General features: G+C 37.6%; 3 protein-coding genes, 1 long non-coding RNA gene and 2 pseudogenes across 19 annotated transcripts; 3 read left to right on the top strand and 3 right to left on the bottom strand.

Moving 5' to 3' along the window:
* Positions 1 to 44,183: 44,183 nt before the first annotated feature.
* Positions 44,184 to 73,462, bottom strand: LOC144381576 (cytochrome c oxidase subunit 7C, mitochondrial pseudogene; annotated as a pseudogene). Its single transcript, XR_013446966.1, has 3 exons — positions 73,358 to 73,462; positions 60,394 to 60,496; positions 44,184 to 45,111 (listed from the first exon to the last, which is right to left on the bottom strand). The product of XR_013446966.1 is annotated as a cytochrome c oxidase subunit 7C, mitochondrial pseudogene (transcript).
* RCBTB2 (RCC1 and BTB domain containing protein 2) lies at positions 62,158 to 116,421 on the top strand. Of its 15 annotated transcripts, none has more exons than XM_036099263.2 (16): positions 62,158 to 62,176; positions 85,039 to 85,137; positions 88,212 to 88,337; positions 88,655 to 88,720; positions 94,220 to 94,375; positions 94,577 to 94,727; positions 96,920 to 97,086; positions 97,634 to 97,792; positions 97,929 to 98,036; positions 99,057 to 99,199; positions 102,274 to 102,339; positions 105,156 to 105,346; positions 105,881 to 106,007; positions 107,732 to 107,871; positions 112,886 to 113,016; positions 115,126 to 116,421. In XM_036099263.2, the coding sequence occupies exons 4-16, from the start codon at positions 88,679 to 88,681 to the stop codon at positions 115,264 to 115,266; spliced, it is 1,722 nt and encodes a 573-aa protein (XP_035955156.1). In that variant the 5' UTR covers positions 62,158 to 62,176; positions 85,039 to 85,137; positions 88,212 to 88,337; positions 88,655 to 88,678; the 3' UTR covers positions 115,267 to 116,421. The 15 variants fall into 15 exon arrangements, with proteins under 15 accessions (XP_035955156.1, XP_077926500.1, XP_035955145.1 ...); XM_078070374.1 differs by lacking the exon at positions 62,158 to 62,176 and adding an exon at positions 72,646 to 72,840 and having other exon boundaries at positions 102,277 to 102,339; XM_036099252.2 differs by lacking the exon at positions 62,158 to 62,176 and adding an exon at positions 72,648 to 72,840.
* LOC118540245 (uncharacterized) lies at positions 113,672 to 115,542 on the bottom strand. The gene is made up of 2 exons (XR_004919535.2): positions 115,377 to 115,542; positions 113,672 to 115,273 (listed from the first exon to the last, which is right to left on the bottom strand). It is a non-coding gene; the product is annotated as an uncharacterized LOC118540245 (long non-coding RNA).
* A 5,490-nt stretch (positions 116,422 to 121,911) lies between the features above and the next one.
* Positions 121,912 to 274,119, bottom strand: RB1 (RB transcriptional corepressor 1). The gene is given in 29 exon segments (XM_078070371.1): positions 121,912 to 123,816; positions 125,922 to 125,971; positions 126,490 to 126,632; positions 128,905 to 128,935; positions 136,132 to 136,295; positions 136,388 to 136,501; positions 136,963 to 137,067; positions 142,027 to 142,172; positions 144,386 to 144,531; positions 148,060 to 148,178; positions 203,615 to 203,811; positions 204,927 to 205,003; positions 205,087 to 205,118; positions 205,207 to 205,263; positions 206,497 to 206,613; positions 213,224 to 213,311; positions 216,955 to 217,032; positions 217,965 to 218,074; positions 220,305 to 220,382; positions 222,522 to 222,664; positions 225,025 to 225,135; positions 228,745 to 228,812; positions 229,807 to 229,845; positions 240,540 to 240,659; positions 244,183 to 244,298; positions 270,877 to 271,003; positions 273,754 to 273,827; positions 273,830 to 273,859; positions 273,861 to 274,119. Coding segments are annotated over 29 exon segments (2,817 nt in total). The 5' UTR covers positions 273,924 to 274,119; the 3' UTR covers positions 121,912 to 123,742.
* LOC118540181 (PRELI domain-containing protein 1, mitochondrial pseudogene) lies at positions 133,127 to 134,183 on the top strand (annotated as a pseudogene).
* Positions 178,175 to 180,168, top strand: LPAR6 (lysophosphatidic acid receptor 6). The gene has a single exon (XM_036099226.2). It carries the CDS (start codon positions 178,878 to 178,880, stop codon positions 179,910 to 179,912), a length of 1,035 nt encoding a protein of 344 aa, XP_035955119.1. The 5' UTR covers positions 178,175 to 178,877; the 3' UTR covers positions 179,913 to 180,168.
* Positions 274,120 to 286,570: the final 12,451 nt, after the last annotated feature.

Genomic DNA, 286,570 nt, shown 5'->3' with positions numbered 1-286,570 from the left:
GACTTGGACATATCTTTTGGGGGATGACACAAGTCAACCTGCTATAGTCACCAAGAAGTGGCAGAGCCAGAACTCAAGCTTGGTTCTGATCATAGCATTCCAATTCCATAATGCTTTCCCTAGTGATCCCAAAGAAACTAGGGTAAGCCACTGTGAACTTATAAGTGGCTTGGGAATAAGTGTCTCTTCTGTCATTTTTTTTTCCTAAGAGAAAAGTTTAACTTTCCCACAATCTATCTGAAATCGAAAGGAATGTAATCTGAGTCCTTATGAAAATTCCTTGGAAAATATGTGTAAGGTTATTCCAATGCTAAGCATGTTTTGCACCATCTGTCTTCCTACTAACGTTGAAGCTGTTCTATTTTTTTTTTAATGTCCCCAATGTTCATCACCCAGCCACCCCATCCCTCCCACCCCCCACCACTCCAGCAACCCTGTTTGTTTCCTGAGATTAAGAATTCCTCCTATCAGTGAGGTCATATGATACTTGTCTTTCTCTGATTGACTTATTTCGCTTAGCATAATACCCTCTAGTTCCATCCACAGCCTTGCAAATGGCAAGATTTCGTTGGGTTTTTTTGATGGCTGCGTAATATTCCTGTGTGTGTGTGTGTGTGTGTGTGTGTGTGTGTGTGTGTGTGTACCACATCTTCATTATCCATTCATCTGTTGATGGACATCTTGGCTCTTTCCATAGTTTGGCTATTGTGGATATTGCTGCTTTAAACATTGGGGTGTATGTACCCCTTCGGATCACTACATTTGTATTTTTGGGGTAAATACCCAGTAGTGCAATTGCTGGATCGTATGGTAGCTCTATTTTCAACTTTTTGAGGAAACTCCATACTGTTTTCCAGAGTGGTTGCACCAGCTTGCATTCCCACCAACAGTGTAGGAGGGTTCCCCGTTCTCCTCATCCTCACCAACATCTGTCATTTCCTGACTTGGTAATTTTAGCCATTTTGACTGGTGTGAGGTGGTATCTCATTGAGGTTCTGATTTGGATTTCCCTGATGCCGAGCGATGTTGAGCACTTTTTCACGTGTCTGTTGGCCATTTGGATGTCTTCTTTGGAAAAATGTTTGTTCATGTCTTCTGCCCATTTCTTGACTGGATTCTTTGTTCTTTGGATGTTGAGTTTGATAAGTTCTTTATAGATTTTGGATACTAACCCTTTATCTGATATGTCATTTGCAAATATCTTCCCCCATTCTGTCGGATGTCTTCTGGTTTTGTTGACTATTTCCTTTGCTGTGCAAAAGCTTTTTATCTTGATGAAGTCCCAATAGTTCATTTTTGCCCTTGCTTCCCTTGCCTTTGGCGATGTTTCTAGAAAGAAGTTGCTGTGGCTGAGTCGAAGAGGTTGCTGCCTGTGTTCTCCTCTAGGATTTTGATGGATTCCTATCTCACATTTAGGTCTTTCATCCATTTTGAGTCTATTTTTGTGTGTGGTATAAAGAAATGGTCCAGTTTCATTCTTCTGTATGTGGCTGTCCAGTTTTCCCAACACCATTTGTTGAAGAGACTGTCTTTTTTCCATTGGACATTCTTTCCTGCTTTGTCGAAGATTAGTTGATCATAGAGTTGAGGGTCCACTTCTGGGCTCTCTATTCTGTTCCATTGATCTATGTGTCTGTATTTGTGCCAGTACCATACTGTCTTGATGATTACAGCTTTGTAATAGAGCTTGAAGTCCGGAATTGTGATGCCACCAGCTTTGCTTTTCTTTTTCAACATTCCTCTGGCTATGTGGGGTCTTTTCTGGTTCCATACAAATTTTAGGATTATTTGTTCCATTTCTTTGAAAAAAGTGGATGGTATTTTGATAGGAATTGCATTGAATGTGTAGATTGTTCTAGGTAGCATTGGCATCTTCACAATATTTGTTCTTCCAATCCATGAGCATGGCACATTTTTCCATTTCTTTGTGTCCTCCTCAATTTCTTTCATGAGTATTCTATAGTTTTCTGAGTACAGATTCTTTGCCTCTTTGGTTAGATTTATTCCTAGATATCTTATGGGTTTGGGTACAATTGTAAATGGGATCAACTCCTTAATTTCTCTTTCTTCTGTCTTGTTGTTGGTGTATAGAAATGCAACTGATTTCTGTGCATCGATTAAAAAAAAAAAAGATTTTATTTATTTGAGAGAGAGAGAGAGCAAGTGCAAGCAGGGGGAGCAGCAGGCAGAGGGAGGGGAAGAAGCAGCTTCCCTGCTGAGTAGGGAGCCCGATGTGGGACTCAACCCCAGGATCCTGGGATCATGACCTGAGCTGAAGGCAGCTGCTTAACCAACTGAGCCACCCAGGCACCCCTCTGTGCATTGATTTTATATCCTGCCATTTTACTGAATTCCTGTATGAGTTCTAGCAGTTTTGGGGTGGAGTCTTTTGAGTTTTCCACATAAAGTGTCATATCATCTGCAAAGAGTGAGAGTTTGACTTCTTCTTTGCCAATTTGGATGCCTTTGATTTCTTTTTGTTGTCTGATTGCTGTTGCTAGGACTTCTAGTACTATGTTGAATAGCAGTGGTGATAGTGGACATCCCTGCCGTGTTCCTGACCTTAGGGGAAAAGCTCTTAGTTTTTCCCCATTGAGAATGATATTCGCTGTGGGTTTTTCATAGATGGCTTTTATGATATTGAGGTATGTACCCTCTATCCCTACACTCTGAAGAGTTTTAATCAAGAAAGGATGCTGTACTTTGTCAAATGCTTTTTCTGCATCTATTGAGAGGATCATATCGTTCTTGTTCTTTCTTTTATTAATGTATTGTATCACATTGGTTGATTTGCAGATGTGGAACCAACCCTGAAGCCCAGGGATAAATCCCACTTGGTCGTGGTGAATAATCTTTTAATGTACTGTTGGATCCTATTGGCTAGTATTTTGGTGAGAATTTTTGCATACATGTTCATCAGGGATATTGGTCTGTAATTCCCCTTTTTGATGGGGTCTTTGTCTGGTTTTGGGATCAAGGTAAGGCTGGCCTCATAAAATGAGTTTGGCAGTTTTCCTTCCATTTCTATTTTTTGAAAGAGTTTCAGAAGAGTAAGTATTAATTCTTCTTTAAATGTTTGGTAGAATTCCCCTGGGAAGCCGTGGGCCCTGGGCTCTTGTTTGTTGGGAGATTTTTGATTACTGCTTCAATTTCCTTAGTGGTTATAGGTCTGTTCAGGTTTTCTATTTCTTCCTGGTTCAGTTTCAGTAGTTTATACATCTCTAGGAATGCATCCATTTCTTCCAGATTATCTAATTTGCTGGCATATAGTTGCTCATAATACGTTCTTATAATTGTATTTCTTTGGTGTTGGTTGTGATCTCTCTTTCATTCATGATTTTATTTATTTGGGTCGTTTCTCTTTTCTTTTTGATAAGTCTGGTCAGGCGGTTATCAATCTTATTAATTCTTATTAGTTCTATCAAAGAACCAGCTCCTCTCTTCTCTCTTCTGCCTCATTTATCGTAGCAGTTAGAGCCTCCGTTTTTTATTGCACCTCATTAATAGCCTTTTTGATTTTGACTTGGTTAGATTTAGTTCTTTTATTTCTCCAGAAAGGGATTCTCTAGTATCTTCCATGCTGTTTTCAAGCCCAGCTAGTATCTTTATAATCGTCATTCTGAACTCTAGTTCTGACACCTTACTAATGTCCATATTGATTAGGTCCCTGGCAGTCGGTACTGCCTCTCATTCTTTTTTTTTTGAGGTGAGTTTTTCTGTCTTGTCATTTTGTCCAGAGGAGAATAGATGAATGAGAGAACAAAATGCTAACAGGGTAACAACGACCCCAGAAAAATATACACTAAACAAATCAGAAGAGACCCAAAACCAGGGGAAAAAGAAAGGGAAAGGAAAAAAAAAAAAAGAAGACGATCAAATATGATCAGGCTGGTGAATAGATCAGTGCCACACACTAGATTTCGGGCATATTTTGGTCTGTTAGAAGAAACTGCCTCCCAAAATTTTAAAGAAAGAAAAACTTATATATGTACAAAAATAAGGTAAATACGATGCAGGGATGGAATATGACTGTAAAGATGAAAATTATAAAAGATTTTATAAAATGAATTGATAAGAAGTTGGTTGAAAAAAGAAAGAAGAGAAGGGGCGCCTGGGTGGCTCAGTCGTTAAGCATCTGCCTTTGGTTCAGGTTATGATCCTAGGGTCCTGGGATCGAGCCCCGCATTGGGCTCCCTGCTAGGTGGGAAGTCTGCTTCTCCCTCTCCCACTTCCCCTGCTTGTGTTCCCTCTCTCGCTGTGTCTCCCTCTGTCAAATAAATAAATAAAAATCTTAAAAAAAAAAAAGGAAAGAAGAGAAATTAAAACAAAACAAAACAAAAACACAAAAAAGGGGAGAGAATGTGATCAGGCGGGGACTAGAACAAAGCCATACACTAGAGATTTAGGGTGTATTTTGGTCTGTTAGAAGAAACTGTATCCCAAAATTTTAAAGAGAGAACAACTTATATATATACAAAAAATAAGGTTAACTAAAATGAAGGAATAAAATATGACTCTAAAAATGAAAAATAAAAAAGATTTTTAAAAAAGGGGTTAATAAGATGTTGGTTGAAAAAGGGAAAAAGAAAAATTCAAAAAAAAAAGAAAGAAAAAGAAAAAATAAAGAAAATTTTAAAAATTAACTTTTAAAGATTAAAGAATCAGTGGGGAAAAAGCCATGAATTCTATGTGCTGTATTCCCCTAGCGCTGGCATTCTGCTGTTCTCATTGATCGGTAAACTTGGCCTTGGATGGTTCTTGCTGATCTTCTGGGGGAGGGGCCTGTCGCCGAGGTTCCCAAATGTCTTTGCCGGAGGCGGAATTGCCCCGCCCTTGCACGGTCAGGGCTAAGGAATCTGTTCGGGTTTGCTCTCGGGAGCTTTTTTTTTTAAGATTTTATTTATTTATTTGACAGAGAGATAGAGAGAGAGCACAAGTAGGCAGAGTGGCAGGCAGAGGGAGAGGGAGAAGCAGACTCCCCACTGAGCAGGGAGCCATACGTGGGGCTCGATCCCAAGACCCCAGGATCATGACCTGAGCTGAAGGCAGCCACTTAACCGACTGAGCCACCCAGGCGCCCCTGCTCTAAGGAGCTTTTGTTCCCTGCAAGCTTTCCGCACAGCTTTGGAGGCCGAGAGTGAAAATGGCAGCCTCCCAATCTCCATCCCGGAGGAGCCGAGAGCTCGGGGCCCCGCTCCTCAGTGTGCCCCCAGAGAAAAGGAGTCAGTCACTCCCGTCTCCCCGGTCTCCGGCCGCACTCCATGCTCACCTGGCCTGTGACCGAGCGTTTCTATCTCTGGCACCCGACTCAGTGTGGAGTCTCCAAACCCAGCAGATCCCTGCGGTGCGCTCCTGTGCTGCTCCTCCCAGGGGAGGAAGGGGAGTCTCCTCGGATCTGCCGCTTGTTGGGTCCCTGCTGGAGGAGCAGTGGCCCGACTGTGCCGCGGATCACGGTTTATGGCAACCCCGAGCTAAGAGCCCGCGCCTCCGCTCCGACTCTGCAGCCAGCTTCCCCGCTCCGACACCTGGGAGCTCTGCCACACTCAGGCACCCCCAGTCTTTCTGTGACCCCGAGGGTCCTGAGACCACACTGTCCCGCGAGGGTTCCACCCGCCACTTAGCCACGTCCCTCAGCGGAGCCGACTTCTAAAAGTTCCGATTTTGTGCTCCGCAGCTCTATCACTTGCCAGAAGCGGCCGACAGAGGCCCCTCCCCCGCCGTCTAACCTCCCGAATATCGCCTCGGATTCATTTCTCCACACATCCTACCTTCCAGAAAGTGGTCGCTTTTCTGTTCAGAGAGTTGTTGCTATTCTTTTCTTCGATCTCCTGTTGAGTTCATAGGTGTTCAGGATGGTTTGATCCCTATCTAGCCGAATTCCTGGGATCAGATGAAATTTAGGTCTCCTACTCCTCCGCCATCTTGCTCCTCCTCTGTTGAAGCTGTTCTGAGACAAGAGTCCCAGTGCACACTACAACAGAGCTTCTAGCAACAGCACCTAGGCAAACATTACATTTGTAAAGATGCTCCTACATGAAGAGGGGTGATTTAGACCTGTCTGTAATGTCTGAATTTTTCTTTTAACAATAAGAATGCATCTGGGTTCTGTGTAGTAAAGGATAATTTCAGCAAGTCTGGGTTGTCCAAACATGTACATTTCCCAGAAAGGTTTGGCCCTTATTCAATTCCTAGGAGATAATCTCTAGGTCATTGGAATATCCTGCCTGATAAAAGTATCTTTGTTTACCTAAGTTTGTTAGGCTATACCATATAATTTATGCTAACAATGTGATTTATTGGGGCGCCTGGGTGGCTCAGTTGTTAAGCATCTGCCTTCGGCTCAGGTCAGGATTCCAGGGTCCTGGGATCGAGCCCCACATCGGGCTCCCTGCCCAGTGGGAAGCCTGCTTCTCCCTCTCCCACTCCCCCGCTTGTGTTCCCTCTCTCACTGTCTCTCTCTCTGTCAAATAAATAAATAAAATCTTTTTTAAAAAATGTGATTTATTGAAGGCCTTGGGCCATATGGTATTACCTTAATCTCTGGAGGGCCTGGAGTTAGGTCAACCACATGGGCAGTCAGCCATGCATGTGTAATAGAACCCCAATAAAAACTCTGGACTCCAAGGCTCAGTGAGCTTCCCTTGTTGGCACTACTTTGTGTGCATTGCCACACATTGCTGCCCGAAGAAGTTAGCATGACCCCACTGGGAGAGGACAACCAGAAGCTTGTGCCAGATCTCTCCTAGACTCTACTCCATACACCTTTTCCTGTTGTTGATTTTAATCTGTATCCTTTCATTGCAATAAACCATAACCATTATTTTAACAGTTTTGCTGATTCTAATCCTATTGAATCATTGAACCCAAGGGGAAACACCAAACACAGGAACTATTGCCTAATAAAACTCCATAATTTTTTAAACAGTGCATGGTTCCTTCAGTATTCAGTTCTGGCAAAGTCCTCCTGAATTATAAACTCTGTCACAATGAGGACTGTGCCTTTCTATATTCATCTTTACCCCCACATCCCCATAATACTCATATGGAGCTTTGCATGTAATAGGTATTCAGTGGAACAAATGGAAATGACATTGAAATCTGAGACCAGGCTGAAGAATCTCCAATAATCGGAGCTGATTTACAGGCCCTTGCTGGGCTCTGCTGTAATTTTTCTGAATGGGATTCAACTCACACAATGAAGATCGCCGAAGGTTAAGTGATGTGAGCCTCCATTTGATGGTTTTAAATGATAAACTCTCCTAAGAGGGTTTTTCTCTTTGAAGCCTCTGTTCCCTGCCTCTGTGGCTTGGCAGACAGTGCCTGAACCATGGGGCAAGTCTGGCATGTTTGAACTGATCCCAAGTTGTTAGGGAACACACATTCCCTCTTCCCTTCCCTATCAACAAGAGATCTGTTTGCAATGGACAGTATTTGAGTTTCAGCTCCTGCAATTTTTGACACATTTAACATCACTATGCCATTATTATAAATGGGCAGCCTCCCTGAATCAAGAGGTTTAGTGGGAAGGCAATCTTGGAACCAAGCAACTTCTTCAACTGCAGCCTTGAAAAAGATGCCATGACAAGAAAAGCAGCAATGTCCTCAACAGGTTTATTTTACAACTAAAATTTTAGTGGACTCCCAGGTTGACCAAAATCTTAGTCTAAGCCGAAATAAAACTGGTTGAATTATGGCAAATATTAAGGTCTATTAAATTGTCTAGAGCCACCATCTTTTCAGGAGTCTCTGTTTTGTTTGCTTTGAGATAGAATAAAATCTTTTCAACACATTATGTCAAACAGCAAGTTCATGAACACACTGGCCAGTGTGCACTAAAACAGACAGTAGAAGGATGTAACATAGGATGGAGGCCATACTCCGCTGCTATCCAGGAATAGTTGAATACTCTGCACTGCTTGCTTTTGTTCAATGCATCTGTTTGTTCATCTCTTTGTTTTTTCCCATATCAATATCTGCACCATCAAAGTTTTTTTGGGTAAAAATGTAAAACAAAATAAAATGGGTAGACCAACTGATTTTTTGACAAAGATGCCAAGACGATTAAATGGGGAAAGAAAAGTCTTTCCAACCAATGGTGCTGGGGCAACTGGATGCCCATATACAGAAGAATGGAGTTAGACCCTTATTTCACACCATCACTAATAAAAACTAACTCAAAGGATTAAAGGTCTAAATGTAGGACTTAAAACTATGAAAGTCTTAGAGGAAAACATAGGATTAATCTTTGTGATCTTGGATTAGGCAATGGTTTGTTAAGTATGACACCAAAGTACACGTGACAAAATAAAAATAGATTAAAAAATAATGTATCACCAAAATTAAGACTTTTGTGCATCAAGGGACACCAAGTAAAAGTAAAAAGACAGGGGCACCTGGGTGGATCAGTCTTTAAGCATCTGCCTTCGGCTCAGGTCATGATCCCAGGGTCCTGGGATCGAGCCCCACATCGGGCTCCCTGCCCAGCGGGAAGCCTGCTTCTCCCTCTCCCACTCCCCCTGCTTGTGCTCCCTCTCTCGCTATGTCTCTCTCTGTCAAATAATAAATAAATAAAATCTTTAAAAAAAAAATTAAAAAGACAGCCTACAGAATGGGAGAAAATATTTACAAATCATATATCTGATAAAGAACTTGTACGTATAATACAAAAAGAACCCTTACAACTCAATAATAAAAAAATATAAGCCAATTTTAAAATAGAAGAACCTGTATAGGCATTTCTCCAAAGAAGATATCAAATGGCCAATAAACACATGAAACATTTATCAACATCATTACCCAGCAGGGAAATACAAATCAAAGCTACAATAAGACAGCACTTCACATCCACCAGGATGGCTATATTCAACAACAAGTCAGATAATAAGTACTTGTAAATATGTGGAGAAATTGGAACCCTTGTACACTGCTGATGGGGATGTAAAGTGGTGCGACTGCTTTGGAAAATAGTCTGGCAACTCCTCAGATGTTTAAACATAGAGTTATTGGGCACCTGGGTGGCTTAGTCGGTTAAGCATTTGCCTTTGGTTCAGGTCATGATCCGGGAGTCCTGGGATCAAGTCCCACATCGGGCTCCCTGCTCAGCAGGGAGCTTCTCCCCCCATCCCCACTCATGCTCTCTCTCTCTCTCAAATAAACAAATAAAATTAAAAAAAAAAAAAACATGGAGTTACCAATATGATCTAACAATTCCATTTCTAGGTATATATCCAAGATATATGAAAACATACATCGTATGTCAGTTTGGGCTGCTATGACAAAAATATCATAGGTTGGGTGGCTTAAACAGCAGACATATTTGTTTCTTATGGTTCTGGAGGCTGGAAGTCTGAGATCAGGGTGCCAGCATAGTTTTGGGTTCTGGTGCAAGCCCTCTTCCTTGTTTACAATTGGCACCTTTTTGTTATGTTTTCACATGGTGGAGAAAAAGAGACAGAGAGAGAGAGCATGCACTGGAGTTTCTTGGTTTCTTCATCTTCTTATAAGGGTACTAATCCCATTCATGAAGGCTCCACCCTCATGACCTAATCACCTCCCAAATTCCTCACCTCCTAATACCATCACATTGGGAGTTAGAGCCTCAATATATGAATTTAGGGGAACACAAACATTCAATCCATAACAATATACATCCACATAAAAATTTGGACACAAATATTGATAGCAGCATCAAAAATTTAAAAAAAAATACCCAAATTCATCAATTGATAAATAAATAAAATGTGATACAGTCATACAATGGAATATTATTTGGCAGTAAAAAAAATGAAGTACTAATATATACTATTCAACATGGATGGATTTCAAAAACATTATGCTAAGTGAAATAAGCCAGTCACAAAGGATCACGTTCTGTAGGATACCATTTATATGAAATGTCCAGAATAGGAAAATCTATAGGGATAGAAAATAGATTAATGATTGCCTAGGGCTGGGGACAATAAGGAGATTGTGGAAGGGTAATGGCTAAGGGATGTATCGTTTCTTTGTTAGGGTAAAAAAAATTGCTAAAATTGATTATGGTGATGGATGTACATTTTGGGGAATACACTAAAAGTCATTAAATGGTGCCCTTTAAATGGATGAATTGTATGGTATGTGATTATATCACAAAAGTATTTTTAAGGCTGTTTCTTAAAAAAGTATAAAGATTGAGCAAATTTTTCTGAAGGACAATGACATGCAAAATAAATCACACCTAGATCTGTCCCTTCCTTGTATGTCGCAGCACTTACTGAGCATGTCACTGGTGCCAGACAATTCTTGTTCTAACTCCAGCAAGATTACACAACCAGTAAAATGGGAGGCTATATCCCCCTGAGAAAAGACCCTGCTACACGGCTAAAAATCTGCGTTATTAACCGTTCCAGCCTTCCCCTCAGGGGACCTTTGGCCATTGACCAGGGTGACTGCACTGGAGAAAAGGAAATAATCAGACTTTGGGGGCTCACTGGACACTAATTCCGAACTGACACTAATTCTAGTGGGCCCCAAACCTCACTGAGGTCCACCAGTCAGAGTGGAGGCTTATGGAGGTCAGGGGAGCAATGACATTTTAGTTCAGATTTATCTCACAGTGGGGCCGATGGGGTTCCAAACCCATCCTATAGTCACTTCCCATTTCCAGAAGGCATCACTGGGATAGGCATACACAGTAACTGGCAAACTCCCCGTATGGGTGGGGTTCTGGACTGAAGTCCAGGTCTATCTGACTCCAGAGGCCTGCGTCCCCCCCACCAGCCAATGCCATGACGGCGAATGATCAAATTACTAACAACAAACAGGCAGCCCTCGAATTTATTCCTAGTCTCTGCATAATGAAATTATGGCTGGTGATCTGGTTTCCCGGCACAGAGCTGATTAGAAGCAGCAAATTTGAAGGGAATACAAATTAGACAGAGACATTCTGATGTCAGCCCTGACGAACGAACACTGACGACCCTGAGTGAGACAGAGCATCCAGGAAGGACGCAGCACCGCTTGGGGATGGGGCAGAGATGCTGCGCACCTCTCAGGCCCTGCTGGGCATCAGAATCCCCCGGAGGGCTTGTTAAAGCAGACTTGCTGGACTCCACTTTGAGCTGCAGACCCAGTGGGTCCAGAGTGGGGCCTGAGGATGTGCATTTCCAACAAGTTCTGGGGGATGCGGATGCTGCTGGTCCAGGGGGACACACTCTGAGAGCCTCTGGCCTCTATTCTAGCCCAGGGCACTGCCAGGGGTTCCCAGTGATCGAAGAAAAGATGCTGGGGTCCTGCATTATAAGGCAGAGGTGTACGGAGGCTTTCGAGTAATTTCAGTCAAAGCTGGTTAGAATAAAAACTTTTTTGGCATTTAAAGAGGTAAGGTTGGAAATTGGGGGAAATTAAATCATAAGGAACCCTGCTCACAGATCAGCTGAGGAGGTGAAAGGCCTTCCTAATCTTCCTTATCTACCTTATCTAGCCCCCCCCCCCCCGCCCATGAGGTCTATTCCCTAGTCTCCAAACCTTGCTTTATTCCATTTCATAACACTTACCACAACTGCATATCATATCGTATTATATTTATTTGTTTTTACGTTCATTGTCTTTCTCCCCACAAAAAGTAAGCTCCTTGTTGTCTTTTGTTCATCATGAATGTCCAGAATCTAGAACAGGCCTGGTACTTAACTAGGGTCTTAATAAGTGATTAGTGAAAGAGCAAATGCAAAAAAAATATTGTTTTGCTATAATGCTGGTTAAAGGGAGGGTGTGTGTATGTCTGTGTGTGTGTGTGTGTGTGTGGTGTGTAGGGCATGTGTCGGGGGCGTGTATGTGTGTGTAGTGTGCATGTGGTGTGTGTGTGTGTGTGTGTGTGTGTGTATTTGGAGAGAGAGATCAGAGCACAGGAGGGCCCATTTTTGGGCGGTTCCGATTCAAAGAAAAGGATGCCCCTCCCTGCACCTCCTTGAAGAAAACAGAACTTGAGGCACGCAGTGAGTTGGGTAAAACTGCTGTCTGTGAGAAGCTGTGTTTCCTCCTGGTGCAGACGCTAAGAGAGCAGTTCCAGCCTCAGGATTTCTGGGCAGAGATCACCGGGAGCGTGGCACTCAGTGGCACTGTTGCTCAGCCTCAGGCTTGCCTGCCCCTGCCCAGGCCTCCGGCTGAGCTCGCACTGAGCCTGGGCGGGAGGGAAAGCCCAGCTCGGTTTATCTCATCATCGGAGTCCAGTGAGTGTTGCTCCCTGGTGAACTGCCTGCACCATGATAACCCCCCCCACCCCGCCCCCGTGCTGCTGAGAAACAAAACCGAAAACAAACACACACACACACACACAGAAAAGGCAATACCATGCATCCTTCCTCCAAACTACATACTGTTTTTCCTCACACTCTCCAAAAGGTCCCACCACACACCTTTCTGACACAGAAGTGTTACACCGGAAAGCCAGGAGATGGACTGGTCCAGCTTCCTGATTGCAGATGAAGACCCAGAAGTAGAGATCACTCACACAAGTTACTAGCAGATCCAGGACTAGAATTCAACCCTGTCCATCAGGAGAGCTTTCCACTACACACCCCGGCATCACCCTGTGAAGAGATGCTGCCGCGCTCACCTGGGCACAGTGTCTGCTGTATAATAGGTCTCCAGAAACACCTGAGCAATGAATATATAAGTAACTCACTTTTATCTGTCCCTACACGTGCTCTACAAGAGGTAGTATGGTAATGCATGACATATGAATATCTCTGTTGAGGTTAGAGAAAGGGACGTGACAGGGAAATGATAAAAGAAGATTTAAGTCTGGTGTGTCTACAGAAAATTAACTTTATGGGGTCAGCGCTTTCCAGGGTCTAGTCATTAACTGTTTGAGTCAGGAAACCCGACTTGGTGCACTCATACATAGTTGAGTGTTGAGGACTACCTCAAGCTAACCAAAATCACAAGACCAGAATACAATTAATTTTTAGTGTGCCCAAGGGACTGGGTATTTGAATTAGCAAATCAGCCATTCTTGCCCTATGGACAAATCTAACTGGGAAGCCATATCTATTCACTGTGAGTCCCTAGATGGCCAGTCTTAGCCCTCATTACCGTCACTCCAACCCCTAGCAGAGTGAATGGTCACTCAAGACGTTATTTCTTTATAGAAGATAAGCTCCAAGAAGGCAGGCATATTTGTCTTTTTTGTTCACTGCTGTATCCCAAGCACTCAATAAATATTTGTTGGATGATTGAAGAGTTCTTTAATCAACATAAAATCAGGACCAAAAAAATGTGTTTATTGTCCTGTTGGTGTTGATAAGCATATGTAGACAGATACAGCCATCTATGCTAAGAAAATGCAGCTCCCAAGCAGACGTCATGGGCATGTGCCTGCTGGTGTCTTCACTGGATGGTGTTGAAGACACTGATATCATTTTGCTCCCTGACTTCCCTTTTACTCTGCAGATCTGCCCTTGGGTTGGCAAACTCTTTCTTCAGACAAGGTACAAGCCAGTTGCAACTTTCTTGGTTACACCCACCTTCTTCTAATCACTCCTCCTGATGACTATACCTTGACACCCTGGTCACCTTGCTTGGAAAGTGGGTGAACTCAAGTCTCCCTAGCTGCTCACTTGTATTTCTTGGGGGCAAGTCCTGTTCAGCACATGTTGATTCATCTTTGTTTCCTCCACAAAGGGTGACTGAGTTTCCAAGTTCAAGGCTCCTAAGAGTCTAACCATAGTCTGTAACAAGCATTCAGGAGGACTCAGCATGGGCAGGCAGCCAGGAAGTAGAAAACCCTGTGTTCTGCCTTCGAGCATGGGATCCTCCTGAGCAACTAGCTGTCGGTACCATTCATTGTCAATTCTAATTAATGTGTTCGTAATGCCGTATAGCTTGCCAACACTCTTACACATGATCTCTTTTGATTTGATGCTCTCAATAACCACCTGTCATAGCAGGTGTATAGCAGATATGATAATCATTTCACAGAGACAGACATGGTGGCACTGAGGTTTGATGCCTTGACTGAGTTGACACAGCTAATAAAGCACAGAGCTGAGGTTTGAGCTTACTTCAAAGGAGTCCAGTCCAGACATCCTCCATTATATCCCCTGCCTCTGTATACTGAAGGTGTCATTAAGAGATAGATTGAGGGGAGGGTAGTGATTGAACCCAGTGGTGTGTCCGGGTCCTGTGGGATAAGCAGATCAGGAATGAAATAGGAACAAAACCACCAGAAAACCCCAGTACTGAACACCCACTCTGTCCTATCCCAACCAACGCCACTCCCCCAAATCCACCACCAAAATGGCAATCGAGGAATTAAAAGGTATAAATCCACACGGGTAAAGAGAACACAAGGGGAAACAATGATGGACAAAAAATGTCAACATCGTTTTAGAAGATGATAAAAGATTTTTGAGATTCAGAGACTTTTCTGTGTATAGAACACTTGGAAGATAAAGGTAATATGACCCAGGAAGGAAGCACAATAAGACAGGGAGGGGAAAAGGATAAGAAAATTAGAGGATTGCTATCAAGTGGAACAATATATGATTAATAGGAGGCCTACAAAGGGACAATTGAAGAAAGAGAAGGAAGAAAATGTTAAAGACAAGTACGAGAACATAACAGAGCTGAAGGAAAGAAGTCTCTAAGTTGAAAGGAGCCCACCGAATGGCCAACACAATGAGTGAAAAAGACCCATGAGGGGTCATGAGGTTTCAGAATTCCTGGGATAGAGAGAATGTCCTAAAAGCTTCCAGAAAGGAAACACAATCAAATATAAAGGACTAAACATCAGAATGACTTTGAACTTCTCAACTTCTCAACTTCTCAATCTGTCAAGAAAATATGCAGAATTAAGACATTTTTAGATGCACAATGACTTGAAAAAATTTATGTCCCTGGTATGCTTCCAAAAGAAGCAACCATCAAAAGAGTAAATATGAGAAGTAGGGGAAAGAGTGTGAACAGAAAAAAGGGGCAATCAGTGGATCTGGAACCCCGTGATCCTACCCAGGAGAGCCGTAGGAAGGAATGCCAGGAGACCAGCGGTGTGGACAGTAAGCCCGCTCCATGTTCTAGCAGGGCTCCAGAGGGGTGAGAGCAACAGATAACTTATGTGATGCTTTTGATCATGGTTTACACATTCCTTGGACTCTTTAGGAAGAATTAAAGAGTGGTACAAGATGATAACTAAACCAATATTTAAAGTGAGGCAAATATTAACTTCTAGACAATCTAAATATGATATAAGAAAGGGGATATAATTGTTGGCTCAGTGGTGGACATTTCCATAGTGCTAATAATGAAATTTCTAAATGTAGATTGAATAAAAAATTATGGTATCACGTTATTGGTAGCTGCGGGGGAGAGGAGAAAATAAGGTGGGGGATGTACGGCAGCTAAATCTTCATCTCTGGGAACAGGACAATAGCTACTGTCTGAAACTGATGAGTCAGGAAATAGCAGTATGTTTATATTCCTTAGAAATACAGAGTTAAATACCAGAAAAATAGAAGGGGTTTAGGAGGGTTGAAGGTGATTGTCTTTAAGGAGTAGGAATAAGAAGGTTGAGAGACACAAACATGAAGGAAGACACCGTTGATATTTGTTTTAATCCTTAAGACCATTAGGCTGTGTGTGTGTGTGCATGTACATTCCACTGGTAAAAGTTAAAAATGCCAAGAAAAGGCTAGGCAATGTGGTACATTATGAAGAGATTTCCTTTAAAAATCCTGGCATCGGGACGCCTGGGTGGCTCAGTCGGTTAAGTGTCTGCCTTGGGCTCGGGTCATGATCCCAGGGTCCTGGGATCGAGCCCCGGTTCGGGCTCCTTGCTCAGCAGGGAGCCTGCTTCACCCTCTCCCTCTGCCACTCACCCTGCTTGTGCTCTCTCTCTCTTCCTCTCTCTCTCTCTCAAATAAATAAATCTTTAAAAATAAATCAATAAATAATAAATAAATAAATACAAATCCTGGCATCAGCAAGCACCTATATAGGATCTAAGATGCAAGTTTTAGCTATTTGAAAAGTGTCCTCATGTGGCCTCCTTCATCCTGAACACTGAATTCAGTGCGGTTCATCATCCCCTCAGGCCTCCCTTCAGACTTGTACCTGGTAAGTCACCTGGGCAAACAGAGGCTGTTTACTCTGCTTATGAGGGCACTGAAGGTTTTCTCCAGAAAAAGGTGCCTGTGCTTTTCTGTAGCTAATAAAGGGTGTCTCCTAAATCCCCACGGACAAGGGATTTTGGTGGCTCGGCCCTTCTGGCCTTTGCCAAAAGGCAGCTCTGGCTGCCGACTGACAACCTGAAGTAAGTTCCAGAACCTCCAGGTTTGCATCATGATTGAGGGCTCAAGGCTCTTTTGCCTTCCAAGTCCCTTCCTCCATAAAAAAAAAAAGAAAAAAGTATTAAACATTTTATCTGACGACTGCACCAGTATAAAGATCAATATAATAATGCAGGCTGGATTCATTATTATGTATTCATTAATGCGTGGGGTTTTTTTCTTCTGCTTTTAAGAGAAATTGAAATATTATCACGGGCCCCTAAAAGTCTCAGGGGCTTTTGGCACTGTGCCTATTGCACTAAACCCGGCAGACGGGCCCTTGAGAACCTGAGGCAGCAAGAAGGGCAAGTCTACCAAAGCGTTCTGCCACCCTCTGCAGTTCTGAGAGAAAAGTGTCAAAAGCAAAGAAATGATAAAACCCAGATGGGACAAAGTAATAGCCACATACTAGCTGGTCTTTGTTAGGCAGTTAGTATGTGCACTGTGCTAGGGAATTTGCAGACACATCCAGGGAGGCGAGCCTCAGGTCCACTAACTTCCAGTGGCCCCCGGGGGTTAGGTTTCGTGCCCAAGTTCACTCAGCCATCAATAGCAGGGACCTGTGACCACCAAGCCTGGCTCTTTCCGCCTGCCCATCCACCGCTTTGGGAGGGGGCCGGTCTGCCCCTGCTCGGGCCACCCTCTGAGTCCTCCCTTCTCCAACTCACTCTGCTTTGCCTGGAAAATAAGCATCCATGACCAGCGAGCGAGAAGTCAGAGTCCGAACCACTGCAGAAATCCATAAATACATGTTCCTTTGTATCTACAAAGATCAGAATTTTGGTGACATGTTTGCCTTATTGGGGCCCTGCGATCCTATTCCATTAGTCTTGTGAGCCGGCCTGGGTGGCCAAGGCTGAGCCTGCACCTCGGATGGATGGTTACCCTCTGAGAGACGAAACTCCAATGAAGTCATAGCCGGCCAATAATTCCAACTCACCTCATTTTCGTCAGCCGTTACCCATTTCTATGCCTACAAGGGACTCAGGAGTGGGGGGAGGTGACAATTTGTATTTATATAAGAATCCCAGCCTTAAGTTAATTAATCAAAACATTAAGCTACCCCGACAAATCCTTCCGTGAAAGCCAAAAAGCTAAGCCCCGCTGCACTTTGTTTGAGATAAATTATTTGGGCTCCAGTAAAATCTTGCAAGAGGCCTCTTAAACCTCCCGACCTATCACCTGAGGAAATTCTTCTCTGTGGGAAGGCCCACCCATTTATTCCCACACGGTGATTTTCCTTTCCACCCTTCCTACCCTCCTATCCACTGCCACACCCACGCCCTCCCCCAGCCAAAAAACACTCCCGGATTAAAAAAGAAAAAGGTCCTCACTAAAGGAGAGACTTTTCCTGAAGTAAATGAGGGACCATGCAAGGATGGGTTGAATACCCAAGCTGGAGAGACACCCTTTGGGCTTTATAACACACTGGGAAACTGTGAACAAATCACCCAGTGAAGGAAAGGCAGGCCTATGGCAGAAATTGAGGAAGAGACAGAAAGCACCAAGAAATTCATGTCCACGATAAATACTGGGACTGGGCCCCAAACTGTTCATGAGTGGTGACCTCAGGGAAATAGTTACCTTGGGGAAATAGAAAAGAAGTCAGAGATGCAGACACCTCTACTTTGTATTCTTCTGGAGACTTGCAATATTTGTTAAACAAAGAGCATGTATTTGTTTACCACATACACACACACACACACACACACGAAGGATTACAGAAAATACGTTACTATTTTCAGCTGCTGCATAAAGGAAATTAAATTATAGCCATGGGAAACCTCCAGGAGGAGAAAAAGAATGATGAGAGCAGAGAAGCCAGATTCAAAAGATTTGAATCCCGGACTCAGCTTTCTGTGCCTCAGAGTCTTCATGTGAAAAATAGAGGAAATTATAATGCTTATCTGCCATGGTAACCTCAGGAAGATTAAATGAGATGAGTAAAAAAAAATGCAGGGTTTTTTTTTTCCCACTTAGCCCCTCATCCCTAAACTTTATGCAATGATGGAAGTTGGGTTTTTTGTTGTTGTTGTTGTTGTTTTGTTTTGTTTTTAATTTTTTTAGCAGTGATGGCAGTTTTTTTTATTTTTTTAAGATTTTATTTATTTATTGGTCAGAGAGAGAGAGCGCGCGCGTGCACAAGCAGGGGAAGCGGCAGGCAGAGGGAGAAGCAGGCTCCCTGCTGAGCAATGAGCCCAAGGTGGGACTGGATTTCAGGACCCCAGGGTCACAACCTGAGCCGAAGGCAGACGCTTAGCTGACTGAGCCACCCAGAAATTTAAATGCTATGTCTCCAAACACAATTTGCCAAGGAACCTGCCTTCAGGCTGTGTCCTGGGCAGTGTGAGGCCACCAGTCCCCTGAGGGGCTGCCCAGCACACGTGAGAACCCTCAGGAAGAAGTGTTGAGTGCTGACAATAGTTAAAACAGAAATATCCAAAAGTGAGCCATGAAGACATGGGCTGTTGCTGATCCTCAGACCGCCTCCCCCATTACTATGCTAAGTTAAAAACAAAAACAAAAAAAGAAAAAGGAAAGAAAAGAAAGCAAAGTGTCTTTTCCAAATGTTTAAAATGAAATGTGAGGGTCATCTTTACTTCCTACACGCACTCCTCAGCAACAGAAACCCAGAGTAGGTACAGGGTGGTTGTTCCATGATTGGATTCAGAACTTGTGGGAGTAGGAAAACCATACAGCTAGAGGATTTGAGAACCGCTGTCCTTCACATTGCAGAGATGAAATAAAGGATTTTTCCCTTTTTTACTGAAGAAAGTGAGACAAGTGGTGTCAGAGGTGGAAACGAAGTGGTAAAGACTAAAAGGAAATAGTTATCACATCAGAGACTAGAAAACGCTCAGGACACTCATTAATAAAAAGCATATCTATTATGTGTTATTCATAATTTTTTTCAGGGGGGAGAGTGCATGTTCTTTTTAGGTAACTAAAGTAGTTCCTGGTTGTGCCACATTATTTCCTGATACGAAGCATAAACAGCAGAAATAATGGATGTGAAAATTAGGACATTTGAATCCCTCTATAGAGTTGCCAACAAGATATCCCATTATATTCAATCTTAGATAGATAAAGAATAGTTTTTAGTATAAATATGTCCCATGTGCTGTATATTAAAAGCTTCTTTGTTTTTTATCTGAACTTTAAATTTAACCGGATGTCCTATATCTTTATTTGCTAAATCTGACAACCCTTCTATTGCAGAAAGAATAAAAACCCTCATCAAGCTTGGCATGAGAATGGCATTTAGAACATAAGAGAAAGGGCAGTGAGAGGTCATCCAGTGAGCACCACAAAGGGTTTTTATAGAGGACGTTGGAAAAACATGTGGTAACGCACCAGCTTCTCACTCCTATGAAAGGCTGGCTTTGTTTCTAGCAGGATGGAGGCTGCCCTCACTAACCCCAATTTACAGCCAGACTAGAAAACTCTCCCGGAGTAGACCTGGTTTCCATGGGAACACCCTGGCTGCCAACTACTCAGGTGCCATGTGCAGAGCTTGTAGTAGGTGCTCAGTGAGGAAGGGCAGCTTGAGTAAGAGACTTGGTAGATGAATTCTCTAAACTTTAGCATCTAAATAATGGGTGACTCTTCAGGGCGCCTGGGTGGCTCAGTTGGTTAAGCGTCTGCCTTCCCCTCAGGTCATGATCCCGGAGTCCCAGGATGGAGCTCCAGGTTGGTCTCCCTGCTCAGCCGGGAGTCTGCTTCTCCCTCTCCCTCTGCCCCTTCCCCCCCTTGCTTGCGCACTCTCACTCTCTCTCTCTCAAATAAATAAATAAAATCTTAAAAAAAAAAAAAAAAGAATGGTGACTCTCCAATAAGACTAATCAGCGGTCCAAAGGGTTCCTAACTGCACTCATTGGCCACTGTTCAATTTTTTAAGTATAAAAATGGACAAATCTTTAGGCAAAGTCACTCAGCTGGTTACCAGCAGATCTAACAAGAAGCTCCCAGGCAGGAAACTGTCTGGCTGTGCCATAAGCCTTGGCACACATTTCCACTAAAGAATGTGCTCTCCCACCAGCTAAGACTCATTCTTACAGGGTAAAATAAAACCACATTTTTCCAGAGGCATAATTTGTTATGCATGGTATGTAAGGCAATTTTCTGAAATCTTTGGTTTGTCTGAATTGATTCGTTTTGGAGAACTACTATCCTGCAGAACCATTCCAGCCACTCCATTTATACGCAGATTTATGAATATCTAAATGAGCTTGGTCCCTACCAATTTAGGCATGATTTAGGTAGAACTTTTTCATCCCTTGTTCTATTTTTCATTTATCCTGTCTCCATTAAATGATGGTATGACCATCATTTCAATCTCAGCCATACATTTAATTGGGGGTTCCAATATGCTTAGGGAGTTACCATGAAGTTTGATGTCTGTTGATCTTATTATGTTTCCATGTCTTTGATAAGATTTGGGAACATTCCCAGAGATCGTTGATACTTGGCACATATTAAAGACTATCTCAATCAACAAATGAATCTGGGTCATCAGCAGAATATCTCCTACAAGAGAGAGGGGAAAATGCATGAGCCCAGACCGAGCTTCCTGTTTTTTCTTTATGTCATCACTGAATACAGGTCTACTGACCTAGAAGCAGTGCTTTAGAAATACCACCCAAAGTGTGTCATCATGCATGACAAAAATCCCCAATCACATTCATAATTTTCTTACCCTCACAGATGCTTTTTGCTGGAACTCCAGAAGCTACTAAGTTTCAAAACTCATCCTGTCATTCTTTAGATGTGTGATGAGAAGTGCATCCTTTGATCAGAGAACACGAATCTGTATTTACTTGGAAGGTATATTTTATAAACTCACACAACCTGGGATGGACCTGGGACCTGAAATGCTTTCTGAGTACCTGCTCCATACCAGATCTTGAACTAGACAACTGGGAAATATAAAGATGAATTTGCCTCTCTCTCCTCAAAGAGCCATGAGACATGAAGTTAAATAATTATAGCACTAGGCATGATATAATACATGTCCTAAGACGGTACAGAATGTTATCAGATTAAGAGAAAGGAGAGAGGCTTGTACAAGGGAATAATCAGGAAACAGTACTTTAGTCTTGAAAGAGACTTTGACAGACCAAGATGAAGGTCAAAGCAAGTCAGACAGAGGGAAGAGCACACAGTGTGTGGGGAAGAACGTTCTATTCCCATCAGTAGGATGCAGGGTACGGCAGGTGCTGAGCCTGGAAAAGCGGACTGGAGTCAGGCAGTGCAAGACCTAGAACGTCTTAGTCTGGTATTCAAGGGACTCCAAGGCAGACAGGAGAGCATCTTCACATCCTCCACCCCAAGCCCGTTAGGATTTCCTTCAAGAAGGAAAGATGACGGCTCCCCTTGCTTTGCTCTCCTGCAACTCCTCCTCTTAGATCTGAAGTTTCTTATGGTGCTGTTGTCTGGTGCACGTTCTCACATCAGGACGGTGTATGTAGTCAAATGCAGGATGGTAAAAGGTGCATGTCTTTCTTTTGTTGGGCGGGAGAAGGGGACTGTGGAAGGCGGGTGTAGACTAGAGGTGAGCGGGCAGCCCATGGGTAGAGCCACCACAGGCACTTTCTTGGGCAATTGGTTTTAGGAACACAGAAGTCGAAGATGTAGAAAATGATTTCCCTAGGTATGTATCCTAAGGGGTAAAGTCCTGCAGTGTACAGATACTGACTTCATTCACCTGAGAGCCTCACTCTGGCCAACGTTAGGATCAGGTGGTTCTGCTTATCCCTCTACTCTTGCTCTACTCCTTTAACGGACAACCGCTTTCCTTCAGGGTTACCTAGAATGCAGGACTGTGATGTGCCTCTGTCAATTTTTTTTAAAGATTAGGCCTCCTGGGGGCACCTGGGTGGCTCAGTTGGTTAAGTGTCAACTTCGGCTGGGGTCATGATCCCAGGGTCCTGGGATGGAGCCCCACGTCAGGCTGTCTGCTCAACAGGGAGTCTGCTTCTCCCTCTCCCCCTGCTGCTCCCCCTTTGTGTTCTCTCACGCTGTCAAATAAATAAGTAAAAGAATTAAAAAAAAAAAAAAAAGATGAGACCTCCTGGAAAGTAATTCTTCCTTCTCTGTCTCTCTTGAAATCTTGAAGATAAGTTTTGGTCCCCAGGAGCTACTTAGCAAAAGGTAAAAGCCACTTTCCAGCAGCAGTCTGCTCATTTTGACAAGTCAAGAGGTTTCCCATCTTGGGGATCGCTGGCCAAAGGGCCCAGTATGGACGTAGACAAAGAAGCCCGAGGCAGGTGGCCCGTACCTGCTCCAGCTACTCACCTGCCTCTGGGTCAGAGCGCAAGAGTGCAATCGTGACCTCCAAAACAGTTACATTGAACGGAGAACGATCCAACTGTTTTTTTCCCTGCCAAAAAGTAATTCTAATTTGATTGACTGGTTTGTCAATGAGGGCTGTATTTACCATGAGGGGCTACAGAGGGCATTTTTCACAAATTCGATGAGCTCAGTCTGCAACGATGTAAATAAAATGTGGAACGTTCATCCTTCACAGAAATTCATATATCTATGTTTTTTAAAAACGTGCAAGAGGGCACATGATCGTTCGCAATTATTTTAGTGGGGTTTTGAGCGAAGTCTGAAGGCCCCTGGACCTTCGGGCTCTCTCCAAACTCACCCATGTCGAGAAGTTTGCACACACGGCTGAATTGCGATTCCAGGTTTGCTCTGCAGAGGGCAGCATTGGGAAAATGTTGTGAGGCTGTAAAAAGACTTTTGTGGGTTGGTTTTTTTTCCTCACAGTTGTTTCTAGGCCCTTTTCTCTTTTGCCTTCAGGCAATTTTAATTAGAGTAAGAATAAGCTTCAGCGTGTGTCCTTGAGGGGTGTAGCTGTTTGACCGGAACGGACACCGGAAAGGCCTCTGTGTCGGGTACTTATTTCCAGGGCTAACACCGTATTATTTGTGCTTTTTGTGTTTTTCTAATTTCTTTATTTGCGGAGTCTAACAGTTCCCAACACCAAGTGGGTGTTCAAAAAGTGTTTGATGGGAGAACAGTTACACTAGCCCCAGCTCCAGGGAAGCTTTTGGTTGCACACGCAGGACAATGCAGGTCCAGCCGACTCAGTGGGGGGGCTCCCCTGGCACGCGCTTGCGCAGACCGCGTGAGTCCAACAGTCCTCAGGGAGGCCGGGCGCCATCTAACTTAAAAGGACTTTGCCTCGGACAACGCAAAATAGCCCGAATGTGACTTCACCTGTTTACAGTTCTCTCTGTGAACTCCAGGAAATTATTTTCTGATGCGCTCCTCTAATAAAATCATGTCATTTCCTTATTGTCAGTTAATTATTGCCAGGCTTTGAATACATGGCCGAAAATTTAAATTTAAATGTAAACCACCCGTAAAGCATGTAGGCAAATAATCCATGATTCGTCTTGAACGTTGCTGTGTCAGCAGTTGAAAGATGAGACAGGGAAGGGAGATCGGGCTCAAAGAACAAGATGACGTCATGAGTTCTGATTCTGAGGCTCTCGGTTCCTCTTTCCAGCAACGCACCCACACCCGCGCTCCTTGTGGCGGCCCCCCTTCCGCCCCAGCTAAAAGGCTACAGGCTTCTCTTTCTGGAGGTAAAAAGTGCCTTTAGGCAAGTTTTAACATGTGGGTGTTTGTTGCCTCCACTGGGGCATTGGAATATTTATTTAACTGGAATTGAAATAAAAGGTTATGCTCCTGCAGAAGGAATTCCAGCTGAGGGACAGAAGAGGGAGGCAGCCTTTCCACATGGTGGGCTTCGCAGCTGTTGCTGAACCACCTGGGCAGGTGTGAAAGGACCATGGCCTCCACTCAGCCCTTCTTCCAGCTGCCCTTCACCACCCCTGTGCCCTCCAAACAGAGTGTCAGTTCCAAGGGACCTGATACTTTCAAGGGACTGAAAGTTACAAATGAAATATACAATACAAGCCATAGACTGCTTTCCACCACCAACCAGTCCTCTTGTTTTTTCTAAAATTGGGAGCATCTCGGGGCGCCTGGGTGGCTCAGATGGTTAAGCATCTGCCTTCTGCTCGGGTCATGATCCCAGGGTCCTGGGATCAGTCCCGCATTGGGCTCCCTGCTGGGTGGGGAGCCTGCTTCTCCTTCTCCTTCTACTGCTCCTCCTGCTTGTGCCCTCTCTCTCTCTCTGTCAAATAAATAAATAAAATCTTAAAAAATAAATAAGTGAAATAAAATAAAATTGGGAGCATCGCTCAAAGTACTTGTGTGCGTGTATGTATGTATATATATGTACATGTGTATATATGTAAGTGTGTGTTTACTGCATACAGTGTATATGTATAAATATGTGTATAAGCACATATATTTAAGCATACAATTAACTGCAAAAATAGAAGGCTTAGTATATCAGGAACTGTAAAACGTGCCAGAAAGAATCTATCATCACCACCACCAAAGGCAAAGAGTTATTGATTAAACGCCATTAAACGCCCATAGCTCTCGCTGAGTTTACCATGTGTAGTAAACACCAGCCTGAGCCCTTCCCATAGAGGGAAAGGCAGACTGAGAAATGAACAGCGAAGGTCAGGCAGCTGACTAAATTAATAAAGACACACTCACTCTGGTTTTGAATCTACAGGACACAAGTGTCCACCCTGCCTAGTATCATGGACTTAGCTGTGCCCTTTCTCTTCACATTATCAGAGTAGACTAGTTGTGATGCTGACCCACTCCCAAGCGGACTTATTTAGGCACTGGCTTATTCCAGACTAAACCACTGGCTTCCTATTTCCAGATGGTAACACCCGGACCCTGGTACCAAGATGCAATGGACTGAATATTTATGTGCCCCCCCTCCATTCATATGTTAGAATTCTAACCCTTGATGCGATGGTATTAGGAGGTGGGCCCTTTGGGAGATGTCACTTTTCCTATATGGTCTCGAGGGTGAAGCCCTCATGAATGAGATTCACGCCCTTATAAAAAAGACCCCAGAAAACTCATTGCCCCTTCCACCATGTGAGGACACAGTGGGAAGAGGGACATCTATTCACTAGGAAGCACGTTCTCACCAGACATTGTACGTGCAGCACCTTGATCTTGGACTTGCCAGCCTCCAGAACTGTGAGAAATAAATCTCTACTGTTTAAGGCACTCAGCCTATAGCCACCTGAACGGTGAAATTGGACGTTTACTGAAAAGTTGTTTCCAGTTTTTTGTTAACTGGAAAACTCAACCCTAGCCCACCTTAAAATGGAGGCATTGTCTGAGTGTTGCATAAGTCAGGAGGGTGAGGGGGGAAGGGGCAGGAAGGGCTTCCATCCCTTCTCCATGAGTTTCTTACTAGCCTTGCTTTGCCCCCTGTAAGCAGAGGGTTAGCCCCAGAAATGCCACAGAGGTCTCAAGGGGAAACTCTGAAGGTGAAAACCCACATCCTATGCCTCAGCTGCAGCCAGGGACTGCCCAGAATCACCTCTGCCCTTAAGAAGATGCACCGCCTTCCCAGGAGCTTCCAGGGTCTCCCTCCGTGGGTCAGACTCAAGGAGGCGACCCTTGTGTGTGATACTGGTTTTGAAGCTGTGGGGATGAGAAATTAATTGAAGAAGAAAAATGTCACCCCCATACACCCTCTCCCTGGAGGAATGAAAATCTAGGAAGGGGCTCTAAAGCATACAAGTATCAAAGAGATGATAAGACACAGAACTTTAGCTTAACATTTTGATTCTTGCTTTTTTTTTTTTTTTTTCAGATACCTATGGTTTTTTTCAGACCAGACTCTCAACGGGAGTCTGAAATTCACACAAATTCTTAAAATAAAACCAATTCAATTCTACCACATTTAGAAAAAACTAATGTATGTCTTACAATATTCTCAGGACACAGAGAAGGGTCTTTCTTACCCCCCCAAATAATAAAGTGAATTCACCAAAGGCCAGGAATATATCTCTCTCTTCCTCTCTTTCCTTCCCTCCCTCCCTGTCTCTCTCTCACTATATATATGTGTGAATGTATATATATGTGGAATATATATATGTATTTGAGCAAATATATATATGTATTTGAGTAAAAAAAAAAAAATATATATATATATAGTGTGTGTGTGTGTAATATATATAAAAAACCTGGAGAAAAAGGATGCTAATGAGTAGTATCCTCAGTTACTCCTACAGGGTATTTTGCTTCATTATCTCCCCTAAACCTCACAGAAAATCACACGAGGAAGCCAAAGCTTAGAGAGGTTAAGGGTTTGCAAAAGTAATAAGAGCATATGGGATCAAACCTAGATCCGCTGAGCCAGAAGCTCATGTTTTTAACTGACTCTGCTATACCAGTTCCCTGGACTTGCTCATTAAATGTTTGCTGAGAAAAAAAAAATCCCATGAAGAACTTCAAAAAGAAGAAAAAGACACTGCATCCTGTTGTCATCAGCCTCTATAAATAAATATCACTGATAAATACACTGTCTGTGGTTATAGTTAATGTATTATTTCCATCTGTGTCTTAAAGGGAGGGGAAGGGAAAGGGGCAGGAAAGGGGAGAGGAAGGACAGGAGCGAAATGGGTTTGAGCTCTTGGACGTGCATGCACCTCTCTTTCCCCCTAGGCAAATGGACAACACGCTTTCCGGGAGAAAAGTCAAGCCATTCCCCATGATACATCTCTTCCCCTTGGAACAGTTACTTCTTTCAGAGTGAGATGCGTTATCTCTGCAGGCAGGGTTAAGCACCTGGTCTCACGAAAGATGTAATCTACCTCATTGTGAAAACCCTTGGCAGGGCAGATATGTATGAAGCAGTTCACTGCCCTGCAAACTTGAAGAATTCAAATGCTGGCCAGAATACTGCTGAGGAACTTCCTCTTTCCTGATGGCGTGGCTGAGTGCCCTCACTCCGAGGATTCTGGCAGGCTGACTTCCTGGCCAGATGTTTCTCATCCACACCTGTAGACCTTAGGAAACCAAGGGTGACCTCAGTAGGTGCGGCCTTGATTTCCTTCCCATCACTGCTCTTGAGATGTGGAAACTGAATGAACATCCACACCAGGACCACCCACTCAGCAAGCAAGTCAGGGAGGGAAACTTCCTCACTTTATGGTCAACAAGTCAGGTGCTGGGCTACCTCCTGACACGTCTGGTCAGAGGACAAGGCCATCCATCCAGTGGATCAGGCTGTGTTCTTGCAGCGTGGTGTGGTTGGGCTTCTACCTCACAGCTCAGCCAGAAGTATGGTTCTGATTCTTAAGTGATAACCTCAGAGCCTATGTCAGAGCAAGGAAGCCACAACTTGGGGTCATTGGACATTGGATTAAGCCAGACCATTGAAGAGCATTACATTATCTTGGCCTCTCTTCAAAGTGCTATTTCTGAGCCACCTTTTCATATACTGCCACTTCTTGCGTCAAGGGATGTTTTATCAGCTACAGGAACGTTTCTGGGATAGCCACTGTACAGATGCTATTAAGGATGTGGCCCAATGCAGCTGATAGAGCACCGAGCCCCTTCCTCATGCCTCAGAGCGGAAATGTTTCTCAGTTTAAAGGACCAGAAAAATGTATATTTCTCCTGAGTGTTAACATGCGTTTCTCTTCTGGGCATTGTGAATCTTGTGGCTCGTAGAATTCCCCTCTGCTTTGGATGCTGGGAAACTCAAAGCCAAGTATTTTGTCCATTTCCAACAACTTGTATAGTACCTTATAGCATGCGTTTTCTGTACATACTTTGTGCTTGTGTTCATCTTATTTCCCTACCCTTGCTTTCCTTTTGCCCTAATTGCTTCATCTCTAGGTTGTTGTTTATCCCTGTATTAGAGTAGGCTAACTGCAGTAAAAAATGACTCTAAATCTCAATACAATAAAAGAGGTTGACTTCTCACTTACCTGAAGTCTAATGTGGATATGAGTTGGGGATTCCCCTCCAAGTGGGGAACACAGGAAGTTGAGTTCTTTAGCTCTGCCATCTTCCACACGTAGCCCTACTGTGGCTACCAGAAGTAGAAAGATGGGAAGCACATCAGGCACTGAACTCTTTCAGCCTGGAAATGACACACACCATTTCCTCTCACAGTCCATTGGCCAGGACTAGTCACACAGACACAAAGTGCTGGGAAATATTGTTCCCAATTGGGCAGCCACTTCCCCAAAACAACTCTACATGGGAGGGAAGACAAATCCTTGGTGGTCAGCTACCATCTCTGCCGCACTCTCTGAAATTCCCTCTTGAGACAAGAAAATTAAACGAAGTCAATAGACTTTAGAGAAAAAGGAGGTATCTCTTTTCCCTGCCAAAGAATAGTACTATTAAGCAAGAAATAACCCAAACTGTGAAGATCTATGATTGGACTCTGTGCTGGGTATTATAGGTGGTGCAGAGCAAGAGTTTCAGTTCTGGCCTTCAAGTTGATTATAGGGTTTCACTCATACCTTCCACACTTCTGTTTCCATGGTGGGAGATGCAGCAGCCCCCAAAACCACTCTGTGGTGGACATATCATTCTACCAGATCTCCTCCCTGCCCTCGCCGAACTCTGTAAAGAGGGTCGGATGCAGCAAGGAGCTAGCTCTGTCTGTGCAATAAAAGAAAGCCCTTCAGTAGCCACCTTTGAGGTGGCCAGTGGAAAGTAAGGACACAGGGACTCTTCATTTCTAGTCTTCACTCTGAGATGGCCTTGGTTAAGGGTTTAGTTTCCTCCTGTCTGGATTCCTGGTTTGCAAAGTGGAGGTAATGATATTTGCTGACCTTGCCTTCAGGATTAATTAGTGGTGGTGTTGCACTTTGAGCCTACAGATGAAAAGCTTTTATGTGCGCATAGTGCCATCATCGTCATCACAGTTGTAATCATCACCATCATTACCTTGGGTCCTAAAGATAAAGTGGTGGAATTCCCACACAAAGTTTCCAAGAGACTTGACTTTTCTAACTTTTTCAACCTCCTCCTCTATGCTTTTTTTAAAGGATTAATCCACTTCCCCCTTCTTTGTGACCTTGTTGTCAAGGACTGAAAAAGTGGGAGCTAGCCGTAATTTCTCAGAGACCCATTTTTCACACACCCTAACTTGACAGTGCCTTTCGCCCCAAAATCAAGCCTAGACATTTCAGCTAGACCCCCAATCCAGAATATAAGAAATGTATCAGAAACAGAAGAAAGAGAAAACTTTTAGAGAAACCCATTTAAAAATCTCAGAACTCCTGGGGCGCCTGGGTGGCTCAGTTGGTTAAGCGACTGCCTTCGGCTCAGGTCATGATCCTGGAGTCCCGGGATCGAGTCCCACATCGGGCTCCCCGCTCAGCGGGGAGTCTGCTTCTCCCTCTGACCCTCCCCCTCTCATGCTCTCTGTCTCCCATTCTCTCTCTCAGATAAATAAATAAAACCTTTAAAAAAAAAAAATCTCAGAACTCCTTAAAAATTATTTTTTCTCCCAGAACATCTCACTAAATAAATTGATCTTTTCTGCTTGCCAGATGACATTATAAAAAGGAGAGTTATTTTCTTTCAATTCAATACTCTGGGCTTCTTAGTCTCTGAACTCAATGGCAGGTCAGATTCTGATGTGAGAACTAGAGTCTTTTCCTGGGGGAGACTGGAGGGCTTTGAGTGACATTCTGCTTTCGAAAGTGGGAGCTGAGACCAGAGGTGGTGTGGATTTCAAAGTGGTAGGAGCAGAGCCCAGCGAGTAGGTTCAGGTGACCAGAGAAGAACCTGAAGTCTTCCTGGTATGTAGATTTAGTGTTCCAGATCCAAGCCCAAGGATGGTAAAATCAAATGGTGACCTTCCTACGCAGTTCTAGCCCCCAAGAGGAGTTTAATTGGAGTCTTGATACTTGTGGGAAACCATTAAAATGGACTCCTTTGCTAAGCCAGTGGAAACCTCTTCACTTACTGGTGCAGGTGCCACTTCATTTTACATTGTGCTGAAATGTGAAAGCTGGTCAGGATCGGAAGAGCTGGAATGACTCAGCGACTCCTATGATCCCAGCCCCAGCTTATCCTCAAGTGGACAAGGACAAGTTGCACAAGGGGATTGAAGTTTTGATTTTGCGTTTGTGGTGACTCACATGCTTAGTCAGGCAATAATATTAATACCAAACATGTTTGTAGTTCTTCCTGTGTGCTAGGTATTGTTCTAGTCCCTTTGTATGAAATAAGTCATTCAGTCCTCAAACGACCAATTTCTATTTGGAGGAATAAGAAGCAATTTCTATTATAAGCTCTACTTTACAGATAAGGAAACTTAGGTAGGAAAGGTTTAAATGTTTTATCCAAGGTATCATGGCCAGTGAGAGAGGGAGCCAGAATTTGAACCCATCGTTGTCAAGAAACAAGTTCCAGGAGGACAGAGATTTTTGACTCTTTAGTCCACTGATATGTCCCAAGAGCCTAGAACTCTTCTTGGCATAAAATAGAGTTCTATAAAATATAAAACAATATTAGGTGTTCCAGAAAGAAAAGGCAGACTAAATGGAAAGGACGAGTTTATCAAGGAAATAACACAAAAATATTTTCCAGAACTGAAGTACCTCTAGATACAGAAAAAGGAGAGAGAAAAGGCCCAACAAGTCATGTCACCGTGGAACTGCAGAATACCAGCAATAAGGAAAAGATCCTGGAAGTTTACAGAGAGAACTAAGAAAGGATGGTATTGGATCTCCCAATAACATCAACAGCTATAAGATAAGAGGAAAATGTCTTCAGAATTTTGAGGGAAATTTTTTCCGACCTAGAATTCTGTGTCTAGCTAAACTATCAATCAAATATGAAGGAAGAATAAAGTCATTTTCTGGCAGGCCAAGGTTTTAAATTTTCCCTCCACCAACTCTTTCTCAGGAAGTTTCTGAAGGACATGCTCTGCCTAAGTAAGAGATTAAACCACAAAATAGGGAGACACGGGGAACCAGGGGCTCCAACAGGGTGCGGGCAGAGGGGAGTGCAGGGTGGTAGTGAAGGGAAGTGTGGAATCACAGCTTGGCAGCAGATCCAGTGAGCAACCAGTCCAAATTGGAGCAGGAGGACAGAGAGGTCTTCGCTCAAAAAAAAAAAAAAAAGTACATATTCATAATAATGTAAACACCAAATATTGATTTAACCCCCATTTAAGAAATGTCCATATTGGAAGGTGGAGAGTAGAGAGGGAGATGGAATAGAATTAAAGTGTTTCTTTCTACAGTAAAAAGTCAACAGATGATGCTTACAATTAAAAACTTAATGAACTGCAATATAAAATATTTAAATAAAGTATGGAGATAAATACCTAGAAAAAAAAGAATCAGCAGCTTCCCATGGGGAGAAGGCCTCAGAAAGCTGCTGTTTCTCATTATAAACATCATGTGCTATTTGCCTTTTGAAGCGAGAACATGTATAATATTATAAAAATACGAATTCAGGGTGCCTGGGTGGCTCAGTCAATTAAGTGTCTGCCTTCGGCTCAGGTCGTGATCTCAGGGTCCTGGGATTGAGCCCCACGTCAGGCTCCCTGCTCAGTGGGGAAACTGCTTCTCCTTTTCTCTCTGTCCCTCTCCCACAGGTTCTCTCTCTCTCTCTCTCAAATAAATAAAATCTTAAAAAAAAAAATTCAGGGTCATCAGGAAAGAAAGGGAAGGAGGAGGAGGAGGGGTTGCAATGGCGACTCTGGAAGGACGCAAGCAGGGGATGAAGAGGCCGTGGGCAGGTGGCCCAGCTCAAATCCCTCTCTTTTCCAGCGAGAAGCAGAGCCCAGGCTGTGTCTGGGGCGGCTGAGTAGGGTCATTATGGTGTACCAGCAACATTATTTTTGGTCTCCGTTTCTGTGCTCTCTGCATCTCTGATTCTGAATCCTTGCAGGTTTGGAAATTTTTAAATCATACCTTAGTACTAGGAGAAGATCCAGGTTTTATGGGACCTAAAACTTATATGATTTGGGGGATCTTCTCTAAGAAAAACAATACAAAAGAATGCATCCAAAATTAGGTATGAAAGAGAATATTTATTTAGAAGGAGAAAACACATCACAATAAATTACGACATTTTCAAAGCTGTTAAATACCAAAAATCTAAAAATCCATAAAAGCTACAAAACATTTTACTAATTAACTACCTGACGCATCTCTGGTTTTTTTTCCTATACTGTTTTGGATGTGTAATCTTCAGTTACTTCTCCATACGAAAAAATTTTGTCATATTTTCTTCTTTTTTTTTTTTAAGATGTATTTATTTATTTTAGAGAGATAGAGGGAGCATTCATGTGAGCAGGGGCAAGGAGTGGCAGAGGGAGAGGGAGAAAATTTCAAGCAGATTCCCCACTGAGCAAGGAGACCAATGCCGGGCTCAACCCCACAATCCTGAGATCATGACCTGAGCCAAAATCAAGAGTCAAATGCTTAAACGACTGAGTCAAGCAGGTGCCCCTTGTCATATTTCCTATGGAGAGGACACAAAAATAATTCAGTCTTCCTTCTAGTAGAGTTAATTAAAATCTATTTTTTATAATTGGTTGTTTATAAAATTTCTCTCTGGTTTCCTGTTCATAATTGGTAAAATCATGTACATTTTTAAGATTCTTGTTCTAAATTTTGAAACCTCTCTCTCTTTTTTTTTGTTGTTTGTTTCTGAACTACTGCAGACACCTTGGTTTTGTCGTACTGCTTCAGACCTGTCAACTGCAAACTCTGCAAACTCAGGAATTTTGATAAACGTTGTTGCATATAATTCCCATCAAAAAATATAGAAAAAAATCTATAATGTATTATAATTGTCTATGCTGCATTTCCAAGTATATGCCCAACAGGAAAGAACTCGCATTTTGACTGGCTTCTTTGAGAACTGAATCTTCCATTTAGTGATGATTGGCAGAATGTTCCACAGACTGCCCTCTGGCTCCAAACATTTAGAGCCTTGCTGCTCTTCCACTCACCTCATACTTCTAGTGCCAGATGCTGTAGGACACAGACACAGCAGGTCATGAAATGACCTTTGTCCCCTTCATCTGCCTGTCACAACTCCCAGCGAGTGGGCAATAGGAGTCTTCCTAGCAATAACTTAACTGTATATCCCACTAAACCCAAACTAGATGTATCTCAAACTCAACCCCCCCACTGCCCCAGAATGCCCATGGGATCCCACAACATCACTGACAGATAGGGTAGCTTGTTGAAAGGGAAATCAGAGTAGAAGAAATAGGATCTTCACTGATTGTGGTTAATACAGGTCTTGCAAATTTTATAAAAAGCTATATGACCATGAGAACCTGTGTCTAGGGCCTTAGAAGGGCCAGTGCAAGGGAGGCACCCTGCAGCTTCAGCTTCACTCCCTCTAACTGGTGCTCAGGCAGGAAACTGTGCTCCAGTCATTCTGCCCAGACATGCCACGTGATGACCCCTGCCCAGAGCGGGGAGGGGAGGAAGCAGGCTCAGGGAGGGGGATAGGGAGGACTGGCACCTGTCTCCCCAGAGCTGACCTTAGCTATGTGACTTAAGGGATGTGAGCAAAGGGCAAGGGAAGTAGCATTTCCCAGGAAGTGCTTTCTCTGGCAGCTGACAAGGGAGGTGTGTGTGTGTGTGTGTGTGGGTGTGTGTGTGTGTGTGTGTGTGTGTGTGTGTGGAGGTGGGGGGGAGGGGACACCACACTGGGTGTTGAAGGGAAGCAGGAAAGAAAGGAGACCAGTCCAACTCTTCTGGGTTCTAACACTTACTAGTAGGCACCAGAGAAGGTCTCTTCTTCACTAAAATCCTCATTTCACCTCACCAGGATGGATAATCGATGAATTGATTTCTTACCATTTTTTCTAAAAGCAGTCATCTCTCCTTTATTTGCATGTATTTATGCATTCTGTGGATTATAACTACAAGGGCTAGCCACAAATTGTACTTTGGATCTGCTCTTCCATTATCAGTTATATATACAAAAGAAGTAAAGATTGATATAACTGGTAGACCAAGCAAAATATAATGAGAAAGATGATTTAAGGTGAAAAGATCACAATACATTCCATAGCTAGCAAAAATTATTCTTGAAAGTCTGTTTACTTCTGGCTCTTGGGGAAACAAACATTTTTAGGGGCCTGTCTTGTGCCTCTCATATTATCTCCTTTAAGGAGGAGGTATTATTATTCATATTTCACAGATAAGGACACAAATGATAGTGGAAAAGTAATCCAAGGAGAAGAATAGGGGCCTGTCCAAGACAACACACTAACAAGGGTTCCCAAGGCTTTTTTTTTTTACCACCCCACACTGATAACTGAAAATCACCCATAGCATCCAGTTCCCTGGATGGAAAGAGTCCTCTTCACTAAAGGGCTTGGTGTCCAGACCTGTCACACTTAGGGCATCTGGACCCTAATGAAGGCGAAGAACTTAGCACAATATCTTCCTTGTACTTTATAGGGCTCATCAGTGTTTGCTGGGTGATCCAGACAACAAATTGACATATTTTATTATTTTCCAGATTTGTCATTACGTTTAGAGGCAAACCGTAGAGTTGAGGAATTATGCAGAAAAACTTATCTTAAAAATACTTTAAAACTTCATTTTCAAACTGTACATTTGGAAGCACTGAAGGTTAATAGTGCTAAGTTGAATGAGTAAAAAGAAAAAAACCTCTCATTTTTGAGCTATTGCAAACATATAGAAGCGTATTTTTCACACTATACCCCAGGAAACAGTCAGCCAAACATTTGCTTCCTCTGAGTTCATGTATCTGAAATGAAAGCTGATATTTCTAGCTTGCGTGCCTGGTTTCAAAATGAAACCGGAACATTCCTAGCCTTCAGGCAGCTCTTGTAGCCACAGACAGCTGGAAATTCTCCAATCACAGTAAAAGTAGGTTAGGGAGACTCTCCCAGCAGCTCCCACACAAATATGGGGGTGCACATGTATATATATATATATATTTTTTTTTTTTTTCATGAAGTACAAAATGAGGACTCAGACAACCACAACTGCAGTGACCAAGTGAACTGCCTTCTTGGTTCTGAATTTGCATCAGGACCTGCTTCTGGGTAGGCAGTCAGGGATGGGGATAGAAGAAGGGGTTAGTGGCATGAGCCCTTTGATTCTGTCAAAACTTTAGAGATGTTTCTTGAAGAATAAGCAGACTACCTCTTTGTTCCCCTAAAAAAAAAAAGTACATAAAATATATGGCAAGGAATAGACACTGTTGTTTTTCTCCCACAATCCTAGATATTTTAGTCTCTGTCAAAAGAATGTCCTTGACCTGCGCTGTTCCATAAAAGAACAGAGGCAATCATAATGCCAGACCTACGCCTGCAAGTTTCTAATGACTTTTCAAATGACAACAATAGCCATCACATTTGGGTAACATTTTTCTCAAGGGGAACCCATAGCGTTCGACCTTTCCCTCTGAGACCCATCTCATTAGATGCCCAAGGCTCTCTGGTGGCTCTGGATTGCTCAGATTCCCCTTGCCTTGGGCACCTAATGAGATGAGGGGACACTAGGGAGGCAGAGAGGGAGCTTTAAAAGAGGGAGACAGGAGCAGATGCCTGCTATCTACATCCCTGGTACTCCAAGCCCAGCACCTGGGAGCTGGTTAGAAATGCAGGATCCTGGATCCCAGCCCAGACCCTCTGAGTCAGAGCCTGTATATAAGCAAGATTCCTGGTGACTTGCGGGCACATTTACATGTGTGAGGCATTGGTCTACACCATTCTTGTGGGGGTACAGTTGACCTTGGTCCCCAACTTGCATGTGACCTGGGGCAGATGAGGACACCTCTCTGGGCCTCAGTTTTCTCCTTTGTGAGACATAAAGCCATCTTTAGCTCGCACCGTGATAGAGAGAGCTGGCTCCAGAGTCAGGTCATCAACTCACCTCTGGGTCAAATGAGTCAACCTCTCTAAGCCTCATTTGCAAAATAGCAATATAAGTACCCATCCAATATAGCCTCTGTGAAGGTGGAGTGAGAACATCTGTATGAGTGCCCTCCTGCTGCTATGACAAATGACCCTAAGTTTAGTGGCTTAAACAACACACATCTTACTGTTCTGGAGGTCAGAAGTCTGAAAGAGGTTTCACGGGGTGAAAATCAAGGCCAGGAGGCTCTAGAGAAGAATGTTTGCTTGCTTTTCCAGCTTCTAGAAGCAGCCCACATTCCTTGTCTCATGGCCCCCTTCCATCTTCAAAACAGCAACAGCGTGTGGAGCCCTCATATCATATCACTCCAACCTTTGCTTCTGTCCTCATGTCTTCTTTGGCGCTGACTCCCGCCTCCTGCTTATAAAGAACCCTTGTGATTACACTGGTCCCACCAGATAATCCAGCATAATCCCTCCATCTCGAAGCCAGCTGCTTGTAACCTCAACTCCATCTGCAACCTTAATTCCTCCATTGCCATCCAACATAATGTGGTCACAGGCTCCAGGGTTTGGAACACGGACGTCTTTTGGGGCGGGGGGGGGGCTTATTCTGCCCACTACATGGCATTAGGCATTATTACAGTGCCTGGCAAGTAGTCGGCACCCAAAAAATATTTGCTGTTTTTATGGTGGTCTGTGATTCTGAAGACACCTGCCTTCCTCTGTAGGAGCAGAGTAGGGGGCTGGCTGTATTTTCGTGATGAAATGCTCAAGACATTTTCTATAGCAGTGTTCCTGAGTTTTGGCTTGGCTTACCCCTACAACCCGTGGCTGGACACACACCCCTGATTAGGAAGCTCCCTCACCCCTGACAAGACCACATCTAAAGCTTAAGAAATCTTTGTGTATAAGCGATGCATGTCTTATGGCCTCATGATGCGGTTACAGAGTCCCCTGAACACATCTATCTGAATTCTCTCCTGCAGACCACCTACCTTCTGTTGCATTCATTCAGAATTTTTTATTTTATTTTATTTTTTTAGAGAGGGGCAGGGAAAGGGAGAGAGAGAATCTTAAGCAGGCTCCACACTCCGCGTGTAGCTGGATGCTGTGCTTGATCCCATAACTCTGATAACATGACCTGAGCCAAAATCAAGAGTCAGTCACTTAACTAACTGAGCCACCCAGGCGCCCCTCATTCAGGAAATAGTGAACATCTATTAAGTGCTAGGTGCCAGAGATATAACAAGGATGAGCGGTCCTATCTCCATCTTTTAGTCGAGCCCTATCTCCCTGCAGAGGTGGCTTGGGAGCTGCCAAGAGCACTCAGAGGGAAGCTGACTGGCCCTGGGTCCTCCAAGCCTTGCTTCCACAGAACAGCTTCAGTTTTTCTGTTTTAACATATTGGGGTTCTGTGTAAGATTTTGTTTAAAACCAGGGTCCACTTTCCAGCACCTGGCGCACAGTGGACACTCCTAAATAAGTAAATCTCCCAAGTGTCTGAAACCCACTGGTCTGGGAGGATTATCAAGCCCTTTCCAGCTGGTTCTCCAGGTTTGGCCTCTGGGGTTGCTGATGCCTGGGTCTCCTTAGTCCTAAGCCTGGAGACACCCTGCCTCACCCTCCTGGGTTGGTTTCTGTGCACTCGCCGCGGCCTTTCTTCTGCCCTTACCAGGCTCGACTTCCTCTATTTCCTTCCACTTGTGGGCCACATCTCTTAGTCCACTTGTACTATTTCTGGACCACATTTAGCCCCTCCCACCACCTGTCTGTCTCCTGTAAGTTAAATCCTGCTTCATCAACATGGTTCTCAAAACCCCTGTGATATTCCTTGCCTTCTCCAGAGAGTGCTTCCACTCTGCCCCCCTCTTACATGGAGGAAAGGAAAAGTACCACCTTCCCCGCACCAGCCCTACCCTCTCTCCCCTTACTGTAGAGCAATAAAAATATCTAACGCTCTCACACAGCGCTGCTTGACCCTGAGGCATTTGAAATTACTTAAATCAAGCTGTCTCATCATTTACTTTCAACGGCATCTAATAACACCTTGTATTTATAGTTCTTCAGAGTTCACAAAGCTCTTTGCCATTATCGCATTTAATTTGCGCCTCAAACGCCCTTATGAGGTAAGTAAGGTGGGTGACTTTTATTCTCATCTTGCAGAGAAGGAAACCGGCTCAGAGAAGGCCAACGCTTTGCCCAGGGCCCCCCCGCCCCGCCCCCCCGGCCCAAAGTGGCAAAACCAGCCACGAGGGGAGATTTTTCTCAAGCCCAGCACTCTCTGCCCCGGTGTGCGGCCTCACGAAGATTATGAAGGTTCAGGGCCTGCTTCGTTTTTGTTTCAGGAAGGGACTTAACAAAAGAACAAGACGGTACAATTAATCCTGGCCGAAGCTGCTGGAAAATTTGCCGTGGCCTCCTCGTGTGAGCTGCATGTGGAATTTGGAACCTCCAACAAAGCACAGCAGGAGGAACACAAAGAGATCTTCCGCTGGAGGCTGGCAGTTCATTTTCACTCCCCGCTTGACTTCATAGAAAGAAGGAAGCAGGAAACCTGCGCTTCTGTCCTTGTTACAATCACTTTAACTATGCGATGCCACTTGAAAATTGAGCCAGCTTTGTTATGAAAACAATTGTCTTTTGATGAAATAGAGCAGCCGTTTGGAGCCAATGAAGATACAAAGTTCAGCAACATTCTTCACGGCGCACCCTTGACCCATAAGGGAATATGAGGGTAGTTCAGATACTGTATCTTATTTTTCTGGTAACAGAAATAAGCTCTGAGTCTCCGAGTCCAAATATCAAGAAACAAAGGGAGAGGCTTTAAAGAGATCAGGAGACAGCCAGCCCTGTCTTTTCTGTTCTCTCTTTTCTGCTCTCCCTGGAGAAAGCTGTGCAATTTAGGTTGTCCTCAGAACCTCAGAGACACATGGAATACTTAGGATTTGGGGAAATTGGTGTTTTGGGTTTTTTTGTTTTTGTTTTTTTTTAATTGGTACTAAAAGAAATAACAGATTGCTCCTTCAGAGCCAGGCAAAAGGATTGGAAACTGCCATATTCTGCTGGGGATGGGGGGGAGGAAGTGGTCTCCGTAAATGCTTATCAACCTTCAGGTCAGCAGCCTTCCCCTTACTGAGTCATTCTCTGAGCAACATGAGAAATAAAGGCTTTCAAACTTGAATACCAAACAAGAAACCCACCTGGCTAGGGGGCATTGATTTGTGGTTGTGTGGTTTTGGATTAGGAGCAGAGGATTCAGCGTGATTCAGCCATGATTTAAATATGTATTCTAACTCTCTCTACTGAAGGGGCCTAGAAGCAATGAAACCCCATAGCAACAGACATACCTTTGCCCAGATATTGGTTTCTAAATCACTCCATGGCTCCTTGAGAAAAGGAATAGTTTCAGAGCTGGGGGAGGAAAAATACAAAATGAGCCTGTGCTATCCTAGAAAGCAGAAAACACTCAAAGACTTATAGGCATATGGAAAAGAGATCATGTGAAGACATGGATGAGTCTTCAATGCATATTGCTAAGTGAAAGAAACCAGTCTGAAAAGGTTACATACTGTACGATTCCATTTATATGACATTCTGGAAGAGGCTATGGAGAAGGTAAACAGAACAGTGGTTGGTTGTCAGGCACTTGGGGTTGGGGAAGAGGACGGAATAGGTAAAGCACAGGGGAATTTTTAGGGTGGGGAAACTACTCTGGAAAGTAAGGAATCCTTTGATAATATGAAAAATCCCTTTGAGGGTTATCTGTTTTCCAACTTCAGATTTTATTGTACTGGATTTTTTAAAAAGAAAGAACACACATTATACTTATGTGTATATATTAGAGAATATAGGAAGAAACGAAAACTGTATGTGTTGATGTTTGAAGTCTATACATGCATATAGGTAATCACTTTGATGAAAAGAGCATAATAAAGTTCCGATACACATTGTAATTTGTTTAACGTGTTTTGTTTAACACATAAAGTTTCTCTCTCCATCACGCCCTACACTACTGCCCCAAAAGACTTAAAGCCTCGCAACACCTAAAGGACCTACGTGTCACAGAACCTGAGGCACAAAAGGCCAGACTATCACTGAGGAGGTTATCACTGTGTTAGCACCTACTCAGAAATCTCGGGAACTTACCTGTAGTATCTCTGAAAAGAAAGACATTTTGATTTCATGTGACAAAGTCAAATAGGCCACGTTAAATCTTAAGAGCTCACCCTTCACGTTCCCAGTTGTAAGAATCCCTGCAAAATATAGCAGTAAGATGGACTATCACCTGAGGTCTACAGAAATTAAAGTCTGATGCCTTCTGTGGGGTATGTGCACACCCTCACACTGACACACACACACACGATTTCCCTCTTTCTTTCCCAGAATACTCAATTCTAAGATAAACTCTGCATTGCACAATTTGGTTTTTTTTCTTTTTTCCTTTTCTTTCTTTCTTTCTTTTTTCCTTTCCTTTCTTTCTTTCTTTCTTTCTTTCTTTCTTTCTTTCTTTCTTTCTTTCTTTCTTTCTTTCTTTCTTTCCTTCTTTCTTTTTCTTGCTTAAATAAGGAGCAGGAGACCAAGTTTTCTGATAACTACAAACTTATGCAGAGTCAGTATTTGTAAAATCCCGCAAAGTGCCTCTTATCACTGTCATAATAGACAGGTCAGCAGCCCAAAGAGGAAGTCAATCACAGACAAGGAAAGATGATCTTTTTAAACTGGTGTAAACATCCTTTCTTTGCCATGGCCTCTTATTATCATCACTCTTTCTTTGCTGTAATAATAAAAATATTTTTTTCACGAGCTGTTATTGCCAATTACCCCCAGAGAAGAGATAGCATTTATTTATCATCCTTTATTTCTACATTTAAAAAAAAAATGAGGATATTAAGCACCCTTCTTCCTTTCCGGTCAACTTCATTTTCCATCTCTTTTCAAGACGCCGGTTGGCAACTGTGTTTCATGTCTTCCCCTGGGCGCTTCTTTGACTGGCAAACAGCCTAAAACACTAACAGGATCTATTGCTTTGTTTTTCTGGTGACTCAAACAGCTTATTAGAAGTGTATGGAAGCCAGAGCAAGCTTGGATGTGTTGATAGTGGATGAAACAGAGACAGGAAGTTTTTCTAACTAAATGAAGGCTCACATAGCCTTATGTTAAGGTTCCTTTGGCCACTGTTTCTTATAGTTCAAATATTTACATTTAAATGTGATAATCACCTTCAAATAATTCAAGCAATTCAGGTTTGTATACAGAGCAACCAGAAAATGAGATCGATAATTGGAAACTTTATAGAATAATGAAAAGAAAAGATTACTCTCTCCATACTCCACAGGACTGGGAAGTGTTGGAGCAGGGAGGGACCTCAGGGATTATCCAACTGAATCCTTTTGTTTTACAGATGAAGAAGCTGAGAGCCAGGGAGTTCAGGTGACTTCTAAAGCCAGCAGTTAGTAGGACAATACAGACATGGCCCAGTGTTATTCCATTTTTCACTGATTTAAATTCTTTTTGGACACTTGGACAATAAAAAATATATAATTAAGTTGCATCCTTATTATAGTTGTGGTGCTAGATATCATATGCATCTCCTAGAAAGAAGTTTGCAATACAGAGATATAAGCAAAGAGTATATGACTCTAGGACTTAAACCATGATTTCTGGGAACATTGAACTATTAGGTACAGGTCAGTTCAGTGAGGGACTCAGAAGACGGGAATCAAGTTTAACATTTTCTGATTTCATTGAAGAATAGATAGCAGTTTGGCCAACGGAGAATGCAATCAAGTATTGCTGGTAATAAAATGTTTTCTGCCAGTTGCTCTTGGTTTCAGCAATCTTTTTCTTTCATGTTGCATTGAGATATAATTTATATATAATACTGTATTAGTCCAAGGTGTACAACATGATGTGATGTACGTACATATTGCAAAATTATAACCTCCATAAGTTTAGTTAACATCAACCAAATCACATAGTTACAAATATTTTTTATTGTGAGGAGAACTTTTAAGATCTACTCTCGCAGCAACTCTCAAATATACAGTTTTGTTAACTATAGTCACCAAGGCGTACATTACATTCCCAGGATTTATCTTTTTTTTTTTTTTTAAAGATTTTATTTATTTATTTGAGAGAGAGAGAATGAGAGCGAGCACATGAGAGGGGGGTGGGTCAGAGGGAGAAGCAGACTCCCTGCCGAGCAGGGAGCCTGATGCGGGACTCGATCCAGGGACTCCAGGATCATGACCTGAGCCGAAGGCAGTCGCTTAACCAACTTAAGCCAACTAAGCCATCCCAGGATTTATCTTATAACCGAAAGTTTATACCATTTTACCATCTTTACCCATTTCGCCTATCCACCTATCCTTAGCTTCTGGTAACCATCAATCTGTTCTTTGTATCTTTGAATTCAGTTTTGTTTTTTTTTTAAGATTTTATTTATTTATTTGAGAGAGAGAGAGCGAGAAAGAGACCACAAGCAGGTGGAAGGCAGAGGGAGAGGAAGAAGCAGGCTCCCCGCTGAGCAGGGATCCCAATGTGGGGCTCAATCCCAGGACCCTGGGATCATGACCCAAGCCAAAGGCAGACGTTTAACCAACTGAACCACCCGGTGCCCCTCTTTGAATTCAGTTTTATTAGATTCCACATATTTGTGAGACCATACAGTATTTGTCTTTCCCTGTCTGACTTATTTCACTTAGTAAAATTTCACTCAAGATCTGTGTTGTTGTAAATGGCAGAATTTCCTCCTTTTATGGCCGAATAATAGTCCATTATAGTCCAATAGTGTGTGTGTGTGTGTGTGTGTGTGTGTGTGTGTACCATATTTTCTTTATCCATTCATCTATCAATGGATTAAGGTTGTTTTTATGTCTCAGCTATTGTAAATAATGTTGCAATGAACATGGGGGTGCAGGGCTCTTTTCAAGGTAGTAATTTCATTTCCTTTGATTAAATGCCCTGAAGTGGAAATGCTGGATCATATGTTAGTTCTAAATTTTTGAGGAAACTCCACACTTTTTCTATAGTAGGTGCATCAATATACATTCCCACCAATAGGGCACAAGTGTTCCCTTTTCTCCATATCCTCGCCAATACTTTATTTCTTATCTTTTGATAATAGCCATTCTAACAGGTGAAGTGATTTTTCATTGTAGTTTTGACTTACATTTCCGTGATTAGTGATGATGAGCACCTTTTAATATACCAATTGGCCATTTGGATGTCTTTGGAAAAATGTCTGTTCAGCTCCTCTGCCCATTTTTCAATTGGATTGTTTGTTTTTTTCTATTGAGTTGTATAAGTTGGTTTCAGCAATCCTGAGTTGAGATACCACTGAGAAGGAGATCTAATGCGAAGAATCTAAGGCAAAGAGACCGTTGTGGTTAACAGGCCTGTCCTTCTAGATAGAGATGGAAAATGGCATTTCCTAATATCTAAGTTACATTAGAGGACAGAAATAGTGGTCAAGAGCCTTCATTTGCATCTTCCGTTAACCTAATTATCATTAGGTTCCTTTTCGCATTACTGCAGGTAACAAACCATTTAAAAATTTGTTTTCCCATACTTTGTCCAAGTTTGAGCATATAGTAAAACCTTAATTTGCTTGTCATGCTTTAAGTTTGGTACAAATTATTTAGTTGGAGAAATTGTATTGAGTTTGAGTCTGCAGCTTGGGGCCACGAGGTTGACTACACGGTGGAACAGAAACCCACACCCAGAACCTCCAGGCTGTCCAAATGTGAAGCCACACTTCTTATGGAGAACAATTTCTGTGGCTCAGATCCCTTTCTCACTGCCTCTTATTGGATCTCTCTTGTGGGCATTTTCTCTTTCTCTTCCTCTGAGGTCAGTGGAACTTCCTACAGATAAGGTACTAAATATCTCAAATCAGGGTACATCACTTTTTCTATAAGGTAACATTCAAGGAGGAAGACACTGGTCAACATAAATTCTTTTTTTTTTTTTCTAGTTTGCATTTTTAATAACATAAATTACCAATAAGGTCCTGACCTAGTAATCAAAAATTAAATAAACCTCAAAATCTAAAAACAAGAAACAGGCTAAATCACACACTAATTTGACCAAACTAATCCTGGAATATTTCCCACATAAAAAAATAAGCACAACTATTACATTCCATGTTTCAGAGAAGAGGCATTAAGGATTCATGCCATAAGTTTATTTACAAACATATTGAGTATGTTGAATTCAAGAGTTTGATCCATTTTTCAAAGAGACTGCACCTCTTAAAATGTTCCTTTTCACATCTGTTTGATGGATTAATTAAAACATCCTTTTTTTTAAATTTAATTTTATTTTATTATGTTAGTCACCATACAATATGATGTGGTGATCCACGATCCATTGAAAACATCCTTATTTCTTAAGCAGTTGATGTCTTACTGTAAAAAAAGGTGCAGCAAATCCAGATCCAAAGTACAAAGTCATAAGTAGTAATCGCCATTTGTTTTCCACTGAAAATGGCAAATTCTTCCCTCCTTATAGTGGCTCCTACGGACCACAGAGGTTGTGAACCTCCAGATGCTCTGTCCCAACGTGGCGCTGTTGGAAGTTCCGTGAAAGGGGCAGAGCCCTAAGACCGTAGAAATGGCAGCACCACCAAGTCCTCCTCTTTTCACGACCTTGTTCCTCGGTGTGCTGGTCAACATAAATTCTATTTGCATTAGATTTGTTGTCTGATTTATCAGCAGCAGCATTATAGATTTGCTTTCAACAACAGATTTGTGTGTACAAATTTATGTGTATAGATTTGTTTGGTAAATCCATTTCAATGAACACTCACTAAACACTTTCCTTAAGCTCACTATTCTGACAAGCACTGTAGAAAATATGGTCTTTTCAGGTCCTGTTATTGTAATCTAGATGTGTTTTCTGTAAGTTTCTTAGGTTGTTTGTGTCTCTCAGTCACTTACTTCCTTTTTCGAAAACATTGCGGCAATAAATGGTGCAATCACTGCTTAATTTTTTTATGCACTTCAGTCTTCTGCTTAAGAGCTTGGAAATTCACCAATTCAGATGCTAATCTGTTATGGATCTCTGTTATAGAATAAAAACAAACCAGAAAATAGAATATCAATAATTACCAACATTTAACTGACAAATGCCCACCTTGTCTTGACTTTATGTATTTTTAAAAACTAAACATCACTATAAACAATGGAATCATAAAAATTCCTAAGCACTTTGGGTTGGAAGTCTTAAAGGAAAGAGGCAGCCTGGGTTATCGGCAGTAATCTTTCAAAAATCAAGGTGCTTGGAGAAGAGCCAAAACTGTAATGAGCTTGAAGCAAATTATCAAATTAATCCTGGTTGATGCAACTGTCCTAACTTGTGAAGCCACCTGTCTCCATTTGAAGATGTCAACATCAAAAGTGGAACAGTATTTACAGAGTGCCCACAATGCTGCAGGCAGTGAAGAGAAAACCAAAATGAAAGAGCCTCATTCCAGTGATCTTCTAATTATAGGAGAAGTAATGGGTAGGGTATTTTAAGGCATAAATAAATAGAAATAACAAGATAATATTGAGCAAGAAGAAATTTTAGGATGAGCTCAGGAAAATAACTCCTATCAAACTTCTCAGTATAATCGCTAGAGCCATTATACTCTATCATGTTGTTGGGGCTATTAGTATTAATAATAGTAATCATCATTTATTATGAGTGTAGCAGAGAGAACAATTCTGCAGTGGTAGGAAGATAGAACAGATAGACCTGAAGAGATATGTCTTTTCAATTCTGTGATGCCGTGCATAATATGAACTCTAAAAACAGAAGGTCTTAACCACTTCATTATCAAATAAAGTACTGCCTGCCCACATCCAAGCCAAGTGTCTTCTTTACAGCTCTGCTCCTTTAATTAAAGAAGATGATCCTTAATATGACTGACTCAGTTGCAAAAACACTAGAACCAAGAATGATCTGTTAACTGTTTGTTAGTTGGGAATGTTTATCCATCCTACCATTTTCTCTCCTCTTGGAGAACTAAACTACAAAATAAAGTTTATCTTGTAATTGTGTCCAATAAATCAGGTAAAGGATAAAGAATGGAACTTTAGTAGAAAAACTAAGGAAATTTAGATTATTTAGTAAAGCATTTTTTTATTGAATTTTTTGTACCTTCAACTTCAAGGGTAACACTTTGCACCCATCTTATTCATATTTCTCCAGAGTATGTACATATCTGTGAGTATTTAGATCTATGCGGTTTTATCACATGTGCAGGTTCATATACATGTCAGCACATATATAACACAGTCAGCATGTATAACATTCCACTACCACGGGGTCTCTCCTATTGCCTTTTTATAAGAACATTCCCTCCCTCCATTCTTAATTCGTGGCAACCACTAATCTGTTTTCCATTTCTAAAATTTTGTCATTTCAAAATCTTTCATAAAGGAGTCATACAGTATGTAACCTTTTAAACTGGCTCCTTTCACTTAGCATAATGCCTGGGATATTCATCCAAGTTATTATGTATGTCAATAGTTCATCCTTTTTCATTGTTAAGTAGTATTCCATGGTCTATATGAACCACAGTTTATTTAATCATTTACCTGATAAAGGACATCTAGGTTGTTTCCAGCTTTTAACTATTACAGAACACTGCTATGAACAACTTACAGGTTTTCATTTCTTTGCCCAAGAGTGCAGTTGCTAGATCATATGGTAATTGTGCTAGTTAGTCTTATAAGAAAATGCCACTGTTTTCAGAGTAGCTATACTATTTTATATTCCCACCAACAATGTAGGAGTGATCTGTATTCTTTTCATCCTTGCCAGCACCTGGTTTTGTCATTATTTTTATTCTAGTCATTCTGATTGGTGCACAGTGGTATCTCATCATGGTCTTAATTTGAATTTCCCAAATGGCAAGTGATGACAAACATCTTCTCATATACTTACTTGCCAATTATATGACCTCTTCAGTAAAATGTTTCTTCACAACTTTTGTCCATTTTTGTTTCTCTTGTTGTATTTTAGTGTTGAGTTTTGAGAATTCTATGATGTGAACTGTAGTTTTTTACAGATGTTCTTTACCAAATTGGGGTTATTTCCCTTTATTCCTAACTTGCTGAGAGCCAGATTTTTCATGCTGTTTTTGTTTTATTTTGTTTTGTTTTAGAATTAATTGGTGTTGGATTTTGTCAAGTGATTTTTCTATATGAATTGATATGATCACACAATTTTTTTTCCTTAACCTATTGACATACCATTGATTGATTTGGAACGTTGAACCAAACTTCCTTTCCTGGAATAAGTCCCAATTGGTCATGGTGTATAATTTCTTTATACACTATTGGAGTTCAGTTTGCTTAGATTTTGTTAAGGACTTTAATGTCTAAGTTTATGAACAATATTGGCCTATAAATTTCTTTTTTCTTTCTTTCTTTTTTTAAATTATTGTCTTGGTCAGGTTTTAATGTCAGGGTAATACTAGTCTCATAAAAGGAGTTGGAAAGTATTTCTACTTCTTCTGTTTTCTGGAAGGGATTATATAAAATTGGTATTAATTCTTCTTTAGATATTTTGTTAGAATTCTGCTGTGAAAACATCTGGGCCTGGAGACTTACTTTTCAGGAGCTTTTAAATTATGAATTCAATTTCTGTAATGTTTATAGCAATTCAAATTATCTATTTTATCTTGGTTGAGATTTAGTAGTTTGTGCTGTTCAAGAAATTGATCCATTTATTTAAGTTGTCAAATTTATAAACATAAAGTTGTTTTTAGTAGTCCTTTATTAACTTTTTAATAGTTAAAAGATATGTAATGATATCTGTTATTTTATTTCTGATTTTGGTAATTTGTGTCTTTTTTTTATTTTGGTCAGTCTTGCTAAAAGTTTGTAAATTTTATTGATTTTTTTTTCAAAGATTCAGCTTTTGGTTTCATTGATTTTCTTTATTGTTTTTCTATTCCATTGACTTTGCTTATATTTTAATTATTGTCTTCCTTCTGCTTGCTTTGGGTTTATTTTCATCTTCCTTTCCTAGTTCCTTGGGGTAAAAACTTAAAATATTGATTTGAGAACTTTCCTGATTTGTATTGTAAGCCTCTAGTGTTAGAAATTTCCTTCTCAGGACTCCTTTAGCTGCATCCCACATATATTGATATGTTGTATTTTCATTTCACTCAGCTCTATGTATTTCTTTCCTTTGAGAATTTCTCTCTGACCCATAAATTATTTAGAAGTATATCATTTAATTCTTATGTGTTTAGGTATTTTCCTGTTGTTTTTCAATTATTGATTTTTAGTTTGATTCCATTATGGGCAGAGAAAAGAATCTGTATGATTTCAATTCTTTTAAATTTGTTGAGGTATTACTATTGTTGTTGTTGTTATTGTTATTACTGTCTACGATATGGTCTATCTTGGGAATGTCCCATGTTGCCTGAAAAAGAAAAATGTGTATTCTGCTATTTTGTGGAATGTTCTATATATGTCAGTTAGATCCTGTTATTTGATTGAGTTTCTCATATATTCTATATTCTTGATGATTTTCACTTTAGTAGTTCTGTCAATACCTAAAAAGGGGTAGTAAAGCATTTTGAATCAGAAAATCTAGGCTAGTTGTTAATCTGTTCACATACTAGTTCATGAATTCAGCAAGCAAAGGACTTTGAGGACTAAATATTTTTTAGTATTTTATGAGAAATAAACATTAACAATTACTAAAATAGTCTCTGCTTTTTTTTAATTTCCAAGAAATCTAAAAGTGAATGGGATGATGAAAACCTAGAAACTATTTTTCAACCTGAAAAAAGACTTCTTCATGAAATCTTAGACTGAAGAGACCATTCATATTTTGTGAAACATGTAACAGTTTCACATCTGACAAACAGTTCTCCTTAACTGAATTTACTTTTTAAAAGAATTCATGTTGGTTTTTTTCCTATCTCTAAGATCATTTCAGGTTGTGGCAAGGATTAGTCTTAACTTACATGAACTGTGAATAATGCAAAATCTCTATAGTTGCATACCATCCATAAAATGTGGGTACTGTGTATTAAAAACCTGATTAGGTGAAAAGAATACCACTTTGGAATTAAAAAGGACTGAGGTGATGAAAGAACCCTCAAGTTGTGAAAGTATGAGTGCTGAGGTGGAAAAAAAGGTAATTTCCTACATTATAGTAGATTGGCATAATAAGAAGAGTAATAAGAAAAAAATTAAAACAACCTGAAAAGAAATACATATTCTAAAGAAGAAATGAAATTTAAACTCATAGCGTGTGACTCAATAGCAACAATAGAAACCAGATGACAATAGTGTATTATCTTCAAAGTACTAAGAGAAAAATAAATGCCAATATACAATTTTATATCAACCTAAACTATCATTTAAAGATAAGGACAAAGTGAAGAGGCTTTGAAACTAATAAAAATTGAGCTTACTACTCACAGGTTGTTACTGAGTGATCAACTAAGGGATGTAATTACATCAGAAAAAAATTGGACTATGGGGATGCAAGAATCAAAGAGACAGGTAGCATGTTGGTATATCCATGAATGATTAACTATAAACATGATAAAAAATGACTAATTTTGAGATGTTTGAAAGGGATATAGAACCACAAAAGATCACAGCATGAAAGATTGGCAAGCAGGGAGAAAACTGGAATTAAAGCATAAGAATGGTATGTAACTCAGTATGAGGATTAAGATTTCATTAACATTTCAGTTATCTGTTGTTGTGTAGCAATATACCTCAAGTATCAGAGGCTTAAAACAACAATCATTTTATTTGCTCACAGTTCTATGGGTAGATTTTTTTTTTTTCCATTCACTTGTCCAGTATCTGTACTGGTATGGCTCAACCACCTGGTGCTGGCTGGACCACTCAACTGGGGTCACATGCTGGGACCTCGATCCCCACTGTCAGCGCATTTCCTCAGTTCTCTTCTGCATAATCTCAAGGCTTCTGGCCCTCCATGGGCTTTTCCAAATGGTCTTTGCATGTGGCTTTCCAGCAGGACAGCCAGACTTCTTACATGTAAGCTCAGGGCTCCTGAGAGTATAAAAGTAGAAGCTACCAGACCTTTTAAAATCTTAGATTGTGACCTATCATAGCATCACTTCTGCCATATTCAGTTGGTTAAAGATAAGCCCAGAATCAAGGGATGGGCTCTGCATAAGAGCATGAATACTGAGAGGCATAGTTCAATTAAACCGATTATTACAACTTCAGAGTTTATTAGGTCAATTATGTGTGCTAAAAACTTAAGGTAATCAATAAAACAATTAAAATGTTGAAGGACCAAGAAAGCATCCAATATTAGAGAAAAGTGATAGTAATAGGAGAGTACAAAAGCAAAGCAAGGTAAATACAAAACAAAATAAGACAGCAGAAATAAAACCAAATATGTCAGTACTTAGAATACATACAGTGGTTTAAACTAGCTTATTTTTCAAAAGACTTATTTATTTATTTGAGAGAGAGAAAGCACATGAGCAAGGGGAGGGGCAGAGGGAGAGAGAGAATCCTCAAGCAGACTCTCCACTGAGCACAGAGTCTGATGTGGGGCTAGATCCCAGGATCCTGAGATCATGACCCGGGCCGAAATCAAGAGTTGGATGCTTAATGGACTAAGCCACCCCGGCACCCCTAAACTAGCTTATTAAAGACCAGAGCTTCACTGAGGAAAACGTTTAAAATCCAGTTCTATGTTTTTTGTAAGAAACACACTCAAATCATAAGGACACAGAAAGGTCAAAAGTAAGAGGAAGAAAAAGACAGACAGATATACCAAGCAAATACTAAGCAAAACAAAGGAGATGTAGTTATAGCAACATCAGACAAAAGAGACTTTAAGTCAAACTTCAGTTTTAATGATAAAGAGGATTGGTATTTAATGATAGAAAGAAATAATTTATCAGAAGAGATAACAATCTTGACTCTGTACACAATGAACAACATAACCTTAAGAACATATTTTTTTAAAAGGAAAATTTGATAAAATATCAGAATCCGTGAAAGAGAAGACAAAAATAAATGACTGAAAAAAGTTAGAAAATGTGAATAATAATATTGAAAGGCTTAATATAAGAGTACATGAGAAATTGCCTCCAACAACTAAAGTTCTGAACACACATAAAGAATTTACAAAACCAAACACTTAGGTGGGCCATAAAGGAAGTCTTAAAAAGTACAAATGTTCAATAGCATATAGACCACATTGACTACAAAGCAATAAAATTAGAAACCAAAACTTAAAAGTAGCCTGAAAACATTAAGGAGGGCACGTGTTGTGATAAGCCTGGGCGTTATACCCACTGGGTGTTATATGCAACTAATGAATTGGTGAACATTATATCAAAAACTAATGACGAATTAAACGTTGGATAATTGAATTTAAATTTAAAAAAAAGGAAAAAAAAGTAGCCTGAAAAGAAAAGATTCGTGATTAAATTTAAGATGTGTTTAGCCCTGAATGATGTTATTGCCTTTTAAAACCTGTGAGATATAGCTAGTGATACTTAAGGAAAATGCACAGTCTTAATTGTCTACATTTTTAAAAAATATTGAAAATAAATGAGCTAAGTGTTCAGTCAAAAGTTAGAAAAAAAAAAAAACAGAGTAAACCCCTTTAAATTAGAACTATGTAAAGACTACTAAAGTCTAAGCAAACCTCTGGCCAAACTGATCAAGAAAAAAAGAAGGCACAAAGACACCATATTAGAAATGAAAGAACTACTATAAAGATTTTTTTAATTTAACTATATTTTTAAAAACTTTATAATAATACATTTTAAAAATTTAGATCAAATAGAGAGTTTTATTTTAAATGTAAGTCATCTAAATTGACTCAAGAAGAAAAAAAAAAGTGGAATAGATCTACACACAGAAGTAATATTTTAAAATATTGGCAATTTGATATAGGACAAGCAGCAGTAAAACCAAAGGACAACTCATAAGTCCAAACAGACAATTGTTAAAAATAACTGATAAAGACTTACCATGCATACTAAATTACTATCAATCCAAATCATATCTGTTGAAGAAATTAAATCAGAAGTCAAAAATTTATACACCAAGAAAGTCTCATGTCCAGAAGATTTTACAAACAAGTTTTACCAACACTTTAAGAAGCAAGTAACTCGGGCGCCTGGGTGGCTCAGTTGGTTAAGCGACTGCCTTCAGCTCAGGTCATGATCCTGGACTCCTGGGATCGAGTCCCGCATCGGGCTCCCCGCTCAGCGGGGAGTCGGCTTCTCCCTCTGACTCTCCCCCTCTCATGCTCTCTCTCAAATAAATAAATAAATCTTTAAAAAAAAAAAAGAAGCAAGTAACTCTTGGGGCGCCTGGGTAGCTCAGTCATTAAGCGTCTGCCTTCGGCTCAGGTCATGATCCCAGGGTCCTGGTTTTGAGCCCCGCATCGGAGCCCCGCATTGAGCCCGGCGGGAAGCCTGCTTCTCCCTCTCCAGCTCCCCCTGCTTGTGTTCCCTCTCTCACTGTGTCTCTCTGTCAAATAAATAAATAAAATCTTAAAAAGAAAAAAAGAAGCAAGTAACTCTTTTTTAATACAAAATGTTTCATATAATAAAAAAAGAAGAATCTTTTCCCAAATCAGAAATAGGCAAGAAAGTATAAGAAGGAAGATTTGTGTGTAAGCTTAGGTATGAATATGGATGCAAATATCCCAAATAAAAAATTAGCAAACTGAATTCAGCAATGTGTATAAAAAATTAACATGACTAGGGGCTATTCCAGGAATATAAGGATGGTGTAAGTCATGAAATCCTATTAATGTAATTTGCTATATTAATAAATTTTTAAAAACATATAATCTCAATATATGATACCCAGAATTTAATAAAAGTCCATATTTATTAACAATTTTTAAGTAATCAAAAAGAACACTTCAGAAATTAAGGTGAGAAGGGAACTTTTCAACTGATAAAAGGTATTTATCAAAAACGTACTACAAATATCATACCTGATAGTGAAACAGAGCATTTTGTTTCAAGTCAGGAACATGACAAGGATGTTACCATTACTAGTTCCATTCAACTTGGTTCTAGAGATCTTAGCCAGAGATAGAAATGAGAAAGATAAATGAAATGCAAGGGAAAAAATAATTTCCAGAGATTTGGATTGTCTATACAGAGTATCTAAGAGAATCTACAAAGAGTTTAGTAAGGTGGTGTGTTACAAGAGCAATATTAAAAATTCAGTGGTATCCTAGTGCACTAGCAATGACCAATTAGAATTTAATTTTTAAAAATTATTCCATTTACAAAAGCAACCTTAGAATACAACTAACATGAGATATATGAAAACATTATAAAGTGTTACATAGTAACATAAAAGAAGACCTAACTAAATGGGGAAAAAGACTGTGCTCATGGTTGGGAAGACTCAGGATCACACAAATGTCAGTTCTTCCCCCAAATTAATCTACAAATTCAATGGAAATCCAAACAAATTTTCAGGGGACTTTACCTTGGGCTTTAACAAGCTGAGCCTAAACTTCAAGTAAATAGGGAAGGGCCAAGAATGCTAAGAAAATTTTGAAAGAAAAAAATATAAGACAGGAGAAAAAATACATAGAAAGATATCTTTCTGGATAGCAATATTTACTATAAAACTAAATAAAGTAAAACAATGTGGCATTGGCAAAGGGACAGAAAAACAGACCAACTAACCAGGAAAAAAAAGATCCAGAAAAAGGGCTTGCAAGTATGGACATTTGGTACATGACAGAAGTGGGATTACAACTCAGTGTAATAAGATGTCTATTCAATAAATGATGCAGGAACAATGTGTTACCATATGGAGGGAAAAGGTTAGACCTTCATCTTGTACCATATACAAGCTCAACTCCAGATGGATTAAAGGCTCAAATGTGAAGAGCAAAACTTCAAGACTTGGAAGAGATAATGTAGAAGAATATCTTTATGACCACAAGGTAGAATGAATTCCTATACATGATTTGAAAAGCACAAATCACAAAGGAAATATAATTAGAGTGTTTTCAAATTTAAAACCTCTGTAAAACAAAAGATATTGAAAGACAGGCCAGGGATTTGGAGAAGATACTCACAATGCATATATTTAACAATGATTCAGTAGTCAAATTATTTGAAGAACTTCTAGAAATCAAGAGAAAAAAGTCAATAACTGTTAAATAACTGTGAATAATATAAAGAGTAAATTCAAGGAAATGGAGACCTGAAAGGCCAATTAATATAAATATTAAAAAATAATATAAAATATAAATACAAACTGGTTAGTAATCAAGGAAATGCAAATTAAAACAAGGAAATATCTTTTCAGGTCCATCAAATTGGCAAGATTCGTGATGATGCCGAATGTTGGTCAGGATGAGAAAATTCTCATACAATGCTGGTAAGTGGAAATTGATGCAAACACTTTGAGAAATAATTTGATATTATCTGATAAAACAGAAGTTGTGCATACCCTAAGACCTAGCAATTCTACTCTTCAATAGATAGCTTAGAGAAACTTTTGCCCTTGTACTTAAGGAGATATATAATTGGATTTTCATTACATCATGGCTTGCAATAATGAAATATTAAACATAATTTAAATGTTCATCAATTGGAAAATAGATAATTGTGGTATTTGGCTGAGCCATATGAAATTGCTGCTATTCAGCCATTTTGATATGGTTCAATCTAATAAATTTATAAAACTGAATATTATATAGGAGCTAAAATGAATGAACTAGTAGTGCAATTGCTGGGTCATAAGGTAGCTCTACTTTTAACATCTCGAGGAACCTCCATACTGTTTTCCAGAGTGGCTGTACCAACTTGCATTCCCACCAACAGTGTAAGAGGGTTCCCCTTTCTCTGCATCCTCACCAACATTTGTTGTTCCCTGTCTTGTTAATTTTTGCCATTCTGACTGGTTTAAGGTGGTATTGATTTGTATTTCCCTGGTAGCTAGTGATGTGGAGCATCTTTTCATGTGTCTCTTAGCCATTTTTATGTCTTCTTTGGAGAAGTGTCTGTTCATGTCTTCTTCCCATTTCTTGACTGAATTATTTGTTTTTTGGGTGTTGAGTTTGAGAAGTTCTTTATAGATCTTGGATACCAGCCCTTTATCTGATATGTCATTTGCAAATATCTTCTCCCATTCCGTGAGTTGCCTTTTAGTTTTATTGACTGTTTCCTTTGCTGTGCAGAAGTTTTTTTATCTTGATGAAGTCCCAATAGTTCATTTTTGCTTTTGTTTCCCTTGCTTTAGAGACGTGTCTTGCAAGAAATTGCTGTGGTTGATGTCAAAGAGGTTACTGCCTGTGTTCTCCTCTAGGATTTTGATGGATTCCTATCTCACATTTAGGTCTTTCATCCATTTTGAGTTTATGGTGTAAGAAAATGGTCCAGTTTCATTCTTCTGCATGTGGCTGTCCAATTTTCCCAGCACCATTTATTGAAGAGACTGTCTTTTTTTCCACTGGATAGTCTTTCCTGCTTTGTCGAAGATTAGTTGACCATAGAGTTGAGGGTCCATTTCTGGGCTACTAGGTATTTACCTCAAAGATACAGATGTAGTGAAAAGAAGGGGCACACGCACCCCAATATTCATCATAGCAATGTCCACAATAGCCAAACTGTGGAAGGCGCCAAGATGTCCTTCAACAGATGGATGGATAAAGAAGATGTGGTTCATATATACAATGGAATATTACTCAGCCATCAGAAAGGATGAATACCTACCATTTGCATCGACATGGATGGAACTGGAGGGGATTATGCTCAGTGAAATAAGTCAAGCAGAGAAAGACAATTATCATATGGTTTCACTCATATGTGGAATATAAGGAATAGCATGAAGGACCATAGGGGATGGGAGGGAAAACTGAATGGGAAGAATTCAGAGAGGGAGAAAAACCATAAGAGACTCTGGACTCTGGGAAACAAACAGGGTTACAGAAGGGAGGGGTGTGGGGAGATAGGGTAACTGGGTGATGGGTATTAGGGAGAGCACATGATGTGATGAGCACTGGGTGTTATACACAACTAATGAATCGTTGAACACTACATCAAAAATTAATAATGTACTATATGTTGGCTAATTGGACATAATAAAATAAATAAATGAATGAATGAATAAATAAATAAATAAATAAAATGAATTAGATCAAAATGATTCACCATGGATAAATCTCAAAAATATTGAGGGGAAAATCCATGCTGTCATATATATGGTATGATCACAAACACTCAGGCAAAAATCAACTTCTTTAAGACAGAGTATCTACCAATAATAACAACTAGAAGGGTTTTAAAAATTCAGAACTTTTTGATAATGACAGAAGGACTTGTTGAAGACCATATCCTTTTACACTCATATTGAAAGTGGAAGTTCCTCTACAGGAAACCACAGTGCTGTTAGAACCAGAGAATGAAACTTGGGTAGCCAAAAATTACAAATGTCCATTGTACCATCCTAGTTTCTTATTTAATTTTAATTTATTTCTTACTTACTAGTGATCCATTACTGATTATTAATCCAAAAAGAAAAGAGTAAATAATTTTATGCAGAAGACGAGTAAATCTCCAGAGCTAGAAAAAAAAATAGATGTTATTAACTGAAAATTTTATTCTAACACTGTCCACTCATTTCTTAGAAATTCCTATGTATATCATATCAATACTAAACTTGTCTTAAGGGAAGATTAAGACTGGCAAATTCACCTCTATTATTCCCTTTCTTTTCTTTGCTCGTGTGGTTAATGATCTATGCATGAAATTTTAAAAGTTGTGCTCTAGTTCTTAGTGATGTAAAGGGAAAATGCAAGAGTACTACAAATGTGAATGAATTTTTCTTCATATCTAAAAATCCATTATTAGTTCCTCATCATATATTAAAAAAAAAAATCTACATTTCTTACAATAGAGTTCAGGGCCTTCTTGATATTACCTCAATAAAGTAGGTGACATCTCTATTGGTATCAGTTAAAATAGGTTCAGCTACCATGAGCAGAGGATTCATAAGAGAGAGGCTGTTACGGCAACTCTACAATTATCAGAGACCCAGACTCCTTCTAACTTGTTGCTCTGCCATCTTAAACATGTGACTTCTACCTGTGGCCCAAGAGGTTACTCCAGATCTTGCAATCACATCTGCATGCTGGCCAACAAGAAGGAGGAAAATTGGAGGAGGAGGCATATCCCCCTCACCTCTAAGGACACTTTCAGGACACCTATCACCTTACATCTCATTGTCTAGCACTTAGCCATACACCACACATAGCTTCAAGGGCAGCCGGTAAATATAACTTTTATTCTAGGTGGCCAGAACCCATCTAAATTTGAGGGCTTTTATTACTGAAGAAGAAGAGAACTGATATTGTGGGGACAACCAGTAGCTTCTGTCATACCGTCTTCATCTTTTCCTCTTCTCCTCCAATTGAGGGAATACTAATTTGATTCCAGAACTAATCCTGGGTCATGATTACTCTTGGGCGGAACCACTGTGCAATAAAAGACTTCATGCATGGATGCATGGATGTAGCCCTTTCTTGGATGATCTGCTCCATTTCTTCCTTGCATATAGCTGAGTTGGTAAACTGATCAAAGCTTGGCCTAAGGAATGACCCAAGCATCTCTATCTCTGGTCCCTTTCTCTTCATTTACAAATGTTTGAGCACTTTCACTGTTTTCATGGCAGCAATTGCTAGTGGCTTGCTTTGGGCATACAGGGGGGTGTGAATCACATACTCCATTCCACTGAACCAGGAAGTCATGCCTTAAGAATTACAGTTTGAGACCAACTAATATTTAAAATAAAATAGATACATTGGTTTTAGTTTTAAAGAAAAAGTACTTGGGATAGAAATCAGAACCTCAAGAAAATACTCAAGTGATAAAAAATGATAGTTAAATTGTTCCATGTAACAGAAGGAACCAAAGGAGCTGGAGGTTGTGAGGTGGGAGAATCAGAAGGGAACCACCTCGATTAGGAATGGAGAGACAAGGAACCCCTATGACTGTTTGTTGGCTGTGTGCTGTGGATATATCTTGTCAGCCTCCTCCTTTTTTTCTCTTCTATGAAATATTTAGAAAACTACATTGTTCACAAGGGTTTGTATGCGTAGACTCATGATCGGGCTCAAAGATGAGTCAATGATAGATGGCAATTTGTATTCTGTCACTTGCAAGTTCAGAAACCCAAGAGAAGTTAATTCAGGGAAGAGAGAGACAGGAAGACTGAAGGAGAAAGTAAGGTGGCTTATCAAACTGGGAAGGCCAGGGATAAATTTGGATTTAGGCATAATAAGTATTGTTTTTTCATTTCCTTCTCTTCACCGCCCCCTCATCTCTATCTCTCTTCATTTCTACATTTGCATCTGCTTACTTCTGTCTGTTGGTCTCTTTTCCTTTCCACTAAAGACAGGCTTCCTCCATGCAGCTCGAGAAGACATTCACTGACAGCACCAGATTCACATTTTCCCAGCACAGCAACCCCAGCAGAAAAGCAATTGGTTCTTCACATTTGTGTCTCAATCCAGAGGAAAACTCTATTCCTATTGTGTGTCCATTCCTAGATTAATCAGCATACCAAGCTTATAATGAACCATGAGTAGGTCACGTGACCACCCCACAGCCAGAGGGTAATAGGCAGTATGATTGATAGTCCCATCCAGACTGTATGGAATTGGGAAAGCATTCCTCAAGAGAAATGGGTGCTGCAACCAAATGTGCTGTGCAGGCAAAAAAAAGAAGAAAGAAGGAAAGAAAGAAAGAAAGAAAGAAAGAAAGAGAAAGAAAGAAAGGAAGAAAGAAAGAAAGAGGAAAGAAAGAAAGAAAGAAAGAAGTTGAGAGAGAGAGAGAGGGAAAGAAAGAAAGAAAGAAAGAAAGAAAGAAAGAAAGAAAGAAAGAAAGAAAGAAAAAAGCTCCAATCTACAATACTATATCATGTTTTCCATCTTTAAACTAAGATCTCTAGTTGCATTTTAGATTAAATCACCACTGCAGGACTGAACAATTCATATACTCCAACCACTGTCAAAGTGTTGTGGAGAAATAGAAGTTGACTAGCAAGAAGGTCTAAGAATACCACTTCTGAGGCAGAAGAAAATTATGGAAAGAACTAAGTTTAGCCTGATAGCTTTTATGCCCAGTTCATAACAGAATAGGTTTCTAGATTTCTAGAAATAGGATTACTATGTCAACTTTTGTTCATATTTAATGAACTATCAAAATTCAGGTTGCAATACAAAAAAGGGGTTCCAATGTATGGTCCCATCAACAATACATAATATATATATATATATATACATTTTTAAGGATTTTATTTATTTATTTGAGAGAAAGAGAGAGCAAGAGAGCACAAGCAGGGGGAGCTGCAGAGGGACAGGGAGAAGCAGGCTCCCCGCTGAGCAGGGAGCCTGATGTGGGGCTCGATCCCAGGATCCCGGGAATACGACCTGAGCCTAAGGCAGACGCTTAACCGACAGAGCCACCCAGGCACCCCTCATCAATACATAAAAGTGCCCGTTCCCCACACCTCACCATTAGTCATTAGGGGAATGCAAATTAACCACAATAAGTTACTAGCACATATCTATTAGAATGTCTAAAATTTAAAAGACTGACCATATTGAGTTTTGGTGAGGATGTGGAGAAACTGGAATTCTCATATATCATGGGATTGTAACATGGTTCAGCCACTTTGGAAAAGATTTTAACAACTCCTATTCTTACCATGTGATCCAGCCCTTCCACTCCTAGGAATTTACTTAAGAGAAACGGAATTATATATCTATACAAAAATTTATACACAGATGTTCACAGCAGATCCAAACATCCATTAACAGGTACACAGATAAATTATGTTGTATCCATGCAGGAGAATACTAATGAACAATAAAATTAAGGAATGAACTATTATTGATACATGTAACGACATGGATGAATCTCAAAATCATTATGCTAGTTGAAAGAAGACAGATTAAAAAAAGAGTACATACTGTATAATATCACTTATATAAACATTTAGAAGATATAAATAAACAGAAAGTAGGTCGTTTTTTGGAGAAAGGAACAGTGAGGATGGTGGTGGTAAGATTGCAAATAGGCATGAGGAAACTTTTGGGGGTAACACATGTTCATTATCTTGATTGTGGTGATAGTTGCCAGGGTGTGTACATATGTTAAAACTTAGCAAACTGTACACTCTAAATATGTGCAGTTTATTGTTTGTCAATTATACCTCAATAAAGTTGTACATATACATATATACACATATAGACATATATTATACATAGGTATGTATAATATTATACCTCATTAAAGCTGTATATATAGCAATTGATAGATGGATTGATAGATTGAGTGCTTACCATGTGCTAGGCAGGCACTGTTCTGGATGTTGAAAGTTCAGTGGTGTCAAACAAGGTCCCTGCCTTCATGGAACTTTCCTTCTAGCAGAAAGACATTACCCACCTGCTTGGCAAAAAGTAAATAACTATATAAATAATAAAGAAATGGGATACCAATATTTTCCTTTATGGTTTTTCTCCTCCAATGAAGAACAACATAAATGAAAATGGCAAAATTCAGTGTAGCAATAAGATACTCATATTTTTCATAATATCAGAAACAGACTGCTATTTTGATTGTTAAGGTACTCAAGTAAAAACTATTAACCAAAGGTTAAGTACTCCTTCCCCACCAAAAAATCTGGTTATCTAAAGTTACTTCTAAATACCTTCTGGGCTAAAGAGGACATGAGAATTGAAAGTATACTCTTCAGAAATGATAAAAATGTGAACATCCTGTGGGTTGTAGTCAAAATAACACTCAGAAGAGAACTTATCACCTTAAGCACATGTGTTTAGAACACAGATTTTCTAAGCACTGACTCAAGAAGCTAGAAAAAGAACAACATAAATTCAAGGAACGTTGAAAGAACAGATCAATAAAAATAAAAGCAGAAAATAATAAAACAGGAAGAAAAGTAGACTGGATTAACAATGCCAAAAGCTGATTATTTGAAGAGAGCAATAAAACAGACAAACCTATGAGAAGTCTAATAAAAAGAAAGTTGAGAGAGAAACAGAGCGAGAAAGAGAAAACTTGGTAGATATGAGATTCAAAGACGCCTTGACTTAAAACCCAGTTCATCTTGAGCAAGTTACTTGACCTCTTTAAGCTTAAGTTTCTCATTCACAAAATGAGGACAGTAACACGGTGCTTATTTCATGGGGTTGTTGTAAGGATTAAATTAGGTCATCTATAAGGGTTCAGCACAGGGCCTTACACATGATATGCATACAGTAAATATTATGACTATGATTGTGATTAATTGTGCCTCGTACCTGGTACATTGACAGTTCTCAATAAATGCTAGTTCCTTTTCTCCTTGTTGCCATAGTTCCACACATCAAATCATTTCCCATCGTTCATGTCTTATCACTAATTTATTTCTAAAGTCAAATCAGCTCAGGGCAAATGAGATATGCTAAGACAGTAGCTTGGGGGGCAATGCTGAAAACATCAATGTTTGTCTAAAAAAAAATTTGACACAAGATTCCATACTCTTCGTGTGAACAATAGAGAAATGCATGGCTCAGAGGTGTTGGCTTTCCGGCATTATTGCCAAAACACAATTCTCCCTCGCAGGATGTATGCAGGCAGGGATCCCCTGTATCCTCCAAGGTGGGCTGGAAAGAGTGTCCCTGGTATGAGAATAATAAATCACCTTCAAGTCCCAAGCACTAAAGACAAAATAGGGAACCACTGAGCTTTCTGAGGATTGTCTATTTGGGGCAGGGATCTCTCTGAGCTTATAGGGAGATGAGGGAGACACATTTGAACCATGAGCTAGTTTGAGTTGCCCCACATGGAAAAGGAAAAGGAGGAGCTGAGGCCATAGGAACCAGGAAGACTGGTTAAACTAGGACCTGGACATTCTGATACATGAAGTAGGAGGAAGTCCTGGGTCACAGATGGAGATGACAAGCGGTGGAAGGGTTGGAAACAAGGGTTTGTGGAGAGACAAAAAGGACACTGAAGCCCAGAGCTGAGCCAGAGAAGAGCTACTGTCAATCCTAATCATAGAGAAGTCCAAAAGAAAGCCCTGTCAAAGCCTGTGGAAAGAGACTGGAATTGAAGTGACTTGAGGTAAGAGATGAGTATAAGAGAACCTCAAGTATAGCCACAGTCGGGCAGCATCTTGTCACCTCTTCCTGGCTTCTTGATGGTGTATGTCCTGCCTATCTTGCAGCCCTGCTGTAAACTATTGACTAATAATTGATTCCTAATTTGCCTAAAGTCTTACTCTTTATTTTTTCCTTCTATATGCTGCTTGGGAAGTCCTCTGGGAATAGGATCGATAGCCATTTGGGTGGTGATGTTGGGACAAGGGTTCAGTACATGGACCATATACCAGGCTACGTGGTTCTAGGGAACAGGGTGAGAAATTTTCTACAGCCCTCCCTCCTAATTTTAATTTTAGGAACCCCGAAAGGTGGCCTTACCTCAACTCATGACACAGGCAATTATTTCAATGTACAAAAAGAGTTAGAAATTTCATTTTGTTCCTCATTGCACTGTGATATATATGACTTCATCAGTCCAGACTATACTACTAAGCTTTAGAAACATTACACCAAGCCTTGCAAAAATGAGACAATGAACTGGTTTCCAAGTGTTCTCTAGTGACTTGGGTCTGAGACATGAAACCCTGGCTAGGAACTAGCACACCAGATAGGAATCTCAGAAGGGGGCAGGATTAAATAGAACCAGTTCTAAAGAGTAGAGTCTCAACAAAGTTTCTTCTAGGTGGGACTCTTATACTTTCTCACTGACCCATGCTTTGTATTTTCACTGGTTGGGACAGCATTCTTGACCTAGAGCAAATCTAAGATCCTGATTCTTGAATGGCTTGGCAGCGAGACAGTCCCAGGATTTCCCTCCAGGTTGCAGATATGCTACAATATTTTCTCAGACCAACATTGGTTCAGGCTGGAGGGGTAACATCAGTTTTGAGTTCCTGTTGTTGCAGAGAAGTCAGAGGCCTTGTCTGACCTTTGACTAGGCTTCAATACAGTCTGTCCCCTCAAAGCAATTTGGGTGAAGAGCCAATTACACAGGAAGGCTATAAATGACCAGGTCTGCTCCAGAAGTTATAAGAACACTCCCAGGTGAGGGTGTGAGGAATAACACTTCACTGAAGGAACAGGGAGAAGATGTCAAGGCTATAATATGGCTTTGGGATTGATGGCCTACTCTATCTACACTGGGGTCAAGGCCGTACCCCTATCTGTAGTGGGAGGTAGGTCCTACTGTCAATCATCAGGGGAGTGGCTGGATCTATCAGACCACACAACAAACTGGCAGATGACTTGGAACAGAGTTTCATCACTTCCATGCTGGCTGCCAGGAAGAAGCAAATGGTTCCTCCTTCAAAGCTCTGACCCAAGGGTGGATAGAAGAAATCTTCTCAGTTTCCCATACCCCAGCTGAGACAAAGTAAATCCTGCTGAAGACTCCACTGATGTTAAGAGAGAACAAGAGAGAGGCTATATAAAGTATTGGCTTTCTCCCTCCTTTCTTCTCTCCTCTCCATCCCAAATTCCAGCTTGCATTGTCTCTCGTCTGGACTCCTGCAGCCACTTCTCCATTTGTTTCTTTACATCCTTCTGTCCCCCCATGCCATCCTGGCGACTGTATCTGATCTCTGTTTAAAATTCATCAATGTCCTCAAGGAACTGCCTTTCTAGATTCATCTCCAGCCTCATCTCCCCGCATGTTTTCAGGGCATTTCCCCACTATAGATTGGGAGGTCCAGGAGAGCAAGGTTATCTCCTTCAGTGAAGTTGCCCCATTAACTATGGTAACACAGAGCATACAGCACGTGAGCCATAGAGAGTTGTTGGTTCTATTTCCTTTGATTACTGTCATGGTTGGCATAGCCCTGGCTTCCTGTGCTGATGCGCTGGCAGAACCAGCCACATAAAGGATAATTAACAGTAGGAAAAAAGGCCCTTCTTCAGTTTTACTCTGGAGGCCTAGATTTTTTTTTTAATATCTTTTTGTTTTTAAGAATATGCAGTTTCTTGGGAGAATTAAGCGGGCCAAAGAAATTGAAATTTCTTAAATGTAGGCTAAAGGGAGGCTACTTCTTATTCTTACCACAAAGTGAAAATTGTGCCAATTGTATTTTCTTGGTGACTGGAAAATGTCTCTAATAAAACTCATGTTTTTCTGAAAGTTTTTTCTTCAACAGGATGATTATGTCCCACTGGGCTTAACAGTATTGTTGATTATAACAATAAGATACCCAAAGGGAAAAAAAAAGTCACAAAAATTTTCAGATCAGGAAATGCTTAAAATGTTTCCAAAAAATGTTTACCAGGAAATGTTATTCCAGAATCAAAACATTTCCTGCATGATGATTATACTATGGAGAAAAATCATGTGATGTGATGCGAGTTATGGGGTCTTATAAAAAAGAATTTTTAAGATGGGATATATTTTTTTAAAAGAATTCATTATAAGTAACAGGAGAGAAGTAAGAATTGCCCAGAATCATACTTTCCAAAAAGTTTATTATTTACATAAAAATTTAAGCCTTATACCTTATAGAAAAATACAACAAATAAAGTGGGAATTCACCAATCTCTCATCAGTCAGAAATGACCACTCTTAATACTTCAATGAACTTAATTCCAGGCAAGTCTCGGTGTAAATATATGCGCTTGTGTCAATCTTATGTAAATAGTTTTAACAATGTGTACTATATCAGCAACATATCATAGCTAGCTTCCTCTGTCAGTAAGTCTAGATCTGCAGTATTAATGTTCATAACTGTGCCTGTGTATCACATGTATCCACTGGGATGTTCCAAGTTTGAGTAGCAGCTCTCTAAACATCAAGTCCTCATGTGATATATGAAAAAAGCTGGGGTCGGAGGAATGGGGGAGAAGGGGGCACCTGAGTGGGTGGAGGGGTCTTTCTTGGAAGTGATCTTCCTCATATGGGTCTACAGTCAGGACCAGTCATATGCCCACCTTAGACACTGCCAAATGAGAATGAATTAATAAGATAGGGTCAGTCAAGCTAGGATTTCTTCTCTGTGACTGACCGCATTACTACCTAAACAAAAACAGGGTTCTGAGCAAGAAAAAGGAGATGAAACACAAGAAGCAAGTTTAAATCCATGAATTCACAATGATACCAACAAACAAACTCATTCGGTCACCATTGGAGCACGCTAGGGAAACAACTCATTGTTTTGAAAACTGGCAAATTAGAGAAAGAATCATGTTTGTCCTATATCACCGGGAAATCAAATCATTGAGGAAAGTACTTCCCCTCTATAGACGTATTCCAGCTAATAAATGAAGAAGAAATGATAGAGTTAGGATTTCACCATTTAAAACATCTACTGAATTACATTAGTATCTAATTCAGTATATCATATTCAGTATAGCATGGATATAGGCATTGAGTATCAACAACTATTAACATTGCAGAAACAATCCAACATTATATCCCTCTCAATGGAAGGACACAACACCATCTAAGAAGTCATCTTGCCAAAAAGTAAAAAATAAAACCTGAATATAATCAAGGTTCTAGGTTACTAATTCATGGGAAATACGGAGACTGCCTTCAGGAAATTCCAGATTTTGGAAGATCTAGAGGACAAAGAACCTGATGTCTCCAACAAATACATTGCAAGGAAACAAAAGGTGCTGGAGAGTTAAAAGAAACTTAAAAGACATATCAACCAATTGCAACATGTATACTTTGAATCCCAAGTCACTCAAACTTTTAAAAAAAACATGGTACTTGTAAGATAAACTGAACTCTGAAAGGATCTTTCATGATCAAGGAATTAGTGTTATTTTTTGAAAATATCATAATAGTATTTTGGTTGTTTTTCAAAAGAGACTCCTTATCTTTAGGAAACATCCACTGAAATATTTACAGATGAAATGATAAGATGCTTCAAAATAATATGGTGGTGGAGAGAAGTACTGATAAGACAAGTTTGGCTGTGAATTGCTACTTGATGAAGCTGAATGATAGGTGCATGGGGACATATTAATCATTCTGTCTATTTTTGTATATGTTTGAAATTTCCCCTAATAAAAAGTAAAAAAGAAAAAGAGAGAAAGAAAGAAAGAGAGAAAGAAAGAGGAAGAAAGAGAAAGAGAGGGTAGCTTTTAGGTGGACAATCAACAGTATTTGCCATACTTTATCTAACTAGTTTGTTATAGAATATATAGGTTGCTTTCTACTTTTCCTACTTATAAAAATGCTATACACCTTACTGCATATATCTTTTCATACTAATAAATTCCTAAAGGTGGGATTATTGAATCAAAGGACAAATTTAATACCTAAAGTCAAAGCCTTCCAAAGGGCTCTACCAAACTACACTTTTGAGATTTTAGAATTATTTAAATAAAGTCAGTGAGAATTTTATTAAGACAATGTTACACTTATAAATTAATTTTAGGAAAACTGGCATCCTTATATTATCGCATCTTCCTATCTACAAATAACATGTTTCTCCATTTTGCCTTCCTTTGTCTCAGTAGTTTTATAGTTTCCTTCATACTGATTTTTGTGTATTGATTTTGTAGCTGGCTGCATCACTAAACTCTATTATTTCTAAAAGTTTTTCAGTGTATTTTCTTGGGTTTTTGAAGTATACATAGGTCATGCCAAAAGTGGGAAAAACTAAAGTGGTGTTTGACAAGGAAATCCAGAAAAACCCAAATCCTGTTCTTGACCTTCTTTTCTCTAAAGTCCCCAAGAAAAATAAATACACATGCGTGCGCGCGCACGCACACACACACACACACACCCCTAAAATGAACAAACAAAAACCAAACCAAACCAAACGAAAAAAATGGAGCAAGGCAAATGATCACTATTATCTGATGATTTGCCCTGGACTCTAATGTTAAACTCAGCAAATTGGGCCATACCAGTACACTATATATGCCTACATGATTTAGAACAAAAGCAGGCCATGAAATCTTCCCTGTTTATTTCTACCTTAGAATCCCATCCTCAGTTGTGGCTCTTGCCCCTGCAATGCCAGGAGAAAGCTGTGCAAGAACAAAAAAGTATTTGCTCCAAAGCTTGGGGCAGTTAGACTACATCACTGAGCTTGTCTTGCCTTTCAGGCACAAGGAATGAAAAGCCACAAGTGGAGTTAATATGTTGGCTATCTCCCAAGAGGGGGGCTCTGACATTGTTTCCTCAAGCCCTATTAAAAGAGTCACAAGAGCCCTTCCCAGTACCTCCACTGGACAATGTGCTACCATGGCACAGAACAGCTCCATTCTCTTGAGAGGGTACCTGTAAAATGCCTTTGAACTTGATCAGTCCAAAATTGGAATGGAGCTAGGAGGTAGGGGAAAGGAGCTGTGTGTATCCCTTAGCCAACAAATCTAATTGCATAGTTTATAAATAATGATAAATTTTCTGCATCCTTTTTAGTCTTCATATTCCTTGCTTTGTTTTCTTATGTAAGTGCATTAGCTAGTACTTCCAGAATAGCATTAGAGTATTAAGTATGTATTTATTCCAATATTTAATGGATATGCTGTTAGAATTTCACTGTTAAACATGAAGCTAGCTTCCAGTGCATATATGTAGCCATTTATTAAATTTTTTTATCAAAAATGAATATTGAATATTGAGTTTTATCAATATTCAATATGTTCCCAGCAACAATTAAAATGTTTCTATTTCTTTGACTTATTATTATTATGGAGAAGTATATTAATGTTTTCTCAAAATTAATCAAAATTTTCTCAAAATCATCTTCTCTTCTCTAAGCCCATCCTACTGTTGCATTGAGTTCAAGGACTCTTAATGTCCTACCTAGGCTGATTGGATAGAGTCTTAACATGATCTCCCTGGCTCCAGGCTCACCATCCTCCCCACTGCATAACAGGGGGCCTCCTCAACACAAGGGCATTATGTCATTCTCTTGCTTAAAATCTGTTGTTGGATCTGGTGATATATCTTGCTGTTGCATTGCCAAGGCCTTTTATTATTTGGCCAATTTGCTTTCTACTTCATGTGGACCAGAGGCCACACGGTCAAATGGAAAGAGCTCCAGATTGGAATCAGAGATAGATTTGAGTCCTAGCCCGGTGCTTACTAGTTATGTGACCTTAGGCAAGTTAGTTAAGTCTCTACTATTTCATCTGAAAAACAGGGCCAGAATTAAGTTGCAGTTTATGGTAGGGACTAATTAAGACAATGTACTATAAAGAGTGTAACCCAAGAAAGCACTCAAGAAATTATTGCTACTTTAGTCTATCCCCTCCACATATCTTTTGTTCTGCCTTGCTGAGCAGCTTACAATTCTTGAACACATCATACTCTTTCTTTCTCTACTTGGAGTGCTTCCCTTCCCTAGCACCCCCATCCCTAATGTTTGTTCTCTTAGCTAACTTGTGCACATCCTTAAAACTTAAAGCCAAAGTTTTTTTTCTTTGGGGAAGCCTTTCTTGACCTCCTTCTGGTAGTTTGTTGTTCTCTCATTATTGCCGCAGTAACATGTACATGTATCTTATCTTCATTGCTTTGTATCCTAGCACCCTGCTGGGATACACCATGCCATATAGCACGGTAAAGAGGAAGGGTCTGCAAAGCCACAGCAGAACTGACATCTCTCTAAAACACAGAGAGCTGGGCAGTGCTGCCTTTGTGCCTTCTCCAGCGGAGTGGCCTGGGCACTTATTCTCTCCCACACAACTGGGAGTAGCCAGGACCCCAGGAGGGTCTCCTGTCCTCGCTCAGGAGTGGCAAAAGAGGAGGATGCTACATGGTGTCTACAGAATTATACTAGAATACTCCATCTTCCCAGCCCCTATGGACTTTAAGGAGGGCTAATATTCCTACAAGGTTGCCCTTAGATGATGGAGTCAGAAAGTTATTCTTTTTTATTGCAACCTTGCTGTGATCTGTAGGGATAGAGGTTATGATAGCAATGACATTATCTGGAATACTTTAAAAGAAATGATAAATGATGAAATAATAGACCAAAAGAAAAAAAAAGCACAAAAAATATCTACCTCGTATAGAGGCTATCACTTCTCTTCTGACCAAGGAATGTGTTGTGTTTAATGGTCTTCTTCCCCCTTCCCCTTCCCCTCCTTCTTTTCTCTAGAACAGCTCCCCTCATTCAGACTCCTTGCCCCAAAACAGTCCTTTTCAACCTTCAGCTTCTGGCCAGTTAGTTTTCCCAGAGTTTGGTCAGCTGATTCAATCCAAGTCTTTGCTTTATCTTAGTGTTTGCAGTATAGTATTATCTTAAACATAGTGAGGGAAAGTGGGGGCAGGCGCATGGGACCTCTCTGTACTATTTTTGCAACTTCATGTGAATCTATAATTATTTTAAAGTAAAAGGTTAAAAAAGAATTTCTTCCTCTTAGAGTTCTATGAGAAATCCCTCACCTTCCCATCTTGTGCAATGGCATTGTTGTTATCATTCATTTGATGGATAATGAGATTCTGCTATTTGTCCTATGAGTGGGATGATGCATTGGAAAGAGCACTGAAACTATGAATCCAAAGACTTGAGACAAATTACTTCATAATCTGGGCATCTATAAAATGAGGATTTATACTTAAACTCTCAGTTCTATGATAATGCAAAGAAACAATATACAAATTACCAGGATTTGTTAAATAAACATCTCATGCTAAAAGTGGTTAAAGAATAAACATTTACTTATTGCATAGTATAACAAAGATAAAATTTTCAATATTAAATACATTTCAAGATTATTATACTTAAAATGTTGTATAAATCCAAATTATTGTATTTAAAATATTATAGAGTCAAAACATGTAGTGAACTCAGATGCTTCCTACAGAACTGATGGTACTCTAGAGAAATGGTCTCTAAACATTTTTGGTCATGTACTTTGATTACAAAAAAGATGCACTATTGTCAATATACATATTAAATATCAGTAAAGTTTGATTTCTTTTTTTTTTTAAAGATTTTATTTATTTGAGAGAGAGAGAGAATGAGAGAGAGAGCGTGAGAGGGGGGAGGGTCAGAGGGAGAAGCAGACGCCCCGCTGAGCAGGGAGCCCGATGCGGGGCTCGATCCTGGGACTCCAGGATCACGACCTGAGCCGAAGGCAGTCGCTTAACCAACTGAGCCACCCAGGCACCATGATTTCTTAATTTAGATAAAAATAGAGATATTCTAAAAGCTTCTTCCCAACTGCTCTAGAGGTTAGATTTGTTACAGGAAATTTCCTCTTCTATATTTTGGGACTATACCTGTTGAATCCTCTTTTCTGATCATTCTTGCTATAATCACATCTTAACAAAAGTTCTCCATTAGCAATAGGATTTATGGTGGAATCTGGAGAAAGTCTATGCTAGGTCTTGTTTTTTATCATTTAGAAATCATCTAAGTACCTTTCAAAAGTCCTAAGGGAACTTCAGGACCTTTAAAAAGTATTTAAAAAGGTGTATATATATATATATATATATATATATATATATATATTTAAAGATTTGATTTATTTATTTGACAGAGAGAGACACAGCGAGAGAGGGAACACAAGCAGGGGGCGTGGGAGAGGGAGAAGCAGGCTTCCCGCAGAACAGGGAACCCGATGCGGGGCTCGATCCCAGGACCCTGGGATCATGACCTGAGCCAAAGGCAGACGCTTAACGACTGAGCCACCCAGGCGCCCCAAAAGGTATATTTAAGGTATTAAAGTTATTTTAAAAATATCTAAATCTTAAAATACTAATTTGTAAAGGAGTATTATACCTTTAGAGAAAGAATTACTATAGAGGTTGATTTGTAAATTATGCATTACATTCTGTATGAAAGTGGTTTTCTATAACTTTGCTCTTTAAATTGTGACTCTTAAAATGCCTTAAATACAAAATAGTCTGGATAAAGGAAAAAGGTGGCAGGAGAACTTGAGTGTTTGAATTAGAAACAGTTCCTGTCTAATGAACTGACTCTAAACTTGTTTAATGATGGATTTTAGCTTTGGTGGTGATCAGAGGAAAAGCCTTTTCCTGAACAGAAAAATTAAGTCAGTGGATTTTTTATGCAGACTCAGTATTATGCAGCTTTACCACAAGGAGAGGAAGGAGACAGCTGATCAGGGTATAAGAAAAGGTGACTTAAAGCCTTTTTGGATTAGGCATCAACCGCTCTTAAGAGGTCAGTTTATCCAGGCAGTCAAGCCCAGGAGAATTGGCACAAACAATCCAAAATGAGAGTAAACCAACCATGGATTAATGCTTATGTTTAGGTCTCTTAATGAAGTATGGAAGCATATTTGAGGAGCTAAAGGGCATTTAATCAGTGTAATTTGATTCCACATTTATTAAGCATTTTATGGTACAGAAATAAGGCATGATCTGTGCTCTCAAGAGTTTCACAATCTAGTGAGATATAAAAATCACAGATAGTAAAAGGAAGGTATGTTTAGTAATAACCCCACCTTATCTCACTACCTTCCTTAGTCTGACCACCTTCTCCCTTAGATAAATACTTTCAAAGGAGTTCCTTCTAATTAAACTTTTCAAATAAAAAACCCAAGCTGTCCTTTCAATTATGGTTATGTTACTTTTTATATTAAAAGGCCAAAGGGTAACTGTTTTAGGGGAAAAGCTTGTCTTAGGCAATGCCATGCATGTAAGACTCCTGCCCTGCTTATAACCTACAAAGTCAAGTAAATGCAAGCCTCTTTCTGGGTTTTAATGGACTATCCTGTGATAATAGACATAAATGTCTGCCAACTACAGCAACTGCAATAAAAACACCTAGACATTCTGGAAGGATGTTTTCCCAATGAATGACAAAGGCCAGACCAAACAACACCGACATGGTCACTGTGGGTTGTCACCTCAGTCTATCTGGCTGTGCTACTTTTTGGCAAGTCACTTAAACGTTGAACCTGTGTCCTCATTTAAAAACCAATGTAAAAGCATTCAGCTTACCTCATAGGAACAGCTAGTAACAGTACTTGTGAAGCATTTTACCAAAACCCACTCAGGTCAACGTTAAGTGTAGTAAAGTGGAAGAAATTATTGCACATTATAAAGCCGTGGTGCATTTTACTAAAACCTACCAAGGCCAACAGAAGTGTAGTGTAATACAAAAAATTATTAAATTAGTAAAGGGATAGTGCGGTTGTTCCAGAAGACCTTGGTCCCAAGGTAACTCAGGTCACCCCCTCAAGACAAATCACTCATTATTTCAACATTCGTATTAGGAGCGTACAGGACTTCGGCCCCACAGCAGTGAGACGAAAAGCAGGGGGAAACCGTGTGAAGACCGGATTTGAGCTTCCTGATGGAGGGACCACAAGAAAAAGCAGAGACAGGCGAGGGGACACGGACCGTAGAAAAGGTTGCCCACAGCACCATACACTCGCCTCACCCTTCCATCTCCAAATTCTCAAGCCTCTGGGGCCCAGAATCCTGGAGAAAGTGGGGGTGTCCCACAGGACGGAGATGGGCCCAGCGGGCGAGGCGGGGCGCAGTCCTGGGGTTCGCTCCGAGAAGAGGGGGAGTCGGCGGGCAAGGGGCGGGGGCGGCAGCGGGCAGCCGGGCGAGAGGAGGAGGGGCGAGGCGCCGTCGCCGGCCCCCTCCCCTCGAGTGCGCTCCCCTCCCTTCCCATCCCCGGCCTGGCACCCGAGCGCAACCCGCTGAGACCGGGCGGCTTCAGGGGGAGGCGCCAACTCGTCGCTGCGCCGGGCCCCCGACCGAGCAGTAACGGCGACCCAGAGGGCGGAGCGGATGCGGCTCGGGCCTGCGCTGAGGTAAGGGTACAGGATGGCGTAGGAAGTCAAGAGGGGACGCCGGACTCGAAGCCGGCCACTCTCAGATTCCCCCGCAACGGGCCATTTCTCCCCGCCCTCTCAGTCCGAGCTCCGGGACACAGCGACGGCTGACGAGCAGCCCCCGGGGGTTACACCCCCGCCCAGGCCTAGGGCCGAGGCGTCGCCGCGCGTGCGCAAACCCGCTGGCGGGGGCTGGGCGCGCGACTCTGCGATTGTTTCCCCCTCCCCCAAGGCCGCGGGCCCAGGCGGCGCTGCGCGTGCGCGAGCCTCCTGGCGGATGTGGTGCTACGGCCGAGGGTCGCGGCTCGCGGCTCGCCTCGCCACTCCGGAGGCTTCCGCGCCTCCCGCATGCGAGGCAGGGCGTCGCCCCGGGTTGCGGGGGTGGTGCCTGCCTCAGAGTTTCTCTTTCTCTCCCCGTTCTTCGCTCCGCGTAGGCTGCTGCTGTTTTCATTTCGGCCGCCTCGACCCGAGGCTGGTGACCTGAAAACCCACTCACCTAGCTCCCGGCCCCGAACCTGCTCGCTAGCTCAGTATGCTGCCATCGACCTTGGGTCCTGCTGTCGAGGGACAGCACAGAAAGTTTGGCTAAGCTAGGTGAAGCTGCTGTGGAGGGATGGGAGGAATCACCATAAACCTTTAAGCAGGAAGGTATTGCTCTGCTCAGCCCCGGAAATAGAGGTTTTCAGACGCTGAAAACTTTCCAAGTGCTCCGCCTTGGCCTGAGTTGGAAGGCGAGTTCAGAGCGAACTTTTTGTTTTTGTTCTTTGGGAAGTTACATAAAATGTCGGAGCAGTGCGAGTCCAGGACTGTCACAAAATGCATGTCATGGAGCTGCCTCCTACCGCTCTTGGCGGCTTGGCCTTAGAGCTGAATGAACGTGGTAGAGTTCACAAACTGCTTTGGGACGACGCTCTTTCCCCCAGACTTAGAATGGCCGTCACTGTTTAATGTTTATTGAGCCTCCTGGCTTTACACCCTTCTAGTACCAAGTTCAAACTTGGCTTTACATCTTCCTGCGCAGTGGTACTGGGTTAAAGTCAGTTTGGTGACTCCTGAGGCTACTTGGAGCGGTTTTTAACAATGTCATTACTGTGCCTTGTAATCTTCTATGATGTGCTGATACAGACATTTGTGGGCTGGAATAGAAGCACTTACTATCAGAGAATCCCTTCCCTCTGGAGCTTACATTCTAGAAAAGAATGATTGACAGTAAACGTATTTGTTTATCATTTAGAAAATTATAAGAGCTATGAAAAATGAAAAAGAAGAGCAGAGAAAGAGGCCTGAGAGTACAGGTGTGGGTTGCAATGGTTATGGTTATGGTTATGGTGGGTCTGAAGGATAAACTGAAGCTAGAGTACTCTAGCTGAAAGGTAACCTCTATTTCCCGGGGCATTAGGCAGTATATATATATATATATATATGTTATTAAGTAGCAGGTAAAGGCAATTGGAATGATACATTCTTGCACACCCCGCTTCCATCATGCTGGCCTCATTGGGCTTGCTGGGCTTACCAAGTGTTCCTACACCCTAGGGGCTAGACATTTGCTATTTTCTCTATGCTCAAAGCTCATTTTCCCCCTCCACCCATGTATGTATGGCACCTACCTTAATCCAAGGCTCAAAACAATTGCCATCACTTCAGAGAGGTGACTCATGTCGTTTAAAATAGCCACTGCTTTCTCTTTCCAACCTCTTACCCTGTTGTCTTTAGCTTTTTAGCACTTATCACTGTCTGATAATACGTATTTGTATGTGTATGCTCTGTCTCCCGCATATTCAGAGCACAGTAGATATTTGTTAACTGTATAAATGAAACTGAAATCTGACTCCAGAAATATTTTGTTCTGAATTCTCAATGTGGATTCACTCATTCATTCAACAAATATTGAGTGATTACTTTCCATCAGGTTCTGTTCAGGTATTTAGGATATGTCAGTGAACAAGATAGACAAAGATCCCTTCCCTCTGGAGCTTACATTCTAGAAAAGAATGATTGACAGTAAACGTATTTGTTTATCATTTAGAAAATTATAAGAGCTATGAAAAATGAAAAAGAAGAGCAGAGAAAGAGGCCTGAGAGTACAGGTGTGGGTTGCAATGGTTATGGTTATGGTGGGTCTGAAGGATAAACTGAAGGTGATGTTCAAGACAGAGAACTAGGTTTTCAAATTATCTTTCTGGGAGAAAATGTTCCTTGCCATTCTCTACTATAAATTTGATGGGGGCCCACAGCATGACCATTGTGACAAATAAAACCTTATTTTATAGTATATAGGTAAAACATTTTTTTTTCCAAATTGGGTTCAAATTATTCAGAATTTTACAGTTTAACCTCATACATCAAATGAAGAGACTGGGCTCTTAAGTGGAAGAGACTAACCAAATGAATACTACAGATGTGTTGAGAAAAAGTGTATATTTTCTGCATGTATTACTGTACTTTGCAATTGCTTCTTAATGTCTCTCTGACTGTGATTAGTGAATTTTTTTTTTTTAAGATTTTATTTATTTGACAGAGAGAGAGAGTACAAGCAGGGGGAGCGGCACACAGAGGGAGAGGGAGAAGCAGGCTCAATCCCAGAACCCTGGGATCATGACCTGAGCTGAAGGCAGACGCTTAACTGACTGAGCCACCCAGGTGCCCCTTGAAGTTGTTTTCTAAGAGTGGTCAATTGCTTTTCTTTATTTGAAACTATGTTGAAAGTTCACCTCGTATGATGTCATGTGATAAGGTATTAAATTATTGCTGTTAGAGATTTCTGAATGAACCAGATAAGACTTAGAGAAAGAGGCTGATAGAGAGGAACAGTTTTAGAAAGTGAAGTGTGTCTTTTGGGCCCTTTACTTAAGTAGATTACAAACACTATGTTTAAATATCAAAACTATTAATCTGGTACTATAAATATAAGGTACCTATGGGGTTTGCCTAAGCCTTTAGGAGTTTGTTGTATTTAATTTTGGTTTTATCACTTGGTTAAAGTGAAATTAAAATGCCCCTAAGATGCCACTACTTTTGAGGTTTACTGGAGTTGAATTAGTATAAATCAAAATTGACCAGACAAGAGAGATTTGAGACCAGGAGTGGAATTATCAGGGTAGCAGAATGACATCAAAGACTCCTGTTTGAAGCTGAAAATAGAGGACTACATGGGGATATTTACTTCAAAGGAGCAGATAGTTTGCGTCTCTGAAAGGGATATTTATAGTATCCTTCGGTGGAAGGCAGATATCCTTCTCACTTTCATTATCCGGAAGGAATATGTGTCTAGTTCACGTGGTGATCCCATCTTAGCAATATAAGAGTTTTTAGGAAATTTAAGGCATAATAGTTTTTTTTCAACATATATCTGACACTGAAGTGTGTGTGTTATGTGTCGTCAGGCTTGCTAATCTAACCTGAGCTAATATCTATTATGTATATCTCTCCTTGGAAGACATTTTGAGCTAACAAGTACCAGTGGATGACAGTAAGTAAATCATAAATAGTGGTCACATTATAATATGTTCTGTATTACACTGAATGTTTATGATACTGAACAAAATGAATCCCAAATGGAAATGAACCAAGGCTAAGAAAGCCTACCATGCTGAAGGAATGTTTATGTTGTGGGACAAAGATCTTTCACAATTAGGATTTTATTTCATAGGCATGTTAGGATTTTTTTTTTTATTGTACTAGATCTATAAGGACCTAAATTTCAAATGGATTTACAAATTTCTCAAGTACTAACTCATTTTAGCTAGCTTAACAACATAAAAACATTCATATAGTTTATGTTGATAATTTTTCATATTTGAAAAAGGTACTTTTGCTGTGTGTGTTGGAAAAGGCTAACTTTGATGAGCTCAGTAATCTCTTCAAACTAATACAAGTTTGCTTGGGACTGAAGATCTGCCTCATCTCTCTTGATGAAATTTGGAAACCTTTTTACGAACATAATTAAAATAGCAATGATGTTTCTGTGTTCTAAGTCAGTTTGATGCTTATCATAAACCTGGCAATATCATTTCCTTTGAGGTTGTACCTTTGTTTTAGCTGTGCTTTTAGTTTTTCAGTTTTGTCCATCCTGTTTATAATTGTGCCACATTAGTTAGCAGCTGTGTAGGTATTTTACTGTTATTTGTAGTAGGCTTATGACCTCTCATTCAAGTAGAGGTAAATTATAGCTATCATCCTTTTTCACAAGTGATAATTGGGATCATGTTTTCTTATATCTTTATCATTCATAACTTACAGATGACATACCATTTAATGGTTCAGCTAGCATATAGTTGGGAATCATCATTACCCCATTGACAGTTACTTGGTCTGGAGTTCATTAACACACTGGTGCTGCAAACTGTGCTGGCATCCTAAAAGACATTAGTTTTCTTTAATGTCCTATTTCTTTGTTTATAAAAGCATCATCAACTGTATTGCCCAGATCAGAGAATTTGGTAAAAGCATTGAGTTCTATATTGCAAGAAAACTTTTTTATATATTATATTTTTCAAGCATAGTTTTAGAGTTGACCTCATATTATTAAGTTGAATTAATTATATATATTTATATATAATAGTTTATTTTTATATAATAATGTAATATAATAATATAATGTATAATAATATAATAAACAAAATAATATTTATATATAATATATATACAATAATATAATATATATATAACACTGGGTTTTCTTTGCAGAAATTACTATTTTTTTTCCACTTCAGGGATTACTTTTGAAGAATGGTTATTAGCATTTAGAAGTTCCTGGTTAATTGCAAAATATCAGTTTCCATGGAAAATGCTTTGTTCTCATAGATATAGGGTGTGTAACTTATTAGATCTTAAGGCCCACAAGTGCTGTTGTGTTGGGGTAATGTTGACACAAGCTCCTGGGAGGTGGATATCTTTTTGCTCCACATTATTTTGTTTTTTATGTAAATTTGCTTTCAGCTTAGTACCTACTGCAGGCACCAAATCAACATTTGTTGAATAAATTAGGCAAATGAATGTATGTCCTATAATCAGCTTAACTCTTTATCTGGGTCAGAGGTATTACCAAGTAATATGACACATTATCCTACTAGCAAACACACTGATTAACATTGATTACCAAAAATAATATGTAGAGGCTGCTTATTATATACGTTGTGTAGGAAACTGAATTATTTGACCTGTTCTTTGAGAGGATTAAGAATTGATATGTTTATCATGTTCAGTTATCAAAAGACTGCTTCTTATCCACCAGTCTCCAACTGTGTAGCTATTTTTTTTTTTTTTTTAAAGATTTTATTTATTTGACAGAGAGAGAAAGACAGCCAGAGAGGGAACACAAGCAGGGGGAGTGGGAGAGGGAGAAGCAGGCTTCCCGCAGAGCGGGGAGCCCGATGCGGGGCTCGATCCCAGGACCCTGGGACCATGACCTGAGCCGAAGGCAGACGCTTAACGACTGAGCCACCCAGGCGCCCCTCCAACTGTGTAGCTATTAAGAGTGGAGGGGAAACTCTCAAAATACAATCTGTAAGATTAAGGAGTTATCTGTTCTAAACAGGGGAAATAAATTGCTGAACTGTACAAGTTTAAGAAAACAGATATAATAGGAAATGTTGAGGGGGGTGGTCAAATGGTGGTGTAGGAAGATCCTGAGCTCACCTCCTCCCTCAGACCTACCAAATCTACAGCTACATATGGAAAAATTCCCTCTGAAAAAGACCTGAGAACTAGCTGAATAGCTACTTCACAACAGAACAGTGAAAGGGCCACATATGGATGGTTTCACCAAAAACCCAACTGCCAGAGCGGCAACCCACAGTTGGGAAGAATCTCACAAATCTGGAACTTCCTTGATGAATGAGGGGTTTATACTCCACATCAGGCACCCCAACCCCTGGGACCTGCAATGAAGAGATGAGCTCCCCAAACATCTAGCTTTGAAAACCAATCACATCCAGGAGACCCAAAAGGCTGTAGAGAACTGAGATATTTCTCTTAAAGGGCTTGTGTGCAGACTCACTTGCCCTGGGAACCAGCACAAAAGCAGCAGTTTGAAAAGTGCCTAGACTATATGTGAAGAAGATTTGTTTTCTAACCTTAAAGCATCTGCTGGATACAACAGGCAGGGGACTGTTGGGACTCTCCCTGGGGACAGAGGTGCTGGTGGGTGCCATTTTTGCACTCTTCCTCTACTGTGATACCATGGGTAGGCATGCTTGTGTTCCTGGGTTCCCTAGGACTATAATGAATGGAGAGACAGTTCATGGTAGGCTGTTACCCTCAGGGCACTGCGCAGACAGCAGACTAAAACACACCCCCAGTCTATTTGTGAAAAAAGCCTATTTACTTGTCCTGCCACTTCAGCCCAAGGGGCAGACTTCAGGTCTGCCACACATCTAGAGGCTACAAAGGTGCTCTCAAGGAATATAGCCTGGGGGATGCCATCTTTCTGCCTTCCCTCAGTCTCTCTACAAATTGCAAGGACCTCTCAGAAAGGAGCTTATACACTGGTCTGAAGCCCCAGTTTTTGCAACTGTCACCCAGGGGACACTGCCAGATTGCCTGGTCTAGAGGTCAGCAGGGTCTATGCTTGTGGTCTCAAAGTAATAGTCAAAAGATGTTCACCAAACTTGGGAGAAGAATGAATGAATACAGTGAGAACTTCAACAAAGAGAATATATAAGAAAGTACCAACTGAAGCCATGGAACTGAAGAATACAATAACTGAACTGAAAAATATTCTTGAGGGTGTTCAACAGCAGACTAGATGAAGCAGAAGAAATGATTGGTGGGTGATCAAGAAGACAGGGCAGTGGAACTCACTCAGAGCAATAAAAAGGAAAAAAAGAATTTTAAAAAAATGAAGCTAGCTTAAGGAACCTATGGGACAACATAAAGTGGAACAACATTAGCATTGTAAGGGTCCCAGAAGGAGAAAAGAGAGAGAAAGGGTTAGAAAATCATACAGAGATTAAACAACATGCTATTGACCAATGGGTCAATCAAAAAAATCAAAGAAGAAATAAAAAAATACCTTGAGACAAATGAAAATGGAACTATAACTTACAGAATCTATATGATTCAGCAAAAGTAGTTGTAAGAGGGAAGTTTATAGGGATTCAGGCCTACCTAAAGAAATAAGAAAATTCTCAAATAATTTAACTTTATACTTAAAGAAGCTAGAAAAAGAGCAAACAAAACCAAAGGTGGTAGAAGGAAGGAAATAACAAAGATCAGAGTGGAAATGAAACAGACTAAAAAGATAATAGAAAAGATCAATGAAACTAAAAGCTAGTTCTTCGAAAAGATAAACAAAATTGATCAACCTTTAGCTAGACTCACCAAGGAAAAAAAATAGAGAGTTTAAATAAAATCAGAAATGAAAGAGCAGTTACATCCAAAAAGCATTGCCAAGACCAATGTCAGAAGGCTTACAGCCTATGTTTTCTTCTAGTTTTATGGTTTCAAGTCTTACATTCTAGTCTTTAATCCATTTAGAGTTGATTTTTGTGTATGCTTAAGATGAGCAGTCTAGTTTCATTCTTTTGCATGTAGCTATTCAGTTTTCCCAACACTGTTTATTAAAGAGGCTGTCCTAATTCCCATTGTATATTCTTGCATCCTGTGTTGTAAATTAGTTGAATATATATGCATAGGTTTATTTCTGGGCTCTCTATTCTCTTCCATTGATCGAGGTGTCTATTCTTATACCAATAATCTGTTACAACTGACACCACAAATACAGTGGATCATAAGAGGCTACTATGTATCAGACTCTAAAAGCAAAAATAAACAAGTGGGACTACATCAAACTAAAAAGCAAAGGAAACCATCAACAAAATGAAAAGGCAGCCTACAGAATGGGAGAAAATATTTGCAAATCATATATCCAATAAGGAGTTAGTATTCAAAAAATATAAAGAACTCCTATGACTCAATAGCAAATAAACAAACAATCTAATTAAAAATGGGCAGAGGATCTGAATAGACATTTTTCCAAAGGAGACATACAGATGGCCAACAGGCACAGGAAAAGATGCTCAACATCACTAATCATCAGGGAAATGCAAGTCAAAACCACAATGAGATGTCATGTCACACCTGTTAGACTAGCTGTTATCAGTATGCCAAGAAATAACAGGTGTTGGCAAGGTTGTGAAGAAAAGGGAACCCTTGTGCATTATTTGTGGGAATGTCAGTTGGTGCAGCCACTATGGAAAACAGAGGTGTCTCAAAAAATTACAATCACGTATGATCCAGTAATTCCATCTCTGGGTATTTACTGAAAGGAAATAAAAACAGTAATCTGAAAAGATATATTCACCCCTATGTTCATTGCAGCATTATTTACAATAGGCAACATATAGAAACAACCTAAATGTCCACAGATGGATGGATAAAGAAGGTGTGGTATATATACACAATGGAATATTACTCAGCCATAGAAAAGAATGAGATCTTGCCATTTATGACAACATGGATGGACCTAGAGGTCACTATGCTAAGTGAAGTAAATCAGAGAAAGGCAACTACTGTATGATTTCACTTATATGTGGAATCTAAGAAACAAAAAAAACGAAAGTCATGGATATGGAGAATAGAATGGTGGTTGCCAGGAGTGAGGGGGTTGGGGGGGAAGGATGAAATGGGTGAAGGGGCTTGGGAGGTACAGACTTCAAGGTATGAAATGAATAGGTCAAGGAGATGTGGTGTGCTGCATGCTAACTATAGTCAACAGTATTGTAGGTGCATATTTGAATGTTGCCCGGAGAGTAGATCTTGAAAGTTCTCATCACAAGAAAGAAAAAGAAAAAAAATTTTTTGAAGATTTTATCTATTTGTCAGAGAGAGAGAGAGCACAAGCAGGGGGAGGGGTAGAGGCAGAGGGGGAAGTAGGCTCCCCGCTGAGCAAGGAGCCCAATGCAGGACTCGATCCCATGACCCTGGGATCATGACCTGAGCCGAAGGCAGACGCTTAACTGACTGAGCCACCCAGGTGTGCCTCCTTTTCAAGTTTTTGTTTAAATTCCAGTTAGTTATCACAGTGTAATATTATTTTCAGGTGTAGAATTTAGTGATTCATCACTTACATATAACACCCGGTGCTCATCACAAGTGCCTTCCTTAATATCCAGCACCTATTTAACCTCATCCCACCGCGCATCTCCCCTCCAGCAACTCTCTGTTCTCTATAGTTAAGAATCTGTTTTCAGGTTTGCCTCTCCTTTTCTCCCCGCTGTGCTCATCTATTTTGTTTCTTCAAATCTACATATGCGTGAAATCGTATTGGTATTTGTTTTTCTCTGACTGACTTATTTTGCTTAGCATAATACTCTCTAGCTCCATCCACATCATTGCAAATGGCAAGATTTCATCCTTTTTATGGCTGAGTAATATTCCATTGCATATATATACCACCCATTCTTTATTCTTTCATCAGTTGATGGACATTTGGACTCTTTCCATAGTTTGGCTATTGTAGATAATGCTGCTATAAACATTGGGGAGGATGTATCCCTTTGAATCAGTATTTTTGTATCTTTGGGTAAATACCTAGTAGTGCAATTGCTGGATTGTTGTAAGCAATTTTAGACCAGAAGTAGAAAACACATTTTTGCCATTCTAATATAATAGTAAACTTTTTTTCTATTATGGATATTCTTCCATGACATTTAAGATACTATGTCTATGTTATTTATTTGTTATTTTCTTTGGTATTGGTAAAATTTTATGTTTCTGATGGCAAAAGAAATTATGGTTTATGAATTGTGATTATCAAGCCTTATTGAATTATTATGTCCATGGTCAAGGCAATATTAGAATGGATGTATTATGATTCCCAAATTGTGTTTTCTTTAACACTGGGTAACCTTGGGGCACCTGGGTGGCTCAGTTGGTTGAGCGTCTGCCTTTGGCTCAGGTCATGATCCCAGGGGCCTGGGATCCAGGCCCTTGTTGGGCTCCCTGCTCAGAGGGGAGTCTGCCTCCCCCTCTACCTCTGCCCCTACCCCTGCTTGTGCACGTATTCTCTCTCTCTCTCTCTCAAATAAATAAATAAAATCTTTTTAAAAAATTGGGTAACCTTATTCTCCTGTACTCAGATGATTAATATAATTTAAGCTTAACATTTTGAAAACTGTCTTGTCAGATGGAAAAGTGAAATCATACCAATTCATTAAAGAATTACATGGAAAATTTTATCTTTAGCATCGCCTTCATCCCAACTTTCCTAAAAGGGTGCCTGCATGGCTCAGTTGGTTGAACGTCTGCCTTTGGCTCAGGTCATGATCCCAGGGTCCTGGGATCAAGTCCCGCATTGGGCTCCCTGCTCAATGGGGAACCTGCTTCTCCTCTCCCTCTGCCTGCAACTCTGCCTACTTGTGATCCCTCCCTCTCTCTCTCTCTCTTTTTCTCTTTCTCTCTCTCAAATAAATAAAATCTTAAAAAAAAAAACAACAGTTTGCTATGGAAAAAAATTCCCATCAAAGTCCAGCTATCTATATCTATATCTATCTATGTCAGTGTCCACAACACATTAAAATAGTATTGCTTTCTGCATGTTTTTAAACTTTACCCAATAGTATTGGTTTTTTTTTTTAATTATGTTGGTTTGTTTTTGTTTTTATTTTTTTTTTTTTGTTTTATTTATTTATTCATGAGAGTCAGAGAGAGAGATAGAGAGAGGCAGCAGCGGAGGGAGAAGCACTCGATCCCAGGACCCTGGGATCATGACCTGAGCCGAAGGCAGATGCTTAACCATCTGAGCCACCCAGGCGCCCCCAATAGTATTGTTTTTTGCATGTTTTAAACTTTATCAAATTAGATCAAATAATTTATCAAATAGTGTATCATATGTATCATTCTGTGACTTAGTGATTTTTGGCTAAAATTATTTTGGAGATTTATCTGAGTTGATTCTGCATAATTTATTTTAATTGCTGTACGGTATGCACATACCACAGCTTATAAATTCTGTTGATGAATCCTGTTGATCAATTCTGTTTGCTATTTCTATTTTTTTTGCCATTGCAAACAATTGCATATATGCTCTAGAGTTCGTCTAGGCCAGCATTGTCCAAGCTATAAGGCATGACTTACTAGTGATCTTGAAATTATTTTAGTGGGTTGAGACCAACATTTTCTTTTAAAAATGGAATAGGAAAGGATAAAATAGGATAGAGTAGGGGAGAATAGAATAGAGTAAGATAGAAAAAATAGAAAAGAAGATATCCCTAAGTACCTCATATAATAAGGGTAAGAATTATTTTGTGAGACTTTGTTTCAGGTACATATGTGTATCAAAAAAAGATTGAATGAAAGACACTGCTCTGGCCTAAATATTGTTAAGTTGCTCTTTAAAGTGATTATACCAGTTTACGTTTCTTATAGCAGTATGAGTGTGCTATTTGATCTGCATCCTCACTAACACTAGGAATTGTCCCCCTTTGATTTTGCAGAGGTGATGGGTGAGATCTGTCTCACTGTGATTGCATTTCCATGGTGAATTTGAGCATCTTTTAATATGTTTATTAATTGTTTCTGTGAATTGCCTTGTCTTTTGTCCATTTCTAAATTGGATTTTTTTTCTTACTGATTTTTAGGTATTCTTTATCAATTCTGGATGCAAATCCTTTGCAAGCCATCAGTTATATATGTTGAAAATACCTTCTCCCATTCTGTGGCATGTGTTTTCCTTTGTTCATTTCATCCTTTAGTATGCCATATTTTTAAAAAAGTTTTAATGTAGTAAATTTTCTTTGTGGTTTATGCTTTTGTGTCTTATTTAAGAAATCTTTCCCTGCCCTAAGAGTCACAAAGATGTTTTCTATACTTTCTTCCAAAAGTTTTAAAGTTTTGCTTTTTTCACATTCCAGATGGCTTCCCTTGCATTTTCTATGTTGACATACTACAAATTAAACTTTTTTTAGTCTGTGTTTTTTCTCGTATGTTACAGTGTCCAAATTGTTGAAGCATGGTCTCAAAACTTACAAAGTGTAATATCTAAAGGTTATATTTTACAATATTAACTTTTTAATAATTGAGCACCTCTACTGCTTACTTTTTAATAATAGAGCTAATACAATTTTTGAACTGTATACTTCTCAGATAAATAATGGCTTGTTAAAGTTGCAAGATGGTATATTCTTTATCTTCTCTGTTTTTCTCTAATAGAATTTATGTATTTATGTTTTTCAGTCACATTAACTTTATCCTAGAAGACAATCTTACAAGGATCTAGAAGGAACAGGATTAAAGATGACTGAACACAGGGCTCCAGAAATTTAAAACAATCAGGTACAAAATTTTTGGATGACACATTCCCAACCAGGCAGTACATAATAAAACTGGAACATGCACAGGAAAACTTAAAATATCCCTGCAATACAGGGGAGGGTCCAGGAGAGGAGTTTTGAAATCGTCCTGGGTTCAAATACTGGCTCTAACCCTGACTGGTTGGTGATGGTTGGTCAAGTTTTGGAAACATGTCCATAAAATGGAGGCAATGATTGTGTCTGTTTCTTTTGGCTATTATAAAGTTTAATAATATAAGGAACTTAATACCTGGTACAGGGTAACTGTTTATTTTAACTGTTATTATTGTTGCTACTGTTATTTAGAATTCATGGATGTGGTATTCTGTATATATATTGTGGATTTTTAAGAAGTACAAACAGGGTTCTAGAGGGGAGGGGGGTGGGGGGATGGGTTAGCCCGGTGATGGGTATTAAAGAGGGCACGTACTGCATGGAGCACTGGGTGTTACACGCAAACAATGAATCGTGGAACACTACATCAAAAACTAATGATGTAAAGGTGATTAACATAACATAATAAAAAAAAATAACACCTAAAAAAAAAAGAACTATATATTGATATACTACTATAACATTGATAATAGTAATAGCCTGGTGAGGGGCGCCTGGGTGGCTCAAGTCAGTTAAACATCTGACTCTTGATTTTGGCTCAGGTATGATCTCAAGTCTGTGAGATCGAGCCCCGCATTGGGCTCTGTGCTCAGCACACACAGTCTGCTTAAGATTCTCTCCCTCTCCCTTTGCCCCTCCTACCTTCCCACTGCTCACACACTCTCTCTCTCTCAAAATAATAATAATAATAGCCTGGTGAAATCGTGTAGATCACAAGAGAAGCTAATTATAATCCTTACATGTATTCCATAAACTATTCCTCAAGTGGTGCAAATTGGAGAAGCTAGTTTTCTCTATTATGTTTGATCACATTGAAATAATGTTAGAAAAAAAAAATCCAACTACTTTCCATAATGCTAGAGAATTCAATTTTTTTCATGGTACTGTACAATAGTAATTATTCTTGAGTAGTTTTTAAATCTTCAACAACATTCTGACCAATAAAAATGAAATTATGCTAATCTTATGTTTAGTCTTAATTGAATTTTATAAATGTTATTTCTTGAAATATGGTAATTTCAATATGCCATTCATGCAATTATGTCTTAACTTGATTAGTGAAATAGAATGGCCTGTGTTCCACCATTCTAATTTTTAAAGAGTTACTGTACTTGAAATTGATCAAAGACACCAAAAAAAGCTATTTATTTTCCTCCTTAAAAAAACCAGGATTAAAAAAAAAAAAAACAGGCTATTCAGCTGATTAAAAAAAAAAAAAATCTCTGTTAACTGATAAGGAGTGATTTCCAGGAGATATTGTTAAGTGGGAAAAAAAAAAAGCAAATTGCCAGAGTATATAAAGTATGCTATTTTTCGTATAAGGAGGAATTGGGAAATAAAAACACAGACACGTATCTGCTTATTTTTGCAAAAAGAAACAGGAAGAATAAACCAGAAACCAGTAAAATTGGTTACCTACAATGGTAGAGGGATGGGATGGGGAACAACCCAGGATTGCTGTTCTAGGATCTCAGTGTATGAGCAGGATTTCCCTTCTCCTAGGAACAAAAGTGGCCTCCATTACAACGAGGGGCAGTGACATTTCCTCTTTGGTCCCTTTTCCTCCTCTTATTGATTTCCCTTTTTTTTCTTGCCTTTGACTTCCCTTCCTCTAATTTTTTTCCTCTCCTCTTCTTTCTCTTTTCCCTCTCTCCTCTTTTTATTTCTTGTTCTAGTAAACCTGAGGTAAATGTGGAAAATGTTCCAGTTAGGATGAAACAAAAAGAAAAGAACCTCGATGCAAGCATGCTCCAATATACAAAAAGCTGTATTCAAAGAATGCTTTCAACCGATATATATAGTCTTGTGTTCTTCTCTGAGCCATGTCCTGCGGTGGTTATAACAGTGAATGAGTCACGGTTGCCTCTCTTAAACAGCTTGCAAATTAATAGAGAAGACAGATCGCGTAGGAATAAGTGTCACATGAAATTATTTTTCCATATTGGCAACTAGATCAAGTTTTGTAAGTTTGTAAGTGACAAAAGTCTGTTTCTTTTAAAAACAAGTATCTTTTCCAAACATTAGAAATAATGATTTTGGGGGTGCCTGGGTGGCTCAGTTGGTTAATTAACCAACTCTTAATTCTGGCTCAGGTCATGATCTTAGGGTGGTGAGATCGAGCCCCGCGTCAGGCTCCATACTCAGTGTGCAGTCTGGTTTTGAGATTCTGTCCCTCTCCCTCTTCCCTTCCCCCTGCTCATACTCTCTAAATAAATAAATAAATAAGTAATTTTTTAAAAAACAAAAAATAATGATTTGTATCAAGTGCCATAGTTTGAGCTATAATTATTCTGAATATGTGATTATTCCTTGTATTCTGAGAGACCTTTTTATAGCTGAGGAGAACAAAATTTTACCAGTATCCTCAGGGGCATATAAAACATTGATAAGGAACACTGTTAAGACTTCACCTTATTTTGATTATTGTTTTTATCTGTCTATTATAAGGTTCTAACTGCTTGTAGATAATATCAGATAAAATGTTCTGATGTTAGCCCTTGAAATGTGGATTGTATTTGGGTAAATAGAACCCAAACTAATAAATCAGAAATATCAACATTATTAAATATAATTTCATTCAATTGCTTTTGGGAGGAGAGAGAATATTTATTCATATTTATTTTTAGTGATGAGATAGTTAACTGTGTAATGATTGAACCGCAGTGCAGACCTGCCCTGCGAGAAATATTAAAGGGGGTCCTTTGATTGAAGCGAGAGCCCATGCTGCATGTCTTTTGATAGAGTTGCTTCTGCGGTTACTTTTATGTGGTAGAAAGTAGTCATTGTGGAGATGGTTAATTAAGGCGAGAACACTGAGTACTGTTGGTGCATACTTGGTGGCTGTTGTTGGAGGTTTGTTGCTAAGGTCTAGGATAAACAAAGCCATATTCATTCTTCATCCTTTCATTTTTTCATTCATTCCTCCTTATTTTTTCCCCCCAGCTTAGCAAATCATATACTCTTCAGTGGAGCTGAGAACTGCTAAGTCTGCTCTTCACAGTGATTTGGAACTTTCCAATCCCAGGGAAAATTTGACCAAGGTCTAAAATTTATTTTTTCTTACTTATGGTAGGTCAACTATAAAATGAAAATTTTCTACTTATTTCCTTACAGATTTAAGAATCTTCCTTTATCCTGGGATGACTTTTCCAGACCTTTGCAGGAGGAGTCCCATAGGAGACCATATGATAGTTCCAGAACAGTTAAAACACCTTTTGGGTTTTATAGCTATTAACTCTCAGGCCCAAACCTTAATTCCCTTATCTTCCCTTCACCATATTTGAGCTTAGCTTATTTTCTCTGTTAATTGGAAGTAAAATCATTTTAACCTGCCTAGTTTCATTAGACATACGGGATCCTGATTTTACCACATACTTTTTCCTTAGGGGACTGCACAGGACTGAGTCCATATGGAAGAAGAGCTTTCCCTTTCCTATGGAGAAAGTGGCAAGGTTAGAAAAAAAATCATGCCTTTGGGCCATGTATTTTCTGTTGCATGAAATACATATCAAACATCTACTGGTCACCCAACAGGAAGAACAGTGAGATAGTATCTGTCTTTGAGGGGCTCACAATGTAGTGCCTCAGATGCAAACAGATAATTATTGTGGGTATATAGAATGCTAAAGGGGCCAGCAGAAAGCTGTGGTATTATCTGAGGGGTAGAGCAGGGTTCCCAGAGATTGTGCTGTTGGAGCTGGATGAGGAGTACAGACCATCCCTACTTTCACAGATAATACCGTCCTGCAGAAGGGTCTGAGTTGATCAATGTTTACTTCATTCCCAGAGATTTAACAAAATTATAAAATACCTAATCTTAGATGACATATTCTTAATTCATCATTGGTTCTTTAACTTACTCCTTTTCCATCACAGCTCAACATTACAGTCAACCAGCTCAAGTCCGATGTGTCCAACTGTGTTAAAAGTTTCACATCTTTCAGCATGCATATTGATTTCCATCTTGTGTTAATTTTATTAAATTGACACACTATCTGTTCTTCATTACTAAGAGCTTAATATTAACTGCCACTATTAATTTTCATTTTTCTGTTTTCTGCTGTTTTTAAATAAAGTATGGTCAAAACACAACAAAAGATGTAAATAATTATATGATCAAAGCACAATAAAAGATGTAAATAATTATACAAAGCCAGCATAATGTACAAAGATGCAAAACTTCTGAAACCAAACCATAGTATTACCATGTGAGCCCTTATAGGACAATACAAAAGTAGCTTACAAAAGTAATACATAGAACTTGAGAATCTTCTAAAATGTTAATAGAAAAATTCCTAATTTTTCCCGGAAAGAACAAATTTAGTAAAATAAAAGAAATAGACTAACAGAATTAGTGATGAAATGACTATTAGATATAAAGCGTTACATTGCCAGGAAGTCCTGCAAAGGCAAGGTGTTGGTGGGTTTCTTTAAATAATTTTTTTTGTTAGTCATGCCCAACAGGTAATTTTGGTTCTGTTTCTATGTGCTGTATTTTAAACTTAATTGTGACAACTTAGTTGTCTAGAGTTAAGTGAAGTATCATAATCTGTTCAATTCTTCCTTTGGCTGGAGAGACAGAGTTATATAGGTAGGACATACTCAAAGGAGTAATAAAATGCATCTTGGTCTCTAATTTTATGGAGCTGTGTTTCCTTAATTATATTTTCCTTGAGCTAATATTAAAATTTCACCACTTTGCATTTCGCAAACAGATGCCAGTGAAAGATGAGGGGGGGGGGCTGGATGGAAAGGAAAGGAAAGGAAAGCTGGCCAGGGATAGTTACCGCCTATATAGTAGGAGTACATGCAGGAAGGAGGGCTACCTGGGCCATATTAGGACTGAATTCTAGGGACACGATCTTGATGACTTCTCGTGTATGCTGTCAAACTCTCACTCCCTGGTAGTGCTTTCCCCCCCTGCAGATGTTTCTGTTGCCCGCCCTGGGCTCCTGCTCAGCCGGTCCCTTACGTAACAGTTGGGCACAGAGGTGGTTGGGCTCCTTCTGCAGAGTTGCTGTCATGCAGGGTGGATGCTTCACCTACAGGTGCTGTGTGTGAATTCTGTGCTCCCTGCGCTCCTGTTATATGTACAAAGTATACGTATGCGTACAGTATATGTACATGTTTACAATATATATAATGTGTACAGCTATACACACTCATGAGTGCATTGCAGAGAAACATTTTTCTTCTGAGAACAAAGATGCTACAATTCCTTGAGACTGATATGAAATATTTACCTCAGAAAAGTGTAAATGTGTGCCTTTCATAAATTAAGTCATAAGTTCCTCCATGAGATAACTCTCCCACAAGACTTAGAAAAGAAGAATTTTTGATGATTCACCTCCATGAGCCAGCCTTCTGACAGACATTTAAAAGCAGCGTAGTCACACCTCCCTTGTACCCAAGGTTATATTGTAAGTATTTGTTTTTTATTAAATTGTGAGCTCCTTGAAGGGAGTGATTATGTTTCATTTTTATACCTTTAGTATCTTGCCCTCAATACATGTTCAATGATACTGTCCACACCTGATGTTCTTTTGACTTGTGACATCCTTTAACAGATGTATGAATTCAGGTAACACTTCAACACACACACACACACACACACACACACACACACACACACACACACACACTAGAATCCCAGTGGTTAGTAGAGTCCTGGGGTGGGTACTAGAGGTTTGGTACAGGTGAGCCAGGAAGAAAGTTCAGAACTAATGATTTGTAGACAGGTGTTTAGGAGCTTATTGGATTTACAACCTGATTCTAGGCATCTAAGAAATCACTTGATTTTTGTAGCAGGGCAGGTTGAAATCCAAAAATCTGCTTGAAAGGAAAAAATGAGATAGGAGTGCTTATTTTCTCTTTGTATATTGCCATCCGCCCTGTTCGTGGAAGGTAACCCACAGTGTGTATTATTGCCCTGTTCGTCAAGGACTGGATGAGAACAGCAAAAGCCCTGCAATTGTAAATTAGATCTACCAGTGGTATAACTTTTTATGTGAACTTTTTTTCTCTGCAACATGTGATGTGTGGAAAGCAGGCTTTAGACGCAAGTGATCTTGGGGGATTACTTAGTCTTTCTGTGCCTCAGTTTCCTTGTATTTAAAATGAGGATAGCAATATCTATGCCCTACAATTGTGAAGATTAGAAATAATATGTAAGAATTCTTTTAACTAGCACATTAGCTCATCTATAAATATTTGATGCCACATCCCAAACGTTGTTCTTTTTGAAATTTATAGACATTTTTAAATAGGAAAAAAAATTAAAATGCAGACCCCAGAGAAGATAAGATTCCTTCAGGATATAAGGAGGTATGTAATTTACAGTAGAAGCTTAGACTAAAAGCTAACATAACGAGAGATTCTGCCCTTAGCTCTGTAGTGGCCTTGAGTGCTGCCCCAAAGATAACAGAGGACTTCATTCTCCAGACACGGTCCTAGAACTTGAGTGGCATGCTGAGGGACGGTGACTGGCTTTGGCATCAGGGGAGCTCATCCTGGTTCAGGCGCTGACATTAACTCAGGATGATGCTGTGAGCAGTTACAAGCTGCCTACCCTCTTTATTACTTTCTTAGGGCTGCCTTTAAAAAGTACCACAAACTGTGTGGCTTAAAGCAATAGAAATTTATTCTTTTACAGTTCTGGAGACTAGAAGTCTGAAAGTAAGGTGTTAGCAGGGCCATGCTTTCTGAAGGATCTAGGGAAGAAGGCTTCCTTTCTTCTTCCCAACTTCTGGAGGCTCCTGTCAGTCCTTGGTGTTCGTGGCCCTAGAGGTGGATTGCTCTAGTCTCTGCCTCCATGACCACATGGGCTCCTTTGCATGGTGTGTTGCTTAATTTGATGTGTCAGCTTGAGTGGGCCACTGGTGCCAGATTACACACTGCTTCTGGGTGTGTCTGTGAGGGTGTTTCCAGACGAGAAGAGCTTTTGATTTGGGGAACTCAGTAAATGGTTTGCCCTCCCCAGTGTGGGTAGGCATCATCCAAGCTGTTAAGGAACTGAATAGAACAAAAGGTGGAGGAAGGAGGAATTCATTCCTTTTTTTCCTGTTTCACCGATTGATCGTGGTCATTTCACTTCATCTTTTCCTGCCCTCAGACTGAGATGTACGTCACTGTCTCCTCTGGTTCTCAGGCCTTTAGACTCACTACATTATGCTAACAGCTCTCCTGGGTCTCCAGCTTGCAGATGCAGATCATGGGACTTCTGAGTCTCCATCATCTTGTGAGCCAAGTCATTATAATGTGTGTGTGTGTGTGTGTGTGTGTGTGTGTGTACGTACACACAGAGTTACCTGACTCCCAAAGTGGGTGGGACAAATATGCTTTCAGGTCTGTAGAAAATAAGTAGCTAGTCCAATCAGCTTTCTACCAGAACTCTTTCTTGGTAAGGTTGACTTAATAACTGATAGGAAAGATAGGCCTTAGAAAATCCTTTGGTCCTTTAAATTAAGCAGGAGTATGGTGATTAAGAGAAAGGGCCAGACATGCCATTTGAAAGACACGTTGGCTGTTTATGCATCTTATATTAATCCTCAAATTTTTGAAAGCTGGGAAGCACGTATGAAAAATGTTCCCAGGATAGCAAATAAATAAAAGCTCTCTTTAAAACAGCTTTACAGTGTCCACATTGCTTGCTCTTATGAGAGCACAGGTGCTTATGATCTTAACGTTCACTCTTATGGGTTTAAATGTGTTCCCCCAGCCCCAATTTATATGTTGAAATCCTAACCCCCAAAGTTTGGGTTATTAGAAGAGGGGGGACTTTGGGAAGTGCTTAAGTCATGAGGGTGGAACCCTCATGAATGGGATCAGTGCTTTATAAAAGGGTCTCCAGAGAGATCCCTAGCCCCTCCCCCCGCCCCATGAGGACATGGTGAAAAGGCAATGGCTATGAAGCAGGAAGGGGGCCCTCATCAGAACACGAGCATATTGGTGCTTTGATCTTGGATTCCCAGTCTGCGGGACTGTGAGAAGTAAATTTTTGCTGTTTATAAGCCACCCAGTCTGGCATCTGTTAGAGCAACCCAAATGCACTAAGATGCCCCAGTACCTCAGAAGGTGACCTTATTTGGAAATGGGGTCATTGCAGATGTGATTAGTTAAGATGAGGTTATTATGGTGAGTTCTAATCCAGTATGATTGGTGTCCTTATGAAATGGGGCAGTTTGGGCCCAGAGGCAGACATGCATAGAGCGAGATGATGTGAAGACACAAGAAGGCGGTACCTTGATTTTGAACTCCTAGCCTCCAGAACTGTGAGAAAATAAATTTCTTTGGTGTAAGCCACTCACCTTGTGGTACTTTGCTGTGGCAGCCCTAGCAAACAAATACGTACTTTCTGGGTGTATATTCCTACCAATCCCCAAACCTGAGTGGGGGGCTGGTGGTGAGGGAAGCCACTAACTGCTCAACTGATGGTCAGAACAGACCCCAGAACCGGAACTCCTGGACCGGTTCCTTGGTGTCACCTTTAGCATTGTTCTTTTCCAAGAACGTGTTTCGTCAAGACTCAGGCGGCTGAGGAAATCGCAGTGCTCTCTCTCTCTCCGTTTTTCCTGCCTTTCCAACCAGCCTAGTTTCCAGAGCTACGTTTAAGACATAGCCAGCACTGAAAGTACAGAGGTCAGCCTTAGACGATTCTTGTGGCCCTGAGGAAAATGAGCAGGTGAGATCTGATCCCAGCCGGGGTCTCTGGCCCTTGGTTGCTGTGAGAGCAGGACTGAAGCAGTGGGCTCGTCAAGACAGTTCCCGTAGCTGTGAGGGGCCTCTCGAAAATAGAGCCGGCCCTCCCTGAGCCGGTGCTGACTTCCACAGAAGGAAAAGGGGAAGGAAAAAAGAAGCATTTTTTAATTAATAGTCTTAATGTGTATATTTATATATACACACACACATATTTTTAAATTTTATTTATTTGTTTATTTATTTTTCCTTTTCAGCCAGTACAGGCTACTCTATCATCTTTGAAGATGTTAGATGTGGGAAAGTGGCCAATTTTCTCCCTTTGTTCTGAGGAAGAATTGCAGTTAATTCGTCAGGCCTGTGTCTTTGGCAGTGCTGGAAATGAAGTTTTGTATACTACAGTAAATGATGAGGTAAATTTTGAAGAAAAAATTCAGCCACTTACAGTAATGGATTTGCTAAGCTGAAGATCTTGGGGGGAACCAAGGAATTAAGATTTTAAGAAAAGCATGGAGGGTAGATTCTTATATGTTATATAATGTTACACAACGAAGCAATAATTATGGGTTTGTCAGAAATAGAAGTGCTCGAACTAACAGTGGTCTTTCCCACAGATTTTTGTGCTTGGCACAAACTGCTCTGGTTGTTTGGGATTAGGTGACGTCCAGAGTACCATCGAGCCTCGGAGACTGGATTCTTTAAGTGGCAAAAAAATAGCCTGCCTCAGCTATGGGAGTGGCCCCCATATTGTCCTTGCAACAACAGGTAACTTAGGGACACAGGGTAGAATTTTAGCCACTGCCTTATTTATTGAGAAACAAGACTTAGGACCACCCCTTAAACCGAGAACATACTTTTTGATTGGGTAGGAGTTTCTGGCTCTGCCCTGTGAACTTGACTCTACTTTGGACAACAGGAAATATGAACCTATCTGGATATCAGAGTAAGATAATGGAGCGGATGGAATTTAGCAATTATTGGCACTTTTGATGTGAGAATGACAGGGCTGCAAGCCCCGTAAGCCCCTTTTGTTTATACTTTAAAAGTTGAACTATTTTGCATTAAAATGCTGAATTCACTCTGGACCTTCTGAACCTGAGATCCCTGATCTATGAAATAAGACACTAGTGCTAAAGTCCAAGATGCCCTCTAACTCCTAGCACTCTGGGATTCTGACCATCAACAGTGACTGATGGCTATATTTGATATTAGTAGTATAAGGAATTAAATACTTTCATGGCTATTTCATGAATTCACACTAATAGGATGTTATAATTAAATCATACCTTAGAGTTTTTCTTAAGCTGGGTATTCATTTTATTAGTATTCTTTGAACTGAAAATAAAGTTTATAAATGAAAATATAAATTTTCGGGAATTTTGGTTGCCAGTAATAGGCTAGATTTTTTTGGACCACTTCTTCACTGGAAACAACCAAAAATTCTAGATAAAATATTTAATTTTTTTTTCATTGAGGCATCAAAGCACTGACAAGGCAGAGAGGAATTATTGGATCATATTTAAGAGAAAGTGTGAACTAAGGTTAAAGGGGAACTTAGAGCTAGTTTTGCCTTAAGGGCATCTCCCTCTCCAATTAAATGGAGTTGTGGTTTGATGTACTCATGAGGTAGAAGGGATCATGAGTCAGAGACCTAACATGTTATGCTAGGTCCACAAAGGGCTACAATCTAGGGGCAAGGATGGGCTAGCTCTCCCATCTGTAAAACCCTGGAAAGAAAAATCCTTGGCTGTGAGCAAAGCAAGGAGGAACAAAGAAAGAAAACCTCTCCCCAAAGGGTTGTAATCATGGATTTGTATTCCAGTTCACATCAGACTGGGCGGTCCAAGAAATCTCAAGCCTTGGATTTATTAAAGAAGTAACTTTAAGTGCCTTAATGGCATCACAGAAGTTAATGCAGGTACTTTCTAGAGGAAGGTACCTTCATCCTAGGACCGAGGAAATATGATGCCAATGAAAAATGAGTGTTCAGTGACAATTAGTAGCACGTAGTCAAAGATAACCAGGTACATGAGGAAACAAGGCACCATGAATAAGAACCAGCAAAAAAAAAAAAAAGACAGCAAAAACTGACTACTAAGTATCAGATATTAGAATTATCAGATACTAGTTACAAGATGACTATATTTACTGTGTTTGAAAAAGTACAAAATGAGCTTGAAGATACCTGCAGAGATCAAAGAAGATTTGAAAAAGAACCAAATAAACAATATAATTATCAAAATGAAAAGCTCAGTGGGCAAGTTTTATAGCAGTTTAGATGCATCAAAAGAAAATTAATAAACTGGAAGATTAGAAGAAATTATCTGGAATGTAACACAAAGAGATAATATAGTAGAAAATACAGACAAAAGGAGTATATACTATATGATTTCATTTATTTGAAGTTCGAGAACAGGAAAAACTGAATTCTCTTATTCAAGATTATATATGGGGAACTTTTGGAGTGAGCATCGGGTTGTATTTCTTGACCTGAGTGGTAGTACATGGGTATGTGCTTTATAATTATTTATAAAACTGCATATATATTTATGAACTTTTCTGAATATGTATTATACTACACAATAAATAATATAATAACAATTTTAAAATTAACTTGATGATCATTTTATAGATAAGAAAATAGGCCCAGAGAAGTTAAATGATCTTACAGTCTTTTGACTTTCCATCTGATGTTTCTTCCCATTACTCTTAGTAGCATTTTTCTGCTGTTTATTAAAAACCTATCATCCAGCTATTATAATTGCATCCATTTAAATTTCATCTTGTTGCTTTGAGATAGAATATAGTTTATATTTTCCAAATGTATTCTTTTGTAGAATGAGTTTGGTGCTTTTGCACGTGAATTTTTAGTTTTCATTCATGGAGGTGTGCAATATATATGTTCATATAATAAAGTAGCTGTTTTGAAAGCTGGTTGTATTTCTTTTTATTTTCAGAAGGAGAAGTCTTTACCTGGGGTCATAATGCTTATAGCCAGCTGGGCAATGGGACAACTAATCATGGTTTAGTGCCCTGTCATATTTCTACTAATCTGTCAAACAAACAAGTCACTGAAGTTGCCTGTGGGTCTTACCATTCTTTGGTGCTAACATCTGATGGAGAGGTGAGAATAATTAGCATAAATCTCATTGATTTTTTTCAGTAAGATTATATAAATTCTTATAGCAGTCTTAGAAATATGATCATTTGATTAAAATAACCATCTTCCTCAAATTCAGTCTTATTCTTGTTAGCAATTCATAGTCCTGGTGGTTATATCATGAAGTGTACCTTTATGTAGTAGGGATTTCTGTAACTGCAAGATTTAAAAGGCTGTAATGTTCCTTCTATATTGCTATACTCAAGGGTTTTATTTACAAAAAGAAAAATCCCAAAATGCTGGAAAACATGGCTAAGGTAAAGTTGATATTTTAATAATATTATGTGATATCTGAACAGAATTATTGCTATTTGTGTAGATAATACTGATAACCTAATTTTATCAAGTAATGCATTTTGTAGGAATGAATTTTATAAAAACTTCTCTGCCTGTGGTGTGAGAATTTATGCATATCCAGCACTTTGAGAGCGAAGATGAGACACTATAAGTACATGTTAGTGTCCATTTGAGACACTTTATAAGTTAGCGTGTTTCATTTTTTAATTCCCAGGTATTTGCCTGGGGTTATAACAACTCCGGGCAGGTAGGATCTGGATCAACAGCCAATCAGCCGATCCCTCGAAGAGTCACGGGCTGCTTACAGAATAAAGTAGTTGTGAACATAGCATGTGGGCAGATGTGTTCAATGGCAGTGGTGAACACTGGGGAGGTAAGAAAGTTGTTTCGTATGTTGTTTAAAAAAACCCGTTTGCCTTACCAGTGTGATACTGACATGGCATGTTTCTCAACAGAGAGCTCGCTCGCTTCTGTGTTTCATGGGCGCTGAATCTCTGGTTTTCCTTCAGGTCTATGTCTGGGGTTACAATGGAAATGGGCAGCTTGGACTCGGCAGTAGCGGCAACCAGCCAACTCCCTGTAGAATAGCAGCTCTGCAAGGCATTCGTGTCCAGCGGGTATGTCCACAATCGTTTATATGTGCCTGTTTTTAAGTCTTTAGTGGCAAAGATAACAATGGACGCAGTTTTCTTGGCAGATGAAAAGTTTAGCTGCTTGTTGTTTTCTTCACTGAAGTAAAGGCTAAAGCTCTATTTCCCTGAATTAAGTTGTATATGTTCATCAGGAAATTTATGTTTCTGGGCCACTCTCATACATAGCTGTTGGAACGTAAATTGTTACGATCTTTTCCAGGGAAACTTTGGCAGTATATATCAAGAGCCTTGAAAATATTTATACCCTTTGTTCTATAATTTTATTCCTAGGGTATTATCCTAAGGAACCAAAAAGGAAGACACTTACAGAACTATTGGAGAAGATATAACAAAAGAAGAAAGAGAGAAAGAAAAAAAAAAATGCTAACTTCAATAAATAAATAATAGATGTAGCATAATTTATCTAATCAAATAAGTTAATGGTTAAATAAATTATACTAAATCTGTATGAATGGAAATGATGTTTACAAAAGGTTTTTAATGATATGGAAATAGTGCTATGTGATGTCAAGTAAAAACAAAGATACAGACGTGGTGCATGGAGAAATGATACATATCCCTATATCTACATAGAAGTAGAAAAATAATCCTGATCTTGAGATTACTTTCATATTTATACTTTTCTACATTTTTTCAACATTGAACATGTTTTACTTTTACAATAAAAAAGAAAAAAAATTCTTAAAAAGTAAAAGTGTGTTCCATATTCACTCCACACCCTTGATCTCTGTGAGCATGATGAATGCCATATTAAAGCTGAACAAACCAGACTCATGTCACCATGACTCATGTTGAAATTACTGCAGTTTTGGCCCCACATAGGCTAAGCTAGTTCTGGGCAAGTACTGGTTACCTTAATGTTTTGCCTCTCTGAGCAGGCTGCCTCTTCTTTTTTTTTTTTTTTTTTTTTGCATCTTTGATTCTTAACCTATCTTGTGAAAGCATATTTGCAGGCCTAAGTGGATTTGGTTTTTCTCTTTCCAGGTTGCCTGTGGCTACGCACACACATTAGTGTTAACAGATGAAGGCCAAGTGTATGCTTGGGGTGCAAATTCTTATGGCCAGTTGGGCATTGGCAATAAAAGTAACCAGTCCTATCCTGCGCCTATCTTCATGGAAAAGGACAGGTAATACGTGCATTTTCAAAATAACTTGCATGTTCTTTAGTGATAAAACAGAACGTAGACATGATATAGAATTGTGGGGAACTTGCTGCTAATATTAGAATATTCTTTCATGAGAACATTCATTCCTTTTTAAAATTGGCTTTTGGAGGCACCTGAGTGGCTCGGTTGAGCAGCCGACTCTTATTTTCAGCTTGGGTCATGATCTCAGGGTCCTGGGATCAAGCCCGTCATCGGGCTCCGCGCTCAGTGGGGAGTCTGCTTGAGGATTCTCTCTCCCTCTGCCCCTCCCCACACTCATGCTCGCTCTCTCTCTAAAATAAATAAATAAGTCTTTTAAAAATAAATAAATAAAATAAAATTGGCTTTTGAACTGTTGGGGAGTTTGTATGTTAAATATTCTACTTTCACTTACTCATATTTCAGCTACTCTACACTAACCACAAGGACTAAACCTTCAATAACTATCCTACTTTATTCTTCTCCCTCACAAATTACCTTTTCCTCCTCCTTATTGTTTTCGGTTTTATATTCTTAAGAGGAAGTTGAATAACACTTGAGGTCAATCTTCTGTGGCTTAGGAAAATGAAAGTGTCTCAAATAGGGTAGGGTATAAAGCTATTCACTCAGCTACTTATAAAATGTGCCAGTTGAAAGGATAGGACTGTCTCATTATTTTAGCTCCTAAGCTATCACTATGGGGACATGTAAAATGGTTAGAAAATTAAGACTTAGTTTTGCCCACTTCTTTGCAAGGTTGTATTAAGTAATTTGCTAATTAAAAAAAATCCAGAATTTTTCCCCAAATTATCCTACTATTTCTGAAAGCCTTTTGAGTGTCTCAAACATGGCTATATCACTGCCTTTTCATTCTACATTTTTTAAATTATTTCATTAGTCTTTCTGTTAAACCAGGGTTGTAATCATTGTAGAAATTACTATATTTCCTTTTTTATTGTGCATATTAATTTTTGTTAAATCTGATTTTAAAGTAAATATATGGACACATAGATTATCTTGCATTTTTATACAATTCTTTTATATTTTCCTGTTGGAATATTTAACAACGGAAGTGAAGAACAAGATTGTCATTTTCAACCCACTTGTTTTCATTTGAGTGTTATAAGCTTGGCTAATTTTATTTAACCTGTGTCAAATAGGTTAAAAAAAAGACCTGTTTTTGGTTTCTTTCCCCAAAATCTTAGGATAAGACCCTGGACCTCTTAAGGCCTGGGGAGGAGGAGAGGGACTGGAGGCCGGAACCGGTGGGTGTGCATACATGCACACAGCCATGCTATTTGCATTTCCCTTCAAGGTAGCTCAGAGCTACTCAGTGGAAAGAGAAGGGACAGTCTTGAGGCTTTGAACAATCACAAAACTGCCTCAGTTTAGCAAATCCAGTCAGTAGGGACGTTTAGTATTTAGACACACAACAAAGAAGTGTTAAAGAATCAAGTAAAGGTGTCATGGAAATAAGAACAACATATTTGTATGGCACTTTACCATTTTTCTGCTGCTGTCACACTTCACATACATTTTAACTCATCTGCAACTGGACTTGCCAAATCCACTGCTATCTGCCCACCGGCAACTTGCCCCACGTTGCACTGCTGGTCCCCGATCACCCCAGAATGAGCGCCAGGTCTTCTGACTCTAGTCACGCTGGGCCAGATGGATTATAGGGCAGCGTGGTGGGGGAGGCAGGAGAGGCAGAAAAGCAGGGCATGGGAGTTATGGAGTGTCAGCTCCTTACCTGGTATTTGAGAGTACTGCTTTTTTGTCTATTTTAAAAACTCAATTTTTTAAAAAAATCTTTTTGACTTTTTTCAAATTTTGAATTATAAATGTAAAAAAAAAACGTGGAAATAGCTACACACTTGCATGCTCACTGTTGTCCACATAATCATTATTTGGGCTCTAAATATCATGGATGAATGTTTTGAAGGAGATATTCCTGCTTTTCTCTTTTCCATGCCTGAATTCGCTGTGGTCATCCCTGAGTTTGCAGGCTCTCCACCACACGAATATTGCAAGGGAGGAATTTGTAAGTCTGCTGGGACTTGTTTTGCACGTACCCACCCTTTTCAGTGACTGAAATTTGCAGATATGTTATGACTTATCTCTCAAGAACTCACTTCTGACTCTTTGGGACCCATTTCATGGAAGTCTGACTAATTAGAAACAAAAGGATTGAATTTAGGGTGGGGTGGATCTCCAGGTCCTGGTTACCTATTCACAGAAGTGGAAAGTGAAAATCTGTCTACACTGGATCCTTTGCTCAAATGACAGCCCAAGGAAAACCTTTTAAAATTTTTCCCACAGAGTTCTACTTCTGATGAAGAATGCTAATAACATTTGTTAGCAATTTATGTTCACATAAAAGTAATTTTAATGACTAAAGTGATTCTCTTCTCTCTAATCCAGTCATTCCCAATCTTTCTGAAGTCTCAGTACTTTGATTTACCAGCATTTGTCTTTGTTCCTGAAGTTTCATAAAAGCATATTTGAAGTTAAACTGATTTAAAGCTAACTTTGCCTTGTGTTTCTGTGAATTTTGTGACACCTTGTGATAATTGGTAATATGTTGGCCTCTTACAAAGCCAAGCTTGGGAGTCACTGCTCTGGACCCTTATTACCATTCTTTGTTCTCCTCCCTTCTCGCTCACAAGTCACCTTTTGTCTCTCCTCATTGTTTTCTGTTTTACATTCTTCCTCACTCTCTGCATTTTCGTTTCTAGTACCACACCCATTAAGCTGCGTTCGTTGGGGATCATTCTGGGGAGGTGACACAAAACTCATTTATTAGGAACGTGTAGTACCTTCTTGTCATTGCACGGGGCTGCAAACTAAAATGTGAAATATGCCAGACATCCTGCCAGTGAAGGTTAGCTCAGTTCACAGTCACCGTCTGTTGCATATTAGACTGGAAAATCTGAGCTTTGGAATTTGCTTCTTGGTGTGAATCAGATTTAAGAACAGATGACTTTGGGCCACAGCAGGAAGCCTTGGCAGTTGGTTGGGTCCCATGCTTAGACCTGAAGGCTCCCTCTAAACTGTCTCCACTCTTGTTCCTGTAGCAGCTGCTGCCGTCAGCCAAGCCCGTGCCCCACCCCTGACTTCCCGTGTGCTGCTAGGTGCTCCAGGTAAACGTCACGAGGCCGTGCGTAGGGAAGGCCAGCGCTCCACAGCCTTCCACATCCCAACCCCTTTGCCGGGTCTGTTCCACCCTTTCTCCACAAAGCCGTGTTCCCACCTCTTGTAAGGGCAAAGGTTGCTCCCGTTCCATGGAGGCTCATAAAGATATTCCAGAAGCGAATGTAGGAATTAAATTATTCTGGTTTTCTGATGTTGGGTAGAAGGACACTGCTGTTTCCATCAGTTACATTTTTCATAGAACATTACCAGGGAAAAGAGATTTTAAGTGGTCTCCCAGAGTTTCTGCAGCCACTGGAAACACTTGAGTCACCAGAAGAGACTGGTTTTGAATGTCCCCTGTGCTGGGTAGCTGATTTCATTTACTCTTCACCACAAGGCTGTGAAATGACTGCTACCTTGTCTTCTGCTCTCCTCACCTTTTTTTTTTTTTTTTAAGATGATAAAATGATAAGAGTCTAAGTAACTTGGCCTCCACAGGCTGCTGTCTGACCCCCTGCCCATTGCATCAAGCCACGTAAAATGAAGTATGTTGCTGCCCTCACGTTTGGTATAACGTGTGAGGGTAGAGGGTAATAGTAGATGCCCTTTCTTTGAATAAACATATTTACTCTATTTCCTTCCCCTTTTTTCTTTATTTGTTGAAAAGAGAAGCCAAATAGGATTGGCCATTTTCCCTGTGTGGGCAAGGAAGTTTCTTTTGTAAAGCCCATAGTGGAAGTTTGGGCCCATTCATTGACTTAACCATGCAGGTAGGAAAGGTGTCACCACCTGAACTGATCATTGGGAATGTGCAGTCTCTGTATGAGGGAGGCTTTGCCACTGAAAACACTTAGCAGTAATTCTGTTAAGAAGCCTCTACTGGTAGCTGCTATTTGTACACCAGACACTGTGCTGGGTGTTTGACATTTTATCATTTAATTCTCACGTACTACCCTTGCAGTGTGATGAAACTGAGGCTCCTAGACGCTCGGGAACATTCCCACGGTCACATGGCCTAGTGGTAGAGCTAGGATGAACCCTTAGTTCTGTTTGACTCCAGCGTCCAGGCTCTTCACCGTGGCACATCGTACATAGCCTCGTTTCTAGTACTCCTGTTTTCAAGAGCTGAGAGCTGCCCTTGAATAAATCAGTGAAATTGCTTGGGCCACACATGAAAACAATACATTTGGAGGCAAGCCATCTCCAGCTTGTATGATGACCATCTTCCCTCCTTGGCTGGGAAACATCCAATTAAAACAGGTGGTGGAGGGATGTCTCCATCCTTCAATTGCTAGCCTGTCAGTGGGGTCTTACACCCCTCAGTTGCTCTGTGTTGTTGAGTCTTTCCCAATTAGTCAATAAAATGACCTATAAATTGCTTAGGAAGACACCATATTAAGGAGAGAAGCACACTTAGAGAGAAATAAGCCAGTGATTCAGCCTGCCAACAACTTATAATCTAGCTGAAGAGGTAAGACATACATCCCAGAGAGGATAAGGGCCAGGCTGGAGTGGTGTAGACAGGATGTGCTTCAAGAGCTCAGGGGAACGAGAGACCTCTTAGTTTGGGGCTATTTGAGCTGGGCCTTGAAAGATGGGCAGGATTTCTAAGGCAGAGAGAAAGGAAAGAACATTCTTGAACAAGGGACTTTGTGAATAAGAATATTGAGGGGCAGTGAGTACATCTGTGTGTTGGAACATAGGGTATGTAGGCAAATGTGATTTGAAAGAGGGCTAGATTATGGAAGGTCTTAATGCCACATGTCTGGATTTTATCTTGTGGGAAGCCACTGATGGTTTGAAAGTACTGATGAGAATGGTGTTTTCGGAGGATTGTTAACCTGCCAGCCTTGTGCAGTTTGGTTCAGAAAAGAGAGAGTCTAAGGCAGGGAGACAAAGGAGGCCGTTACTTTGGTCCAGATATGGGGTGTGCCTTACCTAGGGTGGTGGCAGATGGGAGAAATTACAAAGAGAGAATCTATATGATTTGTCAACTGGATATTCTGAAAAAAAGTGGTTAAGTGAGAAGGGAGAAGAAGTCAAAGATGACTGAAGTTCTGAGCCTAAGTCTGAGGATGGTGGTAGTATGGTCTGCTATGACAAAATCAGGATGGTGACCTCACTTAGGGTAAACTAGTTCGCTATGTTTCCTGAATCTGTACAGTGGTTTATACTTAGAGAAAATTAATTAGTTCCAAATCAACAAAAACAGAGTTTTCCATTAGAGAAGTATACAGACAACTACCCCCGTGGCCATCATGAACTTACCGGGCTAGGGTCTAGCATATGTCAGTTTCTGAAATCTGCTTTCTTGGGCTCTTGAAGATAGAGTCCAGTGACTCAGAACTATTGACCTTACTGTTTGTAGTGCGAGTTGGGGTGGCCCACAGCATGCTCCATCTAACACTAAAATTGGTGAAATTTTGATGAAAATATTTCTCGATATTGGGTCAAGACCTGCATTAAGTAGCAAGTCTTTTTTACGTGCTTCATTAAGTCCTGTTTTAAGAAAAAAAAAAAATTAGATCAGTGTTTGGTTAATTTGTTCGTTTTGGTCTCTCCCCTTGGATTGTACTTGCATTTCACAATGGGATGGTACTTATTTTTGGAGGCCTACTGGCTAGAAGTGGTAATAACAAGCAGATCTTCATGACTTGCGCCGTTGAAGGATAGCTAAAATGTAAATAACTGATTGGTGCCTGAAAATTTAGGAGATTAAGTCTTCTGTTGTTTTTTTTAAATCAGTTTAGGCGAAGGGAAGGAGAAATCAACTTGTTTCTTCTCCCGTTTGCCGTGTTCACTTGGTCTTTCTTTGTGAACTTAGAATTATAGAGATCGCGGCCTGCCACTCCGCGCACACGTCGGCGGCCAAGACCCAGGGCGGGCACGTGTACATGTGGGGCCAGTGCCGGGGCCAGTCGGTGATCCTGCCCCACCTCACCCACTTCTCCGGCACCGACGACGTGTTCGCCTGCTTTGCCACGCCGGCCGTCTCGTGGCGCCTCCTGTCCGTGGGTGAGCAGTCTTTTTCCCTCTGGGTGCTGGCCTGACGCTAGGAAGGCAGCTCTGGTGCTTTCTGTTGTGATAGTAAGGACTTTTTTAGGTGCAGTATCATACAATTGATTTCTGTCTAATGGGCTCCTGTGAAAGGAAGCTAATTTGATGGATTAATTTTTCCTGAAAGAATCAGAAAGCAACATCACATACTACATTAAAAGCAATTTTATTTGACTGCTTTTAATTTTCCTGGGAAACTATATGTTTCATTTTTAGCCAGTCTATTTACTGAAACATGCAAAAATTTCATTGAGTGGAACCCTTTGGGGCTTTTTAGTTGTTGGTTTGCCAGATTTACAAGCAGATGTGTGTGAGGCTCTTATCCTTGATGGTAGAGATGTGAAAATCCGTATTTAGGGGAAAAAAGCATTGCTCCGTTGGTCATGTATTTCGGGTATTTTCATGAGAGTCCACAGAGCAGTGCTATGTTCTGGCCTGCGTTTTCTCTGTGTCTGTAGTTAACCCTAGAAACGTTTGGTGTTCCTCTCTCAGAACCCGACGACCACCTTACAGTGGCCGAGTCGCTCAAGAGGGAATTTGACAACCCCAACACGGCCGACCTGAAGTTCCTGGTGGATGGAAAGTACATTTATGCACATAAAGTCCTTCTCAAAATTAGGTAAGGAATCATTGATTTTGAGAATTGAAATAAATACATTCATATGTTCTAGGTGTTCACAGAACTATGCTAAGTAAGGCTGATTTTGCCCTACGAGCATACAGTGCAGCCAGGGAGACACGGTATGCGTGACACGAGAAATGAGAACTAACGGGGGGGCCGGTGTAGTGAGAGCCCGGGGGGGGAGGGGGCATCAGGGAGTGAGGACTCTCGGCTTCCGTAGAGACCTTGCAGGTGGTCTGTGCACCTTGGTGTTGGGCAGCCAGCTGAAGCTCGGCGAGCGTGTTCTGGGCTTTGAGCACCGCGTGGGCCGCTTCCACAGAAGGGGCCTTCCCCGCCTAGGAACTGAGCTTTGTCACCCCCCTCATCGGTTGTGGGATAGTGAACTTTGAGATGCTCGGAAAAAAGAAGGTGAGGCTTTTGCAGGACAACAAAGTCTGGGGTAAAGTTAACACAGATGACAAAAATCAGATTATTGGTGTATTAATTTCTGAGCCAATGAGCTGCATCCATTTGAAGTGTGCAGTTTGAGGAGCTTTGACATATATATTTATGCCTGTGAAACCACTGCCCTAAATCAAGATACAGAACGTTTCTGTCACCCCTCAAAGGTCCCTCATGCCCCAGGCCTGGGGCAAGCACTGATCTTTCAGTCACTCTAGATCAGTTAGCATTTTCTAAAACTTTATGTTAATGGAATTCATGTCATTTAAATGGAAAAGTGTAATCTTTTGTGCCTGGCTTCTTTCTCCTAGCATAACGATTTTAAAAATCATTATGTTGTTGTGTACCAGATATTGAAATCCTGCTACAGTGAATCACAAACGCAGCACAGCATTTTAGTCTCGCCACCCAGCATTTGTTCACTCTCGTGATAGCTCGAAAGCCCACCTGGAAGGGGGGGGTTGTTAGTGTGCTAGGGCTCCTGTAACAAAGTGCCACACGCTGAGTGACCTCAACAACAGACACGTATTCTCCCCCAGTTCTGGAGGCCGAAGTCCACGGCCCAGCGGTTGTCAGGGTGCGTTTCTCCTAGGGGAGACTTCATGCCCGTCCTCCAACTTCGGGGGTTTGCTGGCAGTCTTCGGCATTCCCCCGCTTGGGGCTAGGGTCTCCCCAGTCTTTCCGTGGGGCCCTTCCTGTGTGCATGTCTGTGTCCAAATGCCCCGTTTTTATAAGGACACCAGTCATACCGCATTAGGCTCACCCTAATGACCCTCATTTTAACTTGATGACTTCTGTAAAGGCCCTTCCTCCAAATACTGTTAGATTCTGAGGTTAGGGCATCAACCTATGAATCTGGGGGCGGGGGGGACACCATTCAACCTAGAGGAGGAGGTAAAGAAACAAAATTACTCAGCGTTCATGAAAATAACCCCACCTGATTGCCCTCAATGCCGCTCAGCGGCCGTGGCGCGGGAAAGCGGCTTGGGAGGCCGGCCCTGTGTTCGGCCTGCACGCGCGGGGGGGGGTGGGGGGTGGGGGGGCGCCCCGCTATGGCGGGTCCGCGCCTGCAGCCTCGTCCCGTAAGTGCTGGTGAGTGAGCTCCCCAGCCAGCAAAGGAAGCGAGGGGCCAGGACAGGGACACGAAGGTGCGCAACTGGAAGCGAATGCTGCGCGGTGCTTCTCGTTGTCCGTCCCCCCTGTGAGCCCCACGAGGACGTGTCTGGGGGGGTCTGCTCTCGCCGGGAGCGAGGGCCCCACGGGCTTCTCTCTTCCTTCAGGTGTGAGCATTTTCGTTCTTCTCTGGGAGACAACGAGGATGATATCGTAGAAATGAGTGAATTCTCGTATCCTGTTTACCGGGCCTTCCTGGAATACCTGTACACGGACAGCATCAGCCTTTCCCCTGAGGAGGCAGTAGGTAACGGCCCCCCGACTTTCCCGGCCGGCGGCAGCGTGCGCGGGAGCCGGGGCTGTGCGGGCGGCCGCGGCCGTAGTTCTCTTGCCGGGCGTCACACCCCGCCCTTTTCCCTCGTTACTGCTTCGTACACGGGGTGGCTGGGTGGCTGTCACAGCGCCAGCGCTGTGGAGGGGCTGCCATTCCCCCGGAACTAGTGTACGTCAGTAAGGCCCGTGACTGTCCCGGGACCTGCTGCCTTCGGGTGTTGGCGGCAGAGACAAGATAAAGTGCGCGCGGTGATAGTGAGCCCTGCTGGTCTCCGGAGCCAGGACTTTCCCTCCACACGGCTCTGGGGCCGAACGCTGTGGGCATTCTGGGGCGCCCTGTCCTGCCGCTGGTGTGGGGCATAAAAAGCAATACAGGTTATCAAACAGGCGCAGAGTGAAAACCGTCCTACGTCTCAGGTGACCGCCGTCAGCAGTATTGTTGGCCAGAGGCACAGAGAATTAAAGAATTACTTCTGTACGGAATTAAAGAGTTCAGCCCTCAAATTTTTAAATGAAATATTCATTTCACGTGTGTACATCCAGTATCACTTTGTACCTGAGATCAGCATTTAATTTTCCTCAGGTAAACAGAAATGTGACTTCTGAAGTTTTATAGTTTGCCGTTCTTTCTTCCACAAATGTTTTAGTGCCCAGGCCCCGTATGTGCCACAGCTCTGGCCTTACCCTGGGGAGCTGGTATTCGGATGAGCACCGGTCCTAAACGAGTCAATCCAGGCGGTCAGTTAGGAGGGCTGGGAGGGCCTCCGGGAGGAAGTGTGTGGAGCAGAGAGCTGGGGCAAGCAAGAGAGAGCGAGCAGTACCCAAGGGAAGAGCCTTCTAAACACGGGAAGCAGTGAGTGCAGAGGTCTGAGACAGGAACCGATTGGGCATGTGGAGGAGGAGGGAGGGAGGCGGGGGTGTGAGGGAAGTCACACTCACTGTGGTCAGTATAAGGTCAGGCAGCAGGATGTGGGCAAGAACACGCCTGCCCTTGGAGGCCATGGTGAAGTGTTGTTTTTTTCTTGGTATGATGGAAAGCCTTGGAAGGTTTTGAGCATGAGGCTTCTGTTATTTAGGATTTAACAGCAACATTTAAAAAAAATTTTGGTTTAAACAGGATAGTTTCTCATTCACTCAGGGAGACAGTGCAGGGCATCCCTACGTGTGGCTCCTGCCCTCATGGTCCAAGACTGTTTGCATTACCTGCGGCAGGCTGGAGGAAGGGACCATGAGGAAGGGGCAACGGGCAAATCCCAGTGTCTCTTAAGGCAGGGTCCTGGAAGTTCCACTTATTCCAAACCATGGACCAGAGATGGCCAAGGACAGAACCCCAGCCGCATGAGAGGTTGGGGAAAGTGGTCCTGGAAAAAAAGGGAGAATGGATCTGTGTGGATATGGGGGGCGGAGGAAGCGAGGCAACTTCTACAGTAGGAGTGATGTGATGTGTTTTATTTTTTTATTTCAGTTTTTTAATTTAAATTCTAGTTAGTTAACATATATGGTAAGATTGGTTTCAGGTGTAGAATTTAGTGATTCATCACTTACGTGTAACACCCAGTGCTCATCACAACAAATGTCCTCCTTAATGCCCATCACCCATTTAGCCCATTCCCCGCCCACCTCCCCTCCAGTAACCTTCAGTTTGTTCTCTAGAGTTAGGAGTCTTTTTTGGGATGCCTGGGTGGCTCAGTCAGTTAAGCGTCTGCCTTCTGCTCAGGTCATGATCCCAAGGCCCTGCGCTCGAGCCCTGCATCAGGCTCCCTGCTCAGCGGGGAGCCTGCTTCTCCCTCTCCCACTCCCCCTACTTGTGCTCTGTCTCTCTGTCTCTCAAATAAATAAATTAAATCTTAGAGAGCAGGGGGAGGGGCAGAGGGAGAGGGAGAGAGAGAATCCTCAAGGAGACTCCCCACTGAGCACATGCCTGACACAGGGCTCAATCCCAGGACCTGAGATCATGACCTAAGTCAAAATCAAGAGTCGGCCACTTAACCAACTGAGCCACCTAGTTGCCTATAGTTAAGAGTCTCTTATGGTTTGCTTCCCTCTTCTTTTTTCCCCTTCCCCTGTTTGTTTTCTTAAATTTCACATATGAGTGAAATCATACGGTATTTGTCTTTTTCTGACTGACTTATTTCACTTAGCATGGTATACTCTAGCTCTATCCACGTCATTGCAAATGGCTAGATTTCATTCTTTTTGATGGCTGAGCAATATTCTATCTTCTTTATCCATTCATCAGTTGATGGACATTTGGGCTCACTCCACAGTTTGGCTATTGTTGATAGTGCTGCTGTAAACATTGGGGTGCATGTACCCCTTTGAATCTGTATTTTTGTGTCCTTTGGGGTAAATACCTTGTAGTGCAGTGGCTGGATTATAGGGTAGCTCTATTTTTAACTTTTTGAGGAATCTTCGTATTGTTTCCACAGTGGCTGCACCAGTTTGCATTCCCACCAGCAGTGCAAGAATGTTCCCCTTTCTCTGCATCCTCGCCAACATCTGTTGTTACCTCTGTTAATTTTAGCCATTCTGACAAGTGTCAGGTGGTATCTCATTATGGTTTTGATATGCATTTCCCTGATGCTGAGTGATGTTGAGCATCTTTTCATGTTAAAAGACCAGTAATTATGATGGTTCAGGTGCAAGGTGACTATACCCTGGGTTAAGGTGGCGTAGCAATGGAGGTGTTGAGAAGAGATCACATTCTGGATATATTTTAAAGATGAAGCTGATGGGATTTGCTCACGGATGGCACGTGGGGTGTGAGGAAAAGAGAGAAGGATCACTGCTCTAAGGTATTTGGCCTGAGTAGCTGGGTTAATGGAAATATCATTCACTTAAGATGAGGAAGATGGAAAGCAACAGGTTTTGCCCTTGAGTTTGAAAAGTCAAAGGAGTTTGAGTTGCTTCTTAGACATCTGCATGGCAGTTCTTTTTATAGGCCCACTCCCAACATTTGCAGGGCCCTGGGTGGGAGTCCAAATAAAGGCCCTTGTACATTTGTATAAAAATACAAAGTTATATGTTTCAGTTGAAATATGTTCAATCCTCATACTTTGAAAAATATACCTTTATTGAGAACTGAAAGGCCAGGCTGGAGTTTTAGTTGGAATTGAGGATTTTAGGACTCCTTAGAGTTCCTCGCGGGAATGCACAGGAAGCACAGACCTCAGGCCTCCAGCTTGTGGCCGGCCATCTTTCTTTACCCCCCACCAGCGACACCCTGCATTGCAAGGGGTGTGTGGGCCTCCCAGCCGGCGCATACAAGCTCCATCCACCCCCGTCCTGCTGGGGCTGGGCATCTTTGCACTGGTGGTGTGGTCTGGAGGGGAGGGAATATCCACATATGTGGCCTCAGGGCCAATTAGATAGGGAATTCCAGAGTCCCCTGTGATCCAAGTGTGGTCTAGGAGTAGGTGCATGGCTCCCTGGCCACTGTGGGGAGGATTGTGCCTGGAGGAGGTGCAGATCCGGGCTGTTTTGAGCTGGGGCTCAGGACAGGGTCTTTTCTGAGGGCAGCATTTCTGTGATTCTGAAGCTCAGGAGGGTGTGGGGCTATAGATAGGAATTTGGGAGTTTTGGAGAACTGACCGAAAACAATTGAGCCATCATAGCTCTCAAGATTTCAAAAGATTTCAATTCCTCCATGGGGCTATAGGCCCTTCTTCTATAATTTTGATAGTATTGGTCATGTTAGAATGAAAACAAGCTTCCAGCTCAGGCCCTCCCACATGCACACAACTTGGTAGCAGAGAGATGGAGAAACAGTTGATGTTGTCAGATTGATGAAATCCTGGCTCTTTGTGCTTTAGGCCTCTGTGAAGCACCTTGCATGAAAGGTTAGCCTGCAGGAGATGTGACCCTTTTCTAGTAGAGGAAGGGACCAAAAGCTAAGCTTTTGATCAGGCGGCAAGCCAGGCCTGAGTGTAGACCTAGCAAGTGTGGCTCTCCGAGAGCGGGCACTGCCGGTCTCCTGCTGCTTCGTCCCATTCACGCGGGGGCAGGAGGAGCCGCCAGCATTTCTGGCCAGGCCTCCTAGCCAAACACCACGCCTTTCATAATGACAAAGTATTTCTGCTGTTCTTTATACTGATTAACAAATGCTCTCATGGAGATTTAGAGAGCCATATCCCTGGCTTACATAGGTTTCTCTCTCTGCGGTGACTGATGTGAAAGTAGGCGACAGAGAATACAGCAGGAATCATCAGTATGTATTAGATGGCATTTTAAGCTGGGGGGCAGAGGGTTGGTGCTGGAGGTCACTGAGGATTGAACCCTGGGGCGCTCAAACATTGGGAAGTTAGGAAGAATGGCCCAGCCAAGAGACTGACGAGAATTAGGGAGAAGAAAAACAGCAGCAAGTAACACAGTGTTTCAAGAAGATGAGTGTCACCAACCACATGGAATTCTGTGTAAATGTTGAGTGAGACGGAACTGGAGAACAACCCCTTGGGTCTGGCTTCATGGAAGCATTGATGGCATCGGGGCGTCGAGGGGATGGGATTCTGCTGGAATGGCTTCGGGGGAGAATGGGAAATGAGAACATGGAGGCAGCAGACAGAGAGGATGTTTCCCAGGTTTGCAGAGAAATGGGGGAGACTGATGGGAGGCACATGTATCCATGAAAGGTTTCTCTTTTTTCTTCCGTAAAATTATGGGCACTGTTTAAGCATGTGCATGAGGGAAATGACCCAGGAGGACAGGTCATAATGCAGGGGGAGGGACAATCCCAGCAGCCTTTCTAGGAAAAATATTCAGGCCATTTTCACTGTGCGCCCGCTTTTCCGCGGCTGCTCATTTGCGGGTTGTGTTTGCTCGGTTCGGCCGCATTCCCAGGTGGAGCCACGCTCAGGGTGGAAGTCAGCGTGGGTCTGTACCTACACGGCTCTTCCCCAAGGCTTCTGTTCAGGTATGCTCTCTGCAGGGTGGAGCGAGTCGAAGCAGGATGCTTGAAATCACTCCCCCTAATAAACATCTCTTCCCACCAGGGTTGCTAGATTTGGCTACATTTTATAGAGAAAATCGTTTGAAAAAGCTCTGCCAGCAAACTATCAAGCAAGGAATCTGTGAGGAGAATGCCATCGCTCTGCTTTCGGCTGCCGTGAAGTACGATGCTCAGGTCAGCAAAGCATGCTTTCGACTAGCTGACCTTCTGGGAAAATGTTAGGTGTTTGCCTCATACATTAAACTCAAATCAACTCTAAGAGATTCAAGATTTAATGTAAACAAGTGAAGTAACCAGAAGTACCAGAAAAAGTGAACATTTATATATTGTTAGGGTAGCTCTCCCAGGCAGAAGCCATAAAGGAAAGGATGGATAGATCTGATTTCAGAAAGAAAAAAAAAGTCTATACACCAAAAATACCACCAAGAAAATTAGAAAGTAAATGATACACTGGGGAAAATATCTGCAACATATCATGAAGCACGTTTACCATAGTTAATGCAGAGTTCTTGGAAAACAAAAAGAAAACATGACAGTTTGATGGAAATAAATGGACCAAGAACAAAATGGGCTTATGAATAAATGGAAAATATAAGTGAAAACAAGGTATAATTGTTTACCTGTGACACGGGGAAACATAATCTTAAGAGATAATGCAGGCTCAGCATGATGGATGTTCTCCTGAACAGCCGCTGAGGGTGTGAACCGGGGCAGTCGTGCCAGGGGTGATCAGTACCAAGTGTACTGAGAGCTTTAAAGGTGCAGTTCTTTAAGGAATTCCCTTGTAGGAATTTATCGTAAGGCAGTGATCATGGATTCGGACAGAGACTTAGCTTCAAAGATGTTTATTGCAGCACTGTTTATAATTTTGAAAAATTAGAAAAAGCCAACAGGAACAGTGGAGGATTGTTTCAACTGTAGAATGTTAATACTATGAAATTATACAGCTACTCACAATGTATTAATTGAAAAATGATGCCCCATTTTTGTTTTTTATTATAAGTAGCTGAATTTAAAAAGACTGAGATTCATTATCTACATAGAGAAAAAAGACTGTCAAAGGTCATCTTTGAATGGTGGGATTATGGATGATTTTTATTTCCTATCTTTGCTTGTTTTTTCTCTGAACTTTCTACAGTGACCGTGTATTGTTTTGATAATAAAGAAAGGAAAACCTGTCTTAGAGCTAAATCTTTAGGAAGCAGGCCATACTTCTTGGAGTCGATTTCCTTCTGTTATAAGGATATCCTCTCCTTTGGTCAAAAAACAGGAACATTTAGTGGTGGGCAGAAAAAAGCTTATAACTTCTTTTCTGCTTATATAAATAAATATGCTTATTAAAGAAAATTTGGAAAACATAAAAAGTAGGAGGAAGAAGATGACTCATCAGCCAGAGAACATTAACGTTTTCATACAGCTCCTTCTGTTTTTCCCTAGGTCACAGGATGTAGATTTCTCTAAACTGGATTTTTTTCACTTAACCTTTTAAAAAAATCTTAACCCACCTTGAAACCTTCACATTTAAAAGCATAGTGAATGTCTTTCATCAACCTAATCATATATTGGGCCCGAAAACATGCACAATGCTTCATGGCTAGGCATCGCCTCTGCAGTCTTTCCTCAAGTTTCTTGAAGTCACGGGGGGAGTCCTGGGGGCTGGTGGGCTCTCTCCCAAGTGATGAGGTAGTGGGCACACGGTGTTTCCACCTGAACTAGGCTTCATTTTCAAGACTTCCTCATAGTCCCTATTTATGTGAATTATCTGTGTGGTTACTTTCCGGCCCTCTGTCTTCTAGAAAGTGAGCTCCTTGAGGAATGGCAGGGACCTTGTTTCGCTCACAACCTTACGCCTAGTGCCGAGGGTATGGCTGACACAGAGTGGAAACCCTTTTCAGGCAGAAACCCTTCAGCTCCTCCAGGAGAATATAAAAGTGGAGTATTTTAACAAATACTGCAAATGGAATGAACAATGCAAATACTGTCTCAAGAGGAAGGTACAGAATTCATACACATAGTGCCTATCTCTGAGAAGAAAACGATTCTTTGCGCGGGCTGGCATGGAGGAACTTGGATATTTTACTCTGTGTTATTTAAATTTTTACAAGCATAGATTCACATTAGCTGCACAGTTTTAGAACTATTCTTTAGGTATTGCTCTACCAACATTTCTTCCTCTTGGCTCTCAAATCCTTTTTCCTTCCTGTGTCTTAGGAGTTTTCATGCGATGTTGCATTGCATTGGGATATACAAATTTGTTAAAACATTTTTTGTTGTTATTCCTAGGATTTAGAAGAATTCTGCTTCAGGTTTTGCATAAACCATTTGACTGTAGTGACACAGACTTCAGGCTTTGCAGAAATGGACCATGATCTTCTCAAGAACTTTATCAGCAAAGCAAGCAGAGTTGGAGCCTTTAAAAATTGATCCTCACCTGCAAGAAATAATTTTTAGCATTTCCATTTTCCCTGCAAAAGCCAGAGGATAACTTCTCCTTAATAGTATTTATGACGAGCTACCCTTGGCTGAATACTTACGTTCTGTCAAAAGAAGGCGGTGGTCAGACGTCTGCCCCATCAGCTGAAGTCTGAAGTTGACGGCAGAAAGCAGTCAGTGCTCTGATCAGATGTGACTAAGCCCAAGGAAAAAAACTGAAACGTCTTATTTACCATTTCCTCTTTCGAGTCACTTAAGTCGGACACTTTTGGTACATTGGTCTAAGTATATACTATTCTAGCCAAATTTTCATTCTTTCAAAAGCTGGTATCACACAGAGAGCTTGACAAGGAATGCTGTCATAACATATTGTCAGCATCCAGCACGGCGCCTTCCATACCCAGTAGGCACTCAGTTAATTTCTTATAAATCTGAAGTATGCCCGTAGAACAGCTTTATTTGTGGGATACTGGATGAAGGGATAACTTGCACAAAAACAAATTTGAAATAGCCTGTAACTAGTGAGGTTCATATTCTTCTGGTAACTGGTTCTGAGTCATAGTGACTAACTATGAGCATTAATTAAAATCCACAGACAGCCTTGGCAATTAACTGTCAGAGTCCCAAGGGCTAATTTTAATTTTCTGTTTACTCTGAGTCATTAATTTCTCATATGGGATTATTGAATATGAAGTCCTGTCTCTGAATGAATGTTATTTCTGGGCTCATCTGCCTTACATAATTGCATTATGTCTTTCCCTTTTGTGTTAAGAGAGATTTGCCTGTGTAAGTAAAAATGATTACGCATTTCTCTTGTAGTTGACTTTTATGTCGCTATAAAACAGTTCTCTTAACCTGGCACAGAATAATTATAAAGTGCTAGCTGAAAAGGATCTCACACTTAAATTTCATGGACAGCATTAACAAGAATGAGATAAATTTATACTTTTTAGATCAAAACAAGTTACCCAACTGCAAGAGAGAAACTGGAACGGGATGTAGGATGTAGTGTCAGATTCCTCTAATACGTGGTTTCACAATATGATACGTGTTTCACAATATATTACGTAAAGAAAACTCTTTTGGAATTAGAAACCTTGTTCTGATGCTGAACTATTTGATAATAAAGTGCTTATTTGCAGATAATAGGACAAATGTGTGGTTTTTTAATCCCTAAGCAGCAGCAAAATTATATCAACCTGACATCACTTAGATTTACAAAAACCCATTTGATAAAAGCTTATTTTTGGAAGCAGCTACTCAGATAAGGTATCATAGCAAAGCCCACCCTAAAACATAAATGGCACGTAACATAATTACTGTTCATATTATTAAACGTGACTGCTCTTTACTGGTGAGGTCACTTTTGTTTTTGTTTTTTATTTTTATTTTTAAAGATTTTATTTATTTATTTGACAGAGAGACACAGTGAAAGAGGGAACACGAGCAGGGGGAGTGGGAGAGGGAGAAGCAGGCTTCCCGCCGAGCAGGGAGCGCGGTGCGGGGCTCAATCCCAGGACCCCGGGATCATGACCTGAGCTGAAGGCAGACGCTCAGCGACTGAGCCACCCAGGCGTCCCTTGTTTTTTTTTTTTTAAAGATTTTATTTGAAAGAGAGCACCCGTGCACGCACAAGCGGGTGGAGAGGCAGAGGGAGAGGGAGAAACAGACTCCCCACTAAGCAGGGAGCCTGACCACATGGGGCTCGATCCCAGGACCCCAGGATCATGACCTGAGCTGCAGGCAGACACTTAACCGACTGGGCCACCCCGGACCCCCCGGTGAGGTCACTTTTGAATCCTTAGTTCCTTTTTATCTGTTTTTGCAGACCTTAGCTGGTAGGGGCAAAGTGGCCTGGATGTCTCTAGTTCTAAATCAGAATCCTGTTTTTAGAATTATGTAGTCTTATTCAGTTATTTGTTATTTTAAGTCAGCCATATATACCACTTGTTTTCATTATTTGCTAGATGTGCTATTTTATCTCCCAGAGAAACATTCCGACGTGGGACTGGCCACGGCGATCCGCTCGGGCTGCTGGGCGGCTGCCGGCTGCGTTGCTGACGCTGCCCCACTCAGCTTCCTGTGCCGCTGACTGGTGCCTTTCCATCCTCGTGAGCTCTTCCGAAACCTCTTCCTTTCTTGTCTATTTCTGACAGGGTCTTCTGAAGCTTCTTGATGCCTCTTTCTTTTATGAAATCATTTCACGTAAAAATCGGAACACTCGGGGCATCTGGGTGGCTCAGTTGGTTAAGCATCTGCCTTCAGCTCAGGTCATGATCCGGGGTCTTGGGATCGAGCCCTGCATCGGGCTCCCTGCTCAGTGGGGAGTCTGCTTCTCCCTCTCCCCCTGCTCCTCCCCCTGCTCGTGCTCTCTCTCTGTCAAATAAATAAATAAAATTTTAGAAAAAAAATTGGAACACTCAAAGGGAACAGCTGAGGTTATTTAGGCATGAGAAATGGCCTGCCCTTTCCTGAACACCACAGAGTCAATAGCCATGCTTCCAGAGTACCAGTTCCTCAAAAGGGCTGGATGGACTTTTACCCAGATTTTCTAAGCTTTGCTATGTGTAGATTTGCACTGCTATATCTCTCCGTTCTTATCTCTGTGTACAATAGAATGATCTATGGAACTTTTACAAAATACAGATTTAAGGATTCTAATTCAGTACATTTAAAAAACTCCCCAAGTAATTTTGATGTTTAGCCAAGTATGAAAACCACTATTTAACCCTTAAAATCTGGGACTCCACACAAGAAAGGGCTAATTAGGCCAGCTGAGAGATGACAGATGAGTCCCATGGATACATCCCTGAAAAATACGTTCCTTTCTCTCTGGTCTGTGAGGATAGGCTTGCCATCAACACTCCTATATGAAGGATCACAACACTTTCTTTCCAACAGATGAGTGTTTGTAGAGCCCCAGAAACCTTGCTGTTCAGTTAGGGATATGTGAGGGAAAAGGTACATTTTTCATCATAATGACACTGCATCAGAGATTAACGAATTCTTTATCTTACATAAATTCATCTTAGGTTTTTCTATCCTCAAGTTCTGTTTCCTCTCTGCTCACACAAGGAAGTTCAATGATTTAGTGCTTCTGGTATAATTCCAATACAGCTTACACAGAGAACGGTTAAGATTTTATAGGAATACCGTCACCCGCTGATAGAGGTTTGTGAAGATATCATTTAATGCTTTTTAAAACTAAAGGTTAATGTTCTTCAGCTGAGACCTGAAGAAATTGCCAGTCATTCTGGACCAAACATGATTTCTATTTAGAGGCAGGATTCCTGAGCAGTGATAATGAAAAGAAACAATGATAAACTACGTAGTCTTGTCTTTTTTGTTTTGGGTTTCTTTGGTCTATCTTATTAGCCCTCCCCATGCTAATACTACAACAGACGGTTAGGGAAAATTGCAAAGAAAAATGAAAAATCATACCTGTTATTTTTAGTTCAGCCTTTGCCAAAGCATAAACACATAAACCATACTGATTTCCTCTCACTCAATTCTGTTGAAATGACATTTTCTGTTGAGGAAATAAGTGAGGTTGGTCTGTGGCATAAATTTAACTTTCATATTAAATTGTCATTATCTTATATGCCAGTGCTAGTGTATAAGTATACCCCCAAAATAACACACACAGAAGAAGATTCCCGAGAATACCCAGCTTCATATTAAAAGAGCTTGTCTTAATTCCGTTCAGACAGTATACTGCGTTACCAAGATAAATTTCTATCTTACATGCTCTACTTGTGGTAGAAATTTGTTATTTCTAAAGGCAAAGTTTCCTGTTGTCCTGTAAAATACGTATTTAGTCCAAAGGAAAATTCTACTGAATGAATCATTACTAATGCCACGGACACCAGCCCAAAAATGAGAAACAAAAAGATGCTTTGACGGGCAAGTTTCTTTGAAATCATCCAGATGGAAATAGAACTAGTAGATAGGGTTTTTCTCCCATTTGCACCTGAAAACTGTAATGAGGAATAAATAAATAAATGAATTTGAACTTGTCCTTTTTACTATAAAGAGCTTTAACTGCTAGAATGCTAAATCTCTGGAAGTGGTTAATTTTCTATCATCCAGACTAAAAACTTGTAGTGTCATAAAGGCTGCTCGATTTTGCCTTGCCCTAAGAGATGCATTTCATGTAAGATCCCCACCCAACAAAAATACAGTCTGCTGAGGTATGCTCGCTGCTTTTCCGGCCCTAAGCTCTTTGCCTTGCTTCCTTCAGAAACAAACAGGCTACCGTTCTGGGAGAAGACAATTTCACTTTCCACCCTGTTTTTGAGAAATCATATTACTTAAATTCGAGGTATTCCCTTATCTGAAACCCTTGGTACCAGATACGTTTCATACTTTTTTTTGGAGTTTAGTACCTATGGTACATATACCGCATAATATGTAATACCTGAGTAGGGCCTAGGTTAGATTCCCAAAATCAATGTATTAATATTTTTGTAGTGAAACAAGAATATTCCTACTAAATGGGATAAAGGCTGTAAACAGCTCTATGTCAGTTTAGATACGCTTTTGATGCACGTTGACTTTTGTCACCAAACACACAGACCACTTGGGTTTTTAAGCTTTTTAGATTTCAGAATTGCAGATAAAAGACTGTGGACTCGTGATATCTATATCTATATGGGATGTTTGGGAGGAAAGGCCTTTAATACATACACTTTGCGGGGTGTCTGGGTGGCTCAGTCGTTGGGCGTCTGCCTTCTGCTCAGGTCATGATCCCAGGGTCCTGGGATCGAGCCCCGCATCCGGCTCCCTGCTCTGCGGGAAGCCTGCTTCTCCCTCTCCCACTCCCCCTGCTTGTGTTCCCTCTCTCACTGTCTCCCTCTCTGTCAAATAAATAAAATCTTTAAAAAAAAAATACACACACACACACACACACACACACACACACTTTGCATGAGATGAACAGATTCTTGCTTCCCCACTCCTTGTCTCGCAACTGTCTCTGTTTCTCGGACGTGCTATTATCGTTCCTCAAGCACACAGGCATATTGCCACCTCCAAGCACTGGCTTTTCTGCTCTGTGGACTGTTTTCCCGTCATTGTACAACTTACTCCCTGGCCTTTTCCAGGCTTTGCTCAAAGGTCATCTCAGGAAGTCTCTCCCTGACCACCCTATTTTACATTCTTAAATTCCTTTCCGATCAGCACTCCCTATCCTCCTTGCTATGTTTTTCTGCACAGCGCTTAATACAATCAGACATACTATTGTTTATTCACTTGCTCCCTGTCCCTGAAACTACAATTAGATGGGAAGCTCCACAGAGATAGGGATCTTAGGTTTATTTACCCATTGCTGTATCCCTCGCATTTAGAGCTGTGCCTGGAACATGGTAGGTACTCAGTACATGACATATTAAAAGAGGAAGAGAATATTTATTGTTTCCATATACTTGGAAAAATATGCAAAATACATTCTTTTTTTTTGACTACATATGGGCTTCTTCTAGGTGCTAGAGCTCTGAGATCAGCCAAACTGATGCTTCCCATCTGAGGAGGGAGGTTGATGCAGGGATGAGTAGACAGGCAATAGGCATGTTAAGGTAGATCTAACATTAGCAGTAGCAGCTGGTTATGCCCATACCCAGTGTTCAAGAAAGATTAATGCCTAATATTGGCAAAAAGAATGAGCTATTTGGAAGTTTAATGTATGTTCATCTAAAATAATTACCATAGAGTATGTGCTCAAAAATTGTTGAATTAATCAATGAATGTGAAAGTCCTTTCTGCAGAATCATGAATGCAATTTCTGTTTTATGAATGTATCCTTTGAGACATATTTAATAAATAAGCCTTATAATTCTATCTGAAAAAAAAATAGGCATGTTAAGGCAATTTCTTATGGTGATAAACACTGTTACACTTTTGAAGGAGAGTAACATGATGATACAGAGTAAGGGTTTTAGCTGGTGTGGTCAAGGCAGGCCTCTGAGCTGATGAGCCCTGAAAGACTGGAAGGAACCACCTATGCAAACTTATGGGGGAAGAGCACTCCAGACAGAAGGGACAGCAAGTAGAAAAGCCTGAGGTAGGGAGAGGGTTGTGAGGAAAGGTCAGCATGGCTCACGCACAGTGAGCAGGGAGAAAGTAGCGTGAGAGGAGATGCAGAAGCAGAGAGAGGACACTTCCCAGGCCATGGTAAGGAGTTGGAATACCTGAGTAGCAATGTGAATCCATTTATATTTTAAAGGGATCATTTTTGCTCTTAAGCTGAAAGGTAAAGAGGAAAGAGAGGGAACATGGAGACCCGTTAGACGTCTAAAACAGTGGTCTCAACAAAAGCAGATAAATGACTAATCTTAGGGTTTTGGCTTGACCAAGTAAGTGGTTGGTAAAATTGGGAAAGACTAGGGCAGAAACAAGGTACTTTTGTTTGATTTTGGTTTCTATTTTGAGGATTCAGGGGGTGAGGGAAGACAGTGAGACTCAAGAGTTCTCTTGGCTATGAGGGCTCTGACCTCCATGAAGAGGTCAGGCTGGGAAATAAATCTGGGGATCATCAGCATATGAAGCCAATTAAAGGTTAAGAATGGATGAGACACCAGGAGAGAACTCAGATATAGAAGAGAATATTAAGGCACTTGATACAAAGAATACATCAGACCATTAAGACTCTTAGCAACTAATTTATTTTAAAATAAACTATTAACTGTAGAAAATAGTAACATAGCAATTTTAAATGTACAGTTTTAACCAATACAAAAAAGCGATAAAGCAGTATCTGAAGCCTTATGTAAGAAATCTCAATACAGGATCTCTGAAGTCCTAAAATTCTGGCACTAACTCTAACATGAGCTTTCATTAGCAAAAAATCCAGAAATATGGTAGCCCTTGACCTAAAAGCTAACTGATTTTTATGATATTCATGCAAAAATTAATGAGGAAATGGGAGAAAGCTTCCTAGTGCCTTGTTATAACTGCCAAAAATAAGTTTGAAACTTAACTGAGCACAAAATAAAATTTCATTTTCTAACAAGTAAGACCAGATTTCTTTTTAAAAAGAACTCTGAGTTTAGACAAAGTGATTTTCCTAAAAGCTAGCTGATGCTACCTTAAATATCACCTACTTTAAATTATACCATCTCTAAATAAGTTAATCACACAAGATAGTTTAAATACACCTTTAGGTGTCAGGGGAAAGCGCCTCTTTTTCTAACACAGCTGTTTTCATTTGAAGCTTTTGCACAAAACCAGATAGAAACATGAATGCCTAACCCAAAGACCTTTGATTACTTGCAATTTTCGAGTAGAAATGATGTGGCTTTGAATATGCCAGTGTTAGACCATACTGACTTAAAAAAATAAAAGATAAATAGACAACTGCCAGTTCAAAAGATACATGGAAGACATGTACAATTCCAGAGAAAACACCCCTTCCCAAATTTAGGAGGGCAGAATAATTGCTGAGATGCAATTAGACAAACCTCTAAGAAAGAAAAATTAAGGCTCCTATAGTTAACAGTCTGTTTGTGGAATAAAATTGTTTTATATCTTGATTCTTCAGGACCCAGAAACATCAGAAAGTGCACTTGGGATATACTGTCTTAGGGCCCCAGTCTCTAGCAAAGCTCTAGCTGAACACTTGATTTTCCAAGTACTAGATGGTTACTTCCTGAATTCAGTGATCTGAATGGTATAAAAACCAAGAGTACTATTAATAACCCTCATTTTTAAAGCATGAGTTGGATGAAGAAAAGAATCAATAAATTCTTACAAGTCCTGAGGTATGAAATCTGCATCAGTAGTATGACAACATCATTTGTTTATACTTTGTTTTCTGCTTGTGTTTAAAAACTAAAATTTATAAAACAAGCACACAGTACATCAGATTCCATTAGTAAACTAAAATCTAATGTGTAAAAATTAGTGATTTTTTTTTTTCTAGTTTCTAATATCTGTTTTAGCAGAAGAGTTCAGGATCATTTGGGTGAAGGGGGAGTAGTCAGCCAAATTGCATTTGGAAGACAGGACACATATTCTAAGGGCGTTCGTGTTAAATTAAAAAAAATATATAAATATAAATTAATAAAAATAATAGCAAACATCACATACATGCCACAAGAAAAGACAAAGTACTCAAATAGGCCTGGGTTGTTCGGACCGCCACTCCCAGGGCATCCTCCCCATTTGTAGAGCAGAGCAATTATACTTTGGAAATGGAAACATCCACTACAAATTTAAATGGCAGTATTTACACAAGATTTTTAATCTTGTGCAATAACAAGTATATTCTACTGACTACGACATTGCAAGTGGCTTAGGAGTCCCCTGCACGCACACCACACGCAAGCCCGTGCGCACACTGGATATCCACCGAAGAGCTGAAGATAGGTATTCAATGTGGCCGTAAACAGAACCTGGGAGAGTCACACAGTGGGATCTGTGAGAGACCAGGAGGCCAGAGGTGTGCTCGGTGCCCACGGGGGTCAGAGGACCCTCATTTTTCTTCCCTGTTTGAGGTATCCATGCTATCGTTCATTTTCTGCTTCTGCATTCGTGTTCGGGTAGATGCTGGAAAGAGGATGAAGAAATGTCAATAGCACTGATGGTGCTAGGTAAGTTGACAAAGGGCTGCCATAAATGTTACTCTTGTGCCAAATCGATGGAGTTCAGGGCCTGGCAAAGCAGTGGCTTCCAAATTTTTTATCATGAATTCTTTTCCAAGCATGTACCACTAAACTTGTCTGTGTATATGCATGCCATTTATGTTTGTGTCTACATTATAAAACACACAGAGCCCAAACAAACATGAACAGATGAGATAAAAATAGAGATTCTAATATTTTCTCTATGTACCCAAAAGGCGGCCTCATATACTCCCAGGTGTGCCCAACTTTGCAGACCACTGCTGCAGAGATGCTGAGGTTGAGTTTGGCCCTGGGGCAGAGCAGAATGCCGGACTGGCCCAGAATGGTCCGCTGAAGGGAGTGGTACTCTTCCGAACGCAAGCAATCCCCTTGTGCTTGGGGGTGCCTTGCAAAGCCATCAGCTCATGGCTCACTTAATTTCGACGGGAACATCGTATAAGTACAGTATTAATTACAACATAGACAAAACCAGAAAACTTCTTTTAAGTTATTTAAAAATTCTTAACTTGACTTTAGTGGTAGGCAGAAGCTCCTCATTTCAAAGTAGCACAAATTCACACTTGGAAAAGAAAGCAAAGACGAATTCTAAGTCTTCCCCCTCTGCCCAATCTAGCACTGTGTGATGGCCGTTTTTGAATGCCATCCTTTGAAGAAAAGTGAAGAATTCCTTAGCCCTAGGGGTTTAAACTCCTGCTGCTTCCCTCCAGTTTGCAGCCGCATCCAGGCCCTGAACTCCAGCCAGGCATCGGCATTGGGAATTCACCTCATGGCCGGCCAAGTGCGATGCAAGCTGGAAAATGTACCCATCACAGCAACTGAACTCTTCTCTGAGAAAACATACATATTTTTACAGCTTTCTGCTCCTTGTAAAATGCATATTTGTGAGTTTCAAAATGCTTCCAAATGTTTTCAAGGCCTCATTCTGGTCAGAAACTTTCTATTTTCACGTTCTGAGCAGAAATGCCACAACTACTTCAGGGTTGAAACAGAAGTGGATCAGTCAATGTAAAATCCTAACAGAGATTCGTTATAACCCAAACATGTAAACTCTTGGTATAGTTAGTGTTAATTGTTCTCTTCAAAATAATATACATAGGAATGGTTTAAAAAAATCAAAAGCATTCTTTTAAATACTTTATACTTTAAATACTTAGTATTTAGGGGCACATGTTTAGAGAAGTCCCTTTTTAAAAAGTCACATTTCAACTGGTATTGTTCTTACTGATAAGTCTTATGACCTAGGAATAACAGTTTTAAATCTTATTATCTCCAAAGTACTTGTCTTCTCTCCCAGGGCCAGCTATTTTTCCTGTCGATGGGTCTGGCAGCAGATGATCAGGAAACATCAGGAAAAGTCACACTTGCTACCACAGCTCAGTCCCTGGGACAGCCCGGGGGTGGTCAGTATGTGTCTGCCTTCTTCTTAAAGTACTTTCCATCTATTCTACCTGGGTTAATCTTGTATCGTCTTGGAGTAGCTTGGGATAGAATCCCATTTTCTGTGTAACTTGGAAAATGATTTGGCAACGATCTGGAGCTCTTTATCAAAATTCTGATTTCCGGTAATGGAAAACTTTTGTTTGACATTGTTTTAAAACTTGCAAACAAGAGAAGTTCAATAACAGAATAAAAAATTATTCTTCAAATAAGGATGATGATGTTCCTATATGCTAATTTTATAAAACCTTTCCCTATATCCAACACTTTTAAAGAGTTCCTCATCATAGTTTTGCTCTACTGAGGTATTTCTAACCACAGCCATTCATGCTGAAAATGTGGTTTCACTTCTTAGTATTCCTGCACTAGAGATTTTAGAGAGGGTAAAGATGACCTTCATTTTGCATGATACATTTAATCCACAAATGTCTGTGGGTAAAGAGTACATTCTTGATTGGATTACATTTTAAGTGCATAAGTGAGTGTGCTAATTTAGGGAATTATATGTATTTATTCCTTTAAAACATGAAAAGGCTTTTTGCAATACAAACAATGGTTTCATTTATGTAGGGTGAAATGGTAAGTACTTACTCATTTCTGCCAGTTTCTGTTGAAATTTGGATTCCCCTGGGAGATGTTTACTGCAGATTTAAAAAAGGGAAGATATTTCATATGTATATGTATAAATGGAAAACTCAAATTTTCAATAACTATGGTGGTTCCAATGACTTATTTTATACTCTTAGTGAGTAGCTTTTAATTTCAGAGGTTTATAAACCATCTAAAATACAAACCATCACAAATTTATAATCTTTTACATTTTGTCAGTGATTCTTATAAAACACCGTAGTTTTTTTCAAGAGTAAGCATTTAAAAATCTAATGTTAATCATAACAAAATTTTATTAATGACTTTATAAAAAAAAAGATTAAAAAATATCAGATTGTTAATATCTGATATGTTTGATGAATTTCAGTAGATAGTATATGATTTAACGGTGTTAAGCTTGGGATATATTCCTATTTTTTTGGGCAATCTTCACACTTTCCAAATAAAATTGGTATAAAAGGGTTTGGTGGAAGTTAGGAGCAGAGCCGGCACTCTGGCTTCTCCACGGGACCAGCTCAGCTACTGAAAAACATTCAACAGCTGTTCCTACCTTCCATCTGCTTCATCTGATCCTTCAATATCAAAGCGTAGTTTTTTCAATGGTTTAGGAGGGTTGCTGCCTTCAGCACTTCTTTTGAGCACACGGTCGCTGTTACACACCATCTGATTTATTTTCTGGAACTTCTCAGAAGTCTACAAATTACAGAATTATTTATTTTAAATCATTAAATGCCAGCATTTTGTAGTTAGCAACCCTTAACTGTAGTTTGAGGGGTATCAAAAATCAGGCAGAGGTAATATCTGCATTTTAATTTTCTGCTTCATTGCACCAAATGAGATATGGAAAAATCTTAGAATCAGTATAACTACACCTAACTCTGCCCCAATTAAATATCTCCCTATCTCTCCCTATGAGGCTCCTCCCCTTCCTCCAACAACTCTGACTACCACTCTGAAAATCCTGGTTCCTCATTTTTGGAACTCACCCACACACAAAACCAGGGCTACTTCTCAGAAGCATGTAAAGTTGGAATGGCTTTCTAGAACCTTGTGGGTTTTGTTCGTTTGTTTGAGGGCATAACCAGAAAGAATATCACAAGAATCTAATAAGAAGTGAAATGTCTAGTCAATCATAATTTTGGACTCACTTTATGGATATTATGTTGACAAGTCATATAGTTTATATATTTTAAACCATTACTGATACAGTATTTATTGAAATGCTAATTCATAGTTTTTTAAATCAAATATCAAAAGATTTCGAGTCATTATTACTAGAGATGATTTGAGATCTATATATCTTGAGGGAGAATCTTATCACAGCAAAGTAAAGAAAGCTTTGGTAATAAATACCAAAGAGGACACAATACCTTATTTCATCCAAGGACAAGCACATGGAAAAATTCTATTTCTTATTTATCTACTTTAGAACTGGAGTTGAGGGGGTTACCTCAGGGATGTGTATGAGTATGTTCATCTGAACTAAAAAGTGAAACCAGACTATCGGTAGAAATTAGGTCCGATTTGACTGACTGATTTGACAGTGAGATTTAGCTTTACTAATTAAGCTTTCTTTTCCAAAAATTAAATGGGGCAATTTTCTTTTCTTTTAAGATTTTATTTACTTATTTATTTTAGAGACAGACTGTGTGTGCTCATGAGCAGGGGGGAGGGGTAGAGGGAGCCAGAGAGAGAGAATCTCAAGCAGATTCCAAGCTGAGTGTAGAGCCCGATGCAGGACTCAATCTCACAACCTTGAGATCAGGACCTGAGCGGAAATCAAGAGTCAGATGCTCAACTGACTGAGCCACTCAGGTGCCCCTAAATGAGGTAATTTTCCAAAAATTAAATGCAGGGGTGCCTGGGTGGCTCATTCGTTAAGCGTCTGCCTTCGGCTCAGGTCACGATCCTGGGGTCCTGGGATTGAGCCCCACATTGGGCTCCCTGCTCGGCAGGAAGCCTGCTTCTCCCTCTCCTACTCCCCCTGCTTGTGTTCCCTCTCTCGCTGTCTCTGTCAAATAAATAAATAAAATCTTTAAAAAAGTAAAAATAAAAAAAATAAAAATTAAATGCAAAAACAGGTTTTGATGGAAATAAGTTTAGAGCACATATATAATATGAAACTAGATTCCTGTGTATGTATTAAATTTATGATAAGATTTTTAGTTATCAGCTTTAAAATATGTAAGTTCATATAAAATTTTCTCAATTCTTTTAGAGGTTATTTCAAGCAGAAAAGTTTGAGGACCACTACTCTATATGTATCCAGATCCAACCCTACTTACGTGGTTCCACATGTCCTTTGTGAAGCCTGACAGCTGCAGCCTACCTTGAGCTAAATGTCACAGCATTTACTATTTGTAACATACATTTTAACACCCAGTCTTTTAGTATACAAACTATTATCTTTCTCTAGTTATATTTGGGGCAGTGGGGTAGGCAGACTCTAGAATGGGTCTCACTAATCCTCACCTCCTAGTTTTTACATTCGTGCGATCCTCTCTTCCCCGAGTGTGTAGGTTGGACCTAGTGTGACTTGCTTCTGACAAAAGTAGGACAAAAGTGATAGAACATCACTTCCAGTATTAGTTACAAAAAGACTGTGACTTCCATTTTGCTCTATACCTCCCTCTTTCCCTCTCTCCTTCTTCTGAGGGAAGCAAGATGCATGCCATTTGTGAGTAATGAGTGACAAGGAACTGATGGCTTAGAAAAATATATGTAACGTATTATATAATCTCAAAGGATGTTTAGAAAACCACTTTGAAATTCACCAATTAGTATAACTTGAAATTAAATCTGATTTGAAAATAAGTCTGCGATCGATCTATCTTCTAAATTCTATGCAACATGCCTTGCTGAGGTGTTTGCATAATAGTATTTGTCAATTCAAGTTACAGAAATCTGCAATTTCTTTTATGGTTACAGTGTATGCCCTTATATTTCATAGAAAGAAAATACTCACCCCAAATGATTCACCAATGGATACTAAGATTCTGTCAAGATAAAATACAAATTAGTAATGAAGATCATATATAACTGTGCAGAGATGAACATATATCATTCTGAGCTATTAGAAATACCAAATCAAAGGTCTGCTCTACCCTAGAACCACAACAAAATTACAGTCATTAGGGGCTTATTCTAACAGTGCTAATCTAATCAGGCACTGAGCTGGTCTTTTAGATTTTTAAAGAATTACATGTTTGAAAGAACGTGTTCTGCCACCGTCCGCATTTAAAGAAGGTAAAGGAAAATTTTAAGTTTACCCATACTCAATTCTTCGTAAATCAATGGGTAAGTAATCAATTAAAATTTCACATTTCCTCATTAAAAACTCACATAACAATTAGCAAAAAAATTACAGTATTAATAATCAGAATTCTAATTAAGATCTCTGATATATAGTAAAGTCTACTTATCATATATCCTAGAATCGGAAATCTATTATTCTGCTTGTCCTTGTTTGAACCATATAATTTATGTTCTTTTGTTTTTGAGTATAGCTGACACACAATGTTACATTAATTTCAGGTGTACAACAGAGTGATTCAACAAGTTTATACATTATGCTGTGCTCGCCACAGTGTAGCCACCATCTGCCACCATACATCACGACTGCAGGATCACTGACCATTATCACTAGTATCACTACTCATTATGTTGTACCTCTTATTGCCCATGACTTATTCATTCCATAACAGGAAGCCTGTATCTCCCACTAACCTTCACCCATATTGTCCATCCTACCCTGCCCTCTGGCAACCATCAGTTTGTTCTTCGTATTCATAGGTCTGATTCTGATTTTTGTTTATTCTTTTTTAAATCATATGGTATTTGTTTTTCTCTGACTTATTTCACTTAGTGTTATATCCTCTAGGTCCATTCATGTTGTCTCCAATGGCGTGCTCTTATACTTTTTAATGACTGCATAATATCCCCTTTTATATATGTGTATATATATTTAGTGGCTGCATAGTATTCCCTTGTATGTATGTGTATGTATATATATCTAGATATATATATCACATCTTCCTTATCCATTCATACATCAGTGGACACTCAGGTTGCTTCCATATCTTAAATACTGTAAATAATGCTGCAGTAAACATAGGGGTGCATATATCTTTTCAAATTATTGTTTTCACTTTCTTTGGGTAAATACCCAATGGTGGAATTATTGTATCATATGGTATTTGTATTTTTAAGTTTTTGAAGAACCTCCACACTGTTTTTTATAGTTGGCTGCACCAATTTACATTCCCACCAACAGTGTATGAGGGTTCCTTTTTCTCCATATCCTCACAAACACTTATTTCTTGCCTTTTTATTCTAGTCATTCTACAGGTGTGATATCTCACTATGGTTTTGATTTGCATTCCCCTGATGATTAGTGATTTTGAGCATCTTTTCATGTGTCCATTGGCATCCATATGTCGTCTTTGGAAAAATGTCTATTCAGATCTTCTGCTCACATTTTAATTGGATTGTTTATTTGCTATTGAGTTATAGGAGTTCTTTATAAATTTTGAAAATTAACTCCTTATCAGATATGTGGTTTGCAAATATTTTCTCCCATTCATTAGGTTGCCTTTTCATTTTGTTGATAGTTTCCTTTGCTTTTCAGAAGGTTTTTATTTTGATGTAGTTCTACTTGTTTATTTTTGCTTTTGTTTCCCCTGCCTTAGAAGACATACCTAGAAAAAATGTTGCCATGGCTGATGTCAGAGAAATTACTGCCTATGATCTCTTCTAACAGTCTTATGATTTCTGGTCTCACATTTAGGTCTTTAATCCATTTTGAGTTTATTTTCGTGTATGGTATTAAAAGATGGTCCACTTTCATTCTTTTACATGTAGCTGTCCAGTGTTCCCAGCACCATTTAGTAAAGAGACTATCTTTCCCCCCTTCTGCTTAGGCATAGATTAATTGACCATATAATCATTAGTTTATTTCTGGGCTCTCTATTCTGTTCCATTGATCTGTGTTTATTTTTGTGCCACTACCATGCTCTTTTGATTACTAGGTATACTTTGATACTGAGGTATATTGTGAAACCTGGGATAACCTCCAGTTTTGTTCTTCTTTTTCAAGATTGCTTTGGCTATCTGGGGTCTTTTGTGGTTTCATACAAATTTTAATATTATTTGTTCTAGTTTGTGAAAAATGTTGTTGGTATTTTGATAGGGATTGCATTGAATCTGTGGGATTGCTTTGGGAAACATGGACCTTTTAGCAATATTAATTCTTCTAATCCATGAACATGGAATATCTTTGCATTTGTTTGTGTCATCTTCAATTTCTTTCATCAATGTTTTATAGTTTTCAGATACAGGTCTTTTGCCTCTTTGGTTAAGTTTATTCCTAGGTATTTTATTCTTTTTGGTGCAATTGTAAATGGTGTTGTTTTCTTAATTTCTCTTTCTGCTACTTCAGTATTAGTGTATAGAAATGCAATAGATTTCTGTACATTAATTTTGTATCCTGAAACTTTACTGAATTCATTTATTCTAGTAGTTTTTTGGTGGAGTCTTTAGGATTTTCTATGTATAGTATCATGTCATCTGTAAATAGTGACAGTTTAACTTCTTCTTGACCAATATGGATGCCTCTCATTCTTTTTTCTTTTCTGATTGCTATGGGTAGGACTTTCAGTACTATGTTAAATAAAAGTGGTAAGAGTAAAAATCCTTGTCTTATTTCTGATCTTAAGGAAAAAGCTCTCAGTTTTTCACCATGATGTTATCATGTGGGATATATGTTGATAAGCTGTGCGTTTTTCATATGTAGCCTTATTATCTTGAGGTAAGTTTCCTGTAAACCTGCTTTGTTGAGAGTTTTTATCATGAATGATGCCGAGTTTTGTCAAATGCTTTTTCTACATCTATTGAGATGATCATATAATTTTTTATCCTTCGTTTTGTTGATGTGGTGTATTACACTGACTGATTTGTGAATATCGAACCACCCTTGCACCCCTGGAATAAATCCCACCTGCTCATGGTGAATGATATTTTTGATATATTGTTGAATGCAGTCTGCTAATATTTTGTTGAGAATCTTTCCATCTATGTTTATCAGGGATACTGGCCTGTAGGTTTCTTTCTTTCTTTTTTTGGGGGGGGTATTTGTCTGGTTTTGGTATCAGGGTAATGCTGGCCTTATAAATGCATTTGGAAGCTTTCCCTCCTCTTCTATTTTTGGCAATAGTTTGAGGAGAGTAAGTATTAATTCTTTTTTAAATGTCTGGTAGAATTCACCTGTGAATGCATCTGCCTGAACATTTATTTTTTGATTACTGATTCAATTTCATTACTAAAAATCAGTCTGTTCAGGTTTTCTATTTCTTCCTGATTCAGTTTTGGAAAATTCTATATTTCTAGGAATTTATCCATTTCTTCTAGGTTGTCCAATTTGTTGGCATACAATTTTTTGTAGTAGTCTCTTATAATCCTTTGTAATTCTGTGATGTCAATTGTTACTTCTCTTTCCTTTCCAGTTTTATCTGGGTCCTTTCTCTTTTTTTCTTGATGAGTCTAGCTATAGGATAACCAATTTTGTTTATCTTTTCAAAGAGCCAGCTCTTGGTTTCATTAATTTTTTTCTACTATTTTTTTAGTCTCTATGTCATTCATTTCTGTTCTGATCTTTAATTATTTCCTTTCTTCTACTCAACTTGGGCTTTGTTTTTCTTTTTCTGGTTCCTGTTGGTGTAAGGTTATGTTATTTGAACTTTTTCTTGTTTCTTGAGATGGGCTGTATTGCTATATATTTCCCTCTTAGAACTGCTTTCACTGCATCCCAAAGATTTTGGACCATTTTGTTTTCATTTTCATTTCTCTCCATGAATTTTTTGTTTCTTTTTTGATTGCTTTGTTGGCCCACTGGTTGTTTAGTATCATGTTGTTTAATCTCCACATGCTTGTGATTTTTCCAGTTTTTTTCTTGTGATTTATTTCTAGTTTCATACTGCTGTGATTGGAAAAGATGCATGGCATGATTTCAATCTTCTTAAATTTATTGAAGCTTGTTTTGTGTCCTCATATGTGATCCTTTCTGGAGAATGTTCCATGTGCACTTGAGAATAATGTGTATTCTGTTGTTTTTGAATTGAATGTGCTATATATATCTGTTATGTCCATCTGCTGGAAAGTGTCATTCAAAGACACTGTTTCCTTATGGATTTCCTGCCTGAATGATCTATCCATTGATGTAAGTGGGGTGTTAAAGTCCCTTACTATTATTGTATTACCATCAATTTCTCTCTTTATATCCATTAATATGTGCTTTATGAATTCAGGTGCTCTAGTGTTTGGTATGGAGATCCTTACAAGTGTTACATCCTCGTGTTGGATTGCTCCCTTTATCATTATGTAATACCCTTCTTTGTCTCTAGTTACAGTCTTTGTTTTAAAGTCTATTTTGGAGTTGCGCCTGGCCCAACAACTCCTCATGGCGGTGGCGGCTGCTCGGCCCCGGCGTGGTGGTGACTGAGCTGCGAGCCTGGCGGGGCCTGCGCTGAGCCCCGGTCCCACCTCCGAGTCCCCCCTGCCGGCTTCGTAGCCCTGATGCTGCGCGGGTGCTGAGCCCACCCTGGCCGGGACAATGGTGAAGTACTTCCTGGGCCAGAGCATGCTCCAGAGTTCCTGGGACCAAGTGTTCGCTGCCTTCTGGCAGCGGTACCCGAATCCCTATAACAAATATGTCTTGATGGAAGACACAGTGCACCAGGAGGTGACCCTGGACCAGAAACTCCTGTCCCGGCGTGTCCTGACCAAGACCAATAGGATGCCCCACTGGGCCGAGCGACTGTTTCCTGCCCATGTTGCTCACTCGGGGTACATCCTGGAGGATTCTATTGTGGACCCGCAGAACCAGACCATGTCCACCTTCACCTGGTTCATCAACCACGCCGGGCTGACGGTTGTGAAGGAACGATGTGTGTACCGTGTGAACGCTGATAACAGCGGCTGGACCGCAATCCGCCCGGAAGCCTGGGTCTCCTCTAGCTTATTTGGTGTCTCCTGAGCTGCCCAGGAATTTGGTCTTGCCGGGTTTAAAAGCAATATGGCCAAGACTATGAAGGGCCTTGAGTGCATCCTGGCCAAGCTGCAAGGTGAGGCCGCTTCCCAAACCCTCGTTGAGACAGCCAAGGAAGCCAGGAGAAGGTGGAGGAGACGGCACCGGCAGCCACAGAGAAGGCCAGAGACCTTGCCGGCAAGGCGGCCAGCAAACGGCAGTGACAGCCCCTGCGGCAGCACCGTGTGGAGCCAGCCCAGGCCCTGGTGCAGGACACCTGGCCACCCGGCACAAGTCCCTCCGCCCTTCCCCCCTTGTACTTCATTATTAAAAGTCAATTTCCAATAAATAAATAAATAAGTCTATTTTGTCTGATGTAAGTGTTGCTACCCTAGCTTTTTTTTTTTTTTTTGCGCTTCCATTTGCACGGTAAATGTTTTTCCATCCTTTTACTTTCAGTCTGTATGTGTCTTTACGTCTAAGGTGAGTTTCTTGTAGGCAGCATATAGGAGGGTCTTGTATTTTTATCCATTCCACCACCCTGTATCTTTTGACTGGAGCATTTAGGCCATTTACATTTAAAGTTATTATTGATAGGTATGTACTCAATGCCATTTTGTTCCTTGTTTTCTGGTTGGTTTTGTAGTTATTCTCTGTTCCTTTCCTTTTCTCTTGCTCTTTTTCTTTGGGATTGATGAGTTTCTAGAGTTTGTTTGGCTATCTTTCTCTTTATTTTTTGCGTATATATCATAGATTTTGAATTTGTGGTTGCCATGAGTGAACCATATAATTGTTTTTAATAATAAAGCTGAAAAACAGCATTAGCCTCACATAACAAGGATATGATCATATGCACACGGAACTAGTAGATATATTTTACTGTACTCCAATTCCTTGATAAGTGGACATCATTCTATATATATTTGATTAAGCAGAATATCTAAATATGCTGGATAAATAGAATGTTAAGATGCTCTCTTAATGCCTGATCAATGATTTATCAAGATTTTGAGAATATGATTTTTTTTGTTAAAGAACCTCAACTGAGAAGTGATTTCACTAAGTTTGGCAAGTAGCCATCATCGTAAGCATAATATGGATCAATTATCGTTACCTAAGTACACATTTTCATGTGGCAATATGGGACTGTGTAAATTAAATATACATGGTGTATTATCTTAGCAACTGAGAATGTAAGTTGTAGATATCGTATACAGATACTATAAGAACACCAAATAAAAGATGGTCCAGGGGTGCACAAGAGGATTTATATCACTTGCCAATTATTTTCTACTTTATCTCTTCCTGTAGAGTTTCAAATTTTTACCATGAGTGTGCATTATTTATATAATTAAACACCCCACACAAATGTTTTCTAAAAGGCTAATATCTCCCCTTGTCCCTGTTTTTCTTGCCCATTAAGTATAACTCTATGAGCTGACAATTTGAGGAGATGAGACATTAACTGTACTAGCTAATCTGCCTACCACTCTGTACAAATAAGGTCAGTTCCAAACATTCCGTGATAACATATAATAAGTCAATGGAAGCACTTCAAAGCCACAAAGCACTTGTGGTTGGATGTGGAAGATAATATAATGATTTGTAGTTGCACAGAACCTTTCATCTAGGAATTTAAAACAGCTTCATACTCATCATCTCCCTAATCCACAGCACCCTTCCGAAGTAGACATGACACCTGCCCTAGGTAATGTAAGGAAGCTGCAGGCAGAATTAGGATGGACTTCTAAAGACTTAATTTACAGTCATCTACATTTAATCAGTCATCTACATTTTTATAACAAAGCAAGATGAACAGGTTCACAGAGTTTACAGGACATTCAATAAAACTACAGAATAAAAATTCTTAACCAAAAGTAATCTACTTTGCTTAGCAGACTGGCTGCTTACAAAAAATATGAAAGTGATTTTAAACCTACTACAAAAATTGTTCTTTGTTCACAAAAGAACAGACCCCAGCAACCAGGAAAGTTGAGGACTAAATTTGTAAACCCACTTAAGTAAAAAGATCATTTTTCTTTCCTGCCAAATTCCTATCATGTCACTTAATGTAAATAAATATTTTTTAAGTGAAGAAAGCTTTATATTTTTGTGCTTGGATCAAAATAACCCTCTTACTCTTTGCCCCTTCCCTAAGGAGAAAACACAAACCTTGATCTTGGAGTCATTTTTGTTGGCGTTGGCACACCTTCTGAAATTTTATATGGATTCTTCAGGGGTGATATATAGATGTTACCCCCAGGAATCCGTAAAGGTGAACTAGAAAACTTGTAAGGGCTTCGAGGAATGTGAGGTATTGGTGACAAGGTAGGGGGCTAGGGCAAAAACAAAAAGTAGATTATTTTTTTAATATTTTAGTAAGATCCATTTTATAATTAGATTTTCCCAAAGGATACTTCCAACATACCCTGGTAGAAGCATACTGCAAAATATTTGTTTTCAGTCTCTGCATGAAGACCGAGTTATAGAATACTATAATGGAATCATACTCCTCTTCTCTGATCAAAACACGTTTGAATGTCTGAGAAAGAAGAATAAAAACACCTGTTAAATGAAAATCTCTTTACATTTTCTTTTTTAATAGATCATATTATTTTTTAACAGTAAGAATTACATATTACACAGGAAAAAATAATCTGAAAAAGTCTTCTTAGGTTTGGATTATAGCTGCACTACCAGAAGTGAAATGTCACAGATTTTTTTTAAGTATATATACATGTAAAAATTTATTACAAATATCCTGTTTATTGCAAGGATGCAGTATTCCTTATTAACTTTATAATATGAATTTGGATATTAAAGTGCTTTACCTTTCTAATTCAATTTAGTTACAAATAATTAACCAGTAATACAAAGGTAAAAAAATTGATACGTGAATTTACATAAAAAGGTCAGAATATATGATCTAATTAATGACTTATGTTATCCATATTATAGATATGGATATATCAAAAAAAAACCTCACCATGGAAGATTACCTACCTCCTGAACAGCATGAGGAAGATCCTTGTATGCCGTTACAATGATTTTGAATTTAAGGTCTATATTCTTCACTTTGCATATGCCATACATGGAACACATCATAATCTAGTAAATTAATGTGATATAAAAATATCAGAATTTTGTTACATAGTTGTGCTCTAAAAAGTACTGTTATCTTTCTTTTAGTTTCAGAAAGTGGAAATTTAAGTTCCTACAGGATTATCTTTTCCCATCCTGAGCTCAGTTTGAAAGGTGATGTGAAGTGTTTAACCCAAATTGTGTTTATTTATTTATTTTTTTTTTAATTTTTTATTTTTTTTAAAGATTTTATTTATTTATTTGACAGAGACAGACACAGTGAGAGAGGGAGCACAAGCAATGGGAGTGAGAGAGGGAGAAGCAGGCCTCCTGCGGAGCATGGAGCCCGATGTGGGGCTCGATCCCAGGACCCTGGGATCATGACCCGAGCCGAAGGCAGATGCTTAACGACTGAGCCACCCAGGTGCCCCTCCAAATTGTGTTTAAAGAACAAAATGCAAAAGTCAAATCTTGATTATTAGAACTGATCATCTGGTTTGTAAATAACCCTAACTTTAAGGAACACTTAGATTTTTCCCAGAAAAGCTGAAACTGGAATCAGTTAACTGTGTAACTAGCACTTAAAAAAAAGCCAGTTGTGTCAAAGGTTCAAACTATCAGATAAAATAATATTGAATATACTTGGCGATGGTGGTAAGGGGCTTGGAAGGGGGCAGGAGAGAGTCTGTATTGTAGGTAATGTGCTTGATTTGGATGCAGGTTTTACAGATGAGTTCAGTTGATGAATTTGCATTAAGATGTATCCCTATGATAAATGATGTTTTTATATGCATGTTATATTTCAATAAAGAGATTATTTTTAATGTAAAAATAAGATTTGAAATGATTCCCTACAAATTGAAAAAAATCAAACTTTCATTTGTATGAATTTTATAGCCAAATTTAAGTACTCATATCTCTGCAACATTCTTGCTCATATCTACAATTGCCAAGAATATCTACTCATCATCCCTTGCTCAGCACCCTACCAGCCCCAATTCTACTATTCTTCCCATTCAGAACACCATCTAGTATCTTTTTTGCTAACTCACATTTTTTTCCTACTTCAGTTCTTTTCCTAAGGTACCTCTCCGCAAAAATCTTGATTTCAGATACCTAATCTCTTTAGAAATCCTTAGCACTATATTCTTTCTATATTGTAGAAAAGTATAAGGCAATGAGTGCCTACTTTTAAAAATCCAACCTACTAGAATTTATACATCCAAATATACTCTTGTAAAATATACATATTTGGAGGTTATACCCTTATACACTAATTCACTGCTGAAAATAACATTCTTATTGGGAACATTACTACTGACCTTACAGTAATAAAGGGATTATAAGGGAACTTTATGAACAACTGCATACCAACAAAACAGATATCTAAGACGGAACGGAAAATTTTAAGAAAAGACACAAACCACCAAAACTTACTAAAGAAGAAACAGAAAATATGAACTTGAATTAATAATCCAAAACTATCTGCAAACAAAAGTTCAGGCCCAGACGGCTTCACTGGTGAATTCTACCAAACCTTTAAAAAAGAATCAATACCAATTCTTCACAAACTCTTCTGAAATTAGAAGAGGGAACACTTCCCAATTAATTCTGTGAGGATAGTAGTACTCTGATATTAAAACCAGACATCAGAGGAAAATTACCATTATCTCTTATGATTATAGATGTAAACATCTTTAACAGAAACAAGCTGAATCCAGCAGCACATCAAATGTATTATATACTACGACCAAGCAGGATTCATTCCTGAAATGCAAGGTTGGTTTAACATCTGAAAATCAATTAATGTAATATACCACTTATCAACACAATAAAAGGGGAAAAACTACAATGATCATCTCAATAGATACAGAAAAAGCATCTGACAAAATTCAACCGCCACTTTCATGATAAAAACAACTAGGAATAGATGGGAGCTTTCTCTACTTGATAAAGGGCATATACAAAAACTCCAGAGCTAACGATACATTTAATGGTGAAAGACTGAATGCCTTCCCCTAAGACCAGGAACAAGACAAGGATGCCCCTTCTCACCACTTTCATTCAACATTGTTTTGGAGGTTCTACACCAGAGCAATTTGACAAGTAAATGAAATAACAGTCATCTAGATTGAAAAGGAAAAAGTGAAACTATCTCTATTTGAAGATAATATGATCTTATATATTGGAAATCTTAAGGAATCCACTAAAAACTATTAGAACTGATAAACTACTTCAACAAAACTGCAGGATAACAAGATCAATATATGAAAATTAATTGTATTTCTACACCCTTGTAATGAATAATGCAAACAAGAAATTAAATAAACAATTCCATTTACGATAGTGTTAAAAGGAATAAAATACTGAGGCATATAAATTTAATATAACAAGTACAAGACTATAACTCTGAAAATTTTAAAACATAACTGAAAAAAATTAAAGAACATCTAAATAAATGGAAAGACATCATATCACATGTGCATGGGCTAGAATACTTAATATTGTTAAGATAAGAGAGCTCCTCAAATTGATCTATGATTCAGTATAATCCCTATCAAAATCCCAGTTGGCTTCTTTGCAGAAATTGACAAGCTGATCCTAAAATTCATATGGAAATGCAAACTTCAGAATAGTACAACAAATCTTAAAGAAGAAGAGCAAAATTTCTTCCCTATTTCCTTTTTTTTTAAAAGATGTATCTATTTATTTATTTTAGGGAGAAAGGGTGCACACAAGAGTGTGTGTGCAAGTGGGGGAGGGGCAGAGGGAGAGAATCTCAAGCAGACTCCCTGCTGAGCATGGAGCCCCAAGTGGGGCTCCATCTCATGACCCCGAGATCATGACCTGAGCTGAAATCAAGAGTCGGATGCTTAACTGACTGAGCCACCCAGGCGCCCCCACACTTCCATATTCCAAAATTTACTACAAAGTTACAGTAATTAAGACAGTGTTGCACCGGCATAAGAGGAGACATATAGATCGATGGAGTACAATTAAGAAACCAGAAATGAACTTTTACACATATACAGTTTGTTGATTTTTGACAACTGTCAACAAAGAAAAGACTTTTTAAGAAATGGTGCTGGAACAAGTAGTATTCACACACCAAAGAGTGAAATTAGGCCCCCTATCTCACACCATACACAAAAATTAACTCAAAATCAATCAAAATGTAAATGTAAGGGCTAAAAGTATAAAACTCTTGGAGAAAAACAAGGATAAATATTCATATCTCTGATTTGGCAATGGTTTCTTAGGTATACACCAAAAGCAGCAGTAACAAAAGAAAAAATAAACAGAACATGATCAAAATTAAAAACTTTTGTGCCTCAAAGGACACCATCAAGGAAGTGGAAAGACAACTCAGAGAACTGGAGAAAACATTTGCAAATCATATAAAATAAGGGACTTTTATGTAGATTACATAAAGAACACTTATAACTCAATAATAAATACACAACTCAATTTAAAAATATGCAAATGATCTGAGTAGATATTTCTCTGAAGAAGATATATAAATGGCCAATAAGCACATGAAAAGATTCTCAATCGGGCGCCTGGGTGGCTCAGTTGGTTAAGTGACTGCCTTCGGCTCAGGTCATGATCCTGGAGTCCCTGGATCGAGTCCCGCATCGGGCTCCCTGCTCGGCAGGGAGCCTGCTTCTCCCTCTGACCCTCCCCCCTCTCATGTGCTCTCTCTCTCTCTCTCATTCTGTCTCAAATAAATAAATAAAATCTTTAAAAAAAAAAAAAAAAAAGAAAAGAAAAGATTCTCAATCATTATCATTAGCCATCAGGGAAATTCAAATTAAAACCATAAAGAGATACCACTCTATACTAGGATGATTATAATCAAAAAAGCAAATAAGACACTGGTGAGGGTGTGGAGAAACTGGAAACTCATACACTGCTGGTAGAAATGCAGAATGGTGTGGATATATTGGAAAACAATCTGGCCAGTCCTCAAAGGTTAGACATAGAGTTATCATATGACCTGGCAATTCTACTTCTAGGTATATATCCAAGAGAACTGGAAACATATATCCACACAAAACTTGTACATAAATGTTCATAGCAACATTATTCATAATAGCCAAAAAGAAGAAAACAAATGTACACCAAATGATGAACAGATAAATATGATGTGGTATATCCATACAATGTAATATTATTTGGCAATAAAAGGAATGAAGTACTGATACAAGGTATAACACAGATGAACAATGAAAACATTACACACTAAGTTAAAGAAGCCAGGCACAAAAGACAACATATTATATCATTCCATTTATATAAAATGTCCCGAAACAGACAAATCTACAGACATATAAAGATCAGTGTTGCCTGGGTCTGGAGGAAGTAGGGGAACAGGAGGTGAATGTTGAAGGGTATGGCATTTCTTTTTGGCATGATAAAAATGTTTTAAAAGTGATTTTGGTGATGGTTGCACAACTCTATGAATATACTAAAAACCACTGGATTATACACTTTATATGGGTAGCGTGTATGGTATGTGAATTTTATCTCAATAAGCTGTTACCAAAAAAATATTATTATTCTGCATACAGAGAAGAAAAAGGAAGATATGAGAGATCATTCTCTGTAAATTAAGTCATTCATTTGTTAGTTCGTTCATTCATTCATTCAATAGGCACTGTTTTAGATCAACTTGTTCTTAAGTCTCGTGCTTTTTCCATACTAACATGAAATCTAGTTTACCACAAAACATAAAACCCCCAATAAACAGTTTTTCAATGATTTTTGTAAATAAGATCTTTTATGTCATTAAACAAGTTACTGAAATACTCTCAAGCTCTAAAGCTCTAAGAATTACAGCAAAATTATAAAAGGTAGCCAACAAATGCATATATATTAAGTCTGCTAAATTGATCTAGCTTCTCATTTGAATCTAATCTTTTAAGAAATCAGTACACAGTTAACAAATAAGTAGGAGAAGAGAGGTGAAGTGCATTATTTTCTTACCTGATCCAAATGCCTGTCTTTCATGAGTTCATACTCATTTTGCAGTGTGTGCTGAAAAAGGGTCCAGATGATGTGTTCTAGTTCTGGGTGGTCAGACAGAAGGCGTGCACACAGGGTATTTAGTCGAAGATATGCTAGTCGGTACACTGCAGAGATAAGGGGAATTAGTCATGTTTATTTTCATTTTGAATTACAAGTGGATTTTTCAAAATATTAAATTGTTATAACCACAATGCCATTAAGCAGCATTTTATTTTTTTGTTTTTTTCAAGTTTTTATTTAAAAGTCCAGTTAGTTAACATACAGTGTAATATTAGTTTCAGGTGTAGAATTTAGTGATTCATCATTTCCATACAACACCCAGTGCTCATCACAAGTGCCCTCCTTAATCCCCATCACCTATTTCACCCACCTCCCGCTCTGGTAACCATCAGTTTGCTCTCCATAGGTAAGAGTCTGTCTCTTGGTTTTCCCTTTTTTCTTCCCCTATGTTCATCTGTTTTGTTTCTTCAATTTCACATATGAGTGAGATCATATCGTATTTGTCTTTCTCTGACTGACTAATTTCACCTAGCATAATACTCTAGCTCCATTCACATCATTGTAAATGGCAAGATTTCATTCATTTTTATGGCTGGGTAATATTCCATTACATATTTATACCGCATCTTTCTTACCTATTCATCAATCAATGGACACTTGGTCTGTTTCTATAGTTTGGCTATTGTAGATAATGCTGCTATATACACTGGGGTGCATGTATCCCTTCAAATTAGTATTTTTGTATCCTTTGGGTAAATACCTAGTTGTGCAATTGCTGGATTGCAGGGTAGCTCTATTTTTAACTTTTTGAGGAACCTTCATACTGTTTTCTAGAGTGACTGCACCAGTTTGCATTCCCACCAAGAGTAAACAGCATTTTAACAGTAACCTCACCTCTACCACTATTTTCTTTAAGAATAAATAATCCCTAGTCTTAGTACAGAGCTAGGTATGTAGAAGGCAAAATAATACTTGAATACTAACATAAGATTTATTTAGAAAGTCTATAAAAATACTACTGGGATATAGGTCTGGAGAAAAGGAATCCACAAAATTTAATTTTTTTCCTTCTACTTTAAATATAATGACTCTTGTTTTAAATGTACCTTTCAAAGACTTGCATAAAGTAATCAGAATTTTTTAGTTAACTATCCCAGTGGTTCTCACTTTAGCATGCATCAGATTTGCTTTGAAGTTTTATTAAAATAAGGATTTTTTTTTTTTTTTTGCACTTCATCCTAGAGTTTCTGATTGACTAGTTCTAAGATGGGTCCTAAACAAAAATTTTCCTTTCTACAACTTTCCAGGTAAGGTGGATTCTGCTGGTTGAGGACCACACTCTGGAAACACTGCTCTAACTTAACAGTTTTCGTACAACATGCCTGTAAAACTCAGTATATTTCTGACTTGGATAAAATGAGAAAAAAGATTTCTCACAGAGGAATCTGGCCTTTCATGTCCCTTCAGAGAGCTTCAGTGGGTGTGCACCTGCACATACAGCTGACTCTTAGACAACATGGGTTTGAACTAAGAGGGTCCACTTATACATGGATTTTTTTTCGATAAATACAGGACAGTACTATAAATGTATTTTCCTTATGATTTTCTTAATAACATTTTCTTCTCTCTGGCTTACTTTATTGTAAGGGGTATAGTATATAATACATATAACATAAAATATGTGTTAATCAATTGTTTATGCTGTTGGTAAGGCTTCTAGTCAACAGTAGGCTATTAGTAAAGTTTCTGGGGAGTCAAAAAGTTATATGTGGATTTTTGACTGCATGGGGCGATCAGCATGCCTAATCCCCACACTGTTCAAGGGTCAGCTGTATATACACATACACCCCTGCTCCACCTCATACACACATAATCAGAGAAGGCTGCACAACCTAATTACCAGGAAATGTGCCTGCATTAGACTACAGCACACCGTACAATTTTAACTCTACATACACACCTGCACAGCAAGAGTCATGTCAGGGGTAAATATTTCCAAACATAAATTTGAAAGCCCAACAAAAGCAGCGGCAGCAACAATAACAACACCTGAGTGCTAACTATGTGCTAGGCACTGTTTGAAGCATTTTATGTATTAATTCATTTAATTAACTCAAAAACCTTGTAAGGTAGATTATTATCATTACAAAATAGATTATTATTATTATCATTTCCACTTTATAGATGAAGAAACTGAGGCATAGAGATATTAAGTGACTTTGCCAAGGTCACACCTAGTAAGCAGAAGAGTCCTGATTTGAACCCAGTCACCGCCAGGTTCCAGAGTCCTTCTTCTGGAAAATAATCATCTACTAACCTTTCTTGTAAAAAAGTGAAAGGGAGGTAGATTTCAATGGCTTCTGAGTCTGGAAGGCTGAGGTTGCTTGTGCCTCTGTGTTTGCAGTAGAATTTACACGTATAGTTGATCCTTTTTTCTTTGGGGATCTTACAGGAGAAAGATACCTAGACATATTCAAAGAAAAAGCCTTCATTTGAAGTTCCCTAACAGTCTCTCTCTCTGCTTCTCTCTCTCTCTCTCTCTCTCACACACACACACACACACAGATGTACACATGCATCCAAACATATCTATTTAATCTGTTTTTCTATACCAAATTCCTTCTCTCAGCAAATGATTTTTTAAAATTTTTATTTAAATTCTAGTTATTTAACATACGGTGCTGTACTGGTTTCAGGAGTAGAATTCAGTGACTCATCACTTACATACAACACCCAGTGCTCATCACAACAAGTGCCCTCTTTAATGCCCATCACCCATCTAGCCCATTCCCCACCCACCTCCCTCCATCACCCCTCAGTTTGTTCTCAATCATTAAGAGTCTCTTATGGTTTGTTTCCTCTCTCTCTCTTTTTTTTTTTACCCCTTACCCTATGTTCATCTGTTTTGTTTCTTAATTCTACATATGAGTGAAATCATACGGCATTTGTCTTTCTCTGACTGACTTATTTTGCTTAGCACAATACACTCTAGCTCCATGTCACTGCAATTGGCAAGATTTCATTCTTTTTTTTATGACTGCATAATATTCCATTGTATATATATACACCACATCATCTTTATCCATGCATCAATGGATGGACATTTGGGCTCTTTCCATAGGCTGGCTGTTGTTGATAGTGCTGCATGTGCCTCTTCATATCTCTATTTTTGTGTCCTTTGGGTAAATACCTAGTAGTGCAATTGCTGGATCATAGGGTAGTTCTATTTGTAACTTTCTGAGGAACCTCTGTACTGTTTGCTAGAGTGGCTGTACCAGTTTCAGCAAGCTATTTAAACACAAGCTGGAAAAGATACAGCCTAATAGGAAAACTAAGCTTGTCATTATCATTTCTAACTATTTTAATGAATGGTTGTTTCTGAGAGTTACTGATTTATTGATAAAAAGATAGCTGCATATGTATATATGTTCAACTTTAATAATTATAGTGAGATTGAGATCATAAAATAATTCCAGGTTAAAAGAATAAGTTATTGATACCAAAATAGTATTTTCATATTTCTGATTTTCCTCTTAAAAATGTTTCATTGATAACTGTGGCTCATATATATGATAAAACAAATACCACCTAGTACAGAATTCTAGTATTCAGATACATTGTCAGGAAGATTTATACCTATATACTAAATATATCAGACATAAATCAACACAGAGATATTAATAAATATTCTCTCTCAATTTCTGACATTCTACCACTCTTGTGTTGCTTTTTATAGGATAATCCCGATCTACTCTCTAATTTTGTCTTAGTAGTTGAGAAATAATTCTAAGCAGGAAGGAGGATTTGTACTTTACTGTGGATGTTTCTACTACATGTAGGAATCACCATTAAAAGTAATCTTTTAAGTACCAGGATCTAGTCTACTTCCAATCTTGGATTTCCCTTCAATTCACTAATTCACAATATTGTAGACAAACTTAACTTGGACAGGAGTTGGTCTCCCTGGAGTTCTAGGTACAAATATTCAACAACCTATAGAACATCACTGCTTGAATCTCAAACTTAAGAAGGCCAAAGGGGAGCTCTTGATTTCTTCCCTCTGTTTTTCCCAGCTCAATAAACAACTCCACATTACATCCAGTTACTTAAATCTAAAACCTAGGAGTTATTTTTGATTTCTCCCTTTTCCAAATTCCTCAAACTCAATGCAAAGCCAAGTCTTATTAAATCTTCCTCTAAAATACATCCTAGATCATTCCATTTCTTTCTATCACTATTGATATATCTTAGACCAAGTCACTTACATGTCTCACTTGGACTACTAAAACTCTCCAAATTGGTCTTCCTACTTCTTCCCTGTCCTCCTCCAAACCCACCTGCACTTCAAATAGCAGCCAGAAAATTGCCCTTTAAAAATACAAAGTATAGCAAGCTGCACCATTACTTAAAACCTTAATGCTTTCCCATTGCTCTGCTAAAATCCAAACCCTTTCCTATGGCCCATGGGAATCTAAAGGGTCTGGCCTCAGTTTGCCTCTCCAAACTCGTCTTGTACCCCCAAACTCCTCTTACTCACTTTAACCCCAGCCACACTGGGATTCTTTCTGTTCCTTGGACCAGCTAAGTTTGATCTGCCTTAGGGCCACTGTACTTGCTGTTTGCTCTGCTTGGAATGTACATGATGCAGATGTGTGCCTAGCCAGCATCCACTTGTCCCTGAGGTCTCAGGTCAAATATCACTTTATCAGAAAAAGCTTCCCTAAACATTCCTACACTCTCAGTTTCTCTCACATCACTTTATTTCCATTATAGTACTTAGTATACTCTCTTTTTTCTTTTAAGTAATCTCTACTCCCAACATGGGGCTTGAACTCATAACCCCAAGATCAAGAGTGGCATGCTCTACTGACTGAGCCAATCAGATGCCCAAATTTAGTATACTCTAAAAACACATCATGTATTAGTTTATTTCCCCCATAATATAAGCGCTATGAGGGGAAGAACCTAGTTCATCTTACTCGCCTTTTATTCCCAGTGCCTAGAAAACGTCCTGGCACTTAAGAAAGAGATAAGGCTTGACTTATTTATATTAGTGCATAACCTAGCAAACAAATTTATATGTGAAGGCAGAGGCACCATATGTTAGAAATACTTTGGGTACAAGTTAGCATGGAAAGGACATCTCTGGAAAACAGTCCCTGAACTAATCATAGGAAATTATAATGTCAATTCCTAGACAGAACTAAATAGAAACAATAGTAGGCACATTTCTATGAAAGGCATAGTACCTGGAATATTTAAGAACATGAGTTTTGGGGTCAGACTGCTTGGGTTTGATTTCTGTTAACTTTTGGCAAGTTACCTTATCTCTCTAATTCCTATTTTACAGATAACTGAGGCTGATAGCAGAATCTACTACCTTACAGGGCTGTTATGAAGATTAAATGGAAAAAAAAAAAGAATCTCGAGTACTTAGGCAACTGTCCAGCACACAGTGAACCTTCAATAAATATTAGCTATTTGCTTTCTTCTTCCATCATCATCAGCATCATCATGTACTTATCAACTGATTTAGTCTCATATCCCACCCTAGTTCCTGTGCCTATCGCCTATCCTATGCTTTACCCCAAATGCACTGATCTGTACTCCCTGAAAATGTTTCCTGCTTTCCTGGCCTTACACTTTGGAATTCATGCCATTTCTGACTCTTGGAACACTTTGTGTCTCCTCTCTCCTCTCCAGTTTCCATACAGAAATCCTATTTTCCATCTTTCAGGCCTAACTAAATTGCCATCTCCACCATGAAAACTATTCTCCTTATAGCAACCCTGAGTGATCTCAGCCGCACTCTGTACCACTTTATCTGATCTTTATTTGGGTCATGTGCCTTATATTCCTGCTTCTTCAAAGCAAGACCGATATCTTATTCAAAATTCTATTCCCTACAGTTTCTATATAGGATCTTGCATTATACCATGCTCAAAACCTAGTTGCGGGTTGAATGAAGAGCATAACATACATTCTACTTACATATCCGCTGCAGTGTGATTACTCTGGAGAGGAAGGTTGAGAGCACAAGCAGATTCAAGGTGATCAGCTGGTCCTTCTCGGTCTTTTGCTTGTTTAATCAGATCAAATAAAGGTGAATCCTACATGAAACCACATGACATTAAACCCACATTGGTAAGTATAATTTTTCCATGTATTTATCAAAATAGTATTTTCTGACATGGTGAGCACTACAGATTTAGTTACAATTGACAGCAGCAATTCAGAATCCAGATGAGATCCTTTTCTCCACTGTGAAAATACCAATCTCCCTACAAGGATATCAAGCATATCACGCACCTTTGGTTTTACCAGTGAAATCTACCATTCAAAGAACAGATAATTCCACTTTTACTCAAACTCTTCTGAGAATGGAAAAAGTTGAAACATTCTTGATCTCATTTTATGGGGCTAGTACAACAGTGATACGAAAACTTGTCAAGGACATCAAAAAGGAAATTATAGCCCATTCTCACTCATGAACAGAGATATAAAAATCCTAAACAAGAAATAATAACAACCCAAATGAGCAGTGTCAAAAAGAGAATATATCATTACCAAAGTTGAGTTTATTCATGTTGCAAAACTGGTTCAACATGAAAAAATCTATAATGCAATTCACCTCGCTAATAAGTAAGTCAAGGGTGAAAAATCTTATCAAAATCAATGAAGGAATAAGTTCTCATTTTAAAACCCATTTGTAATTAAAAGGAAAGGAAAGGAAAGGAAAGGAAGGGAGGGAGGGAGGAAGGAAGGAAGGAAGGAAGGAAGGAAGCAAGCAAGGAAGGAAGGAAGGAAGGAAGGAAGAAAGAGCAAACTTAATTCAACCAGGAATGGCAAGGTACTTCCTAATTTGATAAATGGCATATACAAACATACCAAAACCCATAGCAAACAATGTAATGGTGAAACATTACAAGCATTGCCCTTAAAAAATCAGAGACAACAAAAGGATGCCTATTATCAATCTTTCTATTCAACACTGTATGTGAGGTTCCAGCTAGCTCAACAAGGAAAAGAAATATAAGATTAAAGTATTAAATGAAAAAAGTGACAATACCATTATTCACAATATGAAAAATAATTACACTTCTATATATCAAGCAAAAAGTTTGAAAGTATCTAATTTTTAAAATATCATTTACAAAAACATAAGACCGGCAGTAAAAGTCACTAAAATACTGATTCAAAATTTATAATTTTCTGGAGGCGACAGCTTACAAGTTCATAAAAAGGGGGCCCTTACATGTTTTACTTTTTTATTTTTTATTTTTTTATTTTTTTAAAGATTTTATTTATTTATTTGACAGAGAGAGACACAGCGAGAGAGGGAACACAAGCAGGGGGAGTGGGAGAAGCAGGCTTCCCGCTGAGCAGGGAGCCTGATGCGGGGCTCGATCCCAGGACCCTGGGATCATGACCTGAGCTGAAGGCAGATGCTTAACGACTGAGCCACCCAGGTGCCCCTGTTTTACTTTTTTAATCCATGAACTAAGAACAACAAGAAAACAGACAGATTGCCAAGCTGCTGGGTTTATATCAAAAGGGAAAGTGGCACAACAGTAAGTAAATATACAAAGCAATGTAGAAAATAAGTAGATTTTGTAAAAATATTAAGAATAGTCCATTCAATGAAGTGTTGAAAAACTTAGCAATTTGAAAGGAAGAGATCATTATACTTTCACAATATATAGAAAATGAATTACTTATATTAAAAAACAAAATTTAAAAATTATTAGAAATAAATACAGTATCTTTACAACTTCTTGATAAGGAAGGACTTTGTGGGTTTGATCAAAACCCAGAAATGATAAAGAAAAAAAATTTCTGTTTGACTAAAACCACAATAAACTAAGTTAAGCTAAATCTTTAAAAAATAAACAATATTGGAGTTTTTTCTATAACCCCCATAATGTAATTTTTTAAAAGATTTTTTATTTATTTTTGTGAGAGAGAGAGAGAGAGAGAATGAATGGGGGCGGGGGGCAGAGGCAGAAGCACACTCCCCACTGAACAGGGAGCCTGATGTGAGACTTGATCCCAGGACCCTGGGATCATGACCTGAGCAGAAGGCAGACGGTTAACTGACTGAGACACCCAGGCGCCATATGATGTAATTTTTATTATCAAGTAATTCTTTCCTATTCTTTCCTTTCATTAAGGGCACTCTGAAGTGCAATCTAAGTAAGCGCTTTCATCAGAGTAAAGTAATGCTAACAACACCAGCTAATGCATGGATGTCATAGTCAGTGTTTTACATTTTCTAGGTACTGACAAATTATATACAAAATTATAGATGCTCTTCAACAGACGAATGAATAAAGAAGATGTGTTCCATATACAATGGAATAATACTCAGCCATCAGAAGGGATGAATACCCAACTTTTACATCAACATGGATGGGACTGGAGAAGATTACGCTAAGTGAAATAAGTCAAGCAGAGAAAGTCAATTATCATATGGTTTCACTTATTTGTGGAACATAGGGAATAGCATGGAGGACATTAGGAGAAGGAAGGGAAAAATGAAGGGGAGGAAATTGGAGGGAGAGATGAACCATGAGAGACTATGGACTCCGAGACTCCAAACTGGGGGTTTTAGAGGGGACGGGGGTGGGGGGATGGGTTAGCCCGGTGATGGGTATTAAGGAGGGCACGTACTGCATGGAGCACTGGGTGTTATATGAAAACAATGAATCATGGATCACTACATCAAAAACTAATGATGTATTGTATGGTGACTAACAACATAATAAAAAAATATTTATTTAACTAAAATAGTGTGGGTGTAAACCCACATATATTCAGCAGAAGTGGCCTATTTCCATTTTTCTCTCTATGACATTTTAAGAGACCCTAAGGCTCATAAAGAAGGAAAAAATGAAACAAGATGAAACCAGAGAGGGAGACAAACCATAAGCGACTCTTAATCTTAGGAAACAAACTGAGGGTTGCTGGAGTGGAGGGGATAGGAGGGATGGGGTGGCTGGGTGATGGACACTAGGGAGGGTATGTTTTGTGGGGAGTGCTGTGAATTGTGTAAGACTGATGAATCACAGACCTGTACCCCTGAAACAAATAATACATTATATGTTCATTAAAAAAATTAAAAAAAAAAAAAGACAAAGAAATGCAAGTAAACCTGAGCCTTTATAGGATTTAGGTATGCTACTAATCAGGCATTTTACTTCCTCTTCAGATTAGCCTCCTCCAAGGATTAAGGTAGCATTTTTTACCAATAGTCTTTATGTTTCACTCAAGTATCACTTTTATTACTTCATCTCCCCCAACCCAAGTAGTCACACAGATATATAGATATAAGTTTATGATAATGAGTATGTCATGATAATGGGAGGAAGTATAGTGCCGTGGACAGGTGTGAGACTCTGGAGCCACATGACATGGGTTCACATCCTGGCCCTTATTGGTTGCATGACTTTGAATAGTTGCTTAACTTCATTATGACTCTCTTTTCTCAACTGTAAAGTGTAGATACTAATGACAATACTTAAATCACAATATTGTGAGAATTAAGTGAATTAATAATACGTGTTAAGCATTTACGACAGAGCCGGGCACAGAGTAAGTGTTATGTAAACATTTGAAATTATTATGGTTAAGTTCTTACTTAATACATCTAAATAAATGCCTTTATACAAAGGACAATGTATCTGTTCAAATGTATGAAGGTCCACCTCATATATTCATACATTCCATCCATCCACCCAATATTTGTTGTCTACTCTGTAAGACGCTCTATGGTAGAAAGTAATAATTATAAACAATCCCCCGATTGCCAGATATCAATGGACCTGAAGAATCATTTCAGAGGCATCTGTCCTCTTCCACCTAACTCAACTTGTTCAATTGATGTCTATGTCTAAAATAAACTTTAACAATCCTCTACCACCAAAAAACTGCTGCTCTTTTCTAGTTTTTCCCACATCATTATCATTCCTTATATACAGTTGTCCAAAGAAAAAAGGAGTCATCTTTACTCTTTCCCTTGAACTCCACTATCCAATCCTGGGAAGTCATGTTGCTCTAACTTCAAAATACATCCCAAGTCTAACTTCTCATCATCTCTAACATTACTATAGTCTAAGCCTTTACTATCTCTTGTCTACACTACCACAAAGGCATCTTCCAACTGGTTCTCATACTTCCACTCTTGCTGCCTCTCAGTTCTTCCCAATAAAGCTGATAAACTACTCCCCACGCCCTCCCCACTACTCAAAACCCTCCAATGACTTCCCATCTACACTAGAATAAATCCAAACTCTTTATCCTGGCTTACTAAGCCAGGGCCCCTTGAGATCTGGCCCCCTCTCAGGCCTCACTTTCTACTACTTTCCTCCTTACTTACTCCTGCCGTACTGGTAATCTTTCTGTTCCTTGAACACAGCATGATTCTCCCTGTCTCAGTTTCTGTATTTACTGTTTCCTCTGTCTGCAATGCTCTTTACCAGAGCTTCCCATGACTCAACCCACTCCATTATTCACGCTGTCTCCTCAAATAGCATCTCCTCGGCAAAGCCTTCTCTGAACATCCTGTCCAAGACAGTCATAATTCCCACTTTACTACTACTCCCAACTTTGCTCTATTTTCTTCACAGTACTGATCACTATTTGAAATCGTATTATGTATTCATTTGTTTACTTGTTTATTAACTGTCTCCTTCAGTTATCTTGTTCACAACAGTATCCCCAATGTCTAAAACTGCCTACACACAGTAGGGACTCAATAAACATTTGTTGAATAAATGAAAAAAGTGAGTAGGCAAAAGTGTTCAAAGTCCTTTGAGGTTAATTCCACTTTAATATACACCCTAGATCCTTTAAAAATAAAATATTTACCTACTCCTTTCCCCCATCTTTTTCCTGTAAGCATTAGTCAAACATGTATGTATGTGTACCTTAAACAAAGAAAATAAAAACATGAAAATTATTTCAGAATGCCTATTATTTAGAAGACATTTTTTTCAAAGTGAAGTACAGTGGAGCACTTAGGCAACCTACAGCAAAACTAAAAATTAGTTTTGTCTGTAAAAACCATATCCACTAAACATCAAACATTTACTGAATACTTCCTATGTACCAGGAACAGATACGGCTCCTCCCCACATGGTGCTCAGAGTCCAACGGGAAGAGGCAGACAATAAACAAACAAGGAAATAAGTAGGTAATGACAGATTCAGAAAAATTCTATGAAACGACAGAATTTCTTATGAAGAATACAAATGGAGACCCTCAGGGGTGGTTCCAGGAAGATGTATGTGAGAAGGTAACATGGACGCTAAGGCTTGAAGGAAGAAAAAGAGGCTGTGCTTTGAGAGGACCAAGAGGCAGAGTCTCCCAAAATGAAAGAAAATGTGCTGAGAAACTGGTGTTATTTTAGGAAATAAAAAGAGGCTACTGGTACTAAAGTGGTGGTGCAGTAATGGAGAGGCTGCTAGAGAAAAAGGACAATAGCTGCCTGATGATCCAAAATTATAAAGACCATGCTTAAAAGTTTGAATAATCTAAGAGAAATGGGACATCTATTACAATAGCAACTATATTTTAGGATAGAGATTTTTCTTGTCATAAATCACTAATATGGAAATAGCTAGTTCAACTGTGTCTTGCTTCCTATTATATACATTCCTAGCCTAGAATTGGGGTTTTACAAATATTTGCTGAATAACTAAATGATTTATTGTTTGCTTTCAGGAATGTATTCCAGGTGATAGAGGTCACCATTACCCATACTGCCTTAGCCCTGTTTCAAGTGGCAGAATTTCCTATCAATTTCCAACTGCCTAGCTCCAACATGCATGAAGAATGTACCAGGCAGGTTTAGTACCAAGTCCAGTGAGAGCAAGTCGTATGCATATAACTCAGGAATTAATGCAACTGACCTGAAATTTAAAACAGAAAAGCCTACTATTCACTAACTTACTTAAGTCCTTAGCTTCACTGTAAGCAGAACTGAAAATATGAAATTACTAGTATACTCTGGGTTATTTTTATTTCAGCAGTAGCATGCTATCAACCAAAATGTCTTTCAGCCTATCTTCTCTCCAAGAGAAAAATGTGTATAAGCAGTATAAAACAGGGCCAGGATTAGAGTACAGCAAGAGAGGTGCCTTGGATGCAAAATTTAAGGAGGCATTCACTTGTACTTGCATTGGCCCTACTATGAAATTTGCCCTTTGAGGCACTGAACACTAAACTGATAATGAAAGTTAGTTAATTTAAGATACATTTGGCAAAACGGAATGAGATATCACTTTTATGGTTTGCTTAGATGAGAATTAAAGCACTTTCAATTTACAAAGTTAATTCAAATGTATTATCTCATGTAATCCCCAAAATAAATCTGTGAATTAAGTGTTATCATTATTCATTTTATGGATCACAAAGCTTAACTATTTTAGTAAATTATGACTGCATACTATATACTATGTTATGCACTAAAATTATTTTCAGGGTGTAGGAGAGTAACATTCGAAGCTTATAAATATAAAAACCAAAACTCTCTTAAGCTATTTTTTAAAAATAAAGAAGGAATAGAGCAGCTTCCTAGAACAAGTATTAGAGTATGACTTACAAAAAACATTTTATTAATTTAACTATTGTTTTCCATCTTTATCCAAAGAATATACTGAAAAAGAAATCTATACTAACATCTGTTATTAACAATAGCTATCATTTAGGAAATGCTTACTGCGTGTACACATTAATTTTTACAAAATCCTATGGGTATACTATCCCCACTTGAGAGATAGAGAAAATGAGGCTAACAAAAGGATTTGAACTTAGGCAGCCAGCCTCCAGAGTCTGAGCTCTTATCCACTGACTATACTATAATTTTCATTAATTTCTTAGTATAAAAGACAGCGGCAATAAAACAAGTGCATGAATTAATTTTACCAAGGCTAATCCTGGAATTACACACTATTAAATAAAGTGAAATGTGCCCGATAATCATTCTTCTAGCAGAAAACAACACAAAGTCATACTTATTTAATCAGAGATGACTATCTACAACTTTCACAATATTTGCTTAACATAATTATATAATTTACCAAGCAGTGAGAGCTTATATAAAATATTAGTTTCCTTTCCAGGGTAACTGTTTGGTATAATAAATACCAAAACAATACAATGATGAACTATGAATCAAATTTTGACAAAGTTAGATAATTTATATTATAATCAGTTTGAGCAATGTTTAGTTAGAAGCACTGTTTTTGAAAAACATGCGTGATAAATATTAGAAATTATGCAAAAGAGGCCCAAAATTCTAACTAGATTTTCATTAAAAGTGATCATTTACAGCAATTTTTTAAGTCTCTCAAAACAGCAATCCCTTTGTTATATTATAGACTAAAAGCAGATATTTTTAAGAACTTGAAAACTTTAAGGTAGTAATATTATTACGTCAATTATATACAACTTTACACACACAAATATTTCAAACAACTATGTACCCTAAAATGTATTTTTAAAAGTATTTTCTAAATTGATATCTTCATCAACTTTTTCAAAAACAATGAGAAGTATATCAATTTGGGTAGATCCTCTTTTCTTTATTTCAAATTAAGTTATTTTGTGGTATTGGATATTATTTAAAGTCTTTTTTTAAAATGTAATTCACAAAATATATTATATTTTGCACTTGTATTAATTTTAAAATACTGTTCAAAAAAAGGAATTCCCAACTCAAAATTAGCCAAGAATTCTAAAACTGGGTTAGGGTTTACTTGAAGATGTTTGACATATTTGCTCTGGGTAGGCAGCTCCAAGGGCGAAGGCAAAATTTATGCAATTCAACTAAGATAGCCATTTTTCTAAATGAAATATTACAGGAGTCAAAAGTCCACTCCCATCAGTACTAGCTTCAATAGCCACAGCAAGTATATCCAATGAGAGCGTCCTCTGTTCTAACAATCACGATACAATCGTGTTGCAGAGTCATTATTTGTATAATTTACCCTAAATGTTGTGGGAAAGTTACTGTTCCTAATCCAAAGAAGAGATCTTATTCTAACTGAAAGTATAAGAAAATCTATAATGAATATTTGCAAAATGAATAAAAATCATACAGTAGGCAGAATTAATATTATAAAGGGAACCAATACAGTGTGAGAAATGGACATTAAAAGAGGAATGGGGTATGAAAGCTTATGAAAGGAAACTAGCATGTCTGAATATGATGAAAATATCAAGGATGTTCTGTCAAACTTGGAAGGAGTAGAGGGTTATGACTGAGCAGAAAAGCACAAGACGGATGGATGAGAGTTCAAAGGTGAGGAATAAACACGCTTGCCATGCTGAAGTGAGGAATCATCAATTATCTATTAATAATGCTGACAATAAGAATTTGTAAAAAAGTAAAAAGAACAAAAACACATACCCTATGATTAAATAATCATAAGAAAAGTCATTTTTTTCAAATAATTCCTGCCTTAACCAGGGCCTCTCTACCAGAGAATCAAAATCACCAGATTTTTACCTTTGGGAATCTAATTAGTACCCTTTACCTATTTACATTATTCCACGACAGCAAATATTGCAGCAGGTTTAACCTATTCATAGTGCCAAAGTTTTGTGTCAAAAATTATTTAATGACTAGACACTGACTTGCTTTCAAGAAAATAAAACAAACTTAGAAACTTAAACCAACATTACTGAGGAATTTCACTGGTCTTGGGCTTTGCTGCTTCCACCTCTAGGTGGACATACTCTTGAGTTCTCAGAATTTCATAATCCTTAAAGTTTCCAATCTCAAACTGAACTAGATCTGAGTCAGTAGGAATAGGCCTATTGGCTTGGGTCTAGGCTCCTTGCAATCAGTTTTTATTGATATGAACATTTACTATTTCTGCACCTGCTCTGGCTTTGGAAATCCCTTGGTCATTCTTGTCCTGAAGCCTTAAAATAAGGGTTGGCCAAATATGGACACAACACTAATGACAGGTAAAGGTAACGTAAGGTTCTAAGGGCACAGTTTAGTTTCAGCACATCAGTATAGCCATGCCAACTTAATTTTTGTACTTAATTTCAATGAAAGAAATCTACAAAGTAACTAGGAGATAGTAAAACTGATTGTTAAACTATTATACTAGGGGCGCCTGGGTGGCTCAGTCGTTAAGCGTCTGCCTTTGGCTCAGGTCATGATCCTGGGGTCCTGGGATCGAGCCCCGCATCGGGCTCCCTGCTCTGCAGGAAGCCTGCTTCTCCCTCTCCCATTCCCCCTGTTTGTGTTCCCTCTCTCACTGTGTCCCTCTCTGTCAAATAAATAAAATCTTAAAAAAAAAAAAAAAGAATTTGAATCCTATTAAAAAAAAAAAACTATTATACTAAAATCTGTACATTCAAACAAGCACTGTTAAATGGTGTGGTATGTCTTTAAGTGTAATAAGAGTTCAGAATCTCCACTCATTAATTTCAAGTCTAGACCATCAATGGCCTAGATTATCCCTAGAATGACTCAGTTATATTTTATAAGGTAAACTTTTACTTTCTGATACAGCTTCTAATTTAGCTGGAAGACAGCATATGTCAGAGTCCCCACGGAAGCTTTATTTAACACACAGGTTAGATTTCTCCTCAACCCCCAAAATGCTGATAATGCCAGGAAGGGGTAATATCTACATTTTAAAAAGAAGCTCCTCGGCAGATCTTAATGCAATCCCGCCATTCTAGCTCCCTCCCACCTGATCCCTGCCATGTCTCCTTATATTTACCTCTCCCTGCCACCTCTTTAAGAACTAACTTTAGTTTTCTAATTCTGACAAAAATTTCTAAAAACTGACTCACTCTTTCTTAAATAGCAATACTATTTTAACAACACCATTTCTTGCCTTCTTGGGTTTCAAAAGGCATCCTTTCAACCAGTCTCTAAATTCTATTTTCTAGAATACTAATGACCCAGGTAAATTTGAGATCAGTCAGATATAAAAGTGTAGTCTCTGTGGTGAAACTCAGAAATTCCCTAAATCATAACATAGTCAGTCACTGACAGAAGACTTTTGGTTCTCATTTTCCCAACATTTGGGCTAAAGTGATGATAAGGTAAGAAGACAGAATATTAGAAACATTTACATTAACTTTGTGAGAACTAATTTTTTTTTTAATATTTTATTTATTTGACAGAGAGAGAGCACAAGCAGGGGGAGCAGGCAGAGGGAGAGGGAGAAGCAGGCTTCCCGCTGAGCAAGGAGCCCGATGTGGGGCTTGATCCCCGGGACCCCAGGATCCTGACCTGAGCCGAAGGCAGACGCCCAACTGACTGAGCCACCCAGGCGCCCCTGTAAGAACTAATTTTTAATGCCAGACCCACAGCAAAAATTTGGTATTGTCTAGTGAGGGTACCACACTGTAAAGTAGAATAAGAACTGTGATCTTTCTTCCATTGTGTCTTATCTTGATAACTATAATTAATGATTCAAAGTCATTACCACATACTTCATAATAATATTTTACTTCCTTCACTACCAAAATAATGTCTTCTTGATCCTCTCAATTCAAAAATACTTACTGAGCATCTACTGTATGCCAAGTTCTATGCGAAATATTTTACAAACATTATCTCATGTAATCCTCATAGTAAATCTACAAAATGCATCCTATTATTATCCCCATTTTATAGATAAAGAACCTGAAACATGGAAGTTAAGAAATCTGCCCCATGTCTTATGGCTAATGAATGGTGGAGCAGGGATTTAAACCAAAGTCTGTTTCAAGAGCATGTGCTGTTAGCTCCTACACTACAATGTAAACCAGGTTCATTTGCTCATTTTCTCTTCATTCTTTGTGCCTACTGTCATGCTTTTAGCTGTGTTTCCATGGCGTTGTCTCCCCCTACAATTAGCTCTACTCCCCACAATTCCATCTACAGTTCATTCATTCATTCCACAAATACTCACATTCTATGACAGGCACTATAGCCACTGAGAAGAATATAACATTAATGATAGTACCTACCACATGGGGTTGTTGTGAGAATTAAATAAACTACACAAAGGGTTTGATATAGTACATGGCACATAATAAGCATTCCCTAATTCTGCCCTCGAAGAGTTTATAAATTTACCAAATGCCAGGCTAGCACCAAGAACTTTATTTATATTATTTCATTCCCACAACAAACTCTAGGAGGAAGGTACTATTTTTTATGTCATTTTACAACTGAAGAAAGGTAGGCTAAGATTAAGTTGCCCAAAGGCACAGTTAGTAAGTGGTGGATCCAGGATTTGGCCACAAGTTTTTTCACTCCAGTGCCCAGGTTTTTGATCCTTATGCTACAGTCTCTAGTCTAATGAAGGAAACAGGTAAGTAAATAAAAAACAGCAATCCAGAGCAGTAAGTTCCATAATCAAAGGATACACAGGGTATATACACTGGAAATCAAGAGAAGGACATCGAATCCAGATTAGGTACATTAGGGGAAAACTTCCTAGAAGAAGGTTAAGCCTGATTTGAGTCCTACAGATAGAAGTCATTTCAAGTGGAAAGCAGAACAGAGAGCTCAGAAACAAGAGAAAATATTGCCCTAGAGAAACTTCATGTAGCTCCCATAAAATGAGGAAAATAATACTCCCTCATAGGGCTGGTTGTTATAACAATTAGATGATAAGTATATAAAGTACTCAGAATGGCACCAGGGGGGTAAGTCCTCAAGACTGAGATGATTCGTTCCATAAAGCTGAAACATAGATTTTATAACAAGGAAACAGCAGGGGATTAAACTAATTAAAGGATTTTAAGCAGGTGACTAGCAGGGTCCAGATGGGACTTTTAGATAGCTCTAAAATAAAATCCCAGTTCCTAGCCTAGCACATAATGGATACTCAAATATTTCTAAAATGTTATACAACATAGCCATATCAAGGGTTAAATTAAAATACAGCAAAGCACCAAGAAGAGAAGTGATATGATTTGCTTTCTAATTGACATTAAATATCACCTGTGGCAGCCAGCCTACAAGATCACCCCAATAATCCCTACCGCTGGGTTATTTATATCCTTGTGAAGACCCCTCCTATATTGTTAGACTGCCTGGTCAATGGCATATGGCAGAAGTGACAGCATGTCACTTCTGAGTTAGCTTATAAAAAACCTGCAGTTTTAGGCTCCCAGAAGTCCCATGGAGAGAGGTCCACATGGCAAACAAAGGAAGCCTCTGGCTAACAACCAGTGAAGAAGTAATAAGGCCTGCTAACAACCATGTGAGTGAACTGGGAAGTAGATTCTCCAACTACAGCAAAGCCTTCAGCTGACTGCATCTTTAGTTGACAACTTGAGGGTCTCTCCTGAGTGAACATGAACCAAAACCACACACAGTTAAGCCACTCCCAGATTTCTGACCTTCAGAAACTGTGTGATATAACAAACTTTAATTATTTTTTTATTAAACATTTTATTTATTTGTCAGAGAAAGCACACACACAAGCAGGGGGAGCGGCAGGCGACGGCAGAGGGAGAAGCAGGCTCCCCGCTGAGTCCCAATGTGGGGCTCCATCCCAGGACCCTGGGATCATGACCCGAGCCGAAGGCAGATGCTTAACTGACTGAGCCACAGGCACCCCCAAATTTTAGTTATTTTAAGTTGCCACATCTTGGGGTAATTTCTTACACAGCAAATAGATAATTAATATAGCAACTGATTTTTTTAGAAGACTATAAAGAAAATATTTAGTGGAGGGGCGCCTGGGTGGCTCAGTCATTAAGCGTCTGCCTTTGGCTCAGGTCATGATCCCAGGGTCCTGGGATCGAGTCCCGTGTCAAGCTTCCTGCTCAGCGGGGAGCCTGCTTCTCCCTCTGCCTCTGCCTCTCTCTCTCTGTGTCTCTCATGAATAAATAAAATCTTAAAAAAAAAGAAAATATTTAGTGGAATACTGAACTTTTGAAAATTATGTATTTATATCTGTAGCACTATGTCCAGGACTGAGAGACCAGTTTTTCTCTTGGACTCAGGCAAGCTGTCTCATGTCATTACTTATCTACTTAAATTAACTGTCAGCATGATCACTCTCTGGACAACACTTCACTACGCTTTGCCACTTAATCTTGTGAGGGAAACCAGACTCAACCAGCAAGATTAGTATAAATCCCACTGAATAAATAATATGCATAGAAAAAGTAGAAGCTCTAAGTCTATTCTATATGATATTTCATAATTAACATACATTTCTAGAGCAAGTATGAACTTTTCCAGAGAGTCAATGACTTAAATAAAGGCTATCAAGTCAAGGTGTTCCTAAAAGAGATTCTGATTATCCGAGTAAGCACAAGGTCTCTAGTGCTAGTAGAAAGAATAATAATTGCTATTGTTTTCTGGGTATTTTAAGGAATATTACTGGACCTATGTTACAGGAAATGTTTTTGTACTATCCTAAGCCAAATCACTGTAAGATCATTTTACCCTGCAAAAGGAAACTCGAATACAAAATAGATAATCTAGGGCGGGCCTTGACCTTTCTGACAGTTCTCATTTTACTTTACTACTTTTTTAATACTGATATTCCTCAGGATCTTCTTGCCAATATATATATGCTGGTTGAGCCACTATCACAGCTTTAATTATAGCTATATTTCTCCTAAATCTACATTTCTGACTAAAGGTACTTACTCAAGTTCCAGATCCATTATTTCCAGCTAGATATCTCAGACCTCCACATTGATAAGGCAAACATTTTGTGGCAAACATGTCAAAGATTCACATGTTCAAACATTAACATGAACTCATTACCCTCATCACCAATCAGCTATGACTCCTTCAATATCTTCTTTGGTTAACTGTGTTATCAACCACCTAACCACCGACAGTACAAATCTTGGAATTATCCTCAGTTCTATCCAGCCTCCTAAGTTTTGGAGATTCATCCTTTTACTTTTAACATATATATATCTTTATACTTAAAACTGGTGTCTTGTAAATAGCACAGAGTTGGGTCTTTCTTTTTTAACCACTTTGACAATCTTTGCCTTTTTATTGGGGTGCTAAGACCATTTATATTTAATGCAGTTCCTGATAATGGTTAGTTTAAATACTACATCTATTTGTTCCATCATCTTCTTTATTCCCTTCTTGACAAAGGTGCAAAAGCAAATCAATGGAAAAAGGATGGGCTTTACAACAAATAATGCTTGAAAATATCTGTAAGCCCAAATAAAAGAACCCTGACCTAAATCTCAAAACTTGTACAAAACTAAACTAAAAATTGGGTGCCTGGGAGGCTCAGTTGGTGAAGCATGGGACTCTTGACTCTCAGGGTTGTGAGTTCAAGCCCCACGTTGGGTGTAGAGATTACTTAAAAAATAAAATCTTTACAAAAGATTTTTAAAAAATTAAAAATGGATCATGTATTTAAATATAAAATGTGAAGCTATAAAACTTAAAAAAAAAAAACATAGGGGAAAATCTTTGGGATCTTAAACTTGACACCACAGGCATGATCCATAAAAGAAAAATTGATAAATTAGGCTTCATCAAAATTTAAAGCTTTGGCTATGAGAAAGACCATAGAAGAGGATAAAAAAAGAAGCTATAGACTAGGAGAAATTATTTGTAAGCCACATTTCCAATAATAGACTAGTGCCAAATATATAAAGAACTTGCGAAACTCAATGGTAATAAAACGAACAATCCAATTAGAAAATGAGCAAAGATATTAGAAGACATTTCACCAAAGAGGAAATACAGATCACAAATAAACACAGAAAAAGATATTCAATATCATTAGCCATCAACCTAATGGGAAATGTAAAGTATAAACTCCATGAGCTATCCCTACACTGTCAGAATGGCTAAAATAAAAAAAGTGACAATATCAAATGATGGCAAGGATATAGAGAAACTGGAGCCCTCATATATTGCTGGTGGGAATTTAAAATGGTACAACCACTCTAGAATATACTCTGGCAGTCTGATTAAATAAATCACACAATAACCATACAATTCTGCAATTGTACTCTTTGGGTATTTATCCCAAAGAAATGAAAACTCAAGTTCATATAAAACCTGTGCACAAAGTTCACAGCAGCTTTACTTGTGATACTTAGAAACTGGAATCAGCCCAGATATTCTTCAATACAAGTATGGTTAAAGAAACTGTAGTACATTCACACTATGAAATATTAATCAGCAATAAAAAAGTACAAACTATTGATACATGTAATATCTTAAATGTATCTCTAGAAAATTTGGCTGAGTGAAAAAAAAAAAGATAACCCTAAAAAGATAATAGTATTTGATTCCATTTATGTTACATTTTGAAATAACAAAATCTTAGAAATAGAAGGCAGATTAATAGTGACCAGGTGTTAAGGACAGGCATGAGAGGCTGGAAGGATGTGGGTTTAGTTCCTTGTATGATGGGTGCAGTTCCTTATATGATACAACTGTTCAATTTCTTAACTGTAGTGGTAGATATATGAACCTATGCACATTGTCCCCAGGTCAGGCTGTCAGGTGTCTCTTAGTTGGGGGTGGCGGGTGGGGAGGTGGAGGGTGGAATCTCTTAACTGGTGTCCCTCTACAGCCCTGCTGTCTCTAAGGCAAGGAAGGGAAGTCTTGGGACAGGCTACCTGTTGTGGCTGTGTCCCTTCTGCTGATTCCATTTGCTGCTCCAAGCCTCCTGGAAAGGGAATCTTAGGAGTCTTGGGCTTGTGGTAATAGCACTTGAAGCAAAATGGTTAATGCTATTTCCAGACATTGCTAACAGAGCAATGGTGTAATAACCTATCTAAAAAATCCACTTTTTCATTATTAAGACTGAATCGCAAAACAGATTCACTTAAGTAGAGAACTGAATCTTAAGATTTCAATTTATAGTATGGCCAAATGCAAAGTATTCTTATTAAAAAGATTATTTCTTCTAATTATCACTATTTTAAGAATATATTTTTAAGTAACCTTTAAATAAATATGGAGGTAACAGATAAAAGTTTTAAGACATGCTCCTTCTCAAGAAGAAACTAATTCAAAGGTGATGAATAAAACAAATCTTAATAAACCAAACTATCCACTTCTCTAGTTCAGCTGAAAATTTTCTCAAAGATATCAGTGTTTTGTAATGCACAGTATAGCTACTAAAAAGAAAAAAATACATTTTCATTAACAGCAAAACAGTTTTATCAAATAAGAATTAAGCTTTGATAGTGTTTCTGACTAGTAATTTTAAATGGTTTACATAAAGCCCGTCCTCTGTAGCATACTTATTTAAGGCTCATTTGGTGGCAGAAATTCTTGGACCAAAAATTTTTGCTAGATTCATCCCAGCAGGTATACTACTTTGAGGTAGTCCCTGAAAAAGCCTTCTCTATATTAGAAAGCAAGACAGCAGAATCTCAACTCTTTCCTTCAGATTGTATATATCTTAGATAAGAATTTTACTGCTTCTGACCAACAATTGTTTTTAAATTTACAAAGTAGTAAATATAAAATGACTTTCAGTGTTTTAAAACATCAAAGTACATTCTCCTATTTTCTCATTAACCCACATATACTTATATAAACAGAAAAGCACATATGCAGGGGCGCCTGGGTGGCTCAGTCGTTAAGCATCTGCCTTCGGCTCAGGTCATGATCCCAGGGTCCTGGGATCGAGCCCCGCATCGGGCTCCCTGCTCGGTGGGAAGCCTGCTTCTCCCTCTCCCACTCCCCCTGCTTGTGTTCCCTCTCTCGCTGTGTCTCTCTCTGTCAAATAAATAAAATCTTTAAAAAAAAAAAAAAAGAAAAGCACATATGCATTTTTTTAAAAAGCTTAAAGTCTAAAAAGTTAATCTATTCCTAAAAGGTTCCATTTCAGATATGTCATAATGGAAGGTACCAAGGCTTTAGCAGTTTATATGTATGTTCGTGTCAGAAATTAGCTTATTTTTCATATTGTTTAAAATGGATGGTGGCTAAAATCATTTTGAAAAATTATGGTAAGATAGTTTAAAAGATACAGTAGAAAATGTTCTTATCTAGTAGAAAATGTTTTTATCTAATAGGACATATGAAGAAAAAGCAGTGTTCCCTTCTAAACCTTAAAGATACTATTCTCTGATTTCAGCTATGTAAGTATAATAGCAAAGACTTAAATTAAACCTCGATCTTGGGGCACCTGCCTGGCTCAGTTGGTGGATCATGCGACTCTTGATCTCAGGGTTGTGAGTTCAAGGCCAACCTTGCGTGTAGAGATTACTTAAAAATAAAATCTTAAAAAAAAAAAACCAAAAACCTAGAACCTAAGTGCTCATTGACGAAATGGATGAAGGAAATGTGCTGTATATAGAACATTATTCAGTCATAAAAGAGAAGAAAATCTTGCCATTTGCAACAGTATGGATAGACCTTAAGGGCATTATGCCAAGTGAAGTAAGTCAGAGCAAAACAAATACAGTATGCTCTCACTTATATGTGGAATTAAAAAAAAACAAAACAAAACACTGAGCTCATAGATACAGAGAACAGACATGAATCCCAGAGGGGTGGAGGGTAGGGCGAAATGGATAAAGAGATCAAAAGGTACAAAATTCCAGTTTATTTTAAAATAAATAAGTCACGGGGAGGTAATGTACAGCATGGTGACTACAGTTAATAATATTGTATATTTGAAAGTTGCTAAGATAGCAAATCTTAAAAGTTCTCATCACAAGAAAAGTTTTGTAATTATGTATGTTGATGAACATTAATTATACTTCTTGTGGTAATCATTTCACAATATATACAAATATTGAATCATTACATTGTACACCTAAAACTAATATAATGTTATATGTCAATTATATTCTCAATAAAAAGTTTCTGCACAGCAAAGGAAACAATCAACAAAACTAAGGCAACCTACAGAACGGGAGAAGATATTTGCAAACGACATATCTGATAAAGGGTTAGTATCCAAAATCCATGAAGAACTTATAAAACTCGACACACAGCAAATGAATAATCCAATTTAAAAATGGGCAGAAGACATGAATAGACATTTTTCCAAGGACATCATACAGATGGCTAACAGACACATGAAAAGATGCTCAACATCACTCATCATCAGGGAAATGCAAATCAAAACTGCACTGAGATATCACCTCACACCTGTCAGAATGGCTAAAAACAACAACACAAGAAACAACAGGTGATGGTGAGGATGTGGAGAAAGGGGAAACTTCCTGCACTGTGTGGCAGGAATGCAAACTGGTGCAGCCATTCTGGAAAACAGCATGGAGGTTCCTCAGAAAGTTAAAAACAGAACTACCCTACGATTCAGCAATTGCATTACTAGGTATTTACCCAAAGGACACAAAAATACTGATTTAAAGGGGCACATGCACCCCGATGTTTATAGCAGCATTATCAATAATAGCCAAATTATGGAAACAGCCCAAGTGTCCATGGACTAATGAATGGGTAAAGAAGAGGTGGTATATACATACAATAGAATATTATTCAGTCATAAAAAAGAACGAAATCTTGCCATTTGCAATGATATCGATGGAGCTAGAAAGTATTATACCAAGCGAAAGAAGTCAGTCAGAGAAAGACAAATACCATATGATTTCACTCATGTGTGGAATTTAAGAAACAACACAAATGAGCAAAGGGGAGAAAGAGAGCTACAAACCAAGAAACAGACTCTTTAACTATAGAGGACAAACTTATGGTTACCAGAGGGGAGGTGGGTAGGGAAATGAGTTAAATAGGTGATGGGGATTAAGGAGTGCACTTGTCATGATGAGCACTGAGCAATGTATGGAAGTGTTGAATCACTATATTGTACACCTAAAACTAATATGACACTATATGTTAACTAACTGGAATTTAAATAAAACTTTAATATGTACATACATATATTTTTAGGGGCGCCTGGGTGGCTCAGATAGTTAAGCATCTGCCTTCGGCTCAGGTCATGATCCCAGGGTCCTGGGATCGAGTCCCACATTGGGCTCCTGGCTCAGCGGGGAGCCTGCTTCTCCCTCTCCCTCTGCCTCTCCCCCTGCTCATGTTCTCTCTCTCTGTATCTCTCTGTCTCAAATGAATAAATAAAATCTAAAAAATCTAAAAAAATAAAATCTAAAAAAGTATACATATATGTATTTTTTTTAAAAAACTAGAAAATGACAGACAGCTGATTTATTACAGCAGGAGAATTGTTACCTTTTCTCCTTCTAATTTTTTTCTATTACTCTTTAAGAATCTTAATATCTTTCCTACATTATAAACAATGAATTTATTCTTAGGAAAAATTATTGAAAAACCAGCCTCATGGAATGATGTCATAAATACCTAAAAACTGATCGAGTTGTGTCAAAGAAAAGTGAAGTCACGGTTCCAAAAATGAGCAGGGCTAGGTAACAAGTTGTGTCAGAACACAAGAGTAAGGAAAAGAGTTGGCTCCTTGAAGGACTGACACAGAATCTAAAGGTGGATCCAAAATAGGATACCATGTTATGATGGAGAAAAGATAACTGTAATATATAAGTACTTTTAAGATCCCAGATGCTCATTCAGGCATATGTAGGACAGATAATTAACAGAAGTCAAGGAAGTCAATTGATAATCATCTGTCAGATGTCACTGCTATCAGGAGAAAATTCAGTCCTGAGGTAATAGGGTGCTAGCCAAAGCATCAAAGAGTAAAAGATGAACCTGATAACTGCACAGGGAGGCAGAAATCAGGGTGGGATCTGACTTGAAATGAAATTATTGGCCTGGGGCTCCTTTTAATGAAAGACAGGTACTCTCCTAGAAGTATTTAGTTTCAAGAATGCTGTCAAGTAGCCAAAACCAAACCAAACCAAACCAAACCAAGTTTATAAGGTGTCATGCAAAGCAAAAATTACAAGTAGACCTGTGGAATTTTATCAAGTTGAAATGCTGTTTGGAAATTTCCAATTGCCATGAAAATTATGGGTACAAGAACCTGGTGAGTGAAGTTATGGAAGATGAGGCTGGAAATACAAACTGGGGAGGGTGTTTTTAAAGACTATTTATCAGTTAAGGGTTAGTCCCTGAGACATCCACATGATTCATTCCTTCACTTCTGTTCAAATGTCCCCTTATCAGCAAGCCTGTCCTAGAACACTTCCCTTTTCCTCCTAAATGTATTTTTCGTCAGAGATCTTACCACCATATGACCAATTATGTAATTACTTATTGATTGCACGTCTCCCCCAAATAAAATATAAGTAAGTTCAAGAATTTTTTTTTTCTCCTGCTGTATTCCCAGCAACTGGAAGAGCCCCTGGCACACAGCTACCGCTCAGTAAATATTTGCTATTGAATAAACAAATAAATATCAGCAGATCCAAGATTAAAGATAACATAAGAAGGAAAAAAATTCAAATGTGCCTATCTTATTTCCCTATCTATATAACCAGGACAACAATCCAGCAACTGTTCTTTGGTCTGGCTGAAGCAGTCCACTTTTAACTAAAAACAACAACAAAAAGCTGGGCTTTAAAAGGGGCCCTTTTGTAGAGTCAGTCCTTCCGGTCTTTTGTTTCTAACCTTTCTGTGAGGCAGTACTGGTGACATCTGGTATTGATAGGAAACACTCAAGTTTTCCAAGAATGTGAAGTCAGTTGATTAAAATAATCACACCAGCAAACCAATAAAAGAAGCGATCATGGAAATTTCCTTCTGGGAATGGATTACCCTGGTTTAGAATCTTACTGATTAATTCTTCCATATACCTTGAGTATCAGTATCTGTTAAAAGAGCCTGTCTCTTTAAATTCTAGTTAAGAGCAAAACATCTGCATAAGTGCAGATTAATTTAAATGTATTTGAAATAATGTTCATAGAACTAGATCTTAAAAATCTGTCATTTGTAAGGAAGAAAAAGAAAAAAAGGAATCTAAATTATGTATACTCATTTTTGTTTTGAAGGCCAAAGCTTTAAAAAATAAAAATATTAATCTGGGTATCAAAAACTGCAAGTCACTTTTAAGTTAAGAGAAAAAATTATATTCTTGTTCAGATCTTTTTCCCTTTTTTTTTTAATGGATTGTTAATTTTCATTAGCTTTATTCTTTTTTTTTTTTATTAAGTAAACTCTATGCCCAACATGAAGTGTGAACTCACAACCCCAAGAATCCCATACTCTCCTGAATGATCCAGGTGCCCACCATTATTTTATTATTATATGAAGTGCAATATGATAAACTAACATTTTCTTCCTACTCTACGTATTCCAGCAACAAAACTGTTTAGTCAAATGTATCTTTTCCTTTAAAACTGAAGACTTCATATAATACTTAGAAAGTCTCTACTACTCTACTGTTATTTTTAAGTACACTCAATTTTTTCCCAGAAGTTTATGGAGTCTTTTTTTTTTTCTTTAAGAGTCTTTTTTTACGTTTAAATACTTGATCTAGTTGGCATTTATTTTGGTACGAAAAGTTAAAGTCCATGGGCGCCTGGGTGGCTCAGATGGTTATGCGTCTGCCTTTGGCTCAGGTCATGATCCCAGGATCCTGGGATTGAGTCCCGCATCGGGCTCCCTGCTCAGCGGGCAGCCTGCTTCTTCCCCTCCCTCTGCTTCTCCCCCTGCTCATGCTCTCTCTCTCTCTCTCTGTATCTCTGTGTCTCGAATGAATTAAAAAAAAAAAATCTTAAAAAAAAAAAAAAAAGTTAAAGTCCAGGGGAGCCTGGGTGGCTCAGTCAGTTAAGCATCTGACTTCGGCTCAGGTCATGATCTCAGGGTCCTGGGATAGAGTCCCAGGTCATCATGCTCCCTGCTGAGTGGGGAGTCCACTTGCCCCACTCCCTCTGACTCTTCCCCCTCTCCTGCTCTCTCTCAAATAAATAAAATCTTAAAAAAAAAAAAAAAGTTGAAGTACACTTCTTTCTCTTTTTAAATTACTTCCCTGATGACCCATTGAGCATTTACTGAACTATCCATATTTTTCTCTACTGATTTGAAGTGCTAATGTATTTCCCCAGGTTCATAGTCTATTTCTGGGCTCAAATTCACTCAGAACTAAAGAATTGCAAATTAAATGAGATACCACTTTTGACCTATTAATTAAGGAAGGGTTTAAAAGGCTCATAATAATCTGGTTTAGAGGAGGGTTGAGGAAATAGGTATTACTGATAGGAACATGAATGGGAAGGAAAGACAAAATTTTTGGAAGTAAAATCACTAGGTTATACTATATATGTATATTACACTACATGTAATACACAACATATACACACTATATATATATAGGTGTGTGTGTATATATATATATATATAGGTGTATATATATATACACACACACCATTTTATTCAGGACATTCACCGAAAATCTATTGGGATTTTTAGTGAAATAGCAGTAAACTTATAGATTTGTCCCAGTAAAACTGCATGTCACATATTCAGGTATTCTTCTATGGCCTTCATTAAAGCTTTGGGTCTTTTGTTTTCATCTAGATCCTGTTTTTTCCCAATTACATTTATTCTTAAGGTATTTTATACTATTTGCTATCCTAAGTGGAATCTTTTATCCATTAAATTTTCCAGTTGATTATTGCTGATGCAGGAATTGTCTTATTTAATGAGAGTGACACCAGTTACTCAAAAAAGCTGGGGGGGCCTGGGTGGCTCAGTCGGTTATGTGTCTGCCTTCGGCTCAGGTCATGATCCCAGGGTCCTGGTACCAAGACTGCTCCCCTGCCCCGGCTTATGCTCGCTCTCTTCAAATAAATAAATAAAATCGAACCACATCAACAATGTGTGTCTATTATCACTATGTATAGAGTAAGAACATAAAGACTCTTGCAGAGCAATCTGAGAATAGAGAATCAATCCTTCTAGTTTCTTATGACAACCCCTATGAACTTTTACAGATGTACACATCTAACTCAACGATGTATTTTCAGCAACTTGCCTCTGAGTCACTCCAAAGCACCAAACTTGGGTTTCCCTAAAACACAATTTCATTATTGGGAACAAAAGAACTCAGGTGTATCAAAGAGCAGCTTTCCGGCCACAAGCATTTAGATTTTCAGGAGCATCCTAAAAGAGCAATCCTTTCCTATCTCTATACTTCAGTAATGGATAAAGTCAACAAATGCTTATTGAAATAAACTAAAGAGCACTGGATTTCTAATAATAAACACTGCTGGAAAATGTTAAATTTACTATTCACAGGAAATCCTTTTTCTAATTATTTAAAAGAAACAGAAATATTTCCTTCTTACCCATATAAAATTTGGTGCATACTTTTTCCAATTCCAAACTTTTTTTAAAAATCAATATAGATGAAGCTAAAAGTGAAGGATTATGATTTTAATCTACTCTAAGAGGTTAAGCTAAATTTGTCATAATTTTAGACTATAATCTTTCCCCAAAAAGTCTACATAGCTTACACATATAAAAACAAAGTTCTTCTCTGCTTAACATTCACCTAAGCTACGAACCAAGGTTCTTATTTTGTGTTAAGAAAAAATAAGGAATAGCAAGAAAACATGACTAGACATCAAGGAACTAGAATAGTAGTTCTAGCCCCCCCCTGCACTCATTCAATTGCATTCTCTAACTTAACAACAAAGTACAAGGAACTGGGTTGGGTACTTAATAGTGAGGACCTGGTTTCTAGTTCTGGCTTCATGATTCTCCATCATTTAATCACTTATATAATTCTAGACAAACCACAATTTCGCTGAATTTCACTTTCTTGGAGACAATAATATATGTTCTTTGTATCATTTAAAATTAGTATGAAGATTAAATTATAAATGTAAGGTCTGAAAAGGATTCTAAAGATCTAGTTCAATATTCTTCTTTTACAAATATATAATAGAGAAGTTAAATTATTTGCTCCATGTCACATTAATTTTTAGTAGCACAGCCGGAATTACGAGTCTAGGTCCCTTAACACCTAGATTGGTTTTTTTACACTATATCTTCCTGCTTCTAAAGTAGGTGAAAGACTTTTAAAAACCACAACCAACCTATAATCTTCCTCAACTGTATTTTATAACCAAATTAACCCCTATGCCCCCAAGCATACTTTGGATGTGATGAATTAACTTCTCCTCTAGAAATTTAGAGTGGAACTAATTAGGTAGCATTCTTGAGAAAATTGAGAAAACTGTCACTCAAATCATTTTATGTGTTTTTGGTTGAAAAAGACAACATGACTATACTGATAGTACTACACTAAGACATTATTACCAGGCATGGCTCTAGCCTTCAAGACTTTAAATTTCAAACTCTTATTCAACTTTAAAGGCTTGCCTTCTTGAGACATTACCTCCTCTGAAGGCACTTTAACCAACGTGGTTGACTCTCATCTCCATTTTGTATAAACATCTATTGTTATACTCTGTACTGCAATTATTTCTTTGTTTTTTAATCTTAACTGAATTGAATGAATATGCCTTAAAAGGAAGACAGACTAAATACTATGGAAGTATAGAAAAAAACTGATGAAATTGAGAGGTCTCCATAAAAAATGTGATAGGATTTTAAGAGGCAGAGATGAAGGAGTCAGAGCAGGCAGAGATAGGAAAAAAGGAAGAAGGGACAACTCAAAGTGCTGGCAGTGATAAATATATTTACTCAAGTTTTAAGTCTTACACCACAACATTCCTGTTCCTCTTAATTTCATTTACCCTCTTTGCTTGAACCTGCTTCAACTACCATTCCCATCTACTTTTACTTTGCTATAAATCATCATTCATCACCCTAAAAATCTTTCTTCTACTTCCACCCAACCCTACAAGCTGGTTCAACCCTCTGAACTTGGGTAGATGACTCATGCTCGAGTAAAGAGTAACAAAAATTGCTAAGTGTTTGCAATAATGATGGAAAGGTAAACTACTTTCAAATTATATCAACACATAGTAATACTAAATTTGTTTAATTAAAAGATCTTTTTATATAAAATATTCTATTGACATAAATTATAAATGTTCATTTCTCAAATTGAAAGTTTTGTTCATGTCTGAACTTAAAAAATTTATCCTAATAGGCTTCAGAAGATTCTAAAGTGAGAAAACTTTTTTAATAAGTATAGATTTGAGATGGGAGAGAATGTTTAAGAGTCACATCTCATCACAACAAAAATTTGCTGCATTCAAAACAAAGTAAGTTTAGAGTATTATTCTTACATTTTAAAATTTCACTATTCCACACTTTATTTTGAACTTGAACAACTTTATTTCAGTTTAAGTTTCACACACACTCCCATCCAATTGTTTTATAAATCTCATATTCTCAATGTTATTTTAGGTACAAATCCAATTATGGCCATCAAAACTTCTAATGAGAAATCACTTTAGAGTTTTGATCAATTTTATAATAAAAACATGGCATCTTATTGTGCTTTGGAAAGAAACATTTTTATTTATTTATTTTTAAATATTTATTTATTTGAGAGAGAGAGAGAGAGAGCAGGGGGAGGGGCAGAATGAGAGAAAGAGAATCTTAAGCAGACTCCCCACTGAGAGCGGAGCCTGAGGCAGGGCTCGATCTCAGGACCCTGAGATCACGACCTGAACTGAAATCAAGAGTCGGACACTTAACTGACTGAGCCCCCCAGGCACCCCAGAAAAATCTTTTAAAGAAGAGTTCTATAGAAATACAAAGTAAAGTCTTTTTCAATGTTAAATCTTTACAGTATAACAAAATGTTAACAAAATTCCCCTTATGAGACTCTTGGCTTAAGCAAAGAATATTTCTTGTACATATTTCTTGTACAACCTGTTTTCAAAATTAGAAATCCTTAAACATAAAAAATGAAAAGTGACTCCTTGATTTGTTATACGTGAGAGTGAAAAAAACCAAACTAGCAGCTTAAGCATTCAAAGCATTAAAAGAATCAGAATCAGATACAGAAGCAGGAAGGGACCTCTTAGCAGTCAAACCCCCTCAATTTATAGCCAAGGAGCCAGAACCTTAGGAAGTTCAAATGACTGCATAACAAGCTTCTCTGATTCTTTGCCTGTGTGCTTTACACAACACTTTCACACTTCCCTATCAAAATGGAAAAAATTACAGATTTACATTTTATTGCCTACATACACAATTCTGTACTTCATTCATAAAGAACCTGCACTAGCAAATAGTCTTTTTCCTTCTAGTCTATCCATAGAGAAAAACTTTCAAAATATTTCAGAGATTTCCAGATATTTCGAGAAGTAGCTTACAGGACTTGCTAATCCCTCACTTCTTCAGATCCATGGTCTCTTACCTGTTCTTAGTCACAGAATCTCATCAAAGCCATGGACCCAGTCGTCAGGGGAATGAGTAAAACAGGAGTTTTAGAGATGTCAAGGTCTTTAGGTGGAGATCCCTTGCACTAGACTATCAAACTTTCCTCAGCATTAAACCAGAATTACCACATATATTTGGACTATATTAATCTACCAACATATGTTTCTCAGAACCATAATTTGACATTGGGTACTCTTCTTAAATTGAGGGCCAATGAGAAATGGCATATGTTCTGCCACTAGAAAACAACCTCCTATGGTCATTTAATGGTTCACCTGTAAAGAGTCACAATGTATTTCTGAGATAAAGCAAAGAAAAGTTTCTCCCTTGACACTCTGGAATGTTTTTTCATTAAATGAAAGCAACATAATCCACCAAGTTTTCCTTTTCTGCCTTGCATCAATTGCAGTAGTTTCTCTTAGCCTAGATTTTTCAAACATCATTATTTCACATATTGCCCCCTTCCCACCCTTCTCTCTCCCCACCTAACACTTGGCTTTTATTCTTTTGCTAATATGTAATGAATTTGTGTTTTAAGACTTTTTTGCCTTTTGCAAACTTTCATTGTGTTCAAAATGAATAATTTTTAGAATAATGAAAATGACTAATATATAGAATAATTTCTCACATTTAAACTTTTTTTTAAGGTTTTTATTTTTTTGACAGAGAGATAGAGAGAACAAGTAGGCAGAGCGGCAGGCAGAGGGAGAGGGAGAAGCAGGCTCCCCGCTGAGCAGGGAGCCGACACGGGGCTTGATCCCAGCACCCTGGGATCATGACCTGAGCCGAAGGCAGCCGCTTAACCGACTGAGCCACCCAGGTGCCCCACATTTAAACTTTTTAACTGTTCTATACTTTCTTTTTAAACTTTTAAAGTTTAGGTATAATTTACATTCAATAAAACACTAAAATCTTAAATGTTTATTAGTTCTATCAGTTATGACAATTTTAAAATTATCATTTGCTTTATATTCTTTTTGGAAGCAAGAAGGGTATAAATGAATAAATAGTTGATTCATTCATGAGTTGGTCTGTGACAGGCTAACAGGGGGGAAATGGAAAAGGGTGGGACTGGAAATAAGAAGACAAGGCATTATAACAACCATACAGGTAAGAGTGACAGGGTTACCCCAGAAAGGTGGCAGTGAGAATTAAAGGGGGACAAGATAAATATGATACCGCTATCAAGGTCAGAAAATAACCATTATAAAAATGAAGAGACAGTAAGAATGGCTGAGGAGCACACTTAACACATTATTTGTTTATAGTGGGTGTCCAATAAAGATTTATTTATTCATCCAACAAACTATTATGAGCCTATTTTTGAATCAGGCATAAAAAAGTCAGATTCTTACCTCCTCAATATCAGAGCTGTAGCAGAAATTTAGTCAAGATCTCACAAGTTGCCCAAATCTTTAAACTTCTAATAGTTAACTAACAGAATACTCTCTCTCAACCTGATAAAAAACGAGTTACACAACTAAATGATTTATACTATTATTATAGTGAATAAAACATCCACTTTATAGACTAGCTGGCTATTTACGTGGCTTCTTGATAAAATTAAAATTTGGAAAGTGAAGACTCACATAATGAGAGTCACTAAATTTCAAATCCGTGGTACATGTTTTTTCAGGACCCTAGAAAAAACTCAAGAATAAGTTGATTCACAGACTTAACTTTCAGAAGTATACAATCTCATATTAAAATAAGTTTGGTCTGAGGCTATCAAATACAAAGCACCTATTAAATATACTCAATTCCCTATATTTATTTAACTCCCTTTGTAAGCAGTTACTATATTTTTCAAATCTTAACCTAAGGTATTTTCAAGGTATCTAATTTCACTTTGATTCCTTAATTAGAAGTCAAATTAAGTATCTTGAAAAATCCAGCATTTAATAATCTTCTCTGAAGCAGACGGCCCCTCTGCTATTGCTCTTTTCCTTAACAGAAACAGTTTTCAACAAAAGTAAAGTTTATTACTATGATTCATTCATCAGCAAACATGTATCATTAACAGGGTCAAAACCTATGTAAGAATTAGAAATACAAACATATACTAATATACTGATAATAACAAAAAGCTTAATTCAACAAATAGTGATCTATAAGCACGAATAACTCAAACATGAAAAACTAGAAATGAATAGTTAAGTGAATAACAAGTCCAGTGAATAACAACATCAATATGTGGAAGAATATTCCCATGCAGAATTAATACATTTTACCTCTTTGTTTGAGACAATGCCATATTAAAATGAAAGCAGAAGTAAACAAGGGCAGGGCATATGACTGCTTATTATTTTATTTAATGATGACTAAAGAGATTATCAATTTAATAGATTACTAAGAAACTATAATAGAAAATTTTTCTCAATAAGAATACAAGCTTATTAACTACTCCTTATTTCATTACTATTCACCTGCCTTCTAATATGAACACTTACACATGCTACCTCTTTTTCATACCAGAGCGATACACAAAGAATTCAACCCTTTAACGTTTAAGTTTATTGATTATAAATAATACTCATTTGTTGGTGTCACTTGATTATAAATTTCCCAGTCAAAACAATAAAAAAAGAATACAATTTAGGCAAGATTCATCAACAAACAACAGAAGTTGCTAAACTTAATTTTATAATGAAAAAGGTATAAAATCAGCATAAAACATATTACTGCAACATATTACTTTTAAATTAGTTAGGTAATTTAGGAAGGAAAAACAAATCACTCTTAAATTCCCTAAATTTCCCTAATAGATACTTCGAAAGACAGAGTTTTGGCCCAAACTGAACCAAACTAGAAAACAGCAACAGTAAACTGTAACTGGATCTAGCCTTCTCTGAAAAATGGTAATTGAGAACAAGAAAAACATGTATGTGTCCAGTGGTATTGTCAATCCTCGAGGAAGTAACATCCATATTCAATTACCTCCATCCTGCACATACTTTATTCTTCCAAGTTCTTTGGACTTTAAAAAAATGAGTATCCCTTAAATATAAATATATTCCGAAACAACTCATAGGAGCTTTTAAATGAAAACAAAATCTGAACCATACATAGTTAATGTCATATTAAGAGGGGTAAGAGGCAGGTTGAGGGTAATGAAAATAAAATTATGAACCTAAAATTTAGGCAAGTAGTATAGCTTTTATTCTCCAAAACTTATTTCAATCAATTTAGGGGGGAAAAAAAGTTTGTTTAAAAAAATGCAACTTAGTTCTGTGCGTAAGTAAGATTAATACCACACCAAACATGAACATTCTTGAATTTATTGTTTGGTGAAAGTAATTTAAAAATCGGAAGTGCTCTAAAATATTAACTCAATTTTATAGGAAAGAGGAAAGAATGTTAGAAAATTGTTTATCAAAAATGGAAGAGATGCAGGATTGGAGCCATTCACAATCATACCAATTAAATCTTGATGTGCAATTATGCCAAACAGAAGTCAGGAGTGGCAAAATTACCACTGGTCAGTCAAGTATTTTTTACGCCTAAAGATTAAATTTCTCTTTTTCATAAGTCATTAAACAGTTTTTTCAATGCTATATTAAGATACCACAATTTCAATTTATACACACTCATATACATTTTATTTCTTTAAAAAATTCATATTCCAAACACAAAAGCAATCAAATAAGAGAAAAACAGGCTTAATACTGATTTCTTATTACCAAATAGAAATAAAAGAAAGGAAAGAAGATGGCCAAAATCCCAGAAGCAATTCCGCATAAAAAGAGTTAAAGGGCAAAGGCTCAGCTCAACAGCCAGTGACCATTTGCAAGCCTCCTAGGTATATTCCCAGCAGACACATTATCAGATTAAAGGCACAGTAAACAAACGGGGCTGAAACCTTTCTTTGTCCAAGCCCAGCCTCTTCTTCCTGTGATGTCATACTACAAATCTAGCAAGCCTTTCTTTTCCACATCAGAGAAAGCCCATCTCACAATACATCTGGCAACGGAGGAAAAGGCTTCAATTCAGCAAGAGCTAACACGCTTAGGAATTTATTTCGGAAACTTTAAAAGACTCTTCTGCTTACCACCATCTGGAATCCACTGCAGGAATACCAAAAAGGAAAACTTCATTTCAAAGGAGCAAGAAGTGAGACCAAACTGGGAATGTTTAAGTCTCTGAAAACTCTGCACTGAAAGCAAAAAAAGACTACTACCTTCATCTTAAATATATTGGAGCGTAGGGAAACTTTAATTTTGGAATATTCATCTTGACTACCGAAATACAAGTTTACCAGATGAGTAGTTTTCTTCCCATCTCAGAACACAGCTTTTCTTTAAATTTATAATCCAATAGCTTGGCTTCACTGACTACATTTTTCAAAAGTTGTTCGTCGGTTACCTAAACCCTGGATTCACGAATTTTCGGATTAGAAAATGAGAATATTTTCCTGTTGAAGAACCAAGTGGAAACTTTACAACAACGAATTTCATGTTTCTTACCAAGATTTCAAAGAAAAAGGAAGTATTTATAAATCTATCCAAAGATACAAAGAATTTGCAAATACTCTGGAGGCTATAAAGTCACAATCTGAATACCAGAGAAGACTGCAGCTGACAAAAGGACTTCAATTCTGTAAACTGGACGTGCCTTTATAATGGTAAGCAGTAACAGCTCCAATTGCTCCTATGATGACTCCTTTAAGTACACTTTGTACGGGTGCATGTTTAGTATGGTGTTTGTGCTTGGCTTAATATCCAACTGTGTTGCCATATACATTTTCATCTGCACCCTCAAAGTGAGAAATGAAACCACAACATACATGATTAACTTGGCAATGTCAGACTTGCTTTTTGTTTTTACTTTACCCTTCAGGATTTTTTACTTTGCAACACAGAACTGGCCGTTTGGAGATGTACTTTGTAAAATCTCAGTGATGCTGTTTTATACCAACATGTATGGAAGCATTCTGTTCTTAACCTGTATTAGTGTGGATCGGTTTCTGGCAATTGTCTACCCATTTAAGTCAAAGACTTTAAGAACCAAACGAAATGCAAAACTCATGTGCATTGCTGTGTGGCTAACTGTGATAGGAGGAAGTGCACCAGCAGTATTTTTTCAGTCCACCAACTCTCTGGGGAACAATTCCTCAGAGGCCTGCTTTGAAAAATTTCCAGAAGCCACATGGAAAACGTATCTCTCAAGGATTGTAATTTTCATCGAAATAGTGGGATTTTTTATTCCTCTAATTTTAAACGTAACTTGTTCTAGTGTGGTGCTAAGAACTTTAAATAAACCTGTTACATTAAGTAGAAGCAAAATAAACAAAACTAAAGTTTTAAGAATGATTTTTGTACATTTGGTCATATTCTGCTTCTGTTTTGTGCCTTACAATATCAATCTTATTTTATATTCTCTTATGAGAACACAAACATTTGTAAATTGCTCAGCAGTGGCAGCCGTAAGGACCATGTACCCAATCACTCTCTGCATTGCTGTTTCAAACTGTTGCTTTGACCCTATAGTTTACTACTTCACGTCAGAAACGATTCAGAATTCAATAAAAATGAAAAACTGGTCTGCTAGGAAAAGTGACTTCAGATTCTCTGAAGTTCACAGCACAGAGAACTTTATTCAACATAACCTACAGACCTTAAAAAGTAAGATATTTGACAGTGAATCTACAATATAAGCTGCCTGAAATGAAACCGCTCGGACTACACTGGGAACCTCCAAGTTCCTTCAACTGTGAGAAGTGTTTTCTTGGACAACTATTTCTCCACCTCTGAAAGAAAATAAACACGTGGACATTTTAAAGTTAATAGTATAAAAAATTGTATTCGATGTGTTAAGCATTAAAATGTATTCTATTCTTGTATACACACCATTTTATTTTTCTGAGCCATTTTGACCTCTACCTTCCTCTTCATTAAAAAATCCCTAAAAGATTTGTTCAGAGTCTAAAAGTGACTATGATTTAAATCATGTGGTGACCATGTGTGCTGTTTAATTTCTTAGCAATTTTAAACTAAATGATTTATAACAATTAAATGTTTTATGTATTTAATATTTTTATTCAACATATCTAATTTCTATTTCAATTTGAATTGGAACTACTAATTGTGTTTCTTGAACTATAACATAAATGAGAAAGGAGAATAATTTGAAATAACAAGTGGTTTTGGAGTGTTCTTTGAAAAAAATAGCTAAAAATGTCTTCTCTAGAATAACAACACACTAACTATTTGGTGATCTCGAGCAGTTACAGATAATATTCAGGCTTTTGTCTTTGTAGGCAATTCATAAGAAGCATGTGCTATCTAACCATGTAGTATGTATACTTTAAAATTATTATTTTGATCTATTTTCTGGATATAACAGCGCTCAATTTCAAAATAATATATGCCACCAAAATTGAGAGGGAAGAAACTAACAAAATGCTGTTTTGCTAGGTACATTTAAAAAAAAAATACTACTTGGAGGTACATTTCAAAGGTATATTTTGTCACAATAAGTAACCTGTATATGTATTTTAAGTCAGAAATACCACAGATAGTAAGATAGTGAAATACAAGACTTGGTGCTTAGAAAGTGATCAGTAAATATATAATTTCCCTTCTCTCTTTTGACCATTTAAAGTCAAATATTGAACAGCTGAAAATATTATTTCCAGTAGGCAAAATGTTAATGTACATCAAAATAATTTATAAAGTAAAAACATAGTTCCTTATGTAAAAAGCACCAAAACTACAGGGTCAAATAACTCAGTACAACTACATTTTCATTTTCTTAAACACAGAAAAGGTATCGATTTGAGCTATAATTTAGGAGATGTTAAGTACCAACTACACTAAAACGTTTTCATTTTCCAATATACTTTCTTTCAAATTCAAGCAGTTCTCCAAAGTTAACTAAAAAAGAATGCTTTTTATTTGAGAAAAATGACATAATTAAATTCAGCATTCAATGTATTTGATTTTTACATCTAATCTTTCAAGTCCTGAACACAACTTTGGACAAATACTCTTTTTTTTTAAATCGATAAAAGTTTATTAAGTGAAGATACAGAAGAAGCTCTCAAGAGCGAGAGGGGTCCCAACAGGGTTGTCGTGGACAACTACTCTTAATTTAAATTTGATTTTTGCTGTTCTCTGGGCTTGGGCTACAATGATTTCAGACAAATCATAGTCATTTGCTAGAGAAGTAATCTATTTTCAATAAAATAACTGGGGGATTTTCTTTAGGTAGCCATGGTTTCCTTTAGATAAACCAAAGGCAAAATAAATCCTTCAAGTCTTCAATTTGCCCTGTAGTACACCTTTATTTGATATCACTCTTCAGAAAATAAATATACCTACCACTCTTGAAAAGCAACTAACAACTTAATGATGTGGAAAAAAGGGGTGAGAGTTTGTAACTCAGATTTCTCAGAACTTTCCTTGGCTTCAAGATCTGTGAGCAAGATCTCAAAGTATGACTATTATTTTAAAATACAAGCAAAACAGTCATTAGATATTTGTTTTTACTGTGATTACTGGAGACATTTTTGTTGCCCTCTTGTCAACAGAAAGATGAATCAAAAGTTTTGTAAGATTTTTCACAAAGTAATAGCTAACAAATAATGAATACTAGTTTTATCTTCTAGAACTTCAAATCCTGGGTAAAGCTTAACTACATGGACAGAAAGTATACTAAAGTTATTTTCCTTTGTTAGCATTGCATGTTATGGTAAATTACATACTCAAAATTTTCTCTTTCTTCTTTCCCCAGAAAGCCTCTTGAGAACTCTTGAGAATTTTACTTTTTTTACTTTAAAGTGATAGTACCAAGCCCTCCCTCCCAAAAAACTATGCCCACTGTTTTTAACATCTTTGTAAAAGAGTAGATGATTTAACTAATCTTCTGTTCCACATTAACGCCCTTCAAAGGAACAGAAGATGAGAACATTTTTAAGGTTTGGAAAACAGCTCCTCAGGATCCTAATGACTGGTTCTAAACTCAGAAATGACCTTTTCTGAGAAAATAACAACTAAGTAACTAGTTTATTAAAAGAATATATGTGCTGTACATAATACATGTACAAAAAATTTAAAGAAACTGGAGATACTACTTCATCAAGGAGTTTTGACTTTATATTCTACATTCAAAATACTGAAAGTAAATTTGAGGTATAAATCTTATAGATACTGGTATCATAAAGATTAGTCACTCAGTTGAGGAATATAAAATATAATAAAAAACTTCATATAAAATTTCATATCCCCAACTGAGAAGCATTTAATTCACGACTCATATCTAAAGCAACTGCTTTTTGGTTCTGTAATTTTGGACCCCTAATGAATGAACCAGATATATGATCTCTTGTCGGTATATTAAGTCACTATTGCCTAACAGAATCTTCACTACCTCTCAACACCCAAACTTTTTTAGTACTTACATGTCAATCCAACCCCAGATGCAAGTAAGGGAAGATATAACTTGGTGCTCTTAGTTGTGAATAAATACATAGAAAATTTTATAAAGTGCTTACTAATGGATGAATGTTAACATAATCCTAAGGTAAAATGTTTTTAAAAAGCTCTGTTGGGCTGGGCTGGAAATCAAATTATCCATTTATAACATGATCTCCAAGAAATAAATTCTAAATTAAAAGGAACTAATGGACAAACATAAGGACACAAAACATCTTTAAATAGACCAGAGTATTTAATGGTCAACAATATTACTTAATTACATTTTCCAGAAATCAACATATACACTTCCCTAAAATCACAAATTCTTAATTACCTATTTAATCTCTTTCTTCATCCTTTTTACCTGATGCCTGTTACCCATTTTCTGACAGTCAATTTTACAAAAAAACAAAGAATTATCAATTAAACAGGGCAATAGATCAGGATAATAAAATAGTATGAAATTAACTCTAGGCCAACTACTCTATCAAGTCTTTCCCCTTCCTCCTGCTCTCAAAAAAGATTTACTTCAATAACTCCTTAAAAGGATACAAAATTATCTCTCATCACACTGTGATTCAAGTGCTGAAAAACAGAATCCAAGACACAAGACCCCAGAAACAGAGATAATTCATGAATTTAATAATCACTTTTCAACTCAAACCTTACTTTACTCATATAGAATCAACTCATCAACTAATTTTTGAAAATAATTAAAATTTAAGTAAAGAGTAAGAATGAGAAACAAGTATGTGTTATATACTTAAAGCCAAGTTATAGTTAAAAGCCACAGGGTGAATGTGCTGCGTTCTATTAACCTTCCCATCAAAATGACTTCTGGTAAATTCACAATTTAAAACTAAAAGAGCCTATAGGTCATCTTAACTGAAGAATTAAAGGGCTAAGTAACTTGCATAAGGTCACAGAACAAATTAAGGTAGAGCCTGGATAAGAACTTGTTTTTTTTTTTTTTTTTGACTCATCGATTTCTTTAATGGTGGCCAGGGAAGTAGCACATGCAAAGGCCCTTGGGAGAGAACTTGGTATACTGAAAGAACTAAAACAAAGCTAAAGTGGTTGGAGATATAGGGCTGAGACCTTACATGTACTTATAGGCCATAATAAAGCCATATTAAGATCTGAGGAGATATGGAAAGCCCTGAAGAATTTCCAGTTAGGAGAGACATGATAGATTTGCATTTCAAAAAGATTCCTCTGATTACAGAGTAGAGATGCATTTGTCTTCAGCAAAAAGAAAACAATCACAATAAGAGATTATTTATTCAATTTAAACTTAAAGAGCTGTTCTAATCCTTTTTTATGTTCTTTCTCCCTTATTAAAATGGCCTTTCTTTTTTGAAATGATGCTGATGAAAGATAGGAAGAATATTTTAATGTCATCACTTTGTAAAATTAAATGAGCGACCCTTGTAGAGAAATTGGTACATTCATACACTGCTGATGGGAAGAGAAAACGGTATGATCCTTATGGATGGGAATCTGGCAATATCACACACACACATTTACTCTTTGAGCCAGCACTCTCATTTCTAGGTATGTACCCTGAAGACATAATTTCAATAATGTAAAAACATATGTACAAGGTGCAGCACTATTTGAAACTGTAAATATTGGAAACTACCTAGAAGTCCAAGAATAGAAGACTGGTTGAATAAATTGCAGCACATACACAATGTAGTACCATGCAGCTGTAATCAAGAATGAGAAAGAGCTCTATGAACTGATATGCTCAGATTCCCAGAAAGTGTTAAGTGAAAAAAGTAGCAATACATATGGTAGGCTATCTTTGGTATAACAAAAGGCAAAATAAAACAGCATACATATATTTGCTTATTTTTACCAAAAGAAACACAAGAAAGATAAACCAAAAAGCAAGGAATAGGGGTGAGGAACAGCATAGAAAGGATATTGAAGGTTATGACACTTATCTGAGTGTAAGACTTTGGGAAACATGTTAATGTTATGTATCAGGAATCAGAAACTCTTTTCTTCAAGGGTCAGATAGTATCTTAGGCCTACAGACTATATGGTCCTGTTGCAACTTCTCAACTCTGCCTTATAGCACAAAAGCAACCACAGACAATACGTAAGTGAATGAGTGTGGCTGTGTTCCAATGAAACTACAGAATTAGGTGGTTGGTCTGTGAGCTGTATGTGCCACTTCTTGTTCCACATAGTCAAAAATCTAAAGCCAACAAGGATGGGAAAGAAAAAAACAAACCCAATCTAGAACTACATCCATATTAGTACATGGCAGGTAATAGCTCTCAATCACCTGTTGAATGAATGAATCTTAAAATTCTATTAAAAGATGGACATGGGTTCTAGTGTGTGTGGGGGGGAGGGGGGGTACCTTGAGCTCACAACCCCGAAATCATGACCTGAGCTGAAATCAAGCATCAGATGCTTAACCGACTGAGCCACCCAGGTACCGCACCCCCTTCACTCCCCCTCCTTCCTTTAAATAACCATTGTCACCATTGTTACCATGTGATATTGGGACTACTACAATTACATTCTCAGCCTGCTTCCTTTTTTTTTTTTAAAGCTTTATTTATTTATTTGAGAGAGGGAGAACACAGAGTGAGAGGGAGACTCAGATGCCCCGCTGAACAGAGAGCCCCACACAGGGCTTGACCCCAGGACCCCGAGATCACAACCCAATCAGAAGGCAGACGCCCAACAGACTGAGCCACCCGGGCACCCCCTCAGCCTGCTTCCTGCTTTCTTCCCTTCAACCATGCAGGACAGGTCAACCAGATTTACCTATTAAATCACCACTTTAAACCAGTCACTTAATGCCCAGTTTTGGGGGGTTTTTGGGGTTTTTTCTTTTTTTTTTTTGAGAGGGAGGGAGAGGTGGGGGGAGGGACAGAGCAGGCTCCACGCCCAGCGCAGAGCGTGAAGTGGGGCTCCATCTCACAACCTGAGATCACGACTGGAGCTGAAATCAAGAGTTGGCGTCCTAATGGACTGAGCCACCCATGCGCCCCTGTCCAGTTTTAAAAGTTGTCAGATTCTCCATTGCCTGAAAGGGAAAGTCCAGTTTCAAAGTTCAACATTCTCCAAAATACAGCCCTGACCTCTTGATTTTTTGGTTTATTTTCTCTCTCCCAAATAAGATTCCTCCACTCCTGGTTGGTCTACTACACGTCCTGTGTTCATAACTCTCATTTTATTGACTCTAGACATTTAGGCACATGACACACTACTTGCCCCACCCCCACCCCAGTCAATAAAACTCACTGTGCCCCTCTTCTCTGATAAAATCCTTTTCATCCTCCAAGGGCCAGTTCAACTCCTAAACAAAATCTTCTTTGATAATGCTTATTGTCTGTACCACGTTTTTTTTTAACTGCCTTTGTTAGTTATCTTTTTATCTTCCTGATACCTCAAGCTCCCTGAGGAAAGGGATTATGTTCTGTACTTCTTTGTATTCTTTATAGCGTCTAACATAGGTTGAAATAGAGGAAGTAGAGATTGGAAGGAAAGGGCTTAAGAGTTAAGAACAAATTAAATATTATTTACCCACCAGACTGAAGATTAATTTTTTTCCCTTTTTCTATTTTTATTTTAATTTCAGTATAGTTAACATACAGTGTTGTATCGGTTTCAGGTATACAATGAATTGATTTGAAGATTTTTTTTTTAAGATTTATTTATTATAGAGAGAGAGGGAATCCTTAAGCAGATTTCCCAGAGAGCGCAAAGCCCCACGTGAGACTTATTCCCAGGACCCTGAGATCATGACCTGAGCTGAAATCAAGAACTGGCCACTTAACTGAGCCACCCAGGTGCCCCTGAAGATTAATTTTTAATAACTAATATGTATTTACTTATATAGTACCTACTCTAGGTATTTATCAATGTAGTTCTAATAAATATCCTATACTTACACACAAAAATGTAAAGAAGATAAAGACTGCCTCTTGTATCATCAAACCTATGTATGGTACACTTAATTCATCAAAAGCCCAAGGAAGAGAGGCAAATTTTCCTTTGTCAATACTACTCTGTGACACAAGAATTCAACTCTTGCAGTTATCACCCTAAACTTGATTTACCTTAAACGTTACTACTGAATTCCCCCCTTTAGATGAGGTTATAGAATTACTGAAAGAAACCACTGTGTTCTTTAAAACATTCTTCATGTAACTATGGATTTCTTTTTTGGAACAACTATTTTCTAGGCCTGTTGTATCCTAGAATTTTTCCCACTTTTTTCTCTCTGCACTCCTGTTTAACTCTTAAATCCCACAATTTCTCCTTTCTTGGATTTCTTTTTTACTTTGCTAAATCATATTCTCTAGTAATTTTATTTCAAAAAGGATAGTCAAGAGATAAACATTCTGCATCCCTCGATGTCTGAGAATTGTTTCATTTTACCCTCCTGTTTGACATGTAGGTTAGATACAAAATTCTATGTTATCAGATATCCAGTACTCCTGCTAAGGACTTTGATGCTGATCTGGATCTTATTCCACTGTAAATAACTTACTTTTTTCTTGCTGGAAGCTTTTATCATTTTCTCACTACCTTTGGAATTCTGCAATTTTCACCAAGATGTATCCATATTCATTTATCCTGCTTGGACCTATGAACCCTTTCCACTGGAAGCCTCCTGGCTTTGGAAAAAAAATTTTTTTTTTTTAATCTGGTCTTTCTTTTGGGGATGGATATTGAACTGAGGTTACCCAAAATTAGGGCAATATAACCTTGCAGCGTAATAGTTTGATGCATTTTCTTCTTAAGCAGAATTACCTTTCCTATCTCATTTTTTTCTTCAAGTCTGTTATAGAAGTCTACAGATTTACCTAATTTACCTAACTTACCTAATTTATAGATTTGCCTACTTTTCTGCTCTGCTTCTCTTATAGACCCAGCAGGAAGCTGTAGGTACCGTGTTTGTGTGTGTGTGTGTGTGTGTGTGTACAAAAGCTGGGGTGGGGCCAGGCATGTATATGTATAGTGCACTGCACAAAAGCACAGGGCTTCAGCATAAATGCTGCATACCAAATCAGGGGTACCTGTATCCAGAGGGGCATCTTTTTCTAATTCATTAGTAAAGAGGAATATACATTTTCCTGATTCTTATAGGCTGGCATGAACTGAGGTGGGGGACTGGTCCAAATGTTTCATGGACCGATGTTCTCAAAATGTAGTGGCCAGACCGGCAACATCAGCATTGCCTAGAAACATGTTGAAAATATAAATTCTTGGACCCTACCCTAAAAACTTTGGGGTTGCGCCCAGCAATCTGTAACCTGTGTGTTAACAAGCCCTCCAGGTCATTTTGATGCATGCTCAAGTTCGAGAGCTACTGGCAGACAGCACTTTAAAAAAATTCTCCTGATTACTGCCTTACTCTCTATATCTGCTACTTTGAGCTTGGAGGCTAAGACTCCCACTTCCACCAGAGCCCTTTCCTGTGTGTATTCAGAGCTGTGGTTTTCTCTATTTTGTTGTATCCTTCAATATACCCCTCATTTACTTTTTATCCTCAAACCTGAATCAACCCCTCAACTTCCCTCCATAGTTTCTCTACTTTATAGTCTCAGTATTGCAGGATTTCACCCCCACGTGTGCTTTTTATTTTTCTTTTCTGTAACTTCTGGAGGGGTTTTGGGGGAGGAAGGAGGTAAAGGTGTGTGGTCAGTTTGCTATTTTGAACCAGAAATATTCTCATTTTTAAAAGCAATTGCACACGTGATGTGATGAGCACTGGGTGTTATGCGCAACTGATGAATTGTTGAACACTACATCTGAAACTGATGGTGTACTATATGTTGACTAATTGAAATAAAAATAAATAAATAAATAAATAATGAAAGCAACTGCACAGTATAAATTACACAAGAAAACATTATACTACTTAAACCCTTTTACTGCTGCTGAAAAATAATATGCAAAGGGCTTTTTCATCAAAACAAAGCAAATCCATTAATTATGAACAACATAACTTTCAATTTATTTTCTTTAAAAATGCTAATATTTTAAACTATTTAACAAATTATTGTTAGCTCATATTTTAATAGGTCATAAAAATCTATGAATCACTTTATTATAAATCTTTATTTTAAAATAAAGAACTTTTATTTCATTACATGAGTGTAAAATAGTCACACTGGACTAAATTTAGGCTTTCCAGGGGAAAAGATTTTATGTATAATGAAAAGAAGCAGTTTATTTAAATAAAAATGAATACTAAAACAGCACTAAAAATTATACCTTTGGCTTATATGTCACATACGTGATTTTTGCTGATGGCCAACATAACTGGTTTTAAAACTGTTGGGCAAAAATTGCTATATTTTGTGTTGTAGTCTTATAAGTCCTTTTTAAACTGAAACACACATAATTTTGATATAAAGAGAAGGGAAAAATATGGCCATGTATTAAAAAATCAAAAGGGACAATTATAAATAGTTTGTCTGTAAGAGATTATAGAAAAAGTTGTTGTTGTTCAAACAGAAATAATTATAAAGGTCAAGTATATCATTTTTGCACTATCATGGCAATCTCCATCCACCCATGCCATTTATTCTTCACTTGAAACTGGACTGTGGAAAAGTTTATTTTCAGAAGACCTTGTTTAAATATGTGAGTTAGATCCTGGTTTAAAAGTACATAGTACTGAAAGTTTCCAGTATGCCTATTACAAAGACAATGCAAAACTTTATATTTTTAAGAACAAGTTTATATTTTTAAGAGTTCAGTACTGGATTAGGAAATCCTATGTTCATTTTTGTTTAGGACTCATGTATTGGTAAGAGAGGAGTCATTTTACTTTTCCACCTTTCTCATTTTTACTGTTTAAAAGAAAAAAACCAAAATGAAAAAATTTAAGATATAAAAATTAGTGTTACTTAATATGCAAATGAAAAACTTTTAGATAATTATCTTAAAACATAGAAAGAGTAAGGATAATGATCAGATAGTAATAAAAATAAATAAGTTTTTATTAATTTATTAGTAAAGATAAAAATGACCAGATATTAAACTCCAAAAAGGAAATGAACTTAAATAAAAGATAGCAAGACAGATTTCTGTTAGTCTTTGGAGAATTCTTAAAGAGTATAATCAAATCTTAAAGAGAAATTATGTTATATTTTAACAGAGGCAAGAAACACTGAAACTTAGTAAGAAGAATAAAAAGTTTTTTGAAAGAGAAGCAAATTCAGCTGTTTCCTATTCTACATCTCCTTATCAGTTCTAAATCCACACTTACAGGAAGATACCATAAATACTCCTGATATTTGGCTATTTCTGACATTAGTGGAAAATATGAAGAACCAATCAGTAAATTAATAAAACCACACACACAAGTCACTGACATGCATTCTGAAGCAGACTAGGTTGTGACCGTTCAGGGTTTTAAGAACATGCCATAAATATTTGGAAAAGATAAGTATCAAAAAGTCGGTTCTTTTTATTATGAAAAGTAACAGAACTTAATTAAACTATTTAGGAACAACTGCCCCAGAGTGTTTCTAAAATTTTACTAAACTCATTATTAATAATAGCTTCTTATTTTGCTGGAGGAATTTAGAAACTATATTGATTAAAATAGATATTTCATAAGATACTTTTACTTTTTGTTTCTTTCACATCCAGATTCCAGAACCGTTCCTCACTACTAGAGTTAGGATTTAACTACGAGTTTAGAGACTGAAAATTCTAAGATTATATTCAAGCAATTTCCTAACATCAAGACCTTGCAGAAGACCCTCTGAACAAGAGTACAATTGCTTCCATTTCCACAGGTTAATAAGCACAGAGGATCTTTCTGAGCTTTTCTTCTACAATTGCTATCTCCCTTCTTGTTTGTACTTGAATAATGAACTAACATTGCCCTCGGGTAATTACTGACATGAGTCATAACTAAAGCAATATAACAAATTCCAACTGCCGCATAAGAGTGAACACTGCCCACATTTAACAATGCTGGAGTTCAGTTACACCTTTCTCCCCCCTGAACTTCTTCCATTTTGAAAAGGCAATGGGGGAGGGGAGAGCCTCAGGAGAGTTCTACATACTTCTAGTAACCGAGGATAAACAGATCCAATACTGCTTAACCGTATTCTCAGTTCTCTGTTCTTAAGAAATCACTGTATAGAAGAAAGGGAATGAAGGAACTAACAATTGTTCTATTTCTAAAATGTACCATTCTCATAAGTGTTCATTTATTCCTCACAATAACTCTGAAAGGTAAATACTATTATCCCCATTTTACACACAAGGAAACTTGAGATGCAGAGACATGACTTGTTCATAATCACACCAAGGCAAGTTCCATAGTATCTCTGAACCTCAGCTTTTCCTACCCGTAAAATAGGGATAGCATTATTTACCTTCTGTGAAAACTAACTGAGATCTGGTAACTCAAAGCCCAGTGGCTCCTGCGGCAGCACAGTGACACAGAGAGAAAGATACAAACAGAGATAAAGCAAGAATAAAGAAACCAGTCACAACACTGCATATATCCAGTAGTAAGCTAATATACACCACGAGGCAGCACAGAGGTTAAGAACACCATCTTGGAACCAGACAGCCCAAGTTAAAATTCTGGCTCTGCCATCAACTTAAGTTTTGTGGACCTGCAAGACAACAAATTCCAGCTGCAGTATAACGGCAAACACTGCTCACATTTAACAATGCTGGAGTTCAGTTACAGCTTTACAAGGAAAAGGTTCTCGATTTCTCTGTGCTTCAGTTTCTTCCCCTATGAAATGGTGATGATGACAGCATCTATTTCACAGAGTTTCCGAAGTAAAGGAGTTAACATAGTTCAGTACTTTCCACAGTGCCTGTAACAGCACACGTGCAGAAGTATGATCTATTATGATTTCTACACTGAAACGTTACATGCACAAGTGAGGACCATTTCGATGCAGGTCTGTATGATGATCAGGAAAGACTCCAAAGAATGAAGCCAGTGATGAGCTTTGTAAAAGCACTGCTTCCTACAGCAAGTTTCTAGGAGCTACACCTAAGGGACATTTCTGAGTTGTTGATTTTTTTTTTTTTTTTAACATCCCTACATTTCTTTAGTCCCTTGTGCAAATTCATGAATAAGGAAAACATATAATATGGACAATAGGGGAGGAGAAAGGGAGACATGAACGGACAAGTCTCCACAGTGAACTCTACCAATTACTCATGTGTGTCAGAGTGTTCTAAAGATTAAAGAAGGAGGAAATGCACAGAGAAAAGAACAGACTAAACAGTCAAACATGGCATGCAAGACTAGAAGGCACTTGAGTGAAGGTTTAGATAAGGAAAAGATTTTATGTTTAAAACCACAAATAGATCTGGATCAAGAACTCAGGCTGATATCAGCATTTAGTTCAGGAGAAGACTTGGATTAATTTATAATAGTCATCTCAGTTACTTTGGGTTTTCCATTTATTGTTTTTTAACATATGAGGAACCATATAAAAAACCATTTTAATGCCTCATTGATTCTTAACAATTATGAAGAAATGGAATTATTTTACTAAACTGAGCTTATATTCTTAGATCTTTTAAAATAATCATCTATTCATATTTCAGTGGATAATTATTCATATAAACTAAGTTATTATCCTTATTTTTGTTTGTGCTTTTCTGAATATCTGTACTTTTAAATTTTTCTCTAGACTAGCCCACTAGTAGAAAACAAGGATACTATCAAAAATTTTATTTCTATGATATTGCCTTTCCTTACTTTCCCTTTTCAGGCTCTACATTTTTTCATTCTTAAAGAAGACTTTAGGCATACCTGGGATCTTCTATTAAAAACTGAGAGAAAACTCAGTTCTAACATTTCAGTCTATGAAAACAGTCCTAGCTTTACAATTCAGTTCATTTTTATCCCTCCCCTCAATCTACTTGAGGTTGTCAATCCAAATACCTAATTTAATTAACCCTAAATTATTGTGGGTTCTAAAAATATATATTATATTAAAATCTCATTTCTGAGAGTTGTGTGAATCAAACACATATGCACACTAGTACTTTCTCTTAAAATATAATTTGCTCTTTTTTGTAAAGTCTTCTTTTAATCTTTTCTTCCTAAAGGATACAGTAGACCAATAATGACAGTGCACTGCTCAAAGGAGCGAGTCCACAAATGGTACTCTCTTCCCCTCCTATTATGAACTAGCTTCTAGGCAAAACATTTACCTTGTTACTCAAGATAAAAAATATATATATTGTATTTTCACTTAGAATAAAATTATTTATACTGTTGCCTTTTATAATGTACCACATGCTTGACTACATGTCATAGTGGTAATAAAAACAGTGTGAATCAACAGAAATAATATGGCACAATGGGAGCACTTTACTAGATGAACATGGAATTTGGAATCAAACCAGTCTGGGTTCAAATGCCAACTGGGTGACCTTAGACAAATTACTTAACCTTTCCAAGCCTGTTTCCACTTTTATAAAATGAAAATAGTTTTAACAACTTCAAAGGATTATTGTGAGAATTAAATTAGACAAATACTTTTGGTGTACACACACACACTTCATTTTTAATTAGTGCATAAAATTAACTGGTACATTTGTATAATATTTCATTTACTAATAGAACTAGCTTTCTAGGGGCACCTGGGTGGCTCAGTTGTTGAGCATCTGCCTTCGGCTCAGGTCATGATCCTGGGTCCTGGGATCAAGCCCCACATCAAGCTCCCTGCTCAGTGAGAAGCCTGCTTCCCCCTCTCCTACTCCCCCTGCTTGTGTTCCCTCTCTCGCTGTCTCTCTCTCTGTCAAATAAATAAATAAAATCTTAAAAAAAAAAAAAGCTTTTAAAAAAAAGAACTAGCTTTCCATTTTTAACAAGGTTAAAAGCTCTAACTTAAAAAAAAAAAAAAACCTTTAAGATTAAATTAGTCTTAAATTAGTACTCATCTACCATTGCCAAAGCTGGGCCATAATTTCCCCCAATGTGTCTAATTCCAGGTTTTCCTACTTCTGTGTCTTTCCACATTTTTACATCTGTTGCAAGTCTTTTCCTATCTACATACGATCATTCCCTCCTCTGACCCTTGTGGCTTATCTTATTTCATAATATATTACAGTAATTTACTTTTCCACCAGGTACCAAGCTCCTTTAAGACTAGGGACTATTTCCCATGTTATTATATATCTCACAAGGACAAGTACAATTCCTTTAAAATATCTGATGTACAGAATACCAGGTACGGCCCAAAGAGAACTGGGAAAAATTGAGCTAAAGGAGAACAGGGTAATGAGACCTCTGTGTAACCTTTTTATGAAAGAATCTTCCTTTAATATTTTATAAATTGTGAAGCAATCTAAAGGAATATGGATCTACACTCAGTATTGGCAAATAATTCTTAACATTTAAATAGTTTTGTAGAAACATAAAATATTTGAACTAGAAGAACTCAAACCTTTTGTTCTATCTCAGTTTACAAAGCAAGAAACTAAGACAAAAACATTAACTTGCACATGAAAGAGTCAGGACCTAAAGCCAGGTCTTCTGATTCCACATTCCACATTAGGCAGGCTATCTGTCACTGGATAAATGTGGTTTGCTCCACAAATGAAAGAACTCTCTGGCTATAGTAAGTGTATGAGGAATAGTGGAAATGAGGCCAGGAAGGGCCAGATTCCACAACCAGAGAAAAGAGGTTAAATTTTTTTGAATGGCATCAGGGAGCTATTGTACGTTCTTGAACAGGAACATGGCATAAACATTTAGAAATATTAACTTGGCACCAACGTTTAAATGAGGATAGTGGCAAAGCTGGGAGATCAAACAGGAGCCTAAATGTAAATGAAAATAAGATTAAAAAAATAATAAAATAAATCTAAGAGACACGTACATTTTTTTTCTTTAAATTGTAAGGCTCTGTATCTAACTATAGAAAAAAGAAGGAAAGAATACTCAGCATTCAAGCCTGAGTAACTTGAAAAGTAATGTAAAGACATAGATATTGGTAAGCAAAGTTGTATTCAGAACAAAAAAAAAAAATTTCAGTTTTGATTAATGAAGTCAAGTCTCCTAAATCTTAAGACGCTACTAGTTAGTTATGGGAGTTAAGGGCAAGAAATTAGGAACACATTGGGTCAGAGTGAGAAAGGTTAAAGCCTTAGCTATACTTTCAGAAAGAATCATATTTTTAAAAATTAAAACAGGAGCTCCTGGATGGTTAGTGTCTGCCTTCTGCTCGGGTCATGATCTCAGGGTCCTGGAATCGAGCCCCGCATCGGGCTCCCTGCTCAGAGCGCAGTCTGCTTCTCCTGCTTCTCCCTCTATCACTCCCTTGCTTGTTCTCTCTGTCTCAAATAAATAAAATCCTTTAAAAAACATTAAAAGGTTTTCTCTTGCTGGCAAAAAAGTAAATATACGGTTATTTTAAATAACTCATGAAGAGCTTTTAAAAACCCAACATAAAATATTTTCCTTTATAATAGCATGGCTATTGTATAAATACAATATATGGCATTACATTATTTCATCCTCCTTACCCATATTCTTAGAAAAGTGTTATATATGACTTAATCATTGTCTTACAGTTCACTCACTTTCCTGAGACACAGCTCCCAGTAAAATGTAACTTTTTTAAAAAAACAATGTCTCATGGTAGATACTAAAACCTTTCTGTAAAGTGCACCAGAGGTTAATGATCTACCATACAAATATAGAACAGATATCCTTTTTGGCTTTTTCAAAGCCACAGGCTTTTCTGCCTTTTGTGTTCACTTCCTGTCAAATGTGGCATTTCAAAAGGACACCAAAAAAGCTTAAAAATTTGTTTATAAGTTTGTCATCAAATTGGGACTCTAAAAATATAAGCTATTCATTATAACTGTGCTGATATGTAAAACAGGTCTTCATTTAAAATTTGGAAAAATAATAAAAGAGAAATGTTTTTAATCTTGTCTATGTAAAAGTGCTGAAGGAAGAAATTTGCTAATGTTTGGTGACTACAAAAAGGTAGTATGATAGAATCCATTTTAATGAGTCAGCTATATTTAACAACAATTAAAGGATACTCAACTTTCTTGTGACTTACTAAAATTAAAACAATAGTTAATAACTAGTACTTCTATGATCTCCATATAATAAGTACCCCTCCAAAACAGTATTAGTCAGAAGATATGATGCATTTAATATAGGAAAACATAAATAAAATATTTAGGGTATCCTAAATATTCCTTAAATATACATATTTATAAAAATTTTATCAGTAAATACTACGCATAACTCTTTCAGCCATGATGATGAAAGAACAAACAGGACTTGTCTTAAACAACTAAAAAGTTGAACAACATAAATGAAAGAATAGATTTCTGCATTGAACAACAGGTAGCAAAGGACAGTAATCCCTGAGAAAAAGAAAACAAATGGTAAACCCAACCACTGCCTCAGTTTACTGCATGGAGAGGGTTCCCAGGCTACAGGCAAAGAGAAGAAATTGAAATAAAGCCCAGTGGTCTTCCTGGCAGAAAAAACAGAGTTCAGAATTCAAGAAAGCCAAGGTAGCTAAATTGAGCTGCACAAAATACCAGAGAGGATAGAGTTACACAAAAAGGGAAAGAGTTGCAAAGAGAGAGCTCCAGAGATCTACGGAGGGTAACGCTCAAGTCTTCAGGGGAGAACCCATCAGAGCATACAAGCTACCCAGAGCCAAAGAAAAACCACTGGAAAAAGCAGAACCATTCCAGAAACTGACACGGGGCCAAGAAGAGCTCTGATTTCCACCAGCCAGAGTGGAAAAACCTTTTACTACATGGAACATCAGGTAGAGTACTCAGAAGGGTGTTATAGATTAGCCATAGATTAAAGACTGCATGGGCTTGGTCTAAAAACAACAACAAAAGTCTTGAAAAGGATCAAATTATTTCCAAGGAACCAAATTGTGTACCAAAACACAACTGAAGCATACTGAAAGGAATATGAAAATATCCAGGATTCCATAAGGTAAAAATCACAATGTCTGGAACCTGATAAAAAAATTACAAGGCAGACCAAAAAAGGAAAAAAAAAAACTAAAAAGGAGAAGTATCAGTCAATAGAAACAGACCTAAAAACACAAAAATGTTAGAATTCATAGACAGGGACTTTAAAACTGTTATTATAACTATATTCCATATGTTCAAGAAGGTAAAGGAAAGCCCAAACATGTTTTTCCCCCAAACATGTTAAAGAGAGATACAGAAGACATAAAAAAGGATTCAAATAAAACTTTTTAAAAATGATAAATATAGAGGGGCGCCTGGGTGGCTCAGTTGGTTAAGCGACTGCCTTCGGCTCAGGTCATGATCCTGGAGTCCCAGGATCGAGTCCCGCATCGGGCTCCCTGCTCAGCGGGGAGTATGCTTCTCCCTCCGACCCTCCCCCCTCTGCTCTATCTCATTCTCTCTCTCAAATAAATAAATAAAATCTTAAAAAAAAATGATAAATATAGTGTCTAAGATTAAAAATGCAGTAAATAGAAAAATAATAGCAGATTAGACATTTCGGAGGAAAAAATTAGTGAACTTGACGACATAGCTATAGAAACTATCTAAAATGAAACAAAGAAAAATACCTGGGGAATAAACAAAAACAGAGTATCAGTGAGCTGTAGGACAACTTCAAGTCACCTAGTATATTTATGACTGGAATCCCTGAAGGGAGAGGTAGGAGGAGTCAACTAAAATATTTTAAGAAAATAATAGACAAAAATTTCCAAATTTGATGAAACCTATAAAGTCCACATATCCATAATTCTTCTGATGTATTGTTGAATGTAGCTTGCTAATATTTTGTTGAGGATTTTTGCATCTATGTTTATCAGGGATATTGGCCTATAGTTTTCTTTTTTTGTAGTGTCTTTGTCTGGTTTTGGTATCAGGATAATGCTAGACTCACAGAATGCATTTGGAAGCTTTCCTTCCTCTTCTGTTTTTTGGAATAGTTTAAGAATATTCTCTCTTTAAGTGTTTATCTCTTAAGCATTATCTCTTTAAGTGTTTAGTGGAAATCACCTGTGAATCTCTCTGGTCCTGGACTTTTATTTTTTGGTAGTTTTTTGGTTATTGGTTCAATCTCATTACTAGTAATTGATCTGTTCAGATGACATACTATATATATACAAAATCCTAAACACTCCACTAAAAAACTAGCAGAATAAATGAATTCAGTAAAGTTGCAGGATACAAATTAATACCAAGAAACTGGATGCATTTCTATACACTTGTATAACAAAGCTGCAGAGAGAGAAATTAAGAAAACAATCCCATTTAAAATTGTACCAAAAAGAATAAACACCTTGGTATGAACTTAACCAAGGAGGTGAAAGATCTGTATCTGAAAACTATAAAACACTGATGCTGCCTATAGGAAACCTACTTTAAGTATAAAGTCACAAATAGGTTAAAAGTAGAAAAATGGGAAAAAATATGCCAAGCTAATATTAATGAAAAGAAAGCTGGAGTGGTTTTACTAATCAGACAAAGCAGTTTTCAGAGCAAAGAATAGTAGGAGGGACAAAAAGGGTCATTTCATAATAACTAAGGAGTAGATTAATCAAGAAGACATTACAATTCTCATTGTTTATGCACCTAAATTCTATATGTAAGACAATGAACTAGCTATTGTGAAAAACGTTTTTTAAGAAGTTAGACAGGAGCTTTTCTTTTCAGGAACTCTCTAACCCTCTGCCCCTCCTAGAACCTCTTATCTCAGAGTCACTTCCATCAAGCATTGAAGACTTTGGTCCCTAGTCCACATTCCTCCTCTCTACCACATGTCCTGGGTGACTTCATCTCTCACTCTGCCTCTTGGTTCCTTGACCACCTCATTTCCAATGGTCTTCACCTCCATTCCAAATCATTCATGTGCTCTCAAGATTATTTCTTAGAATACAGTAAACTATCCAAAATGTTCTAGCTCTGGAATATAAAGTTGAAATCTCTTACTCTCTATTAAATTTCATTAAAAGCTGTTTCTTAAGGGGCGCCTGAGTGGCTCAGATGGTTGAACATCTGCCTTTGGTTCAGGTCATGATCTTCAGGTCCCGAGATTGAGCCCCAAGTTGGGCTCCCAGCTCAGCGGGGAGTCTGCTTCTCCCTCTCCCTCTGCCTCTCCCCCTTGTGCTCTGCTTGTGCTCTCTCTCTGTCTCTCTCTCTCAAATGAATGAAATCTTTAAATAAATAAACAAACAAATAAATAAAATAAAAGCTGTTTCTTTTTTTTAAAGATTTTATTTATTTGAGAGAGAGAGAGAGAAGGGGGGGCGGAGCAGAGAGAGAGAGAGAGAGAAGCAGACTCCCGCTGAGCAAGGAGCCTGATGCGAGGCTCTAACCCAGGACCCAGAGATCCTAATGTGAGCCGAAGGCAGTTGCTTAACCCGATTGAGCCACCCAGGCGCCCCAACAAAAGCTGTTTCTTAAAACTTTGACTTTGTTCATCAGTCTCCTCCTATGTCCTCTATGCAACTGAAACTACAACCATACCACTTTAATCACTCTGACCAACTTCATCTTATTTGCCCCATTATCACTTGACTGCATCTGTGTAGGCAAAGCCCAAAATCCTGGGTCAATCTAGCTGTTCATTTTTTCTAATCTTACAACTGGCTGCTAGGTGATGCTGGAAAAAATAATGCCACCACAAAGAACGGGAGTAGCACTACAAATTTAAAATTTATACCTTCAACATTTCCTTCAGTGCTGCTAGGCAATCCTCGTATCTTTCATCACTCAGTTCTATTATTCTCCTCAGCAACAATTTAAAATTGTGACCACTCTCCTCAAACTTCTGACTACACCACTTTGCACTCCCTACCCCAACCCATCAACCCACCTTCAGCAAATTACCTCAGCTCTATTTTATAAAAAAAAAAGAAATAAATAAAAGCCATACAATGGAAAGTTCCTCATTTTTCTGCCATGGCACCCACATACCTTACTTGTAACTGCTTCCATTCTTTCCATTTGCCACACAATATTTCCCATCCCACCTTGCCTCTCCTCAAACAAGAGATGACATCTATTCAAGGGAACCCCTTGAATCTGGACAGGCCCTGTGACTGCTCTCACCAATAAAACAGAGCTTCCAGCTATAGTCCTTTCAGAAGCCTTTTGGAAGCCAGCTGCTATGTAAGATGCATGAGTATCCTGAAACCAAAATGCTATGCGATGCATAGCTTCTCATATGAGAAGGCCAGGAGGATGAGATGCCACCTAGAGTAGGAAGGGAAGGAAAGAAAAGGTGACCATGTACTGAGGGGAAGCGAGGGGCCAGATTTGTGAATGAAGAAACATCGTGGAGAGGCGCCTGGGTGGCTCAACTAGTTGGGCATTGGACTCTTGATTTCAGCTCAGGTCACGTTATTAGGGTTGTGAGATTGAGCCCCATGTTGGCCTCTGCACTGGGCATGGAGCCTGCTTAGGATTCTCTCTCTTTCCCTCTGCTCCCAACCTCTCCCTCTCTAAAAAGGAAAAAAAGAAAAAATAGAAGCATCATGGAAGTAGATCTTGCCCCTGACACCACACAGTCAAGGATGAACTGCCTAGTCAAGCTCTTCCCAAATCCCTGACCCAGAGAATCATGAGCAAAATAAAATGGTTGTTTTAAGCCACTAATGTGTCATCCTGCAACACAGAACACTCATAATGGCTGTTTTCCATCCACATTTAATCCTACCTTTCCCATCTTAAAAAATAATCTTCCCTCCACCTCACACACTTGGCAGCTATATCTTTATTTCCCTTCACAGACAAGACTCCAGTAAAAAGCTATCCACAATCACTGTCTCCACTTTATCCCTCATTCACATCTCATCAAAATCCCACTGCAATCTATTCCTGCCTCCACTACTTCTATTAACAGTCCTTGCTACCATCACCAGTGGCTTCCTTGTTGACCCTCTTAATATGCTGGGTAATCTTAGAATTGTATCCTGGACATCATAAATGTTAAGTTGTAAAGATTTCTGGATTCCGTTATTTTTTTTCTCAAATAGGCAAAAGCATGTAATTATTTTCACTGAACTTGGATCTGTAAACTTTTTATTTGGGCAGCAGCTCCTGTCTCAGTTCAGATCTTCTTTCATTAAGCTGTTAATCCATTACACTGCAATAATTCAGTTTTCACACAGAGAAGTGGGTAGACAGGATTTGTCCACTCTCTTCAGTAGCCAAGGTTTCCCCAGCTTCTGTTTTCTTCATTGGCCCCGGCCAGAAAGCCTGCAGTTTTCTTCTCACTTGCACCCCCCCTCCTTGTCCTATTTCACTTCCCCACTTAGCCCTGGGCTAAAAGCTTCCTTCCCAGGCTCTGAGCTCCTCTTCTCTCCTGAAGAGTCTGTCTACTCTTCCTGTCCAGAGATTTCAGGCAGTTGCTTTCCAAATCATGTAGAGGTTTTATAACTGTCTCTTTTGAGGGGAGTCATATGGTTGGGTCTTCCTCCACCATCACCAGATGCATAGGTCCCTCACAGGTTTTTGAGTTAGCATGATGATACTTGCATTTTAAAAAAGATTTCTCTGGTTGCTGCTAGAGAAATAGTCTTAAGGTAGTTAGAGATGCAGGGAGATCAATAGGAAGAGTCCACAATATTCCCGGGAAGAGAGACCATTTAGAAAATAAAGTGTATCTTGGTTTATTAAGCTTTTTTTTTTTGAGAAAAATCTAATGAATTTTGAATATATTAAAAGTAAGATCTAAATCTCACTTCATTATCTGCTGGCATTATAAACTGCTTAACAGATTTAAAAGGCATGAATATCTGGAAGTCATTTAATCTAACCCTTAGGTATGGTTTGTTCTGAATCACCTCTAATTCCCTTAAATTTCCAGGGAACAAGATTTCACCAGGTTTTTCAATAGATTGTTTATTTAGCATTTTATACTTATATATTGCCTGTTAATCTCTCTGGGACCAAAACAAAGAAAGGTGTGCTTTTTCCTTCAAGTTACTCTATTCTTGATTTATTATTTCTCAAGATTGTGAAGCAAAGATGCCGGAACCCTTCCCCATGCAACCATTAAAAACACGATGATGTTCTTTCTTTTATTAAATTATTGGGAAGAAAAAGTAAGTAGTACCTCACTTGATATTTCCCTAGATAAACAATACTGTTTGAATCTAAGTTTAATGAAAAATTCTTATTATGATACAGAATCAAAAGACTATTAAAGTTTGCTCTGATTATTGATCTGGGTGCCGGTAACAGGAGTGTGTGCAATTTATGAAAAATTCATCAAACTATAAACTTGTAATATATACTTTTCTGTATATATGTTATACTTCAGTTAAAAAAAAAGGTTTGTGAAAGCTCAAATATATCTATGGTATGTACCTTCTCTAAAATGTCAATTATTCTCTTAGGAAAAATTCACAGTATTTTATTTGTGTGGTATGACTTATCTTCACACTTAACCTATTCCCTTAATGATTAAAAAAGTAAAAATTTTAAAAGTAAAAAAAGTTTTTAAAAGTTCAAACATTAAAAATATATGACAATAAAAATCATCTATAATTTTATCCTCTAGAGATAGTAGAGGCTTATGACTTCCACATCCTATTAATAAATTAAACATTTCTCCTGGCTTTGGACATGTCACTTTTTCTCCAAAAATTCTCAAAAATAAAGGGATATTGTTTAGAATCCTAGAACACCAGTAATTGAACTAAACAGGCTTGAGCACAAGCAACTCATAAACAGTAAATTTCTATTTCCTCCACAATTTTTAGAGCCCACATCTTTTCTGTATCTTCACAATGTCTACCCCAATGCAAGCCATGCTGTAGATGTGTACTGATGGGGAAAAAAATAATTCTCTAAAAGAAATAAAAACAGTCACTTTCATTTGATACAGCAATGTCTTGATTTCAGTGTCTAGAAGGAGAGGGCACATGAGCCTCCGAACAGTACTTCTTATTATATTTATTTATCTACTGATTCATTTTTGTCATTCTCATTTAATCCCCCAGAAATCCCCTAGATTTCTAAACACGTCTTTTCTTATAAAGTAGAAGCTCCTGTATAATGGAGTCACATTAAATTCAATTACAGCAATGCCACCGCTTCCTGTCAACTTCCCCTACTTCTCTCCTGTTCTGTCTACTCTGTTCACACAGCACTGCAAGAAAACACTAAGAAATAAGTTATCTCTTACCCATTAAGTTTTTAAAACATTAAAAAATTAAAACTAAGGGTTACATGTACAGATTAGAATTCTAGTGTAACTAAAGTCTTAATGTTTTCATTGCCATTTCTATATACTGTCATAAATGAAAAGTGATATGCTTAGCATGCAACACAGTTTCAAAAGAAACCAACTCTATATTAACCTACAAATCTGATGAGTCACAATTACCCAACTATGCAGATTTAAAAAGCATAACACAGAAGAACTTCAAATAAGTATTTTACTATTACTACATAGAAAATGCCATCTTTATGAAACAAAAGCCTTATCAATAGCTTATATGCTATAAATAGAATACCTAGAGAATATGATTTGTGCTCCTATAACACTATGAACAATAACTGAACTATAGTACAAATAAATTGAACCAGAAAACTGTACTTTGTTAAATCACCTAAATAGCATAATCCCAATTTTTACCATTTTGTTGGAATTTAACAGCATTTAAATTTTCAAACATGACACCTCTATTTTAAATATACTGCTCAAATACTTTAAGGAATTCTGCTTTGTTTTAAAGTGCCATGTTTTCATTAAAGCTATTCCTAAATAAATCATTGTATCAGATGGTCTGGGGAGCCCAAGTAAAAGAAAACTCCATTTTAATATTCCACTTAACTCTTGGGCTATACACTGAAATTGCATTATTCATTAAATTGCATATGTGCTCTTGAGGTAAATTTTAACAAATACCTCTCACTAACAGATAACTGTTATCCATTTGCATATTAATATCTTTAATTATTTTAGCTAGTTACTTACAGAGAGCCATGCAAGTGATTCCATGATTCGATGTTCACATCGTTCTAAATGTTTTATCATTTCTCTGGTCAAGTTGGCTTCTGCTTTGATAAAACTTTCAATCACTTTGTAAAAATCAAAGGCTTTTAAATTAAGTACATTCAGAATCCATGGGAAGGACAAATCTGTTCCAGTATCAAGATTCTGAGATGTACTTCCTAAAAATGAAAGAAAAAATGTAACTTAGGTATGAAATGTTAAGCCTTGAATTACGTATTTTCAGTTTGGAAGGTTTTATCAAACAAAAATTTTAAAACAGCAGAAAAGCTAAACAAAAATTTTTATTTAAAGCAGATTTTTTTTTTAATTTTGTTTTTTAAATTTATTTTAAGTAGTCTCCATGCCCAACATGGGACTTGAATTCACGACCATGAGATGGAAAGTTGTGTGCTCTACTGACTGAGCCAGTCAGGCATCCCTAGAGCAGAAATTTTTCCATAGACTCGTAGGAAATAGGCTTCTAAATTCTGAGTGTATATGCACATATGTTTTTCCTAAATAGAGGGCTCATGCTTATATCAAATTTTCAAAGGTTAAATACTCTAAACTTATATCAGGAACGGGTTTAATATCTAAGCAGCAATGCATTAGCATATCCATTTTCACAGTCTCATTAATCCCGGATGTGGGGAGGGAAGGACGCTTTAAGATTTTGCTAATTTGGTTAGAAAATGGTAACTCTTTTAAATGTGCATTTTTTGGTTATTAATGAGGATTCACAGTTTTCCATATATGTTTCTCTTTTATTGTGTATTTGTATCCTTAGGTAAATTTTCTTTGTTTTTGCAAACAAAACTTCTTATATTTGTTAACATTTTTGCAAAACAATACTATATGTCTAAAATTATATTTAAAAGAAAATACCATGAGTGGCCTCTGTTCTGTTTATCTGGTAGACTCTAGCTCTAACCTTTGGTTTCATGACCACAGAATCTATAGCAGTGTTTCCATATAGGTAAATGCTACTTGTTAGCACTCCTTTGGTAATTTACAATCTCCTGTCTTGGAAGGGATTTCAATAGGTTCATTTCCTAGACTCAGGATAGCCAAGAATAAGAGCCTAGTGAAGTACTATTTCCATGATGACCTGAAATGGTTCAGATAATAACCCATTTAAATGATTTATGGTGACTACATTCTTCAGTATATATTGATCTATATTACGCATACTGTCTCCTTAATTCCACCCCCCAAAAAAACACATCACACCTTAGATAAGTTTTTTTTAACTTTAAATTGAACTAAAATGTTTATTTACTAAAATTTAACTTACTGCTATATGTAGCCATTACAACCTCAAGAGCGCATGCCAATAAAGACATATGAAAGATGTTGTCATTCAGGAGTTTGCTAAAGGAAAAGAAAAGAATGATTTTGAAACATTTACTTTTATAAAAAAGAAGGAATTGTTTTACTAAAACTAAAGAATTTACCTAAAATTTTGAATGGATAATCGTTCTTCTTCCTAAAACAGATAAAAAAAAAATGTTTAGTTGATGCCTTTTTTGTGTCAGCATTGAATTTTTTTTTCTATTATGTTCTTTTTAACTTACTGATTTAAGCATGGATTCCATTACTCGGTAATACAATCGGACTCCAAGTTTGTATCGCTACAAAGAAAAAAAATTAGATTCCACTACTTTAGAAAATCACAATTATTAATTTTTAAGGAGGTTTCTCTTAAAAACATATTTCTGATACTTTTTAGGAATATGAATACCAAGAGATCACAAGAGCTAGCTTGTCTAGAACTCAAGACTTCCATATAAAATGATGGTTAATATTCCCAATAAATTATCAAGAGGGAAGGTCCAGTACTTGGTTTTCCTTTTCCTTCATTCCACTCCAGTCTACAACATTCAAGACACACACACACACAGAGGATTTTTTATTCACCTGGTACTTACTAACCATTTTACATACTAACGTAATACTTCTTGCGGCCTAGGAAATATAATTTCAAGATAACTCTCCAGGATTGAGAATAGTCTGTCCATAAAACTGGCAAAGGCAAAAATTGAACCCAACTGATCTTATCAGCAAAAAGTTTTAACCAAATAAATAATTCCCATTAGTTCAAAGAATAACCAAATTTTAGATAGGCACACACAAACCATATTCCTTCATTCAAATTATAAGCATAAGTTTCATATACAACCAAAAAAGACTTCTAAATACTATTATTTAAAACATGGTTAGCATCAAAATATAACTCACTACACTGAAATAAATGTATATAGTAGATAACAGTTTTCAAAGATATTTTTATATGTTATCTCACTAATTCCACACAACAAAGCAGAACAAATATAGAAACTTGAATCTCAGAGAAGTTAAATGACAGCTCATAAATGATAGAACCAAATATAAACCCAGGGTTCTGATTCAGAGCCCATACTTTTACCCAATGTATAGGTTTTAGATTTTCTGAAATAATAATAGTAATAGTAAAATTAATATCACTCAATAATATCACCAATAAATAGCATGTATATGATCCCATTTATCTAAGTATATGCATTCATGAATATTCATATATACAGAAGCCAAAGAATATATACAAAAAATTTAATAGCATCAAAGATTTTAATTTTCTTGTACTTATATTTTTTAAACGTCTACATTTTTTCTAAAACTTTCTACATGTTTACTTTTGGTTTCTGTAATGGTGTAAGGGGCATTTTCTTATAAAGTTTTTCATAAACAGCAGCATACACAGGCAGCTGAGATACAGAATCTACTAATATAGGACCAATACTATCATAATACCTTTATAATTTGGAAAGATATTTCATTTGAGGTTATTTACCATATAGTGACACTAATCAAAATGAACTCGTTACCTGTGATCCAATTTCCATACATCCCTGTCCCACAGCTTTAGCAAATTTCTCTTTAAAGATGTATCCAACATCCTTCACTCTTTTCAGGATACTTTCCTTTGGATTCACTGTGCAGTTCTTTAAAGAGGAAAAACATAAATCAATGTTGAGGATATTGTTTAATCAGAATTAACATTTTCTGTCCTATAAGATATAACTTTTCACTTTCAATTATTTATACCATGGAAACACCTCCACAAAAACTAGGTAAACATGACTACTGAAAATAAGAAGAACATAAAGAATTCCATTTTAGGATGTTAGTGACCAAAAAATACTAAAGTACAAATAAAAAACCCTATTATCTCAATTTTCTGCTGCTAAGTTAAAGAACAGATTTGTTAGCCTTTCCACCCACCAAAAAAAGTCTCATAGATATTAGAAACTAATACCATGGAAATGCAAAGGATCATAATTGACTACTATGAACAATTATACACCAACAAACTGGAAAACCTAAAAGAAAAGGATAGATTCTTAGAAACATACAACCTACCAAATCTGAACCATGAAGAAACAGAAAATATGAACAGATTGATTACTAGTAAGGAGAGTGAATCAATAATCAAAAATGTCCCAAGAAACAAAAGTCAGACAGCTTCACTGATAAATTTTACCAAACATTCAAAAAAGAATAATAAAACTTCTCAAAGCCCTCCAAAAAATAGAAGAGGAGGGAACACTTCCAAACACACAATCAAAACCAGACCAGGACATCACAAGAAAAGAAAATTATAAGCCAATATCCCTAATGAATGTAAATGCAAAAATCCTCAACAAACTATTAGCAAACCAAATTCAACAATGCATTAAAGAATCATATACCACAATCAGGTGAGATTTATTCCAGAGATGCCAGGATGGTTCAACACTCACAAATCAATGTGATACATTAACAAAATGAAGGATAAAAATCCTATGATCATCTCAATATGATCATCTCAATAGATGCAGAAAACACTTGACAAAATTCAACATCCATTTATGATAAAAACTCTCAACAAAGCGGGTATAGAGGGAATATACTTCAACATAATAAAGGCCATATATGATAAGCCCACAGCTAATATCATAGTCAACAGTGAAAAGCTGACAGATTGTCCTGTGAGATCAGAAACAAGACAAAAGATGCCCATTCTCCCCTTATTCAACATAGTATTGAAAGCCCTAGCCAGAGCAATCTGGCAAGAAAATGAAGAGGCATCCAAATTGGAAAGGAAGAAATAAAACTGTGTCTATTGACACAGGACATATTATATATAAAAAACCCTAAAGACTCCATCAAAAAATTGTTAGAATAAACTAGTTCAGTAAAGTTGCAGGATACAAAATCAATATACAGAAATCAGGTTTGTTTCTATGCACTAATAATGAACTAACAAGAGAAATTAAGAATACAATCCCAGGTGGCGCCTGGGTGGCTCAGTCGTTAGGCATCTGCCTTCAGCTCAGGTCATGATCCCAGGGTCCTGGGATCGAGCCCCACATTGGGCTCCCTGCTCCACGGGAGGCCTGCTTCTCCCTCTGCTGCTCCCCCTGCTTGTGTTCCCTCTCTCCCTGCCTCTCTCTCTGTCAAATAAATAAATAAAATCTTTAAAAAAAAATACAATCCCATTTACAATCGTACCTAAAAGAATAAAATACCTAGGAATAAATTTAAGCAAGGAGGTGAAAAACCTGTACATGGAAAATTATAAAGCACTGATGAAAGAAACTGAAGAAGATAGAAATAAATGCAAAGATATCCCATGCTCATAGATTGGAAGGATTAATATTGTTAAAAATGTCCATACTACCCAAAGCAATCTATAGATTCAATGTAATCCCTATCAAAATTCCAATGGCTTTTACATAGAAATAAAACAAACAATCCAAAAATTTGTATGCAACAAAAGATTCCCAATAGCTAAAGCAATCTTGAGAGAGAACAAAGCTAGAGGCATCATACTACCTGATTTCAAACTATATTACAAAGCTACGGTAATCAAAACAGTATGGTATTGGCACAAAACAGACACCCAGATTGGTGGGATAGAATAGAGAGCCCAAAAAGAAACTCAAGAATACAGTCAATTGATTTGTGACAAAGGAGGCAAGAATATACAATGGGAAAAGGACAGTCTCTTCAATAAACAGTGCTGGGGAAACTGGACAGCCACATGAAAAAGAATGAAATGACCATATCTTACATAATACACAAAAATTAACTCAATGTGAGTTAAAAACCTAAATGTAAGACCTGAAACCATAAAACTCCTAGAAGAAAACACAGGAGATAAGCTCCTTGACATTGGTCTTCAAGATCTGATTTTCTGAATCTAACACCAAAAGTAAAAGCAACAAAAGCAAAAATAAACAATTGGGACTATATCAAAATAAAAAAATTCTGCACAGGGAAGAAAACCACCAATAAAACAAAAAGGAACTAACAAAATGTTGTATGTCAATTATACTCCAACAAAAAAAACCTAAAAATGAAACAATTATAACAACACCACTACTAAGCCTACTGAATGAAAGAAGATATTTGCAAATCATATATTCAATAAGGGGTTAATATTCAAAATACATAAAGAACTCACACAACTCAACAAATAACCTGATTTTTTAAAAAAGGCAGAGGACCTGAATAGACATTCTTCCAAAGAAGACATACAGATGGTCAACCAACACATGAAAAGATGTTCAAAATCACTAATCATCAGGGAAATGGAAATCACAATGAAATACCACCTTAGAACTGTCAGAAATGGCTAGAATTATAAAGACAAGAAATAAACGAGTGTTGACAAGGATAGGGAGGAAAAGGAAAAGGGAGGCTCATGCACTGTTGGTGGGGATTGTAAATTGGTACAGTCACTATGAAAAACAGTACAGAAGTTCCTCAGAAAATTAAAAACAGTACTATATGATCCAGCAATTCCACTTCTGGGTATTTATCTGAAGGAAACAAAAACACTAACTCAAAAAGGTATCTATACCCCATTCTCAGTGCAGCATTATTTACAATAGCCAAGACATGGAAACAGCCTAAGTGTCCATTGATGGACGAATGGATAATGCACACGCGCGCGCGCGCGTGTGTGTGTGTGTGTGTGTATAAAATGGAAGGTTATTCATCCACAAAAAAGAATGAAATCTTGCCATTTGTGACATGTATGGACCGTGAAGGCATTACGCCAAGTGAAATAAATCAGACAGAGAAAGCCAAATACAATAAGATCATAGTTATACGTGGACTCTGGAAGAAAAAAAAAAACCAGCCACAAATACCAAGCTCATAGATACAGAAAACAGACTTATATTGCCAGAGCAGGGGGTAGGGGTGGGCAAAATGGGTGAAGGCTGTAAAGAGTTACAAACTTACAGTTATAAAATAAGTAAGTCATGAGGATGTAATATACAGCATGATGACTGTAACTAATAATACTGTATTATACATTTGAAAGTTGCTAACAGAGTAAATCTTAAAAGTCCTCATCATAAGAAATCGGAGGGGTAGACGAACCAGGAGAGACAATGGACTCTGAAAAACAAACTGAGGGTTCTAGAGGGGAGGGGGGTGGGAGGATGGGTTAGCCTGGTGATGGGTATTGAGGAGGGCACGTTCTGCATGGAGCACTGGGTGTTATGCACAAACAATGAATCATGGAACACTACATCTAAAACTAATGATGTAATGTATGGGGATTAACATAACAATAAAAAAATTTTATTTATTTATTTATTTTTTTATTTTTTTTTTTTTTTTAAAGATTTTATTTATTTATTTGAGAGAGAGAGAATGAGAGAGAGCACATGAGAGGGGGGAGGGTCAGAGGGAGAAGCAGACTCCCTGCCGAGCAGGGAGCCCGATGTGGGACTCGATCCAGGGACTCCAGGATCATGACCTGAGCCGAAGGCAGTCGCTTAACCAACTGAGCCACCCAGGCGCCCGACAATAAAAAAATTTTAAAAAAAATTTCTAATTTCTAATGTATGATGATGTGTTAACCAGACTTACTATGGTGATTATTTTGCAGTATATACAAATATCAAGTCATTATGTTGTATAACTGAAACTAACAAAATATTGTATGTCAATTATACTCCAACAAAAAAAAAAAACTAAAAATGAAACAATTATAACAACACCACTATTAAAATAAAGAATCTCTTATATTCTCATAAATTATCTTCAATTAAGAGTTATATTGGGATGTACATTACCCTAAAAATACAAATAATAAAAAAATACAAATAAAAATAATAAATAATAATAATAAAACTAAGATTGGAGATTGGTAGCATTTCCTAATTTAAAACTGTGCTTTCAAAGAGTTAAGAATTATTATATCATTTAGACACCTTTTCAGAAACACATGATTGAGAAATGGTTACAAAAGAAGTTTCAATACATGTATCATATGGGGTGGGACTATATTTAATAATTAAAATACATCACAAGATGATTACTAAAATGCATATTATGATATATTAAAATACTCTGTAACTGATATTGTAATCTATTAAAAATCAAAAAACTGATTCCTTTCAGCTACAACCAAAGATTGACTTTATTTTTATAATCTTTATAGATCAAATACATTCAAAATACTATAAACTTTCCAAAACTAAGATTAAGTATAATTTTCTTTGAAATGTGAACACTGTCATTCAAAAATTTCACATCCTATAAAATCAATAATTCTGTCTTCCTAAAAGAAAACAGCACAGATATCACAGAAACAGTAACAAAGAAGCACCTCCTGTCATAAAGTCATTGTTACCAAAACATCCATTTAAATGTCTACAGCTTCTAAGATTTTACTTACAGAAGAAAAGATGGCATTAATTTTAGAAATAAAGAAACCTGAACAAAAAAGTAAACTCAAAGAAAAACTTACTGATCTTCCAGACATGCCCACTCTCTAGATAAAGCAATTTGCAGTCTATGTAAAACTGCAGTTAAGCTTCATTTAATGTTAAACTTCACATTGAGCTCCAGAGAATGCCTTTGAGGCAGAATTTTTTGCCAAACTAAAGTAGTTCAAAATAAAAAAAAGAGCTCCTATATACTCAAAATGTTGTAGGAAATAATCAAAATTATATTTGAGAAGAGAGATTATGGGGGCAGTGTGGGGGGGGGCAGAGAAAGAGAGGAAAACAAACTATAAGAGACTTTTAGAGTATTAAGGAGGGCACTTGTTGTGATGAGCACTGGGTGTTGTATGTAAGTGATGAATCACTGCATTCTACTCCTGAAACCAATATTACACTATATGTTAACTAACTAGAATTTAAATTAAAACTTGAAATTAAAAAAAAAGAGACAGAGAGAAGAGAGAGATTATCATTCTTACAACTTCTATCATTATCCCTTCTAAAAGTGCTAAGTAACTGAGTAGCCATGTTTGAGAAATAATGTTGTGCTACAGATAATCCATAAATAAAAGTAACTTCATGCAATTTGGACAAACAAAATCAGTTCTGAGCCAACACAATTATGAATATGATGACAGAAATTACTTTGCTAATTCCTGGGAGGCATATAAGCAAGAAGATGAGAACAGAATATGACAAAGCCACAGGGAGGTTATGATATTAAATAAAATGTTAACTACACAAAATACAGAGTTACTGGAATAAGCCAAATTTTAATAATTCTCCTGGCCTTATCCATGGATGAGCATTTCAGTGAGTCCTGACCCTCATTTGAATTTAAATAAGGAGTGAAGAAACAAGCAAGTAACACAGATGCTAGTTTTCAGGATCTCCTTCTCGCTCCCTTGTTCGTATAGCAGTGAGTGGCCCTTCAGATGTCAAACTCGGGTCTACAGGAGTTGTAAAATGCACACAAGTCCAGGCAAGAAATGTAAATAAAAATGGGCTAAATATAGGATAAAAAAGACTGTAGAGATATGACAAATGTTAAATCCTAATATCACATTCAAAGAAAAGATCGAAAAAGCAGACAGAAAAGATATATAACAAAGCAATGGTTAGATTCACAGATTTCTTTTTTTTTAAAAAAAGACTTTATTTATTTATTTGAGAGAGAGAGAGAGAGCACAAGAGGGGTAGGGTCAGAGGGAGAAGCAGATTCCCTGCTGAGCAGGGAGCCCGATGAGGGACTCGATCCTGAGACTCCGGGATCATGACCTCAGCCGAAGGCAGTCGCTTAAACAACTGAGCCATCCAGGAGTCCAGATTCACAGATTTCTTAAATAGCAACAAGGAGAACCAGGAATAGTAAAGTATTATCTACAAATATCTAAGAGAAAGTAAACATCAATCTAGAACTGAAGATTCAGCTAAACTATCTTACAAAAAGTAAGAGTAAAGATACTTTAAGACAAAAAACAAGACAAAAACCTTGTAAGTTCACCCCAAACTAACCCTCACTAAAGGAATTATTAAAGTATGTATCTGAAGAAGAAAGAAAATGAAATCAGAAATGAGGTCTAAGTTGCAAGAAAGAATGATGAGCAAGGCAAAGAGCAAACATGCAAAAAATCTAAAAATAACACACCAAAATAATACAATACTACCAAGATCTAATTTGGAGGGTTCAAAAAAGCAAGAAGTAAGGTAACAGACAAGAACATTTGGGATGGGAGATATTCAAAAAAATTCTCAGTATTTTAACTTTTAATTTCAGATTTCTTTTTCAAGATAACACAAACATAACATTTTATTTATGGCTTACATTAAAATAGGAAATCAGATTTTCTGATGGTTGATCACTTGCTGAATTTAAGATCATCATTAATTGTTGGATAGTATTCATAACAGTCCTAGAGAGAAAAAAAAAGGAAGAAATATTAAGCAATGAAGGAAAACAAATAAACAAAATGCACCTATTTCACAAGTTAAATGAATCTTTCAAACTCACTATATCCTGTTTATCTTTAAGAAGTTCTCTGAAATAAGATTTTACAAAACCCTTAGTATACTGTTGCTTACAAGGAATTACATTTTATTCTGTCATTTTTTTTAAATTAACATACAGCGTATTATTGGTTTCAGAAGTACAGGTCTGTGATTCATCAGTCTTATATAATACCCAGTGTTCATTGCATCACATTCCCTCCTTAATGTCCATCACCCCATCCTCCTACCCACCTCCCCTCCAGCAACCCTCAGTTTGTTTCCTACGATGAAGAGTCTCTTATGGTTTGTCTCCCTCTCTGGTTTCGGCTTGTTTTATTTTTTCCTCTCTTCCCCTATAATCCTCTGTTTTGTTTCTTAAATTTCACATATCAGTGAGATCCTATGATAATTGTCTTTCTCTGATTGACTTATTTTGCTTAGAATACCCTCTAGTTCCATCCACATAGTTGCAAAAGGGAATTACATTTTATTTAAACCTTTAAGAAAGAACATATTCATAATCACTAAGTTTATAATTGAAGAACTGATTATTTACTAATAAAAACTACATTTCAATAAAACATTAATTGGCCAAATTAATGATATTTTAAGAAGAAAACATAAACTGGTATCAAAATGACAATTTTTAAAGAAAACATTATTACAATCAAATATTAAAGTTTTTCAAATAAAAATGGTAGGATATATTGTAATTCAAATGAAGAAGCATGTGACTTTCCTTTATAGAAGTCTTCAGATGAAAGCATACATAATTTTAGAAGTCTACACTGGTAAAGCATAAAATTGGGTCAGTCCCTTAAGATTTCTTTAATTCTGTAATTGTGTGTGTGTGTGTATGTGTGTGTTGTATAGTAAATACTAATGTTCCAATTTTGGAGTAGCAGTACATTGCTATTGTAGGTACTGTTTATTGATACAAAGAACTATAGAATGTTTATGGCTGAAAGATTCCTTAAATATTATTTAGCAAACATGTTCAGTGAGCATTTTCTTTTTCATTTTTGTAACCTCAGGAAGAATTAGAACCGATGTCATTTGCTCAGTTTGGAAAAAGAACTTGTCTTTAAGTCTTTTAACCTCTTTTGGTGAAAGTTTCCATTTAGGAAAAAAGATGACAAACATCCCTGATTTTTTTTTTTGTATCTTCCTTATTATTACACCAAACTATTATACCTCTCTCAACTGATATTTATACTTCCTCACCTTTCAAGTATTATTGCTTCTAAAACTTGTACATCTTCTAATCCACTTAAGCCCACTATGCCTAAACCCACAAATAACTAGCGGCTAATACCAAAAGATCTTTCTCAATTGTTCCGATACTTGATTTCCTTGAAGTATGTGACACTCAAACACCTGCTTTTTCCTGAAATTCCCTCCATCCACTGGCTTTTTTGGCTTCATTCTCTGGGCAGCCTTCTCGTTCTTTTTAACTTCTATCTAGTATTTAAATGCTAGCATTCTGGGTGTTATATGCAACTAATGAATCATTGAACACTACCTCAAAAACTAATGATGTACTATATGTTGGCTAATTGAACTAAGTAAATAAATAAATAAATGCTAGCATTCTTTAGGGCTCAGCCCTTAGCCAGCCATTCTTGCTATTATACCTTTACTTCAGGCAAACTCATCTATTTTTATGGTATTAACTTCCCCAGATGATTCTCAAATCTGTAAGATCCTTATATCCCACTACTTACTACTTCTTCATGTCCCATAAATGCCTCATGAGTAATATTCTAAGTATGAATTCATCAAATATTTATCAAACCTGTTCTTGTTCCTTCATTCCAACTGCCTACTCTTGGTTCAGATCCTCAGCATTTCTCACCTGAATTACTGCAATAGAGCAGTCCAGGGATTTTGACTCACTATGTGTATGGTAGTAGGGTCTAGGCATCTGTAGTTTGGAAAAAAACCTCCTCAGGTTACTCTAATTTCCACCCTTGGTTAAGAACCACTATGACAGATTGACAGGTCTAATTCTCACCATGTCCTCCTTAGTCCATCCCCTCAAAAACTCCTACCACATAAATTTTCAAAAATCAACTCTAATTTTATCCTTACCCCTATTTAACACCCATATATAGCCCAAATCATGCACAAGCTAGAGTCCAAACTTATGGGTATGGCATATTAGGCCCTTCAGGATCTAGTATTCACCCTCCTCTCCTGCCCTTTCACCTTCCCATTTAGTGAGTCAATAGAGAGCTGCTAATAGTTCCCAAGACACAGCATGTTGTGTTTTCTACTCCCATGCCCTTGCACATGCTATTCCTACTCCCTAAAATGTGCTCTCCTGTGTCACAGACTTGCATGTTTCAAAATTCAGTTCAATAAAGTCCCTTTATTAAGTCCCTTCTGTGCCATCTCATTAGTTTGTCAAAAGTTTATTACTATACTTTACACTTATACCGAAATGTATCTTTATATGTCTGCAGAGTCATTTGAAAAATATTACTGATTTCCCACTATGTACCAAATATTACCCTAGGTCCTAATTACTAAATGGTGAACAAAAAAGCCATGGTCCACATGGTACCAAACTTAAAGGCTATTACGGGTATTGGCAGAAACAAGGAAACATACAAATTAATTTTTAATTACAAATTGTGATATACACTATGAAGAAATAGAACAGGATACTATGAGAAAGAATGAAGGAAATTACTTCAGAGAGAAATCTTTTAAAAAGTAATATTTGTGCTGAACCTGAAGGAAGAGTAGCTGTTGGTAATTCAGAAGCAAAAAAAAAGAAGGAAGAGTTTCAAGAAGAGGGAAAAGCAAGTGTGAAAGTCCTCAAGTACAAAAGAAGAGCGTTAAGCATTCAGGAAACTGGCTAGTACATAATGAGCAGGAAAACAAGATGAGGTTAGAAAGGCAACAGAAGCTGGATCATGTAAGGTTTTGTAGGAACTGTGAATGAATGTATATTTCAAATGCAACAGGAAGCAGTCAAAAGGTTGGACAGCAGGGTGAACATGATCTGACTTACATTTCTAGAATATTATTCTGGGGTTCTCTGGAGAAAACAGTTGGTGGTGGGGATAGAGGAACAGTGAGGAGAGTAGACGCAGCAAGATCAGTTAGTAGGCTACTGCAAAAAATCCAAAAGAAAGAGGAGGAGATCCTGGACAAAGGTGGTGAGAGTCCAAATGGAGGACAGGAGATGGACTAGAGATATTTTAAAGGTAGATTCAATAAGACTTAATAGCAGGTTAGATGTGGGAAGTGAGGAAATGGACAGAAAAATGGTTTCAGTCCTTCTAAGTTGTATGCAGAGCAAAGGGTGATGATATATTTTTTTCCTTTTTTATTTACTGAGATGAAACACATTCCCATTCTAGGTTCTACTCCTTAAGGACAGACAGAACTAGGTTTAATAATCATGTCCTCAGCAACTAGTAAAATACCTGGCAGGCAAAGAGCACTCAATATATATTTGTTGCATGTATACATAAATATGTAACAGACCAGATGAACAAACTCATAAGGCACTGAATAAATAATTATAATGAAAATCAAAAGTAAGAAAATTCATACCTAACTGGAGTCTGTGGAAGAATCACATTCATCTCTTCATCAGAGTTACTTTTTCGGGGTGTTCTCTGCATTTCAAAACTAAATAATGATAAGCAAAGTCATTCAGATTGAAAATGCACAATTTGTGTTTTATGAGTCAAAAGAGCAGTATACTACTTGTTGCCTTCATACCATCATACAAACTGGTAAGTCAATAACAGAAGTGATAGGAAACAGATGATCCAAAATCTGCTTAAATAAATAAAATTTTATGTTCTTCACCATTGTTTTTCAGTTGGGTTTCTTCTACTAAGTTTATGAAAAACAGGTGCACCAATCATTAACAATTTTTTAAAAGTGAAAGTTAGATGCTACCTCTAGATGTTAGATGGTATTATGAACCGAGCTGTTCAGTATTTAAAAATATCAAAGCTCAAGTTTTTCAATCATTATGCCTTCCAACAACTTTACTTTGACTTAAATAAAATTTGAAACATTTTATTTGCATTTAACCTATAAGTTATATATATATTTTCAGCTAAATATTAAAAGATTTCATGCTAAAGACATAAAATAAACATACTTATAATCATTCAAATTTTTTGCAATTACTCTCAATCTACTTTAGAATTCTACATGATAATTCAAGAGAATATACTTTTGTATTAACATTTAAGAAAAAAAAGAACCAAGCAAGTAATAGCAGATGAAAGGGTAGGAAAAAGAGAGACCACTACTTAAGTAAACTAATTACTTCAACAATTTTCTTTTAGTGCACGTTTTAAAATTAAATTCAGCTTAATAAAAAAAAAATAGTTGCTAGAGATGACAATTCACATTAAATCTCTATTTGTATATTATATGCTTAGAATACTATTTACCTTATTATTAGCTTTATAGAACGGCACTTGAAGTAACATTATAAATGATAAAGATCATGAAGTTAAATAAAAACCTATTTAATCTATCTATATTAAAATCAATCTATAGCAAAAGCATCTCAACAAATAAAATTAGACCATGTACAATACCTGTCTACAGGATCAGCCTGAAGAGTTTTATCATGATCTAGAAATAATCTTGCATCAAGATCTTTGTTTTTAAGGTAAATCTCTTCATATTGTTTAGAGAGACTTTCCACCTCAAAAGAAAAAAAAATTCTGATGATTATCCTTTTCATATCATTACATCTCTCAGTCCACAGAAGTACAGATTTAAAGACTCTTTGTACATACACTTCATTTTCTAATATACAGAGTTCACATGCAATAAAAATAAAGCATATCTAAAAGTGAAAAATTCCTATTTTTAACTCTAATTTTAAACTGATTTTATGCATGCATCCCGTTCATTAGAATTTTATGTAGACAATGATCACCAATAACACAAAACAGTAGGTATTATTATATAATTGCCAAGATCCTCCAAACATCCCCTACATCCCTCACTTCTAATCTTCCACTATGCTTATCAATATAAAAATATTTTTCAAACATAACAAATCCTCTTGATTATATATTCTCCCTACCTTTTCTAAATTGTTTGACGTACTCTAACTCCCTTTAGTTCAGTGTCTTGGACAAGAGTATTAGCTCAATTAATTAGCCCAATTAACACATTTGCACAATGTATTCCTAATCTCAGATACTTCTTCATTTGCTAGAATCTGTAATTCTTTTACAAGTTCTGATTCATAATTTTCTAATCATAATTTAAAAGCCAATGCCCAACAGACAACTACCTGGCATGACTTCTGCTATGACTTTAAAGTCTGAGGGTTTCTAACCTGAGAGAACTAAAATCACATTTCAAAAGGAGTGGCAGGAAGAAATCCAGTTAAATGTAAATTTTTTGTCTGTCTAAGTTTTTTAGGTAAAACAGTCATTCACATTGATTAAGTTTAATCATTGTTCCTGCCCGATCTTAGTGAGGCACTAATTATCAATCATTTATTTGATTGGCAGCTATTAGTGCTATATGAAAAATGCTGGGGTAAATGTAAGGTTTATCTTAAGATTTCTATTAAAACCGACTAACATAACATAATAAAATTAAATTAAAAAAAAACAAAATCCTTTCTAAAGGAAGAAAAATTACAATGAGTGTCCAAGATTCTTCAGAGTTGTGAACAGCCTATTTTTTGGTACATCAGTTAATAAGAAAACTCGGTAATACAATATTTGGCCCCTTTTCTTGCCTCTCTAGTCTATCTTACCAGTCTTCTGTCCTGCATCCCCATCCTAATGAATTAGTTGGAGTTCACTGAACAGACCACACCATCACATATCACTGTCCCTTTGAATCTGTCATTTCTAACACTGGAAATGCCATTTCTCAAAGCTTACTCAGCTCAGAAATCACACCTCTACACGGTTTTCCACAAAACCAATCTGCCCCACTTTGGATTAGGTGGCCCTCCTCTGAGATACCACAGCAACTTGTACATACTTCTACCAGACACCTGCAGATTCCTGTAGTGTTCTCTTTCTTTGTTTTTCTCCCACTAACACCTTAATGACAGTGACTGTGAGTTAAATCTCTTATGGATAATATCTAGCGCAACGCCTGGAATATATTAAGCACTCAATAAATAACTGCTGGATGAGTAAGTTTATTAATTCAAGGACTAGTCACCAATTTGGGTCACAGAATCAGCAAACTAGCTATCTGATTTCATGTCTTTTGGTCTTGGTAACTAATGCCAGGTACTTCTAAAACATTGCTTTATCCCTGAGTACTTGTTCTTCATTTATCTAAGCATCCTTTTCTCCACATATTTCATCTTACCACATAAAGTTCTCAGTTGTTCTGTTCTCATTGAAGAGCAAGACATTTGAGGCAAGATGCGAAAAGAAACAGATGGATGGCACACCACTAAGGTAAAACATTTCTGCAATATAATCATAGCTGTTTCAACTGAATTTATTTTAAATGAGGTAGTTTAAAATATTCAAAAGAGATGCTCCACAATACAGTAATGCCAATCATGTTGATGGCATCAATCCATGGATCCTATGCTTAAGGATGCATAGCAAATGAGAATCAAATTTGATTGTGCATATTTAGTTATATTTAAATATAATGGCATTCAGAAATTCAAAAGCCTACACTTTGATTTTTGAAAAATTTTAGTACAAATCAATTTTTAGTGCAAATTACAAATGCTGCTTATTTATACATCTGAATATATATTCAAAAGGTTTTTCTGTTACTTATATAAAGTTGGTTCACCAAAATTCTCCTTAGATTTCTTTCCTTGGGCAAAAAATATTTAAGAAAAAGTAATTTTAAGAAACTAGACAGCTACTCCTCCCTCCCAAAAGTCCCAAAATACATTAACTTTTTATTAATTAAGTTTTCTTTCAGATTACCTCTGGAAGTCCATTAGAAGCTACAATTCCAAGAGAATTCATAAAAGGTATGAAATTTTTGAAATAAACATTTTTCACCTGAAAAAGATAAAGTTACAACATAGCCATTAAACTAAAAAAACTTAATCTTTGTCACAATATATTAACACTAGAATGAAAGTGTTAACTGACATTTTGATCAATGACTTACATTCAACCTAGTGATACTTATTTCTAATTATTCAATTATTTACTTTTTAATTTATGTGAGGCAGATTTTAAGTCTTAGAATGGAAGTGTAGTAGAGAACTATTAATGAAATAGGATTTATAAGAAGAAAACTCATTGAAACCAACTTCAATATTCTACATTTAACAGATGATGAAAAGATGGCTCAAAAAAATTAAGCAACTTGACCAAAGTTACACAGCTAGGAAGTGGAGGAAGGGGCAGTGCTGGAATTAAAACCCAAGCTATCATTATAGTCAAGACTCTTCTCTATACTGTTTCTGATTTCTCCCTACAGCATATTTTTAGGCCACTTCACACTCACCATCTGATAGCTAGCTAAGGAAATATCAAGTCAATTATTTTAGCAAAAATTCAGGAGAATAGCCTGTTTTTACAAGAAAATAATTTCACACATGTAAAGAATACCCAGTAATTCAATTCAAAATCAAATAACAATATTTTGTAAAATGATGCAGTTTCATACCAAAGCACCTTACATTTATTTAACATGGATAATAAAGACTGTAATCAGGAAACCTGGAGTCATATTCCTGCCTGTTCCACACTTGCAATGTTACAAAATTGTAAACAACTTACTTATTTAACTTTTCCAAATTTGAAGTCTACACTTATTAAGGTGGAAATAATATCAGTTTATATCTTCTTCAAAGTAAGTTGCAAGAATTAGGCTTCTGTAACTTATTAATTTTGTTTTCTAATTAACTCCCATTGAACTGGAGTATTTATAAAGTAGGTAGTTCTAGTTAACCATTTAGTGTTAATTAACCAATAATTATATAGCCGTTAATGTAACCAACCAATAGTTATATAACCAAAAATGCTATATCTAAATAACCAAGTGTCAATTAATGTCAATTACTACCATAGTTTTTAATCAGCTATACTTTAAAAATAATTCCTATAAATATTCTAAATTACAAAAAGAGTTATTTAAAATGAAAAAAATTTTAATGACTTATTCCTGATTTTAGAAATGAAATCTTATAAGTAGTTCTGAAACCCAGAGAATTAACAACCAGGAATTAGAAAACTGCATTTATGTATATTAATTATCTTGAGGGACTTAGCAATAGACTGGATTAAAAAAAATATTTCAACTACATTTGTGAGCTTATTAGCAAAGATTATTTGTGATTCTAGAAAAGTAAAAAAGTAAACCTATATGTATAAGGCTGATATATCTACAACCACAGGTGTATATCTATCTTTATTGAAACTGACAAAAGCCACAGTGCTGACATTAAGATATCCTGATAAATCATTCCAACGCTTCTTAAACTAGATTTTGAGATCATACTCCATTCCCTCCCAGAGCTGACAGAGAAATTTCAAAGATGCAACATTTCACACAGCTATCTGGTGGCAGTGAACTGTGGACAAAGCAACAGCATAGTACACTGAAAGCAGCAACTGGTAGCAGATTTCCCAAAGTCTAGCCCTGTTAGTAATTAGCTATCAATCTCTGGAAGTTCATTTACTCATTACGAAAAGGAGGCTGAGTACATTATTCCTAAGACCCCTTCCAATCCCAACAGTCCACATTCTATGACCAAGATAAACAATCCCAGGGTGTTCATGTGTATTCTCTACCAGCCACTAACATCTGGTGTAATATTTGGAAAGAGTGGATAGGATGAACAGAAATTTAATGCTGATATTACTTATCATTAAACCAAAACACCAGGGTTTTCTTAGGGTATTTTAAAACATTAGGAGTTATCAGTAACCACAGAGGAATCAAAGAACAAATTCATCTGAAAAATACTGCCATAAAGATGTACCTTTTCAGTGATTCCTGAGTAAGGGAGCTACTCTCTTTAAAATCAAAGTAACTGAACATGAAAAATAAATTTTTTCTAAATATTTTGCTGCAAAAGAATTGGCACTAAGTACAAAAGCAAGCTTGTCATGAAAGAAGTATAGACTGTTAGGAAGAACTTACATCTAAATCTACTTCATTTTAAAGAAATCATGAAGTTAAATTACCTCATCTATATTACATTCATGTTCTTTACAGAGAACTTCAATAATTCTTGTATCATTTTCTAGTTGTTTTGCTATCCGTGCACTCCTGTTCTGACCTCGCCTTGGTGTTCGAGGTGAACCATTAAAAGGTATTACAGCTGTTTCTGTAAAAATGGTAAATTAGATAAGAACAATTGCACATTCCACTGTATAAAATAATGAAGTATTCTAACTTGGGAGATGAGAAATAATTTTAGTAACATGCTGCTTTTATTTATTAGGCTTCATTAAAAGGCTAACAGTTTCATCTATTTATTATCTATTTGAAGTTATGTACTGATAACAGTTTTTGCTATTAGGCAAATATGGAGAAGGCAAGGGAAACAGCCAACTTATAAACTAATTCTAAATGTATCCTACTCAGTCTGTAAGGGGAAAAAATGTTTTCTATATTAAAGAGTCTTAAAAAAACTATTTATGGATTCAACTGCTAGACAAATTATAAAAGTAAATAAATTTTAAAAGTTTAAGCAAATACCATAGTAAATAATGCTTTTTTAAAAAGAAGTATATAAATATTATGTGATAAAGGGTGATTTAAAAAAAATCTCCTGTATTATTTTGAGCATTCCCAATTCAAACTGAAAATGAATTCAGCTATTAAAGAGATAACAGATGACTAAGTATGAAAAGTATTAATTGCCTCCAGGCCTGACCAACAATTTACAGGAAATTGAGAGAATACAGGAACATGTTAAACTATACAACAGGACGTAATCAGAAAAAATTAAACCACGAGAAACCCCACAGAATAAACCACCTAATTATTTAATAAATAAATTATAAGGAAAAAAAGAGAAAGACAAATGGAGAAGGAAGTTTTTTAAAAGTCTCAAAAGTGTATCAACCAATCATAAGATATAGATCTTATTTAGATTCTGATTTAGTCAACCTGTAAAAAAAGTTTTAAAATCACTTTTATAAGACAATTGAAAATCTGAACACTTACTAGATATTTGGTGGTATTAGGTTAAGAAACTGTTAAGTGATTTTTAGGTGTGACAATGGTAGTCATTATGCTTTTTAAAAAGACTATATTTAGAGATACATACTAAAATTTATAAGGATGAAATGGTATGCAAAGATGTGCTTCAAAATAATATAGTTGATGCAACTGGGCAGCAGATGGGGCTATAGATGGACCATAAGTTATATGTTGAAGTAGGTAATTTAAGTACATGGGGCTTATTATACTACTGTCTACTTTTGTATTCACTTGAAATTCTCCATAATAAAAAGTTAATTTGAAGTTTACCTTACTCAGTAAATTTATCACCTCATCCTGGTTTCTCTTTAACATAACACTTAGAAAATTAAAATGTACTTTCAAATAATCCGAAAGAACAATACCTGTCAACTAAAGTAACATCCTACATCAATTTATTAAACTTATAACATTGAAAAAAAGTGAAGAAAAAACATATAATCTTTACAGATTCAGAATTTTTAAAAATATATTTGTTTTCTATTTTTTTCTCCTGTTCCATATGTGGTTTCTGCTACTGACCTTTTTCTGTCAAATGATGTTCAACACATTTTAAAAATTCTGCTCCAGACTTCATTTTCCATGAAGTTATTGTTCAAAAAAGATTAATTAGGCTTCAGCTTTTCAGGCACTTCCAACAACACTGAGACTTCCATGTTTTGATCTGTCCTCTATTATTTTTAGTATTATTAATACTTTAATCATTTTAGGACCAAGGAATCAGTTCAGCCTTAGTTAAGTTTACATTTTTCTGTGATATAATAAGTGATTTTGAAATTCTACTCTTGATGCCACCTCTTAAAAGAAGCAATTCCATTCTAGGAGGAATATACTCGTCTTTGCTTAATGCTATCTATTTCAGCAAGAGTTATTTTTTTATTTTTTACGTTTAATTTTTTTTAGCAACAGTTACTTTCATTTAAGAACACTTCCCACCTCATCACCCACTGAGGTAGATCAATTACAACTCATATGCAAAAAAAAATTAGTCACATAATAATCATAGCATCCAATAATACAAATTAGGTAATCTCCTCCAGCAGAATGGGCCACTCTTTCTCAAGAAGTTTCATTCATATCTGTGCCTTACCTCTTAACTTTCTCTTTACTGGGAATATGCTACCCCAACTTCCCCTAATACTCAAATGCTATCTACTCTTCAATACTCCGTTCAAATCCACCTCTTTTATATGGTCTTCCTTGGTCTTCCCCAGCTAAAAATCTTTCTTGCTTCCTGAACTCTCATAGCATTTACTGTATTTTGGCCCAGACCATTTAGAAAGTGGCCATATACTGCTTACTTGCTTACTTGTTTTATCTCTACTTCTATATCCTGTAATACTTGAGGGCAGAGTCCATGTCTGATTTATTTTTTATCATTCCTTCAGCTCTAGAACCATGTTTTGGTCCTAGTTGACATTAAATAAACAACTGTTGAGTAATGATGTAGGAGATGCATAAATTATTTAAAATACTTACTATATGGTTCTTTAAGCAATGCAGGAGGTGAGAGTTTAATAAAATAGTCAAGGACACAGAGCATTAACTGAAATGAGATGACGAGATCATCCTCCATTTGTAACACTTCCCCTGAAAATAAGATAGGTTTACAATGTAAAGTAACAGATCAGAGACTGAGATTGAGATCTTTAAATCAGGGAAAATTGTGGGTATGGGCATATGCATATACTGATTTATTCAAGAATAAAGGCATGTTAAAGAACTTAATTTTTTTTTTGTTTTGCAAAAACTCGGATTTGAAATATATAAAAATATAAAAGTACATGAAGTTATGAAATAAATGAAGTATAAGTCTACCATGAGATTCTGACATCTAGCAATTATTATAGTTTATTCCCTACATCTAAATTCATTTTGTTTTTTGCTTTTTTAAACTTATTTCCAGTTTTGGTAAGAGCTATAGAATTTATTACTTCTGAAAATAATTTTGAAGTATGCTACATGGTAATCTTTAATTCTATTTATTTATGAAACCTCACATATTTTCGATTTTAACCCCCTTACAAAATATTACCACAAACAAAGCCATTAATAACAAAATTAACATATAACTGAAGTCATCTATAAAGTAATCATTTAGCATAAAATCTTAAAAAGTTAATACAGTAAATATACAACTGGAGAGCTGTGAGGAAATGAATGCATATAATAAATACCTGAGGAAAAAAATAGTGTAGCTATACAAATCATAATCAAATATAGCTATATTTGCTTGTTGCTCTAGAAGTTTAATTTGGCTCACTTTCTATCTTCTTGGTATCTGACTGCTAAACCATTATTAATCCCAACAAATACTGAAGGTATAGAAACTATGTGAAAAAGCAGATAACCCTGCATCTGGCAGGTTTTTTAGATCCATAGGTATAGTGCAAACATATGTTTGTAACAGACTTAGAAGCTATTAAGAAATGCCATACAAGTAAAGAATGATATCAAGGATTTACAGTTAAAAGTAGTAAGGTGAAGTCAGATCAAAGAATTCTCCTCCAATACCCAATAAAATAAAAGGAAAAACTGTACTGGCTAAGTGTCAGTACCAACACCAAATTTAAGAGATATTGACTCAGAGTATCCTCATCTCCTCCTCTTCTGACTTGGAGGGAGGAGAAGTTGCTGATGATGGGATAAGGGTAAAACAGGAAATAAACGATAACTAACTTTCTTTTGTTGTTGTTGTTTGGGGGGGGGTTTGGTTTTGTTTTTTGTTATTTTTTTTGATAGCTAACTTTCTGACAAACACAGAGATTCCGGTGTGCTATGCTGAACTGGAAACCAATATGAATCCCAACACAATCCCATTATGGAAACAGGATGCAATTATCACTAGAGTGTTCTATTTTAGAGTTCATTCTAACAAAAATCTCAGAACAACAAAGACTCATATCATACCAGATGAATTCTCCACTTTCTCCCTCACCCCCTAAAACTAAGTAAAATAAAAAGCCCGTATTCATATTGTAGCTCTTTGGGGAACACAACTAGCCAGAGATAAAATGCAAAGAGAGTGTAAAGAGATTTATTCACACTACATCAGAGAAAACAGAACATCACACACCAACCACATCAGAGAAATTGCGTTGCCCACATAAAGTCCTAGTAACATGGGGAGGGGAGAGAGGATGAGAAGCACAGAGATTATGCAAACATACAACAGAAAAGAAAAAAGAAAAGAAAAAATAGAGTCACAACATAAGAAGAGAAAAAGTCAGGGAGAGAACCCAATCTAGAAGATAATCTATAAAAAGAAAATGCCCTACAACTCCTTGCACTAAGAAATAAAAAACAAATTATATGAAAACAACAACAAAAAGCTAAGGAAAAAGTGAGGACAGAATAACACCATTACAAACATAGTTTACACAAACAATGAATCATGGAACACTACATCAAAAACTAATGATGTCCTGTATGGTGACAAATATAACATAATAATAATAAAAAAACATAGTTTAGCTCAAAACAGAAGACTTGAGACAAAAACAGTTAGTAAATAAGAAAAGACGAAAGATCATAGTAAGACAAGAAAAGAAAGTAAATATGGAGAACAAAAATAATCCAACATAAGATAGTTAAGTTCCTGGGGCGCCTGGGTGGCTCAGTTGGTTAAGCATCTGCCTTTGGCTCAGGTCATGGTCCCAGGGTCCTGGGATGGAACCCCGCATTGGGCTCCCTGCTCAGCGGGGAGCCTGCTTCTCCCTCTCCTTCTGCCTGCCACCCCCCTGCTTGTGCTCTCTCTCTCAGTATCTCTCTGTGTCAAATAAATAAAATCTTCAAAAAAAAATTTAAAAAAAGATAGTTAAGTTCCTGAAACATAACAGAATAGAATACCTAACTGAATAGAATAACATTTAAAAATTTGTGTGTTAAGACGTCTTTCAAATGAAGAGCAGAACCTTCAGTTTAAAAAGAGATACAGTGTTATAAGAAAAACTAATATGAAATAATAAAAATCAAGAGATATTCTAGTTAAAGTATCGAACCTCAAATTAAAAAAAAAAAATTAAGTATTCAAAAGTAAATGGGGGGGGGAATTAAAGCTAGTCTCCTATTTCTCAACAGCATTGTTCAATGCCAGAAAACAGTGTCCTGAGGAAAACAAGTATGACACAAGAATAGCATAGACAGCCAAGTGGTCCTTCAAGTATAAAGACTATGGGCATGATTCATAAACATGACAAACATAGGGAATACAGTGCCAAAAAGCCTTTTTTGAAAAATTCCTTCTTGGTAAAAGCCAGCCAGCTAAGGATGAATCAAAATTCAGAAATGGAGAAGTTATAACAGGAATGACAATAAGCTTAGAATCCACTGACATACAGAAGTGAGACTAAACAAGTAATTATAATTACATAATGAAATATAAATGTTATGATCTTTGATAATGTAATGATAATACAATGAGCAAATCTGAAAGTGATGGATGGGGAGATGACAGGAAGAGTGGTAATACTGTACTAACATCCTTTTCCTTCAAAGAAGATTTATATTGCTTTAAATCAAAACACAAAGTAAAATAAAGATTCTAAGCTTAATTTTTTAACAGTGCTTTTTCATAATCTTAGAGAAATATTTTAGGAAATAATACTGCTTACGTGACAAAAATTTATCTAAATTTAAGCAACTCCTCCCATTTCTCTTGTTTACTTTCTTCTGTAAAGTTTGAGTAAAACTAATTTGTATGTTTACTACATGTTACACTATAATATCCTATTTTTAAAAAATTAGATCTGTTTGTGCATGCACACATCTCCAATCTTTTTTATCAGGTTCTATGCATAAAAATATACCTGAAATAACAATCATATAATTTTAATGATTATTTATTTATTTATGGGTAGGCTTGGGGTAATTTTTTTACATTTTTCTTTGCATTTGCTGTATTATTTGAATTCTGTATCATGAATATGTACCATACTTATAAAAATAGTAATATTATTCTTTAAAAAAAAAAGGAAGGAAGAAGGATTTTCAAAGGATATTAGAAACAGAAATGAAATGAGACATTTCCAAAGTTGCTTCCAGTGCCAGAATTACAAGAACTTGCTAACAGGTAACAAGCCACACAGAGAACTGGTGAGTGTGGGGGAATAACATTAAATTGAATAAAAAATTTTGAACCTAGTCCAAAAGAATTATTACATTTGAAACATTAACATGTAACAAACATAATGACTTTACCTTTAGCTAGTAAAAATGTGATCCAAGAAACTTTTAGCACCAACACAGAGTTTATTTCAGTAGATATCCTAGTAAACAAATAGAAACCAGAAAAAAAGTTTTATACTGACAGTTTTCCAAATATCTCTTCTTTTTCCTTATTTTAAATTATAGGCCTAAGTTGACTGCATAAGAGAATACAATCCATTTTAAATGGACAATTTACAAAGTAACTCAATTTGTCTCAATTCAGTTAGTGTTTTTACCAAGATATTTATATTTAGCCCATAGAGTAGTATATATTTTGTAAAGGAAATATTTAATATTTCAATTATAATCTAAAAATATGCACAAGAAGTGGTATACTATGATGTACTTGGTTTCCAATTACTTAATACTTTTCTGTTCCTTGCTTTCTAATTAAAATCAACACTAAAGCAGAAAAATAGATGTTTGGATGACTACCAATTTAAAACTATGCCTTCATAACCTGTTGATATTAACAACTGGAATAGATTAATATAACTAATAAACACATAATTTCCCTTTATATCAATCATCTTCAATACCACTAGTTCAGTGGGGCAGAAAATCTCATATACTACTCATTCTGTTTCCAAAGAAAATCTCTAGAGCTCTTTCATGGGTATACGGTTGGAGCATGTATCATACATTTAAAAAAATAATTTGGAAATTTTAATATATACTGTCACATTTACTCTTACACAAAAACTATGTTCTTGGTCTTAATCAAGTTAATAAAATGCCAATATTAGACAATAACAGACACTCAAAAAAGATTAACTCAGTGAATTTGCATTTTTCCCAGAACTGGTGATATGTTGCACTGAATCTACTTTCACCCTATTAGCTCTCCTTGTAGTAAAGGGCACATATTTCATACCATTTTCTTTGTGAGAAGATAAATAATCTGCATAGGGTTTAAATCTATGACCTTAATTTATGAAAAGCATGCTATAATCAATCAAACTAACCCTGGCATTATCAACATGTTTGGGATTCTTCCAGAAAATTTTTTTAAAAAACCAGAAAGATAAAAATAACTTGCTCTGAACTACTTACAAACTGCTGGGTTGTGCCAAATATATAAGTTCACATGTCCTAAAAGGAAGAAATAATTATATTAACATTATGGCTTTTTTTAAAAGTCATTTTAAATTTTTTTTCATGATTTAGAAATCAATTTTACCATGCTTTTTTCATATTATTTCAAGAAGTATACATTTTAGGGCGCCTGGGTGGCTCAGTTGGTTAAGCAACTGCCTTCGGCTCAGGTCATGATCCTGGAGTCCCGGGATCGAGTCCCCGCATCGGGCTCCTTGCTCGGCAGGGAGTCTGCTTCTCCTTCTGACCCTCATGATCTCTCTCTCTATCTCATTCTCTCTCTCAAATAAATAAAAATAAAATCTTTAAAAAAAAAAAAGAAGTATACATTTTAGGGGTGCCTGGGTGGCTCAGTTGAGTGTCCAACTTTTGGTTTTGGCTCAGGTCCTGATCTCAGGGTTGTTGGATGGAGCCCCACACTGGGCTCCAAGCTCAGTAGGGAGACTGCTTGAGATTCTCTCCCTTTCCTTCTGCCCCCCCGCCCGCTCATGTGCACACTCTCTCCAAAATAAATCTTAAAAAAAAAAAAGTATACATTTTAAAGACAAAAAAAATAGCATTATTTTAAAAAGTTAAAGTAAATTTTTCCAATACATGGCATTTCACATATCACTGTAATATCTAATTACAAAAGGACTGGATTCCATATGTGCATTTGTAATTCAGAATACATTTTGTAATTAAATCTTGATCTAGTTAGAATCCCAGATCAGGTCATAAAAGCTTACTTAACTATTAGCCTCACTAAAATAACTCAACTTAAAAGTACTATAAAACCGGGCGCCTGGGTGGCTCAATTGGTTAAGCGACTGCCTTCGGCTCAGGTCATGATCCTGGAGTCTCCAGATCGAGTCCCGCATCGGGCTCCCTGCTCGGCAGGGAGTCTGCTTCTCCCTCTGACCCTCCCCCCTCTCATATGCTCTCTCTCTCTCATTCTCTCTCTCATAAATAAATAAAATCTTTAAAAAATAAAAAATAAAAAATAAAATAAAAGTACTATAAAACCTATTTGTTGGGGCGCCTGGGTGGCTCAGCCAGTTAAGCATCTGCCTTCAGATCAGGTCATGATCCCAAGTCCTGGGGTCGAGCCCCATGTCGGGCTCCCTGCTCAGTGGGGAGTCTGCTTCTCCCTCTCCCTCTACCTGCCACTCTGCCTTCTTGTGCTCTCTTTCTCTGTCAAATAAATAAATAAAATCTTTAAAAACAAACAAACAAAAAACCCTATTTGTTTAGGACAATGGAGGAGTTAGAATCTCCACAGACCTGCTTCCCAGTATAATAACTATAATTGGTTGAAATTATTTAAAAAATCATTTAATGTCTCTGGAAATTCTCCTAAGGGCATACAGCAAAAAAAGGAAACATTTTTTCAAGAAAATGTACTAACTCCTGGCAAAAACAAAAATAGTCTGTGGAATTCAAAGCAAAACTCACTTCCTCCTCTCCAGTTCAGCATCATAAAGCTCTACCTTGGGCAGGTGCAGCCAAGACACAGGACTCCCTCTCTCCCCAGCTCCCAGCCTAGGACTATCACTCTGGGAAAGGAAGGTGACTGGCATCTCTAATCATCCCAAGCTTTGTGCTGTAGAAAGTCTATCCCAGGCAAGAGGAGCTGAGGGGTCTGGGGCTCCCTTCCTCCACTTAGCCCCCACTCATAGTGCAAAAGCTCTCTTCCAGGCACAGCAGATCAATACTGGGGCCTTGACTTCTCTTACCCCAGTTAGTTCACAGGACAGAGGTTTCAGACATTAAAGGCAATCTGAGAAGACCAGGGACTATTACCTCTTCTCAGTGATACTTTTTTTTTTTTTTTTAGAGAGAGCACGAGAGAGAGAGAGAGAGAATATGTACAGAGGGAGAGGGAGAAGCAGACTCCCCGCTGAGCAGGGAGCCCTATGCAGGGCTTGATCCCAGGACGCTGGGATCATGACCCGAGCCAAAGGCAGATGTCTAACTGACTGAGCCACCAAGGTGTCCCCTTTTTAAGTTTTGGGGGTTTTTTTTGAGAGAGAGAGAGAGATAGCAGCGTGTGCACGTGCACAGGGGCGGAGGAGCAGAGGGAGAGGAGAGAGAGAATCCTAAGCAAGCTCCATGCTCAGCTCAGTGCAGAGGAGTAGAGGGAGAGGAGAGAGAATCCTAAGCAAGTTCCATGCTCAGCTCAGAGGCTGAGGGAGAAGCAGACTCCCCGCTGAGCAGGGAGCCCCATGCAGGGCTTGATCTCAGGACGCTGGGATCATGACCCGAGCCAAAGGCAGATGTCTAACTGACTGAGCCACCAAGGTGCCCCCTTTTTAAGTTTTGGGGTTTTTTTGGAGAGAGACAGTGGCGTGTGCACATGCACGGGGCAGAGGAGCAGAGGGAGAGGAGAGAGAGAATCGAATCCTAAGCAAGCTCCATGCTCAGCTCAGTGCGGAGCCAGACATGGGGTTTGATCTCATGACTGTGAGATCGTGACCTGAGCTAAAACCAAGAGTCGGCCATTTAACCAACTGAGCCACCCAGACACCCCCTCAGTGATACTCTTAAAGCAAAGGTGACATTCCAAAAGAAGAGGACACTGTCCCCATTCTGACCTCCCGAGCAGTGGCACAGAAATGATGTCCAGGGGAGAGGCAAGTCTTAAGAAAAAAGAATTTTTTTTTTTTTAATTCAAGAGAGAGACACAAAGCAAGAATGGAAAGTGGGGAGGAAGAGGAGAGGTAGAGGGGAGGAGAGCTGAACAGGGAGCCCTACGCGAGGCCCAATCCCAGGACCCCGAGATCATGACCTGAGCCGAAGTCAGACACTTAACAACTGAGCTACCCAGGCACCCCAAGAAAAAAGAGTTCTGAAGCTCTCTCCAAGGTAATAACTATATTTGGAACACAGTGTGGGGACTTTCAAGGCTAAGTGCTATTGAAAACAATGGAAATTTTGGTGGTGAGAAAGTTAAGAGGAGGCTAGCAGTTCTATGAAAGCAACAAGCTAAATTCTAGACCACCTAAGAAAGAACCAGGAGAATAAACAGCTAAGAAGAGCTCTCCTGGAAAAAGAACAAGCCTCAAGGTTGACCTCAAAGCCTATTCTTGCAAAGGGAGCCAAATTTAATTGGATCAGACTGTGAAGCAATTTCAGATATGGGGTATTGTCAAAAAGAGCAAAACAGTCAGCAATTAGTGGAAGGTAACAGCTAGGTATTAACAAGAGATCAGGGGACAAGACTGTCAAAGAGAACCCCTTGAAAATGACTCACCTCAGAGTGACTGCCACATGCCCAATGGCTACACTGAAGAGCAATATCAGAGGCTACACACTATGGGACAAATAGACTTCACTGAAATAATACAGCTAGGCCACTAAACAAAAAACCACAACAGAAAGCCCCAAGAGAAAGGAGAATCAGTATCTAGAGTTACTACAGTGTTATCAAAAATGTTCAGTTTTCAAAAATAAGTGAAATATGCAAAGAAGTAGGAAAGTATGACCTCTACATGGGAAAAAAGCAGGCAAAAACAAAAAAACAAAACAAAACAAAAAACTGCATTCGAGAGAACCCAGGTGCTAGACTCAACAGACAAAGACTACAAAGGAGCTACTATAAATATGTCCAAAGAACTAAAGGTAACCATGTTAAGGAAGAAAGAGGTATTCTGACATCGTCTCATCCAACAGAGAATATCAATAAAGAGAAATTATCTGAAAAGAACCAAATGGAAATTTGAGTTGAAAAGTGCAAGAACCAAAATGAAAAATTCACTAGATGAGCTAAACAGTAGATCTGAGCTGGCATAAGAAGTAAACACTAACTTGAAGATAGGTCAAAAGAGATTATGTTGAATGAAGAACGAAGGAGAAAAAAAGAAAAATGAAGAGGTTCACAGAAATGTGGTATACCAAAAAATATACCAATACATGTGTAATGTGAGTACCAGAAAGAGAGCTGGGGATGGGGGTGGGGAGTGGAAAGAGCAGAAAAAATATTTAAAGAATTAGCTGAAAACTTCCCAAATCTGATGAAAAACATTAATCTACACATCCAAAAAATATAAACTCCAAGTAGGATGCATATAAAGAAATCCACACCAGATACATCACAGTAAAACTGTTTAAAGACAAAGAGAAAATGAGGAAAGCAACAAGAGAAAAATGATGTAGTATGTATAAAGGAACCCAATAACATTAACAGCTGACTTCTCATGAAACAGTGAAGATCAGAAGGCAGTAGGATTACATATTAAAAGTGTTGAAAGAAAAAAAAAGTTAACCAAGAATCACATCCAGCAAAACTACTTTCAAAAGTGAAGATGAGAGGTGCCTGGGTGGCTTAGTCAGTTAAGCATCTGCCTTCAACTCAGGTCACGATCCCGGAGTTCCGGGATCGAGCCCCACATCGGGCTCCCTGCTCAGCGGAGAGACTGTTTCTCCTGTCCCTCACCCAGCTCATGCTCTCTCTCTCAAATAAAAAAAATTAAAAAAAAAAAAAGATGTGGCTATGCCCTTTAAAAAAAAAAAAAAAGTGAAGATGAAATAACGACATTCCCAAACAATAACAGAGAATTTGTTGATAACAGACTCACTTTACAAGAAATACTAAAAGAAGTTCTTCAGGCTGAAAACAAGTAACCCAAGACTAATTCATATCCACATGAAAAAACAAAGAGCACTGGAAAAGGTAATTACGTTATTATAACAGTATAACTGAGTATTTCTTCTCCTTTCTTCTAATTAATGTAAAAAGCGATTGTATAACATGGTATGTATATAATTATATTTTTGAACCTATTACATATAGGAATGTGATGTATTTGACAATAACAGCACAAAGGAGGTGGGTGAAATCAAAGCTGTATTGGAGTAAACAAATGACACTACATGGTAAACCAAATCCATGGGAACAAATGAAGAGAACAAGAAATGGTAACAAGACAAGGTAATAAACTGTATAAATATACACTCACTTTCCTCTATACTCTCAACTACTTTAAAAGACATACAATACAATGTTTATAAACCAATGAATGGATAGACAAAATGTGGTAAATCATACACAATGGTTTACTCCATAATAAAGAGTAACAAAGTATTGGAACTCCCTAATACTCCATAATAAAGAGTAACAAAGTATGGAAACATGCTACAATATGGACGATCCATGAAAATATGCTAAGGAAAGAGGCCAGTCACAAAAACTATGTAAATAAAAAATTTATGTTAGAAAATTACTATCTTGGGAGCACCTGGGTGGCTCAGTCGATTAAGCATTTGCCTCTGGCTTGGGTCGTGATCCTGGGGTCCTGGGAGAGAGCCCCACGTTGGGCTCCCTGCTCAGCAGGGAGTCTGCTTCTCTCTCTCCCCCTGCCCCTCCATCCCACTTGTGCTCTCTCTCTCGCTCACTGTCTCTCAAATAAATAAATAAAATCTTTAAAAAAAAAGAAAATTACTATCTTATAATAAAAAGCAGATGGTATCAAGAAAGAATTTTTATAATTATAGAAAAGATGTTTAATGTCTGATGCACTTTTAAATTATTTTGTAACTTAATGTAACTCATAATAAAATGCTATCATACAGTGAAACATAATTGCATTCAATATAAATCTGTGCTCATATGGTAGCCACAAGCACTTGCAGCTACTGAACACCTAAAATGTGGCTGGTGCAAATGTTGTTGTGCTATAAATGTAAATTACACACCAAAGTATTCAAAAATACTTAGTATGAGAAAAAGAATGTGAAATATTTCATTAATAACTTTTGTATTAGTTTCATGTTCTTATTAAAATATAACTCATATAACATAAAATTAATTTTAAAGTGTATAAATTCAGTAATTTTTAGTATATTTACTTTGTTTTACAACCATTACTATCTAATTCCAGATATTTCCATCACCCCCATAACAAACTCCATACCTATCAGTATTCCCCATGCCTGGCAATCACTATACATTCTGTCTTGGACTTTTGTGTACTTTATATGGACTTTTATGTCTAGCTTCTTTCACTTAGCTTAATGCTTTCAAGGTTCATCCACGTTATAGTATATAATAGTATTTTATTCCCGTTTATGAATAATAATCCACTTTTTGGCTATTATGAATAATGTTGCTATGAACATCAGTGCACAAATTTTTGTGTGAATGATACGTGTTGAAATATTTGGGGATATATGGGTTAAATAAAATGTTAAAATTAATTTCACTTGTTTCAACTTTTTGTCATGTAGCTACCAGAATATTTAAAATTCATGGCTTACATTATTATATTTCTCTGTGACAGCATTAATGAAGCTAAAAATAACTTTAAAAGCTACCATTTATCAGCCATCAAAAAGAATGAAATTTTGCCAATTGCAATGACATGGTTGGAGCTAGAGAGTATTATGCTAAGCAGAATACGTCAGTCAGAGAAAGACAAACACCATATGATTTCACTCATATGTGGAATTTAAGAAACAAAACAGATGAACATAGGGGAAGGGAAATAAAAAAAAAGAGAGGGAAGCAAATCATATGAGACTCAACGATAGAGAGCAAACAGAGGGTTGCTGGAGGGGTGGGGGGCGGGGGATGGGCTAGATGGATGATGGGCATTAAGGAGGGCACTTGTGATGAGCACTGGGTGTTACATGTAAGTGATGAATCACTAAATTCTACCAATAGGAAACCAATATTATACTACATGTTAACTAACTAGAATTTAAATAAAAACTTAAAAAGCTACCGTTTATTACACACTTAGTATGTGCTAGAAGGTGAGCTAACCAGTAACACTGTCTTAATTCCCACAATTACCCTACAAGGAAAGTATTACTGGCTATATTTTAGATTGAAATTGAGGTTGAGAGAGGTTAAGTAACTTTTCCTAGCTCACACAGTCAGTAAATGACTAAAGTAATATTCATACTTAGATCTGTTTAGCTTTTTTAAAGTGACCGTAATCACTATGGCATATTGCCATATATATATATACACATACAGTCTGCTCTGAAATGAACAGGCTTTGATATCACAGTTAATTTTCCTAATTGCTCTTCAGTAAAAGGTACAAATAAGATACAAAAAACTCTGCCAATCCACTTTAAGGCCAATAAACACTAAATTATCTAATATAACTAGTTAATAAAAATTCTAAATCCCTTTTACAAAGGCCCGCGTGATCTTTTAAGGTGAGATCTGACTGTCATTCCCAGCTTAAAATCCTGCAATGACTCCACTGTCTGCTGGGCAAAGTCCAAGCTCACTATCGGTCTGATCCCTTCCTACCTTTCAGCCATCAGCAATATCAAAGTACACCATGCTACTGCTTTGCCTTTGGACACATGCTAATCACTCTGCCTGGGAAGCACAGTCCCAGTTCCTACACATTTTGCTTGGTGAATTTATCCTTAAACCTGTTCAGACATTGCCTTCTCCTATAGTTTTTACTTGATCAAAAGTACCCCACAACTACCCTTCTTGCCCTAAAACATACATAATATTTTGCCCACTATGAAATTTCTACTTCCCACATATAATCCTCTACAATACAGCATCACATGCATCATTGCACTTTTTTTATTAAAAAAATATTATTTAGTTACTACATTTACTATAACCATAGTATCATTAGATTTTGTATCCCCAGCACCTAACTTATAGCTGAGTACTAATAGCCACTTAGTTAATGCTTGTTGTAGTTTCTTAATTTATTTGCAGTAAACAGCTGATAGCTAGCCTAAAGTTTCTTAAAGAATATTCTACAAACACTATTTCCAGAAGTTAATTGATGTTAAATACATATAAACATATATTAGTAGTCTAATCATTTAGGAAACGATAAACTCAACAGATTCAACATGCTTTATTATACAGGACTTTTAAGAACCCTGGGTTGTGAATGTACCGTCTGACTCTTTAAGGTGGGTATAGTATGTAAATTTTCCCAAACTGGGCCAGAAATTTTTTTTTTTTTTTTTTTAAAGATTTTATTTATTTATTTGACAGAGAGATAGAGAGAGAACACAAGTACGCAGAGAAGCAGGCAGAGGGAGAGGGAGAAGCAGGCTCCCCGCAGAGCAGGGAGCCTGATGCGGGACTCGATCCCAGGACCCTGGGATCATGACCTGAGCCGAAGGCAGCCGCTTAACCGACTGAGCCACCCAGGCGCCCCCAGAAATTTTTTTGTTTTATAAACATTCCTGGAGGGGCACCTGGATGGCTCAGTTGGTAGAACATGTGGCTCTTGATCTCTGGGTAAAGAGTTCAAGCCCCACGTTGGGTATAGAGCTTACTTAAGAAAAACAAAAAACAAAATGAAAACATTTGTGGAAAGTTTACTATGTTTATTATAGGTTCTGGACTCAGCACTGCCTGCATTATCTCATTTAATACATTAAAAAACGTAACAGGGTAGGCACCATTATCAACTCGTTTGCACTCTAGAAAATTAAGCACTAAAGTTGGGTAACTCACTTGTCCAAGATCACACAGTACATGTTGGAGCCCAGAGTAGAATACAAATCTGTCTGACTCAAAAGATTCCATTCTCTTCAACATTAAACTGTACTAGAGCCTCTCTTTTTTGGTAGGGCATCATACCAGACTACTATTGTAGAGAAAATTTTTGTGAACTCTGACCTTGAACCCTACTTACTAATCTGAAATAGCCAGTGTTTTACAAAAACTGACCTAAAGGAAAAACATAGGGCATGGGAGGTAGGAAGAACTCAAATACTTCAGAATTATCCATATAATATTCCACTTTCTAACTTTCTTTTCTAACTTCCTTTAGCCCCCACAAGAATCATAAATACAATGTATCACTAGAAGGTATGAAGGGTAAAGGAAAGAGGTAAAACAGAAATAAATATCCAACTAGATTTCTGATCTCAGATAGTGAAGCAAAAAACCTAGAAGTATCTAATTAAAATTATTATAGCAGGAAAAAAAATCAAGACTGCACTCCAAATCATTCTCACTAAAATTCTGTATCTAGAAATAACCTGATAATTATAGATTTTGAGGTACTAGTCTTTACAGAATAGATTTTTTTTTAAATATTGGCTTAGAGAAGTTTTTGCTTAATTTATTATACCGGTAACACATCCTCTTTAGAAATGCAAGTTACTCATACAAAACCTTGGTTAACATTTTGGTACTTCTTTTTCAGCTACTATCATTCAGTACATTAGTGTTAATACATAACTTCATTCAATACATACAACTTCTTTCTGCAGTTATAATCACAGTATATCCTGCTTTATTTATTTAACATTAGAAGCATTTTTCTCGTATTGTTTTATTCCTCATCAAATTTTATATTTACTTAATATTAGAAGCATTTTTGCATATTGTTAATATTCCTCAGCAAATTTTATTTTACATTTATAATATTTAGTGTTTAGATTATATTTATATCTTACTCTTTATTTCAGTCATGCATAAATAGGTTGTTTCCAGCTTTTCGTTGGCTTAAATAATATTGTGATAAAAATTTCTAAAGCTTTTTTGTATTTAAGATAACGTTCTTAGGATAAGTTCCAAGATATGAGTTAAAAGGCCATAAACAACTTTAAGGGACAGAAGCATTCAGAAAAGTCCCAGTTAGGTTAAAAAAAAAGAAAAAGAAAAAATTATATATACCATATATAATTTACATAAAATATCCAAAAGAAAGAAATATTCTAAATATGAAAACTAGTTATCTCCAGTATTAAAATTTAGGGTGATTCATATTTTATTTATGCTCTTCTGTGTTTTCCAAGTGCTTTAGAGTCTACATTCCTTGTACAAATTTTTATTATAATAAAAAAAATCCTTTTTTTCTTGTGCAAATAGATTTTACTCTATTCAAGAAAAGACAAAAGAAAATAATGATGGCCAAGGCAACCTTATTACAATTAAAAACGAGGAGCAAGAAAAATTCCTTCAAAAGCCATAGGCCAATCTTGATTTTTCTCTCCACTTTTCTTATCCTCTATCACACCTCTGAAGTTTTAGTGACATACCAACCAAAAAGAAGGAAAGGGAAAACAGAAGCATCCTTCTGAGAAGATGCTTCTTTCCAGCACTATCTCCATACTCATTCTCCCCAAAATACTCTTCCCTCTCCCTTTACAACTATTTGTTTAGCTAAAATATTAACTTTCATATATTCTCACCAAGTGAAATGAGCCCCACAATGAACAGAGTAACAGCCACATGCCAGATGTGGCATTTTACCAGTGGCAGTGGCGACTTGGATGAAAAGTGCATTAAAAACCCAAGTTTATCTGAATTTCATCTTTCTCCCAGTTAAAAGGAATGAAAAGTCTCCGTTTACACCACTGAGAATACAAATCATAGCTTGGTAGTATAGGTCATGTACACCTTGTACTACCAGTATGTTTTTCTCTTTCTAAACTAAATAACACCATTAGGAAGAAGCTTCAACTTAGGTCACTCTTCCATTGAGAACTGGAAGTCTCTGGCAGAGAAGACTAAAGTCTTAAAGTTTGTTAAAACAAATGAGAAATATGAAAGGACAGTATAACAATTTTGGAGGAAACATTCATAATGCATATGACTGAATAAAAAAGAAAGCTAAGAACCTAAAAAAAAAACTAACAGCAAAGGGGACAAATCTACGGGGTAATACCTAATAACTTTACTAAATATAGTTCCCAGATGGAATCTAATCATCACCAGTAACATGCAAAACTGGGGTGTAATCCTAATAAAATTTTTACTTTACCTTTCTAATTTGCTGTAGAGTGCACACAATACATTATACTTCTTTAACAGTCTTGACATAGCATTATCAACTTTGGTACTGGTATCAATTTCTTTTAGTAAATCAAAGAATTTGCAGACACTACAAAGAAAGGAATAGAAAAAAGTGAATCTGTAACTGAAAAAATTCATTTTATTTCATTTTCAAAGCATAGACATTTCAATTCAAAAGTTTATTAGCTCCATACCAAATCACTATTATATTCTTTGGAAGGAATTACTTTTTGCATTTTACTAGTCTGAAGAGTAAAAATCAACTAGCTTCAACCTACAGCCCTATATGTATATACCTATGCCTACATCTATTTATACCAAAAAAAGGGTTATGATAGACATATACATACATATTTATTTCTACACCTACCTATATGTTTTGAAAACTGTAAGTTCACATCCATTTATCCAATTCCAACATAAAACCACATGGTTTATTCTAATGTTTCCCTTTTCAAATTTATAACTCTTCTTTGATAGTGAGAAAGCTGGGATCCACTTATCTTTATTTACTCACTTAGTCAATCGCCCTGCATGTAACTACCTTCCATCTCCAAAGTTACCCACTCTCCCACATGGGCACTCTCCTCTCCTGCTCAGACTGACTCCCCATCCTAGACTGCCCTGACCCCTCCACATGGACATCTTCCTCACCCTAGTAGGGTTCTGACTCCCCAGCCCAGACTGCACTCGCTTCACATGGGGTCTGGCTACCCACACACCCGGCTTGATCTCTGACACTGCACACCAAGCAGCCCATATCAGGACCCTCAGCCCCAACTACATCCAGGTGAATACCCACTTGGGCTCTAATATCCTTCTCTGCACCCCATGCTCTCTCCTACCACAGATGCACATACCTACTTTCTTCACCCACCAATGGTTTTAGGACTGAATTGTTGGGGAAGGGAAAAGAAAAACTGATTAAAATGTTTAGGTTGTTTAAATAATGACTTTAAATCATTCTTTATTGTTTTCTATAAAAAAAATTAATCTATTTGAAATATTCATACATTTTTCACTAATAAAAAAATAGGGCACTAAACATAGCAATCATCAACTGAACCTCACATGCTCATTTCTAATCAAGTTTGTCTAAGGAATTATACCAAAGCAGCTAAATGAACTCAAGGGTAGTCACGAGACCCACCCATACACTCTCCAGCAACTGAGTTAAGGCTTCATTCTAAAAAATGGGCTGGACCACTCAGACATTCATCTCGAGAACCCTAAAAATAAAAGCTTCAGCTAACGAGCAGCGAACAAAGAACCCAAGAGAAGGTCATTAAAGCACTTGTGACATAGAAGGGACTGGGGCAGCCATGACAAGCTACATGGAACAGCAAATAAAGAAGTAGAAATGATATGGAGTAGATGATCATGATGCTGCTCACAAGAGAAAAGAGAATGGAGTAAATGTCTAGATACCTTCAGAGAAAAATAAATCAACCCCAGAAAAGCATTTATTCAAGAAGCACACTCAGTTCCAGTTTTTATGAGATAATATAGCAATACCTATGGAGCACCTTGGAAACTGAATTGTTACTACAAAGCCACCTTTTTCTAGGGGTAACTTAAGTGAGTCTCTATTCCTTCTGCAGCCCTCCTCTGAAGGAAAGAAGAGAAGAGGGAAGGCTACAGAGACGAAAAGCAGGCATAAAGAGCCATAATTAAGACACACAAATCTAAAATAACTACTTATTCTACAGCAGTGCTCCATGGATTGATATATTTTGTTATCTGTCCACAATTAAATAAATATAGAAATTGAGAGTAAGCATATAAAAACTTTTATGACAATTTAACACTAATTTTATGGTGCTGAATATAATAATAAAAAGTTTGGTCCTGCGGTTAGTATAATTTTTTTTCTTTCATTTTTCTAATACTTAATTTATATTATATATTTTTTAAATGTCAGTCCATGACTTATTGAAAAAAAAGTCCTTTACCAGGGCACATTTAAGCAGCAGTGGTCTAGATACCATTCCTGGATAGTTATTAGAACAAAGAGATGACCTAAGAAAAAGTTGTAACAAATAAACTATTATATTTATTGTAGGGAGATTATTTATGACGTGCCCAATTATAAGTGTTGCTCCATTCAGGAAAAAAGTTCAGGAAAAGCTTTGCCAGGAAAATTCTTTCATCTTAGAGATAAAAGATGTAATAGCCTTTCTGTCATATTTATTTAGTAGTCTATAAACAGCTTTATAACACTATATTGCAGCCATCTGTTTAATTTTATCTTCCCACTGGAATGAATTTCTTGAGCTCAGAGACTATTTCTCACCTCTATATCATTAGAACCTAGCACAGTATCACAGAGCCTAACAACTGTTTTTCTTTCCTTTCTTTTTTTTTTTTTTTTTTTTTTTGCAGGGGAAGGGCATGGAGGGGTGGTCTACAGCAGGAAAGAGATCAAGACCTCATCAATACCTATGGTTAAGTTACAAGCACTGTTTCTATAAACTACTTACTTTTCCATTCATTATAAGTTATTTAATTCTCATAATTCTATAAAATAGCTAATAATTTTCATTTCACAGATGAGGAAACTGAAACTTAATAAAGCTAAGCAATCTGCTCTAGGTCATATAGCTTGTAAAACAACAGAGACCCCTTAAACCCGCCCTATCTTAACTGAAACATTCATATCCTTTTCAATCCTCTAGGCCACTGAAACATCTACTGCATGAATGTATAAATTAATGTAGAAATTTACTTACATAATTTTCAGCTATATAAAAACTATTTTGACTTAGTAATTTTATGAATAAAATAAAACTGAAATCTCTGAGAGGTAAACCAATTCTAATTCAATAGGTTAAAATATGAATATACAAGGTCTTTGTTTCCACATTTTATTTAGAGGTAGTAAGAAAAAGAGTTACTGAAAAATGCAGCAATTTAATTTATCTCATATAAATAAAATACTAATTATGTTTAATTCTAGATGATTTTATCCAAGAAGAAACATATACTACTACCTTTCTAGTAAAATTATTTACTGTTAGATTTTGTAAATATGCTGCAAATGAAATGACTGGATGTCCCACAAAGCTGTTCAAGATAAAGTTCAGGAGTTATTGGAAACAAATTAGTAAATTCTTCTTATAAGCTTATAAGCTCAACAACAAACAATTATTGGAGTAATTATGGAAACTCAGCTGAATATACAGTCTCAAAAAATATATAATTATGCATGTATTATATTAAGCAATCTTAAACATTAATAAATGTTAACTAAATTCCTTTAAGATAGACTCACACCACTTTCATAAAAATTTTAATCTAAATAAGCCTACTTTATAAACCCTTGCTCTTTTTGTCCACTTTATCAACAGCTACAATTGAGAAAGTTCTAGAAAGTGGGAGACATGATGAAAAATCTCCCAGGACACAAACTCTACATTCTTGAGAAACTATAACATAAATACACATTCATTAAGGCTCCAAGAGAGAAGGACAGTTCACTGGTTGACCTAAGTCCTTTAAAAGTTTTATTTAATTTTAGCATTTCTCACTAGTTCTCTAAAGTCTATTAAGAGGAAAGTTCAGAAATACTTTTCTTTGAGGGCAGAGGCCTATATTGATATAATAAATTTTACCTGGTTTCTATGTTTTTCTGTAGCTCAGTAAAAGTGAATGGCATCTCATCTAGGTCAACTGCTGCAATAAAGATACAGATTCCCCATAGCTCCTTTTTCCTTTGAACATAACCTTCCTGGGTACAAAAAAACAAAAAAGATTCAAATATTTCATTAATCATTCACATACTAGATACATATTAAAATTGTATTATATGATAATATTTTTCTTATTCAACATAAACTTGTTTTTAAATCCTTATGATGGCATATACTTGAGAGCATTTAATCTACACTAATCAAAAACACTTAAATTTTATATTGTAAGTAAAAAAAAATTACTAGAAAGATCAAAAAGTTAAATTACAACTTACTGTGAAAAATTTAGGGGTCAGTCAGTTCTCTGAAGTAAATACTTTCATTTTTAAATAATCCAATGTCATCAGAGCCAACTTAAAGGATTTTCGAGTCCATAACATAAATTGTTTTTAAAAAAAACAAGGCTACTTTCTTACATGATTATCCTCCTTTTGCTCTGATTCACTCTTGTTTTTTAAAGACATTTATTTTTAGAGAGAGAGAAAGAGAGAGAAAGCTCACGTGTGTATGCACGTGAGCAGGGGGAGGAGCAGAGGGAGAGCGAGAGCGAATCCTCAAGCAGACTCCCTGCTGATTGCAGAGCCTGACCTGGGCTTAATCCCAGGACCCTGAGATCATGACCTGAGCCAAAATCAAGAGTCGACTGCTTAACTCACTGAGTCACACCTAGGCACCCCTGATTCACTCATTTTTTAATCAACCTATGGACTCAAGTATTTTTTAACCTTGTGAAATTCATATCCCTCAGTGCCATAATTGCCTTCTTTGTGAGGTGGAAATAATAATACATATCTCACTTGGTAATAATTAAATGAGATTATACATATAAGGCCCTTAGCATAATGCCTGACATATAATTAGTACTTGATGAGTGATGGCCATGATTATCATTAGAATATTTTTTCATTATCATTAGAATACCTTTTCCCCTAAAAATATGTATTAATTTCTAGATATGTAAGTTTTGTAGGTAAAATTTGATTACATTAAGTTGAAAACAAAAGATACCAAATTATCTGATATTCTATTACAAAACTTGGACTATTTGCTTACTCTTAGTTGGAGGTTACAATAGAGCTGAGAAGTATGTGATGCAAATTTACATTGTTTTGAAATCTCAATTATATACAAGCTTTAAGAAAAGAATTATTCTGGGGCTCCTGGGAGGCTCAGTCAGTTAAGAGGCCAACTCTTGGTTTCGGCTCAGGTCATGATGTCAGGGTCTGCACTCAGCAGGATTCTCTCTCTCTCTCTCTCTGCGCCGCACCCCCCCCCACACACCCAGCTCACAATCTCTCTCTCAAATAAATAAATCTTCTAAAAATTATTCTGGATTATCAAATTTTTTAAAGATTTTTATTTGTTTATTTGTCAGAGAGAGAGAGCACAAGCAGGGGGAGTGGCAGGCAGAGGGAGAAGCAGGCTCCCCACCAAGCAAGGAGCCCAATGCGGGGCTCCATCCCAGGACCCTGGGATCATGACCTGAGCCTAAGGCAAACGCTTAACCAACTGAGCCACCCAGGCATCCCTGGATTATCAAATTTTATTGATAATAAAAAGTTTATCATTATCCAACTCTAAACTTTTCCATGATTTTAGCTACTTGGAAAATAAATATTTTTTATTAAGTTTTTATTTTAATTCCAGTATAGCTAACATACAATGTTATATTACTTTCAGGTATACAATATAGTGATTCAACACTTCCATACATAGCATACATCACCCTGTGCTAATCACGACAAGCGCACTCCTTAATCTCCGTCACCTATTTCACCCATCCCTCCACCCACCTCCCCTCTGGTAGCCATCAGTTTGTTCTCTTTAGTTAAGGGTGTGTTTCTTGGTTGTCTCTCTTTTTTCCCTTTGCCTGTTTGTTTTGTTTCTTAAATTCCACAATATGCAGAAATCTGTTGCATTTCTATACAAATCTTTTAAAACTTACAACTATACATCCACTAAAATGATTAAATTAAAAAGACTGACAATATCAAAGGTTAGTGAGGATGTAGAGCAAGGAATATTCAAACATTGCTGGTGAACATGTAAAATGGTACAACCATTCTGAAAAACAAGTTTGGCCAGTTCTTATAAAGTTAAGTATATACTTTCCATAACACTTAGCAATACCACTCCCAGATATTTATACCCAAAAGAAATGGAAGCTTTGTACATGAATATTAATAGCAGCTTCAATCATAAAAACCAAAAACTAGAAACAACCCAATATCCAAAAACAGGTGAACAGATAAACTCTGGTATCATACAATGGGATGTTATTCAACAATAAAAAGGGAAAGTACTAATAAACACAACATAGATAAATCTCAAAATTATTTCATGGAGAAAAAGAAGCCAGAGAAAACAGGGTACATCCTGTGTACTGTGTGATTCCTCTCCTACAAAATTCTAGAAAAGGCAAAATTAATCTTTAATGGCAAAAAGTAGATCAGTGGCTGTCTAGGGACAGGAATGGAGGTATCTGGGGAATGACTACAAAGGAGGAGAAAACTTTCTGGAGTAACCAAAAATTTCTATATCTTAATTAATGGTGGTAATTGCATGGTTGAATGCATTTGTTAAAACTTATTGACCTATTCATTCAAAATTGGTTGACTTTAGTGTCCGTAAAATATGCTTCAATAAATTTGATTTTTGAAACCATATTATATATTTATTATTTCTGAAAATGAACAAAGTATACATAGCTTGATTGTTATAATGACTAGTAAGTATATTATATTTTAATAAAATGAACATCGACTTTTTTGTATGTGTTTATATTAATATGGTCAATTTCTCAGAAACTAAGAGGTAAAAGGTTGTTTGTCCCTATAATAAATAGCCCCCACACTACATTACTTTTTTAATTTTTGTGCTTATTTCTTATGTTTTTGGTTTGCTTCCTTGCTCACAGGCTATCACCTGTTAAACCTAACTGCTCTCAAAGTGTCTACTTTCAGGAACCATAGCACTTTTTTTTTTAACTGTTTTAAAGGTTGAGAAAGGAAGTAACTAAAGTTATTAAAATGGAGAACACTGCTTATTCATATTTTAAAAACAACAGATTTTATTAGGACATAGTGAACACAGTTCAACACAAGCTCATTTGAAATGATAAAATGCCTAAAAGAAATGTTGTATAAATAGGTTCTGATTTTTAAGGACCTAAGGAAATTTCCTATGAGCAAAATGTATAACCGTTATTTCAGATGATTTATAAAGCTTGCTATTGTTGCTGTTGTTGTTCTAGCTGCATTCCAATTAACTCTTTTTTGGATAAAGTGCTTTTTCTTCTTGATACACATTTATTTATGGAAGAAAAATAAATGTTCCTTCTAAACTTCAGCCTACTAAGTATTAAATATGTCAGAGGGAACCAGGTTACAGATGAGATCAACCAGATTATTCATTTACAAGCAAATATTTTTATGTATCTATGGAAAGGAAATGATCAGTTTCCAACTAGGAGAGTCCTAGAAGTAGACTTTCTAGACACACACACACAAACACACACACACACACACACACATACACACACGCACACACAGGAACGGCTTGTAGTTTAGTTGTAACCAATAACATTGACTTGGTCTGATCTTATACCTGGTTGCCACCAAGATTTGCTAGATGGAAAAAATTTACAAAACCAGAAAGATTAGAATCAACTATAAAATCCTACTCTATAATTACTTTGTTCACTTTTAAAACAGCAGATTTTATTAGGACATAGACAACACAATTTAACACAAAGTCATTTGATATGATAAATGCTTAAATGAAAAACATCAGTCTAATCACTAAAATACACTAATTTAAAAATCATCTTTATCTTCATATAGGCTTCTTTGTACCTTCCTATTTGTTTTTTTAACACTTTCCAAAATTTGAGATCTCTAATAATTTTTCAAGAAATACTCATTATACAACTGTCATGGTTATGACTCTGGGGAATGCAGTAGTGAAAACAAAAACAAAAACAAAAATTCCGTATCTTCCTGGAACTTACACTCTTTTATATAAGAACATAGATTTTGGTGTCAAACACTCAAGAGTTTGAATACATACTCGAGTTGTGTTAACTGTGGGCAACTTGTTTAAATCCAATTAAACCTCAGTTTCTACTAAAATAGGAATGACGATAATAGTGTCTAATCCTAGAATCACCACAAAAATTAGCAGTGAGGATGCTCTTAAGTAATCAGCTTGGTGCCTGGCATTGTACCTACTGAATCAGAATTAATTAGCAGCAGTAGCATTACTATTATCAGTGAATCTAGCATTCATTCCACTACACCATAGCTGTCTCAGCGCCTCTCACTATCTGATCGTCTCCCTACCATAAATATCCATCCTTGGGAATAAAGGATTTGCGTGTGTATGTTTAGGAAATCGGGTCTATTGACCCCCAGCCCCAGGCAATCACTGATCTGATTTTAATTCCTTTTCCAGAATGTCATACCAATGGAATCATATGGTCTGTAGTCTTTTTTGTCAGGCTTCTTTCACTTAGCATAATGTTTGGGAGGATTCATCTATACTGTTATATCTATTAGTATTTATTCCATTTAATTTCTGAATGTACTCCATTGTATGAATATACCACAATTTGTTTATCCATTCTAACAGTTGAATACACTGTTATAATAATGCTACTAACCCTAACCCTAAATATCCAAGTACAGGTCTTTAAATAAATGTATGTTTTCATTTCTTGGGCAAATACCTAGTTGGGGAATAGCTAAGTTCTATGTTAAAAGTCAGTTTAAGTTTATAAAAAACTAACAAACTGTTGTTCCAATGTTTGTTGCTTGTTTTCTAGCCATCCTAATAGGTGTGTAGTGGTACATTTTCCCACAGACTAATGACATTGACTATTTTTTCAAATCTTACTTAACATCTGTGCCCTTTCCAATCTTTTGTCACTTTTCTATTCAGTTGGCGGCTTATTCATTACTCCCTCTATCTTTTGTAGTTTCTCTAACAGTTTCCCTTCTAAAAGCTTCTTTCGCTTTACAAATAAGCCTATATCACCTTAAAAACAAAAAATAACCTATATTTCTATCTCTGGACCTTATCAAGCTACTATCCTCCCTCCACATACAAACCTTTCATTTGCTCACTATTCACACACACACTCACCATATACACTCTCACAGGACATACATAGTACACCCACTGAACACATACTCTCAGTATTATACTGAGGCTATTCTCTATCCAGGTCTTCAAAGATCTCTTCTTAACAAACTAAATGGCCTTTTTTGGGTTTCAACCACAAAGACCTCTAAGTAGCATTTGACACTATTGCAATGAAACTTTTTCCCTTAGCTTTTAAAACACTCTAATATCCTCATTCTCATTTCTTTCTCTCTCACAACTTTTTCAGTGTTTCCTAACGCCAAAGACTTTTTTTCACCACATTCTGTTTTTCTCAGCAATCTCATTTACTTCCACAGCAACCCCTACCACCTCTATACAAATGATTAGCGTATCTTACCCTGCTTTCCAGCCCTGATTGTTTTCTCAAGATCCACAGCTTTTCTTTTTTTTAAGGTTTTTTATTTATTTATGTCAGAGAGAGAGAGAGCACAGCAGGGGGAGCGGCAGGCAGAGGGAGAAGCAGGCTCCCCACTGAGCAAGGAGCCCGATGTGGGACTCGATCTCAGGATCCTGATATCATGACCTGAGCCAAAGGCAGATGCTTAACTGACTGAGCCACCCAGGCATCCCCACCGCTTATTTTCCAATGGCAATTTACAACCTAAAATCTGTAACCAATGTGTTTTCTTAAAAATTTAGTTGAGAATTATGAAAAGGGCTTAGAAGACGACCTTAAAAATGGTTAAAACAGAGAAAAATTATTTGTACCCAGCCAAAAGAATTACCAAAAAGAAATGGTAAAACATGAAGAAAATAAATGGGCAAGGACAAGAACAAGCACTCTGCAAAAGAAAAAATAGTCCTTTCTAACAAACATATTTTGAAAAGACTGAACCTCAAAATAGTACCAACTGAAAGACATTTTGATAATATGCATGAAGATCCTTAAGAGTTCAGTTTTATATCTAAGAATTTACACAACGAAAATATCTGGAGAGTTGAATCAAGATTTAGTGTAATAAATCGCCAGAGGCAAGGAAAACAAAAGCAAAACTGAACTACTGGGACTACATCAAAATAAAAAAGCTCCTGCACAGTGCAGGAAACAATCAACAAAACTAAAAGGCAGCCTATGGAATGAGAGAAGATATTTGCAAACAACATATCTGATGAAGGGTTAGTATCTAAAATCTATAAAGAACTTACTAAACTTGACATCCAAAAACCAAATAATCCAGTTAAAAAATGGGCAGAAGACACGAATGACACTTTTCCAAAGAAGACATCCAGATGGCTAACAGACACATGAAAAGATGCCCAACATCACTCATCCTCAGGAAAATACAAACCAAAACTATGATGAGATACACACCTGTCAGAATGGCTAAAATCAACAACACAAGAAACAATAGGTGTTGGTGAGGATGCAGAGAAAGGGGAAACCTCTTGCACTGTTTGTGGGAATATAAACTGGTGTAGCCACTCTGGAAAACAGCATGGAGTTTCCTCAAAAAGTTAAAAATAGAACTACCCTATGAGCCAGTAATTGCCCTACTAGTTATTTACCCGAAGGATACAAAAATACAGATTCGAAGGGGTACATGCATACCCCTTCAGTCTAACACAACACATCAGGATCCTGAGATCGAGTCCCACATCGGGCTCCTTGCTCAGTGGGGAGCCTGCTTCTCCCTCTGCCTGCCGCTCCCCCTGCTGTGCTCTCTCTCTCTCTGACATAAATAAATAAAAAACCTTAAAAAAAAGAAAAGCTGTGGATCTTGAGAAAACAATCAGGGCTGAAAAGCACTGATGTTTATAGCAGCATTATTAACAATAGCCAAACTATGGAGAGCCCAAATGTCCATCAACTGATGAATGGATAAAGATGTGGTGTGTGTATACAAACACACACACACACACACACACACACACACACACACACAGGAATATTATTCAGCCATCAAAAAGAATGAAATCTTGCCATTTGTGACAACATGGATGGAGCTAGAGTGCATTATGCTAAGCGAAATCAGTCAGAGAAAGACAAACACCACATGATCTCACTCATATGTCGAATTTAAGAAAGAAAACAGATGAACATATTGGAAGGGAGAAAAAAGGAGAGTGAGAAACAAACGATAAGAGACTCTTAACAACTATAGAGAACCAACAGGGTTGATGGAGGAAGGTGGGTGGGAATGGGCTAGATGGGTGATAGGTATTAAAGAGGGCACTTGTGGGGCACCTGGGTGGCTCAGTCGGTTAAGCGGCTGCCTTCGGCTCAGGTCATGATCCCAGGGTCCTGGGGTCGAGCCCTGCATCGGGCTCCCTGCTCAGCGGAGAGCCTGCTTCTCCCTTTCCCTCTGCCTGCCGCTCTGCCTACTTGTGCTATCTCTCTGTCAAATAAATAAATTAAAAAAAAAAAAAATCTTTAAAGAGGGCACTTGTTGTGATGAGCACTGGGTGTTGTATGTAAGTGATGAATCACTGAATTCTACTCCTGAAAGGAATACTGCACTGTATATTAAATAACTAAAATTTAAATAAAAATTACAAAAAACAGATTTAGTGTAATAGAGTTTAAAGAATTATTTGTAAGAGCAAAATCAGTGGGGAAAACCTAAATATCTTAAAGTAGAATATTTAAGTAAATTGTGATGCAGCTCTATCACACAATGATATAAAACCCTTAAAATATTTCAAAGATTATAAGGACATGGGAAAATATCAAAGATATGTTAAGAGAAAAAAAAAAACCACCAAAATACAAAATTCTGAGTATATTTTGATCACAATTGGGTGAAATTTTTTAAAAAGGGAAGGCAAAAACATATCAAAATGTTAATATCTCTATGTGGTAGGATTACAAATGGTTTTCTTTTTCTTCATTAATCCTAGATACATGTTCTTAAAATTCCTTACAATTATAGTAGGAAAAGTCAATCAATAAATAAAAAAGTGCTAGGGGCACCTGGGTGGCTCTGTCGGTTAAGCATCTGCCTTCGGCTCAGGTCATGATCCCAGGGTCCTGGGATCGAGCCCCACATCAGGCTCCCTGCTCAGAGGAGTGCCTGCTTCTCCCTCTGCCTCTGCCTGCTGCTCTGCCTACTTGTGATTCCTCTCTCTCTCTCTGTCAAATAAATAAATAAAATCTTTAAAAATAAATAAATAAATAAGTGCTAAATTTCTACAAAGCAATAAAGAGAAATATTAGGAATACTAATGAGAAAAATCTTAAAGATATTAAAACATTAATTACATATATTATAGTTTAAATCAAAATCTACAATCAACACTTGAAGAGACTACATATTAAGGTAGCATTTAGGTTAGTTCACTTGAACCACCCTAATGATAACCCCCAATTGATGACATGTATTTATTGCTTTAAAATGCACTAACTTACAGAAGAGCTCCACCATGTGGTAACACAAATCATCTTGGAGGCATCCGAAAATTACTTTACCTATCATAACTCAACATTAATTTAAATTCAATTTTAAAAGTTTAAAATACTAGCCATGACCAAGATGAAAATAAGCCATAAGAAATATGCTTTTGGGTGCCTGGGTGGCTCAGTCAGTTAAGCATCTAACTTCGGCTCAGGTCATGATCTCAGCTCCTGAGATCAGGGGAGTTCAGGCTCACACTCAGCAGGGAGTCTGCTACTCCCTCTCCTTCTGCCCATCCCCCTGCTACAGTGTGCTCGCCTCTCTCTCTCTCAAAGAAAGAAATGAAATATTTTGTAAAAAAGAAATATGCTTTCTAACTCACGGTCAGTAGGACACATCCTTACTCTTGACTCACAGGATTGTAATGAGTGATTAACAATAAGGTTACAAATTAAATGTATTATAGGAATATCTTAGAGGAATAGAGGGGATAAGAGCTGTCTTTATCTTCTACTCTTGGATTTCCTCCCTCACCAAGGTTATATGTAGGAACCAAAGGGATAACAGACTAATGTGTCAGAAAATCCCACCTCCCTCACTTGTGTAATATTGGCTGACAGCAGTTAGTGTTAAAAACATTCTTTGATGTACTCAGAAGAAGTAAAAGTCAAGAGTGGCATAGCCAAGAAAAGGAATGCAAAAGCTAAGCTTACTTGTACTCAATCACATTTTTGATACAACACACAGGAGTAACCAACAGGTGAATCAGCCATACAGTTACTCAATGCCCTTGTGAGGAGAGAGTTGACTCCACTACTAGAAAAATAAGTACCTAGCAAGTTCAGATTTACCTGGCCCACTGTGCAAGAGATGGGGCTCCCTCCCTTAAGAACTTCTACACAACTCAGTGGATAGGAATATCTAAACACTTAACTGAACTGTGACTTACTTATTTATTTGTCCATATCCCAAGTAGTCTGTAAATATCTGGAAGGTAAAACAGTTATGCCTAATTCATTGCTGTACCCCCAAGTGCTTAGTAAAGTATCCAGCACTAACTTGGTGTTAAATGTGTAATTTTTTTAAAAGCAGTACTAACAGCTATACCCCAATATAGAATAGAACAGCTTTTTTTCTCCTTTAGTATGCTCAGAAAAACAAGCAGCAATTCAATCACCAATACAAAGTATGACTACTATAGCTTCTTCAACTCCCATTCACACACTGGTAACAACTAATGAGTATGAGCAAGAGTGACTCACACAAAGAAATGATACTAGATAACTAGATAACTGACGTGGAACTTAGTTTCTGGTCAAGCTGTCTGCTTAGTTTATTGGGCCAAAGGCCCAAAGATGATCCACCTAAGAAGATATAACCATATAGGAGAGAAAACTGCCACCAAACCCAAATAGCCACTAAATAATCGGCTTTTCTGTAAAAGATCTATGAAACTGATATCTACCATTCTTAGAAACAAGGTTGAAAAACATTGAGGAGAGAGGTCATTCCTACAACTCAAATTGAATTATATGGATAAAAGGTATCTCCCAAAGTTTACATGCCAACTCCTTCTACCAATATTGCATATACTACTTAAAAAAAGGAAAATATCAATAATGAATAAATGAGTTGGCATTAGAATAAAAGAATCCCAGATTGGAAGGGAACCGAAAGAGATCACTGATCATCAAAGTGCTGTGGTCTGGGAGTTTCTAGGATTTCAAGTCATAAAATGATAATCTGGCAAATTTTCCAGTATTTAAAAAAATTTAAGAAAACCCATATGTTTACTTACAATAAAGCCTCAGTTAATAAAATAGCCATCCAGTTACACAATGCCCTTGTGAGGAAGGCACTTGTTAGAATGGGCATTTGTTACTTTTGTTAGAATTCAATGTAGCACAGTAACACAATTTACCTTTATAAAAAGGTAGCACAGTAACACAATTTTACCTTGATAAAAAGCATTGGCTGTCGGCTTTTATGTCTTGAATAAAACTAAGAAAAATAAACTTAATAAAAAAAAGTTTGGTAGACTTTCTGAAACAGAGCCAAGGTGGGGAAAGCTAATAATGAACGTCTGGTGGTTTTGAGTGCAATATGATTCGGATTCAAGTTACCTTAAAAAATAGTTTGTACAATGAGAAAATTAAGGCACATATAAAAGAGATAAATTAAAACAGGAATAGTATTAAGAATGTTTGATAAAATAATTCATTTCAAAACTCTCCTAAATACCTAGGTCTCATATAAACTTGATTATCTGTTTATAGTTGAATATAAAGCAAATAGAAATAACTACCAATCGGGCGCCTGGGTGGCTCAGTCGTTAAACGTCTGCCTTCAGCTCAGGTCATGATCCCAGGGTCCTGGGATCGAGCCCCACGTCAGGCTCCCTGCTCAGCGGGAAGCCTGCTTCTCTCTCTCCCACTCCCCCTGCTTGTGTTCCCTCTCTCGCTCTCTTTCTGTCAAATAAATAAATAAAATCTTAAAAAAAAAACAACTACCAATCTGAACATCAATAATCATGAATATCAAGCCTTTAAAATTACGATGAATATAAATACGAAAAAATATTAATTCACTGACAGATTATTTAACCATTTATTTCAAAGCAACACCTGTTGACAACCTAGCACACCTGGAAGCCCATAACAATCTCAACAGTCATTTCAATCCTATGAAAGAGTATTTGATGTATCCTTCTAGTATCTATTCCTAATAGATAGGTGGGATGAAATTCAGATCTGGCTCTATGTTTGTGGGGAATTGGAGGGTGTGTAATTTTTTTTAAAGATTTATTTATTCATTTGAGAGAGAGAGGAGAGCACAAGTGGGAGGGTGAGAGGGAGAGAGAATCTGAAGCAGACTCCAAGCTGAGAGCAAAGCCCCATGTGGAGCTCGATCTCACAACACTGAGATCACGACCCCAGCCAAAACCAAGAGCTAATGGCTTAACTGACTGCGCCACTCAGGCACCCTGTTGGGGCGGGGGGGGTAATTTTTTAGAAAGAAATACATTATGGCTGTTTTTCAATAATTTGTATCCCAAAATATAATAGAAAGGATTTTTTTTAAAAAATCTTAACAAAACTATATATAATAAAATTAAGGAAAAATCTAAAATATATGGATAAAGAACTTGGGCGTTTTGGGGAAGTGTAATTCTGAACATTATTCTCTTATTTATTTAATTATCAATAAATATTTATTAAATGCCTACAGCAACAAGCACTATTTTAACTGCTAGGAATACATCAGTAAACAAAATAAGCATTCCTCTTTCCTGAAGCTGACACTTTAGGGGGAGGAGAAAGACAATAAACATAAGTATAAATAAGTAAACTATATACTATGTTATAAAAATAGCAGAGTAAAGTGGATAGAGAATTTGAGGGAGAATAAGGGCAGATTACAGTATTAAACAGGGTGGTAGATCTCATTGGAAAAGTGAGATCTGAGCAAAGACTTTCATTCTATGAACAAAGACATAATCTATTAAATTTTGACCCAGTGGTTAGACTTCTAGAAATCTATACTACAGAAATCTTCTTACTTGTGCATTAAATGTGGCTATAAAGATATTCACTGCAGTGGTTTGTAGTATCGAATATTCAAAAATAAACCAAATCTTTATCACAGGGGAGTACATATGTAAATTATATGCCCATACAATGGAAAATACATCCACTAAAAGTATCAAGCTACACACAGAGGGTGAGGTGCTCTTCAAGATACATTGCTACATGAAAAAAGCAAGGTGCAGAACAATGCAAAAACTAGAAACTTCTATTAGTTGCTTCTGGAGGGAAAAAGTATGTGTCTGCGGGATAGGAATGAGAGAAACTTCACTGTTTAATTTTTATTTCTCTTGAATATTGAACCATGTGAATCTATTGCCTACTCCAATAATAATAAATAGTAATTATTTATTTACACTTTTAAAACAATTCATAAGACCTCAATTAGGTAAGACAAAAATCTTTATATCTATGTGGTGAGGTGGAAGGAGGAAGGATTGGAGGTAGAGAATGAATGAAAACTTATCAATGGTTATTTCTACAGAGGTAGAAATAGAAAGAATGGATATTCATTTTTATTACTATAAAATATGATTTCTTAAAAAGAAGTATATTTGAGTTTTGAATATATATTTTTTTCTCTGGAATTTTGAAAGCAAAATATAAAAGTGATGATAAAAAAATAACAGGAAAAATGTTAGTATCTGGAAAACTGCACGCTATAATGCCTTGGATGTTAGCATCCAAAATAGTAAATAATCAATTAGAAGATTCACAGTGACCACAAAATTAAGTAAATTAGTTCTCAGAAGAAGCCTAGCTGCTCTTCATTCAGAGATGAAGGTTAAATTCCTTGCGTGGGTCCTTAGGAAGAAGAAAATACACTGCAGTAAACAATATTGGCCAACAGTGAAAACTTTCATGAAGGAAAAGCAATTTAAAAGCAGGCAGCCCAATTATTTACTATTATAATAATTACACTATATATAATTATATACTAGACCTATCTGAGTATTTCATGATGAAAGTTCACAATTAACTTTAATAATGTTATCTGATATACATATTAAATATAAAGCATTAAATTGTGGAAAAAATAGGAAAGAAACAGTTTAGGAAAGAGAATAGAAAAGTGAAGAAAATCAATGAAACCAAAAACTGGTTTTTTTTTTTAAGAGATCACCAAAATAGAGAAACTTTTAGTTCGACTGACCAAGACAAAAGAAGGCTTAAATCAGTTAAAATTAAGAATGAAGTAAGGACATAAAGACCAACCTTACAGAAATAAAAAGAATTATAACATGAATGCTTATAACAGATGAAATGGACAAATTCCTTAAGAGAAACAAACTACCAAAACTGACTCAAAAAGAAACAATCTGAATAAACCTATAGCAAGAGATTGAATAGTAATTTTAGAACTTCCCAGAGAGAAAAGTCCAGGCCCAGATGGCTTCACTGGTGAATTCTACCAAACATTTAAAGAGAAATTAATAACAATTCATCAAACTCCTCCATAAAAACCACTTAGGAGGGAAGATTTCCCAACTCACTCTGTGAGAAGCCAGTATTATCCTGATACTGAAATCAGACAAAGACATCATAAGGAAAGAAAACAGAGATAAAATCTCCTATGAGTATATGCCAAAAATCCTCAACAAAATACTATCAAACCAAATTCACAAACATATAAAAAAGATTATACACCATGATCAAGTAGGACTTATCCTAGAAATGCAATGCTGGTTTAAGATCTGAAAATCAATTAAAGTAATACCAATAAGAGAGGGAAAAAAACACATCATTATATTAATAAGCACAGAAAATCATTTGACAAAATCCAAAATCATCTGATAAAAACACTTAATGCAAGAGGAAGAAAAGGGAACGCTCTTTCTCTCTCTAAAAATAAACAAACAACTTGTCTAGCATTAAATATTCACTAGGGAGAAGGAGAAGATCATAAAATACACCATTTTACATACAGAGAAACAAAGATTTGGATGATAGCAGACTTATCTTTGGAAACAATGCAAGCTAGAACATAATGGGACTTGGGGAAAAAAAGCCAAGCTACAGTTTTTAAAAATTTTTTTATTTATTTGAGAGAGAGAGAGAGCGAACACAAGCAGGGGGAAAAGCAGAGAGAGAGAGGGAGAAGCAGACTCCCCACTGAGCGGGGAGCCTGACTCAGGGCTCAATCCCAAAACTCTGGGACCATGACCTGAGCCAAAGGCAGTTGCTTAACCGATTCAGCCACCCAGGTTTCCCCCAAGCTACAATTTTTTAACCATGAAAATATCTTTTAAAAACTAAGGCAAGGGGCACCTGGGTGGCTCAGTCAGCTGGGTGGCTGCCTTCAGCTCAGGTCATGATCTGAGAATCCTGGGATTGAGCCCCACATCGGGCTCTCTGCTCAATGGGGAGTCTGCTTCTCCCTCTACTTCTCCCCCAGCTTGTGCGCTCTTTCTCTCTCAAATAAATAAATAAAATCTTAAAAAAAAAAAAAAAAACCTAAGGCAAAATAAAGACTTTCAGATGTGTGAATGCTGACAGAACTCATTATCAGACCTGCACTGTAGAAAATGTTAAGGAAAATCCTTCAAGGAAGGAAAGTGATGCCAGATGGAAATCTGGACCTTTATAAAAGAATGAAGAACACTGGAAAGGATAGCTACATGGCTAATAAAAAGACTTTTTTAAATTATTATTTAGATTTCTTTAAAAAATAATTGTTTAAAGCAAAAATAATAACACTATATTATGGGGTTTCTATCACATGTACAAGTAAAATGTATGACAATAGGATAAAAGCCATGAGGGAAGAAATGAAAGTATACTGACATAGTTTTTATATTGTACATTCAGTAATATAATATCATTTGCAAACGGACTGTGAAAAGTTTCAAATATATGCTATAAACCCTGAAAGAATGACTAAAATAACACAAAAGTTATAGCTTACAAGCCAACAAATGACAAAAAAGGAATCATAAAAAAATACTCAATCCAAACAAAGGCATAAAAAGAGGGAAAAGCAACAAAGAAAAGATGAGGCAAGTAGAAACAAATAGCAAGGTGGTAGATTCAAGCCCAACCATTTCAAAAATCACATTAAATGTCAATAGTCTAAAAACCCTAATTAAGAGGCAAAGACTGACCCAACTATATGTTGCCTATAAGAAACCCACTTTAAATACAGTTGACCCTTGAACAACATGGGAGTTAGGGCTGCTGACCCCTATGAAATTGAAAATCTTTGTGGGGCGCCTAGGTGGCTCAGTCAGTTAAGCATCCAACTCTTGATTTCAGCTCCGGTCATTTATCTCAGGGTTGTGAGATGGAGCCCCACATTGGGCTCCATGCTGGGCTTGGAGACTGCTTAAAATTCTCTCTCTCCCTCCCTTCTCTCCCTGCCCCCATATCTCTCTCAAGAAGAAAAGAAAGAAAAGAAAAGAAAAAAAGAAAGGAAGGAAGGACGAACTAAAGAAAACCCATGTATAATTTTGATTCCCCTAAAACTTAATAGCTGGGGCGCCTGGGTGGCTCAGTCGTTAAGCGTCTGCCTTTGGCTCAGGTCATGATCCCAGGGTCCTGGGATCGAGCCCCACATCGGGCTCCTTGCTCAGCGGGGAGTCTGCTTCTCCCTCTCCCTCTGCCTGCCGTTCTGCCTACCTCTGCTCTCTCTCTCTGTGTCAAATAAATAAATAAAATCTTTAAAAAAATAAAAAATAAAAAATAAAAAAATAAAACTTAATAGCCTACTGTTGACCAGAAGCCTTACCGATAATATGCACAGTTGATTAACATAGATTTTGTATGTTACATGTATTATACACTGTATTCTTACAATAAAGTTAGCTGGAGAAAAGAAAATGTTACTTAGAAAATCATAATGAAGAGAAAATACATTTACAGTACTGTACTATATTTACTGAAAAAAAAATCCGGGTGCCTGAGTGGCTCAGTCTGTTAGGCATCTGCCTTTGGCTTGGGTCGTGGTCCCGGGGTCGGGATCGAGTCCCGCGTCGGGCTCCCTGCTCGGCAGGGGTCTGCTTCTCCCTCTGCCCATCAACCCGCCCTCGTGCTCTCTCTCTCTCAAATGAATAAATAAAATCTTTAAAAAAAAAATCTATGTATAGTGGACCACCCACTTCAAACCCATGTTGTGCAAGGGTCAACTGAATAAAGATACAAAGAGGCTAAAAGTAAAAGGATTTTTTTAAAAAAGGTATATGATACAAAATATTTATCAAAAGAAAGCTTAGTGTCTATATTAATATTATAAAAAGATTTCAGAGCAAAAAACATGAGGGATAAGGAGATCATTTCATCATGCATTATATTAATAATATATGATACATACCATGTAAGATACAATAGTGAAGTTTACTAAAATAATATTAAGGTATAATAAAGTATAATAATAAAAGAATATTATAAACAATTTTACACCAATTCAACAAGTTAGATTGACCCATTCCTTGAAAAACACACACTGCCCAAGCTCGCCAAAGAAGTAAGAAAACCAAAAAAAAAAAAAAAAAAAGGACGCCTGGGTGGCTCAGTCTGTTAAGCTCAGGTCATGATTCCAGGAGCCCTGCATCAGGGGCTCCTGCTCAGCGGGGAGCCCATTTCTCCCTCTGCTGCTCCCCCTGCTTGTGCACATGCCCATGCTCTCTCTCTCTGGCAAATAAATAAAATCTTAAAAAAAAAAAAAAAAAGTAAGAAAACTGAATTTCCCATATCTATTAAAGAAATTGAAATTGTAGTTAAAAACTTTCCCACACACAAAAAAAACCCTCGAGGCCCAGATGGCTTTACCAAACATTTAGCAAAGAAATGATACCAATTTTACACAAACTCTACAAAAAAATTAGAGAACAAAATATTTCCCAACTCATTCTATAAGGCCAGCATTATTCTGTCACAAAATCTAACAAAAATTGAAGGAAAAAAAAAAACACTAAAAAAAACCCGTAACCAAAAAGAGAAAACTAAAGACCCAATATCCCTCATGAATATATATGCAAAAATTCTTAACAAAAGTTTAACAAATCAAATCCAACAATATATGAAAGGGATACTGTATCATGATAAGTGGAATTTATCCAGGAATGGAAAATTGCTTTAACAGTCAATATTATTCATCACATCAACAGTCTAAAAAAGGAAAAATATGATCATCACAATAGATGCAGAAAAAGCATTTCATAAAATCCAACATTTATTTGATACAATAAAAAAAAAAATCTCTGCAAACTGGGAATAGAAGGAAAATTCCTTAAACTGAAAAAGGACAACTAAGAAAAACCTACTCTTAACATTACACTTAATGGTAAAAGACAAAATGATTTCTCCCTAAGAGTAGGAATTCTTACCACTTCTATTCAACACTGTATTGAAATTTTAGCCAGTGCAACAGGCAAGGGAAAAAAAGCAAAAGGTTATAAAGGAAGAAATAAAGCTGTCATTATTCACACATAACATAATTGTGTATATAGAAAGCCTATGGAAACTCAAAATGGGCAAAAAACATTAAAAACAATACACTGATGATGATAAACAATGGCCCATAAGCACATTTAGAAGACCTTCAGCAACTATGGACTTCGGGGGATAATGATGTGTCAGTAGGTTACTCAACTGTAACAAATGTAGCACTCTTGTGGCAATGTTGATAAAGGAAAAGGTCAATCCTGTGGGGGCAGAGGGTATATAGGAACTCTCTGTACCTTCTGCTCAATTTTGCTGTGAACCTAAAACTATTCTAAAATGAAAAGTCTATTTTAAAAAATATTCTGTATCACTAACCATCAGAAAACTGTGAATTCAAACCACAATGAGATATCACTACATACCAAGAAGAATGGCTAATTTAAAAAAATAGTACCACCACCAAATGTTGGCAAAGACGCAAGGAAACTGAATCACCCATATATTGATGGTAGGAATATAAAATGGTACAGCTGGAACAAAGTTTCGCAGCTCTTAAAAAATTAAACACATATGACCATACCATATGACCAGCAATTGCACTCCCCCAGAAAAATGAAAACTGATATCTACACAAAAACCTATACACAAATGTTCATAGCAGCTGTATTCATAACAGCTAAAACATACAAATGAGGCAGACATCTTTCAATGAGTGAATGGTTAAACAAACTGCGGTCCAGTCATGCCATAGAATACTACTGAACAACAACAACAGAAAATTGCGATGGGCTGACTTGTGCCCCCTCCCCAACTCCTGAAAACTCATATGCTGAAGTCCTAACTCTAAGTATCCAAAAATGTGACTGTTTTTGAAGATGGGGCCTCACAGAGGTACAATAAAGTGAGGATATTTGGTGAGCCCTAACCCAATCTGATTAATGTCCTTATAAGAACAGGAAATTTGGACACAAAAAACACACCAAGGATGTGTGCACATAGGAAAAGCATTCCAGAGCGCAAGGAGAAGGTGGCGATCTGCAAGCCAAACAGAGAAGTCCCAGAAGAAACAACCTGCTGACATCTCAACTTGGACTTCTAGTCTCCAGAAATATGACAAAATTTATTTCTGTTGTTTAAGCCACCCAGTCTGTAGTATTTTGTTACGGCAGCCCTAACAAACTAATATATTGATATACAATTTCAATGACTCTCCAGGGAATTACTCCAAGTGAAAAAAGCCAATCCCAAGGATTAAATACTGTACGATCCCACTTAGATAACATTCTTGAAATTATAAAATACGTCATATTATTATTGAATAAGATCTTATTAAATATCTATGTATAGCCAACCTGGTCTGCTGATACTGTCAACATAATATTTGGAAAGATGATTACAATCATTGGTCATCTTTGGAGAATCTTACAGAACAAATGTGTTAGTTTAAAAACTAGTCAATAAAAGCAAAGCATAAAGTACTCATCCTTCCTTTCCTGAATGAACTATACTTTAGAATAAGAACAGTTAATGAGGGGCGCGTGTTAGTTTAAAAACTAGTCAATAAAAGCAAAGCATAAAGCACTTATCCTTCCTTTCCTGAATGAACTATATTTTAGAATAAGAACAGTTAATGAGGGGCGCCTGGGTGGCTCAGTCATTGAGCGTCTGCCTTCGGCTCAGGTCGTGATCCCGGGGTCCTGGGATCAAGCCCCGCATCGGGCTCCCTGCTCCTTGGGAAGCCTGCTTCTCCCTCTCCCACTCCCCCTGCTTGTATTCCCTGTGTCTCTCTCTGTCAAATAGATAAATAAATAAATCTTTAAAAAAAAAAAAAAAAGAACAGTTAATGAAGAAAAGTTTCTCTCAATTATTACAACTAATAATTGAAAGAGGAATGATAAAGTTAACAGATTACCATTTAGCAACCCCTATGGATCCAGTCAATGGTCAACAGTAATCGCTTATAACAAAAAAAGAGACATAACAAGATGTTTGCCTCCCAATGGGCATTCACAAAAGTATCTCTGAAGTATTTCTTCCAGAAAATATCAAATCAGGATCTGATCAGGCCTCTAGGCCTGATCTATTTCCAGAAAATACAGAGAATTAGACAAATATGTTAAACAATGAAGGAGATGCAACCTGCAAAATACACACTGTAGGAAATTCTACAGAATAAACCATCCAGTTTCTTCAACAAATAAATTTTAAGAAAAGAAAGGGATGGGGACAGAAGTAGAAGGTAAAATCTATAGATTAAGAGATTTAAGACACAAGTCAACCAATTACAATATATGAACCTTATTTGAATCCTGATTACAACATGTGAAAAAATTTTATGAAATTGAAAAATTTTGAACACTGGATATTTGATAATAAAAAACTGTCATTGGGGGCGCCTGGGTGGCTCAGTCAATTAAGCATCCAACTCTTGATTTCAGCTCAGGTCATGACGTCAGGGTCATGAGATCGAGCCCAGCAGCAGGCTCTGCACTGAGCATGGAGCCTGCTTAAGATTCTCTCTCTCCCTCTTCCTTTGCCCCCCCCATGCATGTGCACACACTCTCTCTCAAAAATAAATAAATAAATAAATAAATAAATAAATAAATAAATAAAATAAAATATTCTGGTTTTTTTTTTAAGGTTATTAAAAAAAGAACCTTTTGCAAAGGAGAAGTTATTTGCAAAAGAAGGACTTCAGCTCTGCATGAAGAGGTTTCACACACTGTAGTACTGTGTAACTTACATGGAATGCCTAGTATTACTGCAATTCCAAACTATTCCTTTCAACTATCTTCCTACACATAATGACCCATATCACAAAAACAAATGCCTCTATCAAGGGCAATATATTTCAAAGCTCTTGAATATATATACACACACAAAACCCTAAGAGGTTGACATTCAGATGTCATTTCTGCTTTACAGATAAGCAAACTGAGACTTGGAGAATTCACCAATTTACCTAAAATCCTATAGCTAAAATGCAATTACTATAATCAAAAGTGTCCTGCCTCCAGGTCCAAGGCCTTTTCCATTCACCCATGCAGTCATTTAAGATGCAGAAAGAAAATCAAAATTCTAACAACTGATTCACTGTATGTCACAACATGAACAGCACTCCTGGCCAATTTCTTAATGAAAAGTCCCTTATTTATATGCTATATGCAGTATGAACACAATCTAATATAATGACAGCAATTACATATTACACGCTTATTAAACATTTATGCGAAAAGGGAAAAACACTTTTCTAGACAAAATACCACAAACCTTTCCTTAAATTTTAGAAAAAGTACCACATCAGAATCATTACACATACATTTATAAATTCAACTATTTTCAAGGTTGCTTTGGCTATTTGGGGCCTTTTGTGGTTCCATACAAATTTAAGGATTGTTTGTTCTAAGCTCTGTGAAAAATGCTGTTGGTATTTTGATAGGAATTGCATTAAATGTATAGATTGCTTTGGGTAGTAAAAACATTTTATTTTATTTTTTTTTATTTATTTTTATTTTTTTTAAGATTTTATTTATTTGACAGAGAGATAGAAGAGCACAAGCAGAGGGAATGGCAGAGGGAGAGGGAGAAGCAGGCTCTGCACTGAGCAGGGAACCCGATGCGGGACTCGATCCCAGGAACCTGAGATCATGACCTGAGCCGAAGGCAGACGCTCAACCATCTGAGCCACCCAGGTGCCCTGGGTAGTAAAAACATTTTAACAATATTTGTTCTTCTAATCCATAAGAATGGAATGTCTTTCCATTTCTTGGGGTCATCTTCAAATTCTCTCATCAGTGTTTTATAGTTTTCAGAATACAGGTCTTTCACCTCTTTGGTTAGGTTTATTCCTAGGTATTGTTTTTGGTGCAATTGTAAATGGAACCAGTTCCTTAATTTCTCTTTCTGCTGTTTCATTATTGGTGTATAGAAATGCAACAGATTTCTGTATGTTGATTCTGAATCTTGAGACTTTACTGAATTCATATATTAGTTCTAGCAGTCTTTTAGGTTTTCTATGTAGAGTATCATGTCATCTGCAAATAGTGAAAGTTTTACTCCTTTCCTGATTTGGATGTCTCTTATTTCTTTTTGTTGTCTGATAGCTGTGGCTAGGACTTCCAGTAGTGACAGCGGTGAGAGTGGACATCCCTGTCTTGTTCCTGACTATAGAGAAAAAGCTCTGTTTTTCCCCATTGAGGATGATATTAGCTGTGGGTTTTTCTTATATGGCCTTGATTATGTTGAGGTTATGTTCCTTCTAACCCTACTTTGTTCAGGATTTTTATCATGAATGGATATTGTACTTTGTAAAATGGTTTTTTTTTAATCTATTGAAATAATCATATGGTTTTGATTCCATCTTAAAAAACAAAGCTGGAGGCATCACAATTCCAGATTTCAAGTTATATTACAAAGCTGTAGTGATCAAAACAGTATGGTACCAGCACAAAAATAGACACAAAGATCAATGGAACAGAACAGAAAACACAGAAATGAACCGACAACTATATAGTCAGTTAATCTTCAACAAAGCAGGAAATAATATCCAATGGGAAAAAAGTCTCTTCAACAAATGGCTCTTGGGAAAACTGGACAGCAACATGCCAAAGATGAAACGGGACCACTTTCCTACACCAAACACAAAAATCAACTGAAAATGGATTAGAGACCTAAATGTGAGACCTGAAACCATAAAAATCCTAGAATAGAATGCAGACAGTAACGTCTTTGATACTGGCCATAGCAACTTCTTTCTAGATATGTCTCCTGAGGCAAGGGAAACAAAAGCAAAAACAAACTATCGGGACTTGATCAAAATAAAAAGCTTCTGCACAGCAAAGGAAACAACAAAACTAAAAGGCAACCTATGGAATGGGAGAAGTTATTTGCAAATGACATATAAGATAAAGGGTCAGTATCCAAAATGTATGAAGAACTTATAAAACACCCCCAAAAATTAATAACCCAATTAAAAAATGGGCAGAAAACATGAACAGACATTTTTCCAAAGAAGACATACAGATGGCCAACAGATACATGACAGGATGCTTAATCACTCATCATCAAGGAAATACACATTAAACCTACAATGAGATATCACCTCACATCCGTTAAAATGGCTAAAATCAACAACAACACAAGAAATAACAGGCATTGGCGAGCATGTAGAGAAAAGGGAACCCTCTTGCACTGTTTGTGGGAATACAAACTGGTGTAGCCACTCTGGATAACAGTATGGAGGTTCCTCAAAAAGTTAAAAATAGAACTTCCCTATGATCCAGTAATTGCACTAGTAGGTATTTACCCAAAGAATACAAAAATACTAATTCAAAGGGATACCCCAATGTTTATAGCAGCATTATCTATAATAGCCAAATTACGGAAATAGCCCAAGTGTCCACTGACTGATAAGCAGATAAAGAAGATGTGGAATTTATACAATAGAATATTATTCCCACCATAAAAAAGAATGAAATCTTGCCATCTGCAATGACATAATGGAGCTAGAGAATATTATGCTAAGCAAAATAAGTCAGTCAGAGAAAAGACAAATACCATGTGATTTCACTCTTTGTGGAATTTAAGAAACAAAACAAATGATCATAAGGGAAAAAAGAGAGAGGGGCAAACCAAGAAACAGACTCTTAACTACAGAGAACAAACTGATGGTTACCAGATGGGAGGTGGGTGGGGGATTGGGTGATATAGGTGATGGGGATTAAGGAAGGTACTTGCTGTGATGAGCACCTGGTGTTGTATGGAAGTACTGAATCACTATACTGTACATCTGAAACTAACATTACACTGTATATTAACTAACTGAAATTTAAATAACTTTTAAAAATTCAAGGATTTTAACTGATTCTTAACTTCTCCTAAAAAATTATATTAATATAAAATTTTCCAGGGTAGTTCTTAAGTCAAATTATTCTGGTTGCATGATCTAATATAGGCATTCATTTACACTAATAAGTGCTTTATGTGCATGAAGTTATTTAATCCACACTATTAACTCCAAGATCCAGAAATTATTGTTAGTCATTTTTACAAATAACAAAAGTGAGGCTTGGAGATTTTAGGTAACTTGTTTAAGATCATGGAGCTAGTAAATGGTAGAACTGAGACTTCAGTCAGTCTGTCTGATGACAAATCCTTGCTCTTAACCCACCCTCTATTCCAATAAACATCAACTACTTTCAGTTGCCAAAAAGAGTTCCCTTAGTTACTACATTTTTCTTCTTGTTTAAAAGAAGATAGCCAACTGTTATCTAGAATAGCTAGAATGGAATAGCTGCATCAGAAATGGGTTCATTTGTCATAACATTCACTTCTCTGCACAAGCTCTGTCACATTCTCCCTTAGAAATGATTGTATAATCAGAGGTTAAATTCTCGGGCCAACCCTCAAAAACTTGACTATCATTTAAAATAATATTTCTAGGTAAACATCTGGTAATTATAATAGGACAATACCACATCCTCCTCTGTCATACACCCCTGCAAAAAACAGGTACCCAATATCCCAAAGATAACATGAAATTCCTTCCTTGTCTTCCTCCAGCACACAACCAAGGATGATTTCACATCCCCTAGTCCCATCATGAGCTCCATTAGGAAAGGAGATTTAAACTGTGCCAGTTACTATGGAAGGTAAGGACAAAGCCAGGATAAAAGCATAGAATAAGAAAGTAGTAACATTTATTCATACTTGTAGTCAAGTCTGAAGACACTATTACTGTTACAGTTCAGTACAAAAACAATTTTGTGTGAACTAGCCTGGAAGCCTAACTACTATATTGTACTAACAAAGAGATTGGGAACATAACCCACTCATAAATTGGAAACTACCAATATTCCCCAATACTCTCCATAATCTGCTGCTCCTTCCCAACTTTCTGAAAACTAAAAGCCTAGCATTTATGAGCAAGAGGTGAAGGAGCTATGACTCCCTGTAACTGCATATGCACAAAAAAAGCTTTGTACATGAAGTACCCAAATCAGTGGAAGTACAGATGCTTTGGGAAGATAATACCAAAGTCATTCATCCAAGATACTTCAGTATTCCTCCCTTTTTAGTAAGGAGTTCCAGATTATGTTCAGGTCTTTGAAATTGGATTCATTTTCTCTTTTTTATTACCAGAGGTTATGCACTGAATGCTTGTGTCCCCCAAAATTCATATGCTTAAAGCCTAATGCCCAATGTAAAGGTATTAGGAGTTGTGGCCTTTAGGAAGTGATTAGGTCATGAGGGCTCTGTCCTCATGATTGGGACCAGTGTCCTTATAAAAGAAGCCTGAGAAAACTCCCACCCCTTCCGACTTGTAAAGCCAATGACAAGGTGCTATCTACGAAGGAGGAAGAGAGCCCTCACACAGACACAGAATCTGCCAACACCATGATCTTGGACTTCCCGGCCTCCTGAACTGTAAGAAATAAACTTCTGTTGTTTATAAGCTACCCAGTCTGTGGTATTTTGTTAAAATAGTCCAAATGGACTAAGATACTAGAATTTTTTAATGGTTTTAAACATTTTTATGGGATGTACATTAACATATTTTGCTGTGTTAATCTGATCAGTAAAAACAGACAGACATGTACAATAATACAATGCTAAAAAGAAAGTAAATTCATTAAAAGTGTCTGTCTGGAGTGTAATTTAACAATAATTCCCAAAAGATTTATAAATGTTCATAGCTGTTGACTCAGTAATTCAACTTGTAAAAATGTACTCTAATAATCAGATTCATTCATTAATTTATTTAACAAACTATCAAGGACTTACCTTGTGCCAGGCATTATTCTTATGAATAAAGACGTTTATCACATCATATTACAGTGCCAAAAAGTTGTGGGGAAAAAATGTCCAATAATAGTAAGAGTTTTGGCAAATTAAAATATATCTAATGTATAAAATATTATAGTACCATTGGAAACATTATCAAATACCAAAAAAAATTTAACAACATAATAAAATACTCATAAAAAAAAGAAAAAAAATTTAAAACAAGATACAAAACTATTACATGTAACTATACATAATTACATGTATGATCCCAAATCTGTGTTTTAAATGACCAAGCCAGGGACCTTGATCGAGTTACTTAACCTCACTCTATTTCAGTATCTTCTAAAACATCAAGATTTTACATTTTACATGTAAAATAAAGATTTTTTATTTCATATCTCAATGGACTGTTGAATGAGTTATTTTTTTAAATGCTTATAATATTCCCCCAGTACATATAAAGCACTAGTAATTATTTGCTGGTGTTATTGGTAGTAGTAATATTACATATACACACATATATTTATGCAAAGAAAAAAAGGAAAGAAATATATCAAATGCTATCAAAGATTCTAAATTCTAACAAAACTAATTCTGAAACAATCAGGAATTCTGAACACTACATATTATGAGATACTAAAAATTATAAGGTATGGCTTTGTTTTTTAAAAAGTCTTTGTATCAGAGTGAAGTATGTATGAATAAAATATGATAGCTAAGATTTGCTTTAAAATACTTTGGAGGGGTTTACCTGTGGAGATTTTTAAAAATTTTTAATGCTATCAGATGTATGTTATTTACCTCTGTGTAACAAAATTATTACTTGCTTTTCTTTTCTTTATGTTTTTCTATTTTCCAAATTATCTAGGGTAATTCAAAATTATTTTTTAAATGAGAAAATTTTGGGGGCGCCTGGGTGGCTCAGTCGGTTTAGCGTCCAACTCTTGGGTTTTGGCTCAGGTCATGATCTCAGGGCCCTCAGATCGAGCCCTGCATTGGGCTCTGTGCTCAGCAGAGTCTGCTTAAGATTCTCCGTCTCCTTCTCAGGGTTTTAGAGGGGAGGGGGGTAGGGGGGATGGGTTAGCCCGGTAGTGGGTATTAAGGAGGGCACGTATTAAATGGAGCACTGGGTGTCATACGCAAACAATGAATCATGGAACACTACATCAAAAACTAATGATGTAATGTATGGTGACTAACATAACATAATAAAATAAAATTAAAAAAAAAAAAAAGATTCTCTGTCTCCCTCCTGTTCTGCCCCTCCCTGTGCTCAGGCTTTCTCTCTCTCCCTCTAACAAAAACAAATAAAATTTTCTTTAAAAAAAATAAAATAAGAAATTTTTTTCAAAAAATGTTAAGGAAATCCTTACCAATACTCCATCCACAGACGAAACTTTCTCCCAAGTTAACCAAGCTCTTTCTCTGACATGATCTGGTATCTTTAATTTCTGACATAATGCAGTAAAATCAGGTTCTTCGGTTTCTTCAAACACAAGCCTACCAGATAAAAATAGACATATAATAGGGATATACTTACAAATCAAACTAATTAAGTAAACATTTCTTTCAATGGTTTGCATATAACAGCGCTGTTCTGAAAAAAAAAGCATCACTAAATACTTTAAAATCTTATTTATCTTTGAAAAAAATTACAGGTAGAATTTAAACATGTTTATCTTTTTCATAGTCTTTCCAACAAAAATACAACACAGTGAAAGATGTTTGCTGGCCTGGTGAATCACATACAGTTCAAAAAGCAAAATAGTTTTGTAAAAGTAAGTATGATAGCTAAAGCTGTATAGGAAAATTGGGATGACAATAACAGCACAAAGAAGAAAGCCCATATATAACATTACAGAATCAATTTAGTATCAGCGACTTTGCTAAAATGCAGTCTACAACTTATCAGTGTCTCACATAATCTCTCTACCTACTAGTATTTCTTACATGATGATTAACATAAATTACTGCTATGCTTATTTCAGCCTTTTCTCTTTGATCCTCCTTACCCAAGATAGGTAGTCAATAAATTCTTGTTGGCTAGTTCCTTTTCATTCATTTAATGTCTATTTCACACCTAATAATAATAATATGAGGAATACTTAATAACTTTTGAGTATTTACTCTAGTCCTGTCTGTACAAAGCACTTTAGATGCATAGTTTCAGTGGAATCCACACATCAGCCTATTAGATAAGTATTCTTATTATCCTTGTTTTACAGATAAGTACCAAATCAGAGAAGTTAAAGTACTCACTCGAGGTCATGTCCAGTAAGTGGGAAACCCAACAGTTTAATTTAATTTAATTTAATTTTTAATCCATGCCTTTGACCACTATTCCAGACTGCCAACCCTCTTTCAAAACATAATTAACTTTTGATTATGTCAACAATGAAGGTGAAGTGCTGTTCCTAGTGAAGGTTTTCCTTCCAACTTCACCACTTAGGCCAGATATAATGCAACAGAAAGAAGATCTCAACTGTCAAGGCAGAAACAGACTCTGTCACTGAAAGTGCAGGTGGAGTGGGCCCTGAATCCATCCCTAAGCAAGTTGCTAGGCTTCGGATTGCCTGTCACTAGTTTTTACCCTTGCTAAGCAGCTAATCTACAGAGTTCAAATGCCCATACTAGTAAAACCTTTTGTGGGTATTGATACTCAAGAGTAGAGTGTATCTTGTATGCTTTTGACTTACAGGAGATTTTTTGATAGTTCCATCATTTAAAAGTATATAACATAATGTTGGGGTGGGGAAGAAAGGCATTCTTTTCCCCGGTGATGGCCATAATTTCAGTATTTCTGGGTTACCCTATAATAACTGGATAACATGGAATTCTTTAGAGTAGATTTACTGCTTTTTCCAAATGAAAAATTTCAAGTATTGGATACATCAGACCTTAATCAGAAATTAAATTTGTCTTCTCCCAGAACATCCTAGACTTTTTTTTTTTCGTGAGTGTGATTTTTAACTCACACATAAGACAATCCATTTAAACATATGTATTTTTAATAGCCTTTCACAGGCCATCCCAAAAGCCCATTCCAATTTTTTACAATTTGTCTGAACTCTGTTAGTGTCTGGCAAGTTGAAAGAATAGGACTTGGTAATGGGCTAGAACAGGGGAGGAAGAGGTGAGGGACTGAAAGGAATCCCATTCCTCCGAAATCGATATGTAGTCTCAAAGTAGAACCAGTACTGACAATAATAATGGCAATCATACTCTTTCAATCTTAGCTTCTTAACTATAAAGTATCACAATCAAGAAAAATAGGAATGTTGCAATGAAATAAATACCCCCCGTCATGTTCTACTTCATTATCATGGACTCGCCTAAAGTTAGATACCACTTGGGGGAAAAAAAAGTTTCATGTGAGCACAAGAACATCACTAATTTTGTACTCCCCCCCCAAAAAAAACAAAATGAGAGGACACAAGGTTGTTTCCTGGCTCAAAGGCAAAATGAATGAAATAATGAAAAATGCTGAAGATTAATAATATACAAGAGTTTTATGCGACGGGAATAAAAGAAAAAGTTGAGAAACTTTTAAGCACTTAGACTAAACGTCTTACAAAACTTTTCCCCATACACCAGTTCCTCTCAAGAGTTATGTTCCTCCAGTAACTACCGATGGCTCTGAATATAAGGGAGCGCCACAAAAACACCTCAGCCGAGTACCCTGGGGGCAACTGACACGCAGGACCCTGGACTTCACGTCCGATGGCTTTCCTGGTTGGCCTCTCCCAGGACTGGGCTTCAGATGCAGTGCACGCCCAGAGGAAAACACTTTCAGCTGTTGCATCGCAGAACACCAAAACAGAAAGTCAAACGACCACCGAAATACTACAGATCTCAACAGGAGACAAACTCTCCAGCAGACACTAGTCAGTCATTTTTCTTTTTTGCCTTTGATGGGGCCTCTAAATCACCCGCCGCCTGCAAGCCTTTCCGCCTAGAGGAGGAAAGGCGGCACCTGTCACTTTGCTCAGGGACCCGAGCCCCACCCGCCCGACACCTGTCAAGCTGGAGCCGAGACCCTTCCCGGCTTCCCTCCCCTCGCTCCCGAACCCAGACCCCTGTCACCCTCCTCCAGGCGCTCCGCGGTGGTGGGGGACACGGGAGGACCCTCCTCCCGCCCGGAGGCGGCCGCCGGCGGAGACGCGCCCCCGCCTAGACGCCGGGGCGCCCGCCCCGACGCACTCTCGGGGCGCCCTTCTCTCGTGGCGGCCGCCGCGGTTCTGCTCGCTCACCTGGGCAGAGGCAGGTCTTCGGGGCCACTGTCCTGCTCGGGGTCCTCCTCAGGAGGGGGCGGCGGCGGCGGGGGTTCGGCGGCGGCGGCGGCGGCGGCGGCGGCGGCGGCTGCGGCGGCGGCAGCGGCGGCGGCGGCGGCTGCTGCTCTCCGGGGGGTTTTGGGCGGCATGACTCCCCCCCAGGGCAGGAGCCAGTGAATGGTGGCGAAGAGCCGGGGAAGGAGGACGCGCGCACGTCGGGGCACGCCCCGTCCTCTCCCGACTCCCGTTACAAAAATAATTTGAACGTCCCCTGAGAAAAACCGGACGAGCCCTCCCCCGCCCGGCAACCGAGCCCCGCGTCCAACCGCGGGAAAACGTCACTTCCGCCCGCGGCGTCACGTCCGCGAGGCTCCCGGGCCCGCCGGCATCGGGAGGGAACCGGGGTGCCGAGCGGTGCGCCGGGCGGGGGCGCGAGGTCGAGCGGGCTGGGCGTGGACCCCCGGCCTGGGCCAAGGCACCCTCCCTGAGGCAGCCGCCGCCGCCCGGACGTGTCTCCGCTCCAAACTCTCCTTTTCAGGCCTGGGTGCCGGTAACGGGGCACCGCACGGTCTGGTGGGTGAGATTGGGCCCCATTTTTATCTGTGGGCTGATCTGGGGCTGCAGCTCAGGCCCCGCCGGGAATATCGAGCGTGAGCACCCTGGGCGGTCACGCCCCTCTCCCTCCGTGGGCGGCGCCCTCCCTCTCCAGCACGCTCCTCCCGCCCAATCCGTTGGGCAGAATCGGCCAAAACAAAAACAAACATTTGTAGAGCACCTAACAGAAAGTGAATTTTGACGATCACTGGGAGATATAAGGTGTAGAACAATTACTGGCCTTTTAGGGTCACTGTTCACAGAAGGGGAGTGGGGGAGTGGGTAAAGAACAAATTATAGTGTGATAAATGTTTTAATAGCGGTGTCAAAACGGGAGGCACCAACGAAACATCTAAGGCACATCTTCAGAGAAGCGGTGGCAGCTCAATAGAAGTTTGCCAGGCACACCTAACATGTAAGGAGGGCTTACTATGTACCAGGGATTGTGCTGGCCATTTTAACTATCTTAATCCTGGGTCCTGGGGTCTGTTACCCGCCCCCCACCCCGTCCTGTAGTGCTCACTGCTCAGCGGGAAGCCTGCTTCTCCCTCCGCCTGCAGCTCCGCTTGCTTGTGCTCTCTCTCTGTCAAATGAATAAATAAAATCTTTAAAAAAAAAAAATGCACCAAGAAAAGAGGAGCATGCGCAAAGGTACAAAGACCTCAGAGAAGAGCTTGCTGGAAGAGCTTATACCATCCAACATTGGTTTAGAAGCTACGTGTCTTCTCTCGTAATATTTACTGTAATAATAGACTGTCTAGTATGAATACATGTTTTCCTCTCTTTGGCAGACCCAGTGGATTGCTCTGTCAGAACTTCCCAACTGAGGCACTGTGAATAAAATGTAGTTGTGTTCTTATGTGAACCCCCTCATCCTTGGAAGAGCTGACCAGGGTTGAGACAGCAGGAGCCTTCAGTCAAGTCAGGGTTGCAAACCTCTTGGGTTTATCTTAGCCAGTTGTACAGTGGATTACCATTTTCTGTATATACCATGATATATATGTCAGGATGTGAAAAGAGTTGGCAGTCATTGGCCTACTCAACAGCCAGTCTTGCCTAAGTTCAGAAGCCATCTGTTGGGGGCCAAAAGTTTGTCAGGAAGTAGGGCCCAAACCCAGCCCCAGCTCCAGAGAATGAACAGCATCAAAGTGGTAATCCTCTTCACCTTGCCAGGGATTAGTGTAGGTAGGAGCTCAGGATGTAGTTTTGGTCTTTGCAAGATCAAAGATTGTCTGCTGGCAGCCTGATAAAATCAGATACAGAGCTGACACGGTTCTTCTACCTTTATCTATTATCATGAGAATGTGACACTGAAACAGTCGCCGCAGCCATTGTGACTTCAGGCAAGCTGACCTGAGGATAAGGCAGAAATGTTAATGATGTTACAGTAGTAATATCAAAAACATCTGCATCCTCCGTGACAAATGAGTCTCTGATTTGACCCACCCTGGAGCTGACCTCAACTGAGCTGGGGTTTTCAGTTGTTTACACCAGAAAGCATTATGACTAATAATACGCATCCTATGAGCCCCTTCAGGGTAGAGACCAAATCTTAGGCTTTGTTGTAGCCTTATAGTAGCCAGCAGGGTTAGGCACCCAGGAAATGCTTGTTTGCTAACAGTAGAGAGGCCAGGAGAGCAGAGGAAAGTTCTGGGAACTGAAGTAAACTCTATATGTAGATCTGACTTTCTTTAAACCCAGTTTATCAACCTCTGGATTTACCACAGTTGTGATAAATCAAAGACAGATTTCTCAATTTACAAAAGGTTGTATGTCTTTACCATGGATTAATTTAACTATGTTTCTCTACTACATTTAAAATCCTTACACACAACTCAGGAACATTGGGTCGATCAGAAGTTTTATATCTCCCACATGGCTTTCTGTTGCACAACCAAAGAAATATTAGAAATTCTGCAGATTCTTAAAAGATCTTTTCCTGATCTTCCTCCAACAGTGAAATCACTCTTTTAAAGGTTACCTATGTCCTACTTATTCATTCAATGACTTCTTTCTGATCTTCATTCTACTTGACCTTTCTTGCAATTAACACAGTTAACCACTTCCTCTTTCTTAAAACTTCCCTAGTTTTCCCCAAGTCCGTGGTCTCCTTTTTCTCCTCCTCCTCCCTTCTGTTCCTTTGTAAACTCCTCACTGGTTCTTCTCCGTCTTCAGTGCAGGTTCCCTAGAGCAGCATGACTCAAAGTGTGTTCTTTAGACCACTGCCAGTTTGCTTATATCTTATCCACAAGGAAATAAGCACAGAAATTAAGAGTAAGTGCTTAGCAGCATTTATAGCGATTTAATATTTCAGCTATATCCAGGCACATGATCTTTGAACACCTCTCATTAAACAGAATATGGAACAGTTCGGGTGTTTCGCAACTTGTGTGGTTGCAGGTGGCATGACCGTGTCCTTGTCCTGTGCAGTAGGACCACATTATTAGGAGTAAAATCTTCCCTGTGCAGTAGGACCATGTTATTAGGAGTAAAATCTTAAGGTTAGTTTGTTAATTGTAACCCCAAAGTGAATACAAATCTATGAAAGTGTAAATATCTGTTCACTTTTCTAACTTGTTATATTGACAGTCATTTTAATTTTTAATCAAGCCTGTTTTTTGAAATTCATAGCTACGTTAGGGAAGTAAAAATTGTATTATTTGTTTTTAACCCTAAATTATAGATGGTGAAATAAGCCTTACTGTCCTGTTTTGTCAAGAAAAGACACATGTCAGTAGTATGTTAGTAATAATAGTAGTAAACCAAACAATGACCAGAGAAGTGATTCTAAAGAATTAAAGATCCAAGTGTTTTTACTAATTTTATTCAGAAGTATCATCCCCCTTCTATTGAGTTCATAGCCAAAACTCATAGTAAAGTACTAAAACTGTAACTGACTGATGAAGGAATAAGGCCATCAAAATTCAGTAGTATTCACATATAAAATATAAAGAAACTAATTATGAGTTTGATAAAACATTTGGAATTTTTATTTTCCATGCAAATAATCTCCACACATAGGGAATTCATGGATCCAGAATCCATTTCTTTAACTGAAGGATACTTTAAATGTAACTATAACTTAGTAGGACAAATTTTTGGAACTGATAAAGAATTGATACTATTACTGATAAGGAAGATGAATTTTGAAACAAGCATTATTTGTTCCATTTTGGGTAAAAATTAAAAGTGAATGTCCTGAGCTTGCTGAAATTGTTTTAAAATCACTTCCATTCCCTTAAACATATCTTTGAGAGACTAATTTCTCTACTATGAGTGTTACTGAGTAAAACATAGAAACAGTTTAGATACATAATATCTCCTGCTAGAGGCATTGTCAGCAATCCAACCTAATTTAGGTAGTTTAACACAAGAAACACATTCATTTGTCATGTTAAAATCTAACTACTGACAAATTTAAAACATTAAATATAGCATTTAATATGGGAAAATTGTTCCTTCACTACCAACTTTTTATTTAGTTGTTATGACTATGGAATGATAAAAAAAAAACTAACCATGTATTAGCAACTCTATATTAATCACCTATATGCACACTTTCAGTGAACAAAGTAGTTTTTGTAGTTTCTTCTTTTATGCTATGTAATTTTTTGTTCTATGATTTTGAAACGTAACTTTATATCTGTTGAAAATACTAAAAAATGTGAGTTTGGAATTCGTGTGCCTTTTTGTTTTCATTTCATTTTTCAAGTATTTTTAAAGGTTTTATTTTGCAGAAGTATCAATTCATGAAATTAAAACGAAAAGAAAGGTCCTTCACAGATAGTGTGAGATAACACTGGCCTAAAAGATTCTCACCTCTCCTCTCATTTTCCTCTATTTAATTTCCATGATTTAAATCACCTCCATATATGTATGTTCTTAGATTCTTTCGGATTTCAAAAAACAGAGATCCACTTTGTTTACCTTAATTAATCAGGATTGTTGATTAGTTTAGGGGGGAAAAGTGAAAGAGACAAAAAACTAAAAAATAAGAGTCCCTCCTGCTACATTCATGTACTTTGTCATCCATCCAATAGCTGGCTCCCATCCTTCCTGCCTCTGTGAATGTTGTTAGTCTTCATCTCTTTATAATTTTCTCCTGCCACAATGACCCTCTCTCCACGTCACTAATTCACATTCCTCAGGAGAGAGAATATGATTGTTTCCCCTCCTAAACTGTAATTTACATTAGCAGGACCAGATAACATAATTGGCATGACCCAGTGCAAAATGAAAATGTAAGGCCCCTTTTTCACAAATTATTGAGATTTTCAAGATAGTGAGTGTGGAACATTAAACGAAGCACAATGCCTTTCTAAATGGAGTCTTATAGAACTGCACAGCTCACCTGCCCATAAAGCCAGCCATGTCCATGACATATATCTGTTCTGCTAACTAGGGTGTCCCCATGCCTAGCATGAGCCCATGACACTGAGCAATCAATTGGGCTTGATACCAAGTGGTACTAGTTTGGGACTGTATCATTGTTTTAGTTTCTCCTCCTTCCCTGCCCACTCCCCTTTGCCTTCACTCCTATTTCTCTCAAATTGCACTCAGTCTCTATCTTCTAGAGAACCAAAGCTAAAAGACTTGGCTCCAAAGTGTCCTGAAGACATTCAGGATGGGATATCAGAGTTGGCTTAATCACTGGTCTTACAGCAATAAAGACCGAAGCATGGTACGTGGGTAGTAAGTGGGGCCACACAGTGGTATCATAATTACAAAGCCTCCCCACCTGTGGCCAAACAGGATGCAGTGCACCTAGAAGGTGGAGCATTGGAATGTGTAGAGGCTGTGATGCTTGAGCAGTATGGGGATAATAATTGTAGGGATTGGGATGGATTCTGTTACTGGAATTATATACTTTGTAAAAGAAAATGATACCTCAGGGTAGTCAACTGTCACCTTAAGGCACACTGAGAAGGGCAGAAGGCTTCCATTGGCAGTTTTTTAAAAGATTGTGATTTTGATGTAAATTATTTTTGCTTTTGTCTTTCTTGCCGAAGGAGACATATCCAGAAAAATGTTGCTAAGGCCAATATCCAAGAGATTACTACCTACGGTTTTCATCTAAGAGTTTGACGGTTCCAGGTCTTACATTTAGGTTTTACTGCATTTTGAGTTTATTTTTGAGTATGGTTTAAGAAAATGGTTCAGTTCAACCTTTTTTTTTTTTTTTTTTTTTGGTTGTAGCTTTCCAGTTTTCCCAGCACCATTTATTGAAGAGACTGTCTTTTACCCATTGTATATTCTTGCCTCCTTTGTTGTAGATTAATTGACCATATAAGTTGTAGGTTAATTGACCATTAAATGACCACAGATAATTGACCATACAGGTTTTATTACTGGCCTTTCTGTTCTGTTCCACTGATCTGTCTATTTTTGTGCCAGTACCAAACAGTTTTCATTACTATAGCTTTGTAGTATAGCTTGAAATCTGAGATTGTGATACCTCCATCTTTGTTCTTCTTTCTCCAGATTGCTTTGGTTATTTGAAGTCTTTTCTGGGTACATACCCATTTTAGGATTACTTATTTTAATTCTGTGAAAAATACTATTGGTATTTTGATAGAGATTGCATTGAATCTGTAGATTGCTTTGGATAGCATGGACATTTTAACAATATTAATTCTTCCAACCCATGAGCATAGTACATCTTTCCATTTGTTTGTGTGGTCTTCAGTGTCTTTCATCAGTGTTTCAGATACAGGTCTTTCACCTCTTTGGTTAAGTTTATTCGTAGGTATTTTATTCTTTTTGATGCAATTGTAAATGGGATTGTTTTGTTAATTTCTCTTTCTGCTAGTTCATTATTAGTGCATAGAAACAACAGATTTCTGTATATTAATTTTGTATCTCATAACTTCACTGAATTCATTTATCAGTTCTAATAGTTTTTTTGGTGGGGTCTTCAGGGTTTTCTATGTATAGAAAACCCTAAAACCTTTTTCTTTGGGAATCTAAAACACAAAACAAACAAAAAACCAGAAACAGACTCATAAATATAGAGAACAAACTAGTTATTGCCCAAGGGAAGAAGTGTGGGGTGATGGCAACATAGGTGAAGGGGATTAAGAGATACAAACTTCCCAGTTATGAAATAAATAAGTCAGGGATGAAAAGTACAGCATAGGGGATATAGTCAATATTGTTGTAATAATGTTGAATGAGAGGTCATGGTGGCAGTGATGAAAGCATTGCATGGGCCAGAAAATATGGACTCCTCACTAATTCTGATCTATCTAGATTAATGGCCATTGCTGAATTCCCAACTTGCCACTTGTAGATACCAAAACTGAGCCTTTAATATGCCATTACTTTTTGAGAAGACTAGTTGGCCACTTGATGGCAGATTGATTACATTGGACCCCTTCTACCTTGGAGGAAGCAGTAATGCATCCTTATCAGAACTGGTACCTAATCTAGGTATGAATTTGCTTTCCTTGTCCTCAGTGCCTCTGCCAGCACCAATGTCCAAGAATTTATGGAAGCCTGATATATTGACATGGTTTCTCTCACAATAATGGCTCAGACCAGAGAATATATTTTATGACAAAAAAGGGGAAACAACAAACAGAGGCCCATGGTCTTAACCATGTAACTCATCTATATTAGCTAGATTTTTTTGCCTAGCAAAATATTCCAGACAGTGCAGAGTTGAGGAATGCCCTCCAAGATACAGTATATGCACTGAACCAACAGCTAATATATAGTACTATGTCCCCCCGTGACTAGAAATAGGGGTGCAAGAAAAAAAGAGTGGAGGTAGGATTAACCCCTTGTAGTGGAAGGATGCTGTTGGTGCTTTGCTTAAGTGTCCTTTACCTACTCGCACACTCATTCCTCAGCTGCTATTAGTATAGACTGAAAATTGTCCTTAGCCAATAGAAGAAGCAGTGGAGTGCATATACATATAGAAAATGGGCACAAAGGATGAATAACAATGCAAAGATTGTTTCTCCTCATTAATTTTATTTTTACACAATAAATCTAGGTTTGTATAATTGTACTATGTATGATGTTTAGTAATAAGAAAAAATGATATGATTTGTAATTTAAAAATGTAATTTAAAAATGTATACAATCACTGTTGTGAAGTTCTTACATTATATGTAAAGTATATGCAGTATATGCATAATATCAATTCATCAGAGATGCATATTATAATCACTATACCAACCAGCCTCCAAAAAACTGAAAGAAGATATAATTGAAAAGCAAATAGGCTTCAACTGAAAGGCAGTACTAATCAGGCTGGATAAAAAAGTAAGACATAATGATATGTTATTTACAAGAGATTTACTTTAAACACAAAGACATGACTAAGTTAAAGTGATGGACAAAAACTGCCATGCAAACACTAATCATAAGAAAGTTAGAGTACCTAGGACTTACAGTACTCTGTTAAATAACAGTGGTGAGAATGGACATCCCTGTCATGTTCCTGACCGTAGAGGAAAAGCTCTCGGTTTTTCCCCATTGAGGAGGATATTAGCTGTGGGTTTTTCATAGATGACCTTGATTATGTTGAGGTATGTTCCCTCTAGCCCTACTTGGTTGAGGGTTTTTACCATGAATGAAATATTGTACTTTGTCAAATGCTTTTTTTTTTTTTTTTTTTTTGCATCTATTGAAAGGATCATATGGTTCTTATCCTTTCTTTGGTTAGTGTGGTGTATCAAGTTGATTGATTTGTCAAGTTGATTGATTTGTGAATATCGAACCACCCTTGAAGCCCAGGAATAAATCCCACTTGATCATAGTGAATGATTCTTTTAATGTACTGTTGGATTCAGTTTGCTGGTATTTTATTGAGGATTTTTGCATCCATGTTCAGGGATGTTGGCCTATAGTTCTCTTTTTTAGTAGAGTCTTTATTTGGTTTTGGTATCAGAGTAATGCTGGCCTCATAGAATGAATTTGGAAGTTTTCCTTCCATTTCTATTTTTTGGAACAGTTTGAGAAGAATAGGTATTAACTCTTCCTTAAATGTTTGGTGGAATTCACCTGTGAAGCCATATGGCCCTGGAATTTTGCTTGTTGGGAGATTTTTTATTATCGATTCGATTTCTTTGCTGGTTATTGGTCTGTTCAAGTTTTTTATTTCTTCCTTGAATTGTAAGTATTCTTTATGTGTTTTAGATATATGATTTGCAAATATTTTTTCCCATTTTAAAATTGTCTTTCCACTCTCTTAATTGTGTTTCTTAAAGCACAAAAGTTTAATTTTTATCAAGCCCAATTAATTTTGTTTTGTTGCTTGTGTTCGTGGTGGCTTAGCTAAGAAATCAATCAATGCCTAGAGCAAGATCATACGGTTTTATTCTGTTTTCCTCTGAGAGTTTTGTAGTTTAGCTCTTTCACTTAGGTCTTTGATTCATATGAGCTGATCTTTGTCTATAATGTGAAGGAAGAGTCCAACTTCATTCTTTTGTATGTGGATACTAGCTGTCACACCACCATTTGTGGAAAAGAATGTTTGTTTGTTTGTTTGTTTGTTTTCTATATTGAATTGTCTTGGCACCCTTGTTGAAAATCAATTGACCAGAAATGTGAGTGTTTATTTCATTTCTGTTCTACTGAGCTATATGTTTATCCATGTCTGTACCACACTATCTTGATTACTGTAGTTCTGTAGTAAGTTTTAAAGTAGGAAAATGTGAGTGCTCCAACTTTCTTCCTTATTTTTGAAGAATTCTTTGATGATTCTGAAATTTCATTTACATATGAATTTTAGATCTGCTTGTAAATTTCTGCAAAAAAGCCAGTTGAGATATAATAGGGATTGCTTTGACATGTAGGTCAGTTTGGGGAATATTTCCATCTTAACTTTGCCATAGTAAGTCATATGACGCATAAACATGAAATGTCTTTCCATTTAATGAGGCTTCTTTATTTTCTTTAAGCAATGTCTTATAGTTTTCAAAATATAAGGATTACACTATTTAGTTAAATTCATTTATAAGTATTTTATTCTTTTGGTACTATTGCAAATGGACTTGTTTTCCTTATTTTATTCTTTTTTTTTTTTTAAGATTTTATTTATTTAACAGAGAGAGACACAGCGAGAGAGGGAACACAAGCAGGGGGTGTGGGAGAGGGAGAGGGAGAAGCAGGCTTCCCACTGAGCGGGGAGCCTGACGTCGGGCTCGATCCCAGGACCCTGGGATCATGACCTGAGCTGAAGGCAGACGCTTAACGGCTGAGCCACCCAGGCGCCCTTTTCCTATTTTATTCTTAGCTTGTTCATTGTTTTTAAGGAATTTCCTAGGACTTTTTTTTTTTTAATATACAAGATCATATCATTTGAAAATAGAGATCATTTTACTTCTTCCTTTCCAATCTGGATGCCTTTTATTTTATTTTCTTGCCTAACTTCCCAGGTTAGAACCTTCAATACAATGTTGAACAGAAGTGGTGAGAACAAACACCCTTGTCTTGTTTCTGTTCCTTAGCAGAACACATCCAGTCTTTTACTGGTAAGTGTCATGTTCTCTGGGGGGATTTTCACAGAAGCTCTTATTAGGTTGAGTAATTTTCTTTCTATTCCTAATTTGTTGAGTATTTTTGTCATGAAAGGGTAATAGACTTAGTCAGATGCTTTTTCTGTATCTATTGAGATAATTGTGTGGTTTTTCCCCTCCAGGATATGATACAGTATATTATATCAATGAATTTTTAACTCATTTAAAACTTTATTAATTTTTAATTTTTTTTATTGATTTTTTTTTCTTGATCAGTCTAAGTAGAGCTTTATTGCCTCCATTCTTCTTTTATAAGAACCAAATTTTAGTTACACTGATTTTCCCTGAACTAATAAGTGGATTCATTTTCTATTTTATTGATTTTCCTTAAATTTATTGTTTCCTTTTTTCAGCTTCCTTCAGGTTAATTTACTCTTTTTTTTCTTTTGCTTTGTAAGGTGGAAGCTTCAATAATTTAAGTTGTAAGCATTTTAGATAAATTCCCTTTTAGGCACTGATTCAGCTGCTGTATCTCACAAATATGAGATGGTTTAATATGTTGTATTTTTATTAACATTCAGTTCAAAATATTTCATTTTCCTTGTGATTTCTTCTTTGGGTCATGACCTATTTTAAAATGTACCATTTACTTGTTTTATCAATTAGTGAAAGAGGAATATTCTCACCAGGACAGCACTAAGCATCACAGAAAAATTGGTGAATCAAAGTTCATCAAAGTTAAAACTATCTGCTCATCAAAGGACACTGCTAAGAAAAAAACCTAGGCAAGATGTAGACAGAGAGAAAATATTTGTAATACATATATCTGTCAGAGGATCTTTATCCAAAATATATAAGGAACTTCTCCAACTCAATAATAAAAAGACAAACAAACAACACAACGTTTTAAATGGGCAAAATACATGATATATGATTGGCCAATAAGCCCATGGAGAAATGTTTAGTATCATTAGACATTAAAGAAGTACAAATTAAAACCACAATGGAAATAAAAGGCACAGCATACGGAATACAGTCAGTGATATTGTAATAGTGTTCTATGGTGACAGATGGGAGCTACATTTGTGGTGAGCATAGCGTAACATATAAACTTGTCAAATCACTATGTTGTAAGCCTGAAACTAACATTGTGTGTCAGCTATACTCACAAAATAAAATAAAATAAAAATAAACCACAGTGGCATATTCTACAACAACTGGAATGGCTAAAATTAAATATATGGCAACACCAAATGTTGATAAAGATGTGAAGCAACCAAAACTCTCATTCATTTATGTTGGGAGTATGTGGTACACATACTCTTAAGGTGGCCCTCTTTAATCCCCACCTTCTGGTACTCATGCCCGATGTGATCCCTCCCCTTGAGCATGAGTGGGACTTACATTAAAATATGGCAAAGGTAATGGGATGTATATGATTAAATATATTTGATTACATGATTACATTTTATAAGATTGTAGCACTCACCTTGCTGGAGTCTCTTGCTCCTTTGCTGGCTTTGAGGAAGCAACTGCCCACCTGAAAGAGCCCCACGTGGAAAGGAACTGCTAGCCTCTCTAGCAGCTGAGGGCAACCACCAGCCAAGAGCCAGCAAGAAATTGAAGTCCTCAATCGCACAGCACAAGTAAATGAATTCTGCCAACAACCACATGAGTCTGGAATCGTGTCCTTCCCCAGTTAAGCCTCCATATGAGAACCCAGTTTGGGTCAACACTTTGATTACAGCCTTGCAAAGGATTGGCTAAGCTATGCCCAGTCTCCTGATCCAAACTGGGAGATAATAAATGTGTTTTGCTTTATGCTGTTAAATTTGTGGTAATATTGTTAGGCAGCAGTAGATAACTAACACTGACCATAAAATGTTACAGCCTCTTTGGGAAACGGTTTGACATTTTCTTATAACATTGAACACACTCCAACTACATGACCCAGAAACTCCACACTGAAGAGAAACATAAGTCCACAAAATAAACAAGAATATTCACAACAACTTCATTCAAAATAGCAAAAAAAAAAAAAAAAAAATCAGAAAAAACAAATTTCCATCAATATAAAAGTAGAAAAAGAAATTATGGTATATTGATACAATACAATGAATACTACTCAGCAACAAAATGGAATAAACTTTTGATAGACACAAAACATGAATGAATCTCAAAACATTATGTTAAGGTAAAGAAGCCCAGACACGAAAGAGTATCAACTATGTGATCCCACTTATATGAAGTCCTAGGACAAGCGAACCTAATCTATGGCGAAAGAAATTGAACCAGTGGTCGCCTCTGGGAGTTAAGGGCAGGGGTTTACTTAGAAAGGGCATGAGATAACTTTCTATAGTGATGAACGCGTTCTCTATCTTGATGAGGTGTAGATTACACAGGTGAATGCATTTATCAAAACACCTTTGTGCACATAAGATCTGTGCTTATCGCTATATATAAATTATACTTTGATTTAAAAAAATTAAAGGACAAGAGACATACTTGCTTGGTAAGGGATAGCATATGTCTCAAGCCAAATTACCCCATGATTCTACAAAGATAAAGAGAAAAGCATAAAACATCTGCCATGTGTGGTCTGTAACAACACAAGTTCCCAGAGGAAAAGGTGCCTTCTGCATGGTTCTCTCTCCGTTGATCTTTGTGCCTGGAGCTTCACGGACTCAATCCACCCAGAGAAGACCATGCCACCCAATGAATGCCATGAACTCTAG

Source organism: Halichoerus grypus, chromosome 4 (assembly GCF_964656455.1).
Source record: "Halichoerus grypus chromosome 4, mHalGry1.hap1.1, whole genome shotgun sequence".
NCBI lineage: Eukaryota > Metazoa > Chordata > Mammalia > Carnivora > Phocidae > Halichoerus > Halichoerus grypus.
The sequence above is the reverse complement of the archived record's forward strand: the minus strand, read 5'-3'. Positions and strand labels throughout refer to the sequence as shown.

Coding starts and splice junctions, on each gene's coding strand:
- LPAR6 (XM_036099226.2), top strand. CDS start 178,878: ATGGTAAGCAGTAACAGCTCCAATTGCTCCTATGATGACTCCTTTAAG.
- RCBTB2 (XM_036099263.2), top strand. CDS start 88,679: ATGGAAGAAGAGCTTTCCCTTTCCTATGGAGAAAGTGGCAAG. Junction 107,872..112,885: donor TTCCCCTGAGGAGGCAGTAG/GTAACGGCCCCC, acceptor TCTTCCCACCAG/GGTTGCTAGATTTGGCTACA. Junction 113,017..115,125: donor CCGTGAAGTACGATGCTCAG/GTCAGCAAAGCA, acceptor TGTTATTCCTAG/GATTTAGAAGAATTCTGCTT.